This window comes from Schistocerca gregaria, chromosome 3 (genome assembly GCF_023897955.1).
Source record: "Schistocerca gregaria isolate iqSchGreg1 chromosome 3, iqSchGreg1.2, whole genome shotgun sequence".
NCBI lineage: Eukaryota > Metazoa > Arthropoda > Insecta > Orthoptera > Acrididae > Schistocerca > Schistocerca gregaria.
The window spans coordinates 869765560-870021625 of record NC_064922.1 but is presented as its reverse complement, the minus strand read 5'-3'; the positions used below and the strand labels follow the sequence as shown (position 1 = coordinate 870021625).

Sequence of the window (256066 nt, the reverse complement as noted above, 5' to 3'; positions counted from 1 at the left end):
AAAGTGTTTGCATCTCCAGTGACTAGCAACAACTCATGAAGGTTGGTCAGGCCTTAGTCCCAGTTGTACTCAGCTCACTCGACAGCATCCCAGATGGGGACCACCTGTAACGAGTGGACGTAACTGTGCCCACTTTCCACCCTCCTCTCTCCCCAAAATGTCATTCATTCTAAACTTTAAACAATGCAAATTATTAATATTTGCAGTTTCGCCACTCTCAATTATTTGTTCAAATAACTTAGGAGAATATAGCCAGGTAATGAATGACCTTAAAAACAGCCAAAATTTCCACAGGAGAAAAAACAATCACTTCCAACCCACAAGTGATCCTATGAATAACTTTGCATGGCAAATAAAACAGCCAAAATTTCCACAGGAGAAAAAACAATCACTTCCAAGCCACAAGTGATCCTATGAATCACTTTGCATGGCAAAATTTGTATATTCATGGGCAGATACAAATTCAGCACTCACCACAGTAGTACAAGTTCATGTGCCAACTACATCTGCAGATGATGAAGAGATTGGAAGAATGTATGATTCAATAACAGAAATTATTCAGGTAGTTATGGGAGAGGAAAATGTAATTGTGGTAGGGGAGTGGATTCAATAGTACGGAAAGGAAAACAAAAGTAGGACAATACTGACTGGGGAAACGTCATGAAGCTTTCCACCAAAAGCCTTAGTCCCACCGAAGTATCAGCCCTTGCCAAAGGAACGAAGGACAAGCTGCCTGGTAGAATTTTGTGCAGAGCATAATTTAATTGTTGCTGACACTTGGTTTAAGAATCATGAAAGATAGTTGTGTCTATGGAAGGGACTGGATGGCATTAGAAGGTTTCAGATTGAAAATTTAATGTTAGAACAGAGATTTCAGAATCAGATTTTAATGTAATACATTTTCAGTGGAAGATGTGTGGATCCTGGCCATAATTTGTTGGCTACAAACTGTAAATTAAAACAAGAAAATGCAAACGGTAGGAGATTAAGAAGATGGGACCTGGATCAATTGAAGCAACCAAAGGCTCTTGACAGTTTCAGAGGAAGCATAAGGCTCGCTGGACTGAAATGGGAAAGAAATTCAATATAAGACAAATTGGTAACTCTGAGAGATGAAATAGAGAAGGCAGCAGAGGACCAAATAGGTAAAAAGACAAGCCCTAGAAGAAATCTTTGGATAACACAGGAGATAGTGAATGTAACTGACAAAAGGAGGGAGGGGGGGGGGGGCACACATTCTGCAAATGCAGCAGGCAAAAGGGAATATGGATGTCTAAGATATGAGATTGACAGAAAGTGCAGAATGGCTAAGCAGGAAGGCTAGAGCACAAATATAAGACTACAGAAGCATGTGTAACTAGGGAAAGATAGATACTGCCTATAGCAAAATTGAAGAGACCTTTGGAGAAAAGAGATGCAGCTGTAGGAATATCAACTCAGATGCCTATGAGGGGAAGTGGGGAATAGCCTCATAGACAACAAATCCTGCCTTGCAGGCCTACTACGTTTACCACACCTTCAGAAACTCCCTGCCCCACCACAATGCAGAATCGAGAACCTAAACATACCTGAAATACAGTCATGAACCTTTCCTCCAAATGTCTTAGTCTTACAGAAGTATCAATCCTTTGTAAAAGCCTTACTTATTGCCCCACTCCCAAATTCAGTCATGCTGGACATGTTAAATGTCTTCTCTCCTTGTCCTGCTCCCCATAGTGGAAACACTTTTTTGCCACCAACCTTACCAATCAAGACTCAACCCATAGCTAATGTTGAACTATGTATGACTCAGTTCACTTTTCCATTCAACTGTGATCCACCCCCACTACCCACAAATCACCACCTATTAACGTTCCACAATTTGTATCCCTCATTCCATGCCTCACCGTCACTCCCCAAATCCCTCCACACGGAAACCCACATTACATCCATAGAAATAACCACAATCCACCACTTAAAAACTGACCCTGACCTTTTAATGCTACATGCTGACAATGGTGAATCACAGAGATTACCTGGCAGAGGGATTCTGCCAGCTGTCAGACTCATCTACCTACAAACCCCATTCCAGAAATCCAACAGGATCTCCAGTCTCTCCTCAAATCCTTAGGCCCACCCAAAAACCTCTCCCCTGGGTCTCTCTCTCTCTCTCTCTCTCTCTCTCTCTCTCTCTCTCTCTCTCTCTCTCTCCCTCTACCACTCCTTACACTCCTACCTTCTACATGCTTCTTAAGTCCACAAACACAACTTCACAGGACACCCCACTGTGGCTGGTTTCTGTGCCCCCACTGAGAGAATCTCTGATCTTCTCCACCAACACCTTCAGATTATTACCTTTAACCTATCCTCCTATAAATAAGACACAATTGTTTTACCCACTGACTCTCCATAGCTCATATTCCTTTACCACACGGTGCCCTGCTCGTCACTACCGATGCGACCTGCCTCTACATTACATTATTTTTGAATTGAGATGGGTTATTAACAACAAATTTCATAAGTGAATATATGTATTGCGAAGGTACTGTGAATAGCCAGAGTTCCTTAAATAAATGTCTGCAAGGTGATCTTGGGTGGGCTCTAGCTATTATCCTGATTACATGCTTTTGTGCAATGAATACTTTTTCTCTTAATAATGAATTACCCCAAAATATGATGCCATATGAAAACAGCGAATGAAAATAGGCATAGTAGCCCAAGTTACTGATACGTTTATCGCCAAAATTTGCAATAACCCTTATAGCATAAGTATCTGAACCTAACAGTTTCTGCAGATCATCAATGTGTTTCTTCCAATTCAATTTTTCATCAATGTACACACCAAGAAATTTTGAATATTCTGCCTTAGCAACATACATCCATTCAGAGTCTATATTTATCGATAGTGTTATGCCATTTACTGTACAGAATGGTATGAACTGTGTTTTCACAAAATTTAGTGGGAGTCCATTTGCAGAGAACCACTTAATAATTTTGTGAAAGACATTATTTATAATTTCCTCAGCTGATTCTTTTTGTTAGGTGTGATTACTATACTTGTATCATCAGCAAAAAGAACAAGGTTTGCACCTTCCTGAATATAAAGCAGCAAGTCATCAATACACATTAAGAACAATAAGGGACCCAAGAGTGAACGCTGTGGCACACCATACTTGATACCTCCCCATTTAGAGGATTCTGCTGATTTTTGCAGACTATCTGTATTGTTAATTTCACCTTTCTGCATTCTTCCAATTAAATATGAATTAAACCATTTGTGCACTGTCCCACGCATACCGCAATAATGAAGCTTATGTAGAAGAATTTCATCAATCACATAGTCAAAAGCCTTTGAGAAATCACAATATATCCCAATGGGTGACATTCAGTTAGTCAGAGAATTTAATATTTCATCAGTAAAAGCATGTCTAGCATTTTCTGTTGGAAAGCCTTTCTGAAAACCAAAGTGACATTTCGTTCGTACTTCATTTTTACGGATATTTGATGCTGCTCTTGAATACATTACTCTTGGTGAGTAGTGCTGTATCACTGAAACTTAACATTTTTTAAATACACAAGTATAAATATGACATCCACCGAATGCGACACATTAGCTTTCGAAACAATGAAATTAAGTTGGTGGCCGAGTGATTCACCACTGTCAGCCAATCACAGAGTACAGAGTGCATAGACGTGTGTGTGTGTGTGTGTGTGTGTGTGTGTGTGTGTGGAGGGAAGAGGGGAGTTGTTAGTCTGGGACAAAAGAGCAAAGCTTAAACTACTGTGACTGAAGCAATGATGCCTATTATTGTTGTGAGAAATATTTGGCCTTTTTTTCTGAATATGTCTCATTTCCATATTGATATTTCTGGCGGTATGGTTAAGTTTGTACATAATAGCACAGCTTAAATGGGGGGCAGTGAAACAATGACATTTATATTCTCCATTCTCACAAATAGTTGACTGTTTTTTCTAAAAAGGTCACAATTTCAGGGAATGCAGTTAACCTTTTTTTCATCTGTGCCCCCCTCCCCAAATGTGTTGTGACTGCTAAGGGTGTGATTAGGTTGACACACAAGAGCACAGCTTGAATCGCCATGAAATACCTAGTTGTGGTAATGGATTGATCTGTTGTTTTGTTTAGCAAAAGGTTAGAAGGAAACGGTTTGGTTGTGAGTTGGCAAAGCCAGTGAATGTGAAAGCAAAAATATTATTGTGGTGACAGACTTACCTGTAGCCTGGGGTGCAGCAATGAAATGTGTGCTCTTTCTTGTCATGATTTGGATAATTTCTTGAATATGTTGCACTTTCTGAGGTTGTGGATAGGCAGGAAATGAGGGCACAGCTTCAATTGGTAGTGAAAATGCTTATTACAACTTAGATCACAAATTTTCTGTTTCACAAAATGATCAATTTTTAAGCACAGTTATAGTTTTTTGTGGCTAGTTCATACCATATCTTTCGTGCTCCCTCTGCACAATTTTACACTTCTAAACACTTAAATGCTGAATTGAGTGCTATGCTGTATTGTGAAATCTGTATCATTTGCCTAGCCATATTTCAGTCTTTAAAATTGGTGATGTAGATGTTTCCTGGGAAAGGTAGCTGTCTATACAATGAGTGAAGCTACATTATGATGGTGCACAACTTTTTGCAAGGCTTGTGGATTGCTGGAAATACCACGTTCCAACCAGCTTTTTGCTGAATGAGGATTCATTCTGCTGTTGGTACCAACAGAAGGAATAGAAGGATATTCGCATGGTCAGCGTGCAATGCACATTCAAGAGGAACGCGTGGATCAGTACTTCGACCTGTAATTCACAAGTGACAGTTCAAAAAATTCTCTATCTTATCTGCCATGTCGGTCTCTGTGTGTTATCTAAAGATGGTGAAACTTGTCACAAATGTTGGAATGTGTATGAGTATGGTGACAGACTGGTCCTTCCTTCTGTTGTGAAGTGTGACGCCAGTGGGCAAAAAAAAAAAAAAAAAAAAAAAAAAAAAAAAAAAAAAAAAAAAAAAAAAAAATTAATAATAATAATAATAATAATAATAATAATAATAATAATAATTCACGAGACTTAAGAGCCTGTAAGTTCATTCCATTTCACATCCCTACAAAGTGTTACACCGTGTATTTGTATGAGTTGGCCAGTTCCAAATATTTGTTTTGTGAAGAGCACAATTTTACACTTCGAAATATTTAAAGCAAATTGCTAATCTTTGCACCACTTTGAAAACTTATCAAGTCATGAATGAATACACAGATCCTGTACTTCTTGAAGATGAGACAGGATCCACAGGTGAGGATAGTAATTGAGGTACCTTTGGTACCAGTAACACAGGGACACAACTCTTGGGAGCTCTTCCAATACACCGATTTGCAGCGGCTGCCAATCATTTAACAGTAGTCAGGGCGATTCCCAGCTGCTTATGAATATCAACTATCCCATCCCATGTTTGAGAACAGCATCCACAGTGGGGATGTATTTTGGCTGGTGCAATGTATAACAGTTTAAGCTGCTAAATATCTTTTAATCTGTTGAGCTAAAAACTTACTAATCCCCTATACAGGGCATATATGCGGACAAGGAAAAAAAATTCCTGGATTTCCCGGTTAAAAATACACTTTCTCCCATGTGAAAATACGCTTTTTCTATGTTAAGTGACATTATACTTTTCCTTGGAACTGTAAAACTTATGGTTACGTTTCATACACAGGCGTATAATATCTGGCCCTTTAGAAAATGGAAAAAAAACATGTTTTGGAAAGACGTCTGGTGTACACTACATATTTTTGTATTATGAAAGTATAAATTCAAATTCCACCAAACACCACATGGTTCTTTCCAAAGCATTGGAATCGACATTGCCATGCACTTTTATAAGTCATAGCTCGAGTCACGTGATCTCACCAACCGATGACAATGGATATTTAGAGCATAGGACATGTGATGTAGTCACCCAATAGTAACATCACTGTTAAATAGCACAAACACATATTAGGAGAAGTTAATGGTTTAAATCAATATGCATAGTGCTGATACCAGAAAAGAAAATCTTTCACATATAATATTGGTCTCGAAGATTAATAAGCTACAAGAGAAGCTTAGCTTCCACACGTAATATTGGTCTTTTTCTGCGGCTTACGCTATAAGATACATCACACAAATGTGCCACTAAAATTTCCAATAATGGCATAAATGTCTGGTCTTCTAAGCGGCCAGTACTCAAAGTGTTAGTTTTAAATGAGAGTCAAAACGCTCTGTGTTTAAGAAATTCATTGCACATTCTCACACATAACATAATTCATCTTGCGTAAAAGGAAATTTAGTTTATAAATAACGCTTTTCAAATCACCATTTACAATATTTTTCCGAGACCTGTTAGAAATAGGTTCATTTCAGCAGTTGCCAGAAAGCGCCTAATAACAGGCGTCACCATGCTTGCGCAGCTACGACGATGCAGGAAGCCTGTATGGTCGTACGTGTATAACATTAAAAAATCTTAAATTATGTTATAAAAAAAAAAAACAAGACATTAGAGAATACTCCAAGAGCATCGGAATTTTGTGAACCATACTAAAATGGATAATTCGGCTTAAAGTGCACATTTGTATGTCCAGATTTGGATGTAAATTTCCTTGGAGTACCAGTGCTGTATTATCTCACGTTTGGTTCTTTATTATGGCACATTGCCATACGTGCTAGAAGGTGAAAAAATGATCTTGAAATGTAGCAAACAATTGAAACTAACTAACAGTGTGCAACTAAACACTTCGTTTTAAATACATTGACTGCCTCAGCAGAAAAATTAATAAAAGCCAAAAATCTTTAGTAAATTGACAGAAATAACTTCACTGTTCTACAAGATGATTAATGCTTGACTATCAAAAAGGCGGAGATAAAATAAAATCTGAATTCTATAACATATTTCAATGTTCCGTAATTATGTGAATGTATTTTGATTTACGTGATAGCTCCTGGCCACAGAAATCCGCTTTGTTTTCATTTGATGTGAGAGCAATAAATGAAGAGTAAATGGCAAAGTCACTAAATGCAAACACGGGTCATGTGGAAGCTACCCACTTCCCCACTACAACTCAGACTATTCTGTGCATCAGCGCCGGATCTACGGTATTTCTGAACCAGGGCAGTAGTAGACAGTGGCAGAAGCAATACTAGACAGAGGCGCACCCCCCCCCCCCCCCCCCCCCCTCGCGCATTTGTTTGAGGAAATGTAAGACATATTATTTGATCTTAACTGTGTCAAAGTGCAGTGCCATGCCTCTTCACACAACCTCCTTCTATCATACACCACTGTATTTCACTCTGTGGAATTCAAACATGTAATACTTTGTAATGGGTGCCATCAAAATATATTCAGGTCAGTGGAAATTAAAATGTCCTGTGGTGCCTCTCCTGCTCCCACTCAGCCGGTTTGACATACTGCCCCCTCTCTCGCGATTAATAGTAGATGGGATTATTTGTAACCGGGAGGAAATGAACTCTTCAGAAAATTTAAATTTACACTCTTTATTGCCTATTAGCTAATAACTTACTGTTTTGTCTCGCATAAAATTAAATATAGGATACATAAAACCAGTAAAGACAAGAGACAAGCAAGACTTTACACGTCTTCAATCCTTAAGTCATAGCATTTTTTCTTTCTAATCTTGCTACAGATTAACATTGCGTGCTTTCCTTTCTGTGGAGGAATCAGTTATCTCATCAAAGTTCGTGTAACGTTTTGCTACATGAAAAAATGAAATGTTCTCTAATACTGAAAAAGTGGTTAATACAAATAGTACCCAAGACTGGTGTGGTTTCTCGATCCGATTAGGTATATTTTGTCACTGTCTGCTAGATGAAATAGGCCTGCACAATATTGCAGCAATTGTAACACACACCAAATAAACGAGACTGTTTTGGCACAAATGGTCATTTTTATAATACAACAGAATATAATTCACAAAGTACCAATGTTAAATGCCTATTAGGCCTACTATGTTAGGAAATAGCTTCACATTTCATTAATATGCTCCAGCTTCTGAAGCATGAAATCGAAAAGCAGTATGAAATTTTTATATAAATTTGGAATCATCATATTCTTCAATAATTTGTGTGATGTCCCCATTCCTTCTCCTTCCTTGTTCTAACAAATGATCCTGTCATCACTAATTCTGGAACTGTTCCTGCCAGTGTCAAAACTTATTCTCCAGTTAGCTTCACTAAACCTACAACAATCACCGGTTTAGTTATGCTTAGGTATCCTGCGTTTATTCTCCGGTTAGGCATTATTACGTGTTCATACAATGCAGTTTCCACGCTGCACCCAGAATAGAACTTTAGCGGCTGCTAGCCGGGGATTGTACAACTGGATCTTACTAGTGCAGCGGTCTGGCCAAATGTTTTCTGTCAAAATTTCATTTTCTTGGGTACACCGAAAAGATAATACATAATCTTTATTACCTGTTATTCCTGGTAGTCATTTACTTCCACTTTGTTAGTCTGAATCTCTGGATAAAAAAAAATTGCCACTTGTGGCATATACCCCTGTTGCCCTTGCTCCTAAATTCGGGACTGTTGCGCATGCGTGAATATGGCAGCCTAGGCCCACCAGTAAAATTTTACCGGGTAGTATCTGCCTGCTTGCTGCTATTTCTTATACAGCTAACTGCCATACTTCTGTAGCCAGGAGCGGGGAAGGTAATACTCATATGCGACTCAACTGCGCACGTGCATGAGCTCGCTCGCAACTGCTCAAATGGATCTAATGTAAACAGTTGTGACGTCACGCTCATCGGAGGCAATTTGTTGTTATGAAGCTTTGCGTTGTCTTCCTATAAAGCCTTTGACACATTTTGCTGTTGGCAGATGCTTGTATGAGGACTGTGTTTTGTTGTTGTATATGGCGCATTTAATTTCAAACTTAATTTTTATTTTCATTCTTCCCCCCCTCCCTCTCGTTCATGTTTTACTGCTGCAGTATTATTCTGCAGCTGCGAGATTCAGTAACATCCTTTGTTAGAGTATTGGTTGTTACCAAAATTGCAAAAATTTAACAGAAAACTAAAATAATGAAAAATAACCAGAATTCTAAAAATTCCTGAGTTTTTCCCAGTTTTCTTCCAAATGAAAGAATTCCCAGGTTTTTCCCAATTCTCCCGTTTGGCCGTGGTTGTATACACCCTTCTATAAGAATTGATCCAAATACACAAATAAGGTAAAATTAGATGTAACACAATATGTTATTTACAATATCTACTATAGCAACTAAATCTCAAACACCAATTTACAACAAATTATATTATGTGTAGGACAATGATTATTTACAAAAATTCTCAAAATTGCACATTTATTTGTTTTGCAATGAAATTCTTTGCAGTGATGTATTCTTTGGCAATAACAGTGAATCACAAGTGCTGATCTGCTATGAAGTAATTTATCCAAAACACTTGTCCCAGTAACTTACAAAAATATAGTTCTGCAAGTGGCCAAAAATTCTTAAAAATAACCTATTCTCATGTAATTATACAATGAAATTAGAGAACAAATGTTTTGAATGAGGACAGGCCAATTGCTCCCAGAAATATTAAAAAAAAAGAGCATAAATAAGTTCAAGCCTACAACTGACGATAACAGTACGAGTTTATTGAAGCACTCACAACATTCGAAATTTTACAATACAAAAGCGTACTGATTCAATCAATGAAAGATTATACAGAAGTGAAGCAACCAGTAAAATATGTGAATCTCGAATTTCAAACACTTTTTTGTATTAGGCAGGCAGTGTCCTAACTGTAAAACTCCCATATTTGAGTCCTAAAGCAGCCAAAAAAAAAAAAAAAAAAAAAAAAAAAAAAAAGCTGTAAAAGAGCTTTACATATGTCACTGTGACAGGGATGAATATACACAGAAATTCTACACCCTTCAGTTACTTAATTTGCCACAAACAAAGAATAGAACAATATGTAAACTTCACACAGCTGGCAAACAGGTGTATAGTTGGAAGATACAATCTTTATGATGAAAGCTGTCATGTCCGCCCCAGTCAACAAAATCACTACCAGGATAATTTTATTTTCCTGGATGTGAGGGTTCCGAACATGGTCAAAGTATATTTGAAAAGTGATAGAATACTGTGGAATGTACAAATGTGTTACTTTATTACCATTCTCAATGTATATAAAGGTTTTCTTTTGGCCTTGATAGGATAGCAGACATTTGATATTAAAAACTCTCATTCCATATTTTGTTGGTATTAATTACAAATTTTGAGCTATAGTGTGTGTTTACACTTACGGCTCTATCAAAAGAGCTTTTGCAAATCATACAACTTCATTCAGGGTAAATAATTTCATGTATTTTGTGCTTACCATCATTTGCCCAGTTTGAAGAGGAAGTGAAGCTGAAATTACCATCATCTGATGTATATTGCATGTTCACTATCATTAATGTCCCAGTGTCCCATTGTCAGTGATGTCCTTAAAGATGGAGCACAAGATCAGATTTATGAAATAATGCCCATTTCAATGGAACCGTCCTGGTATTTTTCTGGAGGGCTTTTGGGAAATAGCGCAAAACCTTAATTCAGCTAGCAGGGCACTGATTTGAACTATTGTTGTCCTGAATGTGAGTCCAGTATACCAGCACCCTCAGTTCCATTGCTGAAGGGCTGTCATTGTAACAATGACTCAATATAGAAGATGTACAACTTTTTGACTCTTCTCAATTTTTCAAAATTTTCATTGACGTCTTGACAGCTGCAGGTCTCTCTACTATGGATAGTTTCTTAAACTTCTGTGAATCTCATTTCACCACACACATCTTAAACTGTCAAAAACATTATTCACTAACTAAATGACAGCCTTCCAAAACAGTTGCACTTATGCTTTTTTTTTTTGTATTATAGTTGAGAAAACGTGCACTACTTATCAAGTTCTCATTCAGCATTTTCACTCACTGTTTCTTCACAATATTCTTTAAGGCCTCCTGTTAATGAGTTCATTGAAGGTTTGGATTTTCCACCATTTCAGTGTTTCACCAACACACTTGCTCAAATCAATGGGCAGTAACTCATAGAAAATATCGATAATTTAGGAGTACAAGAGACTACTTACCAAACAGCACAGGCATTGCTTCATTGACAAGCACACATGTAACAGAAAGAAAACTTGTAGTTTTCAAACTAAATCCTTGGACAAACTAAGAGCACACACATGCACAAGCACAGAGGCACACACAAACATGTGCCGGCTGGACACATATAGTCATGGTAGAGTGGGGTTGCGATGGTGGTGTGGGAGGTTTGGGGATGGGTACCTAGCAGCCTGTAAGGAGGCAACAGGTTTGCTGGCTGAGAATATGGGAGCAAGGAGTAGAAGGCTTGTGGTGATATGAGGATATGGGAGTCAGTGAGGTGCAGCACACGATGAGGTTGACTTGGAGACGTGAACTGGGAGGGGGTGACATGACAAAGGAAGGGAAATCATGGGTGGATGGTGTGGGGACAGTGGGTTGGCGGAGATTGAGGCCAAGAGTGTTATGGGAGCAAAGAATGTTTCATAAGTGTAACTCACATCTGTGTAGTTCAGAAAAGTTGGTGCTGAAGGGAAGGACCCACATGCCCTGGGTTGAAAGGCAGCCACTGAACTCAAACATGTTGTTCTCAGCTAAATGTTGTGCCACTAGGTGGTCAACTTTGTTCTTGGCCTCAGTTTGGTGTTGACCATTCATTCTTGTGGTCAGCTGGTTGGTAATGCCACCCTTCCTCCTCAATTTCTAAGCAGCAAACTTTCTGCTTCCTTCTGAACCACTAGCTACTGAGGAGTAACATACCGCTACAGTGAAGTGATGTGTTGCACAATGTTTATAGTACCAATGAGTAATGACCACCAAATATGCAATTAATTTTTGTTACTTGATTTAGTAAATTTGGGCACATTTATTGTGTGGAAATGCTGGCAGTTTGCAGTACCTGCTAGTACAATTACTCCATGTTGTGCACCTCTGCTTCAGACAAACACTGCACTCTGTGGAATAGTGCACACCATGACAATGAACTATGCCATGAACTAAAGAGAAAGAGTGTCAGTCTGCTGTGATGTTTGATAGATGATTAGCCCTGAATTGTCTATTAATTTGTATTACTTGGTGTGTTAACAAAATCATAATGACAGACAATTATTGTATGGGATGTTTTGACTGTATGAGCTAGAACAATGTATGTACATGACTTCCGTTATTTAGTAGTTTATTGGAAATACGTACTTAAATAGTGCCAACACTGCTGTGAAGACGCTATGTAATGGAATCTACTATTGTTGCTGTAGCACGCGTTGTTGACATACCTACCTTACCTCCGAGCAAACAGACTTGCCCGTCCCACGTCATCGGCATGTGCACAATCGAGGGAAACACAGTCACTTGTGAGGGCTCTAAGATAACAGTGACACTATGTTTTCGAAAAAAGGAACAGCAGAGTTGGGTCAAAATTGAATGTGCTAGAGGTCATACAGCATGACAGTGTCATCAAGGTCTTCAAGAGGCGTGCGGAGAATCGGCATTGCCGTACAGAACAGTGGCACATTGGGTAAAAGCCTTCAACGTAGGCCAGAAAACTGTGGCAGACATGCATCGGGCAGGTCATCCTAGTGTCTCTGAAGAAATGCATGCCGTTGCCACATTAGCAGATAGTGATTGATGCCATATGATTCATGAGCTCATCCACAAAACTGGATTAGCGCATATGACTGTGCTTCAATCCCTGAAAGAATGCTTGGGCATGCAAAAAACTGCATCATGATGGGTTCTGCATGACATGATGAGAATACAGAAATGGATGCCTTATGACGATGCTCGGACGCACTTGGAGCGCAAAGAAGAGGCTTTCTTACACCATATCGTAACACTGGATGAGACATGGGCCACATCGTACAAGCCAAAACTGAAATGCCAATCCAATGAATGGCGTCATTATGGGTCGCTGAAAAAAGTCAAAAGGCATCAGAGCCCCAGTATGGTGAAAATTATGGTGAGTCTTGTGTACGACTGTGATGGTGTATCCTAACGCATTCCGTTCCTCCATAGCAGCCCGTCAATGCTCAATATTACTGTACATTTTTGGAGCATCACCTGCAACCAGCTTTGTGAAAGAAGCGGCGACACTTTCTGTGCCATCCACTCATCATTCTGCATGACAATGCACGGGCGGATACAGCGCAAGCTGTGGCTGCTCTGTTCGGTCCATGGGACTGGGAAGTACTTACCATCCAACGTACTCCCTGGACTTAAGTCCTTGTGACTCTGATTTGATTCCAAAGATGAAGAAACCACTTCGTGGCATCCACTCCGTTCACACCATCAACAGAACAGGTTCTGCTAACGGTATACTACGCCTCCCACATCATGGGCAACAGGTCCTACACAATGTGGGTGACTACTTTGAAGGACAGTAACAGGTGCAAACATGTAACTCTTTTGTATTGGTTATAAATAAATAGTTGCCACTATTTAAGTTCCAACCCTCATTTATAAGCATGATTTTACTTCCAGCACAGGCTAAACTGCAGAGGAGATGATGTATATAGAAACAAGGCAGAAGATATCAAGAGGGGAGATATATGCCAGATAAGCAAGTCAGTAATTTCAGATCAGTACATACAAGCATTGAAATTAATATGCAAAATCCCCTCCCTCGAGTGCCCATCTAATACAGCAGAGAACATTCCACTTTGCATCTCCAACTGCTCTTCCTGCCTCCGCCCCTCTACCCATTCCACCAGACACTACCTCACCCTTGTCCACCTGCCAACTGCAATCCCAGCACTGTGTGTCCAACCAGCACAATGTAAGGTCACCAGTGTGTGTGTGTGTGTCACACATGACTCAATGCCTCCGTTACTCAGTGAGTGGTCTCCTTTACTTGTAAATTATTTACATTCTACCATAATTTTCCTTACTACATTCATAGTAATTGTTGTACTTTTGACTGATAATGATAAGTGGATAAACCAAAGGCCTGGTCTAGGCTGTTAGTTTATGGGAAACACAAATTAGTTAAGCAAAGGGTACTCTTCACTTGGACAGTATATACCTGTAACATCTCTTGCAACATATCTGCAGAATGCCTCTTTTGTCTAAGGGGGAAAGTATTCAGGGACATCTCCATTGTTGCAAAATTCCAAAAATATAGATCTGATCATTGAATATAAGAGAATAATTTATAATATTGAAATGCTTATTACTTTCTGGAAAAACTGTTTTACATAATGGAGAAAAAGTTTTGTCAAAATTGTGAAGCTGAGTTTACTCTGATTCTACAAATCCTGAGTGCTAAAAGCCTAAACAGATGTTTACATTTTTATTTTATTATCTTTTTACAGTATAAAATCTGTGTGTTGTTTGATCCAAATTCAAGATCACAATTGCTGGTCTTACATAATGAATTGTTTGACTTGGGTATTAAAAACCCAGTTGCATAGCAGGCATTTTGTGAAACTGTTCTTCTTGGAAACGCTATAAGGAAAGCCTTAGCCTTGATTGTTATCCCTCTGTATGAATTTACACATATCTGTGGACATGAAACATTCCTTTTGTATTACTGTACCATTAAAGAAATGGCACAGTAATACAGTAAGACAAATAAGAATTGTATGTACAAACATGACTTAGAATTACTGATAGAGTTCAAACTAAAATGGAAGGCTTTGTCATAACAAGTATTTAATGATTCAAAAGCACATTGACTCAATGTGCTATTATACAGTTATTTACAATAATGAGATAAAAGTTTGATAACATGAAAACAATTCATTCTAGTTCAAGAGAAAGTGCTGTAATGCCAGTGAAATTTATTTCTGAACTGATCAAGGGGTGTCTTCACGCATACTGCCACTGAAACAAAATTATCATACATTAAATCAACTGTACTCATTCAAACATAGAGGAAACAATGTTTAATGGACACAGACATCTTATCAATTATTGCAAATATATTCTCTCTCTCTCTCTCTCTCTGCCTCTCACACACACACACACACACACACACACACACACACACACACACACACACACACACAAACTTTAATGACCACAAAAATCACCCACTTACTGCTATCCAGTTGTCCATACAAAAGGCTCAAGACGATCTTCAACAGGGAGCCAGTTGTTTAATGTCTCCATGCTTTCCAGTGTTTGATTGAGAAGTGTGTGACAACGGTTCAACTGGTGTGACAGTTCATGCACCTTACTCAGTTTCTCTGCATACTTAGCACATCGTTTCTGCCTCTCTGTCATGAGGGTCAGTAGCCTTGTAACCTCTGCATCAATCTGGATTGACAAAATAAAAAGGAATCAGTCTGGAGGTTAACTGATATTTTAAATTGGGACTAAGTTTTTATTTTATTGTCGCTATTGGAAGACTGATAATTTCTAAATCAACTTGAATTTGTAACATCTGTAAACCACTAAATTTCCAATTATGAAATCAGGGATAAAAATGATTTCAAGACAGTTGTGCTATGGAATGTGTTAAAAGCACCTCAATTGAAATTCACGTTAAATTTCAAGCTCCTGTAAAACTCTGCCAGTCTTGGGGATTTTGCATTCTTTTAAATTTGGCTTGCTTTTTCCATTACTTCTCCAATAGTGTTCTGACCTGTTTGTGTGCTATGGGGGTACAGCAGGATTTCTTATTAATTTATTTGGTATATACAGGGTGCGTCAAAAAGAACTTTAAAACTTTGGAATGATATGGAAATTTATTGAGATAACTTACAAAATCAGTAGGTGTGTCATTTTTTAGCAAAGAAATTCAAGTTTCATTCACATAGTGCATAAGTACCTCATTCCACACCAGGAGCACCACCACAGTGCACAGTTAAAATGGCTACTTTCACTGATGCAGAGTGTGCTCGCTGTTTTATAGTTTCAGAAAATGAACGCTGAAACAAGTGTTCAGCGTGAATTCCACACTGAATTCGGCAAAGAAGATCCAAGCAGGCCAACAATTTACTCTAGGCACAAGAACTTTCCTGAGGCAGGTTATTCACTGCAACATTATGAATCGGTCGCCCTTGTGTTAATATGTCCAACAGGTTAAGGACAGCTTTGCTTGTAGTCCACAAAGATCAATGTGACTTGTGTATTCCAAGACTGGCATTCCATAAGTGATTGTTTGGTAAGTACTGTGTAGACATTTGCATTTGAAACCATACAGATTCACAAAGGCACATCACATCAGTGATGGAGATAAGGTTGCTTGTAGGGAATTCTGTATGGAAATGTTGCATTGGGTAGAGGACAATTAAACAATCATGAACATAGTAATTTTCAATGTTTACTTGATCAGGTCCAAAAACAGTTATAATCTAAAACAAGTAAATATCAAGCAGGCTTTAGACCAAACAGATCCTGTCCGGAACAAATTTTTAATTTAAAACTATTCTTATGTGCCAAATTATTACCAGTAACAATATTGTACATACATTTGTGGATTTTAAAAAGGCCTAAGACTCAGTTGATTGTGAATCTCTTTTCCAAATTTTAAAGGAACAAGGATGAGATAATAAAAGTCTAATGCTGATAAAGGAGAAGTTAACTGACACTAGCTCTAATGTTAAATTCATGGGGAAAATTTCTGAACCACTGGACTTCAAGATTGGTGTTAGACAGGGAGATGGACTCCCCCCATTACCTTTTAACTGTGTTTTGGGAAAGGTCTTTACAGATTGTCAAGGGCAAAGGTCGAGTCAAAATATACACCAATCAATCAAGTTAGGTAGAAGTAATATTAGAGTAGATTGCCTCGCCTTTGCAGATGATCTGGCAATTTCAACTAGGGATATTACCACAGCTCAAAAACAAATTGAAATTCTTAAAGAAGTTGTGGAAAAAGTAGGACTAAAAATATCATTCGAAAAAACAGAATATAGGACAGGCAACAAACAAGCACCAAAGTTTATCAACATGAAATATGGAAAAATAAAAAGGATTTCTGAATTCAAATACTTGGGGGGAAAATCATTCAAGAAAATGGTCAGGAAAAAGCTGCAAACAAAGTCTGCTATCAAAAAATGGCAACTGCATTCAGATTAACAGGAAATATTTATAATAAAAAATCACTTTGTAAACGTAGTAAACTTAGCCATTACACCACTGTAATCGATCCTGGATGTCTTTATGGAGCAGAAACTTTAATTTTAAATAAAATGAAGGATTCTGATGGAATTCAAAAGAAAGAAAGATTATCAGGAAAATATTAGACCCCAAAATTAATGAAAGAGAAATGTATAGGCTGAGAAATAATAAGGAAATACAAGAATACACAGACATACATGATGATATGAGAAAATGAAGACTTAAATTTTAAGGGTACATTAAAAGAATGGTATCCACTAGGTTGACAAAACAAATTGGAGAATTCCACAAAAACGAAGTACGGCCAAAGCTGAGCCAATTAAATGGATCACTGAGATTAAGGGGGATCTTAAAGTAGCTGGTATAACGCTGGCAGATGTTACAGGTGCACGTGATTTATTCAAGTAGATGTCCTAACCTTGCTTTCCTCATATGGTTATGTTCATAGACATTAACAGTTTAATGTTTTACTTGAAGCAATTGCTGAGACTGACGTTATATAATGGGCAATTCCAAAAGCCATTTTCTCAGATCCAGGATCAATAAATGACTGTAGTAGGAACTATGATAAGTTAGTTATATTCTGGATGTATCAGCAATAAAATCTTAGAAATTTAATTAACTACTTTTACCAAGTATCTATGAAACTTGGATCTTGATTAAATGATTCCTACAACACAACACAAGTGTAACAACAATAAATACAGACACACATAATTATATGTGAGAGTAGCAGATGTCCTTAAGCAACTTTAGTAAGCACACATGTATAGATAGACCCCCCCACACACAATAACTTAATCTCACCTCTCTTTTTCCATTTCCCTGCCCACTGCATTACTGAAGCAGTCCTATTGCCAAATACTAATAAGGAGACTCACAACTATTTCCCCAATAATGCTTCTGATTACCATTCTCAAGAGTCTGAACTCATAATAGCTTCCCCATAGCCCCCAAAATCATATTCTGCCACCCTTCTGATTGATGTAAAGCCTTAGTTTACATACCCACTGTTTATCAGCACTGGAGAAGAATGAAATTATGATAATAAAGCAAAAACCTCTATTCTGTTTTGACTGCCTGTCTATATTTCACCTCTCCATCCTCAAGGTAACTGGTTACATGACCTCATAATTAACCTTACTGGGGCTTTAGAACAAATATACTGAAATTATCCTCTCATATAAGACTAAATTACAAGGTATTTTCAAGGTTTGTTGCAGCTTTTGTCTACAAGTTGGAAACGAGTAGCCTACACTCACCAAAATTTGTCAGTCTTTCAAAGTGTTCACCCCTCTCTTCCAACAACGTATAGGCGCCATGATTTCACTGACACACAAAATACTGAGCTGGTGTCATGACTACTGCAGGACACTGCTTTATTGTGCTACACATTCAAAATTTCCTCCCTCCCAAGTGATTTTTAAGGTCATGCGAGAGCAGTCATGTTTAGAAACAACAGTTCATGTTTATTTGTCTATCATAATTAAACAATATGGAATATTAACTGCAAATATTTGTACTTCTCAAGAGAAAGAATTTCAACACGTTTTATGTTTTAGAAGATGTTGTCAAGCAAATGGCTGTAATTTGATTTTCTCAGTGGGCATAAGAATTTGTGCTGCATTGTTTACCGTTCTAGAAAAAAGAAACAGATTCACATTTGAATTTCACAGAGAATTAGTTCCTGTAAAGAAAACCCTATGACTGGAAATTGATTCAAAAGGCATGCTTGTATCTCCACTTATGGTCAAATATGAGATGGTGGGACAATCATAATGCACACACTTCAAGGAAGTGCAGATACATGTGGATGACTGTCTTAACATTGATTCTCATCTCTGCTGTAGTAACACACACTAGTACTCAATGGTTTGCACAAATACTGGTTGAACAGGTTCAAAACAGATTAGAGTAAAGCAGTTTCACAAACCTGTCCATCTGGTTCTTTTATCTCAATTTTCTGACCATCATCAGACTGCATCAACTGTACATCCATCACCTGGAAAGCACTTTCCCTGTACTACACCACCATATTTCAGCTAGTTTTATATTCTCATTGAAAGTAAATTTATTACATTGCACTTTTTCACTGCCACAGAAAAAAAAACTTTAAAGTTTTGTAGCATTTTCATGACTTGCATTATTTATGGCTTTTTTAGAAATTATTATTATTATCACACAAATCTCATTCTCAATACTCTTTTGGCCACAAGTGATCACCACATAAAGGTACCAGTGCAACAAAGGTAAAAGTAAACCTGCATTTTCAGTTTAGTTCACTAGAGTGTACTGTGTACTCAATCATGGATAGAACAACGTGCTCACAGTTCAGTCTGCCAACATGCCTTAAAAGGTAATTTCAAGTTTAGACTTTGCTCTCATGGTGTCCATTATGAACAACAGTACAAAACACCTAGAATCACGGCGCATGAAGAAAGTAGGTAAGGAAACACTTAGGATAAAATGTGCATCAATGGCATTGCGTCCTCTTCACTAACAAGTGCAGGATTTGACTGACAGCAGGATTAGACTGACAACTGACGATCATCACAGAAGAGGGGGGAGACAACCTCGTACCAATGTACGTCTCAGGGGTGCAATCCCAGGGGTTCAGCAAGGAGGTGGATCAGTCATAATTTTGGCCTATACTGTGGATGGGTGTCAGATGTCCCTCATGCTGCCGAGAATAATGTGAGGGCTGTGTGGCACGGTGAGATGATTCTTTAATCTGTTGTCCACATCTACAGTAAACACTTCGGTGTGAGATTCTTCTTTCAAGACAAGCACATCTTTCCCAGCTCATGAGAACCTTCATGTTACAATGCATTAGGTGGAGCAACACAATACAGTGTTTCCCAGCAGCAGAAACTGATTTTATGTATGTGCACTTTGAACAGACTCCCTTTTTTTGTTATTGTTTTGTTTTTATTTCACAGTGAAGTCAGATTTTCGTTTCATAAGCTTTACTATTTCATTCCTTGAATCTAGCCCACATCTTTCCTGATATGCAGGTATTGCTAAATGTTTTAAGCAGTTTACTTTCAACTGTGTCCGTTTGCTCTCCTGAATATGTGTAATCAGCATCATGGTCAGCATGATTCTTATGAAACAGCAAGTTATGTTGATCATAATTTGTGGTTTTTGAAAGAAAAACAGTCTTGCTCAACTTGAATGGTTTGAGCAATACATACAGAGTTGTCATCTTCTGCCTATAGCCTGAGAATAATGTGTCAAAAGCGTGACTATATTGTATAAATGGATCTAATGAATCCTTATGAGGTGCAGTGTTGTGCTTGTGCTGCTGTGAATGATTACACTTATGAAAGCACAATGAGGGTTGGAGTTGTTGGGATTGATGTGTATAAAAAATGTAAATCTGCTAATGAAAAAACCTTCAGCGGTAAATATAATGTCTAGCAACAACAGTTTTCTTCTTAGTAGCTTCTTTTGGTGATCATAATTGTTACTAAATGACATTTCAAATATGTCCGTTAACATAAATTTTTATATGAGGATACATCATAACTTACTGAATAGAAAAGGTGCTCAGCAGTAGATCAGCACGTAGAAAAACAGACACCATTCTCTCATGGTACCAGTTGGACTGGGGTGGGCGGAAATCTTGAATGAAGTGGGTGGTGGAACCATGGATGAAGTTTGGAATTGTTAGAGAAAGGGAGAAATAGCAGAAGAAGGGCTTAACAAAGGTTGGGCAGGTCTATTATGCACTACAGGTGGAAGGGTGGTGGCGTGCCACCTACACAGGTGCAGGGTAGGAAGCTACTAAGAGAAATGTTGAAGAAGAAGAAGGCGGGAAGATAGAAGATTCATGAGGAAGTGAAGATATCAGTCATGTGAGGTAGGATGGAATTCAAAAATACCTGGGGGAGTTCGAGAGTGGTGCAAAAGGGCAGAATGGAGTGGGAATAGGTGAAGTGGAGGGAACAGGCATTACTGGAGCCTGACACCACAGGTACTGTAGGAACAAACAACATTTTGAAGGGAGTATTACTACCAGCTTAATTCAATAAAAAGGTGGTACTGGCATTAGGGTGGCATGGTGAGAGAGGGCTCAAAATACTGTGAGCTGTGAAGTTGTTGAAGTAAACCACATAATGCTGAACAGCATACACCACAACTGCCATGTGAATAATTGGTTAATGATCACATCCATGTAGTGCAGTGGTTGCAGAAAAGTTGGCAGGCAATATGGGTGCATTCACAGGTAAGCCCTAGAGCACTGCAAACCTATATCCAATCTGCATGGTGTTCACACTGCTGTGATGTGTGAGAGAGAGGGTGAACAAACTTCAGCCAGTTGCCAGGCAATATGGGTGCATTCACAAGTAAGCCCTAGAGCACTGCAAGCCAATATCCAATCTGCTTGGTGTTCACACTCAATCTGCATGGTGCTCATGATGGTGTCATGTGCGAAAGAGAGGGTGAATAAACTTCAGCCAGCTTGACCGACACTACCTTGCCTAATTTCAAAGCTATATTAGTGGCTTGCATGGACACACGGATCCACGTGGGCCTTGAAGATATGGAGTGTGCAGGTTCTGTGCTCCACCATAGTATTTTTGCTGCATTGTGACAAAACTAACCACCATGTTCCCCTAGCCACTTGGAGTCACACACATGTTCGGTCACACTCGATGATGCTGGTGCAATTGAAACCAAGTGAGACCGATCATGTGGATAGTGAAATGGGAAGTGAATGCCACTCATTTGACTTAGCCACTCAGATGTGGTCCTCTAGTAAGCCCTAGGGAAGCCAGTAGCCATCTGCAATAGAATGCTATGCCTCAATTTATGGATATGCACCTGTGTTGGATATGAGTCATGGGGTATGGGTGTTAGAGGAATAGTAGTATACAGATGGACTAGGGGACAACCACAGTATGGGAGGATTGAATGACTGTGGGTATAATATTACTCATTTATTATAGTCAAAGCCATAGTGGATAATGTGGTTCAGTTTTTCCAGTCCCAAGTGGTATTGTGTGGTGGCTAGTCAGTAGAATGCAAGGGAGTATTGTGTGTATCATATACGAATTTTGCTGCAACTACTGAACAGCATTCCATGTGGATGCAACAACAAACCATCCATTCATTTGGTCAATTGGCCACAGCCAAAGTGGATTACTGAGTTGTGGAGCATGATTCTCAGCATTTCAGCTTCAATCTTCATGTCACTTTTCTCCTCCACCCAAGTTCACAGGCATATTCCTTTCCTCATTCCTCTCTCTTACTCCGGATCCATCTTCTTCCCTCTTTTACAATTTCAAAAGGATTTCTTCTGGCAAAACTCCTAATCTGTTCCCTGCCTCTTAGTATAAATGGCAGGGGCACCTCTGCCTATAGCGACAAATTCCATGATTCATACTTACATTTATTTTCTTTATCATAGATAAGTATTTACTGTGTCCTTGTTTAATGGATAACATCAATTAGCTGTCCAGCCACGAAATCATGTCTTTCACAGAAGAGTCACATTTTACATCTACTTAAGTTTGAGTTGTACAATTTTTGTTTGTTAAACATAATCTCATTTCTTCTGTGCCAATTTTACACTGCCTCAATTTCTATGGCTTCTATGACTTCTTGTAATCTGTTGCAGTTGTTGTGGCGTGTCCTAGGGCTACCATTTTCGCATGTCAAGTACTTCTTCCAGCACTCAATATTTCCCCATTTCCTCCAAATAAGCTAACATTAGGATTTTGCTTCTTCCTTTCCTGCTCGTCATCATCATCAAATACACTTACTTCAACATACTTAGATCAATACATTTCACCCAATATTTGGATTCCAACTTGATGTAATTTTAGAAGGTACTTGAAATACATCTTCCATTACCTTTTTCAATTGATTCAATATTATTTTCAGACACAAATTTCTTAGATGCTGGAATATGTTAGTTGGTACATTTATACTTTAGATCCCTCAATATTCTCATTTCCAAAGTTTCTTTGTGCTCATGTGTATTTTCATGATAAAAGATGATTTTCCTCCTTTTGCTCTCCAAACCTCTTCTATAACTTTTTCCATCATTTTGGTGTAGAACACTTGCAAAGTATTTGCGAAGTATTAGATAAAAATAATCTACTTTACATCCCAGAAAAAAATGACCAAAACATTTCTGACAATTGAAATCAACTTCAGTGTTTTAGCATGGTCGCAATCTCCCATCCATTGCTTTGATTGGCAATTCATTCCCACTGTGATCTCGTTAGTTTTGCAGCGAATGATGCAGATTTTACTACAAATGGCTCTGAGTACACTGGCTACTATTCAACATCCATAATACGTTCTGAGTTTCTAGAAAAATGATACGACAAACTGTTTGAAAGAGCAGATATGAGTTTGGTTTCCAAAGATTTTTTTCTATGGGGGGGTTGGGGGACTGTTTTTGCCTGTTCCTCTCTGAGTGTGCCTTTGCAAGGAATGTTTCATTTTTTAAAGTCAAACCATTTTATAAATGCACAAAATCATGGCATGAAAAATTTGTTGTTTTAGATTTATCTATCACAGAAAGTAGTAGTTTTTTTTTTTTTTTTTTTTTTTTTTTTTTTTTTTTTTTTTTTTTAAATCGACACTTCTCAAGCTTCCTATTATTACCAGCACAACATCCCAAGTCATTGTCAGTGCAATATCTGGACTTCCAATGACCATTCTTTTGATTCCAAGAGTTTCCCATTTGATACTGCTAAAAACTTATGGCATGATCCTCATAGTTATCTGACCAAGAAAATTTGATAAGTCAAAGGTTTTAAACAATTACACCAAGTAAAGAAGTCAGTGGAGCAACTGGTCTAATATCCACTCAATGCGCTCTTCTGCCCAAACAAACAGAGCCAGAAGTGGTCTGACAATTGGCATGACATCATTATTTGGCAACTTTTCTGGATCTACACATCCTCCAGGGGGAAAAATTAAGAATTTGGGAAGGTCAGCTGGTGTTAAGATGACCATAAGCTTTCCTATTTAGATCATAAGCTTTGATGGCTATAAGCATAACAGCAATGTGTCACAAATGGAACATTGCTGGGAATGATGTAGGAATGTGACAAATCTAACTCTATGTGGATTGGGAACCAGGCCTGATTCCTACCAGATAATGCTAGCATATTGCCACAGTACTGTCTCACTCAGACATGATTTAGCAATGTGAAAAATCTACCTGAGTTTGGGTTGGGAACCAGGCTTGTTTCCTACCAGATAATCTAGTATTCTGCCACAGTTTTGTCTCACTCAGACAATTTTTATAATAGACATACATGTTGAAACGAATACCTCTTCAAGAGCTGATATAATAAACTGCCTTACCTCTCGCATACGTAGATTTATTGCAGCCTGTTCTGAGGAGACAAGTTCACTACATAGTGTCAGATGATGCTGATAACGCTGACATAATGCTAATGGGCCAGAGGGATCCAGTCGCTCAAGTACCTCTGGATCTCTAGCTGCTGGTAAGTTGAGAGTACCTCGCATAATAGGTAAGAACATTGGTACCATCTGGAATTTTAAACACACAAATTCATAATAGCCAAAGTGAGATATCATAAATTAGTAGTAGTAGTTATCAAGCAATCTGTTACAACCTGTCAAGGTTTTACAAACTGAAATGATAAGTACAGCTATATACATTAATGTTCTGCACTATGATATAAGACTGGGTTTTGTCATATTCCTCACTTTGCAACAATATGCATTTGTTTGAAGCTGCTGAGCAGAAATTATAAAAATATTAGGCTATTAAAACTAAAAGCAGTAACTTAAGTCATATTTCATGACTTCATGTTGTTTCAACTCACCATCTAGTTTCCTATAGTGTGTCAGATTTTGGTAGTGCGTGGACTTAATAACAGGCTTTTAGAAATAAATATACTTAGAAGGACAACAGTAAGAAGTTATTGTTACTGATAAGGTAATGTATTGATAAATGATTAAAAATAGTGCAAAATGAAATAAAACCCAATGAAAAAATTAAGTAATAAAAATCAAACAAGTAATCTGCTGGTGTAACTAGAGACCTCAAAGAATACACAGTTACTGACTAGCAAAATGGAGCCTACTATTGTTTTTTTACAAACACCTACATCATCTGTCTAATCCTTATTATTTCTTATATGGGTTATAAACTGAGAATTACATTAATCATTAAATTTAAATTAAGAATTAATAGATATTTATTATTAACTGCTAATCTGTTTTTGTATCAACATTTAAGTGCCAAAGAAGGAAGGAAGGTAGACAGATTAGTGTTTATCACATCACTGACAACAAGGTCATTAGGCATAAGCTCAGCCTAAGGAAGAATGGAGAAGGAAATTGGCTGTGCCCTTTCAAACAAATCATACCAGCATTTGCCTTAAGTGATTTAGGGACCTCAGGGAACACCTAAATCAGGATGACTGGAGATGGATTTGAACCAAGACCTCCCAAATGTGTGTCCACTACCATAAGCATCAATGTGGTCCCATGGTGGTTGTATATCAGTACTCGTGGTCACAATGATGATGGTGCTGTTGATGACTAACAAAAGCTATACAGTCATAAACAACAGTGCTTTGAATGACTGAATCATAACAGCAACAGATTTTAATAGCAGCAGTAGGTATATGGGTACACTGGCACAGAGCTGGAAGAGAAGGATGGCACTTGTAGCAAAAGATGACATATCTGTGCATGCACATATGCTACATTACATCACCATATGTCACTGAATGGGTACTTTTACATTTTGTTTCAGAGGCACTGATACTTCCTTGGTCAGACACAATACCCCAGACTTGTGACTGACCTTAGTCCACCACACTGCACAAGGAAATATTTTAATTACAGATGCCTTTAGAGTTATGAACATGCTGCCACATAACTGTGTTGCAAGCTAATATATCTATAGAATGGTCTGGATGTTGTTAAGGTCTATACTCTTGTTACTTCAGATATTTAACTGTTATATGTACTGAGCTTGCAAACTCGTCATAATTACACTGACCTCTTTGTCATCACTTAATTCAATGTAAATGCTGTGAATGAGAACCATGTCCAGACAGAAAGTGAAGCATTTTCCTAATGAGAATATATATCCCAAACCCTCTGCATACCATCCAGTTTCTAGTGTTTGAGCTGGATCTTATCTTAAATTCTAATTTTAGTTACGCTATCCACTCTTTCCACATCATCTGTTTTTAGTCAGTATGAGGCATCCAGACATGTGACAGATGTTCTCTGTGCATGCTACAAGATTTATCTGTGCTTAACAGAGATAAAGTGGCAACATACTGGCTGTGAAACTTGTAATGATAATAAAGTTGGCATTGTGGTCACCCCTGATCGCTTGCAGTAGTGGTATGTAGGTATCGCCTATTACGGCCAATTTGTATTTGTGAATTACTCTACCTGTTTCGGATGCTGCCTGAATGTCAGGAGGTTTAAGTTTAATCTTTTATATGAAGATGAGCTTCTAAATATTGATGGTTGTCTATACAGTTACTGTAATATATCTTCATCTTATGGTCACACTGTAGGATTGTTGCCTATTTCGCACACTGCTGTCGACTGTCGCCCCTTTGGCGAGCGCAGAGCATAATTAGAGAGTCATGGCTTAGCTTCCATGTACCAGGCAGTGTCAATGCCACAGCTGCGGAACACAATTTACAGTATGTTGTCAGAGTAATTGAAATTCATGCCACAGAAACTGTGTATTTTATATCAGTTTGATGGTTCAGTATTGGTGATTTATTTGAGGATAATAGTTCCGAAATACTTATGTTGGGAGACAATCAACCCTGTGGGTCAGTTATGGGATAAGTAATGTATACTGAACAAATATCCAGAACATTAAAAGTGAGAGAGAAACCAGTTTGACCAAATATTACAAGCATTGATACTTTTTGCCTGGATATCGTACTGTTAAGTCATCAAACAGCCACATCACAATTGGACATACGTATGCTTGTGAAATAACTTATCATGCCACTAGAAGTGACTACAGCTTGAACCTCATGTGGTTGTGCTTCAGGCATTTGTACCAAGTAATTAATTTTTCTACAATAGACATTCCAGTCGGCTACATGGCTGAAGTGCCAGTAAATGATCATTTAACATATAAGTTGTGAAGAGTGCAGCCCACAATTAAAAGTGTTTGATTATCAGAACATATTTGGATCTTGGTAGATAAACTTGGATTTCATTTGTGCCAGTGTCTCCCCAAAGGATTTCATTTGTGTCAGTGTCTCCCCAACTTGCTAAATGACAAACATTACAGGATTCTGATTTTAGCTGGCAGTGGGAGAAGCAAGACGACAGTTGCAGGAAAACCAGGCACTTAGGGTTTTGACATACAGTCATAAAATATTTAACCCTCATCCCTGCTTTTACATAACATTGTGCTGTATACAAAGTGAGAAGGTCCAGTTAAATCAGTTATGAAATAGTTGTATTACCAACTATCATCTTACAGGTTTCCTTTCAACAGCACATTTAAGGCTTTATGACAGCAAATCACTGTACTTTGCTTGATTCTCAACTTTGGCCATGGAGTTCCCTGATGCTACCACTAAATCATCTGCATATCCATCAACTCCATAGGTTTGCTCCTCAACCGAAATATACAAAAAGGAGAAAAGTTCAATTCAGATATCCCAGCATAAAGCCATATAGGTCAACCATTATAATCAGTTGGTAATAAATTTTATCATTTTACAATTGCCCATAATCAATTCAGCCAACATTCCCTCCCTCTACTCCACCCTCTCCACAACTTTAGTAATAGAGGTTGTATCAGAGTACATCAGTTATCAGAAACTTCACAATCATCAGATACAAAAATTATCAAAGTACCCAATATCAATCGTGTGTTTACCATGTGAGGTGGTAACTACAGAGGGATCAAGAAAAACTGAAGACATTTTTGACAGTTAATACATTTGGAACAAAATATCGTATCATTGCAATTTTGTGCGGGAGCACAGTCCATTGTTTTCCTCAACAGATCTTGGAGAACATTCTACAACAGATGACAGTGCAGCAATGAGTGAAGGAAGATCATCGTTTGAGCTACGCAAGGCCATATTGAAGCGGTACTGGAAACACGAAAACTTGATGGAGGTTGTAACATTACAGGACATATTGGGACATATTGAAGTATTCGATACTGTAAACTTGTAGGGGATGTCGATACAGATATGCAAAATGTAAAGGGTAACTTTGGTGATGTTTAAATATTGTACTGTGTCAATATTAGGACATTTTGCACAGAAAGAACAAAAATAGAATTAATGTAAAAATATATTAGTGTTAGTAACCTATTTTCATTCAATTTTGTAATTATATTTCATTTTGTAAAAGAAAGACTCACTGTTTGCTGTAGCTCTGATTAATTGTATAAATTATCAGTTTTGAGCTAAATTATTTCGTATAATATGGACAAGATACTTTTAAAAACTCACCAGCTAAAGAGAAAGTCTGTAAATGAACGTTTAATGCACACTTCTGGAACTTTCTATGGAGAAATTCTATATTATGATCGCAAAAATACGAAAACTTGTGAAAACTGTTTCATAACCTAATTTCGAAAGACGATTTGTATCAAGAAATATTGCTAAAAAGATTTATTTACGTTTTGAAACACGATTTAAATCATTTTAAATATAAATAGTTGTTCTAAATCACTCAAGAAATATCCAGAATCAAATGTCAAGATATTTTTGGAAACGTCGGTGCAAGTCTGGTGAAGGTTGTCCGGAGGCTGGTAGAAAAATGTTATAAAATCTATTTGGAAATTATGCTTGTAAGAATTTATATGTGCTGATCCTTTTATTTGCTTTAATCTGTGCTAAAGTTCTGTAATGTCTGATTTGGTTTTAAGTCGTGAATTGCTATCGTATTGTGAACAAAGCATTCTCAAAGACTCTCATTGTTTGGAAGGATATTAGTACACCTAGGAGTTGTCAGTTGCCAGTTCGGATATGCAGTGCGGTTAGCTCTGAGAGTCAGTTGTTGAGTCTGTGAAGTCTGTCAGTTCTGTTTTGTAAATAAACGTCTGTAATGAAGAATTACTTGTTGTCGTCAATATGAACTCAAGACCTTTTGCACGAAGCAGACACCTCCTAATGCAACATTTTAATTTAGTTGAGGAAGCTGGGATCGCTATAAGTGCAAACAAATTGAAGTGGAACGTTTTAATTTGGTGTTGAGGAGCTGAGATGTTATAAGGTACAACAGCAATGATGTAATGTGTATGGAACTCAGCCACCAACACGTACAACAATTTATTGTATTCACTATAAATTTGGAACTGATAGTATTGTACAGAATGAGCATACAGAAAGATCTGGTCAACCAAAAATATCAACAAGTGCTGCTACCAGCACTGCTGTGTTGCAGCATTTTGCTTTGCACCTCAAAACTCTGTGAAGTAGCATGCATGTGAAAGCAGGGTAAGCTGATCAAGCGTACAACGAATTCTGAAGACTGCAAAGTGGAAAGTGTACATTCAAGATTGCTGCACACTACAAACGAGGATGACCTGTATTGAAGGATGGATTACTGTGAGCGGTTTGAAGGCATGCCGCATGAGGATGAATGGTTTACAGGGATGGTTATCTTGTCTGATGAGGCACAATTCAAACTGAATGGTACTGTAAATTCCATAACTGCATGTACTGGACTCCTGAAACCCTCATGTTCACGCAGACAAACATTTTAATCTACCAAGTGCTTATGTTTGGTGTCATCATGCGGTTTGATTGGCCTATTCTTCTTTGAAGGTGTATCTTCAAATGCAGCTAACGTCAATTTTACCTGCTATCCAAAAGGTGTTTGTAAATGAAAGATTTTACCTACAACAAGATGGCGTTCTGCCTGACTACCACAGAGATGTCAGAGCATACTTTGACGAAAATCTAACTGGAGAATGGGTAGGTCAAACAGGAGCTGCTAAGTAGCCACCACAGTATCCACACCTTACAACTTTTGATTTCTACCTATGGAAAACCTTGAAAACTGAAGTTTACTAACAGTAGCCAGCTACACTGAATGAGCTACGAAAAACCAATGAAGCGTCCTGTGTATCTATCACGCCAGCAACACCAACAGCCACAGTTCTGTCAACAGTTCAGTGGCATTGATGTTGTTTGACTGCTAATGTGGGTCACTTTGAACACACAAAATAATCTCCATGCAGCACATGAACTGTAATAATATGTAATTTTGTTCCATTAGCATTGGCTATCAAAGAGTGTCGACATTTTTATGAACCCTTCTGTATTTTAAGCACATGATTTATCATGTCAACCAAAGAAAGTACCTGCCTGAAACAAAACTGGTACTATCTGAGGTGTCAGTAACTTGTACAACTGACAGCAGTTGCATAGAAACTTGTCTTGCACCTTAGTGGGCACAATGATTAAGCAAATTGGCCAGTATGTATATGGGTACATGAGATCTCTTTCATTCAATTTCTTAACTGCAAACTCGTCAGAAGTTTTAATATTGCCTAAATCCTTCTTAGCCTAAGTGACCTGTGGAATGATTTTTCAGTGAATGCTCTCTGGTGGTCCCAGGAACTTCCTAGACTTAAGTTTTGCCAGTATTAAGCAACCTTCACATGCATGTTGGGGGATGTGGTACCATCTAAGGCATAATTTGCTTCAAAGTCTGCTGTTAGGACCTGGTGATCTTCAGCAATTCAGTCTTCACCCGGGAGGAGTTTATTCAGCAAAAGTTCTGCTGCCCACATCAAAGTCACCTGATATAGTATTGAGCAAGTGGCTCAAACAATAGTCACCAAATGACCAAACAACTGTTTTGGGACTTAATACACTTTGAATGGTTTCCAGTTCTGCTTCTGCCTTCCCATAACTGCATTTATGTATTTTTTCCCTCTATGGAAGATATTTCCAGGTACTTTATAGCTGTAATTGATTACAGCAATTGCTTGATGACAGTGTAACAATCCAGTATAAAACAATTGATAATCCAGGGTGGATATTGGCCAGGAAAGAAGGGCAGCACCCATACTCATGTGGTCGTTTGACCTATGGGAGACTAGCACAGAGGTGCTGAAAAAGGATTGAACTGACGGATGCAAACTATCCCATCCTATCAAATCCTACTTAGAAAGTTTCTAGAACCAATAGAAAGGGATGACTCTAAGAATATAGTTTCCATAGGGATTGCAAAGACAAGATTACACCAATTACAGCACGTACAGAGGCATTTAAGAATCATTCTTCCACGACTCAATATGTGAATGAAATGGGAAAAAGCCCTAATAACTGGTGCAATGGGCTGTACGCTCTACCACGCACTTCACAGTTAATGACAAAATTGTTTCTACTAGTTTATGGGCTACGAAATCTATTTGCGTGTTACACTTGAGGTTGTCCTGGATTGTGATTTCCAATAATTATGCCCAACTTTCTTTTATACTGTGTTGTTTTCTATGGATAATTTCATGTTTAGAGGAGTATATGATGCAATGAATGTCTGTGGCATGTACTAGATCAGTAATTGAACCCAGATCTACCTTTTACAGGAAGCTTGCTACTAATTGTGAGCTCATTTAACAACTCTTAGCATGAACTCACTCACCCTCCAAGCAGCAGGTAGAAGATTTAGTCCAGCTGTAAGGCAATCTCAGAGATCATTTCATGCAAAAGGCCAGGTATGAGACCCTGATTGTCCCACAGTTTCAGGTCATCTCAAGTGATTACCGCAGTATATATTCCTCTAAAGCATAAGAGTGTGTAATGCTGTTGAGACATGGTGCAGTATATGAACACTTTCTTGTAGAGAATTTACTGACCTGTAACCTAATAAGATCAGGATCTTTGTCAGTTGAATCATTGTTTGTTGCTGACTTCACCACAACTATGCTGTTAGTTACTGTTTTGTTTATAGTTGATAATTGCCTCTTTGGCACAAAAGGCTTCCTGGTCACAGGATTTCCTAAAGACTTGCCACGCTTCAGGTTGCTACTCCCATGCTTCTGCTGCAATTTAGGAGAATCTGCAACCAAACAGTACAATCCCTTTACAAAATTTTGAAAATGTGAGCTCTTTTCATTGGGATACAAATGCCTTTCCTTATGGCTCAAAATTCCAATAAAACACCCTTTAACAAACCTAAGCCCCTTCTCCTCCCCCCCCCCTCTCTCTCTCTTTCTCTCTCTCTCTCTCTCTCTCTCTCTCTCTCTCTCTCTCACACACACACACACACACACACACACAACACAGGGGAGAAGCATGGGGAACGGGGGGATCGGGACAAACATTAAGTCAATTCTTATTTTGTCAGCCTCTTGGGGTTTACAGACAGGTTGCAAACTCATATGGGAAAGGATGTTAAAAAGAAGCTGCTACCCAATATCAGAGCATGAAGAGAGTTGAGATTTTTGCGCTTGAAGTGAGTATCTTTAGACACTGCCTTAGAGCCACAATAACATCAAGCAATACACTTAAAGTACGCAGCTCATGGTCTTGCAGTAGCATTCTTGTTTCCTGCACATGGGATCCTGGGTTCGATTCCCGATGGGGTCAGGGATTTTCCCTGCCTCGAGATGACTGGGTGTTGTTGTACTGTCTTCATCATCATCATTCATCCCCATTACGCTCGTAGGAAGGCAGTGGCACAGCACCTCTGCTAGGACCTTGCCTAGTCGGCAGTGTGAGTCTCACGCATCGTTCTCTACGCCTCCTCGGAGCATGGGACATCATCACTAACATACACTTAAAAATTTACTGTCAGTGGAACTACACTGATAATTTCACATTTTATTAGAGCTTGTTTCTGGTACAATCTCATGCAGGACAAATTACTTGTTACTACCACAGGAATAAAAGAAAATTTTTAATGAATTACTGAATTTACATCACTGACGACATGTAAAAGAGAAGTAAGGCCATTACTTAGGCATACTAGACCAATGTCTTGCTCCCCCATGAACATAAGATAACATAAAAAATTATGCAAGAAAACAGGTCACAGAGAACTTACTTTAAAATATAATGTTATGACATGATCTGTGTCCTACCCCCATGAACCCTGGACCTTGCCGTTGGTGGGTAGGCTTGCGTGCCTCAACAATACAGATGGCCGTACCGTAGGTGCAACCACAGCAGAGGGGTATCTGTTTACAGCCCAGAAAAATGTGTGGTTCCTGAAGAAGGGCAGCAGCCTTTTCAGTAGTTGCAGGGGCAACAGTCTGGATGATTGACTGGTCTGACCTTGTAACACAAACCAAAACGGCCTTGCTGTGCTGGTACTGTGAACGGCTGAAAGCAAGGGGAAGCTACAGCCGTAATTTTTCCTGAGGGCATGCAGCTTTACTGTATGGTTAAATAATGATGGCGTCCTCTTGGGTAAAATATTCCGAAGGTAAAATAGCCCCCCATTTGGATCTCTGGGCAGGGACTACTAAAGAGGATGTCATTATCAGGAGAAAGAAAACTGGCGATCTACAGATCGGAGTGTGGAATGACAGATCCCTTAATCGGGCAGGTAGGTTAGAAAATTTAACAAGGGAAATGGATAGGTTAAAGTTAGATACAGTGGGAATTAGTGAAGTTCAGTGGCAGGAGGAACAAGACTTTTGGTCAGGTGAACACAAGGTTATAAATACAAAATCAAATAGGGGTAATGCAGGAGTAGGTTTAATAATGAATAAAAAAAATAGGAGTGCGGGTAAGCTACTACAAACAGCATAGCGAACATGTAATAGTGGCCAAGATAGACATGAAGCCCATGCCTACTACAGTAGTTCAAGTTTATATGCCAACTGGCTCTGCAGATGATGAAGAAATTGAAGAAATGTGTGATGAGATAAAAGAAATTATTCAGGCAGTGAAGGGAGATGAAAATTTAATAGTCATGGATGACTGGAATTCGAGAGTAGGAAAAGGGAGAGAAGGAAACATAGTGGGTGAATATGGATTGGGGGAGAGAAATGAAAGAGGAAACCGTCTGGTAGAATTTTGCACAGAGCATAACTTAATCATAGGTAACACTTGGTTCAAGAATCATGAAAGAAGGTTGAATACATGGAAGAACCCTGGAGATACTAGAAGTTTCAGACAGATTATATAATGGTGAGTCATAGATTTAAGAACTAGGTTTTAAATTGTAGGACATTTCCAGGGGCAGATGTGGACTCTGACCACAATCTATTGGTTATGAACTGTAGATTGAAACTGAAGAAACTGCAAAAAGGTGGAAATTTAAAAAGATGGGACCTGGATAAACTGACTAAACCAGAGGTTGCACAGAGTTTCAGGGGGGGCATAAGCGAACAATTGACAGGAATGGGGGAAAGAAATACAGTAGAAGAAGAATGGGTAGCTCTGAGGGATGAAGTAGTGTAGGCAGCAGAAGATCAAGTAGGTAAAAAGACAAGGGCTCATGGAAATCCTTGGATAAGAGAAGAAATATTGAATTTAATTGATGAAAGGAGAAAATATAAAAACACAGTAAATGAAGCAGGCAAAAAGGAATACAAACGCCTCAAAAATGAGATTGACAGGAAGTGAAAAATGGCTAAGCAGGGATGGCTAGAGGACAAATGTGAGGATGTAGAGGCTTATCTCGCTAGGAGTAAGATAGATACTGCCTATAGGAAAATGAAAGAGACCTTTGGAGAAAAGAGAGCCACTTGTATGAATATCAAAAGCTCAGATGGAAACCCAGTTCTAAACAAAGAAGAGAAAACAGAAAGGTGGAAGGAGTATATAGAGGGTCTATACAAGGGTGATGTACTTGAGGACAATATTATTGAAATGGAAGAGGATATAGATGAAGATGAAATGGCAGATATGATACTGCGTGAAGAGTTTGACAGAGCACTGAAAGACCCGGGTCAAAACAAGACCCCAGGAGTAGACAACATTCCATTAGAACTACTGACGGCCTTGGGAGAGCCGGTCCTGACAAAACTCTACCATCGGGTGAGCAAGATGTATGAGACAGGTGAAATACCCTCCGATTTCAAGAAGAATATAATAATTCTAATCCCAAAGAAATCAGGTGTTGACAGATGTGAAAATTACTGAACTATAAGTCACAGCTGCAAAATACTATAGTGTATTCTTTGCAGACGGATGGAAAAACTGGTTGAAGCCGACCTCAGGGATGATCAGTTTGGATTCCGCAGAAATGTTGGAACAAGTGAGGCAATACTGACCCTATGACTTATCTTAGAAGAGAGATTAAGGAAAGGAAAACCTATGTTTCTAGCATTTGTATAGTTAGAGAAAGCTTTCAACAATGTTGACTGGAATACTGTCTTTCCAATTCTAAAGATGGCAGGGGTAAAATACAGGGAGCGAAAGGCTATTTACAATTTGTAGAGAAACCAGATGTCTGTTATAAGAGTCGAGGGGCATGAAAGGGAAGTAGCGGTTGGTAAGGGAGTGAGACCAGGCTGTAGCCTCTCCCCGATGTTGTTCAATCTGTATATTGAGCAAGCAGTAAAGGAAACAATAGAAAAATTTGGAGTGGGAATTAAAATCCATGGAGAATATAAAAACTTTGAGGTTCGCCGATGACATTGTGATTCTGTGAGAGACAGCAAATGACTTGGAAGAACAGTTGAACGGAATGGACAGTGTCTTGAAAGGAGGATATAAGATGAACATCTAAAAAAGCAAAACGAGGATAATGGAATGTAGTTGAATTAAGTCGGGTGATGCTGAGGGAATTAGATTAGGAAACTAGACACTTAAAGTGGTAAAGGAGTTTTGCTATTTGGGGAGCAAAATAACTGATGATGGTCCAAGTAGAGAGGATATAAAATGTAGACTGACAGTGGCAAGGAAAGCATTTCTGAAGAAGAGAAATTTGTTAACATCGAGTATAGGTTTAAGAGTCAGGAAGTCATTTCTGAAAGTATTTGTATGGAGTGTAGCCATGTATGGAAGTGAAATATGGACGATAAATAGTTTGGACAAGAAGTGAATAGAAGCTTTCGAAATGTGGTGCTACAGAAGAATGCTGAAGATTAGATGGGTAGATCACGTAACTAATGAGGAGGTATTGAATAGAATTGGGGAGAAGAGGAGTTTGCGGCACAACTTGACAAGAAGGAGGGATCGGTTTGTAGGATATGTTCTGAGACATCGAGGGATCGCAGAGGGAGACCAAGAGATGAATACACTAAGCAGATTCAGAAGAATGTAGGTTGCAGTAGTTACTGGGAGATGAAGAAGCTTGCACAGGATAGAGTAGCATGGAGAGCTGCATCAAACCAGTCTCAGGACTGAAGACAACAACAACGATCTGTGTTTCTCAAGTGTCCGTACAAGTAAGTGAGTCACTGGGGTACGAATTTTGGCTAAAACATGTACATCAGGTTGCTTAAAGTTCATGTTAACTGTAAATTGTTTTAGAAACTTACTTTTGAGTTTCTCTCCCACCCTCCTGGGTTGCCTCACCAGGAGTTGAAGTTGTTATGCTCTCCGTGGAGACAGGCTCGTGAATGAGGAAAATTAGAAAATGTCATCGGCGAACCTAAATGTTATGGTATAAGGGAGTGCATTAACTGTGGTCATATGAAACACACATGATCACTCTAAAATGTTATGAATGAAGGTACATTACTATTTCAGGAAAACAAATTTTATTAACTGAATAAATTATTTCTATATTTCTACGGGGTAATCTTTGTGTAATGTAAGCACTATCCTGGAGCCCAGTACCAGTTGCAGTTGCAGTTGCCTACTTACAGGGCTTCAAAATATTGATTTTCAACATTTTGCATGATCATTGACCAAATTTAAAAGTTTAAAATGCAGTCATAATCTACTAATTAAGAGGTATAATCTTACATTAGAAGTTTACCACACAGGACAAGTATTACAATTGGAAACTGTTAGTGATTTACAACAAACTCTACACATAACTTCAAACCTTTACAGAACTTTTTCTTACTGACACTACACCCCTCCCTCCCCCCCCCCCTCCCCCCCAAACACCACACACAAAATTATCAAAGGAAAAAAAAAGTTTATTTCTTACCACTTTTCACTGTTCATGGAGTAAAACTTCAGTGTCAGACAAGATGTTTTAATTTATTACTTCTTTATTACTGACTCTACCAACAACAGACATTCCCAAGGCTGTTTCAACTACACTGCAGAAGTTTTGTTGGGAGGCCCTTACACATCCTCTGTATAGACACAATCTCTCCCCATGAGATTTCCGTATTTTTGGAGCCCCAAAGAAAGACATCCATGTTGTCAATTTGCTTTAGACAAAGAAGTGCACACCTGGGTACAATCATGGTTCTGCAAGCATCCATAAACATTTCCCATGAAAGCATTGACCATCCTGTTTCAAAGTGGAATAAACATATTAATAGTTATGGTGATTACTTTTTTCCATCTGTCTTGTATTCATTTGATTGCCCCTTATAGCCATACTTGTGCCTTCAGCTGTGCAATTGTATGTTGTGTGATAGCGCAAAGATGCTTTTTTTTCCAAATTATCTAACAGTTGTAGACAGTCACCTACGAAAAGCTCCTTATAGATGAACTAAATTATGAGATGGGTTTACATGTATAATTTATTACACTATGCCAGATAAGCTGTCTGGCCATTGATACTTGGTGGTACTCCTGCAAAGATCGGGTGTGTTGCTAGTATTGTTTTAATCAGTCAGTTTACTTTAGATTTAAATAAAAACTTTCTTATCTTGTGACTAGTAATTTTATGGATGGACAGTAGTATATGAATAAAAACCTATCTTTCTGTTTATACCTGGTACTATTTACACATCAAGGGAAGAACACAACCCTAAAAAACTAAAACTGAATAAAAATCATTTCAAAATACAGAGACATATCTGTTCTGGTATGCTTCCAGTTCATTTACCTGTAAAACTCTGTACTTCTATACAATTGGTGTTAGAAGACTAATGAAACTAAGGACTACTGAAGTACTAGCCACTGATGAAACAATATTTGTTGTTGTTGTTGTGGGCTTCAGTCCTGAGACTGGTTTGATGCAGCTCTCCATGCTACTCTATCTTGGGCAAGCCACTTCATCTCCCAGTACCTACTGCAACCTACATCCTTCTGAATCTGCTTAGAGTATTCATCTCTTGGTCTCCCTCTATGATTTTTACCCTCCACACTGACCTCTATTGTTAAATTTGTGATCCCTTGATGCGTCAGGGCATGTCCTACCAACCGATCCCATCTTCTAGTCAAGTTCTGCCACAAACTCCTCTCCTCCCCAATCCTAATCAATACCTCCTCATTAGTTACGTGATTTACCCATCTAATCTTCAACATTCTTCTGTAGCACCACATTTTAAAAGCTTCTATTCTCTTCTTGTCCAAACTATTTATTGTCCATGTTTCACGTCCATACATGGCTACACTCCATACAAATACTTTCAGAAATGACTTCCTGACACTTAAATCTATACTCGATGTTAACAAATTTCTCTTCTTCAGAAACGCTTTCCTTGCCATTGCCAGTCTACATTTTATATCCTCTCTACTTCGACCATCATCAGTTAGTTTGCTCGCCAAATAGCAAAACTTCTTTACTACTTTCAGTGTCTCATTTCCTAATCTAATTCCCTCAGCATCACCCAACGTAATTCAACTACATTCCATTATCCTCGTTTTGCTTTTGTTGATGTTCATCTTATATCCTCCTTTCAAGACACTGTCCATTCCGTTCAACTGCTCTTCCAAGCCCTTTGCTGTCTCTGACAGAATTACAATGTCATCGGCAAACCTCAAAGTTTTTATTTCTTCTCCCTGGATTTTAATACCTACTCCAAATTTTTCTTTTGTTTCCTTTACTGCTAGCTCAATATACAGATTGAATAACATCAGGGACAGGCTAAAACTCTGTCTCACTCCCTTCCCAACCACTGCTTCCCTTTCATGCTCCTCGACTCTTATAACTGCCATCTGGTTTCTGTACAAATTGTAAATAGCCTTTCGCCCCCCTGTATTTTGCCCCTGCCACCTTTAGAATTTCTCTAAGTCTACAAATGCTAGAAATGTAGGTTTGCCTTTCCTTAATCTTCCTTCTAATATAAGTCATGAAGTCAGTATTGCGTCACGTGTTCCACCATTTCTACGGAATCCAAACTGACCTTCCCCGAGGTCGGCTTCTACCAGTTTTTCCATTCGTCTGTAAATAATTCGTGTTAGTATTTTGCAGCTGTGACTTATTGAACTGAGAGTTCGGTAATTTTCACATCTGTCAACACCTGCTTTCTTTGGGATTGGAATTATTATATTCTTCTTGAAGACTGAGGGTATTACTCCTGTCTAGTACATCTTGCTCACCAGATGGTAGAGTTTTGTCAGAACTGGCTCTCCCAAGGCTGTCAGTAGTTCTAATGGAATGTTGTCTACTCCCGGGGCCTTGTTTCGACTCAGGTCTTTCAGTGCTCTGTCAAACTCTTCACGCAGTATCATATCTGCCATTTCATCTTCATCTACATCCTCTTCCATTTCCATAATATTGTCCTCAAGTACATTGCCCTTGTATAGACCCTCTATATACTCCTTCCACCTTTCTGCTTTCCCCTCTTTACTAAGAACTGGGTTTCCATCTGAGCTCTTGATATTCATACAAGTGGTTCTCTTTTCTCCGAAGGTCTCTCTAATTTTCCTGTAGGCTGTATCTATCTTACCCCTAGTGAAATAAGCCTCTACATCCTCACATTTGTCCTCTAGCCATCCCTGCTTAGCCATTTTGCACTTCCTGTCGATCTCATTTTTGGAGACGTTTGTATTCTTTTTTGCCTGCTTCATTTACTGAATTTTTATATTTTCTCCTTTCATCTATTAAATTCAATATTTCTTCTCTTGCCCAAGGATTTCTACTAGCCCTCGTCTTTTTACCTACTTGATCCCCTGCTGCCTTCACTACTTCATCCTCCAGAGCTACCCATTCGTCTTCTACTGTATTTCTTTCCCCCATTCCTGTCAATTGTTCGCTTATGCCCCCCCTGAAACTCTGTACAACCTCTGGTTTAGTCAGTTTATCCAGGTCCCATCTTTTTAAATTCCCACCTTTTTACAATTTCTTCAGTTTCAATCTACAGTTCATAACCAATAGACTGTGGTCAGAGTCCACATCTGCCCCTGGAAATGTCCTACAATTTAAAACCTGGTTCCTAAATCTCTGTCTGACCATTATATAATCTATCTGATACCTTTTAGTATCTCCAGGATTTTTCCATGTATACAACCTTCTTTTATGATTCTTGTACCAAGTGTTAGTTATGATTAAGTTATGCTCTGTGCAAGATTCTACCAGGCGGCTTCCTCTTTCATTTCTCTCCCCCAATCCATATTCACCCACTATGTTTCCTTCTCTCCCTTTTCCTACTGTCGAATTCCAGTCACCCACGACTGTTAAATTTTCGTCTCCCTTCACTACCTGAATAATTTCTTTTATCTCATCACACATTTCTTCAATTTCTTCATCATCTGCAGAGCCAGTTGGCATATAAACTTGAACTACTGTAGTAGGCATTGGCTTCATGTCTATCTTGGCCACTATTACATGTTCGTTATGCTGTTTGTAGTAGCTTACCCGCACTCCTATTTTTTTATTCATTATTAAACCTACTCCTGCATTAACCCTATTCGACTTTGTATTTATAATCCTGTATTCACCTGGCCAAAAGTCTTGTTCCTTCTGCCACCAAACTTCACTAGTTCCCACTATATCTAACATTAACCTATCCATTTCCCTTTTTAAATTTTCTAACCTATCGGCCCGATTAAGGGATCTAACATTCCATGCTCCGATCTGTAGAATGCCAGTTTCCTTTCTCCTGATAACGACGTCCTCCTGAGTAGTCCTCCCCCGGAGATCCGAATGGGGGACTATTCTACCTCCGGAATATTTTACCCAAGATGACGCCATCATCATTTAACCATACAGTAAAGCTGCATGCCCTCGGGAAAAATTTCGGCTGTAGTTTCCCCTTGCTTTCAGTCGTTTGCAGTACCACAACAACAAGGTCGTTTTGGTTATTGTTACAAGGTCAGATCAGTCAATCATCCAGACTGCTGCCCCTGCAACTACTGAAAAGGCTGCTGCCCCTCTTCAAGAACCACACGTTTGTCTGGCCTCTCAACAGATACCCCTCCGTTGTTGTTGCACCTACGGTACGGCTATCTGTATCGTTGAGGCACACAAGCCTTCCCACCAATGGCAATTCCATGCTTCATGGGGGGCACACAATATTATGAGCATCAAATCCACAAAACTCATAAACGATGTATTATTGGGCAAGAAGATAACCATTTACCTGAAACAACCTATGTTAACACATGGAATACTTACACAGTCACACTTTCCAAAAAAGAAGTTGCCATGTTTTATGTTCTTGTTATAAGGAAATGAATTTTGGTTACTGCTTGACAATATTACAGACAATAATAATGGCACACACTTAATTTGCTAAGCACAGCTCTCAGGTGATATACCTTGATCAAAATAACAAAGTAATTGATAGTAGAGCACAAAAGGGCAAAGTCGTCAGTTCACATTTCTATGTGCAGGCAATATGGCTATGGCAGCAACAACTGCATTTCCATTCCAGATACATTCACACCCTGCTCTTTTATATTCAAATATTAGGGTTGTTTAGCAGGGTTATAATGGCCTTACCACTTTTATTCACACTTTCACAACTAGTTTAGGACTTTCTATTGCATGAAATAAGCACACCACACAGAGAAACAATTAAAATGAATTGCAGGTACTTAACTACATTACCAGCTGTCTGCAGCAACTGGTGAATAGGATAGTTGAATAGTATGACAACTATGACCAGAACAGATGGCATGACCAATCTCATTCTCTTACTGGTTATTAATATGATACCTGTTAGTCACTTAGTTATTCCACTCTAGGTATAATTCAACTGTCAGCAATATCCTTTGTAAAAGAATCACTGTGAGTACAAAGGCTCAAGACAGATGGGATACTTAAAATATTTTATGTTGAAAAATAATTTGTAGTGGACAAAGTGTGTTGGTGTTCATACTGAGGTGATCGTTCTTGTCCAGATGTTATAGACAAGTGCAGTTTGTTATTGAACACAAAACTCTGGATTCAGTGTGGACCCAATGCATCATTCACAGAGAAGATTTCACATCAAAATATTTCACTTCTGCACTGGTACATCTAGTAAACATAGTAAACTACATGAAACTTGACCAGTAAAGCTTTGTTTTAAAACATGGAATTGTGTGAGGTTTTAGGAGTTGAATATACACTTTGTTATACTACTGCTCTCTTTGGCCATCTTCTGTCTTGTACATTCCAATTACAGCAGAAATGTACACATTTTTCTCGAAGAAAAACACTTGTTTGACAAACATTTTGATGAAACAGATGTTTTGACTAAATTGGCAAATTTATGTGATATCTAGGAGTCACAGTCGCCCAGGAGGAAGAAGTAGTAGCAGCAGCAGCAGCAGCACAGTTGTTGGTGTCTGTACAGAGTGTTTAGTTTAACATTTTCTCATGAGTCTCTGTCAAGAAATGAATAATATCTGACTGTTTGCCTATGTTGGTTAATGTCTGAATACATTTTCTAGGTGCTTTCAACAGGAAATTGCTGAAGCATTTATAACCAAGTCTCTGAATTTACCGCCCTCCAAGAGAGCTGTCACACTCAGTACAGAAGACCTGGGTAAAACCCAAAGCAGAAAGCCCCAAGATATTTAATGAGGCATAGAAAGTATATTGAAAAGACAGGTAAGACACCACTGGTGGGCGGTGTTCACTGCAGTAGACAAACACTGTGTCTATTGATGTCGAAATTGAGTTTGGTTGTGAAGTTATTTGGACAGGAGTAAATTGCCTGGTGACCTTGAGTTAGTCAATGGATCTTTTTTACTAGCCACCTGATTCCACCATAAAAGTTGTAGAATCATTCAAAGAAAGTCTACACTCAGTAACATGGAACTACTCCAGTCATGTTAAATTAGCTGGAGGCAACCTTAACATACTGAGTACAGATTGGGACGTTTATGGATTCATTGCAGGTGACATAAACACTCTCATGAACTAGTTCTGAACATATTTCCCAAAACTGTCCTGAGCAGCTAGTTCAACAACATACATGCAAAAGAAATACTTTACACCTCATAGCTACAAACAGGGCTGACCATATCAACAGAGTCAGTAGAGAGACAAGAATTAGTGATTACGTCATCATAGTAATGATGGTTACTAAAGTCAACAAATCTATTAAGATGGCTACGAGAGGTTTTACACTGGAAAGAGCAGATAAGCAGTTGTTACCATACTGAATGAATAGATATCATTTAGTTCCCACATTTTGGACATAGAGGAATTATGGGCTAAGTTTGAACTAATGGTAAATCACACTCTGCAGAAGTACGTGTGAAGTGAAATGAAAACATCGTATGGCATTGATGATCTGGAGTCCGAAGAAGGGTAAGTTCAGCTGGCGAGTTGCAAATCTCTTTCTAGTGATGATGCACTGGGAGACTTGCATAACCATGATAACGAAATGATGATAAGGACAACACAATACCCATTTCCTGAGAGGAGAAAATCTCCATCCCGGCCGTGAATTGAACCCAGGCACGGTTATGGGAGTTGATGCACTAACCACTAAGCAAAGGGGGCGGACAAGTGCCAAGTAAATGGATTAAGGATGAAAAAGATCCACCATGGTTTAATACTCAGAAAATGTTGAGGGAACAGAGATTATTGTACTCTGAGTTCAAAACAGAATGCAGAACATCAACAGGCAAAAGTTAGTAGAAATTCATGCATCTATAAAAAGATCAATGCCCAAAGCATTCAATGACTTCCACCATCATACTGTAGTAGCAAAAGACCTTGCCAAGAACCAGAGAAAATTCCGGTCCTACATAAAACTGGTAATCAGGTTGAAGGCTACTATCCAGGCTGAGAAGTCAGTGTGTTAATAGAAGACAGCAAAAGGAAAATTGAGGTTCTAGCTTAACCATTGCACAGACTTCCATATGGAGGGCATACAAACAGGCATCCTTGGCACTGTTAAGCAACTGAAATAACTGAAAAAATAAGTTTCCAAGTCCAAATGGAATCTCTATTCCAGTTCAACATTAGCTTCTTATTTAGCCTGTATTTATCATAAATCTCTCACCCATGAAAAGTTCCACACATTTGGAAAAAAGCGCAAGTGATTCCTGTACATAAGAAGGGTAAAGAAAAGGACACACAAAACTATAGACCAATGTCTTTAACATTAGTTTGCTAAGAATTCTTGAGCATATTATAAGTCTGAATACAAGAAATCTCCTTGAAACAGAAAAGTTTCTCTCCGTACATCATCACAGTTTCAGAAAGTATTACTTGTGTACAACTTAGCTTGTCTTTTTTTTCTTACGACAGCCTGTGAACCATGGCTGAAGGAAATATGCAGATTCTATACTCCAAGACAATGGTATTGTCAGAAATGCCCCACACAGGTATCACTGTAGTTCTTTGTATACGTTAATTATCTGACAGATAGGGTGAGCAGCAATCTGTGACTGTTTGCTGATGATGCTGTAGCGTACAGGAAATTATCATCATTGAGTGACTGTAGGAGGATACAGACTCAAACAATGGAAAGTCCAGGATGGGATAGCAACAATATTATGAAACTCACTTTTGGAAATGTCCCCCTTCATAAACAGAATATTTCTGAAGAAGGACTTTTGTGTCCGAAAGCTTAAATGTTTATCGGTCTTTTTAATGTGCTGGAAATATTTCCACTAAAGGACTTTTTTGTCTGAAACCTTATGATATGGAATGGAATGAGCACATAAGGTCAGAAGCAGGGAATGTGAATGGTCCACTTCGATTAAGTGCGAGAATTCTAGAAAACTGTATCTCATCCACAAAGGAGATTGCATACAGAACACAAGTGGAGTACTGCTGGAGTGTTGTTATCCCCACCAGTTCAGATTAAAGAAAGACATCAAAGCAATTCAGAGGCAGGGTGCTAGATTTCCTCTGAAAGGTTCATTCAACATGCGAGTATTACAGCATTGCAGAAATGCTCCATGAACTCAAATGGTAATCCCTGGAGGGAAGGCTATGTTCTCTTGACAAAGCACTTGAGAACATTTAGAAAACTGGAATTTGCAGCTGACTGCAGAACAATTCTACTGTGACCAATGTACATTTCATGTAATGGCCATGAAGACAAGGCAAAAGAAATTAGGGCTCATACACAAACATAAAAAGAGTTTTTAGTCCCTTGTTTCATTTGCGAGTGGAACAGAATAGGGAATGACTAATTTTGGTACAAGGTTTCCTCCACCCCATGCCACATAGTGGCTTGCAGAATAGGTATGTAAATGTAAGATATTTTTGAAAAGTTAGATACACTGAATCTCTCCCTTCAATGATGCACCAAATACATTTTAAATTAAATGAAAATAACCTCAGTTTTCACAAAAAGATTAAAACTGTGGCAAAGAAAAAGTAATGAAGATTGAATTGATGGATTTTTCTTCTTTGTTGCAGCAATCTGCAAACACCAATGAATTTGACTTGTCTTGCAATATAAATTCTGTTTTTGAAAATCACCTGTCATTTTCTTTAATTTTTCTTTGCCACAATTTTAATCTTTGTCTGAAAACTGTATTTTCTAGTTTAGTTTTAAAATGTGCTTGGTGCACCCTTGAAAGGAGAGATCCAACATATCATCTGGCTTATCAAATATATCTACACTTACATAAACATTCTGCAAGCCACCACACAGTGCGTGGCAGAGGGGACCTTGTACCACTACTAGTCACTACCTTTCATGTTACATTTTCAAATGGAGTGAGGGAAAAACAACTGTTTGGTTGGTTGGTTTATGGGATTAAAGGACCGGACTGCTACGGCCATCAGTCTCTAAACAACTGTTTGTATGTTTGTATATGAGCCCTAATTTCTTTTGCCTGACCTTTGCAGTCATTATGCAAAATGTACATTGGAAAAAGCAGAACTGTTCTGCAGTCAGTTGCAAATGCCATTTCTTTAAATTTTCTCAATAGTATTTTGCTTACAGAAAACCATCTTCCATTAAATGGTTACAAAAAGAATTTTGAGAAGAAAATTTCAAGCAGAAGTAAAGCTGTGAGGATGAGTTGTGAATCATACTTGGGGAGCTCAGTCGGTATAACACTTACCTGCGAAAGGGAAAGGTCCCAGATTCAAGTCTCGGTCCAGCATTCAGTTTTAATCTGCCAGGAAGTGTCATATCAGTGCACACTCTGTTGCAGACTGAAAATTTCATTCTGAAATATCAATAAATCTGCATGGATTTATGATCTACCAAATGCCAAGGTTCAAAAGAATTTGCTTCCTTAGAAGAGTAGTAGTAGAGGGGTTTTGGGCGCACGACAGCAAGGTCTTCAGTGTTCCTTAGAAGAAGAAAATCTGACTGAATAGTCTCATAACAGTTCACCGAAGACAAAATTTGACAGCACAAGGGTCTTCACAGTTTTTAATAATTACAAGATTAATATCCACTGCCCAGAAGTAAAGCTCAATGAACATTAATTCCATCTGCAATTTCCTGTCTGTGCAAAGCTCAGTTTTCAGCAGTCACTGTAATAAAGAATAAATAATGTCCAAATTAATATGGAACAGGAAATGAGAATAGCTCTATCTGGTTTGATTCAAAGATTTAACACAGGATGTTCTATGGAGCAAGTCTGACTCACTGAGAAGAGTTGTCATCTTCCTCTCTGCTTCATTCATACAACTGACATCTATCTGTCTGTCTGTATGCAACATCATTCAAAACATTGAAAATCTCCTTATTGTAGTCCACATGCGGGACTGGGACTGTAGTGTTGTTCTTGTTGGTTGGCAGAACTACAGTTTCTTTGTCATCCCACAGATATCCCAATGTTACTCTTTCACCCTTGGATACATAAGATCTTAGCATTGGTGCCTTGGTAAGTGCTCTCTACAGATTCCACTGCAAATGTCTTCTGCTGCTTCCTGCTCAATGAGGCAGATGTAATTTGCTACTAGTGGCATTTTAGAGTGGGAATGAAATTCAGCTCTTTAGTAAGGAACTTCATTGCATCCTCGGCAAGCTGCAATGAACATCAGCAACAAACCGATTTAAAACAATCAAGCAAAACAGCTTTCACCAAACACAGCCTTGAATATAACCATGAAATGAAATTCAATGAGAGCAGTAGCATGGTGCAAATGCCAAGTTTCTGTGACAGCATAATTAAGGAGTCTATCAAAATAGAGATTTTTTTTGTTGGTTACTTTGCTTTAGGGCACAAAAAACAATTGGGGTAATACGCATCCAAGTCAAAACTATAGAACATGAAGACTTACTTTGTGTTCTGCCTTATGGCAGGTCTTGTCATGGGGGAAGCCTGGTCACAGACGTCCACCGCATGAGCGTCTAGGGAAGTGGTAGTTTCCCGTTGCGTTCCACTGATGATGATGATGAAATGATAATGAGGGCAACACTAAACCCAGTCCCTGAGTGGAGAAAGTCTCCGACCCAGCTGGGAATCAAACCCGGGCCCCTTGGCACGACAGACCGCAGCACTGACCGCTCAGATATTGGGGCGGACAACACAAAGACAGAGAGGAGTTAGAAAATGACTAAATGTCAGTCCCAACTGACATAATAGAAGACAACTAAAAACAGGCACATGGAAAAAGGGCTAAAAAAGACACCATATAGAAACAGAGGTCAAAAACTAAAAATTAAAGAGCCTTTGCCATACTGCTTTACTGGATAAAAAGTATCACATGGTCAACAGCCCTCACATCATTTGCTAAAACGACCCATAACTCAGACGCCAAACCCAAGTGGGAATGTAAATGGTTAAAAAAATTGGCATTCCATTGGAAGTGGCAGACAGTTACAACTTGGGCATAATGTGTACAAAGTAGTGGGGTAGCACCACTTATCAAATGACAATGGCTAAAAAGGCAGTGCCCAATATGCAGCCTAGTTAAAATAATCTCCCAGCAGGAGGCTGAGAGGCTTGATGAGCCAGAGCTTATCACTGTGAAGGGGGACCATTGGCGATACCAAAGGGACACCACCTCCTGACAGACAGCAACACAGAGATCATCGGAGGGAATATAGGAATACACAGGCTGAAGTAAGAGGACTGCAGCCTTGGCAGCTGCGCATCAGCAGCCTCATTTCCTGGCAACCGACATGACCAGGACTACTTACTTTATGCGATCAGGCCCAATGGACCGCGCGCTGCTTTGAGAGATTGCCTTTACTTCAGCCTGTCTTTGGCTCCTTTCTACCATCCATCCAGCAGTCCCATTCTCTGAAGGTCTTTGAATACACAGTCACTCTATCAAGTTGTAGGTGTTCCTATGAGCCTCCTGCCAGTTGGCTTGGTGTTGAGTATAGTTTTCAGCCATCGGTTGTCCTGCATTCGAGCACTGGAGTTGTCATGTCTTCATTATAGCCACGATGTTCGGCTCTTTGTACATATCACACAACTTTGTATTGTGACGAATCTTCCATTTTTCACTCTCATTATCTTAAACCGGTCTATAAATCTTCCGAAGGACTTTCGTTTCAAATATCATCAGTCTGTTCAGATCTTGCTTGGTTGTACTCCAGGTGGCATATCCATATAGTACTACTGGCTGTAGGAGTGTTTAGTAGACGTTTATTTTGAAATGTCTTGACAAACTTCTGGTTTTGAGGCCATGGTAACAGCAATTACCTGCCTGTAGTCTTGCCTGCATTTCCTTTTAACTGGATGGTTCATCTCTGAACACTGCACCCAGATATTTGAACTCCTTCACTTGATGATAAGAACTTCCCGTTGTCTGTAAGGGTGGAAGTGGTTCTTGAGTTTCATTATGTCTACGGTGTAGAACCTTGTATTCCATCTTGTCACAATTGATTTTAAGTCCAATTTTCCTCGCTATTGTTTCCAGAAACCCACTGAAACATCACACTGCCTCCACCACAAGTGAGCAAGTGACAGTTTTCCTGGACCTGTTTCACTAAGGGATGGGCAGTGTACAGTGCACATAGACTTTGAAGGGCACTGAGTGAGTCTGAGCAGTGTACACATTTGAAATGGCTGCGTCGCCAGGTGTAGTCCTTGGCCTGATATAGGGCAAAGAGCTCGGCTGTAAATACTGAGCAGTGTGTCAGAAGCCAAGACACGGGTACCAATGACAAAGGCACACCTGACCCCACGGTCAGTCTGAGAGCCACCAGTGTATACAAAGGTACTTTCATGAAGTTCAATGTGAAGGTTGTGAAACAGGAGGCATACGATGTGTGGCCATGCATGGCAGACAAACAGCATGCATAGCTGCTGAGGAGAAAGTCATGGCGGTAGGACAGTGGAAGTTCAGCAGCTTCAGCATACAGACTCTCAACCAGGCTGGTATAAAAGGCGCCTGTGGTGAAACGGATTCCCCATGATGGAGAATAGTGTTGAGGTGCAGGAGAGTTTCGAACGGACAAGGGACCAGTACAAATGGAGGAGGGTGGGTCGATCGGCACCCCCAGGAAGTACCATTGAGGACAAGTAGGACATTGAGGAACGGGGTACAGTCGGCTGCCAGGTACGACACATGGAAGGACCAAGAGAGTTTCCTATTGAGAATGAGCCCCAGGAATTTCGTAATTTCAACTAACGGAAGAGCAACAGGCCCAAGATGTAAAGATGGTGGGAGAAATCAACTGAGTAGCCAGAAAACCATACAAACTGTTTAGTAAGTGGAAAAGCAAAAGCTAATGTCAATGCTCCACGAGTAAAGATGATCAAGATATTGCTGAAGATGCCGCTCAGTGAGACAGGTCCGTGGATAACTGCAATAGATGGCAAAATCATCAACAAAAAAGTGAGCCAGAGATGCCCAGTGGGAGACAGGCCATTAAAGGGTTAATGGTGACAGCAAAGAGCTCAGGACGGAACTCTGAGGCACACCGTTTTCCTGGATAAAGGTGTCCAACTAGGCAGAACCCACACACACACTTGAAAACTAAGTCTTTTAAAAATGCCCGAAGGAAACAGAGCAGGCAGCCACGGAAGCCCCACGTGTAAAGAGTACGGAGGATACTGTTCTCCACCAGGTGTTGTAGGTCTTCTCCAAATCGAAAAACACAGCCACAGTCTGGGACCGCAGAAAACCATTAATGACATGGGTGGACAAAGTAATGAGATGGTCAACTGCAGAATGCTGCACTCGAAATCCACACTGTGCATTCGTCGGTAAATTGCAAGACTCAAGCCACCATACCAGCTGGCCATGAATCATATATCCCATCACCTTGCAAACGCAGCTGGTAAGAGAGATAGGACAGTAGCTAGAAGGAAGGTTTTTGTCCTTACCCAGTTTAGGTAAGGGTATGATGGTGGATTCACACCAGCATCCGGGAAAAGTGCCCATTGCCCAGATGCAGTTGTACGTGTTAAGCAAAAAGTGCTTGCCCGCAAGAGAAAGGTGCTGCAATATCTGAATGTGGACAGCGTCTGGCCCTGAGGCAGAGGATCGGCATGAACTGAGAGCAAGATCTAGCTTCCTCATAGTAAAGGCGGCATAGTAGCACTCACGATTCTGAGAAGAGAATGGTTCATTTCCGATGGAGGAAGGTAGAGTGACAATGGGAAGAGTAAAGCTGCCAGTCAGCCTTAGTAAGCTGCCATTTGAGCACGCACACAGATGGGGTAAGATACAGCAAAAGTCTTTGGGCACCTACCAAACAGCATCAAAAGCCTGACAGATAGCCAACTAACATTTAAAAATAAATTAAAAGAATATCTAGATGACAACTCCTTCTACTCATTGGCTGAATTTTTAGATATAAAGTAAATAAAAAAAAAATAAAAAAAAAACTTAATCATTAGTGTCACGCAATATTTTGTGTAATGTAATTTCTTGTACAGACATCTTTTATTAACCTGACACGTTCCACATCATTACGAAGTGTCGTATTCATGATCTATGGAACAAGTATTAATCTAATCTAATCTAATCTGATAGCACTCCGGAAATGGTCGCTCAGGTAGGTGTCAGAAAGAACAGACCACTTAAGATGATGGGCAAGCTGGCAGCACAGAAGGACAGGTCCAAATGGGAATAGGTGTGCAAGGAGCTGGAAAGCAAAATGGGTGCTCCAGTGTTAAGGCAGAAGAGGTTAAGAAGGTCAGCCAAGAGGGCACCTCTCTGACAGGTCCTGGGAGAACCCCAAAGGGGATGATGCACATTTAAGTCACCAAATAGCGAAAATGGGGGAGGTAGCTGCCCAATATGCTTAAGGAAGTCTATCCTGGTGACATTGAATGATGGAGGAACATAAATGGTACAGAAGGAAAAAGTCAGGTGGGGAAGGAAAAGATAAATTGCAACAGGTTGAAGATGGGTAGTCAGTGAATGTCATCCCGTATGCGCAGCATGACACCCCCATGAGATGGAATGCCAACCTCAGGCAGAAGGTCAAAACGAATCGGTAAGAAATGTGAAAGCTCAAAGCGTTCGTGAGGGCACAATTTTGTTTCCTGAAGGCAGAGTACAAGGGGATGCTGCAATGATAAAAGCAGCCGTAAATCCTCTTTGTGGGACTGAAAAGGCTGCGAGTGGCAGCCTGTGAAGAGTCGCTACTACAGGGCACAGAAGCAGGAGGATCCTGCTCCATAGGGTCCACAGAAGCATCGGCTTGCTTGTGCGTTCGGTCTCTGGTGTCCAATGCTGAAAACCCTGAAAACCGATTGGTGGTGCGCTCCTCAAGATACATGGGACAATCCTGAGAGGAGGCGGCACAGCAGCTGTTGCAGTTGATACAGCGGGGAGGAGGTGGTGGACAATCGCCCTCATCGCATCCCTATCGCAGCTTACACATTTGGCTGGCTGTCGACAAGACAGTCCAGTGTGGTTGAAACGATGGCACTGGTAGCAGCAAATCGCGTTCAGAACGTACAGCTGGACTGTGATAATTTTATAGCCTGCTTTGACCTTGGGCGGAAGCACCAGTCTATGAAAGGTGAGAAACAGTGTGCGGGTGGGCACTAAGGAGGTATCTATCATTTCATTGCATGATATATGGCAATGAAACCCTGATCAGAGAGGTAAGATTGGATTTTGGCATCGGTTAGACCGTCGAGCAGCCTGGTGTAAATTACACCAAGAGAAGAATTCAAAGTTCTAAGGAGTCTTGACAGGGTAGCCATGGAGAATCGATGCAGCATGCAGTTGTTGTGCTTGAGAATCAGAAGTAGTCTCCAAAAGGAAAGTGCCATTCCGTAAACGAGAGCAGGATTTCACAGGGCCAGCAATTGCATCAACACCTTTATGAATGATAAACGGATTTACTGTGGCGAAGGACTGTCTCTCTTCAGTACGTGAGATCACGAGGAACTATGGAGCAGTGGCAATTTGGGAACGTTGCAGCTCACGAAATCACCCCTCCCTGGGTGTGGCCTGTACCAGAGGGTACATGTGAACCCTACCTGTCGATCTTGTCGACCTGGGGCTCAGAATTGCGCATTACCCAATCACCTGTTACGCGTCAGACGCGTGGGCCAGCCTTGCACAGAAGTGCACAGGGAGGAAGAAGAGAAAGAGGAACCTCAAAGACCAAAGGTGAGGAATGACAGGAGAAAGGAAAGAAAGAAAGAAAAAAGGAGTGAAAAATAAAAGTGAGACTGTTCTTACATCAGCAACAGACAATTCAAAGCATTCCCAATAACACCCCAGACATGTTACCCAAGGGAGGGGAAAAAGAATAACAAGAGGATACACATACAGACATACAGCACAGAAGAAAAAAAATGCTGCAAAGGCTGGGGCCCCATGGTAGCCAACTGCAAACCCGCCAAAGAGTGGCAAGCCCCCGGGGGAGATCGAAATAGAGATGGCAGAAAACCTAATAAACAGGGACAGCAGTTTTACATTTAAAAAATGTGATACAGCACTCAGTTTACTGAAATCTCATTTGTTATCACATTCACTGGAGTTGGAAAACATTAAGAGAATTTGCATTTCACAAAATATCAGTTCAAGCTCTGAAAAACAAAACAGCATCACAGTGCAAAGTGGGCACTGGGAATCGAACTCAGTTCGTTGTGAGACCACCAACGTTTCAGTGTCTGGTTGGAGCCCAGCGAACAACTACACATAACAGCAAAAATCACAGCAGCTGAAGAAGATGGATGAGTTGGTCATTGAAATCCATACATATTATAAAAATGAATGTAAGTATGTATGTATGCGTGTGTGTCCCATATATCCTCTCAAACCACTGGACGAATTTCAACCAAATTTGGTACACATACTGTATTCCTTACTGTCTGGAGAGAATCACTGTGGAGGTAAGAACCACCTATACAATATTTGCCAAAAGAGCAATGAAGAGGCATTGCCACAGAGACATTCACAAAATCGTGTTGTACACATGCGAAGTAGTTGTGCCCTATGAAGACAAACTGTCCAAGATACTGGACTTATACATTTGTACACTATGCATATTTCTTTGTGTGACTCATAGTTTCAAAGGTGTTTTTACGCATACATGGAAATGAAATTTTTTTCAATATCACACTACAAACACTATTCACTCTTTGTTTTTGTTTTTAACAGAAAATTGGGAAATTGGCAACAAGAATACCTGGGCAATGCCGGGTTTTTCAGTGAGTATTGTGTAGAAAATGGAAACAACTACTTGGCAAAACAGCACTGAAAGCACACTATTAATTGTCTAGCAATGATGGAGCTTTATATACATTTCTCATTTGTAAAATTTCAAACTAGCTAGTGGTATAAGGGTATCAAAGCAAAGGGCACAAATACAGTAAATGTCTCCTTTGTGCCACTCAATGCTGAATGGTTATAAATTGATTAACACAGCAGATTCCATTTGTGAAAATGGCTACGTTTTGTAAAGAGGAACAACCAGCTGTACACCCAAGAGTCATTTCCAAAAGTGCAACTCACAACAACCACTTTGTCATTCAGACCATGAACATTTTGTCTGCAAGTGTGAAGTTCTATTGTTGCATGTGTGTTGACAAAACCCGTTACACACATTTCTAACTGGATTTCTAGCACTAACGCAATGTGCATAATATACTGGTTAAACTGCATCCCACATTGATTCCCTACTGCATGTCCACTGTATCATACCATGCAAATTACCTAAAGTAACATCTTTCTTAAAGAAACATACACCATTTCTTCTTCAGTCCAACAACAGTTTGACCACTTAGTACTATTTTAATATAAGGAAGAAACTTGAAACGAAAATACATTTTATGTATAAGATGCTATATATCATTACATCAACTGCAAACTTTAAAGGAAAACTGAGGTCAGAACAAATAATTTGTATTTAATTTTATGATTAATCATATTTTCTTACTCTGATCTAAATAGTTCATCTACATTTACTTTTTTGTTATTTGTGCGCACAAGTTCACTATACTTCTCAATACACAACAACAGATGTTTATTTTATTTAAGAAAGTAGCAACAATGTTCATTCACCTCCAATAGGTCTGTTGACAGTGTATGAAATATATGGGAGGTCAGAATCTGAGCAAATACTTGGACCAGGGGATATACTTCCAGGTCTGTTAGCATCATCAAAAACTTCTCTCTCAGGAATTGATTTCCCTCTTCGGAGTTGTGCTGCTGATCTTTCTCTGCTTGCTGGTCCCTGTGTTTGGTGTGTGCTCTGTTCTGATCCCATGTTCACTAGAACACAAAAAGGAAACACTAATAAATCACCAAGTTGCTGTTCTCAAAAATTATAAGATATATAAATAAAAACAACAATTTAAATAAAAAAATTCTACTACAGTAAAACTCACATGAAAAAACTTCTCTGCTTACATTGCCAAGTATGTTGTCATACCAAAAAAGTACCATTGAGCAGCAATTAAGTTATAAGCAATTGACCATGAAAATAACACTTAGATATAGATTCCTCACTCTGTTGGCACATTAACAGTTTCAGTGTGTGAATTCTGTATTCAGTCTCTGTGACTGTGAAAGACCATCAATAAGCAACAACTACTTAAAATATTCACGGCTTTACCTCATAAATACACAAAATACTTTAGAGAAGATATGCGATACATTAGAGAGTGGTGTTTGCTTGCATGACGACAGACTGTGGGGAAGCATACAGTATCAAGATGAACACACTGTGTGCCACTTCTATATGTCACTATTTGTTTAGTATGAACACTGAACATATAGTTTTAAGTTTAGTGCACATTTAGTGACAGCTAATTTGTGATTTTAGTGGCCATGGATGATGAAATAGAAAAACAACAAATGTTGTAAGAAAAAGAAAGGGCAAGAACACTGAGAGTACATTTGTTTCTGCAAGTGAGTGTTGAATCAGAAACAGTGAGTCCATGTGATGCAAACCCTGGAGTTGTCTTTTGCCATGAAATTAAACAGCTGGAGGATATGTGACATGGGACACACATAGAGAGCAAACTGGTGCTGTCATGAAGTCTGGTGTCTCTCTCTGCTTAGAATGCATACTCAGCCTTCATGGGAATGAGTAACTCTGATTTGTTGTTGTGGTATTCAGTCTGAAGACTAGTTTATTGCAGCTCTACATACTACTCTACACTATGCAAGTCTCTTCATCTCTACATAACCACTGCAACGTGCATCCATGTGAACCTTGCTTACTGTATTTAAGACATGGTCTCCCTCTACAATTTCTACCCTCCATGCTTCCCTGCCATACCAACGTGGCAATTACTCGGTGCCTCAGGATGTGTCCTATCAACTGGTCCTTTCTTTTAGTGAAGCTGAGCCACAAATACCTTTCAATTTGATTCAGTACCTCCTCATTCCTTATTCAGTCTACCCATCTAAATCTTCAACATTTTTCTAAAAGACAAAACATGCCAAAAGCTTCTATTCTCTTCTTGTCTGAACGAATTACCATCCATATTTCACTTCCATACAATGGAACACTCCAAATAAATATTTCAGAAAAAGAATTCCTAAGATTCAAATTTATATTTGGTGCTAAAAAAATGCCTTATATATACAAAACACACAAACACACACACAGAATTACTAGCTTTCGCAACCGATGGTTGCTTCTTCAGGAAGGAGAGGGAAAGACGAAAGGATGTGGGTTTTAAGGGAGAGGGTAAGGAGTCATTCCAATCCCGGGAGCGGAAAGACTTCCCTTAGGGGGAAAAAAAGGACAGGTGTATACTCGCGCACACACACACACACACACACACACACACACACACACACACACACACACACACACACACACACATCCATCTGCACATACACAGACACAAGCAGACATATTTAAAGGCAAAGAGTATCCTCTCCCTTAAAACCCACATCCTTTCGTCTTTCCCTCTCCTTCCTGAAGAAGCAACCATCGGTTGCGAAAGCTAGTAATTCTGTGTGTGTGTTTGTGTGTTTTGTTCATTGTGCCTGTCTGCCGGCGCTTTTCCCACTTGGTAAGTCTAGGAATCTTTGTTTTTAATATATTTTTCCCATGTGGAAGTTTCTTTCTATTATATATATATTAAAAACAAAGATTCCAAGACTTACTAAGAGGGAAAGCGCCGGTAGATAGGCACAATGAATAAAACACACAAACACACACACAGAATTTAGAGCTTTCGCAACCGGGGCTGCTTCGTCAGGAAAGAGGAAAGGAAAAGGAAAGATGAAAGGATGTGGGTTTTAAGGGAGAGGGTAAGGAGTCATTCCAATCCCGAGAGTGGAAAGACTTACCTTAGGGGGGAAAAAAGGATAGGTATACACTTGCGTGCGCACGCGCGCACGCTCTCACACACACACACACACACACACACACATCCATCCATACACAGACACAAGCAGACATATGTCTGCTTGCGAAAGCTCGAAATTCTGTGTGTGTGTTTTATATATAAATTCTGTTCTTGCTATAGCCAATCAGCACAGCCTATATCCTTCCCACTTTGGCCGTTGTCAGTAATTTCACTGCCTAAATAACAAAACTCGCCAGAGTCAATATTTTGCAACCATGACTTATACTAATGGTTCACTAGCAATCACACCTATCAGCACCTGCCTCATTTAGAACTGAATTATTACATTCTTCTTGAAGTGTGGTTCTCCGAAGCATATCAATAATTCTACAAGATGTCGCATATTCCAGGGGCCTCATTTAAATTTAGATCTTTCCGTACTCTATCAAATTCTTTCTCATCTTCATCTGCTTCCTCTTCCCTTTCTATAATATTGTCTTCAAGTTTGTTGCCCTCGTATATCCCTCCTATACACTTATCAGCCAAACATTATGACCACTGACCTACTACTGATATAAACCCGTCCAGGTGACAGCAATGTCACCTGGCAAAGAATGATTGTTAATCAGACACTTGCACAGCACATGTGGTACCAGTGAGCATGCTGTATGTGTGTAGAATGGGAAAGGTGCGCGATCTAGCTGAGTTTGCCTGAGGGGAGAATGTGATATTGCTCAAGGAGAGATAGTGATGGTTCGGAGGCTCAGAACAAGCGTTTCAGAAACGCCACAACTTGTTGGGTGCTCAAGGAGTGCTTTGGCAAGTGTCTTCAACATGTGGCAAAACCAAGATGAAACCACATCGAGATGTCGTGGGGTTGGGACTCCACCTCATATTACAGATAATGGGCATCATAGGCTGGGCAGACTGGTAAAACAGGACTGGCAGTAAACTTAAATGATGCACAAAGTACAGAATGTCTGAACACACAATGCACCAAACATTCCAAACAATCGGCCTCTGCAGCCAACAGCCCATTCATGTGCCAGTGTTAACACTATGGCATCGGCAACTAGGACTGAAATGGGGCACATGACCATCGACACTGGATAGTGGTACAGTATCAGAGCATTGCATTATCTGCAGAATCCCCATACCTTCTTAATCATGCCGATGGGAGGCACAAATCTGTCATCTTCCACGGGAAGAGCCCCATGATGCTTGTACTGCAGGGTGGAGAAAGCTGGTGGCAGCTCCAATATGCTCTTAGTAACATTCATATGGCATCTATGAGTCCAGTGGAGCTCATGCAAAGCATCATGATTACCAAGAAATATCGTACACTGGTTGCAGACCACATGCGCCTCTTCATGGCAATCATGTTTCACAACGGCAGTGGCATTTTTCAATGAGGTAATGCACCATGTCACAAGGATGGAGTGGTTTGAGGAACACAGTGGTGAGTTCCAACAACTGCAGTGTTTCAGTGTTTGCCTCTCCTCCCCCCCCCCCCCTCCCCCCCTCTTCCCTTCTCGCCAGATCTGAACCCCCGATGGAACACATCTCGTATATAATAGAACATGACAAGAGAGCTCATCGCTCCCCTCCCTGCAATTAATGAGAATTAGGTGACTTGTGTGTGCAGATGCAGTGCCAATTTCCTCGACCGACCTATTAAGGCCTCACTGCTTTCATGTAACAAAGTGTCACCACTGTTATCCGTGTCAAAGGTGGACATACTGGCTATTAGGCAGGTGGTCATAATGTTCTGGTAGGTCAGTGTATATTCCACTTCTTTACTTAATACTGGCTTGCCATTCCACCTTGACGATTGTACAGCTAGCTGCTTTCATTGTCTCCAAAGGTCTGTTTCCCCTATAGGCAGCATCTGTCTTTCACCTAGCTATGTATCCTTCTAAAGTTGCATAATTGTTGTGGTGTAACAGGAAACACAAATATCTATAACAACAGATGATCAGTTTATACAAACTTCACTTATAGCACCAAATGTTAATTTACATATTTGGCGTAGGTTGGTTATTGATGAATAAGGTGACCTTAGATTTTGATGCAGAATTATTATGTTGGAAAGCTGAGGGTAGTTAAACAGTAGAGCCTTTTAAGATAAACAAGTCAATTAGATGTTTGTATGAATATACATTTAACTGCTTCAAATTGACAAGTGAAGAAGAACATACAGTTCATATACAGATTGATAACAATGAAATATATAATAAAGTCTATGAATCTATAATCTTAGGGGCAGATTAGAAAATAAGAATTAGATAATATTCTATGGGAGAATTAGATAATATTCTATGGAAATATAGATCAGTATTCTCTGACAAACCGTGAGTGATAGGTGACTATATAGTTTACAATCTGCGGTACAAGAAGAAATAAATAAAATAATAGAAAATGAAGTTACTGAACATTGTGCAAGTGTTTACAACAATCTGCTATTAGTTGCTGAGAAAGCCATGACCATGGTGGACCTTGTTTTAGACACATGCACTCTTAATAAGCACACAGAAACTGAAAGGTATGTGTATTAATGAACTGCTTGCTATGTTTGAACAAGTCAAATACTTCTTTTGAATGGATCTGACATTTGGCTAGTGGCGTGTAAAATTACACAGGAATTTGAAACAATATCCAGTCTCTTTGTTTGATGGTAAACCACATAAATTAAAAGTGCTACCTTTTGGTGTAAATAGTTCAGTTTCAGTATTTATAAGAGTCTTAGATGAAGCTTTAGGGAAAGAATTATTGCAGGAACTGATTATCTATTTAGATGACATATTAATACCTGGAAATAATACTGCAATTTTTAAACAAAAACTGTACAGAAGTTTTACAAGAAAAGTATTACTGTACAGTTAGCAAAAATTCATTTTGGCACTTAAGGTTTTAGTATGTTTGGTAGGGATGCATGGTATTAAATTGGATCCTGAAAGAAAAGAGCCACAAAAGAACGTCCATAACCTCAAGATGTAAAGCAATTATGCTCGTTCCTTGGACTAGCCACATTTTGCCACAGATACGTGCAAGGTTAGGTGATGAATGATCCTCAACTATTATTATTGTTGAAACAAGAAATCTAAATGGATATGTGATGAGTGAGCATCTGAAGCTTTTACGAATATTAAAGAAGCACTAGTTAGATCGTCTATATTCAATCACCCCTATAACATATGAATTGTTTAAGCTAGCTACAGATACACCAGAATAGGCTAACACTGTTGAATTATTTCAAGGGGAATGAAGTCTAGAAACCAGGGAACATAATACTATCAATTTTGCAAGCAGAAGTCTTAACAAAAATGAACTAAACTATACAGCTACAGAGAATGAATTATTCATGATTAAAAATAATTGGTCTAGGGATCCGAGGTAATTATCTATACTGACCATCAAGCTGTTTAATGAGATGGACTAATCAAGTTCCCAATGCATTGTCAAGATTACCTTTGGGCATGAATGACATGAGACATACTGAAGAGTCTGATGTCATTTTTGAAACAAATTTCTTCACTTTAATTTATACTCATAATGAGGTAAGGACAAGGACACTAGCCTTAAAAATAAAGCAAGGACTAAAGATAGATGAATATCTTAGCATAAAATTTCAGCGATGCACACAGGTATGGATGTTACCAGCTGAGCAGAAATTGTGGACGAATACAAATGGTAGTTTGTTCTGGCTATTAAACAATACAACATCAAGTTGGAAATTATACATACTCTTAAGTGTGGCAGCAAAACATTTACAGGTGTGAAAATGAACTGTAGGATGTGTTGTTCCACAGGTGGCTCTCCCTTTGATAGTATATGTTTTGCCAATTACAGGGCTAGTGTAGGTGGTGGTGGGAGGGTGCATAGGGCAAGTCTTGAAGTGGGGACAGTCACAGGGATAGGAGCCATGGAGTAGGGAGATGGGTTCACAAGGAGCATAGGGTCTGACAAGGGTATTGCAGAGATTGTGAGGGTGATGAAAAGCTATTCTAGGTGCGGCACTCAAGGCAAACATATTTGTTCAGATGCTGACCCTTTACAGCAATACACTACCATTCTCATCTCAGCCTTCAATTAACATAATTACCTCAACTGCCTTGTTCAACAACAGCTTTCCCTGGCCATCACATCCAATCCTGGTATTGCTAATCCCTCCAAAAAACAACTTTGGAGTACACCACTTGTCACTGACTATTATCACGGTCTACAATGTATTAATCAGCTACTTTGACAAGGCTATGACTTCCTAAAATTATGATCTGAAATGAGGTCCATTCTGACTGAGATTTTGCCCACCACATATAGAATAGCTTTTCATTGCCCTTCAAATCTCCACAATATCCTCGTCAGATGTTATGCTCCTTCTGCACCATCTCCCTGCCCTATGGCTCCAACCCCTTTAACTGTCCCTGCTGCAAGACTATGACCCTCCTACCACCACCTATATCAGCCTTGAAACTTGCAAAATATATATTATCACAGTGAGAGCCACCTGTGAAATGAAATGTCCTATACTAACATGTTTGGCCTTATACATCGACATGACTACCACCAAGCTATCAGTTACTATGAAAGGGCACAGGCTGAGGGTGTATACTAGCAACACACATTATTCTGTTGCAGAGCATGCTCTACAACATGACAGTCATGACCTCAGTGCCTGCTTCGCCACACATGCATTCTGGATTCTTCCCCCAAACACCAGTTTATCTTAACTCCGCAGGGGGGAACTGGTGCTACAACATGCCCTTGGTCCTCACCCCCAACCTTCAGTCTTAGTATTTCTTTAAAGTAACTATTCCTTTCTTTACTCACTCTTAGTTTTCTATATCTTTATTTTTCTGACCTGTAAATTTTTCACACTCTTCCTCCCATCTCTATCACATACTATGCACTTAGCTTTCCAGTCTTATTAACGCATGCATGCTGTTTAAGCAGTAATCTCTGTCTTGCATATTACCCTACCTTCCACCATTAAGCTCTCAGGCTTTCAAATCTCATCCAGTGTAGTTCCCCACACCAGTCTTTTCTTCTCATCCTATTGGGTAAGCCTACCATGACCGGGGTTCTGGGTGACTTTTCCAAACTCTACCCCTTTTCCTAAACTTCACCAGGCCTTTTCCTTCACCCCTCCTTCCCTCTCTTCAACCCTTCTGCCAGAAGAAGGAGCCAATGGCTACAAAAGCTTGCAAACAGTAATAGCATTTTATATGTGTGTTCTCCTGCTGCCACTTGGTAATTAGAATTTTTTTCCCAATTACTTATATACATTATATAGATTATGCTACATTACAGACAGACACAATTAAGAGAGACTTTCACACAAGCTTGCAGGCACAGCTTTAGTCGGAAAAAGGGAAACACACACCATTCATTCACAGGAGCTAGCACACCTCATGCACACATGACTGCCAACTCCAGCAGCTCAGGCCACAATGCAGCTACCGCGTGGATGGCAGGAAAGGGGAAGGAATAACAGTGTACAAGTGGGTGAAGAGGAGTGATGTCTGACATAGTGTGCAGAGATTAGAATGCCAGCATGCATAGCATCTGAGAATTGTGATGCAGGAAGGTGGGGAAAAGTGAGTAAAAAAGAAGAGGACCGGGTAAAGATGGGCAGGTGTGTTGGCAGAGGGTGGCATATAAAGAATGTAGGAGACAGGAATGGGGAGGGGGGTGGAAACTGTTGGGTGGAGGGCGTGGGGACAGTATGTTACCGTAGTTTGAGGCCAGGATAATCACATGAGCAGAGAATGTGTTGTAAAGCTAACTCCCACCTGTGCAGTTCTGAAAAAGCTGGTGGTACAAGGGAGGATCCAGATGGCTTGCAGCCATTGAAATCAAGGATGTTATGTCCAGCTGTATGTTGCACCACAGTAAGCTCTGATTTGCTCTTGGCCATTGTTTGGCAGTGGCCTTTCATCCGGTACACAGATGGCTTGTAGTCAGAACAATATAAAAAAAGCTGTGCAACAGTTGCAACAGAGCTGGTAAATGACACGGCTCATTCACAGATGGTCTGGCCCCTCATAGGGTAAGATAAACCTGTGACAGGACTGGAGTAGGAAGTGCTGGGTCTTCTACAGGGATATGATTCTTATGGCAAGAAGTTGGGATTGGGGGTGGCACAGGGATGGGCTAGAATGTTGTGGAGGTTGGGTGGGTGACAGAACACCACTTTAGGAAAGGTGGGAAAGATCTAGGGTAGGATGTACTTCCCCTCAGGGCATGATGATGATGATGATGATGATGACGATAATGATGATAAACACCCTGACGAAGGATGTGGTTCAATTGTTCCACTTTGGGGTGTTACTGGGTGACAATTGGGGCACTCCTTTTTGGCTAGTTTTAGGGGATTGTGAGAGATTTGGGAATGTGAGGGGAAATGGCACAGGAGATCTAGTTGCAGACTAGGTTTGGGAGACAGTGCCTGTGTGTGAAGGTCTTGGTAAGACTCTCAGCATACTGGGAAAGTGAGTTCTTATCACTGTGGATATGCTGTCCCTGGGTAGCCAGGCTGTATGCAAGGGATCTTTTGGTGTGAAAGGGATGACAGTTGTCAAAATGCAGATACTGTTGGTGGTTAGTGGGATTAATGAGGACGGAGGTGCAGATGGAGCCATCAAAGAGGGGGAGCTCAATCTCTAGGAAGGTGGCACATTGGGTTGAAGAGGACCACATGAAGCGAATGGGAGAGAAGGTGTTGAGATTGCCAATGAATGAGAATAGGGTGTCTTGGCTCTGAGTCCAGATCATGAAGTTATCATCAATGAACCTGAACCAGGATAGGGGTTCAGCATTTTAGGAGGCTAGCAAGGTCTGCCTTGATGGCCCATAAAGTGTTTGGCATATGAGTGTGCCATGTAAGTACCTATGGCTGTGCTGCAGATTTGTTTATGCAACTTTCCTTCAAAGGAGAGGTAGTTGTGGGTTAGGATAAAGTTAGTAAGATGTATAAGGAATGAGGTAGTGGGTTTGGAGTCTGAAGGACGTTGGAAAAATTATTGTTGAATAGAGGTAATTGCATCACTGAACCCTGCCTCTCCCAGTGCATAACACCATACAACCATGTTTCTCTCTCAACTACTGGTCGCCTTCCAGGAATTCCTTACCTCTAACTTAGCTTCACCATCCTTCCCCAGGTCCCTTCCTCAAAACACCAACCTTTCAGCAGAAGAAATAACAGATAACAGCCATACACAATCTCAAAACTAATCCTGACCTTATCATTCTACCTGCAGACAAAGGTTCCATCACCATTGTTATGAATCACAGTGACAACCTGGCAGAAGGTCTCTGCCAATTATCTGATTCCTCCACCTATAAACTCTGCCAGAGTGATCCCACCCCAGAAGCCCAACACAATCTCAAATTCCTGCTTAAAGCCTTAAGGCCTTCTGAGGACCTCTCCCCTGAATCCATTTCCCTCCTCACCCCACACAACTACCTCCTGCATGCTCCCCAAAATCCACAAACCCAACAATCCTTGATGCACCATTGTGGCTGGTTATTATGCTTCCAATTAAAAAATGTTGTCCCTCAATCACCAACGTCATCAACCAATTACCCATAAACTAGCCTCCCACATCAAAGATACCAACTACTTCCTTCATCAACTAGCTACCATCCCCACCCCTTCACCTCCTGGATCCCTATTCGCCACTGTTAACGCCACCACCTTATACACCAACATCCATGATGCCCAATGTCTTACCACTACTGAACACTCTCTTTTCCAACATCCTTCAGGCTACAAACCCATTACCTCATTCCTCATACATCTTAATATCTATATCCTGACCCACAACTACTTCTCCTTTGAAAGGAATGTATAGAAACAAATCTGCGGTACAGCAATGGGCACCCACATGGCATCATCCTATGCCAATTCATTTATGGGCAATCTAGAGGAGACCTTCCTAGCCTACTAAAACGCCAAACTCCTAGCCTGTTCAGGTTCACTGATGGTATCTTCATGATCTGGACACCCTATCCTCTTTCTTTTGCAACCTCAACACTTTCTCTCCCTTCTGCTTCACCTAGTCCTCTTCAACGCGACGTGCCACCTTGTTAGACATTGAGCTCTTTCTCCTTGATGACTCCATCTGCACCTCTGTCCACATTAAACCCATCAACCTCCAACAGTACGTGCATTTGACAGTTGTCATCCTTTTTACACCAAATAATCCCTCCCATAGAGCCTGGCTACCTGGGACAGTGTATCTGTGGTGACAAGAACATCCTTCCCCAGCATGCTTAGGGTCTCACCAAGGTCTTAACATACAGGCACTATCCACCAGACCTAGTTCACAAAGAGATCTCCTGTGCCATTTTCCCTCACATCCCCAAAACTTCCCACCAAGCCCAAGAACCAGACACAAAGGTGTACCCTCATGGTCACCCAGTACCACTCCAAACTGGAACACAGAGCCACATCCTTCACCACGACTTTGGTTACACATCATCATGCCCTGAAATGAGGAACATCCTCGAGTTCCTTCTCACCCTCATAAAGTGGTGTTCCATCAATCACCCAACCTCCACAACATCCTAGTCCATACCTAAGCCAATCACAATCCCACCCCATTGCCATAAGGATCAAATCCCTGTGGAAGACACAGTTGCAAGACCTGCTCAACCCACCCACCCAGCACTTCCTATTACAGTCCTGTCACAGGTTTTCCCTAATCTGTGGGGGGCCAGGGCAGCTGTGAATCAGCCATGTTATTTACCAGCTCTGCTGCAATCATTGCACAGCTTTATACATCGGTACGTCTACTTGGTGTCCATGAACCATGGACCTTGCCGTTGGTGGGGAGGCTTGTGTGCCTCAGTGATACAGATAGCCGTACCGTAGGTGCAACAACAACGGAGGGGTATCTGTTGAGAGGCCAGACAAACGTGTGGTTCCTGAAGAGGGGCAGCAGCCTTTTCAGTAGTTGCAAGGGCAACAGTCTGGATGATTGACTGATCTGGCCTTGTAACAATAACCAAAACGACCTCGCTGTGTTGGTACTGCGAACGGCTGAAAGCAAGGGGAAACTACGGCCGTAATTTTTCCCGAGGGCATGCAGCTTTACTGGCATGGAGAGCTGCATCAAACCAGTCTCAGGACTGAAGACCACAACAACAACTACTACTACTACTACAACCATCTGTGTACCAGGGTCAAAGGCCACTGCCAAACTGTGGCCAAGAGCAAATTACAGCATCCTGTGGCACAACGTACAGGTGAACATAACACACTTGATTTCTATGGCTACTTCACTACCTGAGCCATCTGGATCCTCCCCTCCACCACCCACTTTCCTGAATTGCGCAGCTGGGAGTTATCTTTACCACACAGCCTCCACTCCCATAATTATCCCGGCCTCTCCCCATTCCTGTCTCCTACACTCTTTCTTTGCCACCCTCTGCTCCTCTCCTTTTTTGCTCCATTTTCCTCATCTTCCTGCTTCACAGCCACCTGACACTATGCCCGTTGGCAGTCCAGTCCCTGCACACTTCGTCAGACAGTGATCCTCTTCCCCCACTCATACACTACTATCCCTTCCCCTTCACACCCCCTCCAGATTGCTGCTACCATCCCATGTGATAGTTGCATTGTGGATTGACTGCTGGAGCTGGCAGTGATTTGTGCATGAGGTGTGCTTCCTTGTTGTAATGAATGAAGTGCGTTCCCCTATTTCCGACAAAAGCTGTGGCCGAAAGCTTATGTGTTAGTGCCTTTGAATTGTGCTCTCTGTAACTCAGCAATTACCTTTAGGATAAGTAGCAATCTATCTTTTTCTACATTGTTGGTATTCCTATTTGGAGTTTCCACTGTATGTTTTTTTGCACAAAGTTGGAAAATTTGAGTGTTATTAAATGAAGGTTTTATACATGATAATTGATACAAAAATTAAACAGAAATTAACAGCACAGGGAGCAAAAGGCCATTTACAACTTGTATAGAAATAGATGACAAGTACAAACATCAAATGGGAAGCTGTGGTTAAGAAAGGATTGAGACTGGTTTTTACCCTGTCCTCATTATTATTCAATCTGTACACTGAGGAAATTGAATTGAATGAATGGAATAATACTGAGGACAGGGTACAAATCAGTCTCAATCCTTCAATCTGTACACTGAGGAACTTCCCCCATGAACCATGGACCTTGCCGTTGGTGGGGAGGCTTGCGTGCCTCAGCGATACAGATAACCGTACCATAGGTGCAACCACAATGGAGGCGTATCTGTTGAGAGGCCAGACAAACGTGTGGTTCCTGAAGAGGGGCAGCAGCCTTTTCAGTAGTTGCAGGGGCAACAGTCTGGATGATTGACTGATATGGCCTTCTAACAATAACCAAAACGACCTTGTTGTTGTGGTACTGCAAACGACTGAAAGCAAGGGGAAACTACGGCCGTAATTTTTCCCATGGGCATGCAGCTTTACTGTATGATTAAATGATGATGACGTCCTCTTGAGTAAAATATTCTGGAGGTAAAATAGTCCCCCATTCGGATCTCCGGGCAGGGACTACTCAAGAGGATGTCGTTATCAGGAGAAAGAAAACTGGTGTTCTACGGATCAGAGCGTGGAATGTCAGATCTCTTAATCGGGCAGGTAGGTTAGAAAATTTAAAAAGGGAAATGGATGGGTTAAAGTTAGATATAGTGGGAATTAGAGAAGTTCGGCGGCAGGAGGAACAAGACTTCTGGTCAGGTGACTACAGGGTTATAAACACAAAATCAAATAGGGGTAATGCAGGAGTAGGTTTAATAATTTATAGGAAAATAGAAATGCGGGTAAGCTACTACAAACAGCATAGTGAACGCATTATTGTGGCCAAGATAGACACGAAGCCCATGCCTACTACGGTAGTACAAGTTTATATGCCAACTAGATCTGCAGATGACGAAGAAATTGAAGAAATGTATGATCAAATAAAAGAAATTATTCAGATAGTGAAGGGAGATGAAAATTTAGTAGTCATGGGTGACTGGAATTCGGTAGTAGGAAAAGGGAGAGAAGGAAATGTAGTAGGTGAATATGGACTGGGGCAAAGAAATGAAAGAGGAAGCCGCCTGGTAGAATTTTGCACAGATCATAACATAACCATAGCTAACACTTGGTTCAAGAGTCATAAAAGAATGCTGTATACATGGAAGAAGCCTGGAGATACTAAAAGGTATCAGATAGATTATATAATGGTAAGACACAGATTTAGGAACCGGTTTTTAAATTGTAAGACATTTGCAGGGGCAGATGTGGACTCAGACCACAATCTATTGGTTATGACCTGTAGATTAAAACTGAAGAAACTGCAAAAAGGTGGAAATTTAAGGAGATGGGACATGGATAAACTAAAAGAACTAGAGGTTGTACAGAGTTTCAGGGAGAGCATAAGGGAGCAATTGACAGGAATGGAGGAAAGAAATACAGTAGAAGACGAATGGGCAGCTTTGAGGGATGAAGTAGTGAAGGCAGCAGAGAATCAAGTAGGTAAAAAGACAAGGGCTAGTAGAAATCCTTGGGTAACAGAAGAAATAATGAATTTAATTGATGAAAGGAGAAAATATAAAAATGCAGCAAATGAAGCAGGCAAAAAGGAATACAGATGTCTCAAAAATGAGATCGACAGGAAGTGCAAAATGGCTAAGCAGGGATGGCTAGAGGACAAATGTAAGGATATAGAGGCTTATCTCACTAGGGGTAAGATAGATACTGCCTACAGGAAAATTAAAGAGACCTTTGGAGATAAGAGAACCACTTGTATAAACATCAAGAGCTCAGATGGAAACCCAGTTCTAAGCAAAGAAGAGAAAGCAGAAAGGTGGAAGGAGTATATAGAGGATCTATACAAGGGTGATGTACTTGAGGACAATATTATGGAATTGGAAGAGGATGTAGATGAAGATGAAATGGCAGATACCATACTGCGTGTAGAGTTTGACGGAACACTGAAAGACCTGAGTCGAAACAAGGCCCCCGGAGTAGACAACATTCCATTGGAACTACTGACGGCCTTGGGTGAGCCAGTCCTGACAAAACTCTACCGTCTGGTGAGGAAGATGTATGAGACAGGCGAAATACCCTCAGACTTCAAGAAGAATATAATAATTCCAATCCCAAAGAAATCAGGCGTTGACCGATGTGAAAATTACCGAACTATCTGTTTAATAAGTCACAGCTGCAAAATACTAACACGAATTCTTTACAGACGAATGGAAAAACTAGTAGAAGCCGACCTCAGGGAAGATCAGTTTGGCTTCCGTAGAAATGTTGGATGGAACACGTGAGGCAATACTGACCCTACGATTTATATAAGAAGCTAGATTAAGGAAGGGCAAACCTATATTTCTAGCATTTGTAGGCTTAGAGATTGCTTTTGACAATGTTGACTGGAATACTCTCTTTCAAATTCTGAAGGTGGCAGGGGTAAAATACAGGGAGCGAAAGGCTATTTACAATTTGTACAGAAACCAGATGGCAGTTATAAGAATAGAGGGACATGAAAGGGAAGCAGTTGTTGGGAAGGAAATGAGACAGGGTTGTAGTCTCTCCCCGATGTTATTCAATCTGTATATTGAGCAAGCAGTAAAGGAAACAAAAGAAAAATTCGGAGTAGGTATTAAAATCCATGGAGAAGAAATAAAAACTTTGAGGTTCGCCGATGACATTGTAATTCTGTCAGAGACAGCAAAGGACTTGGAAGAGCAGTTGAACGGAATGGATAGTGTCTTGAAAGGAGGATATAAAATGAACATCAACGAAAGCAAAACGAGGATAATGGAATGTAGTCGAATTAAGTCGGGTGATGCTGAAGGAATTAGATTAGGAAATGAGACACTTAAAGTAGTAAAGGAGTTTTGCTATTTGGGGAGCAAAATAACTGATGATGGTCCAAGTAGAGAGGATATAAAATGTAGACTGGCAATGGCAAGGAAAGCGTTTCTGAAGAAGAGAAATTTGTTAACATCGAGTATAGATTTAAGTGTAAGGAAGTCATTTCTGAAAGTATTTGTATGGAGTGTAGCCATGTATGGAAGTGAAACATGGACGATAAATAGTTTGGACAAGAAGAGAATAGAAGCTTTCGAAATGTGGTGCTACAGAAGAATGCTGAAGATTAAATGGGTAGATCACATAACTAATGAGGAAATATTGAACAGGATTGGGGAGAAGAGAAGTTTGTGGCACAACTTGACCAGAAGAAGGGATCAGTTGGTAGGACATGTTCTGAGGCATCAAGGGATCACCAATTTAGTATTGGAAGGCAGCGTGGAGGGTAAAAATCGTAGAGGGAGACCAAGAGATGAATACACTAAGCAGATTCAGAAGGATGTAGGTTGCAGTAGTTACTTGGAGATGAAGAAGCTTGCACAGGATAGAGTAGCATGGAGAGCTGCATCAAACCAGTCTCAGGACTGAAGACCACAACAACAACAACACTGAGGAACCAATAAAGGAAACCAAAGAAAAATCTGGAATAGGAATTAAAATTCAAGGAGATATAAAAACCTTGTGGTTTGCCAAGGACATTGTAATTCTTTCAGAGACAGCAAAAGAATTGGAAGGGCAGTTGAATTAAATGACCGGCATCTTGAAAGCAAGTTGCTACTTGGGCAGCTAAATAATGGTGGCTGAAGTAGAGAGGATATCAAATGTAGACTGGTAAATAAAAAAAGAATTTCAGAAGAAGAGACACTTGTTAACATCAAATGTAGATTTAAGTGTTAGAAAGTCTTTTCTGAAGGTATCTGTCTGAAGTGTAGCCATGTATGGAAGTGAAACATGGACAAGACACAGTTTAGACAAGAAGAGAAGAGAATACAAGTTTTTGTAATGTGGTGTTACAGAAGAATGCTGAAGATTATATAGGTAGATTGCATAACTAATAAGGAGATACTGAATAGGCTTGGGGACACAAGAATTCTGAGACATCAAGGGATCACAAATTTAGTATTAAGAGGGAGTGTGGGGAGTAAAAACTGCAGAGGAAGACAAAGAGATGAATAGAGTAAGCAGAATCAGAAGGATGTAGGTTGCAGTAGTTATTCAGAGACAAATAGGCTTGCACAGGATAGTGCAGCATGGAGAGTTGCATCAAACTTATCTTTGGACTGAAAACCACAACAACAACAATATGAAAAGGTTAGATTACAACTCACCTCATAGAAGAGGCACTGAGTCACAGTCACAATGATAGGATAGGTAGGTGGAGAACAGGGACTGGCAAAGATTGAGGCCAAGGGGTTACAGAAATGGAGGCTGCATTGAAGGTAGGGTCCTCATCTGTCAATTCAGAAAAGATCGTGTTGGTAGGCACACTCCATATGGAGAAAACTGCGAAGAATTCATTTACGTAAAGCACACCACAGTGGGCAGCATGTTCAGCAACTGTGTGGTGCAGTTGTCTCTTGGCCATAGTTTGTCAGTGGCAATTTACAGGGACAGACAGCTTGTAAGTTGTCATGCTCATGTAGAAAGCAGCACAGTGCTAGCAGCTTAGTTTGTACATAATATGGCTGCTTTCACAGCCTCATGAGACATGAGGCAAGGGGTTGGGAGCAACAGTGGAGTATGGATGGACAAAGATATTGTGCAGGTTCGATGGGGGATGGAATACCACTGTAGGAGAGTTGGGAGGATAGTGGTGGTAATATTCTTACTTTCAGAGCATGACAACATGTAGTTAAAATCCTTGCAGAGAAATGATTCAGTTTTCCAGTCCTGGGCTGTGCTGAGTTAGGAGAGGTGCATTTCTTAGTGGTCAGACGGTCGGTGTAAGGAAGGTGGTAGGTTACTGGAGAGACAAGGCATGGAATATTTGTTTCTGAACAAAGTTGAGAGGATACTTTTAATCTGTGAAGGCCTCAGTAAGACCTTTGATATATTTTGAGAGGGCTACTGATGTGATGACTTGGGTGGCTAGGCAGTTTTGAAGGGACTTCTTGGTATGGTGCTGTATCTGCCTAGTAGTCATTTCCTCCACACACCAGGCACACCGTGCAGGCAGTTGCCCCACCAGGAGGAAGTGCAAAAACTGCTCTCATCAAAACAGAGAGATTTCCTTGTAATGTATGGGTGGGCTGTTTAGCACAAAGATACACATCACCTCTACAATATCTGGGGGCACCTACCTTGCTGCCAGGCAGCATCCGTCACAGCAGGGCACTATTTTGTAACACCAGGCCTTATGCCCTTGCAGCACCATATGGGTATCCATCTGCTCCCAAGTATTTAGGTCACCGCCAGATTGTGCAGTCAGTTACGCCCTATGTCTCAAGTCGGCAGTACCAGCAGTTCAGTACCAACACTACTAGTTGGCAGTACCAGCCATTCATCTCAGCACTCCACAGTGTCAGATCTAGCCCAGTTCATTGCGGTCTTCACCAACAGCATGTCGGCCGTCATTTGCTGACATACTGGCCCAATAATGACCCAAGTTTTAATGTCACTGCCTGCTATGACTCTACGGTTTGTCATGTAGGCACATCACAGACATCTTAGAGGAGCCCTTTCTGTTGCACATAGTGATGTGGATATTAATCCAAGAATATTATAACTTAGTTTTGGTTTTGTTAATAAACAGTTATTCTTTTTAAGTGTGTTTGATTGCTCTTCAATAAGAGGACGCTTCAATGGTGACGAGTCTGTGTCCACATGTGTGGAAGTACATTGTTGTTGAAACTTCCTGGCAGATTAAAACTGTGCGCTGGACCAAGACTCGAACTCGGGACCTTTGCCTTTCGCGGGCAAGTGCTCTACCATCTGAGCTACCCAAGACCAACTCACACCCCGTCCTCACAGTTACAGTAAAGCTGTGAGGTCAGGGCTTGATGTGTGCTTGACAATGAAATAAAAGTGCATTTTGAAATTGTCGTCTCTCACAGGCTTCACATTTCAGTGTTATTTCAGTCTTGCTTTGGAGTCTTTCTGTGTGTTGGTTATTTTGCAGGAACACATTTTGTTTTCACATTGCTCATCATATGCTAGTTGGATTTGCTGGGGCAGCATTAACCCATTTGTTCTGTTCTTCCAATCAGACGACAATTTTCTTGACATTCATGATTGTTACATCTGGGTATGGTTTTCAGTCTATGTAACTTGTTTCTTAGTAGTTGCTGTCTTTTCCCCTAAACCACACAGTTCTTTAAAGTGTGTATCACTGTGACTTCTTATTCATGTTGCTGGTCGAAGTCTTTTCAGTGTTGCAAGACTCCAGATTCTCATCTGCTGGCACTGTTCTCACACACAGTTTGATTGTTTAAACATGTCCTATTGGCAGTGTTCTCACACAAGGTTTACATGTTCAAACATATCCTAAAGTCTGTCTCATCGTCACAACTGCTATTGTCTCAAGTCATTCGCTTACAGAACTAGCAAACTGCAGAATTTGTTACAGGGTGTAGCTAACTCACTCAGGATTTGTTCGTTTGCTGGATAGTCAGAAAGAGTAGCATCTGTACCATCAACAGTTGGAGCTGCACTTACCAGCTTTCGGGATCCTTTGTGCACCTTTGCACAATGCATGGGTCATTGCTTGTCAGTGTGGGTGCAGAAATTTTTCATTTGTGTTATCAGTTTTTCCCCGACTCATGCCTGGAGAACTATGAACGGTTAGTGGAATAATTAAATATGCTTTTTCGTTGTGTCTGGCACCTCCAGCTGAGCAATGTGCAAGTCACATCCTTAGTTACAGCTTATTCCTGAACAGAGTTCAGACAGGGCTTCCAAGTTTTGTGTGTGTGGCACACTGGGTCCCCTTCACTCAAGTTGTTTACAACATCATTGTTGTGCAACTTGGCACTCCACATTTTGTTCCCAGAGTTCTACAGTGGCAGTACTGATGCCTTCAACCCACCCTGCCCTATGACGCCATCAGACACTGCCTCTCTTCTCTCTGGCATCAGCCCTGTCAGCACCAGGCCTCCTCTCGGTGCTGTCCCTATCGTGTGTGTAGCCCTAATATCATCGCCAAGCCTCTCTGTGACAACGTCAGTCTGGACGTCATTGGCCCTGCCCTGGTTGGCTATTTAGTCATCTCCAAGTCTTTCTGCGATGACATCTGTCTTACTGCCAGTTCACCTATTGCTGACCCGTCTCAACTAGCTCTCGCGCCATCACCAGCCCTGGTACAATCTGCCCTCCAGTCGTTGCCAGGTCGGACCACAACGTCGTCCATCCATTCACTTTTCAGTCTTCTCACCACTGTCCCTGTTCTGGCCACAGCTCCTGACACAGCCATCCCTGTTGACACCGGCTGTCTCATCAGTATAAGCAATGGCAGCCTTCCCATCGCCACCACCATTGCGACTGGCCCTGTCATCCCCCTTAGTATCACTGTGGCTGTTCTTGTTCCTGTTGCCAGCCCAGTCACCAGTTTCACCATTCCCACTAGTGCTGCTGATACCATCATGTGCTCTGGCGGACTTTGGGTTGTGCCTTCTTGGAGTTATCCCACAAGCCCACCTCCACACCCGGCCCTTCCCCATTACTGCCCACATTCAAGGCCAGTCACTGTCCCAGCATGGACAGACACAGCATACATGTTTTGTTACAGTCATTTCTTGTATTAATTAGTGGTTCACTTCCATATTTTCATGTGCCCAATGCTGAGTTCTTGCGAAATTTATGTACTATTTTTATGTATCGAAATTCACAGGTCCTACACCTCATGCTCAGCAGTCTTGTTAGTTCTCTCTTGCATTCTTCTTCAGTTTCCTTTCCAATGTCCCCATATAAACACAGTAATTTGCTCAGCTCAATGTGCATGAAATGCAGAGTTCTGTTATTGTATTTTTTGGGCAGTTTCCAGGCACAGGGTTTCCTCTGGTTGACAGTATTGTTGATTATTCCAGTTTAATGGATAGGTCAAAGTTAGATATAGTGGGAATTAGTGAAGTTCAGTGGCAGGAGGAACAAGACTTTTGGTCAGGTGAATACATGGTTATAAATACAAAATCAAATAGGGGTAATGCAAGAGGAGGTTTAATAATGAATAAAAAAAAATAGGAGTGCGGGTAAGCTACTACAAACAGCATAGGGAACACATTATTGTGGCCAAGATAGACACGATGCCCATGCCTACTACAGTAGTACAAGTTTATATGCCAAATACCTCTGCAGATGATGAAGAAATTGATGAAATGTATAATGAGATAAAAGAAATTATTCAGGTAGTGAAGGGAGACAAAACATTAATAGTCATGGGTGATTGGAATTCGGTAGTAAGAACAGGGAGAGAAGGAAACATAGTAGGTGAATATGGATTGGGGGGTAAGAAATGAAAGAGTAAGCCTTCTGATATAACTCTGCACAGAGCATAACTTAATCATAGCTAACACTTGGTTCAAGAAGGTTGCATGCATGGAAGAATCCTGGAGATACTAGAAGGTATCAGATAGATTATATAATGGTAAGACACAGATTTAGGAACCAGGTTTCAAATTGTAAGACATTTCCAGGGGCAGATGTAGACTCTGACCACAATCTATTGGTTATGAACTGTAGATTAAAACTGAAGAAACTGCAAAAAGGTGGGAATTTAAGGAGATGGGACCTGGATAAACTGACCAAACCAAGGGTTGTACAGAGTTTCAGGAAGAGCATAAGGGAACAATTGACAGGAATGGGGGAAAGAAATACAGTAGAAGTAGAACGGGTAGCTCTGAGAGATGAAGCAGTTAAGACAGCACAGGATCAAGCAGGTAAAAAGATGAGGGCTAGTAGTAATCCTTGGGTAACAGAAGAAATATTGAAATTAATTGATAAAAGGAGGCAATATAAAAATGCAGTAAATGAAGCAGGCAAAAAGTAATACAAACGTCTCAAAAATGAGATCGACATCAAGTGCAAAATGGCTAAGCAGGGATGGCTAGAGGACAAATGTAAGGATGTAGAGGGTTATCTCACTAGGGGTAAGATAGATACTGCCCACAGGAAAATTAAAGAGACCTTCGGAGAAAAGAGAACCACTTCCATGAATATCAAGAGCTCAGATGGAAACCCAGTTCTAAGCAAAGAAGGGAAAGCAGAAAGGTGGAAGGAGTATACAGAGGGTCTATACAAGGGCAATGTACTTGAGGACAATATTATGGAAATGGAAGAGGATGTAGATGAAGATGAAATGGCAGATATGATACTGCGTGAAGAGGTTGACAGAGCACTGAAAGGCCCGAGTCGAAACAAGGCCCTGGGAGTAGACAACATTCCATTGGAAATACTGATGGTCTTGGGAAAGCCAGTCCTGAAAGTATTTGTATGGAGTGTAGCCATGTATGGAGGTGAAATGTGGACGATAAATAGTTTGGACAAGAAGAGAATAGAAGCTTTCAAAATGTGGTGCTACAGAAGAATGCTGATGATTAGATGGGTAGATCACATAACTAATGAGGAGGTATTGAATAGAATTGGGGAGAAGAGGAGTTTTTAGCACAACTTGACAAGAAGAAGGGACTGGTTGGTAGGACATGTTCTGAGGCATCAAGGTCACAAATTTAGCATTGGAGGGCAGTGTGGAAGGTAAAAATCGCAGAGGGAGACCAAGAGATGAATACACAAAGCAGATTCAGAAAGATGTAGGCTGCAGTAAGTACTGGGAGATGAAGAAGCTTGCACAGGATAGAGTAGCATGGAGAGCTGCATCAAACCAGTCTCAGGACTGAAGACCACAACAACAACAACAACAACAATGGACAATCAGCACAGGTGATGGGTGGTTTCCCCCCTTGAGTGCAGCACGCCTTTGAGATGGCAATACCATCTTTTCTTAAGGGGAGGTACGCTGCAGTAGCCTGTTAGTCATGTCCACTGCACACGAGGCCCCTCAAAAGCTTATGTAAAGGGCTCTCATCAAAATAGACATGTTTCCTTGTATGGCCAGGCCATTTACAATGGAGTTACATATTGCCCCCATAGTGTCCAGGATGCCTACCTCACCCACATGCAGTGTACCTTTTGCAGGAGTGCTGTAGGCAGGGCACTGTTTTGCTATACCAGGTCATGTGACCTCATAGCACCACACAGATATTCATCCACTGTTAACTTTTTAGGTTACCTGCGGACTGAGCAAAGTCAGTAACACCCTATGCCTCAAGTCGGCAGTACCAGCAGTTCCGTGCAGCCACATCAGCAGTTCAATTCCAGCACCACACTTTGGCAGTACCAGCAGTTTCACCTCATAGCTCCACACTGGCAGACCCAGCCCAGACCACTGTGGCCTTCACCAGTAGTAAGTCAGTTGTCAGCCAGCATCAGTGGCCCGGCAATGTCCCACGTCTTCATGCCATGCCTATGCAGCTTAGTTTGTAGATCGCGTGGCTGCTTTCAATTTTCCAGTCCTGGGTTGTGCCGGGTTATGAGAGGTGTGCTTCTTTGTAGCCATATGGTGGGTGTATGGGAGGTGGTAGCTGACTGGAGAGAAAAGACACAGAACATCTGTTTCTGTACAAAGTTGAGAGGATACTTTCAATCTGTGAAGGCCTCAGTGTGACCTTTGGTATATTTCAAGAGGGCTGCTCGTCACTAAAGTGCAATGACTCAGGTGGCTAGGCCTCATGGAAGGGATTTCTGGATAAGGTATTGTATATGCCCAGTAGTCGTTTCCTCCACTCACCAGGCAACCCGTGCGGGCAGTCATCCCACCAGGACGACATGCATAGGTGGCTCTCATCAAAACAGAGATACTTCCTTGTAATATATGGTTGGGCTGATTACCACGGAGATACATCTTGCCTCTACAACATCTGGGCGCACCTACCTAGCCAACAGGCAGAGTGTCTGTCACGGCAGAGTGTGCTGTTAACGGGGCACTATTTTGCTAGGCCAAATCACATGCCCTCACAGCACCACATTGATACCCCGCTGTTCCCAACTATTTACATCACCACTGGTCTGTGCCCTATGCCTCAAATTGGCAGTACCAGTAGTTCCGTCGGGCTACATCAGCAGTTCAGTCCAGCACTACTAGTTGGCAGTACCATCCGTTTCTCTCAGCACTCCACAGTGTCAGACCCGGCACAGTTTGTCACAGTCTTCACCAACAGCATGTCAGCCATACTGGCCCAATAATGACCCAGGTCTTCATGTCACTGTCTATCATGACTCTGGGGTTTGTTTTGTAGGCACATAACAGACAATGTACTGGGAGATACATTTCAGTTGTATGTAGTTTTGTGGAGTTTCATCCATGAACATCATAAATGACTTGTGGTTTTGTTAAAAAACAGTTATTCTTTTTAAGTGTCTTTGACAACTCCTCAATACGAGGATACGTAATACACAACAGGTGGCAGCTGTCAAAGTGGATGCATTGTCGGTAGTTTGTAGGTTTAATGTGGACAGAAGTACTGATTTAGCCATCACTGAGGCAGAATCAACATTGAGGAAGGTGGCATGTTGGGATGATGAGGACCAGGTGAAGTGAGTAGGCAAGAAGGTGTTGAGGTTCTGGAGGGATGTGTGTAGGAGGTCCTCACCCTCTGACCACATCACAATGACGCCATCAATTAATCTGACACTGGTAATCTGCTGCCCACTGAACCTATGCAATATCCCTGTCCATCCCTACTTCACCTCTGCTCTCGAACCCTCACCTCACAACCCATATCCCACCAATATATGTGGATGCGAGATGTGCACCAATATCCTCACACTAAAACCTGTCCCATTCCTGTCATAGGCATGTCCTACCACATCAAACACAGTGGTGCCTGTGAAAGCAGTCATATGATCTGCATAGTAAGCTGCAGCCACTGTGCCACTTTCTAAGTGGGTATGACAACTAACACCGTGTCTGTCCCAATGAATGGCCACCGCCGAACTGTGGCCAAGAGACAGCTGCACAACTAGTTGCTCAACATGCTCCCTAACTCGATGCCCTTCACTTCAATGACTGCTTCACAGTTTTTGCCATCTCGAGTGTTTCTATCAACGCCCGCCTTTCTGAACTGCACAGATGGGAACTCTCCCTTCAATACATTCTTCATTTCTGTAACTCCCTTGACTCAACACTGAAGTTGTCTGTATTCTCCATGTACCTGTCCCCCTTCTCTACTCCCAATCTAGTATTATACATGCCTTCCATCCCAACAACACATCAACTAGTCTTTTCCTTTCCCCTTCTATGCTTCACTGTCCCCCTCCCCGCACCCCCCCTCGAGCCCTCCCCACAGAACACCCTCCCAACTCTGCACCTAGTCCATCCTGTAATCACCACATCCTTGAATGATCTCAGAGGCACCACATATTTTCCTGCCCCTACCCTGCTCTCCTTCTCTCACTGCCCCACGCCTTATCCTTACCCCCACCATCCACCCCAGATTGCTGCTTACTTCACCTGGTGATAATAGCCATGTGTGCAGAGAGTTGTGCTTTTTGTGTGTGTGTGTGTGTGTGTGTGTGTGTGTGGAAGGATTTTTTTGTCTTTTTCATTGTGCCTTCTGCAACTCATCATCACCTCTTTGGGTCTATGTGATGAATTCATCATTCTTTGTTTATGTAGAGCGTAACTTTAATCGAAATTTATACATGTAATGTATGGTAAATTATATGCTGAACTTATGTACTAAACAATAATTTGTAAAAATTGATTCATTCTCTATCCAGTAATCTGTTGATATATGAATCTATGGAACTGGAAATAATAAATTGGCTTATTTGATCTGTGACTGTTATCCCCTTCTTCATATTGGCAGAGATGATAGCAGCGTACCCTTATATCTACTTACTACTCCTGCCTACACATACATATCTCTGCAGGAATCAGCATCACAAATAAAGTATTACACAATTATTCAAAACAACACTTTGAGACATTCAGCAAAACGAGTGTTCTGAAATAAGACCCAGTTTTTATCAGTACATTATTTCATCTCAAGTAATCAAAATACACCTCCAAATCTTCTCCTTCACTGCCAAATGTATGTTCAAGAAATATCAAGATGTATCTGTGTGTCTTAGCAGTTCCATCGACAAATTCTATTATTCTCCATACAGTAGTATCCCTAACTATAGTCATAGCAACAGTAGCTACCAAGAAAGGACAACCATGTGTTCTTGGTGTCTTAAAATGAACGTGCTCAAGCTAATGAACTACACCCAACAGAAAATCTTTTTCTAAGGCTTTAATTAGCTTCCATAGAGGATGCAAGCCCTTAAGAAGGCATTTACAATAGATATATATGTAGGTAGATAAATTTATTCATTTCACAACATACAATTTCTACCCATTATCGATTTGATATACTGCAGTCTTATCAGTATTTTTATATACCATCTAAGATATTGCTACACAATTACGTAAACAAAAGTTAATATTTAATTTCCTTGTTCAAGCTGTGAAACTGTCCTCAAAGAATACTTCAGTAGAAATAGTAACATTTTCCTACTGGATGGTAAGACATAATCTTTTCAGTGAACCTAAATCCATGTTAAATATATTACTGCCTTTTGTTTTATTGTAAATTTTTAAACCCACATACTCTGGTGTTTGGCAATAGTGTTTTTAATGGTATGTTGGGAGTTTAAAATTCTCTCTGTGGCGAGGGCTGTAGCTGTGGTCGAAATAAAAGAGTTAGATGAATGTTGAGTTTTATACAAGAACAACAATACCTCATACATGTAACATGAAGGAGCAGATAGCATTTTTAGATTTTTTAACCGTGATAAATGTGATGCCTGTTGTTTGACAACAAACGTGTTGCTAATTATTATTATTATTATTATTACGTAATACTGTAAGACTTGTGACATTTGCTGAAGTTCCTCAGACAATTATGTCATTATGAATAACTGACTTAAACGATAGACTAGCTTTCTGATGCCTATGTTTGTGGCACTTAACAAGACACACACTGCAGAAGCTAGGCTATTACGTATGTTTGCTAAGCAGTCAGTGTGTACTTTCCTATATCAATTTTTATCAAGATTTAGGCCAAAGAACTTCATATGGTTTGCTTCTGTGGTAGCTTGATAATTGCAAGTCACGTTTATTTCACCTTAGTCTAATGATTTAGCTTCAAACTGCATGTTTTTGGTTTTAGTTACATTCAGTTTCAGTCCATTTTGATGAAACCAAAGTTCAAGTTTCTCTAAAGTATTTATGATACTTTCCAAAATTCTTCCAGATACCTCATTTTGAATTAGAACTGATGTTATCATCAGCAAATACAACTGAATGATCATCAGTAGCAAGCGGTAACTCATTTATGTAGAAAAGGAACAGAAAGAGACGTAATTTCAAACCCTGTGGGACTCCTTAGCCAATCGTTTTCCAGTTTGAGGAGTAATTTCTTGAATTTGAAGTTATAATTACTCCATGTTTCCTTTGTAAAACAATGCATCTGATTCGATATAGAAGTGATTTGCATAGAAGTAAGGAATGGTCCACTGAATCGAAAGCTTTTGTTTGATAAAAGAATATTCCTGTGATCTTTCTACCCTCACCTAATGAGGAGCATATCTTTTGAGTAAACTCATTCACTGCATTTACAGTGCTTTTTCCTTGTTGGTGTCGGGGCTGGTTTTCAAAAATTATGTCATTTACAGTAAGAAATTTTTTTAGATTGCTTTGCTGCACTCTTTTAAAACACTTTAGAAAGTACCAGCAGAGGAGAGGCAAGGCAGTAATATCCCATATCTTCTGCCGATCTCTTTTGAATAGTGGTTTTATCTCAGCATATTTTAATATGGAAAATATCCCTGCTCAAAAGATTGGTTTATGATAATTTAAATTGTTTGTGAAATGATATTATACATTCTCTTGATTACAGATGTGGGCATTTCATCCCATCCAGATGAGCTCTTTTTTTTTTTTTTTTTTTTTTTTTTTTAGATGAAATTTCATTATCCGCATCCCTTTGGTTAATTTTTTCAAACTGTTTGAAAGGTGTTATGATTATTTACCAAGCTTCTGAAATTTACATTGTCTTGATAGGCTACTATATCTACATATGACCTCACTACATTTAAAGAGAACTTGTTGAAACAATTTGACATGTGAACAGTGTTTATTACAGCATTACCTTCAAAGCTAATTTTTAAAATCTCATGATTTTTAAGTTTGGCTCATAATTCTGACTGAAGAACTGACCACACTGCTTTTGTCATATTATAGTGTTAGAGGATGAAAATATTATTGGGCATTTTTTTTAGATGCAACTACAACTTTCCTGAATATGGCTTTATAGCACTTGACATACATAACTAAATCAGGATTTCTGTCCAAGTTTAACAAATTGTGGAGTTTCCTTTTTCTGGTACTAGAAAATCTTATTGCTGGTGTAATCCAGTTAAGTTCACTGCTTACTTTTCTTGCCAAAATCTATGAGGAAAAGATTCACTAAACATATCTAAAAAAAAAAAAAATTAAGGATTTGCCACAGTTTATGGCATTTCCTGGTAGCAGTCTATAAGCCAGCTTACAGTACTTAGTTTATTGTGAAATAAATCCATATTTATTGTAATTGGAAGCTCAATAAACAGAACTGTATGATCCAAAATACTTAGGTCTAAGCAGAACTTCATAATATTGCAATAATATTATCAGCGCAGGTCACTAATTTACTATTTTCTCTAGTGTGATCAGAAAAGTTTAACTTGAAACCAGATTTCTAGTGGAATCACAGGTATCAACTAACATATTTAAGTTGAAGTCTCCTGCAATCACAATTTTTTCCTTAATTCTTTCTGAAGGTTTTTTTTTTTTTTTTTTTTTTTTTTTGAGAAGCACTGGATTTTAGCGATGAACATTTTTATTACAGTAAATCCAGGAATTCTATAAATTGCTATTATCACAGTATTCAGATCACTTAATTCTATGAGCAACTCTCAAACAAACTCTCTTCATTTAAATAACTTAAATATTCTCGTACTTTAGAACATGTTAAAGGGGAAAAAAGAATGCAGGTACCCCCATGAGATTTGTTTCTTATACAAAAGATGCTAGTTACCTTAACATTAGTAATACTATTTAAAACTTGTAAAAACCTTCTGTTTCATGGCTTTGGTATCAATAATTTTTATTTTCCATTTGAAGCTCTGCTCTGTCACCCTCCCCCCCCTTCCCCCTCAATTGTACTGTACCAGTTTCTCTTGCTTTTTTGGGTTTTACACACATTTATGAACATTTTACTGAAAGTCAGAGCACCTAATCTATTGAGATGCAGGCCATCTCTCCAAAGATTCATCATTTAAAAAGTTGTTTGGGTTAATGAACTCTGTCCCAAGACTGTCACACTTTCCTGATACTGTTATTTATTTTTCTGATATACTGATAGTAAAAAATAAATAAATAAATATTTTTCCTTCACCCGATTACTCCGCATAATGTCAGTAGCCTCTCAAGGTGATATACAAACTCAAGCTATCTGGTGATGTAAAATATCTTGCAAGATAGGAATAGAATCTATGGTCATGCTGATATTCCACAGTTAGGTTCACCGCCCTTATCTTGAATTTTTCAGGCAGTTACTGGCACCAGTGTCTCCATGCTTTCTTAAATGATTACAGCAACATCACAAAGTCAAGTATATAGCACTTGGGTTCTGATGAAATACAGAAACTAAAAAACAATGTGAACTATAGGCTATAATGAGACAGTTACTCAGTCAATAAAACTAAACAATAATGGTGAAAAATAGTTTTGTATGTTCAGTAAAATAAATTCAGAAACAACTTCGAGCCAACGTAGGCTGAATCCAAGAAGTCTCAAAACAAATATTAAGGCATTGACAAAGCACTAGAACAAAAGATACCCCATTTGAACTATTGCTTTAAATGAATATGTATAGGACACAAGGGAAGCAAGTCAGATCACAAGTCAAGTACACGTTGGTCAAATAATTGCCTTATTGGTGCTCTGAAGCTCTTTTGTTTCACTTTTTTCCTTGTAACCAGTAGTACATGTTTTAGCATGATAAAAATATAATTTAGATACTGGATAGGTCTGCTACTACCTACCACTGATATAAAACAGAGAAGTCACAGGTGTATAAATAGCAAACAAACTATTTGAATACGAGAAATTTAATGTTAAAAGTATATTTATTTATTTGGGCAATACCAAACTATATACCTTTGAATTCATTACAGAGTACAGGGGAAATATGCAAAAAAAGACAACACTACGTTAGGCTATAAGATAAATAATTTAAATTTACAATGGGGTTCTAAAATTACCAATAATAGAATTATTCGTTTCCTTTACTTGTCAATAGCGAACTTCAACGCCATTTTACAAGGAATCAGAAACTGAGCATTTCTTTCAATGCTTATAAAAATGATTTCATAATATTGACAGCATTCTTCTTCAGTCTTCACATTCTACATGCCACCCCGCAATATATATCAAGTCTAGCAGAGAACAACACGAAATCAATGGTGACCCACGAAAACTGTAGCAAATTTGTTTCAAAGGATGAGGTATTTTACTTTCATAGGTCAATATACCAACCAGTGGCTAGCTTTGTTGTTACTACATTTCTTACAGAGGAATTATCGCCACCAACACACTAAACAGAGCAGCAAACTTTGGGACAACGTCAGCTGCAATTCATGCTTTCCCGTCATCGTTGTACGATACTCCCAACATAAGAAGTCACAGTCAAGTTGACAGTAATCATGACATGATCCTCCACTAATTACTCAGATAATTGTGTAACATGCATGTAATTGAGCATTCTGTCAAATGCATTACATTCTGAGGGAAAGACCATCTAAATGGTTGTAATATGTACTTAACTTATATAGCTTCGATACGAAGCTATCATCGATTTTTGTGCGCTCACTGAAGCATTACTGTTTCTAAATGCATAAACGCTATTTTTCTTAAACTAATGTCAATCTTTAAGACATAAATTCAAGGAGTGATCATGTGCGCTTTTCATGAATGTTGGATACATCTTATCAATGAAGCGTACTGATTACGTATCCACAGTGGTATCAAAATAATATTTAAATCAATTACTTTGTATCTTACCTCTACTGTCATCCAAATGCCTTCGAAATAACTCAACATAAACAGAAATCAACAAATCAATTATTTACTGGTCAGTGTCACGCATCTTGCACTGTTTTGTTTTACGGGTTTCTTCAAGACAGATGTAGCAGTTCCTGCAAATATGTCAGGTTCATATTGAATAAAGTATAATTAATTAAAATTAAAAAGATGGGAACTGTTGAATTCTGCCCGCATCCGCTTTCCACATTTTCGATTCTTGTCACCGCAATTCACGATTATCGATTATGCGTTTCGAGAACGATAGAACCAAAACAGTACGATATATATCGATTAGGGTTTTCGGCGGGTCTGCGTTAGTCGCCGACAGGCTGGTGCCACTGGTGGAACAGTTGTGCTTGTGGTTAGTTGTGTTCGTGGGGTTACATAATCGACGAAGATGCCCGTAAGACGAAGATGTAAGCTCCTAGTTAAATCAGCGGCGTTATCTCTGCAACAAAACAAGAACTTCTCGTACAGAGTACAACAGTGTGTGTCGAAAACTGCAAAAGGGAAGGTCCTTTCCTCAGAGAGAAGACTTGGCTGTTACTTGTCAGATGCGTGTAGCACTATTTCAACAAACAGAAGATTCTGTACCGGCGCTAACGGCCTGAAAATGAGATTCGTTCAGTTTACTACAAGAGAAAACGGACCACAGAGATTGGGTGTACAGTTGTCGCAAGAGGACGACATTATAGATGTTAGCGGCGTAGACCATTCTGTCCCCAATGGTATTGTTCAGTTTTTGCAGGCGGGACCTGGGCTGTTGGAGAGAGCTAAACGGTAGGTAAACCAGCTGTTTACATCAGTGAATTACAATATGTCTCTGCATGAAGTCTTGTATTAAAACTATAATTTGCATTTACATGTACGGCAGCTATCGTTTTTTAAGGGTGTTGCTCATGTTACCACCTAACTACTGCAACCGTGCAGTAATTCATTGAATTATACCATACGGTAGAACCCCCAGTTGCTCTCCAGGTTTTTTTCCTGGCTCATATGTTCACTTAAATCTCCTTTCGATGTCGAAACGTGTGGTCACCAAAAAGGGAAACCCATTTTGTTTTTCAGGTACGGAATACAACAAAAATTATTACGCAAACACAGATAAAGAGAAAACAAGACTTTCAAAATAGAGAGAGACTTATGTGAACACATATGAAAAATTCTAAATCGCGCGGTGCTCAGATTCGATATTACACTGCAGCTGTCTCGATAATTTGCTAAAGTGAGCTGGGCAGGGTAGGTGTACACCGTTGCATATTTTGACGTTGAATGTCAATTTTTAGTTGGAAATCGTTCTTATATGTGGGCTGTAAGCACCAGCCACATTAATTAAATTTGTTCAGCTGATTGTCTGCAGCCTACTACCTCCCTGAAACTAGTGGGGCATATATTTGTTCGCTTCTACTTAAGTGCTTGAGTGTCCATCAAACGTACTTCCAGATACGACTACTAAATAGAACAGCGCCAGACAATAGCGGTTATTATTATAATACACAGTTCAGTGGCTGCCATTAGAGAAAGTAATGTAGAGCTGGCAGTAAGGGTGAGAGGCAGCTCTTACGGAGAGCTAAAGCACACCAGAAAACACCGGAATGGTTCCTTTGAAAGAGCATGGCCAATTTTCTTCACCATCCTTGAATCGTTCAAAGCGTGTACGTCATCTCAAGGGCCAGTTTACCCAGAAGTGACAAGCTCCATGTTACACCTAGTAGTGTTCACTTCGGAAATTCTGGACACCAGGATCCCGACGACACCTATATTATTTGCTGGAGAACTTGCGAATATTTTATACTGTAACTGGCCTCTCGTACGATAACCGCATTTTATTTCACCTGTCATTTACTGTTCCAATCAATATTAGAATTGAAACTTTTGGGGGGATTGAAACTGTGTGCTAGACCGAGACTCGAACTCGAGACCTTTGCCTTTCGCGGCAAGTGCTTGCCCGCTAAAGGCAAACGACCCGGGTTCGGGTCTCGGTCCGGCAAGAAAGTTTAATGCCAGGAAGTTTCATATCAGCGCACACTTCACTGCAGAGTGAATTTTTTTATTCTGGAACAACAGTATTATTGCATCCAAAATTAGAGACAAACTGTCATGGAAGCTTTTCAATAGAGACTTGAAAGTGATCCGGATCCAAAGATTTTCTTCGCAGTTTAGTCAGATGAACGTGTTGTTCGATTAATGAAATATACATATATCACACAAATAATTCGAAATTATCTCAATTATCCATAAATTAAATCATAATTTCCTCACTCTCGGCTCAACTTAGCTCTGTTGCTACATTTACCGAATACCAACAATGTTTTCCTCTGCTTTCATTGCGAGCGTATGAATCGTATTGCGCTTTGAAGACACAGCATGTAAAGTTCTGGGAACCCTCCACAGTAAGCGGCTTTTGAAGAACATAAGAAATGCATCTATTCACACTTGCTTGCGTACCTACATTTGGCAGTTTTCCGAGAAAGTTTGCAAAGATCTACAGAGAGATTCTGTAGGAACCCCCGTACTGGATTCTAACAATTGGGGTTGACCATTCCATACAGAATCATTGCATTGATACCGTACCTGCCTGATCCATTTTGGCGAACCACAGACAAAGCTCACAACTTCGTTTTTGTCTCGCCACGGCACAATACTGATCAAAGGTATCAGATCCTCCCTTGATCGTGCTGTATATAACTCCATCTGTGGTTTTTCAGTTTCTTCATCAGTAGTGATGTCTCTGTGCGTGGTCGACAAAGGGACAACAGCCTTATTAAACCAATTATCAGCGTTCATTCTTCGCTTTATACGGTTTATAGGTTCAGAAAGTTTTCGTACGTAGTATTGTGGTACAGATTTGTTTCTTTCTTTATTCCAGCAGTGTGAACTTCACCATTTGTCATGTAATACTATTAGGCATTGCTCATCATTACAAGTTTCATGTCATGTCTATTTGTATGTATTTTATCCATAATGGTTGCAGCTAAACTTGTGGCTGTTGCTATTTGGGGCGTAGAATAAAAACCGCTACCAGTGATTTTATTTAACACACTAACGGTTAGGGGCTTGTGCCCATTTTTAGGTGGTTTATATTCAGGTACATGTTTCCGAGCTCAGGGCCGGAGATCACTGTTTTAAATGAATCACCTATTGTGAGTGGCAGCGGTTTTTACTCTATACCATATTTATTTAGTTTGTGTCATATGGACTTTGAAAGGGCAGTTACCCTGGAGACCAACAAACAGCTAATCTATAGTAAGAATGCGAACTGTATAATGGTGTGCATTTACTTATAAAGGTGTTCCACAAAATTCTGATATGATCCAGTTCATGAACGGGGGTGAGTCAAAAATATAAACCGGAAGTTTTTTATGGGGTTATTTAAGATTCAGAAAAATTCACCAAGACGGACTTATTTTTCTATATAAGCCCCTGAACGGGAAAGACATCTTTCCCAGCAGATAGGAAGTTTCTTGATGGCGTTTTCGTAAAATGAAACGTGGCTGTGACAGCGACCAATTGCGTATGAACACTTCGGCAGTGCTATAGTTCTTACCTGTGGGCCAAACAAACGAAAATCTCAGGGTGACACGTCAGGACAGTAGGGAGGACATTTTAGTGTGGTCCAGAACAATTCCTGGATTTTTTTTGTTGAGATCGAGCAGCTGTGTGACTTCGGGCATTGTCCTGAAGCACGATCACATCCCATGCTGGAAATGCGCACCTTTTCTGACGATATGCACATTTTGTTTGATCCAAAAGTTGTCATTAGGATGCAGCGTTCATAATATGACGTTCGTGGGGAAAATCAATGAGAAAGAACTCCTTTAAGAACAAATAAGACCGTTGCACGGAGAGTGGCTTTTGTAGACGCAGATTCGTCCTTTTTGCGCCAATCCATGCTGCCTTTAGATTCCGGAGTGTAATGATTCACCCATATTTCATCCCAGGGCACAAGCCGGTGCAAAAAAAAAAAAGTTCCCCTTCAGTTTGGTGGCGTGTAAGTAGCCGTTTGCACCCCTTGAAACGACGCGGTGAGAAGACAAGCGGACGCCTTCCGAAATCCAAAGCTGTCTGTTATGATAGCCTGAGCAACTTTTATTTGGCGATCGTCTTCAATAAGTTGGTTAACAGTGCGAATATTCTCCTCAGTCGTGCTTGTCCTGGGATGATGTCGGTCATTCTCAACTGTTTATAGTCCTCGAAAAAGTTGTTCATGGCGTGCTACATCGTTATCTTTCCCAGGGTGTTGTCCCCGAATTATGCCGCAAGTCTTTTCCAAATTTCGGATGGTGTTACGTCCTCCACCGTGAGAAACTTCGATTATAATCCCTTGCGCAACAGTATCTATTGCTCTGACATTGCGATTCTGACTAAACAAATGATAAAACGATTTAACTGTGGAGGACATCCCTGAAACGAAAGCAACAATGAGCAAAGAGTGCGCAGCTCGCCATTTACAAAAGACGCGTAAAACAAAAACTCTGGTTTATATTTGATTCGTCTTCGTAGTTCTCGCCTATATGCCATTGTAGTTGAACATCGAATCTTAGGCAAGAAAGACGCTTAGTAGCTCGGTACGGGCTTTTGTTGATGTTTCGAGAACATACCTTCACCACGATTCAAGCAGTATATTGCTCCCTCCTACGTATATCTCGCGAAGAGACCATGAGCATAAAATCAGAGAGATTAGATCCCAAACATAGAGGAATACCGATTGAGGTACTCAAGGTACCCTCCGCCACACACCGTCAGGTGACTTGTGGGGTATGCATGTAGATGTATATGTGAGAAACTTGTAAGAGCTAATACTCATTGTTGCACAAGACGGTGCAATGCCAAAATAGTCAGAATATGAAGCTAAATTCAGTTTACTGCTGTTGATTAGTCCGGCAGTTTAATTTAAGCTTATGAGAGCAAGTAACCTCATCCAGATTCGTCACATAAATTATGACTAGGACCATGTAGACATGTGACTTGAATGTTTTGATTGGTGAATGTTAAAATTTTTTCTCAATTGACTGTTCTGCCACTGAATTTCGTGCAGTTTCTTCTGACTCCACATTCTTCACGTTTCCCTTCAATGCCTTGAATATGGACTACAATGTTGTAGGCAATTGGCCGGGCTCTTCTCCCATATAACATCTTCCGTTAGTAAAACGACATACCTAAGTGAAATTTTGACATAAATGTACTGCATACTCAGTGACAGAAGGTGCACATTGTTTACTCCAAGGTAGCAGTGGCCCATAACTGTCAAATTAATTAAACCACCATGATTTCCAACTTGGAACGTCCATCGTGCATTAGATCTCAGTCAATACTGAATATACATTGGCAGTGGGCATTCTATGTGCCGTGGCGCATTCACTGTGACAAAGGAAAAGAAAAGAAAAAAAAAACGAGTCAGGCTGGTTCTTGCTGTGTTACGCCTCCTAGTACGGTTGGACCAATATTATCCCATAAACACGTTGGAAATCTATATCTCCCCTGTTCTCAAAAGCATTATTTTCAAAATAATGACTTTCTGTGTCAATTGTATCCAATGGCGCCTCGTTCATTTTTATAGTTACAGCACATTAAAATGTATGCAAGATTTTTGCGCTGGGGTGATTATCACCACAATTAAAATTGTTGAATGTTTATGAAAATTTGATTTGTGAAAATAGAATGATTATAGTTGTATTGAATAGCTGATATACGAAACACTTCCAACAATGAAAATATCATTTCGCGCTTATTTTTGTATCCACTGTTTCTTGCTTCAGCTGTTTTACCCTTCAAAATACCAATGACCCGATAAGCAGATTTTAAATATGTGTATCATGTTTTCAAAGCCATTATTTTTAAAGTGTATGGCGTTATGCCTCTGAGTCAATTGTATAGAATTATGTTTTGTATATAAAACTGAACAACACATTAAGTTTTGTTCATGGTTTTTTGCACTGACGAGGAGAACATGGCAAGTGCCACAACCCGATTTCCTAGAAGCTTCACTTGGTGAAAGAAGAGTCAGAATAAGCGAACATGTTAAGACCTATCCGTAGTTACTCGACCGTTTCTCAGAGGAGGACTATTAAAGTTTCCGACGTAATTTAGATGTCTTTTAGCACGAGAAAATGACAGCCAAAATAGTGGGACAGTGGCTCTTGTCGTGGCCTCTCACTTTTGCTTCCCGTGTTCAAAACCTGATTATTGTTTTTATTTATTTTCATTTATCAACCCATTACTTTACTACAGGAGTAGGGTTGCCATATACAGTCGGGACCTCGTCCGGACACTGACAAGAGGCTGTAGAATTGAACTAGTTGGTGCGTCGTATTTTTCGGAAGATTTCGCCTTTTTTCAGTAAGTCCTTTTTACGTTTTTATAAAACTCCAAGCAAGTCAGCTTCAATTAAACTGGCACTGTAAGACTGATTCTACAGTCCCTGACAGCAATCGATTCTTTTCATCCGTCATGTGGGCCGACATAGCGAAAATACTCTTTCCACAATGCAGTTGTATGGGGGAAAACAAATCCCCGCAGTTTACATTTGCGTTCACGATTTTCTGTTTTCTTAAGAAAGCAAATCTACCTTTCTTCCCCGGAGTGTTTAGACTTCCATTCTTCCGTGTCGCGCTTAATTTCTAAAAAGCTCTTCAGATACATATATTTCTGAAAACAATTTTAGTCCGTATGAAATAGTGTTTCCAATCATCACCCAAGCTGGTTTTTCAGATGGCGTTATCCCGTCAAATACCTGATATTTATTAAAAGAAATAGCAAATTAATCAATTGCCATGGTATAGAAAGCCATTGCCTCTTCCACAAATTTCGAAATTTAATTATTTCTTGTTTAGGGTTCTCCTCCTTCAATTTGTCCAAATTTATCTTGCTTTGCATGCCAATAAAACTGGCGGTCTTCCTTTCATTCAGACAACTTTGAGTGTCTGTTAATATATTTCTAATTTCAGCTATCGAAACTTAATTCTTCTCAACGCTTTTTATATTTTTTCAAGCGGAACCAAGCTTCAGTTCAGAAACATGAAGCAAATTTTACGTTGCGGCATTCTGTTTTGATACAGTGAAGAGAACTGTCGGACTTCATGATGCTAGACAAATTTATGAGCTACTGTTAGTTCTTGTTTAATGACCGTAGAAATAGTCTTTGGCGTCTATGTTAACGTGAATCTATTTGTATGATTCTGCACATAAATGTGACGCCTCACATCTGTCTTACCTCCGTGAGTTGCTGAGATGAAACAGCTACTAATCTCACAACGCTTCTTGTTCGGTACGTCCCTTCTTGACTAAAGACCGCCCTTTTCTGTAATCATCTGAAAAGTGACGCTTTCTCTTTCCATCCTTAGGCATTGCCAAAAGCTGTAAGTTTATTAGACGGTAAACAGTCAACAAGAACACTTTATTCATTGAAGTACACGTGACTATACACTTCACGCCCTATATACCTGCAGTATGTACCGCAAACATTACTAACTTGCACTCGTTGTTCGTATTGCATTTAGGAAGAATCATCTTATCAGATCGCTACTCGAATGGGAACTGACCGATTCTTCCTTGTGGCGCTGCTTAAATACTTCCAATCCCATACTACTAGAGAGAGAGGTCTGGTATTTGCTCGAACGATGGCCGCTAGAAGTAGAATGTGCTTGCTTTGTCGATACAGGATACTCAACTTGCAACACCTGCTGTAAGACGACCTTTTCAACATAAACTTGTTGACGTAACAGTAAGTAAAACTAACTGGGGCTTGTATTTACATGCTGCCGTAGCAGATAGCGTTCGTTACTTTACTACTTGAGCCAGAATTTTGCATAATCGGAACAAAATTGGGTCTTGTCGGAACAAGAAGGTGACGATCCCGATATATCGAGACGAATGACAACCCTGTACACGATTTTTTCACCATGTAACGGGATACGTTGGCGTTATATTAATTGTAAAATTACAGATTAGTTTCACAATAAACGCCATACATTTATTATATTTATATGTGGCGGGGGTATTTTCAGGGCCTACATTCTTCTTAAATTATCATTCTTCTATCAGTTCTTGTATTATTTCGTATATGTTATTTTTAGGTTTGTTCTTCAGGAAGAGCTAGTAAGTCCCCTTGAGTGATGCGGATCGTAGAAACATTCGGAACATAAAAACGCCGAACACCAAGGCAGGTCTGCCACAGTAACATTTCCGCGTTCGAATCTCACTCACGAAAGTAACATCGTTGACATTGAAGAAGATTTGACGCATTGGCAATAGCCGGCCGCGGTTCTAGGCGCTTCAGTCCGAAACCGCGCGACCTCTACAGTCGCAGGTTCGAATCCTGCCTCGGGCATGGATGTGTGTGATGTCCTTAGGTTGGTTAGGTTTAAGTAGTTCTAAGTGACTGATAATCAGATGTTAAGTCCCATAGTGCTCAGAGCAATTTGAACCAGTAAGTACATAATATTTTGAATAGGAATCCATCTCTGGAAACTTAAAATTTCCGCGGTAGGTAGGTATGTAACAGGGTAGTCGTGGTGGGGAGTTGTTACGTCGTATCGGGTGGTGTCATTTGACGTCAGTCCTACCTCTCTGAATTGGTTCGAGCCTCATTCACGTGTGTCTGAGTGTTAGATCAACACGGTTGAGTACACGTTTGCAGAATACGCCAACGTGGTTCTTATGAATGGCGAAGCTTACAGTAGTGGAAGAGCCGCCCGCGGCCTTTATCGAGGCGTTTGTCCACAACGCCCGACTCCATCGCATACCATTTTCGCCACAGTTACGCAACGGCCTCGAGAAAGGGCGCTTTCTCTGTCAGATGGCGTGACCGTAGTCGTCCGCGCACGCGAGTCGGAACAGGCCGTACTCTATCACGTTGAAGAGATCCCGTCAACGAGAACATGAGCAGTTCCTTTCGGTGTCAGTGAGTGGAATTGTAAAACAAGTTATGTATTGGGTCACGCCTAATCAGTTACTTGCAGAAGTGGCCGCGTTTCCAACTTGTTTTCAAATGGCTGTAGCACGGAAATGGTACGTTTCCGCACGCGGTTTCCAATTCAAAATACAGGGTGTCCTAAATAGAATAGGAAGAAGGGCTTAACACCACCAAATTGCATACTAAATTACTCAGAAAAGACAGAAATTTATAAAAATCCATCACATGTTCAATATTTCCTCCATTGGCTGCACGGACATCTAGGCGATAGCCGAATTCATCCCAGGCTGAGCGTTAGGTGTCTTCTGTCACTGAAGCTACAGCAGCTAATATTCTGGTTTTTAGGTCATCAATGTCTTGAGGTAAGGGAGGAACGTAAACACATTGTTAAACATATTCCCACAGGAAGAAATCACATGGTGTTAAGTCAGGTTACGTAGGAGGCCAAGAGTATAAAGTCTGGTCTCGCGGCCTTATACGCCCTATAAAACGTTGAGGCACGTTGGGATTGATGAAACTGCACTCGTCCAGGTCAGCGCTCGTAGGGACATCTAGCGGCTTTTTTTCTGAAACTCTAGACCATGCCGATTACAGCTAGCGCTATTTCATTTACCTACTGACTTTTATTTGTCTCAGTATTATTACAGATTAAAATCGGGTGATTCTTTTTGAGACACCCTGTATTATGTGCTCACTGCGCTCCACAGGTCCTCGAAGTCCGTAACGAAAATATCCAAACACCTTGCATACTGTGAAAAGTAATGGTCAGATGACAGTCCCTCTGGGCACGATCGAAGATAATTTTGCGCCTGAAGATTTCTCTCCGTTAAAAAGACATGCTGTGTTATGTTTGCTCAGAACGCTTCAGTCCAATCACAAAATTGGTCTGATATTCTGTATGCTGTTTTGTTCATTAGGCGGCAATGTGGAACTGTATTGAACATCTTGTGGAAGTCGAAGAACACGTACCCCGGGTCTCGTGGACAAACACAGCGAGCTGGGATTCACACTATCGATGTTTGCAGCATCCAGCATTAAACTTGTAATGTAGCATATTTTATAGTGTTATTCGGGCCTACGTTCTGGAGCCATATAGACTTCTGTGCTAAACTTATGCTCCAAATTCTTCGAACCCCGTGAATAACTATAGCAACCAACTTTGACAGGGAGCCGTGTCATTATACAAAGGAAGCAGCTGTTCAGATAGTCACACTACGGCAATTTCCGCACGATCGTTACAATCTCATATCTATAAATGCCATTCTGCCGCAGTTCATTAAGTAAAAGATTAGATGTCACTCTCAGATGGGGTAAGGTAACTAATTGTTGGATAATTATCAATGAAACACACGGCAAGTTTCATTTACGAAAGGTAGAGTGATTGGGGAAATTGCTCACTGAATTGAAGACTGATGCGCAATTGATCTACGTACGTTGTAAGCAAAGTGAAACCAGCAATTAGTTTCATGATAGAGTATTTTTCGACCTAGCAAAAAAGTCTTCTCTGGCCGATTACTGTCAATAAAAGGGACAGTGTCAGGAAGTCACTATGGCGGGTTTGATACCAAAATCGATGAAAACCGTCTGTTTGTTTGAAAAATCTGATAGATTCTAGAAAGCATAAAATATTGGTATAACATAATTTTTAACTACTTGTATCATCCTCAGAAGACACCGTCTGTCGTGACTTTTCAGGCGCTATTTTAGCACGATTGCTTCGATTTCCCATAATCATAAATTAATCATGTAAATGGACAGCTTGTTGCTATGTTGTTCGTCGAGAAAGTGTACTGTAATTGTTAAACTGACTGGTTCCAAACCTTAGTGAAGGTCGCCGTTGGGACGACGAAACTTGCGAATAATTAACTTTCTCCCAGAGTTTGGACGAGTTGACCACCGTTACGGTTCACTACTTTAACCTTAAGATTCATTTCTTGGTTCCTCTATTCTGGTTTCCGTTGTTGCTGGGCGTCGTGTGTCCTCAGGTTAAGGAAATGTCTGGGAGCTTCTGTCGAATTTCTTCGGCAGTGCCAGATTTCTGTATTGTTGGGCAGACGCGACAGTCCTATTGCGCCATCTGCTTGAAAAGTAATCCAACAATGAAAACGTGGCAGGTGATACGCCAGACGCAATGCATTGTTCTGCACACACTAGAGCAGGTTGACGTGGCAGTCGACATTGGTTCTCCATACGGCGGCGGCACACTGTAAAACAGTAGTCTTCGTAGAGTCTAACTGAAGCCTATACTTCATTCGGCCGAACTAAGAGATGTAGTCTAGTGGAGGCTGCTTCGCAGCTCTACCACAATCAGTGAGAGTTCGTACGATTTTATGTTCCTGTGGCAACGGTGTGTTGTTGCCTGTGAATCTCTGTGTAGCTGTGCACTTTGTTAGACAGTTTCGCGTATATTCCACGCTAATTAAGATTTTCTTGGCTGAAACATCGAGCAGTACACTTTATGTGAACTCATGCTCATAAATTAAGGATGTGATGCCACACAATGTGGCACTACACAAAACTGCCGCTAATAGCATAGGCACCTAGTGAACACAAACGACACAGGTCTGTAAGTCCACGGTATTGGTGATAAGTTGAGAAAACCGTCCCGAAACGTGTTACAAAACGCCAATGTTTCCTGCGCATGTACCCAGACATCAATATGGGATATGATCACCATGCACACGTACACAGGCTGGCATACTCTGGATCAGGTGGTCGAGCAGCTGCCGGGGTATAGCCCTCCCATTCTTGCACCAGTGCCTTTCGGAGCTCCTGAAAGGCCGTAGGGGTTTGAAGACGTGCAGCGATACGTCGACCGAGAGTATCCCAGTCGTTCTCGATGGGGTTTAGGTCTGGAAAACAGGCAGGCCACTCATTCAACTGATATCTCCTGTTTCAAGGTATTCCTCCACGATGGCAGCTCGGTGGGGCCGTGCGATATCATCCATCACGAGGAAGATGGGACCCACTGCACCCTTGAAAAGGCGGGCATACTGGTGCAAAATGACGTCCCGATGCACCTGACCTGTTACAATTCCTCTTTCAAAGACATGCAGGGGTGTACATGCACCTATCATAATCCCACACTACACCATCAAACCACGACCTCCATACAGGTCCCTTTCAAGGAAATTAAGGGGTTGGTATCTGGTTCCTGGTTCACGCCAGATACAAACCCAGCGAGAGTCACTGTTCAGACTATACCTGGACTCGTCCGTGAACATACCCTGGGAGCACTGTTCCAATGACCATGCACTGTGTTCTTGACACCAAGCTTTACGGGCTCTCCTGTGATCAGCGGTCAGTGGAATGCACCTTGCAGGTCTCCAGGCGAATAAACCATTTCTGTTCAGTTGTCTGGAGACTGTGTGTCTGGAGACAACTGTTCCAGTGGCTGTGGTAAGGTACCGAGCATGGCTACCTCCTGTACTCCATGGCCGTCTGCGGGCACTGATTGGGAGATATCGGTCTTCTTCTGGTGTTGTACACTGTGGACGTCCCGTACTGTAGCGCATGGACACGTTTTCTGTCTGCTGGTCTGCTACCATAATCATGAGATCACACTTTGTGGCACACGGAGGGCCCGTGCTACGATATGCTGTGTTTGACCAGCCTCCAGTCGCTCTAGTATTCTACCCCTCATAACGTCACCAGTATGTGTTCTTTGAGCCATTTTCAACTCAGTCCCCTCTTAGCACGTCTGAAAAAGTCTGCACACTTACTCGGTGCACCGTACTCTGACATGCACCAGCACACCTCTGCGTATATGGACTGCTGCCAGCGCCACCGTGCGACGACCGCAGGTCAAATGCACCGCATGGTCAATACACCGAGGTGGTTTAAACCCGCAAACCGCCCACCAGAGCGTTGTTTTACCATATATCAGCATTATCCTTAATTTATGAGCATTAGTGTACATATTGCAAGTACATATTACGCGTTTACTTTAAAAGGAAAAAGGTTTACTGCAGTAGTTTGGTACTACGTAGTCAGTAAAGTGCTCGAAAGAGTGCCAGAAGTGTTGAACAGTGACAGTGAAGAGAGTGGCCCTTGAGAAGAGACTGCAAAGCAACTGTTCTTCTGACACTTGGGAAGTGGAGTAAGAAAGCACACGATATGACGTTGACAGCTTCGATGAAAACGGAACTAGGCAACATTTGTCTGCGTACGATGCAGGAAGAAGTATCCGGCACTAATCTGAAGTTATTTGTTTCACTGCCTCAAAAGGATTTGTTCGCAGGCAGTATGACAAGTCTTCATATGCCTGTTATTACATTAGGTAGGTAGAATAGGTTTTTAGTGGAGAGAAGTACTGATGAAACCCGTAGGCCTTGTGACATGAAAATACTTGTACACAGAATCAAACGGCATGTACGCAAAATAGTACGCAAAATATGCTGTGGCTTTTTTGAAACATGAATTGACGTGTCATTCACGATCCGTCGCATGGCACGACGACAGGAACAATGGGTGTCAACGGAGAAGGGTGGGACCAATTACTTTTGCACATTCTGGCTTTGTAAAAGGTTTTGTATGGCTTTTAAGGTTGGGCTCTTCTGCTACAGTATGATCTACATCTACATACGTACTGCAAGTCACTGTACGGTGCGTGGCGGAGGGTACCCTGTACCAGTACTAGTCATTTCCTTCTTGTTCCACTCGCAAATAGAGCGAGGGAGAAACTACGTCTGTATGCCTCCGTATGAGCCGTAATTTCTCTTATCTTCGTGCTCCTTACGCGAAATGTATGTTAGCGGCAGCAGGATCGTTCTGCAGTCAGCTTCAAATGCCGGTTCTCTAAATTTTCTCAGTAGCGTGTCTCGGAAAGTATGTCGCCTTCCCTGCGGTGATTTCCATTTGAGTTCCCGAAGCAGCCCCCTAACACTTGCGTGTTGTTCGAATCCATCGGTAATAGATTAACAGCCCGTCCCTGAATTGCTTCGATGTCTCTTTAATAGGACATGCCGCGGATCCCGAACACTAGCAGCACTCAAGAATAGGTCGCACTAGCGTCAGAGTTGTCGCTTTGGTGTACGGTAGATAAGCAGATTTAATCCCGACCCCGTGCAGTTGTGGTATTCGGCATGATCGAGCAAGAATCTTTCGGTATTCCATAGCGAGTCGGCTTACAATATCGGTAGAATTTTTGCCAGTCATTGTGTTGTTATAGATATCACTGTCACCCTTTCCGAATTGGTTCTCTGCTCCACTCAGATGAGCCAGTGAAATCTGTTACTCTCAGCGATATCGACGAATGATGAAGCATCCTCCTAGAAGACTCCAAATATCTTATACACGTATATGGATGGCAGAAGGCTGACGACGCTGTGACCGAGCGGTTCTAGGCGCTTCAGTCCAGCTGCTACGGTCACAGGTTCGAATCCTGCCTCGAGCATGGATGTATGTGATGTCCTTCGGTTAATTAGGTCTAAGTAGTTCAAAGTCCAGGGAACTGATGACCTCAGATGTTAAGTCCATAGTGCTTAGAGCCATTTGAACCACTAGCAGATATTTTCTAGTTTTTAGTGTAACAGCTGTTTGAGTTCCTACGCAGATGAACAGTTTGCCAATTCGCAGGGATGTGGTGAAGATAGATTTCACTGTGTTATACCCCAGGTTCTCCAGTACGCAGCTGTTCAGAATGGTTCAAATGGCTCTGAGCAGTATGGGACTTAACATCTGAGGTCATCAGTCCCCTAGACTAGTTAAACCTAACTAACCTAAGGACATAGCACACATCCGTGCCTAAGGCAGGATTCGAACCTGCGAGCGTAGCGGTTCCCGACTGAAGCGCCTAGAACCGCTCGGCCACGCAGATGTTGGTATTGTTTGCACTATCCAGTATGCAGGACTCGGCCCATACACCTCCAGGTCAATTTTCTGTTCAGTTCCTGAATATCATTTATCTGCTTGAGTGTCTAAACAGGTACGATTAGGATCCATAAGGTGCTGGACAGCCGTAAAATTTGCAGTGAACGTTTCTGTCGGAGTGATGGCTTAGGCGTAGGTATGCAGATTTAATCGCAGTCCCCCTACTGTGGCGATATTCGGCATGCTCGAACAAAAAGTTTGATGTTCCTTACTGATTCAGCTTACAGCATTTCGATTCTGTGTTATCATGGGCATCACTGACAGCCTTCCGAGTGGGTTCGGGAGGGCCTTTTGTCTTTCAGCTGCGGATGAGCCAGTGAAACGTTAGTCTCAGCGATATCGATTTGAATGTCCGTCGCCATCTGTGATCTTATTGGGGCGACCGCTTCAGATACGTGCTGAGTGCACACAGATTTCTGTCCGTCTTCTGGTGATGGAGCCAGAGCAGAGCCTGGAACTTTATATCTCAATTGACACCGCAGAGCTGGAGTTATCTTTCGCGGTGACACGCAATTGTGGGTAATATCAAAGATGACAGATGGCCAGTGCCCGCGCCATGACTACTGTATTGCCGACAACATTAGGATGGTCACTGGTTGGGTATGTGGCAGGCCAGAAATCTACACTATCGGCATGTCTGTTCGTCGAGTGGTGCTGTCTCACGCCGTTGGTTTAGGTGTTTCTCCAGTTGCAATTATAGGGCTCTGCTTTATAGTACACCCTGTATAAACCGCGGAGAGACTGTGATTTTGAAAATTCGGCGCCCTTGCAAGGCTTGGTGGCCAGTTGCCAGCAATGAAGATGTCACTGCCACATGCCGTCTTACCAGCGACACCTGCGTTCTCATCTGTTTCTGTCTCGGTTTTTTTAATTTAATTAGGAATTGCTGTGTGTAGCATGCAGTCAGCATCATGTTGTTGTTGTGGTCTTCAGTGCAGAGACTGGTTTGATGCAGCTCTCCATGCTACTCTATCTTGTGTAAGCTTCATCATTTCCCAGTACCTACTGCTACCTAGATCCATCTGTATCTGTTTAGTGTATTCATCTCTTGGTCTCCCTCTACGATTTTTACCCTCCACGCTGCCCTCCAGTACTAAATTGGTGATCCCTGGATGCCTCAGAACATGTCCTACCAACCAAGTCAAGTTGTACAACATGCTCTTCTCCCCAATTCTATTCAATACCTCCTCATTAGTTACGTGATCTACCCATCTAATCTTCAGCATTCTTCTGTAGCACATTTCGAAAGCTTTTATTCTCGTCTTGTCCAAACTAGTTATCGTCCATGTTTCACTTCCATACATGGCTACACTCCATACAAATACTTTCAGAAACGACTTCCTGACACTTAAATCTATACTCGATGTTAACAAATTTCTCTTCTTCAGAAATGCTTTCCTTGCCATTGCCAGTCTACATTTTATATCCTCTCTACTTGGACCATCATCAGTTATTTTGCTCCCCAAATAGCAAAACTCCTTTACTACTTTAAGTGTCTCATTTCCTAATCTAGTTCCCTCAGCATCACCCGACTTAATTCGACTACATTCCATTATCCTCGTTTTGCTTTTGTTGATGTTCATCTTATATCCTCCTTTCAAGACACTATCCATTCCGTTCAACTGCTCTTCTAAGTCTCTGACAGAATTACAATGTAATCGCCGAACCTCAAAGTTTTTATTTCTGTTACAAGGCTAGATCAGTTCATCATCCAGACTGTTGCACCTGCATCTACTGAAAAGGCTGGTGCCCCTCTACAGGAACCACACGTTTGTCTGGCATCTTAACAGAAACCCCCCGTTGTGGTTGCAGAGTCTATCTGTATCGCTGAGGCACGCAAGCCTCCCCACCAAGGCGAAGGTCCATGGTTCTTGTGTGGGGGGGGGGGGGGGGGCAGCATCATATTATGTCAGTAAAATATCACGCTCCATTCGAGTCATGCGATGCCTGTGACACACTGGCTAGCTCGCTCCTCCTTCTGTCAAAATGTTAATTCACAGTGATGTCTTATTTTAGAATTTACGTTTCGGAAAATGGGTTACAAATGTGTACTACCATACTGTACAAGTAAATCTATAAAAACTCCGCAATAATTGTTTTCGAATGCACCAGAGAAGGAAAGGATGCATAAAATGTTGTTGCACCGTACCTTCAAATTGCCACCTCATCGATGCACAAGTTCACTAACTTAATTAAAATTGTTTTGCACTGTGAAGTTAACATTTACTTATCTCCGAGATAAGCTCTCCCATTGTTACAAAGAAGGATAGCGTTATTCATCAAAATTAACTCCTAGTGAAAATAGTCGTTTTACCCAACTACACCCCAATTGTTCGGTAGTTCAGTTGAGAGCGGTAGACCATCGAATTTTACGAGTTGTGTCCATAGATCGGTGGTTCGAATCCAACCCGAAACGAAATTTTAATTCATTGGGAAAACTACTCGACAGGCCTCTCATGTGAAAACCAAATCACAATCGCAAAATTTCGCCACACCGATCAAAAACAGCATGTTACTGTGTTTTCCTTCCTGTTTACATTCGCTTACATTTGCAACGGCTGTTCACACACTTTACTTTTAAAAAGATATTTTCTAGTTAATGTGACCACACACTTATTACTTTATTAGAAACAATGTTTTGAACTACGTACTGTCCACCTAGGATTCTTATTGTTTAACATTTTGCAGTTTCATCTTATATAAAGATGATGTAAGTCTGCTTCAGACGCCAGCCTTAGTTGATGCTCCCAAACGTCACAGCCCTTACGTTTGTGTCACCTGCATGTTGTAAACATTTTATATCTCTCCGTATAACCTCATCGTTCTACACCTCGTTGCACTGTCGGCGTACAGTGATATCTACACTAATAGCAACGCTTCCGAAAAAAAAATTAATTATTTGTTCGCAAAATAAATGCGTTGATACTCCGTTGTCCACTTCTCAGATTAAGACTAATGTGAAGCTATATATAATACATCCCACAATCGAAATACCTGCTGCATTCTTGCTAACTCTATTTTCGTACTTCGTGTAAAACTTTAAAAGTATATGACTCTTTCGGGATCTGAATATGTAAGTACTTTATCTGCTGTCGGGTGCCTTTTCCATTGCGCCACCAAACACACACATGCTAGAAATACACTCCTGGAAATTGAAATAAGAACACCGTGAATTCATTGTCCCAGGAAGGGGAAACTTTATTGACAAATTCCTGGGGTCAGATACATCACATGATCACACTGACAGAACCACAGGCACATAGACACAGGCAACAGAGCATGCACAATGTCGGCACGAGTACAGTATATATCCACCTTTAGCAGCAATGCAGGCTGCTATTCTCCCATGGAGACGATCGTAGAGATGCTGGATGTAGTCCTGTGGAACGGCTTGCCATGCCATTTCCACCTGGCACCTCAGTTGGACCAGTGTTCGTGCTGGACGTGCAGACCGCGTGAGACAACGCTTCATCCAGTCCCAAACATGCTCAATGGGGGACAAATCCGGAGATCTTGCTGGCAGGGTAGTTGACTTACACCTTGTAGAGCACGTTGGGTGGCACGGGATACATGCGGACGTGCATTGTCCTGTTGGAACAGCAAGTTCCCTTGCCGGTCTAGGAATGGTAGAACGATGGGTTCGATGACGGTTTGGATGTACCGTGCACTATTCAGTGTCCCCTCGACGATCACCAGAGGTGTATGGCCAGTGTAGGAGATGGCTCCCCACTCCATGGTGCCCGGTGTTGGCCCTGTGTGCCTCGGTCGTATGCAGTCCTGATTGTGGCGCTCACCTGCACGGCGCCAAACACGCATACGACCATCATTGGCACCAAGGCAGAAGCGACTCTCATCGCTGAAGACGACACGTCTTCATTCGTTCCTCCATTCACGCCTGTCGCGACAACACTGGAGGCGGGCTGCACGATGTTGGGGCGTGAGCGGAAGACGGCCTAACGGTGTGCGGGACCGTAGCCCAGCTTCATGGAGACGGTTGCGAATGGTCCTCGCCGATACCCCAGGAGCAACAGTGTCCCTAATTTGCTGGGAAGTGGCGGTGCGGTCCCCTACGGCACTGCGTAGGATCCTACGGTCTTGGCGTGCATCCGTGCGTCGCTGCGGTCCGGTCCCAGGTCGACGGGCACGTGCTCCTTCCGCCGACCACTGGCGACAACATCGATGTACTGTGGAGACCTCACGCCCCACGTGTTGAGCAATTCGGCGGTACGTCCACCCGGCCTCCCGCATGCCCACTATACGCCCTCGCTCAAAGTCCGTCAACTGCACATACGTTCACGTCCACGCTGTCGCGGCATGCTACCAGTGTTAAAGACTGCGATGGAGCTCCGTATGCCACGGCAAACTGGCTGACACTGACGGCGGCGGTGCACAAATGCTGCGCAGCTAGCGCCATTCGACGGCCAACACCGCGGTTCCTGGTGTGTCCGCTGTGCCGTGCGTGTGATCATTGCTTGTACAGCCCTCTCGCAGTGTCCGGAGCAAGTATGGTGGGTCTGACACACCGGTGTCAATGTGTTCTTTTTTCCATTTCCAGGTGTGTAGTTTCTCTGCTAAGTCTTGCCAAGATTTTCTGTTTTAGGTTGTAGCTCATGACTGGTAGTCGACAATCTGGTTATAATACATTGACCCATTTGCAAATTCTACAATTCCTTGGTTCTGAGCAAGTTTAATGATATTGCAGGGAAAAGAATGTCCGTCGTTGTACATATCGCCGCTCTTAATGAGTAAAGCATACACGAATCAACTTTCGCAAGACTTCCACTATCAGCGTTCACAAAATTCCTTTCTGTTGTTGCTTAAAGTTGTAATTGCGTTTTCCATCAGTAAATAGCTAAACTGTTTCTACAAAAATTCCATAAAAACCTCGAAACTTCGGCTAATGCTCCTACAACACACGAATAGCTTCGTCTTACCGTTACTCTTGACGAACCAGGGCATCAGCCAATAACAGAGCGTCTTGGTCACGTGACCAGACACTTTGTATTTAGTGTAATTTAAGCTTTAATTACATAAAAATAAGATTTTGTGAGAACATTGACATAAATACTATTTAAATGTTATAATCCATCATAATAACAACAATCCGAACAATATTTTTAACATGGTAAAATAGCCTATTTCACGAAAGGCTTTGCCGTCGCACTGGGGTGATGAGTCTCTCATCAGTTGCCGCTTACAGTGAAGCAGTTGGAGGAGTGGGCTGCAGTGATGAATATGACGCTTCCTGCGGATGAGTGTGTGTGCGATTCATTTTAATTTTTCGCGTCATTTTAATTTACATGACTTGCACATGTATGACACTGTACTATGTGAGCTTTCTGGGCGTCATTTTTTATTTCAAATTGTCGTGGTTACCACACCTAAGGGTCAGAAGGCACTGAATATCTTTGTGCCTTACCCACAGGTCTTGGCGAGTGGACAGCGCATCTGCTCCAGTTTTATAGAGATTTCGTGAGATCGCGGCTGGTCTGTGGGTGCGCGGTATACAGCTCAGCGAAACCTTGTTACCCGAAGATCCTTGATGCTATCCACGTGGAGGGAGTCAGGATGGCCACTGGTGCTTACAGGAGCAGCACCGTGCCCAGTATCGGTGCTGAGGCTGGGAGCCGCCACTTTCCATCCGGCGGCAACTGCTCTTGGTGCGTCAAGCATATAAATTCCTCGCTGCTCCATATTCACCAGAGTATCATACTGTTGCTATGGAACCCTTTTCTCCAATAGTCCACTAACAACAAGACTATCTGGAATTTGCGTGGAACGTGAACTGGAATCCCTTGGTATGGGGCTCGTACAAACTCAAATCCAGTGCTTTAATCGATTGTCACTCTTTAGATTTAGCACAGTATAAGAGAGACTGCACTCCCGTTTGTTTTTGTAATACGATGTATTCCGACATTTTAAATGAACACAACTATGGAGTCGTATTCACAGATAGGTCTAAATAGGGGGAGCCCGTCGCCCCCCCCCCCCCCCCCCCCCTCCTATCATGTCCTCAAGATTCGGTTACTTCCAGACCTCATTGTCTTAAAAGCCGAATCACTCGCGGTCTTGAGGGCAATGGAGCAGATGAGATGCGCCGTGTCTGCTCATTTCCTCGCCTCTTCAGACTCTGAGGGTGCCCTTCAATTTCTGCGACTTCTGTATCTAGCCGATTATGTAGTCCAGGACATTCGTTATACCTTTCTCCACTTACAAAGGCTGGGGAAAGAAATGTCTTTCTGCTGGGTGGCTGGGCGCATGAGTATGAAGAGGAACGTAAGGGCACATGTAGCAGCCAAGGAGGCGTGGCTCAACGTGACAGACAACAAACTGCGTTTGGTAAAGTTCAAAAGTCGTCTTCGCATAAATCACAGCCCTGTAACGCATGACTTCTAGCTGTGATGAAGGACCCTCCAGTGTGTGGTGCTTTTGGCGTGCAGATCAAGATGCGCCACTTTTTAGTACACTGCATTTTGTATTCAGACAAGAGGGCAACAGCTCATTTGTCAACTGATATGTCCTCTGTTTGTAATGGCAATGATAGGAATGTGGTAAGTCTTTTCAAGTTGTGTGCAATGACCAGCTTGTTACCTTAAATTTTAAGGTGACAGTTTAAAAGTCTTTTGAGAGGGGCTGGCTCAAACGTGTATGTGACCGACCGACCACATACATCTTTGAATATCTTAGTTTTCCTGTAGTCAGTTGTTTTAATTGACAGTTTTCAGACAACTTCCTACTTTTCATGTTCTCTTCCATGTTGTCAGTTTGACAGAGCAGATGACCAGGGCTGAGTTTGGGAGAGAGTAGTGGGATCTTATATTAGGTAGCCTTACCTTTCTTTCGCATTTTGTACGTTTTAACCATATTAATTTATATTGATCTTCTTATAGGCTCTGATAACCTCGACGGTGAGCGCCCCTAAATATCCCTACGTATCCCTTTCCGCGCCCCCCTCTCTCCCTCTCCGCCCCCCCCCCCTTCATCTCGCACACAGCTACCTACCTACCTGTCACCCCTGATATCATGGCAGTCTCAGGGTTGAAAGAAAGCATTTTTTTCCTCGTATAAATCTTTGTTTGAAAAGTCACATGACCCCCATTTCCATTTGTAAATTACACCTTGCATCTATGATGCTGGCTTCCAAAATGGCATACTATATGTTGGTAACGTGACCTTACAGGTCTCCCCCCCCCCCCCCCTCCCGCCCCCTCTTCCATGTCATACTACTTGACTTTAAATTTCTGTTTTCCCACCTTTTATTGTTTTAGAAGGGCGTTTATACACCTATGGCCCAGCCTGCGTAGTTTTGTGCATCTTTTAGACAAATGTCCCTGCGATCGGAACTGACCTATGCATTTTTGAATCGTTTGGAAAACTTCCTTCCCCTGGTGACCCATGATAGACCGATGAAAAAATAAACATATTATTTCGCATACTCGATGTAGAATCGTACAGGCAGCTTACCAGCTACAATCGCCTTTCGTATGTCGAGTAGTTTTAGTTGCAAGGTCAGTTACCTTTTTATGTTGGCATATGTTGCAAAATTACTTAAGTGTAGTGGTGTAAACGTGTGTGTATTAGTTGTTTGTCTGGCTTTTAGAAGTAGTCGTGACATATGTTTTGTACTCTGCGGCAGTGTGTCTTTCATTTTCTTCATAGAGGACACTCCAGCCTACACAGTTGGTGAGCGCCAGGCGGGTCGTAATATTGTAGTTCCTACTGCTGCATCGGACGCAACGCCTGAGAACTCTTCCTCTGTTAAATGGCAGTTTTATACCTGGGTTGTAAGACAGGAAAATCCCACTATAACTACTGAAACCTACGTGGAATTTGAATCTGCTTATGTCAGTCAGCCTTGGGTATCCCTGCACAATTTTTAACCCTTCATATTTCTCTTCATTGCCATTTTTTGTGTGTCCTGTCAGTGCGTTTTCTCTACGCACTGAGAGAACGTCGGACAATGTAAATCTAAAAACGGATTGCGTACAAAAAAGTGCTCTTTTGATATAAAGAAGCAGCTTTCACTTAGCTGTCGTAAATGTAGTATGAATCAGTCTGGAAAACTAGGGTGTCTGGCTATCATTGATTCCCCATCAAGTGAATATTCCGTTCAGCACGTTAGCTACTTGTTTTAGAACTTTCAGATTTTCAGGTATTTCGTAATTAGTGCGCCTAGTTCCTGTTAAGTCAACTGAGGCATTCTATAAGTAAGATAATCGTGTTACTTATAAACTTAACCACTCAAAAATCCAGAATTATTCATGGACTACACGTTCTCATGAACGGAAAGAATTTTTGGAAACTTGTTAAAAAGAAAGAAGTTGCATTAATGGGGTTTATTCGTGTAGTGGCAATTTGAGCTGCACGTCCAAGTGTGTTGAGATACAACGCTTTCAAGATATGTCAATACAGTGTGCCAGATAATGTTTCCATAAATACTCAACCGTACAGTAGCCGGAACAGCACTTTACTCGTATCTGTACAAGCACCATATGGTTTCTGCTGATAACAGGAACACAACGATGCGAGTGATCTCTCGCAGGTACTGTGCTACAGTACAGATGCAACATTTCACCGTATTTTACATTTTCTATTTACGTAGCACAATTTACCCATAGCTGTTGTTGCCCGGACTGTAATAGTTTAAACACGCATTTTAAAATAATTAAGACAATAATTCATTCTTCTTCATACTCAGAAATGACGCTTTGGGAAATTCATTATTAACTGTCGGATATGATTGATCTATAAAGATGTCGGTAGGTTCATCCTTACATGGATTTCCATTTCTTCCAAAGATCTAGCCAAGATGACGTAGTGCGTAGAACGCAGCTGCTGGTGAACTGTCGTATTACTCTCGAGGACGGATAATTCTGTTCTGATTAATACTGTATGGAGACTGTCCCGCTGACTTTAGAATCTTGAAACTCCCGCTGTCATGTTGTTGCGATCTGCAAGTTCATCTGAATAAGCTGCACAGAAATGTCACGCCGTTTTTACCGCCTGTACAGATGTGAAGGGCAACATTCGTAATTTGTGTTACTGTAAAAGTGTGTTCAGATAATCCTGTCTTGTAACATAACAGTAGTTCTTTTCGGGGGGGGGGGGGGGGGGGAAGATATGAAACTGTATATTTGCATAATGTAGTCCCTTTGTTAGTACGGTGAACTGCCCCATTTCTTCCCATTTTTGTAAGAGCTACTTCTTCAATACAGAGATCAAATCAGAGTGAAAAAAATACAGTGGTGTGCAAAACGTAAGAACGAAAGTGTCTTTTGCATCACTGCCAATAATGTAACTCAATGAAACGGACTGGTATAGTATAGTATAGTATAGTACAGTACAGTACAGTACCGTACAGAAAGTAACTGAAAGACATATGCAATGAGACGAACAGAAAGACAATTGGTCCAAATGGCTCTGAGCACTATGGGACTTAACATCTGAGGTCATCAGTCCCCTAGAACTACTTAAACCTAACTAACCTAAGGACATCACACACATTCATGTCCGAGGCAGGATTCGAGCCTGCGACCGTAGCGGTCGCGCGGTTCCAGACTGAAGCGCCTAGAACCGCTCGGCCACCAGCGGCCGGCCAACAGAAAGACACTCTCATTCAAAGACAACTGCACTGAAGTCGCCGCGATTCATGATGGTCAGCCGGACATTTAGTAGACGAGGCTTGGTTTCTAATAGGATGTGTGATCACCACGGGCAGCAATGCATGCTCTGCGGCGTGCTCGCATGCTGGTCACAATGTTGGTAAGGAGTTCTTGCCCTAAGGCGCTCAGTTCTCTTACTCGTGCCGTTGATAACTGCTGGCTGGGCGTTGATGTACATCGACGCGCTGCTATACCTTTCCCTAACGTCTCCCACACGAACTCGATTTGATTGAAGCCGGAGAATGGGCAGGCCTGCCCTTTCGCTGAATATCCCCTCCTTCCAAGAGCTCCTACACTTGCGCTGTGCGATGCGATCGCGAATTGTCACCCACAAAAATGTAGTCAGGCCCGAATGCACTCACGAAAAGATTTACATTGGGATGAAGTGCAGCGCCACAGGAACGTTGACCGGTAAGTGTACAGTGTTCAAAGGTTTGGAGATCAATACGCCCATGCAACACTACCATAACAATTCGCACATTTCGCCATATGAGGACATACATCTAGCCTCGCAGGTTTTTTTTAGGTCGGTCTTAATGAAACTATGGTGACTTGACTTACGTGTTTTCTACTGTTTCCTCTGGCATCCAGTGTAATGTCTTGAATGTTGTACAACTGTAATCGCGTTGATTCTTTCACGGGCAGATGAACACAATTTCGTGTTGCCAGCGGCAGCATTAGAGCACAGAAGAGTTAGGACAACGGTTAGAATTAGCTCTGCTCACGTAAGCACCCTCACCTAGTTTGTTTGTACACTTCCGATACCTTTCACGGTTTGCCCTCTGTAACCTTCCTCAATTTTACAGAAGTGCTGGCTGTCTTATGTGATGACCTACCCGTTGTGCTCGAAGGTCCCATACTTGCACACCGCTGAGGCATCGTCCCAGGATAGAAAGAGACCAGTGGCCACAGACTACACAATGGCTGAAGCAACCACAGGCTGTAGGTAGTACAGCAACCCGATCGTTTTCCGCGCGAGAAGCCAAATATGGAAGAACTCGCCAGAAACAGAAGCCCCATAGGACCAAAAGAATAAGAAAACATTCTAAACCCGTTTCAGTGGCTCTTGCCGACCAGGGTCCCATCCTGCCTGAGGCTGACCCAATAAACATTGACACTGCCCCTCATTCACAGGTAGAGCACACGTTACTGGCAAAGAAACGCGTACCTATAATTACAGTGTCTACTTTTCCAGAACAAAATACGAGGCGTGTTTAAGTAAGTATCGTTTTCAAATTAAAAAAAGACGCGCTAATATATCTCAATAATTTTATTTTTACATGAAAGCCTGTACCTTAATCTGCTTTTCTACATAATTTCCGTCAATATTCAGGCACTTGTCATAACGTTGTCAGTTTTTGAATACCCTCCTCATAGAAGTCTGCCGCCTGACTTGTTAACCACTGCATCACCACTGTTTTGACTTCGTCATCGTCTTGAAGACGCTGACCGCCCAGGTGTTTCTTCAAGAGCAAGAACAGATGGTAGTCACTGGGCACAAGATCGGGGCTGTACGGAGGATGATCTTCAGTTTCCCATCGAAAAGATGTGATGAGATCTTTGGTCTGATTCGCCACATGCGGACGCGAATTGTCTTGCACCAAAACGATGCCCTTGCTCAACTTCGATGGACTGTTGCTTTGATTCTGGTGTGACGTAGGCCACCCATGTTTCATTGCTCGTAACAATTTGGCTTAAGAAATCATCACCGTCGTTGTGGTATCGCTCAAGGAGAGTCAATGCACTGTCAAAACGTTTCGTTTTGTGCATATCCGTCAACATTTTCGGTACCCAACGTGCGCACAATTTTCGGTAATTCAAGTGCTCGGCCACAATGCCATACAAAACACTACGAGAAACATTAGGAAAGTCATCCCGCAAGGAGGAAACCTTAAAGCGTCTGTTATATCTCACCTTATTGTCCACTTCCTGCACCAAACTTTCATTAACGTCCGAAGTACGCATACTCCGTTGTTCATCATGCACATTTGTGCGGCCATCTTTAAATGCTCTCACCCACTTTCTTACCATTCCGTCACTCATAATGTTATCTCCGTAAACTGCACAGATCTCACGATGAATATCGATTGCTTTTAGGCCTTTAGCGCTAAGAAATATTATAACAGCCCGTACTTCACAGTCGGCGGAACTCGCGATTAACGGAGGCATCTTAAACACTCAGTACACAACGTAAACAAGGAAGAATCAGACTGTAATGGCGTCAGTGCGTAGATTAAGGTACAGGCTTTCATGTAAAAATAGAATTGAGATATCTTGGCACGTCTTTTTTTAAATTTCAAAGCGGTAGTTAATTAAAAAACACGCCTTGTATGTTGTTCTTTCAGTGGAATTCTAAAACTATCATCGCTACCTGACACCGTTGCCGACCAACCCTGCTGTCTTCGTGGCAGTACAGGAGACGAGGGTTTTGGTAAGCCAACGCCCCAGCCTCAGAAACTATCATGCCTGTTTTAAAGCTCTAATACATCTACATGATTACTCTGCAATTCACATTTAAGTGCTTGGCAGAGGGTTCATCGAACCACAATCATACTATCTCTACCATTCCACTCCCGAACACCGCGCGGGAAAAACGAACACCTAAAACTTTCTATTAGAGCTCTGATTTCTCTTATTTTATTTTGATGATCATTCATCTACATCTACATCTACATGACTACTCTGCAATTCACATTTAAGTGCTTGGCAGAGGGTTCATCGAACCACAATCATACTATCTCTCTACTATTCCACTCCCGAACAGCGAGCGGGAAAAACGAACACCTAAACCTTTCTGTTCGAGCTCTGATTTCTCTTATTTTATTTTGATGATCATTCCTTCCTATGTAGGTTGGGCTCAACAAAATATTTTCGCATTCGGAAGAGAAAGTTGGTGACTGAAATTTCGTAAAAAGCTCTCGCCGCGACGAAAAACGTCTATGCTGTAATGACTTCCATCCCAACTCGTGTATCATATCTGCCACACTCTCTCCCCTATAACGCGATAATACAAAACGAGCTGCCCTTCTTTGCACCCTCTCGATGTCCTCTGTCAATCCCACCTGGTAAGGATCCCACACCGCGCAGCAATATTCTAACAGAGGACGAACGAGTGTAGTGTAAGCTGTCTCTTTAGTGGACTTGTTGCATCTTCTAAGTGTCCTGCCAATGAAACGCAACCTTTGGCTCGCCTTCCCGACAATATTATCTATGTGGTCCTTCCAACTGAAGTTGTTCGTAATTTTAACACCCAGGTACTTAGTTGAATTGACAGCCTTGAGAATTGTACTATTTATCGAGTAATCGAATTCCAACGGATTTCTTTTGGAACTCATGTGGATCGTCTCACACTTTTCGTTGTTTAGCGTCAACTGCCACCTGACACACCATACAGCAATCTTTTCTAAATCGCTTTGCAGCTGATACTGGTCTTCGGATGACCTTACTAGACGGTAAATTACAGCATCATCTGCGAACAACCTAAGAGAACTGCTCAGATTGTCACCCAGGTCATTTATATAGATCAGGAACAGCAAAGGTCCCAGGACCAAGAGGTTGTCTGGAGTCCTGCACCTGATAATACGAGGACTGATCAACAAAGACAGAGACTCTCTATTGTGCTGTTTATTACTCCATTTCAGTGTTTATATTATCTTTTTAAAGTACCTCCCCCTACTTGAATGCAATTTTTATAGCATCTCTGCCAGTCCTCGAAAATACTGCGCAGGCCATTCTTTGTCAGGTGCTTGAGAATAGCCTCACTGTGTTTTTTTTTTTTTAGCACTTTCAGAATCTTAAAATCGTATGCACCGAGCTTTGTCTTTAGTGATGATGATGATGATGATGATGATGATGATAAATATTGCCCCATAACATGCCTACCAACAATATACAAAATATTTAATTCAGTCATTACACAGAAATTAATGACACATACAACACAGAACAAAATTATAAATGAAGAACAAAAAGGCTGTTGCAAAGGAGCACGGGGATGTAAACAGCAACTTATAATAGATGTAGAGGTGACATATCAAGCTAAAACTAAACAAAGGTCGCTACACTACGCATACATTGATCACGAAAAAGCTTTTGATAGTGTACCCCACTCGTGGCTACTACAAATATTGGAAATATACAAAGTAGATCCTAAATTGATACAGTTCCTAAACATAGTAATGAAAAATTGGAAAACCACACTTAATATCCAAACAAATTCAAACATCACATCACAGGCAATACAGATTAAGCGTGGAATATACCAAGGAGACTCATTAAGTCCTTTCTGGTTCTGCCTTGCTCTGAACCCACTATCCAACATGCTAATTAATACAAATTATGGATACAATATTACTGGAACATACCCACACAAAATCACACATTTGCTATACATGGATGATCTAAAACTACTGGCAGCATTAAATCAACAACTCAACCAATTACTAAAGATAACAGAAGTACTCAGCAATGATATAAATATGGCTTTTCGAACAGACAAATGTAAGAAAAATAGCATAGTCAAGGGAAAACACACTAAACAGGAAGATTACGTATTGGATAACCACAGCGACTGCATAGAAGCGATGAAGAAACAGATGCCTATAAATATCTAGGATACAGACAAAAAATAGGAATAGATAATACAAATATTAAAGAAGAACTAAAAGAAAAATATAGACAAAGACTAACAAAAATAATAAAAACCGAATTGACAGCAAGAAACAAGACAAAAGCTATATATACTTATGCTATACCAATATTGACCTACACATTTGGAATAGTGAAATGGAGTAACACAGACCTAGAAGCACTCAATACACTTACACGATCACAATGCCACAAATATAGAATGCATCACATACATTCAGCAACAGAAAGAGTCACATTAAGCAGAAAGGAAGGAGGAAGGGAATATTTATAGACACAAAAAACCTACATTATGGACAGGTAGACAATTTAAGAAAATTCTTTCTAGAACGAGCAGAAACGAGCAAAATACACAAAGCAATCACTTATATAAATACATCGGCTACACCACTGCAATTTCATAACCAGTTCTACAACCCTTTAGATCACATAACATCAACAGATACAAAGAAAGTAAATTGGAAAAAGATAGCACTACATGGCAAACACCCGTATCATCTAACACAGCCACAAATCGATCAAGACGCATCCAACACATGGCTAAGAAAAGGCAATATATACAGTGAGACAGAAGGATTCATGATTGCAATACAGGATTAAACAATAAACACCAGATATTACAGCAAGCATATTATTAAAGATACCAATACCACAACAGGTAAATGCAGACTTTGCAAACGACAAATAGAAACAGTACATCACATCACAAGTGGATGTACAATACTAGCAAATACAGAATACCCGAGAAGACATGACAATGTAGCAAAAATAATACATCAACAGCTTGCCTTACAAAATTAACTAATACAGCAACACGTTCCCACCTACAAGTATTTACCACAAAATGTACTGAAGAATGATGAATACAAATTATACTGGAACAGAACCATTATAACTGATAAAACAACACCGCATAACAAACCTGACATCATACTCACCAATAAAAAGAAGATATCAACACAACTAATCGAAATATCCATACCCAATACAACAAATATACAGAAGAAAACAGGAGAAAAATTGAAAAATACATCCTACTGGCTGAGGAAGTCGAGGACATGTGGCATCAGGATAAAGTTGACATTATACCAATTATACTATCAACTACAGGAGTCATACTACACAATATCCACCAGTACATCAACGCAATTCAGCTACATACAAACGTATATATATATATATATATATATATATATATATATATATATATATATATATATATATATATATATATACAGAAATCTGTAATTATTGATACATGTTCAATTACCCGAAAGTTCCTAGATGCAATGTAACACATACCGTACAATTAGAAGGAATTGACGCTTGATCAAGGTCCGCGTCACTTTCCATTTTAACCAGATATAACGTCTGAGAAAGGAAAATAATAATAATAAACACGTGGTGCAAGATTGGAGCTATAAAGCGGATGCGGTACCCAGACAGTGCTGAATTGTGCCAGAAACTGCGTGCTATTTGAACATGAGGCCACGTACTGTCATGAAGTCGCCACACGGTGCAAGAAAGTTCTGGTCTTTTATTTGCAATGAGATTCCTCGGTTTAGCGGAAAAAAAATTGTTCAGATGCCTAACTAACCTAAGGACAGCACACACATCCACGCCCGAGGCAGGATTCGAACCTGCGACCGCAGCAGCCGCGTGGTTACGAACTGAAGCGCCTACAACCGCTCGACCACAGCGGCTGGCAGTTCAGCGAATACTGACTTTAAGTACGCTGCTTTGCTAGTAATGCGAGAGGGAACTGCATGCGAGTAATTCGTTCCTGACATTAAAAAAATGTGATTACCATCACTTTCGCTGCAGGTGGAGCAAATTTTGCTTCTTTTTCGTGTTGGAGAACTTGCCGATTTCCACGCTGCGGTGGCTTGTTTTCCTTCGCGACCATAACGATGCAGCCGTGACTCATCACCGGTGATGATCGATTCCAGAAACGTATCCCCTCCATCAACAAAGAGACGCAGCACCTCACAGCTCGCCTTTCGTTCGCACCATTCAGACATTTTTTTTCTAAATTGGTGTGCAGTCTGTTTTGATCTTCTGATGACTTTATTAGTCGATCGACGACAGCGTCACCTGCGAACAACCGAAGGCGGCTTCTCAGATTGTCTCCCAAATCGTTTATATAGATAAGGAACAGCAAAGGGCCTATAACACTACCTTGGGTAACGCTAGAAATCACTTCTGTTGTACTCGATGACTTTCCGTCAATTACTACGAACTGTGACCTCTCTGACAGGAAATCACAAATCCAGTCACATAACTGAGACGATATTCCATAAGCACGCAATTTTACTACGAGCCGCTTGTGTGGTAAAGTATCAAAAGCCTTCCGGAAATCCAGAAATACGGAATCTATCTGAAATCCCTTGTCAATAGCACTCAACACTTCGTGTCAATAAAGAGCTAGTTGTGTTTCACAGGAATGATGTTTTCTATACCCATGTTGACTGTGTGTCAATAGACCGTTTTCTTCGAGGTAATTCATAATGTTCGAACACAATATATGTTCTAAAATCCTGCTACATGTCGACGTTAATGATGTGGGCCTATAATTTAGTGGATTACTCCTACTACCTTTATTGAATATTGGTGTGACCTGTTTAAACGAACAGAGTTTTATTGCGCATGTTGCTCCTCTCGCGTCACCTCCATTATTAGGTACGCGAAATTCATAGAGCATTTACAAAATGTAACATTGCTACCAACCTACATATGAGAGAGTGCTGCCGCCTATGAAAATTGTACATAAAAGCCCGCTCTTTTCAAATATTCATGGTACAGACAGGAAACTATCACGGAAGCCACAGGAAAAAATCGGTGTGGCTTTGTTCATCAGCCATCGTGTTTGTAGGCACCTCCAGCGAGGAGACCAAGTGAGGTGATCCAGTGGTAAGATACTGGACTCGTATTCGGGAGGACGGCTGTTCAAATCTACGTCCGGCAATTCGCCCTGAGGTTTTTCGCTATTTCCCTATATCGAATAAGACAAATGCCTGGGTTGTTCGTTTGAAAGCACACAGCCGATTCCCTACCTAATCCTTCCCCAATCCGAGTTCCTGGTCGCCACTGTCGACTGGGCTTTAAACCGTTTCTACCTTCCTTCCTTCGCAGCTAGGAAGTGATTATAAACACCTAATCACAAACAGTAGCAGTCTATGTTTACCTGTTCGTCCGAAAAACGATGTACATCATCTACCTTCTCCCAGACAGAGAATTAAAAACCAAAGTGGACCAAGCAAACGAGCTCCTTCGGCCATCCCGTTGTAGAGGTACTACAGTGCCCACATCCGTAAACAGGGTTCCATAAACACATCCAGTAGAGGTCAATTAATAGAGCAAATAATGCCGGAGTTGGAACTTTCCTCCTTAACATCGAAGCTCCGGCCCCCATAATTTCAATTCAAAGTACATAATCTAGTATTGATTTCGCACTCTGCAACCCTAGCTTCTCTCTGTTGATCCGTTGGAACATCCACAGTAACCTTCGTGACAGTGACAAAATTACGATAAATCGCTCTCCCTCAAACGACAGAGATTCGGCAGTGGTACCAGATACCAGCGACATGATTATGTAATATGCAGAATAAACTATATTTTGTGGTTGTCGGAGGAAATAACCATAGCTGTCAGAGAGCAAAGACGGGTGCCACAAGGAAACAAGGCGCCCCTTCCGCACACCACTTATTTTCTTGCAAAAGTTTCACGTTAACAAGGAAAGTTTTGTTTTCTTGAAGGAAAAAAAAAAGGTGGTATCAATACATATCATCCGTGTGAATGCGCACCCCTTACTTCCAATTATTACCAAGCTTCGCCACATTTGCGGTCCTCACCTTTCCACACCAGTTCCCATTCTTTCTATCAGTGGCTACATTATTACTTAACCTTAGGTCATTCCTGAACATTTCGTTGTACACTTCGCCGAAGTTAACATACACCAACGTTCAGGTGTGCCTATAAACAGGTGACGGAGCGAAACAACTTGTCTTTAGCACACAATACCTGGAACTATACAATGGGTTGTAAGAATGAAGTGATGCAAACGCTTTTTGTTAAGCAAGAGCTTTAGCTCGTTGGAACAAAACGGAGAAAAAAGCTTTTCCTTCGCGTTGAGCTCTGGCTTCGGCATAGAAAAACTGTATGAACAAAGAAAAAAGCTTAGAGTTCATTCTGAAATCAACAGCTTCTAAAATGTGAAGGGTGGTCAATAGTAGTCTCACGTATGCGGAGTGCAGATATGGCTGAACTAGCAGCATGTGTACACCCCGTAGATGCTACAAACAACGTCTAACTCCGCTATGGGGACAGTATAAAACACTACATCGTTTCAATGAAGAAAAGTTAAATGGATTGCGAAGCATTTTCTTTCAGACACGGGGGAAAGATTAGGTGGCGCACTAACGCCAGAACTGAGGATAAAGTGTTTGCTTCGGGATGCAGTTGAGGTAGGATTCCATTTCGACATAGCAGAAGAAATGGAGACTCATCAAATTATAGTGTGTAGAGTTTTTAAAAAGATATGGAAAAATCTGCCTCACTGATCAAATTTCCGTCGCCACCACACTATGTGATTGTGGCAAAAGCGAGTGTCGAAAAAAATGTTAATTTTCATGTTCTATATGTTTAACTGGCTGTACGTAAGTGCTGTTCAGAAACCTGTGGACTACAGCGACGAATATATAGGTGGAAAGGGTTGCGCTAGTATAAACATGCAGGCTGCTGGAGAAAAGCTAATTGAATTTAAGCCCACTGTTCTTTTGGGTGGTGAAGACTAGGCCCTAGAGCCCAATTTGTTGATCCCCCCCCCCCCCCCAACGCAATCCAACAGAGGAGAGTGACAAATCATTCATCAGGTTTTTTTAAAAAAAATCGTGATAGAATGTTGTTTTGGTCTGATAAGGGCGCGTTTTCATATCTTGCAGTGTGTTTCCTCATCAGATGTTCCAGTAAATGTTGTTTCTTTGTACTGCACATTATTGCGAAACATCCGCAGGAGGAAGATTTTGAAGATACTGCACAGAATTTCCGTGACGATGGCGATGGTGAAAAGAAGCCTGTAACTGACAGAAAATTCTTAGGAGAGGACATGATAAAAAGGCGACAAACTGTAGCTCTTGATACAGAATGCAAGACTTTGTTATTTTATTTATGAAAACAAACAAAACTGCTTATACATGAAATGTATTCACAGTTGCGAGTGGACACCATCAGTTGTATAAGGGAACTCTAAACAATTTCCCGCTTTTCGCGGGCGGTCGCCTTACCATTAGGCTATCCGACCAAGACTCATGACCAGACCCAAACTTCGTATTTCCTCAGTCGTATGTCTACAACGTGTACTCTTATAGCAATTGTGTATATTCCCTTACAGAGGAGATGTTATAATTGAAAGTCGCTTGCCCGTTGTCGGCGGATAAATACGATATTGCAGTACCTTTGTTATTCCTAATTACGATGCATTGTGATTTGGAATAACACAGGCACTGCAATATGGTATGGAACTGCTTATCGTCTACAACAAGCTATTGGTAACACTGTTTACGGGACAGTATATACATTAAAAATATTTTCATTTTCCTCCTCTTGAGCATTTTCGTAGTTCGTTTTTGCATTAAAGCAGATCATTATCATGCTTCTTTTTTCATGTGCATCCATGCCAATTTCATTTGTTCCAGTAGCACCAGCTTGTTTAATTCTGTGGCACTGAACACCTTTGTCTCATCTGTTTCTGCAAACATTTTGCTTTTTTCAAGGATAGTGGCCTGTCATATTAACTTGCTTTAGACGAGGAGTTGCTTCCCGTTTCTTTTTTCTTATGAAGACTTGGTTTCTCTGATAAACCAGATACGAAACTTCCTGGCGGATTAAAGCTGTGTGCCGGGCCGAGACTCGAACTCGGGACCTTTGCCTTTCGCAGACAAGTTCTCCACCAGCTGAGCTACCCAAGCACGACTCACGACCTTCTATGAAGTAGGGAAGGCAGGAGACGAGGTACTGGCAGAATTAAAGCTGTGAGCACGGGTTGTGAGTCGTGCTTGGGTAGCTCAGCTTTTAGAGAACTTGCCTGCGAACGGCAAAGGTCCCGAGTTCGAGTCTCGGTCCGGCACACAGTTCAAATCTGCCAGGAAGTTTCATGTCAGCGTACTCTCCGCTGCTGAGTGAAAATCTGATTCATGAATCCAGATACGTTTCTAAGGCCGTGCTTAAAAACACTGTTATACTTTCTGTACGTACCATGCTTTCATCTGACTTGAGTCGGACGAGGACATCTTTAATTTAAAAGGCAGATGTGCTCACTTAAAACAAAGCGAAAGAAGACTAACGGCCAACGAAACAGTGAAATCAGATGTCCGCGTTTTCCCAACAAGGATTGCATTTGCAGACGAAGCAGATCGCTAGAAGCTTTTGCTTTTTACGTTAGAAGTAAAAGAAAGAGAAGGTAAAGGTTATTCACGCAGTAGGAGGCAAAAGGTTCGGTTCTTCCTTGTGCTTACAAGTAAATGGTCTGACTTACGCCTTTATCTTCCAAGCTTGTGCTTCAGTTTGTCATATGGCCAAATGCCCCATTGGCGAATGGGAGCTCCACGGTGGTTCGTCAGCTTGTCGACAAATTTAAAAGCTTTATAAATGCACTATACAGGATGAACCAAATAAAATGTGAAAGATGTCGGAACGAGGTTTTCGGCAAGTGGTAGTAGTATGCAGGGGGGGGGGGGGGGGGGGGGCACATAACTTTGCTGCACGTTAAATCCTCTTTTAACTTTTGAGTGAATTGAGATACTGATGCAAGAAGTTCTGTAATTAAAACTTTTAATAGTACTCTCACGTCTGCGTCGTCGTATAAAGGATTTCGACTGTTCACTTGTTTCCATCCGAAGTCGTTCACATAAACATGAGTACATACACACACGGTATAAGTTTCCGAAGCGTCCTCTGATATTCTACGGTATGGTAAGTAGAGGGGTGTTCAGTAAGTAATGCAACACTTTTTTTTCTCGACCTATTTCGGTCGAAAAATGCAGAATTTGTTGAGATGCATGGTGAAATATTCCCTCTTCAGTCACTATAGTTTCATGAAGTTCCAGTAGGTGGCAGCATTATACGTAGCATTCAAAATGGCGTCTGTAACGGAGGTGCAGAGAGCTGTCATGGAGTTTCTTTTGGCGGGAAATGGAGCATCGCAGATATTCATAAGTGCTTGCAGAATGTCAACAGACCTGACAGTGGTCAAAAGCACGGAGAGTCGTTGGGGGACGCACTCATTCGAGGTGATCGACGGATCACAAACACCTCGCTACACAACTGAACGTCTCTATTCGTACTGATGGCAAATTCGTCAACTAGTTCGGATACTCAAAGGTTCCTCGCCACCTGAGAGAAGACCATAAGGGCAACGAAGGACCATCTACGCGGTAAGATGGCGTAAGGCCATCGCATTAACAGAGATTGTGGGGAATTATATAGTTTATTTGAATCCTGAATGAAACGAACAATTGCAATGTGTTGCTTATTGAACGCCCCTCATATTAATAAAACAGTCGTAGCTGACTCTGTGTCTACGCATATTCTATTAAGTAGGCCCACGAGGAAATACGCTTTATCTTAGTAGCGTAGGCCTATCTTCTTTATCTTGGTAGCGTAGGCCTATTTCCTTGCTGCACGCAACGACGGAGCCTGGCTCGAGGGCCACACTTGGAGGAATAAGCACCACAGTAACGGCTTCTGGCCGCATTGCCTTTCAGTTTAAATATATTTCTCTGATACTCCAGCGAAAAGATTCAACCCCATGATTAACAAGCGTTATATGCCTTTATTGGTGTTTTCTAGAATCAAATGCTCAATTTTTAGGTTCATGCAAAAGTTAAGAGTATTAAACATTCAACAAAATTACAAGCACTTCTGCGTACCGTAATTTGCCGATAAACTCGTTTCAGCGTCTTCAGTCGTTCAAGAAGTGGTTTTGTTATGCGACTCGCTGCACATATAGTGTGATTCTTATTAACGTTTAAGAAACTAGGAAGCGACATATATGATGCTGAGACAAGCCATTGAATATGACACAGGATGGCGCGAACTTCCGGAAAATACCCCAAAAATTGGTGACAGATGTTGAACATGTGACATAACCAGATGACGTATATCGCCGCACGTGCAGCGGTTAAGCCTTAGGGGTCTATCACATCTGATCATTTCAACCCAAGAATTCACGCCGATGTGGCTCCGGGCCTGTGTGTGTGACTTTAGCGCATGAGGCTCAGAGACCGAGGCAGTATTTTTATTAATACGTGAGACACATATGTGTTTACATGGACGTAGTAATATTTACCGGTCTCACGGTCTCCGCTGGTACTACAGAGTACAACACAAAAGAAAAAAAAACTAACGTATTGCATCACAAGTAAATTAGTATAAGCTTCCGAACTGCGTCATTACCGGTAAATATCCAACGTTTTCTTTGCTATATAACATCTGTAAACAAAATAGAGAAAAGAAAAAACAAAACGCGCAATAAGAACAGCTTTTGCTTGGTTACAGCGAGTACAATAACTCTGTAACTTCTTTATTTATAACAGATATGTTTTACAAAAGATGCCCGAAATTTGCACCGTTTGCTTGAATGCTATTGCGTCGCTCAGTCATCCCTTCACGTAAGTGCTCGAAAATACCCTCCGTGTTTTGGATGTGATGACATTTGTCATTCACTAGTGGGGTATTTCCCGAAATTTGCGGCCTCGTGTGTCTTACATTAAATTACTTGTCTCGCCGTCGTCTACGTCGCTAGGGGCTTTTTAAGCGTTAAGAAGACTCACCCCGTGTAGCTGGTGGTAACGGGTAGAGTATATACTGAAGTGACGAAAGTCATGCGATACCTCCTAATAGCGTGTCGGACCTCCTTTTGTGCGGTGTAGTGCAACAACTCGACAGGACATGTACTCAACGAGCCGTTGGAAGTCCCCTGCAGAGATATTGAGTCATGCTGCCTCCATAACCGTCCATAATTTGCGAAAGTATTGCCGGTGCAGGGTTTCGTGCACGATCTGACCTCTCGATTATGTCCCACAAAAATTCGATGGGATTCATGTCAGGGGATCTGGGCGGCCAATTCATTAGCTCGAACTGTCCAGAATGTTCTTCAAATCAATTGCGAGCAATTGTGGACGGATGGCATGGTCCGTTGTCACCCATAAAAATTCCATCGTTGTTTAGGAACGAGTGTAGTCAAATCAACACACCTATTTTAACTCACCCTCTTAGATTATGCTGAAAGTTGGCATACTTATAGTGGGCACTGAGACTAAGAAAAATACTAAATTTCAATTTTTTATCTCAAAGCATTCCTGAAATATGGCTATGTAAACTTTTCAAAATTCAGCCAAAAATGTGTGAGTGGACTTTTTTTTAAATAGTCCTAGGAGCTGCCCCAATTGAGCTAGAGAACTGGGAAAGGTGTCATTTTGCAGCATTTTTTATGCTCTTTCCAGTGATTAATAACCGTTTTCAAAATGGTAATTAATATTTTGATTTAATTTTTTTATAAAAAGTACATAATTGAAAATTTTCAAAATATTTCCATAACTACTTCATACTATTGTAAATCACATGACAAAATATAAATCTGGGACGATGATGGGTTCATTGTTAAAAGAAATTATTCCGGACTCTTGTTTTTCACTAATGGCCCTAGTTTGACCAAATTGACCTTTAACAAAACAGGAATTTCTTTAAAATATACTGAAAGGTAAGTAAAAAAAGTAGTAGAAATATCAAAACATCACCTCATTAAACCTAAACTAATCAGAATATTTTATAATTAAGTTGATTGCTTATTTTAATTTCATAAAACTTCACTAACAGTATATTAACCAATATAACAAAAACAATAAATTGAGCATTTAACTACAAACTGAAATAAAGTACGAATAAGTACTAGTATTTACATAACAATTTTGGTCCATGATGTTTGAAATGGAACTATTAATCAAATTAAATACGTAATGCTTGTTTTTAACAGGTATCTGTACATAGCTAAATTTAACACAATAGGTACTAACAATAATTTTGAAACAACTTTCTATAAAATATACATTAACACTAACCCGAGACAAAAATTAAGTTTTGAGTTGAAAGCAGTTTCCCTATAAATTATCTTGGAACTTCACATATTACATTTTAATAAAGCTGACTGGGTTTGGTTTACATCATTTTCATTAAGAATGTATGTTCTCCCAGTCGGAGTAAATGGATTCACTTTTGTGAGAACATCCACAACTGACACCCACAGGACATCTGCATGTGCAGGATAAGAGAATGACTTAGCTGGTCCACATGGATGAAGAAAAGTTATTTTCACTTCATCAAGTTCTTCGTTTTTTTTTCCTCCCTAAAATGTACCCAAGCCACCAGTTTCTGCCATATACAGTGGTGACATAGCCTGATACATATTGTCTGGTGATGTAGTTACTTCCCCCTCCCAACTCTGCATATCACCTGAGAAGTATTTGACTACTAATTTTGATGTAGTGTTGAGAATGAAAGCGTGAAATTGCTGTATACCTTTGATTGTCAATGCCTCTTCAAGTCGGCTTTTTAAGAATATTTTGGAAGCAGTGTAGTCTTCTTGAGTGGAATACGCAAAATCAACATTTGTGATATTATCTACCGCCCACTCAAATAGATCTCTTGCGGTTTGGATCTGATTTTGGTATGGCCTTTGCAAACTTGCACGAGCTGCTAGTCTCTTTACTGGACCCCCTACTCCATCACAAGGCCCTTTCCCACGTGCTGTGGTTGTAAAGTGCCACTCATATTTTATGTTGAAGTCTTCCTCATGAAGGCAAAGGTTCAGGAAGTTTTTCTTATTTTTATACTGAGCGGCAGAACCGTCAGAATAACAGTATATCTTTTTTGGAATCTTATGAAATTTGTTAGATATGAAATCAGCTTCTTTTGAAAGGTGTAAATCGCATTTGTATTGTGCTCCAGGCAATCAGAAACAATGAAAAAGCTCACATGCTCAATTTTGTCTTCCTGTTTGTAATACCTGAAATTTGCTATTCTGGGCACACTCTTGACACTGTGGGTCTCGGAATATTGCATTTCCTAATGATTTCAGAAACGGAATATCTCATAGGTCTAGCTCCAAGTACCATTGAGGGTTTACAGCCTGTTAATTCTGTCACATCAGCATACTTCTGTGCATTAAAACGTGAATTCTATCTAGATCGTAATTTCTTGTTTTCCTGACAGCCGTCAACGGAGATCCTAGTTTTCCGTTTTTGCGACAGCCATCATCAGACCTGTCTTACGTCGACAGAATATCAAACGTATCAGTCTTATGTTGTTAGAGTCTAACCAACGCTAAAGTAAATGCTGGCTACATAGAGGCAATGTCACAGGTGACGCGCTACGAATGTGAGCAATTTACAAACAGCTCTTAAGGTGGCCGCTCACACCCAAAATAGAGTACGAGGAACGGTTAAATTGGGTTCTATATGAATAACAAAAGTTCTGTAAAAGTGTAATAAAGTGACCGTATTGAGCGGCAGAAATAGCGTTTATGTAAGGTAGCCTGTCTTTAAGGTTAAAAGCATCATTACTCTGACTTGATAACTTGTTTTGATAAATGTTGCGTATTGTGCAAGCCCTTCTAGTCGACTGTAATTGTAGGAGAGGGGGAGCAATGGCCGTCCGTCAGCTGGGTGCGTTACGTAACCGTGCAGTTTCGCTGTCACCTCCACCGTCGCCCCCCCCCCCCTCCTCCCCCCACTATACTACACACTCGCATCGTCCAACATGTGAGGGAAGGACCCCACACCTGCGAAGAACCGCTCACAGATAATTCTAAAGGCTGCAGTTAAGTTGTATGAAGCAGTGGGCGCGTAATAAAGATGCTATTCTTCCAGTAGCTCTAGAGAACTTACTGGTTTTTTGATGGAAACTACGCAGTCATTTAAAAGTGCAAATCAACTTTCACGTTCATAATAAAAATGAAAACATTCGAGTTAGTAAAAATTTTAATGCAGCGTGCTTAAAACCAGGAAAACAAAGGCAAAGATACGTTTCGCTTGCCGCTGTGGTTAGCATTTATGGAAAGTGAAGGACGACGAAACCACGAGTACGCAACAGATGAAGGACATGTACGCCGCATCACAGAACTTCGTTGTGCGAGCTTACCCACTCTGTTAAGCAGGATAGGCGGCGATCTGTGCCATATATGGACGACTGTGCAATGCTTGTGCAAGCGCAGCACACTGTGTGTTTCGGAGTCCACTGTTGAGCGCAGATTGTTGAAGATGAAGATCCGCAGAGGACGATCCCTAAATCTTCCCAACGAATTATCTGTTAAGTGTGCACTGGGCACAGGATCAGCGAGGTCGGACCGTGGATCAATGGAAACGTTTCGCCTGGTCGGATGGATCAGGTTTCTCGTTACAGCACGTCAGTGGTCGTGTCCGGATATTCCGTCAGAAGAGCGAACGGCTGCCCGAAACATGCATCATGCCACAACAGAAGCCAGATGTGATATTATTCTATGGAGGACATTTATCTGGGCTTACACGGGACTTGGGGGCAGTACTCGAACTCATCGTAACTGTTGCGGACTACGTGAACATTATTGCGTGAAACATGTGCCCCCTCGTGCTTTACTTCTTCCCCGGCCGCGATTAAACCTGCCGGCAGAATAACGGTGTGTGCCAAAGCTAGAATCGTGGTACAGCGGTTTCAGGAGCATGACTGTCAACTCACGTTGATGTCTTGGCCACCAGATTCTCCCAATCTGAACCCCAACGGAACTCACGTGAGACGCTGTCAGGCGTCAGCTCCGCGCACACAAAGTATCAGCCTGTAATTTACGTGAATTGTGAGTTGCGTGACCTGTGCATAGGCATCTGAGGTCGCAAACCTTCCAAGGCGTTGAGGAATCCACACCACGACGAATTGCAATTGTACTGCATTCCAGATGCAAACCAGCACTCTACTAAGCGGATGCCAGTAATGTCTAGGTTAATCAGTGTAAGGTATAGACCAGGTAAATGAAACACAATCGAACAGCTGATGTTGTTTATATCATTTTAGACTTGCACGTTCAGATTGGTGCTTCATATATCATCCCAAACAGAATCGAGCCCGAAGCAAACACGGTGTGAGGCTTTCCATCAACCGTGCCAATAAACTAAACTAAACTCTTCCCGAACAGGCCATGAAGGCGCAACGCTACCGACCGGCCGCTGTGTCAACCTTATCCCATAGGCGTCACTGGATGCGGGTATGGAGGGGCATGTGGTCAGCACACCGCTCTCGCAGCCGTATGTCCGTTTCCGAGACCGGAGCCGCTACTTCTCAATTAAGTAGCACCTCAGTTTGCCTCACAAGGGCTGAGTGCACCCCGCTTTCCAACAACGCTCGGCAGACCGGATTGTCAGCCGTCCAAGTGCTAGCCCAGCTCGACAGCGCTTAACTTCGGTGATCTGACGGGAACCGGTGTTACCACTGCGACAAGGCCGGTTGCTACCGTGGCAATAGCACTGAATAATACTGCATCTTTGCAGGTGAGAATGTCGGAGCTCAGGTGCAACCCTACTCCCCTCCTGTCAGCCACTGTGCAGTTTGTGCTGTTTGGGTCATTGAAGACTTCCAGCTTTGTGCCGTTGTTAGCAATGGCCTTTTGCGAGGTGCTAAACTCAAAATGCCCATAACATGCACCAAGGGTGTTGAATAAGTACTGCAACATATTTTTATCTGAAATCAGGATTTCAGTGCACGATATTATCCTCCACTCTCTTGGCTGCAAAACCCTATTAGTCATTATAATATCCGTTCAATGTGGCGGCCTTACGCCACCTTACTGTATGCCCACACGGTACTACTCTATTGATCGACGCCAGAGCCAACGTCTTGCTCCATCAGTAACCGCCCCATGATCCACCTACTGCTTACCGCGGAGTCCGTCCTTCATTGGACCAAAAAGAATGGAAGTTGGGAAAGTGCGAGGTCGAGGCTGTAGAGTGGATGAGGGAGAACAGTCCAGTAGAGTTTTGTGAGCTGCTCTCGGGTGCAGACTTGTCTGAGGCCTTGCGCTGTCATGGAGAAGTTAGTTTACATTTTTGTGGTGACGAACACGCTGAAATCGTTTCTCCAGTTTCCTGAGCGTAGCACAACACCCTTCCGAGTTCATCGCTGTACCATGAGAGAGGACATCAAACAGAATAACCGCTTCAGAGTCCCAGAAGACCGCCACCATGACTTTACCGGCTGAGCCTGTGTGTTAATGATCGACAAAACGTTGTCACCATCAGCCTCGTAACGCGCGAGCAACCCCCGCACGGAGGGTCCTGTGTTGCTCCTTATGGTCTTCTGTTAGGCGACGAGGAACACTGTGGTCACACACTTTGGGTACTCCAACCAGTGGACGATTGTCAGCACAACCAACAGAGACGTCCAGTTGTGCAGCGAGGTGTTTGTTCGTGATCCGTCTATCACCTCGAGTGAGTGCCCGCACTTTCCAACATCGCAGGAGTCACAGCTGTATCAACCGGGCAGCGCGCGGGAGATCGGACAGATTTGCGTGACCTTCTTGTGATGACAGACGCCTCACCCAACCACTCACCGTGCTTTTGTTCACTGCCAGATCTCCGTACACATTCTGCAAGCGCCTGTGACTACCAAGAGATACTCTATGAGAGCTCTCTGCCTGGAACGCAAATTCGTTACAGAAGTCATTTTGAAGGTTACGTATAGCGCCGCCGCGTATCGGAAATGCATAAAACTATAGGAGTTGAAGCTACGATATTCTACGATGTCCCGAGACGAATTCTGCATCTTTTCAATGGAAACTGGTCGAGAAGGAAATGAGTTGCATTACTTACTTAACGCGACTCGTAGATTCCTTCCCAGTGCTCGCTCGGGAAACAGTTTCTGTTGAGCTTAAAACCGATTCTCGTTGACAAGATGCGACACTCGTCTTCGGTCCCTGGCAGTTAGTATCTCTTTACTGTCACTACTCATACTCAGTGTTACATGGTTGCTTGTGGTTCACCATTCCTTGTAGGACATGTGGCTGCTCCTTCAGCAAGGTCCGAGCAGGCACACGGGGGGAGGGGTTTATTAGTTATTGGGCGCTCCAACGTTAGGCGGGTGATGGAGCCCCTTAGGGAAATAGCGGAAAGGTCGGGGAAGAAGGCCAGTGTTCACTCTGTCTGCTTGCCGGGGGGGTCTCATCTGAGATGTGGAGGAGGCCCTTCCAGCGGCAATAGAGAGCACTGGGTGCACCCGACTGCAAATTGTTGCTCATGTCGGCACCAATGACTCCTGCCGTCTGGATTCAGAGGTCATCCTCAGTTCGCACAGGCGGCTGGCGGAATTGGTGAAGGCGGAAAGCCTCACTCGCGGGGTGGAATCAAAGCTAACTATTTGTAGTATAGTTCCCAGAACCGGTCGCGGTCCTCTGATTTGGAGCCGAGTGGAAGGCTTAAACCAGAGGCTCAGACGATTTTGCGGAGAGCTGGGGTGCAAATTTCTCGACCTCCGCAATCGGGTGGAGAAATGTAGGGTCCCCCTGAATAGGTCAGGCGTGCACTCCCCGGAAGCGGCTACAAGGGTAGCCGAGTACGTGTGGAGTGCACATGGGCGTTGTTTAGGTTAGAGAATTCCCTCCCTAGGCCCGACAAGACGTCTCCTGAGACGCGGCAAGGTAGGAGTAGCCTAAATTCAACAGGGAATAACAATATTAATGTGCTAATAGCAAACTTCTGGAGCATCTATAGAAATGTCCCAGAACTGCTCTCATTAATTAACGGTCACAACGCCCATATAGTACTAGGGACAGAAAGTTGGCTGAAACCAGACGTAAACAGTAATGAAATCCTAAACTCAGATTGGAATGTATACTGCAGAGATAGGCTGGACAGTGAAGGAGTAGTCATGTTTATAGCGATAAGAAGTGCAATAGTATCGAAGGAAATTGACGGAGATCCGAAATGTGAAATGGTTTGGTGAAAGTCACGGTTAAAGCAGGCTCAGTCATGGTAATTGGATGTCTTTATAGGCCCCTGGGTCAGCAGCTGTTGTGGCTGAGCACCTGAAGAATAATTTGGAAAATATTTCGAGTAGATTTCCCCACTATGTTATAGTCCTGGGTGGAGATTTTAATTTGCCGGATACAGACTGGGAGACTCAGGCGTTCATAACTGGTGGCAGGGACAAAAATCCAGTGAAATTTTTTTAAGTGCGTGATCTGAAAACTACCTTGAGCAGTTAAACAGAGAACCGACTCGTGGCGATAACATATTAGACCTTCTGGTGACAAACAGACCCGAACTATTTGAAACAGTTAACGCAGAACAGGGAATCAGCGATCATGAAGCGGTTACGGCATCGATGTTTACAGCCGTAAATAGAAATATTACAAAATGTTGGAAGATTTTTCTGTTTAGCAAAAGTGACGAAAAGCAGATTACAGAGTACCTGACGGCTCAACACAAAAGTTTTGTCCCAAGTACAGATAGTGTTGGGGATCAGTGGTCAAATTTCAAAACCATCGTACAATATGCGTTAGATGAGGATGTGCCAAGCAAGATCGTAAGAGATGGAAAAGAGCCACCGTGGTACAACAACCTTGTTAGAAAACTGCTGTGGAAGCAAAGGGAACTTCACAGCAAACATAAACATATCCAAAGCCTTGCAGACAAACAAAAATTATGCGAAACGAAATTTAGTGTGAGGAGGGCTATGCGAGAGGCGTTCAATGAATTCGAAAGTAAAGTTCTATGTACTGACTTGGCAGAAAATCCTAAGAAATTCTGGTCTTATGTCAAAGCAGTAGGTGGATCAAAATAAAATGTCCAGACGCTCTGTGACCAAAATGGTACTGAAACAGAGGATTACAGACTAAAGGCCGAAATACTAAATGTCTTTTTCCAAAGCTGTTTCACAGAGGAAGACTGCACTGTAGTTGCTTCTCTTGATTGTCGCACAGATGACAAAATGGTAGATATCGGAATAGATAGAGGGATAGAGAAACAATTAAAATCGCTCAAAAGAGGAAAGGCCGCTGGACCTGATGGGATACCAGTTCGATTTTACATAGAGCACGCGAAGTAACTTGCCCCCTCTTCTTGCAGCGGTGTACCGTAGGTCTCTAGAAGAGCGTAGCGTTCCAAAGGATTGGAAAAGGGCACAGGCCATCCCCGTTTTCAAGAAGGGACGTCGAACAGATGTGCAGAACTATAGACCTATATCTCTAACGTCAGTCAGTTGCAGAATTTTGGAACACGTATTATGTTCGAGTATAATGACTTTCCTGGAGACTAGAAATCTACTCTGTAGGATTCAGCATGGGTTTCGAAAAAGACTGTCGTGTGAAACCCAGCTCGCGCTATTCGTCCACGAGACTCAGAGGGCCAGAGACACGGGTTCACAAGTAGATGCCGTGTTTCTTAACTTCCGCAAGGCGTTGGATACAGTTCCCCACAGTCGTTTAATGAACAAAGTAAGAGCACATGGACTATCAGGCCAATTGTGTGATTTTTATTGAAGAGTTCCTAGATAACAGAACGCAGCATGTCTTTCTCAATGGAGAGAAGTCTTCCGAAGTATGAGTGATTTCAGGTGTGCCGCAAGGGAGTGTCATAGGACCGCTACTATTCACAATACACACAATTGACCTGGTGGATGACAACGGAAGTTCACTGAGGCTTTTTGCAGATGATGCTGTGGTGTATCGAGAGGTTGTAACAATGGAAAATTGTACTGAAATGCAGGAGGATCTGCAGCGAATTGACGCATGGTGCAGGGAATGGCAATTGAATCTCAATGTAGACAAGTGAAATGTGATGCGAATACATAGAAAGGTAGATCCCTTATCATTTAGCTACAATATAGCAGGTCAGCAATTGGAAGCAGTTAATTCCATAAATTATCTGGGAGTACGCATTAGGAGTGATTTAAAATGGAATGATCATATAAGTTGATCGTCGGTAAAGCAGATGCCAGACTGAGATTCATTGGAAGAAACCTAAGGAAATGCAATCCGAAAACAAAGGAAGTAGGTTACAGTACGCTTGTTCGCCCACTGCTTGAATACTGCTCAGCGGTGTGGGATCCGTACCAGACAGGGTTGATACAAGAGATAGGGAAGATCCAACGGAGAGCAGCGCGCTTCGTTGCAGGATGATTTAGTAATCGCGAAAGCGTTACGGAGATGGTAGATAAACTCCAGTGGAAGACTCTGCAGGAGAGACACTCAGTAGCTCGGTACGGGCTTTTGTTAAAGTTTCGAGAACATACCTTCACCGAAGAGTCAAGCAGTATATTGCTCCCTCCTACGTATATCTCACGAAGAGACCATGAGGATAAAATCAGAGAGATTAGAGCCCACACAGAAGCATACCGATAATCCTTCTTTCCACGAACAATACGAGAGTGGAATTGAAGGGAGAACCGATAGAGGTACTCAGGGTACCCTCCGCCACACACCGTCAGGTGGCTTGCGGAGTATGGATGTAGATGTAGACACGTATTGGTACACTTACAAATCAGGCAACTGCCATTCTGTCATGCCTTCACGTCCATCCATCTCACTGTGCTGATTCTTTATACGTACATGCACACCATTTTACTGCAACGATGCACTTCAGCAATTGAGGGTTACATGACCACCTTGTTGCAGCTGTATATGGAAGTACTAGGTTACCAGAATCCTCCTCGAACATACTCTTAAAAATCATCTTCCATGATGACACGCAACGTCTCTCTAGTAGTAATTGCCATTGAAATTTGTTGAAAATCTTCGTAACGCTTTCGCACTTCCTAAAGAAATCCTATCGCTCCTAGGTACTTTTATCATCAGAGCCCGTTCCTGGCGGACGTTACCAATTCTGAATGAACTACGCCTGGACCGACGGACTGGTGATGGCGGTTTTTAGTCCGTTATCCGTCGAACCCAAATGATCGCGAGACAAAACCCACTGTTCTGCGTTTGATCTGCTCTGTTTGTTCTGTTAATCTCGTCTGATAAGCATCTTTGGCGGATGAGCAGTATTAGAGACCTGATGTAACATGTCTCCTCGGAAGATTCTTCTGGCTGTATCACTTTCTCTTTTGTACTCTGCACTAGACTGAAACGTCCATAACACCCACACCCCTCCTCTCCCTCCTCTTATTTCTGTCAGTGCTGCTCCCATTGCTGTTACGGCTCGTTAAAAAAGTGAAGAAAGCCTTAATATGGAAGCAGGCTGTAGAAGCTTCACATGCCTCATTTCTAAATCACAAGTTAAGACTCGATGTTTGCATTTGTGTAATACTTCCAGAATGAGATTTTCGCTATGCAGCGGAGTGTGTGCTGATATGAAACTTCCTGGCAGATTAAAACTGTGTGCCGGACCGTGCAGTTCGAGTCTCGGTCCGGCACACAGTTTTAATCTACCAGGAAGTTTCATGTGTAATACTTTTTACAAATCGGTGGCATTTGAGCCTATGTTTCAGAGACAAGTTTTAAACATGGTGACTCCCCTTTCCTATTAGTTTATACAGCTTCCGCAGAAAATGTCTAAAAGGGGTAATAAGCATCTTGACTCATCAAACTTATCCCAGTTCACTTCTCCTCTCGCAACAAACATGCAGTGGTTGCTGTAATAGCACATTTGCTCTCCTTGTGTATTCTCCCGGATGTGGGATGTCCAGCCCGCGGGCCACATGCGGCCTAAAGCAAGTGACAGTGCGACCTAAGAAGTGAACATCTATCACATATTCTGTTATAAGAATAATAATAATATATTCCGTTAATGTTAATTTATAATCAATATTTTCAATTTGAAGCTCCTGTTACAAGAGGCTGTTTTCTCATCGGCCCCTTCCGTTCTTAATACTGCCAGCGTTGCCATACTTGAACTCCTAGAGTCTCGTTCTTATAATCGACCAATCCGGGATTGGAATTACTTCAGATGTTGCTGTCTAACAGTACCTTAATTTTGTTATAATAGTTTTAATTTATCACTTCCATTGCAACAAATAAGAACCACACTTGAACATGCATTTCTCTGGAATGGGCTTACACGAAATCTTTTTACTCTCGTGTGCAATTTCTACCAAAGCAGATTATCGCTACAAATCAAAATGTGTTAGTAATGCATGCGATGGGGGAAGCTGCTTCCCTCGCCCTTCCCCACCCCGCAGCGTTCATCATGCTCATGCCCCTCACACCCCATGTAGAGAATAAAAAGTTAATTGCAACTTGCTTCTACTTTACTGCCTGGTCGCAACAACTTGGCCCCTTTATCTTGTGCTTGTCGATAGATGTTGGAAGTCATCGTCTTGGAACTACTGTCAACCGACGCGAACAGTATTTTTGTTGGACTTTTAAAAATCATATCTGCCCAGAGACTAACATCCCTCGTTGCACAGTCAAGCCTTATGAATATCTTATCTTTGTTTGGAAGCACGTGCGTTTGTGAACAGTTATTTTTTCAAGAGTAAAGCACACAAATAGTAAAACGAGAACAAAATCTCACACGATCCCCTTGTGAACACCCTGATAATTGCTACCACTTCGATCGAACGTAATACTGACACATTAGTTTCCCAAATTCACAGTGAAATGCCACATTAATTCTAGGATTTGTGATTAATTACATACAAAATTACTAATGAAATCTCATAAATTAAATTTCAAATTAATTCCATTTTGCTTTTTTAGTTTAAAGTATCATAAATCAATAAATTATCTAAATTTTTTAACTATATCCCTCCGTCCCCGAACCCATTTTTTTTCTCAGTGGTTGTTGTTAGTGTTAAGTATATTATGTGCGGCCCAGAAATACTCTTCTTCCAGTGCAGCCCTGTTAAGTTAAAAGGTTGGACGCCCCTATTCTACATTATGCGGAAGAATTCCCCCTCTGGCAGCAGTTAATCTTAGTTTGCTGAGGCAACAAAAGTGATTAGGAAAAACCGCAAGTTATTCCCGTTTGGAAGAACTGTCGCTGGATAGTTTATATAATTATCGGCCTAATCTCTTAGATTCCCTATCTAAAGCAAGCTTTGTCTTACCGTAAGACAAATACCTCGGTACTACAAACATATTTACGTCATTTACAACGCAGTTCACAGCAACGACAATATCCGGCAAGGACGTAGAGAAAAACTAGAAAAAGATACAATCCTCACTCGTGCACATGCGTATAAAGTCTGATACCATACTCATACGGTTCATGAGAGAAATATTCATTAAATTAAAATACGAGTGGTGAAATATCTAGTATCGAATTGTTAGTATTAGGTACAGCGTGTTACTTACGATGTGTACATTACTGTGCGTGGCGCAGGGTACTTCGTATACCACTGTCAGTTTCCCTCTTCTGTTCCAGTGGCAAATGGTATTCGGAAGAATGACTATTGCTAACATCGGGCTGGAGTCTCTCATTTTACGCTCACGCTCTTTTCTCGACATACTCGTAGGAGGAAGCAATATAGTGCTTGACTGTTCCAGAAACGTGTGCTCTCGGGATTTTTTACCGTAAACTATGCAGTAATGCGGCACGCCTCTCTTTTGGCGTCTGTCACTGCAGTGTGCTGAACATCGGCGTGCGACTTCCACGTTTACTAAATGAAACTGTAACGAAAGGCACAGATCATCTGTGGAGCTTCTCTGTTTCCTCTGTCAATCCTAGTATTGATAGAACGAGGGTTTTGTAAGCTGCCTCCTTTGTGGGTGGACTGCATTTCCTGAAGGTTCTTCCAGTAAATCTTGCATGGCATCTTCCTCACCTGCGATTACTTTTATGTGGTCTTTCCACTTTAATTCACTCCGCATGCATAGTGCAAAGCCTTCTCGTCTTTCATTCTTCTACCATCGTCAGTTTTGCGTTGCTTCTTTGAGAATTTGAAAGTCACGAAAATGCTCGATAATGAGAAATTCACTTAACCTGCGGAAAATAAAGGCAATCAGACAAATAAGAGGGAGGAGGAAGTCGCCGCAGTACCATACACAGTTATAATACGTGGAAGTATGTATCAATACCAGTGGTAAAGTAAACAGTCGCCAGCTATATGTAACCTTATTTAATTTTTGGAAACATCCAGGTCTCCCATGAGTTATGTGCAAGTACGATCGGTTGTAAAATCTCTTAACCCAGGCGACAGGAGTCGTTCCTGCCGGCATGAACCACGATTTGCAGCAGAGTACCCCGTTCGTTCAGTCACGCCAGCACAGCTTTCTCCACGTGTGGCCGTGACCCTTGACAAGCAGAATGGACACTGGCCTTCCTTTCCGACGTGGCCACTATTTTCCTAAGGGGCTTCATCACCCGCCTAGCTTTGAAGCTCCCAACGACAAAACAGTCCCGTCCTCTGCACGTGTTCACAACTTTCAGGAAGATCGGCCACAGTCGCAGCAGCGTCCCGTGCTGGCTCACGTGTACTTTCAGCAAAGGGGAAATACCTCGACCTGGTTTTAGGGCATGGGGAGATAGCTATGCTGCCAGTATCCACTTTCGCCTTCCGCCCAGAGATTCGCGAACCCGTTACTGTTCACCATTCACGATAAGTTGAGTACTGACGAACGAAACTGAAAGCGCTGCGTGACACCAGAGACCCAAAGCTTTCGTCTCAGGTGCCACAACGCCACCACAGCCTAGGGCAGCAACCTCAAGCTTGAGACTTTTTCACTCTCCAGCGGAGTACCTGCTGATATGAAACTTCCTGGCAGGTTAAAACTCTAGAGCAGATGAGGTACTGGCGGAAGTAAAGCAGTGAGGACTGATCGCGAGTCGTGCTTGGGTACCTCAGTTGCTAGAGCACTCGGCCACGAAAGGCAAAGGTCCCAAGTTCGTGACACGGTTTGGCACACAGTTTTAATTTGACAGTAAGATTCAACCTGAGGTCTATCGATGGTGGCCAGCACAGCCTCCACCAGTTTGACAGTGACAAGTTCCCACTGGATCCGTACACAACAGGCAGTGTCCGTCTCCGCTTGTGACAAATGCTCATCTGTACCATAAAGTACACTACTGGCCATTAAAATTGCTACACCAAGAAGAGATGCAGATGATAAACGGGTATTCATTGGACAAATATATTATACTAGAAATGACACGTGACTGCATTTTCACGCTATTTGGGTGCATAGATCCCGAGAAATCAGTACCCAGAACAACCACCTCTTGCCGTAATAACGGCCTTGATACGCCTGGCCATTGATTCAGAGCTTGGACGGCGTATACAGGTACAGCTGCCCATGCAGCTTCAACACGATACCACAGTTCATCAAGAATAGTGACTGGCGTATCGTGACGAGCCAGTTGCTCGGCCACCATTGACCAGACGTTTTCAATTGGTGAGAGATCTGGAGAATGTGCTGGCCAGGGCAGCAGTCGAACATTTTCTGTATCCAGAAAGGCCCGTACAGGACCTGCAACATGTGGTCGTGCATTATCGTGCTGAAATGTAGGGTTTCGCGCCGCGGGGGATTAGCCGAGCGGTCTAAGGCCCTGCAGTCAGGGATTGTCCGGCTGGTCCCGACGGAGATTCGAGTCCTCCCTCGAGCATGGGTATGTGTGTTTGTCCTTAGGATAATTTAGGTTAAGTAGAGTGTAAGCTTAGGGACTGATGACCTTAGCAGTTAAGTCCCATAAGATTTCACACACATTTGAACATTTTGTAGGGTTTCGCAGGGATCGAATTAAGGGTAGAGCCACGGGCCGTAACACATCTGAAATGTAACGTCCACTGTTCAAAGTTCCGTCAATACGAACAAGAGGAGACCGAGACGTGTAACCAATGGCACCCCATACCATCACGGCGGGTGATACGCCAGTATGGCGATGACGAATGCACGCTTCCAATGTGCGTTCACAGCGATGTCGCCAAACACGGATGCGACTATCATGATACTGTAAACTGGACCTGGACTCATCCGAAAAAAAATGACGTTTTGTCATTCGTGCACCCAGGTTCGTCATTGAGTACACCATTGCAGGCGCTCCTGTCTCTGATGCAGCGTCAAGGGTAACCGCAGCCATGGTCTCAGAGCTGATGATCCATGATACTGCAAACGTCGTCGAACTGTTCGTGCAGATGGTTGTTGTCTTGCAAACGTCCCCATCTTTTCACTCAGGGATCGAGACGTGGCTGCACGATCCGTTACAGCGATGCGGATAAGATGCCTGTCATCTCGACTGCTAGTGATAAGAGGTCGTTGGGATCCAGCACGGAGTTCCGTATTAACCCCCCCCCCCCCCCCCCCTCCTCCTCCTGAACCCACCGCTTCCATATTCTTCTAACACTCATTGGATCTCGACCAACGCGAGCATCAATGTCGCGATACGATAAACCACAATCACGATAGGTACAATCCTACCTTTATCAAAGTCGGAAACGTGATGGTACGCATTTCTCCTCCTTACACGAGGCATCACAACGACGTTTCTCCAGGCGACGCCGGTCAACTGCTGTTTTTGTCTGAGAAATCGGCTGGAAAGTTTCCTCATGTCAGCACGTTGTAGGTGTCGCCACTAGCGCCAACCTTGTGTGAATGCTCTGAAAAGCTGATCATTTGCATATCACAGCATCTTCTTCCTGTCGGTTAAATTTCGCGTCATCTTCGTGGTGTAGCAATTTTAATGGCCAGTAGTGTAGTTCGAATCTTGCCTGCGAGAAAACATTCCCCTTTTATTACCACCATTTGACTGGTTATTACAACCATTTGACTGGCAATGAGAGGACACATAGAGGCCTACAGTTCCCGATCAGCAGAATCTTCTCTTAAGTCCCTGTAAATTTTAACTTGTAATTATTTGTTGTTCCTAGTCATATTTACCTGTTGCCTTGCCCTCATACTTGACTATTGCCAAGTTCGTTTGCAGCAATTATTAGTGACTTTCATCTTGTTCTGTCTCAAGGACCATTGTACTGATCCATGAAACCGAGCAAATAGAAAGGAAAGGTCAAGGTTTCTTTCATATGCGGAAGGTGGCGGGACTCAATGATTAAAAGGAAAGACTACAGAGCCAGCACAGTTTGTAAATTCCTGTGTAGTTGAGCTGTGTAGTCAGATACGGTGCAAGTGTTGTCAGCTGTTGCTGCCACCAGCAGAGGACCAGTGTGGCGCAAAGCCAGCAGATAATCAGCTCCCCCGCTTAGTTCGCCTTGCGAGCTTTCGTCCTCTCCTCGTTATTGCGGATGTCTCCATAAACTTTGCGTAATGCCCATATGATGCTGATAGCCGGTTGCAAAAGACGCACATCGCTATCTTCTAATACCCCACGCTGTGTAAATTGATCTGATTGCCAGGAAGTTTCCACTTTGTAATTGACGGCAGCTCTTAAGGTACTCCTAGTTCTCAAAAACCAAGAAGGTTATCAGGGGAAATGTACAGTATTTCCCGAATGCAGTCGTACATGGAGCAGTTATACGCCCACCTGAATGCTTGCTGCACAATCTAGGGTGTGTCGCTTAACAAGTTCCCAAATCAACTTTTTAAGAAATGACTTTTATTATCAATTTATAAAGACCTAACATTTATACACATTTACTCTGATCATCTTTGTAAACGTTTCCGGGATATATCAAGCGTGAAAAAATACGCTTTCTCCTTACCACGACTTTGCAAGAAGATGAATTCATCCCCGGGAATACAATTTTTTTTTTTAATGATTAGTTGGCGACTTCCAGCGCATACCGTGACGATGGTCAAAATGATATTGATAGAGATGAGGATTGCATGGAATTGGAAGAAGTAAGTCAAGGAGAAGTGGAAAGCAATTGGATCAAGAGAAGAAAATCCATACACGACAGTGTGTGATAGGTCTAGCTAGAAAAGAAATGATGAAAGGTTACAGATGTGCGGGACCCAGGATCCAAACTAAGATCATAGTAGTCTTAGTTCTAGGAAGACCGACAGTATAATTAAGCATTAGGGGACAATCCAAGTCACCCGTAATGATAAATTGTTGAAACTAATAAAATGAATAAACGATTTAAATCTGAGACACTAATATCTGCAACGTTAACAGTGTGACGTTTTTTTCCCCAATCATGCATCGTGACTCAAGTCATATTCTGTCGCCACCAGCATGAGAAATAATTTAATTCAGCTATATCCGTCGTATATTGAAGGAAAACTGCTAAACCGTTATGCATCTGTCAGCTACAAGACGTAATTACTACATAGTAGCAGCAGCCCATTGCATAACAGAAGGATGTGGGAGTTGAGGGACACGTCTCGTCAACCATTCAATGTGCGTACTCACTGTGTCTCCAACAACCACATGAACTAATTTTCAAGTTTGTTTACTAAGAATTTTATTGTTTGACAGTTTATATTATTTGTGTATGGATACATACGAATCATACAGCTAATAATGTCTTTGCATGCCATGGGCATCTTAGTAACAGATAAACTACTTTTGAAAGCAGACTTTTTCGGTTAGACCTGTGAGGACACAAACTGCATTTATAGATGTCATTTTGTTTTCACACACTAAAAGAAGTGTCTTTAGGATTAGTATAGGTTTCCAAACAACCTGGCAAATTGAAACTCTGTATGACTGGTACTCGAACCTGGGACCTTTGCCTTTCGCAGGCAGGTGACCCGGCACACAGTTTTAATTTGCCAGGATGTTTCACGTTGCAGAGTGGAAATTCATTCTGGGTCTCCTGGTATTGTATTCAGATGATTCACGTTTTAAACGTACTTTTCTCGATTATATATGCAAAAATGTTAATAGCTATGGTGTTGCATACTTTGGTATTATAAGGGACAGTCAAGTGTAAACCGACCACCCACCACAACGAAATCATGGTATGGTTACATTCGAAATTAATCGCCACAGGCGTTAAGACAGAGTGGAAGATGTCATCAAGGCTAAGGGCGGGCCAACACCATACTGAATTTCAGCATTACCGATGGAGGCGCCAAGAACGTGTAAGTGATTTTCTGCCAGGTGTCTGGATACTTTTGATCATATAGTGTACGTGTTGCAGTGAGTTTAGCATGTTGACACTATGGTGATTTAACGCACATGTGATGAACGAACTACGTTACTACATTTAACGATGTATAAAATACAATTTCTACCACGACTTCGAGTACCCAATTCCACTGAAATGTTTCGCAGAAGACTTCACAAAATCAGTTTCAGTAATTACCACAAAATGTTGTAATTTGTGTTGGGTACCGGTAATATAGGAGCCTATGTTGTATTAAAGTGTTACCATGATCAGCATCTACGTTCTTTTCCTACGAAATGTAAATAACGAGGCCCATCTGTAAAATGTTTAAAATGAGTACGAAATACCTTCTTAGCGAGATGTCTTAGTAGATTTTAGCTGAAGAAAATTCAGGCCAAATGCAAATAAACTGTCATAGCTCCGGTGTACCGAAAGGTTAAACCCATTACCAAGGGGTGAGGGGAGGGAGGAGGAGGGGGGGGGGGGGGGACCAGTACATTGTGCCCACCAAAAAAATTGAAAAAAATTATTAGTTAAGTATAGTTGCATTACATTACATTAACAACTCACATTTAAGAAATGAATGATGTGTTTGTAGGGTCTAGAATATGAAAATAGCTTTCAGCACACACTCTTAGCAATGTCAGCGCACTTTCAATAACAAGCCGAAGAGGGCGGAGTACTTTATGCCTACAACATAATTTTTAAAGATATAGTGATGTGTAAATAAGGTCTTCAACTTGAAAATATTGAATATGAGATTCACTGGGGAAAGCTACATTTGATACTAACACTTAAATTTTTGGGTTAAATTTAACTGAAAACAGATTTATGGAATTCGGTAGAAGATTTCATTACAAACAAATACTTTTCGAATTTTTAAAACGTAACTTACTAGATTGCAATATTTGGGCACTATATTACAATAAGTGGGCAAAATAAGCCTCCCCCTTCGCCATTGGTATTGTGAGGGTTAATAAACGCGGATGAGGGTCGCAGACTTGTGGATGCGCGTAAGTACTATCGGATGCGGTGCGGATGGCCTTGTCCTCGCTGACCTCTTCCTACAACAATCTGTGGGATCCAGAATGAATCTGCGCGTTGCAGCGGAGTGTGTGCTGATTTGAAACTTGCTGGCGATTAAAACTGTGTGCCGGACCGACACGCGAACCTAAGCCTTTTCCGTTTGCGGCAAATGCTCCACCAGTCAGCTATCCAGCCACAACACTCGCCCTCTCTCACAGCTTCACTCCTGCCAATACCTCTCTCCTACTTTTTAAATCTTATAAATCTATTGCATTCTTTGCTTCATGGCACACACTGCTGCAGACTGAATGATTCAACCGTGAAACAATCCCTTACATGTCCGTAGGCTGTGGCTAAGCTATTTCTCCGCAAATGTCCTACCCCCATGAACCATGGACCTTGCCGTTGGTGGAGAGGCTTGCGTGCCTCAGCGATACAGATGGCCGTACCGTAGGTGCAACCACAACGGAGGGGTATCTGTTGAGAGGCCAGACCAACGTGTGGTTCCTGAAGAGGGGCAGCAGCCTTTTCAGTAGCTGCAGGGGCAACAGTCTGGATGATTGACTGATCTGGCCTTGCAACACTAACCAAAACGGCCTGGCTGTTCTGGTACTGCGAACGGCTGAAAGCAAGGGGAAACTACAGCCGTAATTTTTCCCGAGGGCATGCAGCTTTACTGTATGGTTAAATGATGGTGTCCTCTTGGGTAAAATATTCCGGAGGTAAAATAGTCCCCCATTCGGAACTCCGGGCGGGGACTGCTAAAGAGGATGTCGTTATCAGGAGAAAGAAAACTGGCGTTCTACTGATCGGAGCGTGGAATGTCAGATCCCTTAATATAGAGGTAGTCAGAAAATTTAAAAAGGGAAATGGATAGGTTAAAGTTAGATATAGTGGGAATTAGTGAAGTTCGGTGGCAGGAGGAACAAGACTTTTGGTCAGGTGAATACAGGGTTATAAATACAAAATCAAATAGGGGTAATGCAGGAGTCGGTTTAATAATTAATAAAAAAAATAGGAGTGCGGGTAAACTACTACCAACAGCATAGTGAACGCATTATTGTGGCCAATATAGATACAAAGCCCATGCCTACTACACTACTACAAGTTTATATGCCAACTAGCTCTGCAGATGATGAAGAAATTGATGAAATGTGTGATGAAATAAAATAAATTATTCAGGTAGTGAAGGGAGACGAAAATTTAATAGTCATGGGTGACTGGAATTCGAGAGTAGGAAAAGGGAGAGAAGGAAAAATAGTGGATGAATATGGATTGAGGGACAGAAATGAAAGAGGGGGTCGCCTGGTAGAATTTTGCACAGATCATAACTTAACCATAGCTAACACTTGGTTCAAGAGTCATAAAAGGCTGTATACATGGAAGAATCCTGGAGATACTAGAAGGTACCAGATAGATTATATAATGGTAAGACACAGCTTTAGGAACCAGGTTTTAAACTGTAAGACATTTCCAGGGGCAGATGTCAACTGTGACCACAATCTCTTGGTTATGAACTGTAGATTAAAACTGAAGAACCTGCAAAAAGGTGGGAATTTAATGAGATAGTACGTGGATAAGTTGAAAGAACCAGAGGTTGTACAGAGTTTCAGGGAGAGTATAAGGTAACAATTGACAGGAATGGGGGAAAGAAATACAGTAGAAGACGAATGGGTAGCTCTGAGGGATGCAGTAGTGAAAGCAGCAGAGGATCAAGTAGGTAAAAAGACAAGGGCCTGTAGAAATCCTTGTGTAAGAGAAGAAATATTGAATTTAATTGATGAAAGGAGAAAATATAAAAACGCAGTAAATGAAGCAGGCGAAAAGGAATACAAACGTCTCAAAAATGAGATTGACAGGAAGTGCAAAATGGCTAAGCAGGGTTGGCTAGAGGACAAATGTAAGGATGTAGAGGCTTACGTCAGTAGGGGTAAGATAGATAATGCCTACAGGAAAATTAGAGAGACCTTTGGAGAAAAGAGCCACTTGTATTAATGTCAAGAGCTCAGATGGAAACCCAGTTCTAAGCAAAGAAGGGAAAGCAGAAAGGTCGAAGGAGTATATAGAGGGTCCATACAAGGGCGATGTACTTGAGGACAATATTATGGAAACTGAAGAGGATTTAGATGAATATGATATGGCAGATATGATACTGCGTGAAGAGTTTGACAGAGCACTGAAAGACCCGAGTCGAAACAAGTCCCCAGGAGTAGAAAACTTTCTATTAGAACTAATGATAGCCTTGGGAGAGCCAGAGCTGACAAAACTCTACCATCTGGTGAGCAAGATGTATGAGACAGGCGAAATACCCTCAGACTTCAAGAAGAATATAATAATTCCAATCCCTAAGAAAGCAGGTGTTGACAGTTGTGAAAATTGCCGAACTATCAGTTTAATAAGTCACAGCTGCAAAATTCTAACGTGAATTCGTTGCAGACGAATGGAAAAACTAGTAGAAGCCAACCTTGGGGAAGATCAATTTGGATTCCGCAGAAATGTTGGAACACGTGAGGCAGTACTGACTTTACGACTTATCTTAGAAAATAGATTAAGGAAAGGCAAACCTACCTTTCTAGCATTTGTAGACTTAGAGAAAGCTTTCGACAATGTTGACTGGAATACTCTCTTTCAAATTCTCAAGGTGGCAGGGGTGAAATACAGGGAGCGAAAAGCTATTTACAATTTGTACAGAAACCAGATGGCAGTTATACGAGTCAAGGGACGCGAAAGGGAAGCAGTGGGTGGGAAGGGAGTGAGACAGGGTTGTAGCCTCTCCCTAATGTTATTCAGTGTGTATATTGAGCAAGCAGTAAAGGAAACAAAAGAAAAATTCGGAGTAGGTATTAAAATCCATGGAGAAGAAATAAAAACGTTGAGGTTCGCCGATGACATAATTCTGTCGGAGACAGCAAAGGACTTGGAAGAGCAGTTGAACGGAATGGATAGTGTCTTGAAAGGAGGATATAAGATGAACATCAACAAAAGCAAAACGAGGATAATGGAATGTAGTCGAATAAAGTCGGGTGATGCTGAGGGAATTAGATTAGGAAATGAGACACTTAAAGTAGTAGATGAGTTTTGCTATTTGGGGAGCAAAATAACTGATGATGGTCGAAGTAGAGAGGATATAAAATGTAGACTGGCAATGGCAAGGAAAGCATTTGTCAAGAAGAGAAATTTGTTAACATCGAGTATAGATTTAAGTGTCAGGAAGTCGTTTCTGAAAGTATTTGTATGGAGTGTAGCCATGTATGGAAGTGAATCATGGACGATAACTAGTTTGGACAAGAAGAGAATAGAAGCTTTCGAAATGTGGTGCTATAGAAGAATGCTGAAGATTAGATGGGTAGATCACGTAACTAATGAAGAGGTATTGAATAGAATTTGGGAGAAGAGGAGTTTGTGGCGCAACTTGACTGGAAGAAGGGATCGGTTGGTAGGACATGTTCTGAGGCATCAAGGGATCACCAATTTAGTATTGAAGGGCAGCGTGGAGGGTAAAAACATAGAGGGAGACAGAGATGAATACACTAAGCAAATTCTGAAGTATGTAGGTTGCAGTAAGTACGGGGGGATGAAGGAGCTTGCATAAGATAGAGTTGCATGGAGAGCTGCATCAAACCAGTCTCAGGACTGAAGAAAACAACAACATGTCCTTTCTTCCAGGAGTGCTAGTCCTGCAAGGTAGTAATATTTGAAGAGTAAGAGAAATGCACTGGCCGAAGTAAAACTGTTATTCGCTCCTGTATAACTCAGGGTGTAGTGTGTTTGCCCGCGAAAGGCAAAGATTACGGGATCGAGTCCGGTTCGGAAGTAAATTTTAATCTGCCAGGAAGTTCCTATCTGTGATATTATCTCAAACATCAGAATAAGTGCAAACGTAGACCTCCAGGAGTTTTTTTTCGATTTGGGTTTGACTTGGCTCCGCATTATGCACTTGCAGAATCCGTCGTGTCACGTTGCCGCAGTAAACGCCAAGGGCGCGGCAAGTACGTAATAAGATATGAGGTTAAGGTTTTTGTATGATGTGCGCAGCGTCGATGTTCGTGGAACTGCTCGTCCCGAAGCAATCGTAGCTCGTTTTCCTACTAAACGTAGTTACCTTCAGAGAGGTCACCTGCCCGGCGCTGTCGCGTGCTGAGACAAAATTGCGTTGGCCGGCCACGCAACTGGCTACCTGCTGCCGTGACGCCACGACACGGGAGCCCCAGGCAGCGGCTAACATCCACAGCAAAACCTCCGATAAGGCTTCTAAACTGTCTGGCTTATTTCTGACAAGCCACGCTGGTAATTAATCTGTTCAGACCTCCTCCGTGAAACCTGACCAGTCTTTCGGTATTTTGGCATGAGGCGGCTCACAAATAGTTGAAACATTAAATATTGTCGCAACACTTTCATTTCTGAAATGAACATTTTCAAATTTTTCACACTGGTAGTTTGGTCCATGGAAATCACTTCATCACGTGTTCAATATGCTCTCCATTGCAGCGGACGACGACACGAAGACGAACACGCATATTCCTCACAACTTTGCGGCACTAGTCTTTATTTATCTCGTTGCACATTTACACTATCCGGACATGCATTTCCATAATATCCGGTGGGCTGAAAGGGAATAGTTTCTCTTTCTAAAATTCCCATTAAAGTGTCACATGGGTTTGAATCTGGGCTTGGAGGCCAAAAGAATACCCAATGATAGCGCTGCAGGTTGCGGTGGGAGTAACACGATTGCCGAATATTCACTGCAGTCCGCCTCGGTAGCTAAAGGGTCAACGCGGCGGATTGCCAAGCAAAGGGAGCCGGGTCGATTCCCGGCCAGGCTGGAGTTTTTTCTTCACTCGGGGACTGTCCATGAAGTATATTCCGGTTTTTGTAGGCAATAAATAGTATGAATCTTAGGGCGTAGCCTACAATTACTCTAATTAATACTAATACGACCATGTCGTGTTGTTCTTACGTTCGTATCGTCAAAACTCACATTCTACTATTGATAGCCAATGAACAGAAAAAAAAAATCCTGTAGAAAATCCAATAATTGTTAGCTGTATTAGGCGTTGTGCCATCTTGCATAAACCACTGTGTTCATTAGAAGACTGGTGGCAAGATGATGTGACATACAGTAATTTTCAACATCGTTTTGCATCTGTCGGGATTGACAGTTACATTGAATAACACTCGTTCGATTAAGGCATCCCTGGATAGAACTATTCTGCCTGTCACTTTTCTCCCATCTATCTTTTTTTGATGAACGTATTTCGGTTTTTCTCTATCCCCAAAACATTTTGTTTGTGTACTGTTCCATTTAGATGAAAGTAAGCTTCGTCTGAGAACCATGTGTTGAACATTATTTCATGTTTTTCATCGGCGCGTAATGATTACTCCGGTCTTCTCATCTTCTTCTGTCTAGTCCCTTCCGTAACAGTCATTTTATGGGAAAGAGCTTGAGACCACTCTGTAAAATTATGTGTATAGAATAGAGTAACAAGACATACCAATTTCCCTTTATGCCCCGCCGGGATGACTTGTTTGGATTTCGTTGAATGACCACTCGTTTACGGATAAAGAGCAGTCGGTGTCCAAGGCCGTTACCCTTCCGACAAACAACGTCTTCAAATTTCCTCGTTAATCGGAGAATTATGTTCCTTGATGGAGCCCAGCGTGTGTTGAATATTACCCTAAGTCTTCTTTTCGTTGCTGTGACGCTTTTCAATTCAGCATAAAGGAGAAATGCTTTCACGCGCTGTTGAACGGATAAACGTCCATCTTCGGCCACGGTGAAACTCTGCGAAATAAGGGACTGCCGATATTGCAGCGACACGACCTCTGCCAACATTTTCATGAAACAAAGCACGTTGGAGCGAAATTTAAATGAAATACAACTTGAGCTGTAACTTTTATTCAATGTTAAGATGTGTCAGCTACTCGTGCGCCACCCTATAATCGTCAGCGAAATCAGATCTGTACAGTTATTAGTTACGACAGTGTAGTATAATGCGTAGCACACATTGAATGAACAACGTGCGAGGCCACTCCCTATAGCCAGGCTGGGGAAAAAAAATACTCTACGTCTATACTCTGAAAAGCACTGTGAAGTGCACAGCAGACCACTTAATAAGGCTTCATCTCGTTCCATTCATATATGAAACGCGGAAAGGGACATTTTTTAAAATTCCTCTGTGCGTGATGTAAATAGACTAACCTCGTGTTGGCGCTGCCTACGGAAACGATACGTAGGAGATTGTTATATGTCCCAAGATTCCTCACTTCTTGAAAATTTGACTGTAGGATTTCCCGGTGTACTTGGCGTTCATCTTCTAATGATTGTCAGTTCATGTTTTTTAGTATCTCGGTGACGTTCTCCCATCGGTGAAGCAAACCTGTGATCATACATGCTGCCCTTCTTCGTAAACCTTCAGTATTCCCTGATAGTCCGATTTGATATCGGTTCCACATTCTAGCGCAATATTCTGCGCTGGGTAGCACGAATGTCTTTAATGAATCTCTGTTATAACCTCGTTGCTTTATCCCAGTATCCTACCAATGGAGAGAAGTTGCCACCTGCTTCATCCACAATTGAGAATATGTTGTTATTCAGTTTCACATCCGTACAAATTGTTACATCCAGGTATCTGTGTAATTTGACAGATTCCAGTTGTGACTCAATGTATTCTTCTTTCTTGAAGTGCACAGTCTTACAGTTATGAACATTTAAAGCAAGTTGCCAATGTGCACAACAATTAAAAATCTTATCAAGATCTGAATGTATATGCAAGTTTTTTTCCCAGACAGTATGTAATTGCGGATACCTGCATCATCTACAAGAAGTCTGAGTTCCTATTAATGCCGTCTGCCGGGTCATTAATGTACAACATGAACAGCTAATACCATTCTGATTTTCCAAGTTTCACAACTGACAGATAAAGGAAGGGTATAGCAGAAAAAAAGAAAACAATCTTGTTCTACGTGTGATAGACGAGTACATTTTGTAATGTACTCTAAACCATGGTTTCCCGTAATGTTTTCCGCGAAACACCCGTGTTCCACAGGAAGTGTACCGCAAGAAAAAAAAATGGTGGTTTTTTGGACATTTTGACGATACTAATTTTTTAAATCTTGATTTCTATGTTATTAGTTATGATTTAAGATTGAAGTAATCACTAAATAAAACAAGATTTCTCATTTTAAAAGTTTTATTTATCTTCAAAATACATAAGGTGTTCCATGAAAGTACCAGGATTCTCAAAGCGTTCCATCATGGAAAGGTTTAGAGACCCCCTGCTCTAAAAGCAACATCATACAGTCGCTGTTTGCCCAAGTTTTATGCCTAGCGATGAGTCTTGGGTTGCGCACTTAACGCCAAACGGGCCGCTAAGTGACCAGTTCTGGTGTAGCGTTCCCGGGTGTCGAATCGTGTCAGGTAGGCACGATGGCAAAAATCGAACAAATTTATAGATGTGCCGCGCTGCTAGCATTGCAGTAGCATTTCAGGGTCTATACGAAAGAGTAACGAAATTTTGGGGAACTTAAATCTTTGGAAGAGAAGGAACGTTTTTCGCGAAAGCCTGTAGGGGAAATGCAGCGAACTAATATCCAAGGAAGGCTGTGCGACCGTGATATCTCTCTTATTGGTACCGTGACAGTGAGATAAGAGAGATTAGGGCGCGTGCAGAGGATTCTAGACAGCTATTTTTCCTCTTTTTCGGTACACGAACGGAATGACATACACAACCGAAAAATATTGATACGAAATACCCTTTCCCACTCTCTGTACTGTGGCTTGCGGAGTGTATATGTTAGCGACAAACTGAGAAATTTTATGGAATGCCTAAGCAAAAGAATACCAAAAATCAGGCAGGGTATGAATTGCATTTTATTAATGCTTTGCCTAGGCATTTCAGAAAATGCCGATTACGTTTATGGCAAAGTATGGAAGAAAGGTAATTGAAGTGTGTTGACAGTTACAGTCAATTTCGAATGGAGTCCAGTTTTGTCAGTGTCTTTTCGTTAAAGTGGAGGGCTGCATGCAATGGTTGTGAAGAATGCTGTGGGTGATGATCGTTCAAGGGCAATGAAACAGAGGTTTTATAGTGTGTTACATGTAATGAGCTATTTTTCAAGAAACTGTTTTTCTAACAGATGTTCGTTATAAGGAAATAATAAGGGACGTGAATACGGTTACGACAGTGGAAATGAAGCAATCTCGTCGTCATTGGTCAATTAAGACCTACAAAACAATAGGTGAATCTAAACTTTTAATTTTTATACAGTTCGAAGCTGTACTTCTTTTACGCTATATTTATTGCAGCAAGCAGAACTGAAGTGACATTTTGAATTGCAGATAACTTTTCTTTGTACATGCGAACAGCTGCGGTTTTGGCACTTATTTTTGCGCATGCACTACTTTGCAAATCCTTTTCTAGTCCCTGTAGAGTGCCAAGTTGCAGCTGACCTGAGAAATACTTCTTTGTCCAAAAGACCATCTTCTGAATTTAGAAGAGATTTCTTGCCTGTTGTGAGTTTGTGTAGAACTACTTTAGAATTCCTTCTTTGGTATCTAATGATAGTTTTTATAAATTATCATTTGTCACATCAACCACGACAGCCAAAATATTGCGAACGTCCCCATAACCTTTATCAGTTTCAGAAACAAGAACTCGTTCTGTAGATCCTTTCTCAACTAACGCGAACATTTTGTCGGAGAGAAGTTCCATTTTCGTCGCTTGAGACTAGATTTTCTTAATGGTTAAAACAACTATCAAAACTTCAGAATAAGTCGATTTTCAGACACAATTGTGGTAATGTTCATGCCTTAATTTTACATTCATTTCTAGATTGAACATGTTATTTCATTGTAATTTTGTATTTTATCTGTGTCCATTTTGCATTTTATAGAATACCTAGGCATTTTGTACATTTCGTAGGAAAAGTACCAAATTAAATTTAACACCTTGCCAAAAAGTTGTAGGGAGTGTATGTATTGCGCAGGAATTCTGTACAATGCCTTTATTTGACACTTCACCGGTAATGTATATAGTGCCAGGCAAAAAATTCAACCCTTTGAGAGAGTGTGTCGGTATAGTTCCGATGACAGAATGTGCCATCTAGAGGATGGTAGATAATGATGATGTTGCAGCAGATGGTGTGGCATAACTATTAGACCCTAGAGCGCCATCTGTATCTGCTCTTTAAAAGGAAATGCCCATGCTCATAAGGCTTGGCGTTGTTCAGACGTGTAGAGCAAGCAGGCACCACGCCAGGGACACTCACTTGTGCTTCCCGCAGCCAACATAGCGAGTTTGAGAGGGGTCAAGTTGTGGCCTTTAAAGTGGCGGGGCGGCCATTTCGGAGAACTGCGAGACAAGGTGGACGTGCCACGTCAGTTGTGCTAGCAATATTGGACACGTGAGCATTCTCTCACTCGTAGACCAGGTTCTGGACGTCCATGTAGCACAGGCGCCCGCCACGACCGTCGTGTAATGCAAGGGCAGCAGTGGTTGATCGTACAGCTTCTACAGCACCGGTAAGGGCAAATGTGACCTCGCAAGTGCCAACACGAACTGTTGCGGACTGGTTACTTGCACTGTGATTACGGGCGCGCGCACACCTGTCTTCCACTCATGCTACAGCATAGACGTGCACGGCTTAACTGGTGCCGTCAGAGGATCGCCTGGAACATGGAATGGCGTGCCTCTGTCTTCATCGGTGAGCGCAGATTCTGCCTGCACCCAAGTGATGGTCGTTTGCGCGTACGAAGTAGATCTGATGAACACTGTCTCTAAATGTGCATTCCTCCAAGACACTCTGGCCCTACCCAAGTCTTTACAGTCTGGGGTAAGATAAGCTGCACCTCTCATTCACCTTTGATATTTGTGGAGGCAACGCTGACCAGCGATCAATGCGTGCAGAATGTTGCTCGACCAGTTCTGCCGTCCTTGCAACAGGAAGGTGATGTGGTGGTTCAGCAGCATAATACTCGCCCAAACAAAGTCTGTGCAACTGGACATAGTCTGCGAGATGTGCAGCGCCTTCCCTGGCCAGCACTATTGCTGGACTTTTCTCCAATCGGATGTGTGTGAGACATGAGGGGACAATTGATATGCGCTACTCATTTACCCACAGTTCTTACAGAGTAAGCGAACAGATCGAGCAAGTGTGGAATAATATATCCGAAAGTCACATTTGTGATCCGTTACATGCCAAAGTTAATACATTCTAAAACAAAAAAGAAAAGACGCTCCACGAAAGAATTTTCCGATGGGATGGAAACCGGTAGATGTGATGTACTTGGACAGACAGACAGACAGATGATCACAATTTCAGAAAAATTGGATGATTTATTCAATAGAAAGAGCTTCACATATTGAGCAAGTCAATAAAGCATTGGCCCACCTCTGTCCCTTATGCAACCTGTTATTCGGGTTGACACTGATTGACAGAGTTGTTGGATGTTATCCTGAGGGGATCGTGCCAAATTTTGTCCAATTGGTGCGTCAGATCGTCGAAATCCTGAGCTGGTTGGAGGGCCTTGCCCATAATGCTTCGAATGTTATCAATTTGGGAGAGATCCGGCTACCTTACTGATGCTTGTAGGATTTGGCAAACACGAAGAAAAGCAGTACAGACTCTCGCTTTTGTCGGCAGGCATTATTTTGCTGAAATGTAAGCCCAGGATGGCTTGGCATGAAGGGCAACAAAACGAAACGTAGAATATCGTGGACGTTCCGCTGTGCCATGGATGGTGCCATGGATGATAACCAAAGCGATCTTCCTAAGACCATTACTCGTAGTTGTCAGGCCGGATGGCAGTCGACAGTGAGGTTGGTATCCCACTGCTGTCTGGGACGTCTCCAGACACGTCTTCTCTGATCATCAGGACTCGATTCGAAGAGGGATTCATCACTGAAGACAGTCCTACTTCAGTCAATGTGATTCCTGGTGAAACGCGCCCCCGACAGCTATGGGATACCAACCAACCAGTCGCCCGTCATATGGCCCAACAACCACCAGTGGCGGTCTGGGGTGTCATTTCATTTCACAGTAGGACCCCTTTGGTTGTCATCCGCGGCAGGCTTACAGTACAGTAGGACGTCTACAGTATTCTATATTCTACATTCTTGGATGTCTTAGTTATGAGACAGTCCGATAGAAGCTTGGAATATAAAGTTTTTCGGAAGGCAACACATACGGACAGATATTTACATAAAAATTCTAATCATCCACAACAAAAAAGGGGTGTCATAAAAAGTCTTGTCGATCGAGCGGAACGGATATGTACACCTGAACATTTGGATGCTGAAGTGAAACATCTGAAGCAGGCTTTTGAAAAAAGCGGCTATTCAAGAAAAGAGATAAATAGAATTTTGCGTCAAAGGAACAGAAGACCAAAAGATAAGAATGAACCACAACGACAGAAAAATACAGTAGTTCTCCCTTTTATTAAAAAAGTAACAGATCGGATCGGTAAGATTTTACGAAAACATGACATAAAACCGGTCTTTAAACCAACGAAGAAAATAAGTCAAGTACTACGATCTGTGAAGGATAAACGCCCTACCCTGTCGACATGTGGTGTGTATAATATTCCATGTACCTGTGGTAAAGTTTATATTGGTACTACCAAAAGAAGCGTAAATACGCGACTGAAAGAGCATAAAAATCTTTGTCGACTTGGAAAAATAGAAAAATCAGCTGTAGCGAAACATGCTCTTCAACCAGGCAACCACCAAGCGAAGTTTTCGGATACCGAAGTTTTATCTACAACGTTAAATTACTATCCACGGTTATATAGAGAAGCTATTGATATTTATAAACATCACGGTAATTTTAATAGGAAAGAGGAGGCTATGAAACTTAGCGATATATGGACAGTGGCTCTACAAAATTGCTAACAATTTTTATCTTTGACAAGGTGGTAATCGATAGTCAACCTTATCTTTGCTATGGATTATCACTGCTCATCACGTGTCTCCTGAACCACGCCCCCATTTCTCACAATATATAACTCGCTCTCAGACACCCGACCAGTCAGTCGGCAAGACTCATCGGAGCAGCGCCTCTGAGGAAGCCCAGCGCAGTCTTGGACGAAACATAAAGAGCAGAAAAGTTCTTGGACCACCACCTCACATCTCGGAAAGTATATTAACAGCCATGTCACCCGGTCGTGAAAGCCTTCATTCTACATTCCGTTTTGTTGCCCTTCATGGCAAGCCATCGTGAGTTTACATTTCGACAATATAACGCCCGCCCATACAAAGCGTGAATTTCTACTACTCGTCTTCGTGCTTGCCAAACCCTGTCTTGGCCAGCAAGGTCGTCGGGTCTCTCCTCAATTGAGAACGTTTGGAGAATTATGGGCAAGGGCCCTCCAATCGGCTCGGGATTTTGACGATCGAACGCCCCAATTGGGAGAATTTGGCACGATACCCCTCAGGAGGACATCCAACAACTCTGCCTTACTGCTTACGTAAGGGCCAGAGGTGGGCCAACACCTTATTGACTTACTCAATCTGTAAAGTTCTTGCTCCGGAATAAATCATCCTGTCATCCTGTTTTTTCTGAAACTGTAATCATTTGTTTGTCCGTACGTTTACATAACGTCTACCGGTTTCCTTCCGTGGTTTTTTTTTTTTTTTTTTTTTTTTTTTTTTTTTTTTTTTACAGTATACTTGCACTGCCGAATGTGGAGTCTATTCTACGTACTGATATGAATGAATGATTCGGCATGAGACCATACCTGGTACCTCAAAAGCGCCTGAACTACTGGCACGTAAATGTAACATTGCCGTGTACTCCATACGTACAGTATTTCAGTAAATTTGGAGTGAACTGGAAATTTCTCAAGAGATTCCAGAATGAGATTTTCACTCTGCAGCGGAGTGTGCGCGGATATAAAACTTCTTGGCAGATTAAAACTGTGTGCCCGACCGAGACTCGAACTCGGGACCTTTGCCTTTTGCGGGCAAGTGCTCTACCAACTGAGCTACCGAAGCACGACTCACGCTCGGTACTCACAGCCTTACTTCTGCCAGTACCTCGTCTCCTACCTTCCAAACTTTACAAAAGCTCTCCTGCTAACCTTGCAGAACTAGCACTCCTGAAAGAAATGATATTGCGGAGATACGGCTTTGCCACAGCCTGGGGGATGTTTCCAGAATGCAGTTCTGCAAGGTTAGCAGGAGAGCTTCTGTCAAGTTTGGAAGGTAGGAAACGAGATACTGGCAGGAGTAAGGCTGTGAGTACCGAGCGTGAGTCGTGCTTCGGTAGCTCAGTTGGTAGAGCACTTGCCCGCGAATTCAAAGGTCCCGAGTTCGAGTCTCGGTCGGGCACACAGTTTTAATCTGCCAGGAAGTTTCTTCTCAAGAGATTGTCAACATCAATTAAATTCTCCAACAATCGTGTCACTGAGATGTTGCTAAATTTCATTGATATTGACAATTACTTGATCAACTAATGTCCCCTGTCCATGACGGATCAACAGAGATTTCTCAAGGGTGTTCTATTTTTTTTCCGGCAGTGTGTGTAGATATAGATTTTGTCCAAACAACCATTCATCTGTTTTGAAACTGTTGTGCAACTGCCGCCTCATGAATTAATACTGAGTATGATACACACCAGTTGTGAAGCTTGTGATATATTTACAACATGATGTTTCGGGACTACATTATTGCATTATCAAGTGCTTAAAACTTCTGTGCCATTAGGCACCGTGATGTTACATCTGCATAGACCGTGAACAATTTCCCATACACCACCTGGTGACTTGTCGCAGCGGATGGCGCGTAAAGTGCGTTGTTGGTTTGCCCAAAAGATGTGCAGACACCATGTTGAGGGCGGTGCTTCTGAGGCAGCGGCAGAGAACTGGTTAAGGCGCCGGGGCGGGCACGCTGCCAACATTGAGAATGCAGGTCAGCGGCGCCGCAGGCGGCGTGCTGCAGCGGAGGGAAACCGAGGGCAGCCGTTCGAATCCCTGATCGTTAGTCTGCGCGCTCCTCTGGGAACGAAGCGGCAGCTGCGTAAACGTAACCGTACTATGAGGCATTTTCAGGAAGTGTACTGTGACCATAATGGGCTGAAGTTTCTTCTTTCTCGTTTCTTGTGGATAGACAACACTGAGTCGTAGAGGACGCCCCCCCCCCTTCCCCCCCCCCCCCCCCCCCCCCTCTGATCAGAAAGAGTATAGCAGGAGCATGGTAGTACGTAAACTCACATTGTAGCGTCCAGTTGCATGAAAGACGTCGGTAAGAAATCTCGCCACGTGCTGCAATCCACTTCCCACTCGCGTTAGGAATAACAATCACCGAAATTCTTTGGCGAATTTAAACGGTTTGCGGCAAGTATGTTATGATTAGAACAAGTCTGTTTAAGTGATATAGTGTTTACTGGAGGCAGAACAAATATTTACGACGAACAGAGGAGTGGAACACCTTCCATTTTGACTGAGTTGGGGCAAAAAATCGAGGAAACTGTTCGTAAAGACTGTTGATTGACAGTGGATGAAATTTCTGCGATGTTTCCAAAGCTTTCCAGAACTCCCTTACACGAGACACACAGAAACGCTGTGATACCGGAGACGGTGCGCAAGATGGGCAGACATAGCAGCACAAGAAGAAGTTTCTTGAGCGACTTGAATTGGAAGGTGAGGATTTTCTTAACACTGTTGTGAATGTAGATGAAACGTTGGTGCATCATTACACGTCCGAGATAGACAGTCGTCACAGCTGCGTCACACTAATACTTCACATGCCAAAAAATTAAAAACCACAATTTCGGGCAAAAAAATTCATGGCCTCCGTGTTTTGGGAACGAAAAAGTATCATTTTGGTCTAATTTCTACCTCAGAGGGAGACAATCACTGAACAACGATATTGTGAGAACCTAAGAAACTCAAAAGGAGCGGAATAATGACGAGAGGAGTGTGCTTGTAGCAGGACAACGCCCGTCCTCTCACAGCCTTAGCTACCAAGGTGCTCCTAGCTTCATCTGAATGGGATGGTATGAAGAGAAAAAAAACCGTATTCCCTGACTTGGCGCCAACAGGTCATCATCTTTTCATCTCCCTGAAGGAACACATGAGTGGAATTAACTTTTCAACCGACGAGCTGGTACAGAAAGAGGTTCCGAAGTGGGGTGAGGAGCTGGCGGGAGAGTTCTTAGAGGATGGCATAAAGCAGCTTGTGCCACAGCTCACCACATGTACTGAAAGGGATAGCGATTATGTGGATAACTAGTCAACAAATGTATCAACTATAGCCTACATTTTTTCAATAAACTTTTTTAAATAAACTTTTTAAATAAACTTTTTTAAACTATATACAAATTTAGTACACTTTCTGAACAAGCCTCGTAGAATTGGGAATGGCAGTACCGCTGATTAGTTTCTTTAATTGCTGTTGTACAGAAAATTATTTCAACTCTTGATACGAGGTCGCTGCCAATGGGTTACGAAGTATTTTTCCTTAAATAGTAGCTTCACAGCTACACTTAATTATTGTTACTTTGATTGTTTATTTTTACTAGTTTCGGGGTCGCAGCACCTACATTTTGCGAGGATTGCTTCGCTTTCTCTGCATACCTGTAAGTTTCGCTGGTAAGCCCTTACACATCCTCCACACAGTCCAGATCGATCCTCATGCGATTTCCATGTTTTTTGGTGGTGCCCTGAAGAGACATTCGTGGGTGTCGGTTTGCTTCCTGGCGAAGTGGTGCACGCCCGGATACAAGCATGCTCCTGTAGGTACACGCAGACTTTTTCCATGAAGGCATTTATCGTCTAGTCTCACAGCGGGGTAAGTATAATAACTGCATGGCGATTGTCTTTGAAATAATAAACACTTCACTTCTCGTTTTCTACTATATTGCAGTACCTGTGTTTTTACAAGTACTCTGCGATGTTCTTTAGACATGCATACATATCCGCAGGACATGAAACTTCCTGGGAAATTAAAACTGTGCCGGACCGAGGCTCGAACTCGGGACCTTATACTTTCGTGGGCAATTTCTCTACTGGCTGAGATACCGTATTACGTACAATTCTATAATAGAACAAGATGTGCTAAGTAAAACTGAGAAAGCATTCTCAGCGTGCTGTCAGATTAATAACACCTAGTAGGGAAGAAAGAAATGTGAAAACAATGCAACTTTACAATGCAGTTACGGCACCAATTATAGCGTATACCTTGGAGCGTTTGGCACTATAGGAAATACACCTAAGCAGGGTTACTTCACCAGAGAAATGGAGTTTGAGGAGAGCAATAGCAAAGACCAGAAAAGAGAGAGAATTGAAATAATCTGATAAGTGTCTGGACAGAAGAAAGCAACGTGTGGTGATTGACGTGCGTCAGTTGCGTTAAAAAGGTAAATGCCGTGTGGTTAGGGCCTCCCGTCGGGTAGACCATTCGCCGGGCGCAGGTCTTCCTATTTGACGCCACTTCGGCGACCTGCACTTCGACGGGGATGAAATGATGATTAGGATAACACAGCACCCAGTCCCTGAGCGGAGAAAATCTCCGACCCAGCCGAGAATCGAACCCGGGCGCTTAGGATTGACATTCTGTCGCGCTGACCACTTTCTTTCCTCTCTTCATTTTGTTCGTTGCATATGGTCTAGGCGGACGTCACAAGACATCCGTTCAAGTTGATCGTTGACTCCTTTACTCAGTTTTTTTTATTATTATCTTCTTTCCTTTAAAGACCTTAGGACCGGTTAAAAATGGAAAGTGACGCGGACCTTGATCAAGCGTGACTTCCTTTTAACTGTACGGTATATGTTACATTGCATTTAGGAACTTTCGGGTAATTGAACATGTGTCAATAATTACAGATTTCTGTAGTTGTATATACAAGTTTGGATGTAGCTGAAATGAAATGTCGTGTGAGAAGGGCCTCCCGTCAGGTAAACCGCTCGCCTGGTGCAAGTCTTTCGATTTGACGCCACTTCGGCGACTTGCGCGTCGATGGGGATGAAATGATGATGATTAGAACACAACACCCAGTCCTTGGGGAGAAAATCTCCCAGCCGGGAATCGAACCCGGGCCCTTTGGATTGACAGTCTGTCGCGCTGACCACTGAGCTACCGGGGGCGGACTGGATGTAGCTGTATTGCGTTGATGTACTGTGGATATTATGTGGTATGACTCCTGTAGTTGATAGTATAATTGGTATAATGTCAACTTTATCCTGATGGCACATGTCCTCTACTTCCTCAGCCAGTAGGATGTATTTTTCAATTTTTCTCCTGTTTTCTTCTGTATATTTGTTGTATTGGGTATGGATATTTCGATTAGTTGTGTTGATATCTTCTTTTTATTGGTGAGTATGATGTCAGGTTTCTTACTTGTTGTTGTTTTATCTGTTATAATGGTTCTGTTCCAGTATTATTTGTATTCATCGTTCTCCAGTACATTTTGTGGTGCATACTTGTATGTGGTAACATGTTGTTTTATTAGTTTATGTTGTAAGCCAAGCTGTTGATGTATTATTTTTGCTACTTTGTCATGTCTTCTGGGGTATTCTGTATTTGCTAGTATTGTACATCCGCTTGTGATGTGATCTACTGTTTCTATTTGTTGTTTGCAAAGTCTGCATTTATCTGTTGTGGTATTGGGATCTTTAATAATATGCTTGCTGTAATATTTGGTGTTTATTGTTTGATCCTGTATTGCAATCGTGAATCCTTCCATCTCACTGTATATATTGCCTTTTCTTAGCCATGTGGTGGATGCGTCTTGATCGATTTGTGGCTGTGTTAGATGATACGGGTGCTTGCCATGTAGTGCTATCTTTTTCCAATTTACTTTCTTTGTATCTGTTGATGTTATGTGATCTAAAGGGTTGTAGAACTGGTTATGAAATTGCAGTGGTGTAGCCGATGTATTTATATGAGTGATTGCTTTGTGTATTTTGCTCGTTTCTGCTCGTTCTAGAAAGAATTTTCTTAAATTGTCTACCTGTCCATAATGTAGGTTTTTTGTGTCTATAAATCCCCTTCCTCCTTTCTGCTTAATGTGACTCTTTCTGTTGCTGAATGTATGTGATGCATTCTATATTTGTGGCATTGTGATCGTATAAGTGTATTGAGTGCTTCTAGGTCTGTGTTACTCCATTTCACTATTCCAAATGTGTAGGTCAATATTGGTATAGCATAAGTATATATAGCTTTTGTCTTGTTTCTTGCTGTCAGTTCGGTTTTTATTATTTTTGTTAGTCTTTGTCTATATTTTTCTTTTAGTTCTTCTTTAATATTTGTATTATCTATTCCTATTTGTCTGTATCCTAGATATTTATAGGCATCGGTTTCTTCATCGCTTCTATGCAGTCGCTGTGGTTGTCCAATACGTAATATTCCTGTTTAGTGTGTTTTCCCTTGACTATGCTATTTTTCTTACATTTGTCTGTTCCAAAAGCCATATTTATATCATTGCTGAATACTTCTGTTATCTTTAGTAATTGGTTGAGTTGTTGATTTGTTGCTGCCAGTAGTTTTAGATCATCCATGTATAGCAAATGTGTGGTTTTGTGTTGGTATGTTCCAGTAATATTGTATCCATAATTTGTATTGTTTAGCATGTTGGATAGTGGGTTCAGAGCAAGGCATAACCAGAAAGTACTTAATTAGTCTCCTTGGTATATTCCACGCTTAAGCTGTATTCGCTGTGTTGTGATATTATTTGAATTTGTTTGGATATTAAGTGTGGTTTTCCAATTTTTCATTACTATGTTTAGGAACTGGAGCAATTTAAGATCTACTTTGTATATTTCCAATATTTGTAGTAACCATGAATGTGGTACACTATCAAAACCTTTTTAGTAATCAATGTATGCGTAGTGTAGCGACCTTTGTTTAGTTTAAGCTTGATATGTCACTTCTGCATCTATTATCAGTTGCTCTGTACCTCCCCGTGATCCTTTGCAACAGCCTTTTTGTTCTTCATTTATAATTTTGTTCTGTGTTGTATGTGTCATTAATTTCTGTGTAATGACTGAAGTTAATATTTTGTATATTGTTGGTAGGCATGTTATGGGGCGATATTTAGCTGGGTTTGCTGTGTCTGCTTGATTTTTAGGTTTCAGATAGTTATTCCATGTGTAAGTGTATCAGGGAATGTGTATGGGTCTGCAATGTAACTGTTAAATAATTTAGTTAGATGTGAATGTGTTGAGGTGAACTACTTTAGCCAGAAATTTGCTATTTTATCTTTTCCAGGGGCTTTCCAATTGAGCGTAGAATTAATTGCTCGGGTGACTTCATGTTGCAAAATTACCACTTCAGGCAGTTGTGGTATCGTCTTGTATGTGTCCGTTTCTGCTTGTATTCACCGTGCATGTCTGTTATGTTGTACCGGGTTTGACCATATGTTGCTCCAGAAGTGTTCCATGCCTGTATGTTTGGTGGATTGCCTATTTTAATGTGTGTGTTATCTATTGTCTGGTAAAATCTCTTTTGGTTTGTGTTAGCTGTCCGATGTCTCTTCTCAGGTTTTCTATTCTGATCTGTAGCCTGTGTTGCCACGCTGGTTTTGTGGGTTTCTCCTCTGTGTAGGTTGGTTCTGATCTCTGCCAAGTGTGTATATTTAGTGTATTGAGTGCTCCTATATAAACCAGTAGTTGTAACTCTTCCATAGTTGTATTTTCATTTATTTTGTTGTGTATGATTGTATTGATAGTTGTTATTGTTGTTTCGACTTGTGGGTTATTTGGTGGTCTATAAAAGAATGGTCTAATGTCTGTATTTGTGTCTTTGTATTCTATATGTGTCAGCTGAAATTTTTCTTCTATATCTAACATGTGTGTCACTTCGTGTTCTATTCGCGCTTGTTCTGGTGATTGTCTTAAGATTTCGTTTTCCTCTGATTGTTTAATTGATTCGTGTTGTTCTTGGTTTGTTTGCTCTGGGATGTTTGAGTCCATTACTGTATTTTATTCTCCTTCTGACTGTAAATTATTTTGTTCCAGTATTTGTTGTACTTGTTGTTTGATGTTTTCTAATTGTGACTGGGGTATCCTGTTATTTTTTATTATTACAGCTAGTCGTTGTTCTGTTAAAAATTTTAATTCTGGGTATCTGGTAATAAATGTCATGTATACTTGTGATCTGTATCCAGTTGTGTTGGTTCCTAAGTTTGTTGCTTGGTAATAACAGAACATGAGGTGTCGGTTAACTTCATCAGACCATCTCATCCTCTGTCTTTGTTTTCCTTCTAGGGTGGTTGCAGGAAGCATGTCCTGCAAAACACCTCTATTTGGATTTAAATCATTTTCCGTGTGGCTAGCAGTGTCGTTACCATGGTGGATGGGCATAGGGTTCAAGCGTCGTCCCCGACCATGACAGCGCTAGTCCGAGGCTTCATTAGTTCTGTCCTGAACCAACTAATCACACTGAAATTGGGGTTATCCCTATTAGTGGTTTGTTCTTTTCGTCGCCTTTTACGACTGGCAGAACATACCGGAGGCCCTTCCTTTTCCCGGGCTTCTACGGGTATTATTATTATTATTATTATTATTATTATTATTATTATTATTACTGAGGGCCACCGCCTCTCTGACCGAACACGCTGAGCTCCCGTGCCGGCACCCCACTCAGCTACCGGGGGCGGACAGTTGCGGACAGTTGAGATAAGCAAATATTTAAAGTGCGTGTAGAGGGAGGAGCGCGGCTACCTCGACGCTTGAAAGCACAATGAATTCGGAGGAGGAGTAAAAGAATACTGGAGAGGATCATGAAAATGGGGATAGTAATAGGGTGTTATTGGAAACACTTATTACTGACAAAATCTTTTGGTGAATAATGAATGAAAAACTGAATTCAATCCTGCGTAAATAATAGTGGCTACATTCATTGTTCAAAGTATTAATTCAGCACTTCTTTTTCGCCGTGTAACGCCACGTTGGTGTATACCGAGATTTTTAATGTGTCTTAATCTTCTCCATGTAAAATATGCAGTACAAAAAATATTGTAGCCAAATCGTTTCTTGGGGTAATAAATTTCCAAAATTTGTACCTCTTAATTGTTTCACTATAAAAAAATATTGTATGTAGTTCGCGTGTTTGCTTTTTTGCATCTAGGAAAAGAAATCACATATAGGGGTGTGGTGAAAGTTTGATTCGTACTTTGGTGTACGTTAAATGAAAAGAGAGTTTGAGAAATGCACACACTGAGGACTTTTGAGCCGTCATTGTTCCCGCGCTTCATGTGCGAGTTGAACGGGAAGAAATTCTAGTACGTTGTACAATGCGGAATACCCGCTGCCACGTATTTCGCAGTGGTTCGCAGAGCGTGGCTTTAGATCCAGAATGGTTAAAGTTTAACGACTGAATTAAGCACCTAATTAGTAATTGGGTCATAAAAAAGTATGCCGATGTGTTGGTATAGCCTGTATATCGGAGCTGTTAGCTTCGACGCCCTTTAACTTTATGCAGTGGTAACTGTCAGCGATAATATTTGTCTTTTTTACGTACTAACACCACATACAGTTAAAAGTATCATGACCGGCCAAATAAAAAAAAATACCTTGTCTTGCAAATAATAAAACACTTTGGTTTTACACTGAGAAGATACACAACAATAGACATGTGACTCATGATTAATTTTCTAGGGAAAGGTTTTGACTGCGTATCTCTATCAATAATAGGGCTGGCACGATTTTTGCGTTGAAAATTCCAACATCAATCAATCAGATAATGCGACCACGTCGAAATAATAGTAGACGTCTACAGCTATTGTGTTCCATTGTGTTTGGCAGGTAGCTCAGTTCTCACAGTTCTTGAACGTAGCATGTTATCATTTACTCGTCAGTTAAGCCGTGCTGAATTCAAAGGAAACTCACCTCTCTCCTGAATGTCGTAAATCGCGTCAAGAGGCAGCTACGTTCTGTGTTTGGTTGGGGATTAAGCACCTGTCAGCCTTCAGCATTTTTCGCGGCGTTGGCGAGTTTATCAACTGTGATACACAAGCTGTGTGTCAAGACCTTGGTCCACATTCCAGCCTGAAACTCCTGATACACGTAGGCGTGTTAATACGATGAGAAGTCATGTCCTAACGCGGGGACAATTTTGTCGAATCAGTGGTCGACATTGTAGCGGCAGGTTCATTACGACACGTTTACGAGGGATCATCTCTCAAAACAATGAGATGATTTACCACTTCCCACGGAACAGTGCAATCGTTTGGTGAATGCTACAAATTCGGACAAAATTGAAACGTATGTATCCCATTTTATTAATCACTAGCGAGTTAATACAACAAACTCATAAGCAATAAGTAATTGTGTTGTGGCGTCATGTTCGGTATGTCATGCTACAAAAAGAATCTGAAGTTGCTATTGGCCCAAAACTACAGTCTCAATCACTGTTGTTTGGAAAGAATATATTAAAACTGTACCGTGCAATAACAACACAGCCAAGTCTGTGTGTTTTCTAATCCAAGTTGACATGTGGGCTTTATGTCCTATCAAAGATCGCTCCATAACAACTAATAAAAGATCTCCATTGGAAGAAACTTAATGGTATCGACGTTCCCAAAAACACCACAATACTGGGGAGCACACCGAACTTTAATCTCGAGTCCATTGATCTCTACGGCTAAAGAACGTTCTGCGGCAGCCTTAACTTTTCTGCATTGACAGTGTGCAAGGAGAAGTCGAAGTCAAATGCAGATTTTCACCGAAACGGCGTCATACTCTGTTATTAACTATAGATTTTGTACTTTCCAGAAAAATTTAGTGGCCTGTAGAAAAGGGAATGTACGTAAATGGTTGCGACTGTATGGTGTAATCATTTATACTTGGTATAATGAGCTTGGATTTCTGTTTCCGTACAGGAAGAAAAGTCAATTACCGATACCTTTGTATCCTTCCAACGGTTGAATAAAAAATCTATACCACAAAAAGACTCACCCAGGGCACGGGGTTGTCCAATCCCAGTCGCAGGTTGCTTCCAAGGGCAACAAAATTTTGATTTTTAATATTTCATACTGTTACTGACGGAATCTAAAAATTTAAAATGCTGTCATAATCTTCTCATTAAGAGCTATTATCTAATGTTAATGGTTTAACACGTTAACTCAAGTATTGCAGCGAGAAACTGTCTGTCTGGAGGCAACGCGATCGCAAATTACCCAGACATCCGTATAATATTGGAGAATGAGAGCACTTAGCAACTTTCAACAAACTTGGCGTATAATTATTAACCTCTTTAACTTTAATGTCAAATACACTGCTCGCCGTTAACATTGCTACACCACGAAGATGACGTGCTACATACGCGTAATTTAACCGACAGGAAGAAGATGCTGTGATATGCAAATGATCAGCTTTTCAGAGCATTCACACAAGGTTGGCACCGGTGGCGACACCTACAACGTGCTGGCATAACAAAAGTTTCAAACCGATTTCTCATACACAAACAGCAGTTGACAGGCGCTGCCTGGTGAAACGTTGTTGTGATGCCTCGTGTAAGGAGGAGAAATGCGTACCATCACGTTTCCGACTTTGATAAAGGCTGGTTCGTAGCCTATCGCGATTGCGGTTTATCGTATCGCGACATTGCTGCTCGCGTTGGTCGAGATCCAATGACTGTTAGCAGAATATGGAATCGGTAGGTTCAGGAGGGCAATACGGAACGTTGTGCTGGATCCCAACGGCCTCGTGTCACTAGCACTCGAGATGACAGGCATCTTATCCGTGCGGCTGTAACGGATCGTGCAGCCACGTCTCCATCGCCGAGTCAACAGATGGGGACGTTTGCGAGACAACCACCATCTGCACGAACAGTAAGGCGACGTTTGCAGCAGCATGGACCATCAGCTCGGAGACCATGGCTGCGGTTACCCTTGATGCTGCATCACAGACAGGAGCGTCTCCGATGGTGTACTCAACGACGAACCGGGGTGCACGGATGACAAAAGGTCGTTTTTCGAATGAATCTAAGGTCTGTTTACAGCATCATGATGGTGGCATCCGTGTTTGGCGACATCGCGGTGACCGCACATTCGAAGCGTGTATTCGCCATCGTCATACTGGCGTATAACCTGGCGTGATGGTATGGGCTGCCATTGGTTACACGTCTCGGTCACCTTTGGTCGCATTGACGGCACTTTGAGCAGTGGACGTTACATTTCAGATGTGATACGACCCGTGGCTCTACCCTTCATTCGATCCCTGCGAAACGCTACATTTCAGCAGGATAATGCACGACCGCATGTTTCAAGTCCTGTACAGGCCTTTCTGGACACAGAAAATGTTCGATTGGTGCCCTGGGCAGCACATTCTCCAGATCTCTCACCAATTGAAAACGTCTGGTCAATGGTGGCCGAGTAACTGGCTCGTCACAATACGCCAGTCACTACTCTTGATGAACTGTGGTATCGTGTTGAAGCTGCATGGGTAGCTGTACCTGTACACGCCATCCAAGCTCTGTTTGACTCATTGCTCAGGCGTATCAAGGCCGTTATTACGGCCAGGAGTGGTTGTTCTGGGTACTGATTTCTCAGGATCTATGCACCCAAATTGCGTGAAAATGTAATCACATGTCAGTTGTAGTATAATATATTTGTCCAATGAATACCCGTTTATGATTTGCATTTCTTCTTGGTGCAGCAATTTTTTTGGCCAGTAGTGTATTTAATACATTTACTCATTTGTAAATTACTCGGATCCAGAATGAGATTTTCACTCTGTAGCGGAGTGTGCGCTGATATGAAACTTCCTGGCACATTAAAACTGTGTGCCGGGCTGAGATTCGAACTCGGGACCTTTGCCTTTTGCTTGCAAGTGCTCTACCAACTGAGCTACCCAAGCGCGAATCACGCCCCGTCCTCACAGCTTTACTTCTGCCAGTACCTCGTCTCCTACCTTCCAAACTTTACAGAAGCTCTCCTGCGAACCTTGCAGAACTAGCACTCCTGAAAGAAAGGATATTGCGGAGACATGGCTTAGCCACAGCCTGGGGGATGTTTCCAGAATGAGAATTTTCACTCTGCAGCGGATTGTGCGCTGATATGAAACTTCATGGGGATTAAAACTGTGTGCAAGGTTCGCAGGAGAGCTTCTGTAAAGTTTGGAAGGTAGAAGACGAGGTACTGGCATAAGTAAAGCTGTGAGGACGGGGCGTGAGTCGTGCTTGGGTAGCTCAGATGGTAGATCACTTGCCCGCGAAAGGCAAAGGTCCCGAGTTCGAGTCTCAGCCCGGCACACAGTTTTAATCTGCCAGGAAGTTTCAAATTACTCAAATGTTTGAAGCTGTTCTAAATATGGGAGTGCGATTCTTTAAAGAATCGGGTTTTAGTGGTATCTCATGTAACGGTGCCGACGCAAGTGAGGGCCCGATGCCGAAATCCAGCCGACTGCCGAGAACCGCAGGTCTGGTTCTTACGCCATACCAGCGACTCTGCTACTGCGCCAGAGTGCTGAGGCAAAACTGGCGTTTCGAGACCTTTCGACGGCGTTTGGCAGGCTGCGTCCTTGAACTCAGCCGCAACGAGACCTGCCTTGTGTGTAAAACCTGGCTGTCCGGCCAGGCTGAGTATGTCGAGGCTGCTGGGCTTCTAATGGATGTCCGCTACGTGTTGGCACCTGTCGCGAGTCTGTTAACGTCCGCAACGCTGTAGCCTGAACGGGTCGGGCGTCGGGCTAACATCCTCTCAGCTCAGGGCCACAAGGGTTCCCCATCACCGGTCACCGCCCTCCAGTCACTATTTTGGGTCTCGACCCCGTGCGACGCAGGCGTGTACCGCTGGACTGAATAATGGCACATTTCGAACGCACCTATGAGAGCAGGGGCGCTGGCTGCTTACACAGTACTTGGAGCGAACGATGCGCTGCTAAGCAAGCTTACTGACGAGCCTTATTAACAAAAGCATGGACACTGGTGAATCTTCATTTGCTGGACGCCGGCCGCTGTGGTCGAGCGGTTCTAGGCGCTTCAGTCCGGAACCGCGCTGCTGCTGCGGTCGCAGATTCTAATCCTGCCTCGGGCATGATGTGTTTGATATTATGTTTAAGTAGTACTAAGTATAGGGACTGATGACCTCAGATGTTAAGTCGCATAATGCTTAGAGCCATTTGAATCTGTCCGACACTACCTGCCTGCTGAGGACTCTATTGACTGCTGGTTTTGACAGGTGTTGATATAAACTGTCACCAGTGGCTGCCCGCATCTTCTGCACCTCCTCTCCACTTCCACTGAAGAACAACTTGTCCCCACTCCCTTACACACGGTGTCTGCAATGACCACATCATCCTTTCCGTCCTTTTACTTGTAACCATTGCACTCATATAGGCGTGTTACAAACATAGGGTGAACTTTCATAATCTTGCTGTTGCGACAACTCGGCACAATGAGCTGCGCTGAGAAGCTTTACAGCTGACTAAATCTCGTTGTTAAAGAGGCTGGGATGGCTACCCTTATGGTGAATGGTGGAACCAGCTTGACAGGCCAGTAATTCCCCGCTCCGGGTGGGGTAGCAGTGGCGTGGTGAGTGCAAGTGCATCTCTGGGAGTCGTGATACATATCGTCATGAAAACATCATTGTTAAAACATTTTTTATTGCTAAACAAACAAGCCATGACGACGTTCAGCAAAGGTAGTACCCCACGATGTAAGCTGTATTTGGTCAGTGGAGAGATGCAGCTATCAGCTGGTGGCCCAGCAGAGTTGTGAGTTGGTTGGAATGACGATGCCAGCGACTTGTCAAGGACACAGACCACAGCAGTGGGCAGCAGCCCGAATGCAGACTAGAGGCACGTAGGCAGAATCAGTGTGGATAAGACGGCTCACAGGAACAGGCATGTGTGCCCACTCGAGCATTGGTGGACAAGAAGGGTTTGCCTACACAAGTGACGGTGGCTGAGCGGCTGCACGGCTGATCTCGAACTGTGCGCCACCAGAGCAGGAGGCCAGCAGTGGCTCAGGTGGACCCCACAGGTGCCCCACCGGTTGGAGCGCGCTAAGTCGGCAGCATTCGACTCTGCGCAAACGAAAGGGCCGCAGCTGGCAGTAGGGCACAGAGGTGGTGACTTGGTCCATGTAGACTCATAGATCACCCCTCGGATTTGTTGGCTGGCACACTACAATACCCCTGTCTAGAAATGGACTTGGACCGTCCTTGTTTTGCTGAAGCTCTGGTTCCTATTCCATAAGGCACATCAGAGCCACAGCTCCAATGTGAAGCAACAAGGTACATTTGTCCCTTCCTTTTGTTAAATAAAACGAAACGTTCACCAGTTATACCAGTTAAAGTTATATCTGCAACACAAGAAATAAACTCACAGATCTGGGGTGAACACAGTAACTTCAGAAGGAAAAAAGTAACAACTTTCTTTCCTGAGAGAATGTTCAGATAATCCGAGTTCCAAAAAATAAAGGTCACAAGTTGAATCCCTTTCGTTCCTATAGATTTTCATTTTGTAATTCTGGCTCTAAGTCCAACACTTCTCAAATGTACGAGACGTAGCAAAATAGAATAAAAAGCCCTCTACATTCGGCGATGTCCCTTTTGGCCATTCTCAGTTCACGGTGACGGTGAAGAGTTGATCGTCGCGTACGTCGTCCGGGCTAGGTCTCCCTAGTGCGGCTGTCTGCGCTGGAACTGCTGGCAGCCATAATAAAGGATGGGGCCCCTCCACGCCCACACCAACGCTGTGACCAAACCAAAAGTTCTACTGTCACCTCCGTATAACATGTTAGTTTTTGAATCAGGAGTCACAGGATGCGGGCTGTGATGTTATCCATGCGTCTGGGTAAGGATTACTCATTAACATAGTCCATCAGGAGACAGAAAGTGCGGAAGCTCAGCTGGTTGTAGGGCTTGCTGCAGTTTCTGCTTCCCTTTAAAAGTTCATCGTCGACATACATTAGCGGGCGATCGGTCATAGATCAGCTCACAGTGTGCTGTGTACAGTACGGTTTCCCTGCGATTTTCTGTTTTTCGCCGGGTCGAGCATCTGGGGTTACCACCAGTAGTATCTGTGTTGCAGGGGCTCGCCAGTACTGTCGTGTTATCGTGCTGTGGGCCATAGGTGTTTAGTTTCTTGCCAATAGTGTCTTTGGTCTATTATGTTTCCATCTATGGTCGTGGTCGTAGTTACCCAGAGAAAGGATAAACATGTTACGCGAGTGTCTCGCGTTATTGTACAGTCTTGTAGAGAGTTTTTGGAATACCTGCAAGGTGGTATCTGGCCGATATTCCCGGTGAAGGTCCGCGGTGCGTGTGTTGCGCGGAGCGTTGCTTATGATTCAGAGTACTTCGTTCTGTATGAGCTGCAGACTGCGCAGGCGTGTGGGCGCAGCGTATCCCCAGATAGGGGCTGCGTACGTCATCAGGGGTCGAATAAGTGGCAGCCGTCGCGGCGCGGGCCTAATTAGTCGTTTCAGGGAGTAACTCTTCTGTTTGATTGGCTCAAACTTAGTTTTAGGCGGAAGTAGGGAATAGTTCAGGCTACGCACGCTGATTCGGAGCAACGCGCGCGCCAAGGAGTTGCTGCTGGCCCGGTTACTGGTGTCGCCCTCTGTTGATCTGCCAGTAAGTTGGCTAGGGCTACCTTGAATTTCCGCCTCGCGCGGACTGGTACGTCGCCGTGATATGTGGATTGCTATTGGCGCCTGTTACACTTGTCACTGCAAAGGTCACCCAGCCGCAGTGGCTCTGCCCTTTAGCTATGTCAACTCTACTACGCCTCTGGCCGTAGCGTATGGCAACCGCCTCGAAGACAGAACTTGCCGTATCACCAGGTAGCCTCCGATTTTACTTCGGCTGGACAGCCCGAACTGACTAGCTTCCACCGCCTCTTGCAATAGCCGTTGGTGGTGCAATTTCACCCAGACGTGCCGAGTAAATTAGCAGCCCAACACGCCTCCTTCCGTCAGGAGATCCAGTCACCTGATCCAGCTCGTGGCAATTCTGTAAAGTTTTGATACGTATCCTACGACATGGCAATTATACATATACAGGGTGTTCAGAAACATTCTGAAAACCTTGTAAGAGTGTTGCAGGGTAAATTGTGCTGAGAAAGAATTTTAAAGCAAGAAATTAGACATGTTGCGCCGTTTCCGAGTTAGCATTAAAGATCGTCCTTGTTTTACGAGAGCATCGGTTCATATCCCGTGAGCCAAAACAGACCCAAGGCTCAGACCTTAAGCAATCAGGCCACACATGTCACAGCGTCTCTGCTTTTCTGCTGTCACTCTTGGTCGTAGCATGTTGTATCCGTTTCGGCCCACGGAGGACGACAGGTAGCCCCGGCCTACCCGAAATGACCTGCTTCCACGGCCTCTGACATTACCCTTGGGCAGTATCGCTCTTTTACTCAATCGTGCCAAGTAAATTAACAGCGGCGCAACAGTTTATAGTTAAGAAAACGGCAAAAACCGACAATGGTGTTTTGAAAAGGAGTCTGCTTTCAAAAGTTCAACGGGACACACACTAATGGATATTTATTGCCCCTTGCTTCGACGAGGAAAACCGTGTGTGGGAGTTCAGTTATTAATTTGTGGCAACTACTCCACGCTCCACCTTATAAAATCTTTAAAGCACGGGAAATTCCTACATACAAGTTGGTTACACCACCACCAGTTCATTCAGTGTTACAACAAATTACATCTTCACTCAATGGCAACTACGCAGAGAGGTGGAGATATCATTGCGGCCACGAGTTACTTGTTGTAATTTTATATTGAAAAGAACGCGGCAGATTTGCTTCATCACCTAGTCCAGTTCGTACTCCTTGTTCGTTTCCATCTCATCGTCGACTTTTACACAAATGTGCAGTAAAATCTCTGAGAACAGGTATGATGTATTGGTTACGCTGAGGAGGAATGGACGTTGTTAAATATAAAAAGTAATAGATTTTAACTGATGGAACTCATGTTGGAAACAACGGAAGTTACTAAGATGAATTACTTTATTTTGCTACCAGCATTTTCAGGCAAATAATCAATCATCTTGGTATCCCTATGAGTCATCTGTCAAGACTTTGAAGATGGTCGTTCTGTGTCGCATCGCTTATTGTAAAGTCAAGTCTGCTTCGAGACATTATACTCTCTCAAATAACATTTGTAACCAAACAGAAGGTGCGATTACTCATTGCTGTCAACATGTCTGATTGAAACTTACTTTCGAAGGTAAAATTTCTTGACGTAGGTCTGACCTTCGAATAATTTATTAGGAGCACAATAGTTTTTTTTTTCTGTTGGACCTTTGTATATACGGTGACTGTCGACATATGAGGCAGCCGTTGACCAAGACTGGTTCAAAGGGCTGTTGAAAGTAGACACACAAATATTTGTACTTGTTTTGACTGCAGCATACTTTGGTGTTAAAAAATGTGTTCACTGCTTCTGGTGGCAAACATGAACAAACGTACATAATATTCTAATTGAATACGTAGAGAAATGTAGCATTTATCGCTTTATTAAAACCATTTGATGTATAATATTTTAACACAGTATTTGATTTTCTTTGTAATATGCACTCTTAGATTTCAGCCGTGAACTTTACCTGGGATGATCATTACGTGCAAACGTCATGATCTAATACATTTGTGGTGTTTTGGACGTTATTTGCAGAAAGCGGCAGCGGCGTAGAGAGTGGTGTGTGTTAAATGCAGTCTCCAAGTTGTAATTGGCAACTTGATGACAGCGAATCGTCCAACTAAAGCTTTCTTCGGATGACCAGTCACTAGAAGTTTGAAGTCGGAGTGGTAATTTTTCAGCTGAAAGAAGGCAATGACTATTGCAGTTGGAACCCGTCCCTTTCTCCCACTAGAATGTTTGTCGCCAGAAGGAAGTTTCGAGAGACAAACAGCCTTTACGCAACGCCCACGGCAGCCCGGCCACATTTCGTGTTCCTGTGGGCGCGCTGCGTCACAAGGGAGCTGAAAATTCACGATGTCAAATGATAACAGACTTTCCTTCATAGAACTTTGGGAAGTTTTTGAAACCAACAATCTTTCAATTATGCACGTTTTTTTTTTTGACAGAAAAGCCTTTATTTTGCCTGGCGGTCCGCAAAGAAACACGTGTTCTCATAAAAATAATCTCAACCAGAAAAAGCAACACTTGATATTCTAAATCAATTGACGACATTGATTGCTTTGCGGATATTACTTTTATTTTATTTAGCACTCTTCAGCGCTTGCTGTGGATATTTAGAAGACTTCATGCTGATGTATCTTGTTTTCGAAATATATATTACGTCTTTTTATACTTACTTTTCATGCCTAGTTAAGTAATTGCTGGGGTTACGTGGTTTATAAGGAAACAGAAATTAAAACACAGAATCAAAACAGTAAAAAAATCAGCAAATGAATAAAGATATGCACTGTTATTATTAAAGGTGGTGCTTTTAGTTAAACGTGGGCAGTTTTTGCTGCTTTCTGGTAAAGTTAGGGACTGAATGTATTTACTGAATATTGCAGTCTCCAAGTTTTAGTTTGTAACATGACGACAGCGAATCTTCCAGCTAACAGGTTTCCTCTGACGATAGGGGCTTGAAATCAGAGCGAAAATCCTAAATCCTGATTGAGTCAAACGTAGTTGCTGCATACATTTCACATCACCTTCAGTTACAATATAATTAATATCAGTAATTCATCGATTATATTTGGAGTTTCGTGGCGGTACAAATAGTACGAGGAATACAGCAGAAATAAACAATAATGGAAGCAGATATTAAATAATCAGGAGTCACATGTCGAGAGATGTCTGTAGCGTTCGGTGTTTCACAACAGTTCATCGCCGCCGTTCCATGTAAAAGATGATAGTCACGTAGATCTGTGATTATTACGAAGTGATCCCTCACAAGAGATGATGTCGCTTTATTACGTCGAACTGAAGGTGATCGTATTGACAGAAAACACTTATTACTGAAGTGCAACCATTACACCAAATACACTGTAGCTGATAAAAAAATTTAATACTTATGGGGCCAGTCGCCGTTAATTTGCTCGTACATCCATATGACATTGTGGATGCACACTGTTTCTTCAGTGAAGCAGCTTCTCTGTTATACAGGGTCATCCATAAAATTTGAGATCCTCCAGGGATATTTTTTGGTATTTTGATGTAGGGAACGTTTGTTACCCCACTCAGCTTTATTTCTGTTAGATGGCTTCACAAAGGCGAAGAAACTTGTAACGTATAAGCACAAAAACGCACAACTCAAAACAGAGTAATGCAATAACCTCAGATGCCAAAGCACTGTGACGTGGTTGCTGCTGCTGCGGAGACAGCTCAGCATCTCGCCGTTTTGCCAGTCTTCCATTACATTCAGTGGACCCACACACGAGGTGCGTGTCGGTGAACTCCCCATCAGTAACCCTATCCACACCGTTGTCAACGTTTAAGAAAGACTGCTGACAAAATAAACCCGAAGCAGAACCGAGCAGAACTGGACGCAAGACACAAGGTGAAGAGTACACTGAAGTGAGAACAGTCACGGGATTCTTCCTGATATCATCTCGGGCCCTGTTTGCCCGGCGTAGTGCAGCAAGTCGCCGTGGCGTGAGCTCAACAAGTCATTTGTAGAAATATTGAGCCATGCTGCCTCCATAGCCGTCCATAATTGCGAAAGCGTTACCAGTGCAGGATTTTGTGTACAATCTGACACCTCGATTATGTCTCCATAAATGTTCGATGGGGTTCATGTAGGACGACTTAGGCGACGAAATCACCTTCTCGAATTGTCCAGAATGTTCTTCAAACCAATCACAAACAGCTGTGGCCTAGTAACACGGTGCATTGTGAGCCATAAGAATTCCATCGTTGTTTCGAAAAGTGAGGCCTGCGAATGTCTGCAATTGGTCTCCAAGTAGCCGAACATAACCATTTCCCTTCAATGATAGGTTCAGCTGGACCGGAAGGCCCACACCCTTCCATGAAAACACGACCCACACAATTATGGAGTCACCACCTGGTTGCACAGTGCCTTATCTACAGCTTGCACCCATTTTGGGTCTGAGCCACATCCGAACCCTACCATCCGCTCTTACCATCTGAAATCGAAACTCATCTGACCAGGCCACGGTCTTCCAGTTGTCTAGAGTTCAACCTATACGGGCCTGAGCCCAGGAGAGGCGCTGAAGGCTATGTCGTTCTGTTAGCAAAGGCACTCGTGTCGGCCGTCTTCTGCCGTAGCCCATTAGTGCAAATTTCTTCATACTGTCCGAACGGATACGTATGTCATAGTCCCACATTGATTTGTGCGGATATTTCGTCCGGCCGGCCAGGGTGGCCGAGCGGTTCTAGGTGCTACAGTCTGGAACCGCGCGACCGCTACGGTCGCAGGTTCGAATCCTGCCTCGGGCATGGATGTGTGTGATGTCCTTAAGTTAGTTAGGTTTAAGTAGTTCTAAGTTCTAGGGGACTGATGACCTCAGATGTTAACTCCTATACTGCTCAGAGCCATTTGAACCATTTATGTCGTCCAGTGTTAGCACTAACAACTCTACACAAGCACCATTGCTCTCAGTTGTTAAGTGGATCCGTCGGCCATTGCGTTGTTCGTGGTGAGAGGTATTGCCTGAAATTTGGTATTCTCGCCACACTTGTGGCACTGTGGATCTCAGAATATTGAATTCTCTAATAATTCCCGAAGTGGAATGCCCCATGCGTCTAGTTCCAGCTACCATTCCACGTTCGATGTCTGTCAGTTCCCATCATGCAGTTATAATCACGTCGGAAACATTTTCACATGAATCACCTGAGTACAAATGACGACTCCACCGTTGCACTGTCCTTTTATACCTTGGCTAGGCTGTACTACCGCCATATGTGTATGTGGCATATCGCTGCCCTATTACTTTTGTCATCTCGGTTTAAAGTGCGCTCAGTGTTGTCCAGAAAGTGGAAAAAGATTGCTTTCAAACAAGGGAAAGCGCATGCCGTAGGCTATTGCATTGTAGCGCAGATGTTTTCCGTGCAACAGACATACAAAGATAAACAGGGGTGAGAGTTGTTTGCGACCATCGCTAATCGTTATGTCAGCAAGGTGGATAGCGACAACGGACGCTGATAAGGGAAACCTGTCTAAAGCCCGACACTCACATACCAACCGAAGACACTTAAATCGCCTGTTGTCAGGCAGCGACCCTTCCTCCTGTCCAGTAATTAGAGAGCCGTCAATATGACGGTATCGCGTAAATCCAGCAGCGAATTTGTCACGAGAGGGGATTAGGCAGAACTTTTATAGCTGCCATACTTTGCGGCGCAGAATCAATCATCACTGTCCTCTGCAAATCTATCCATTTTACTGATAGCAAAGCACTTCTTCCCTCTAATCTGAGCGATCTTATAGTGGATCGCTAACATTTAAAACTGTGAGCTAGTTTCGTGATGGCCTCGAGCAGGCTTATTCTGACGCGCCCAGACAAGAAGCTCTTTATTAGAATTGAATGAAGGCTAACACCTCCCTCCTCTACATTGTAATAATTTTTACTTTTTATATACACTATGTGATCAAAAGTAACCGGACACCTGGCTGAAAATAACTTAAAAAGGTCGCGACGCCCTCCATCGGTAATGCTGGAATTCAGTATGGTGTTGGCTCACCCTTAGCCTTTATGCCAGCTTCCACTCACGCAGGCATGCGTTCCATCAGATGCTGAAAGGTTTCTTGGGGAATGGCAGCCCATTCTTCACGGGGTGCTGCACAGAGGAGAGGTATCGATGTCGGTCGGTGAGGCCTGGCACGAAGTCGACGTTTCAAAACATCCCAAAGGTGTTCCGTAGGATTCAGGTCAGGACTCTGTGTAGGCCAGTCGATTACAGGGATGTTATTGTCGTGTAACCACTCTACCACAGGCCGTGCATTATGAACAGGCGCTCGACCGTGTCGAAAGATGCAGCCGTAATCCCCGAATTGTTGTTCATCAGTGGGAAGCGAGAAGGTGCTTAAAATATCAATGTAGGCCTGTGCTGTGTTAGTGCCACGCAAAACAACAAGCACCCTCCATGAAAAACATGGCCACACCATAGCACCATCGCCTTCGAATTTTACTGTTGGCACTACACGCGCTGGCAGACGACGTTCACCGGGCATTCGGCATACCCACACCCTGCCATCGGATCGCCACATTGCGTACCGAGATTCGTCACTCCACACAACGTTTTCCCACTGTTAAATCGTCAAATGTTTACGCTCCTTACACCAAGCTATGCGTCGTTTGGCGTTTACCGGCGTGATGGGTGGCTTATGAGCAGCCGCTCTACCATGAAATGCATGTTTTGTTGCCTCCCGCCTGTCACAGTACTTACAGTGGATCCTGATGCAGTTTGGAATTCCTGTGCGATGGTCTGGATGGATGTCTGCGTATTACACATTACGACCCTCTTCAACTGTCGGCGGTCTGTCAGTCAACAGACGAGGTCCGCCTGTACGCTTTTATGCTGTGCGTGTCTTCACGTTCCACTTCACTAAGACACCGGAAACAGCGGACCTACGGATGTTTAGGAATGTGAAATATCGCGTACAGACGTATGACACAAATGACACCCAATCACCTGACGAAGTCCGCGAGTTTCGCAGAGCCCTCCACTCTGCTCTCTCGCGATGTCTAATGGCTACTGACGTCGCTGATAAGGAGTACCTGGCAGTAGGTGGCAGCACACTGCACTTAATATGAAAAACGTATGTTTTGGTGGTGTCCGGATACTTTTGATCACATAGTATTTGTCAAAACTTACAAGTACTCGAATATTCCAAGGCCAATTTGAAGATCTAATGAGTCCAAGAGAGAACGGGAAACACGGCTGTCGATTTGAAACGCAAAATTTTTCTTCCAAGCACTCAAGTGTGTAGGCCGAGAAGTTTTTTTGAGGCTGGAACAAGGGTAGGAATAAAAGAGGAAAAAGTCTCTCTGGTTTCTTTCCTCACTGGGTGCATCTTTTTGTATGATAAGCTGCTAGTTAGGAGAATCAGTATAGACGGTCGCTGGAATAAACCAGTTCTTCGTTAACGTGTTAAGATTACTACAGTGTTTAAGTCCAAATGTTTTCGCAGCGTGAACGAAGTTATTTGCGATCATCGCTACCCATCAAGCCAGCTTCTAGAATGCTAGTGCACGTTTATGAGCAAAACATCAGTCTTGCGGAACCCAACACGCGCTCCTCTCTCATGACGATCACAAAGGGATGGGACGAGGTAATCTGGTGCATGTGGTCTTCTATGACTTTCTGAACACACTTGACTCACTGTCGGTGCCACACCAACATTTAGTAATGAAATTACGATCTATGAGATAGCAAACGAAATCGGTAACTAGATGGGGGTTTCTAGGTAGGGAGGGCAATCCTCAGTGAAATTGAAGAATTATTACAGGATCTGCTGAATGGAATTAACAGTCTAATGAGTACAGAATATGGACTGAGAGTAAATCGAAGAAAGACGAAAGTAATGAGGAGCAGCAGAAATAAGAAATGCGAGAAACTGAACATCAGGATTGGTGATCACGAAGTAGACGAATTTAAGGAATTCTGCAACCTAGCCAGCATAATCTGTACGAACGGAGAAAGGACAAAAAGCAGACTAGTACCGGCAAAAAGGGCATTTCTGTCAAAGACAAATCAATGTTGAAAATTAGGTGGGCTAATAAGGTAAGCAATGCGGTGGTTCTCCGCAGATTCTGCGAGGAAAGGACTATACGGAAAATAATGACAAGAAGGGATAGGATGGTAGGCATCTATAATGACATCAGAGGATAACTTCCGTGGTACTAACGGGAGTTTAGAGGGTAAAAACTATAGAGGAAATACCAAGATTGGAATACATGTAGCAAATAATCGAGGATGTAGGTGCAAGTGCTACTCTACGATGAAACGGCTGGCACGGGAGACCAATTCGTGGAGGGCCGCATCAATAGTCAGATGAGTGAGGACTCAAACTAGTAGGTAGGACATGAGATGTTATCTTGGATGGAGAGTCAACGACAGATGCAGAAATAGCTTCAGGCGTACCCCAGTGAAACGCGATGAGATCTGCCTGTTTATGCAGTACCAGTAGCTTGGCAGACAACATTGAGAGCAGCCTGAACCTTTTTTGCAGATAATACAGTTATATATAATAAAGTAATATCTGAAAACGTATAATAATCAGAGCTTGATAAGATTTCAGAGTGGTGCAAAAATTGACAACTTCCTTTAAATGTGCGGGAATGTAGAACTGGGAACCACAGGCAACACAAAAACGCAGTATCCTATCAGCGAAAGGTGAGTGAGTCCACTATTTGTACCAAAAGTACCCTCCGTCGCACACCGCCTGGTAGCTTGCAGAGTGTTGTTGGAGGTATAGACGAGTTACCATTTGAATCAGTCAATTCACACAAATTTCTGGGGACTGATATATAGAGTAATCACTTAGGATCAATCGTAGATAAGATCTATGACAGAATTTGGTTCTTGGTAGTATCTGGGGAAAATTCAGTCAGTCTACAAGGTAGACTGCTCACAAAGCGCTTTTGAGACCCATCTTAGACTATTGCTCAGCCGTGTGGAACTCAAGTAGGACTAATAGGGGATGTTGAAGGTGTGCAAAACACTGCATGTTGTTCATAGATGTTTGGCTCGCGGTAGACCGTCACAGAAATGCAAAGGAACCCGAACTAGCAGACGTAGATAGACGCTGAAAGTCTTTCGAAAGCCCACTTACAAAACTTCGAAAACCAGTGTTGAGTTAGAATTCAAGGAATTTACCTCAGCCCCGTGCGTTTTGCTGCCATAGGAATCGCGGAGAGAAAATTACATTAATTGCAGCGCACACTGGGACTTTTAAACAGACCTCCTTTCTGTACTCCATACAAGAATGGAACAGGAAGGAACTTTGTGTTTCAGTGTGAAGTACCGTCTGCCATACAAGTGTCAGTGGTTCGCGGAGTGTAGTTCTAAATGAAATAAATCATCGGTCCCACCGCTCGGTGTTTAGCCGCGAAACGCTCTGTGCTACATCCGGCATCCAGAAAGTTTAAGCAACACACTGAAGGTAAACCCTCCAGTGCAGGCAGCATTTTTCTCCTCCTCCTCCTCCTCCTACTCCTCCTCCTTCTTCTTCAAAATTCGTCTAGAGGCCTGCACCGAGCTAGGTGGTGCAGTGGTTTTCACAGGGGACTCGCATTAGGGAGGAATACAACTGTCCGGTCATCTGGATTTAGGTTTTCAGTGATTTCTCTATATCGTTCCACGCAATGCAGGGGTGGTTCCGTTAAAAAGGGCATGGCCAATTTCCTTTCCCAGCCTTTCGTAATCCAAGCTTGTCTAATGACCGCGTTGTCCATGGGACGTTAAACTCTTACTTTTTTTTCCCTTCCTTCCCTTTTGACACCAGTGTACTGTTGTGAAACTAGCCATACCACTGTTTGCCACATCTGCGGTATGCAATTGTTTGGTGTCGTCAATAACACCAACGTATTCTGCAGCAGTCTTTAGACAACCTTCGGGACGTGTAAAGACCATAATGCACAGATCAAATAATCGGAGCTGTTACATTAACCTGGTGGCGAATACTGAATCATCCTGTTAACAGTTCAGTTCTTACTTGCTTACCTGAAGGATCTACGTTTCTCAAGTATGACGCTCGTATGTGCACCTGCGAGGGCAATATACTGAAGCTTACACCAGATTCCTCGTCTTAGTTCCTGCCCTAATCTTCTATTAGCAGTTGCTATCCCCATTATTCACGGTTAAGGAATAAACCCCACCTGAAAGTGCGGGCGTAATCGGTTTCCTTGACCCGAAAGTGAAGTAAACCCTCTGAAAAATGATTGTGACAACCTTTTTGACAAATATAACCGTCCTACGGTATCCAACTGACGACGGCGTCAGAACAGTAGTTAGATAAACAGGCGCATACCGGCTGACATCAAGTAACGGGTGGGAGGGGGGGGGGGGGGGGGGAGGGGAGGCGGAGGCGGCATAGGAGTAACAACACCGCCTGCATTCTCCTCTAACTTGTGTTTTAGATACACGAATACAGTCACTTGTGGTCTAAAGTGAAGCGTGCTACCCTAAAATTCTGTACCGAATCTCTGTTGAGACCAACATCTCGCTACAACGCGGCTGCTTTAACTTCATCTTTTATCTCCTTAAAACTATTCTAGTGCTGTAATAGTGTTTCCTTGTTGTCCATGTGAAGCTTAACTTAGAGAACATCTAAAGCCAGTTTTGTACGGCGCACCTGTCGTATGCAAGTTTACACCAACGCCCAAATACAAATCTGGAACTGCCAACTAGTTCGTTAGCCCTGTTACATGAAACACCTAATGTGCGTATGCGCCAGCACCCTAGGGGTACATATTCGGAACAACACGCTTGCTTACGTCGTTGCGTGTGAAAGCCGCTGCTTACTCATATTGATGCTTTTGAGAGCTTTATGTTCCTATTCATCAAGCAGTTATTGACATCTTGTGCAACTAGAATGAAACTACGTTATGACTATACAGAATTATGTATTATAGATTTCGTTTCATGTCATGCTGGTACATGTTTACGTTTCACAGCATTTTGTACGTGAAGGACGCAATTTCCTTTGCAGGACAGTGGACGCCGTAATCGTGTGGAAAAGGGCAGGATGATGACGTAACGCCAGGAGTAGAAATTGTTTGACTCTGGGTGGGAAGGAGGGGCATACACTCCCTGTCAACAAAGCAGTTGAGGCCTGAAAATCCAAAAATATTTACGAACTTCGGCAGAATGGATGTGAATTGTCTTCACAAACTTCTGTCGATTGTACTTGGCAGGATTTGCACAAGTAACACAGTAATGTGGGAGCCACCAAATGCTCGGTTTATGCATTTTTATCATGTCTGTGCCGCTCGTATCAGTCTCTCTTTTATCTTTTCCAGCCCGGCGCGGCAGTGCGACGGCAAAGGGCACAACGGCTTTTTCAGTCCTCACAGGTCGGAGCTGGCACAACTTTTGACTCTTCCGGCTATTCTTTCGACAATATCCTTCCTAGCCTGTTGAAATCATAGAAAAGATGCAATCAAATCAAACACGTGCGGCAAATTCACCAATTAAGGTGATACATACAAATTTCAAATGTAAAATTGCATGTACCTTTACATAAAACATATAAACTCAGAATTAAATATTTGTAGACTTACCTTATTACGGTACAGCATATCACGTGGGTCAGACATCTTTCCCTGATGTATGCCTCAATAAGCACGCTTACGTTCTTTGTTCCATTCTATTTTCACAATAGAAAGCTAGCATTACACATAGAGCTTTTCTCAATGGCAATAAGAAAGAGAATTTTCGTTTATTTTATTAATGAGTTTAGAAAATATTACTCACTGAAAAATGTGCAGAATCTCTCGCACAGTAGCCGAAATAGTCCTCAAGAGCGGCTCAGGTGTAACTCGTCTGCCGCTAGGTGGCAGGCCGTCTGCACCTGACTCTTGTACATTAGGTGTGTCTTATAATATCTGCTTAAGGCACCCAAGCCTTCTGTGCTTATCGGAATCTTTCTTGATGGTAAGCTAACGGCTGTAATACGTACATAAACACACAAACCGGGACTATATGATATTAATACTAAGGTAATGGTGGGTGTAGTTGGTAGAAAAGCTGGATGGCTAAATTTTAAACTTGGGCAAGGAACTCTTGGAAGAGGATCAGATTTCGCTTTCTCGGCAATAAAATAGACAACCTAAGAAAATGCAAGAAACACATGGTAGCAATGACTGCACATATCAAAAGAGCTGTCTATAAAAATAAACAGCTACTAACATCCAAAAATAAAAATCTCGAGAAAACATAAATTTCATCAAAAGCTATCTTTGAAGGACAGCACTATATGGTTACGGGACATGGACAGTGGGGAAGACAAATGAAACGTTTAGAAGCATTTAAATGTGATGATACAGGAGACTGTTGAAGAAGAGAGAGACTAAAATCGTACGGAAATAAGGGAGTCTCCAACAAGTTGAATGGGGGGATGGGGAGAGAGAGAGAGAGAGAGAGAGAGAGAGAGAGAGAGAGAGAGAGAGAGAGAGAGAGAGAGAGAGAGAGAGAGGGGGGGGGGGACATTACGACATGACTCGTTGCTAGAAACTAGTTGTGAACGACTCATCAGAGGAAAGAGCCTCCGACTTAAAAATGAGTTTACAAGGCAGTCTGTGATGCACGATGTATGAACATCTTCATTTCAGCTCAGCTGCTACATCATGCATCACAGACTGCCTTGTAAACTGGCAAGCAAAGGACCTGGAGTCCTCCGTCAAACCAATCTTTCGAGTTGACGACTGGATCATCTGTCTGCACCTATATTCTGCATACAAGAAAAATTACGCTGCCGCTTATCTACTGTAATACCCAAAGGATGGTACGGAATTAATAGAGAGAAGTAGCTTCTTCCATAAATCTGATGTTTCATTTGCAGGAGTAGCTGCAACCTGTAAGCTATTAATGACAGCGATTCAGCCGTTGACCGTGCTCGTTTGAATAATAATAAAACATTCTCCTCAGACGCAAAAGACACCTCGTCTCGGGCATGTTGCATGAAGTTTTGTTGTTCTCTCTGAATCCAGTTATAATCCTCAAATTTGTTTCGAATAACTGGATATCACTGCAGTAAGAATTTAGGCAACAACCATTTGTCTAGGAAGTTAATTCCACACGACACGAGTAGTTAGTTTGTTTTTTATTTCTATACTTCCACTAATTTATTTATTATTAACTATATTCTTATTCAGCTTAATTTCAGTTTGAGAACAGCTGAGATAAACTATGTTGTTTCGTTTTATTATTATTTGACAGTTTTGACCGTCAACTTGTGCTGGACCAAGAACGAACCAGGAATGTAAGTTTCGCATTTAGAACTTCAACTGAGCTATCTATTCGGCTACCTTAGAACTGAATAAAGAACTTAACCAGGCTTTATTATTAATAATGAGACGTAGCGTCAAGCGATAGTAGCGCCCAGTTGGTCTGAGTCCTTCACTGATAACTACACACGAGGGATTCGGATGGTGTTATATTACATATGTTTTCTATTTGTCTGCAAGGTCCTCATACTAAATTTAGAGATAAATTGTCATGCAAATTCAAACTATGTAACAGTAATATGATATTAACGGATATTATGCAAGTAAAGTGTTTTCATAGTATACGAAGGGGAATCCAATTCTTTACTGTTCAGATTAATTTTTCGTTTCGTGCAACTGAAGGAAATAATGAATTCTCAGTTCAATCGTTTGGTCGTCTCAGATAAGGAAAAATGTCCTATTGTATCCGATTGGAGCATTAATGGTAAATCTCTTGATTTTGTTACATAGATTAAATGTTTACATGTAACGTTACAAAGTAAAATGAATTGCGACAAACTTATCAGTTGTCGAGAGAGCAACCATGTGGCCCCTGTATTACGCAGAAGGGTGAATTTAGAAGATAATACTATTATTACGAAATACTGTCGAATGAATTAAGAACATCTACATTACGGCCCTCCCCCTTCGCCCCAAAAAATGTATTTTCACGAGAGGACACTATTTGAGTGATTACCGTGTATACATTTACACAGGCAAATATTTCTGAATATTTCATCATAAGCAAATTGTGTGTGTGTGTGTGTGTGTGTGTGTGTGTGTGTGTGTGTGTGTGTGTGTAAGGGGGTAGGGGGACGACTGCGCTAAGATTATAGGCACGCTTTCTGTTGAATTTATATATTCTTAACGAAATTCTACCATTGGTTTTATTACCGAGTCCCAGTAAGAGGAAGCATCAGATAAGAACTTCGTTTTGTTCATAGAGTTTATAGACCATTCGTAAACCTTGGTTGTGCTGCCACCGACTTGTCTTGAGATGACGCTTGTGTTACAGCGCTAGTACACGGTGTGAATTTTTGCCACTTTTTTTCCGTTCTTCCGTGCCTTATTTCCCATGTCTTTGGGGTGGGCCCTCCTAATCTTGTTACGCCATTCTGAACGTATTTGTGTTATTTGAGGGTACAGCGCCGTCGTTTACAGGTCGTTCGTTATGGTCCTAATCCATGTACCAAGTGGGCTTCCTGGTCACTGTTTCGGTTATTGTGCGTCAAGTGGTGTCCACGTCGTAGGATTTGGGTTAGGTCGCACGACATGCTCGTGCCAGCGTCGGCGGCTCTCTTGAAGCTTTTCTGCTATGTTTGCCTCTTTAAACAAACCACGGAAGTGATGGTTTCTTACTCTATATTTCAGAGTCAGTCTTTCAGACCAGCGTAGCATCCTTGTCTCTGAAACCAATAAGCCCAAATACTCTTCTCCCATTCGTACATAAAAATGTCAGGTTATAAACATCAGATACTCTCAAGGCAAGACAGTCCTCAACTAAATGCATGATTTCTTTAATTTTCCGCGACGGACGAAGCACTCGTCTTAAACCGCCTAGATGCGCCCCATTTTATTTACGACTGCTCCCGAGAGTGAAAGAAATGCCATTGGATTACCTTTTCGCATAGGCTGTATGATTCTGGATCATCTTCTGTCGTTGAATACATACCTAATTTGGTATATTCGTAATAATTATTCGAACGTGTGTTTTCAGTATCTTAATGCACACTTCAGATTGTCACTATCTTGAATGTTGAGCGTATTCACGAATGCTGCGCGATTTTAATAATTGGACCTATATCAAGACATACAGCTTTGACACAACGTTATGAATAAATTCAGGGCGTTTTTAGCTTATTCACATATGAATGAATCACGTAAAAATAATCAGTAAGTCGTTCACCCTTCCGTAGTTTCCTCTCCTGTTTAAGTAATACTCCTGTGCGCTGACAGTGCTGAGCTCCCTAGTCGTTAAACCAGTGACCGTCCATATTATGTGTGCTTTCTTTTATTCGGCACAGCCACTGAACGATATGGCGCAGTGGTCGAGACGCTAGATCCACTTTTTGGAGGACGTCGTTGCCGATGAGATATCCCCTGTCAATCCACCCAGATAGGGTTATCCGAAATTTGAACCAGTCGCTCGATGCAAATGTCTGGTTGGTTCCTTTGAAAAGGACACACTCGATTTCGTTCAGTTCAAATCGCTCCATAGAGGAAAGGCCACATTACCTAATTGGATGCGGAGCAACTTGCATCAGGTTTCTGTTGGCAGCTTGGAAAAGGGAGCGTACCACGTGGCTGAAGTAAAACTAATTCAGTGGTTCCAAAGTATAAGAAGGGTCGCAGTACCAACGCGCAGGACTGAAGTTGCTTTCTTGTAGAATGTTGAACATACAATTCTCTCGCGTACTGTGGCTTGTCTGGGGACCGAACAAATTGTATGTAAAAAATGAACATGCTTTCGGCAAGCATTGACCGCGTGAAATTCAATAGGTAGCAGATGGCGAATTTACATCGATGCCATGTTTCTTGACTTTTGGAAATCCTTCGATACAATTCTGTTCCGTAGGCGCCGGCCGAAGTGGACGAGCGGTTCTAGGCGCTTCAGTCTGAACCGCGCGACCGCTACGGTCGCAGGTTCGAATCCTGCCTCGGGCATGGATGTGTGTGATGTCCTTAGGTTAGTTAGGTTTAAGTAGTTCTAAGTTCTAGGGGACTGATGTCCTCAGAAGTTAAGTCCCATAGTGCTCAGAGCCATTTGAACCATTTTTGGCAGGGTTGTTTTGCATGATATATTCAACCACTCGTCTCATGACTAAGACGTAAGTGCCACTGGCCGTTTTGTCTGCGGTGAGAATCGATGGCCGACGATAAAATTTCATATGAACAAACAAATTCACAGTATTCCACACAACCTGCAACTTCCTTTTGTATCTATCAACTGGCTGATTTCCAAACCGTGCGAGTATACTTAATTTCGATAGCATAACGATGACGCCAGTTTTGCTGAGATACTCTCAATAAAGCTGTTACATGTGCTATTGTGTCTAGATACTTAGTGCGCGCAAACGTGTCCCACGTGGTAGCACTTAGAGTTCTGATCTCTCCGCCATATACATGTGACACGTCTGACTACATCGCTGGGGTCCCCACTTTAATTCAGCTCTCGATGTTTACAACGCAGGCAGCCACGTTACCAATAATATTTGCTGTTGTGACCTGAGCACGTGGACCGATTTCCTTCTCGTCAAACTTGACTGTCGAAATTGGTAGACTGTAGAAGTTTTAACAACATAACTGTTGCAAAGTGAGGCAAATTTTTATACCTACAGAAGGTCAATTGTGAATTTTCCTTACGCAACTATGTAGCTGATGTGCTTTGGTATACGAGTGTGCGCACGCATTGCATTTTGATACTGCCAAGCTACGCGGCCCGTCCTTGTCGCGAAATGTTGTTTCACTGCCGCATGTGCCATGAACATTTTCATTCTTTGTTGACCTGGGCGTCGCTTGTTTATAGTAGGCACATCATGAGTAACATTAAGATTCCTAACTGTGTTTCCATTCCCCCACTGACAAACAACTTCGCTGCCAGTTAAGGAATATAAACTTATTGCGTATTAGTTTCGGTTAACGTGACGAGCTGTTTAAACTGGCTATGCATCAAACCATTACCACCATAACGTTAAGTGTAAGTGCCCATACATCATGGTCATTATGGAGTTTCACGCTATTGTCTAAGACCTCATAACGTAATCTTTCAAAGGCGCAAGACATTACACATTTTATCACTCTTCTCTTTTTCATCGTGATAGTAGTATTTCTGCTCTTTTTCATCGTGATAGTAGTATTTCGAAGAAACCAGAATGTCGGAAATGGTGAAATGAAACGGTAAAGTGCCTCAACGCTGACACGTGTCAAGCAGTCTCTTAACGCAATGACACGTTATAAAGTCTTGAAGGAGTGAACGCCTTAAAGTGCCCGTCAGCTTTCACATTTTATTAGAGCTGTCGAGTAAATTATTTGCGAGAACGGTTCTCGACGGCAAAACAGCTTCTGAAGGACGGCGTGCAGAGGCTGCGCGACAGCCACTGAAATAACGGAACAGTCAACAAGTATCTCCACAGGAACAGAGCGTGTGAGGTGGTGTTATTTTATGTATATACGACCGTGGGACATGGAACAAATATAACATACTAGGGGCGTTTGAAAAGTCCGTGCAAAAATAAAAACTACTTACGTGTTTGGGGTAAACTTTTTATTTTTCGACATAGTCTCCTTTTAGACTTACACTTCGTTCAACGCTGTTCTAGTTTGTTGATCCCTTCCAAATAATAATTGTCCAAGTCTGCAAAATAGCTATTAGTTGCTGCATTCAACACCTCATTTGAATAAGATCTTTGCCCTGCCAGGCATTTCTTCAAATTGGAGAACAGATAGTAGTCCGAGGGAGCCAAGTCTGGAGATTAGGGGGGGATGTGAAACGAGTTGGAATCCTATTTCCATTAATTTTGCAACCACAACTGTCGATGTGTGTGCTGGTGCATTGTCGTGATGGAAAAGAACTTTTTTGCAGTCAAATCGCCGTCGTTTTTCTTGCAACTCGGTTTTCAGATGGTCCAATAACGATGAATAATGTGCACCTGTAATAGTTTTACCCTTTTCCAGATAGTCGATAAGGATTATCCCTTGCGAATCCTAAAAGACAGTCGGCATAACATTTCCGGCCGAAGGAATGGTCTTCGCCTTTTTTGGTGCAGTTTCTCCCTTGGTAACCCATTGTATAGATTGTTCTTTGGTCTCAGGAGTATAGTAATGTATCCATGTTTCATCGACAGTGACGAAGCTGCAAACCATCCTTGCAGTACTTCACACGATTCCGTTTTTGGTCAAGCGTGAGCAATCGCTGAACCCATCTTGCGGACAGCTTTCTCATGTCCAAATGTTTATGCAAAATATTATGTACCCATTAATTCGAGATGCGCACAGCACTAGCAGTCTCACGAACCTTAACTCTTCTGTCATCCATCACCAAATCATGGATTTTATCAATGATTTCTGGAGTCGTAACCCGTACGGGGCGTTCAGAACGTTCAGCATCACTTGTCCCATATGGCCACTCCGAAAATATTTGAAACCACTTATAAACTGTTCTAATCGAAGGTGCAGTGTCACTGTAATGTTTATCAAGCTTGTCTTTAGTCTCCTGAGGCGTTTTGCCTTTAATGAAGTAATGTTTAATCACCACACGAAATTCCTTTTCGTCCATTTTTTGACAATCACTCGACCTCCTTGATTCACACGAATGCCAAACACAAAGACATAGACCAATATGGGTGGAACTTGGTGTGCATTCTTTCCAAAGATGCTAATAACTAAAGATGCCTTCGATACGCGCGGGTGGTGCCATGTCTCGGACTTTGCACGGTGTTTTCGAACGCCCAGAGTAATACACTGAATCGAGTGGGAATATATAGTTGCACTTGCAGACAAAGAACGATTGCTTGCACGATGAGAAATAATTTACTAGTCTCTACAATAGTTTTCATGGCGAAATGGTTCAAATGGATCTGAGCACTATGGGACTTAACATCTGAGGTCACCAGTCCCCTAGAACTTAGAACTACTTAAACCTAACTAACCTAAGCACATCACACACATCCATGCCCGAGGCAAGATTCGAACCTTCGACCGTAGTGGTCGCGCGGTTCCAAACTGAAGCGCCGAGAACCGCACGGCCACAGCAGACGGCTTTTCATGGCAGGAAGTCTCAACAAGGCGGTAAATGGTTCAAACCAAGGCTGCAATATTTCAGTCACTAGACGTAATGAAAATGACGCTATTGGTGTTTGCCTACAATTTGATCCCGATAACCAGAATGCTCTCTGGATGCTCTTTCTCCATGTTCCATCATCACTACTCAATTATTATACAATTCACTCACCTGCTGAAGATAATGTGGTAATTTTAACGAATGTCCAAAACTTTTCCTATCTCATGTATCACATGATAGTCGTTCTGCTTTTGCAGTCCGTGCTTTAGCACTGAGATATACATTGAAGAGCCGAAGGAACTGGTATACCTGTCCAATATCGTCTGGGGGCCACACGATCACCCAGAAGTGCCGCAACACGACGTGACATGGACTCGATTAATGTCTGAATTAATGCTGGAGGGAACTGACACCATGAATCCTGCAGGGCTGTCCATAAATCCGTAAGAGTACGAGGGGGTGGAGATTCCTTCTGAACAGCACGTTGCAAGGCATTCGAGATGTCCTAAGTAATGTTCATGTCTGGGGGGTTTGGTGGCAAGTGGAATTGTTTAAACTCAGAAGTGTTTCCCTGCAGCCACTCTGTAGCAGTTCTGGACGTGTGGAGTGTGTCATTGTCCTGCTGGAATTGCCCAAGTCCGTCGGAATGCACAATAGACAGGAATGGACGCAGGTGATCAGACAGGATGCTTTCCTACGTGTCACCTGTCAGAGTCGTATCCCGGCTTGTCAGGGGTCCCACATCACTCCAGTTGCACACGCGCCACGTCATTAGAGCCTCCACCACCTTGAACAGTCCTCTGCTAACATGCAAGGTCCGTGGATTCATGAGGTTGTCTCCATATCCGTATAGGTCCATCCGCTCGATACAACTTGAAACGAGACTCGTCCGAAAAGGGGACATTTTTCCAATCACCAAAAGTCCGATGTCGGTGTTGACGGTCCCGGGAGAGGCGTAAGGCTTTGTGTCGTGCTCCGAAAACCCATATCGATGCTGTTTTCGCACACTGACACTTGTTGATGGCCTAGCTTTGAAATCTGCAGCAATTTGCGGAAGGTTGCTCTTCTGTCACGTTGAACGATTCTCTTCAGTCGTCGTTTGTCCCGTTCCTGTAGAATCTTTTTCCGCCCGCAGCGATGTCTAAGATTTGATGTTCTACCGGATTCCTAATATTGACGGTACACTGGTGAAATGGTTGTACAGGAAAATCCCCACTTCATCGCTACGTCGGAGATGCCTTGTCGCATAGCTCGTGCGCCGATTATAATAGCGTGTTTAAACTTAAATCTTGATAACCTGCCATTGTTGCAGCAGTATCCGATCTAAGAAGTCCGCCAGACACTTGTTTTCTTAGATAGGCGTTGCCGACCGCAGCGCCGTATTGTCTGTCTGTTTACATATCTCTGTATTTGAATACGCATGCCTATAATACCAGTTTCTTTGGCATTTCGGTGTATTTCCTTAAATGACTGATTGCAGATAGGACATTAGCAAATACTTTCTTAGCACAGGATATGATACTGTTAACTTCAGGAAAATTATTTCTGACTTCCTCTGCTAGATAGTGCTGGTTCTTGGGAAAGGCAGATGCAATGAATCATACTTTGATATAATTCTTCAGTACTGCTTCCTACGAGATGCATTCAAGTTCTAAGGCCTCCGACTTTTTTTTCTCCAGACTGGAAAGAGATTGAAGCATGCGCATTGTTTTAAAATAAGGCCGCGTTTATTGTCAATACGTCCCAGAGATGGCAGTACCATACAGCAGATGGAATTTTACCGCCAGCGGCGTGAATGAGAACTGTTTTAAATACTTAAAATGGCGACGTTTTCCTTACTTGAACAGCGTGCAATCATTCGTTTTCTGAATTTGCGTGGTGTGAAACCAATTGAAATTCATCGACAGTTGAAGGAGACATGTGATGTTGGAGTTATGGATGTGTCGAAAGTGCGTTCGTGGGTGCGACAGTTTAATGAAGGCAGAACATCGTGTGACAACAAACCGAAACAACCTCGGGCTCTCACAAGCCGGTCTGACATGATCGAGAAAGTGGAGAGAATTGTTTTGGGGGATCGCCGAATGACTGTTGAACAGATCGCCTCGAGAGTTGGCATTGGTGTAGGTTCTGTGCACACAATCCTGCGTGACGACCTGAAAATGCGAAAAGTGTCATCCAGGTGGGTGCCACGAATGCTGACGGACGACTACTTGGCTGCCCGTGTGGCATGTTGCCAAGCAATGTTGACGCGCAACGACAGCATGAATGGGACTTTCTTTTCGTCGGTTGTGACAATGAATGAGATGTGGATGCCATTTTTCAATCCAGAAACAAAGCGCCAGTCAGCTCAATGGAAGCACACAGGTTCACCACCACCAAAAAGATTTCGGGTAACCGCCAGTGCTGAAAAAATTATGGTGTCCATGTTCTGCGACAGCGAGGGCGTAATCCTTACCCGTTGCGTTCCAAAGGGCACTACGGTAACAGGTGCATCCTACGAAAATGTTTTGAAGAACAAATTCCTTCCTGCACTGCAACAAAAACGTCCGGGAAGGGCTGCGCGTATGCTGTTTCACCAAGACAACCCACCCACCCACCCACCCGCACATCGAGCTAACGTTACGCAACAGTTTCTTCGTGTGAACAATTTTGAAGTGATTCCTCATGCTCCCTACTCACCTGACCTAGCTCCTAGTGACTTTTGGCTTTTTCCAACAATGAAAGACAGTCTCCGTGGCCGCACTTTCACCAGCCGTGCTGCTATTGCCTCAGCGATTTTCCAGTGGTCAAAACAGATTCCTAAAGAAGCCTTCGCCGCTGCCATGGAATCATGGCGTCAGCGTTGTGAAAAATGTGTACGTCTTCAGGGCGATTACGTCGAGAAATAACGCCAGTTTCATCGATTTCGGGTGAGTAGTTAATTAGGAAAAAAATCGGAAGCCTTAGAACTTGAATGCACCTCGTACTTTGATATAACAATTTGCACGGTTTATCACCAACGGCAAAATGTCTGATTATGTAAGTTATCAGTAATTAGTACAGCAGTGAAGTGATTTACGAACAGTAATTACAGTTCACATATTTTATAACCTGCTTGATTTTAAATGGGATTGCAATATGTAGATCAAGTAAGTGCCGCAATGGAGAGGAATAATACAGGGGAAGTATGTTTTGTAATGTCTGACCTCGCTGTGGGTAGTTAGCTCTCTTATCTGAGAAGAAGTGGTAGCACCTGCGATGCACCACGGATTCCTTAATTCATTCTAGCACCTCTTACCCTTCTCTCTCTCTCTCTCTCTCTCTCTCTCTCTCTCTCTCTCTCTCTCTCTCTCTCTCTCTCTCACACACACACACACACACACACACACACACACACACACACACACACACACACAGTCTTTCATTCTACAGTTTAGGTAAGTGCTAAAATTGGTGATAATGTGGGGGAGCAGGAGGAGGGGGTACTAACTAATGTCTGATTGCACTCAGGGGTATGGTCCAAGAAAAGGTTGGGAACCACTGGGTTAGAACGACGGTTTCGCTCCATACCCCAGTGGCCAACATCACTATCTTTCTGGTTTTTCTCCTGAGCAAGAACTGTCTACCATTCCTCGAAAGACATTTCGACATCACATTCAAAGTGCCGCTACAAAGGCAACAAAATGCGGAGGGTGGACACACCCCAATTAACGTTCACGAACACGTGTTCGGGTACTTCTGATCAGACAGTGCCTTAAAAGACTGTTCTTGACGGTTTCTAAAAAGGTTTTTGTGGAATGTACAGCAGGCACACACTTGAAGAAAGACGCCGAACTGTTTGAACATTTCTGTCATATTGTCCCGCCAGTCAAACCGCCTGTGACCATTCGCACCGCCCTTCTTTCCATAAGGCTCGATGTATCCTCCTGATCTAAACTGATATGTGCTTCATGCTTTTGAGCAGTGTGGGCCTTACACCCTTTTTGATCGTTCCTCTGCATCTCTCTACACATTGTTGTCGCCCGCCCAAATAACTGTATACTGACTGTTGTAATTCATGAATCCCTTAGTCAAAGATACTACCGATTCTTGCGTGCTGGCTAATGCAGTGAAACTGTGGCAATGTGAAATAGAAATAAAAAAAAGATCCAAACGGTCATCTGCCACATATTCTTTTCCTGGATCCTGTCTTTGTGAAGGACCACTACGAAATGGTGACGTGGTATCTCCAGTTGGGAGAAAAATTGACCCGAATCTCTGTGTTTAGCTAGCAAGAGGCGCCAAATTATGTGCAAATCTTGAGGTTAGACATTGCATTATCCGGCAAATTGAACTGAAGACTTGGCCAGCGTAGCAGCATCGTCGCTTTGTGCTTGTTGAAAGCTACGTTATAGTCAAGAGAAAAATGATAAATACAGTGGAGGACGAGGCAGTAGTGCAGGGAAGATGAGCGTGAGAATCAGCCAAGAAGTTATAGAACTAAGTAAAAATCTAATCCAGTATTCATGTTTTGTAACGACCATCTCGTTCGAAAATGACCCACCTAATGTGCCCCCTTTCAAAACCGAAGTTATCGCAAAATTTTATTTCTCCCATTGTTCGTAATATTGCAGTAAATGCTGTTAATAACACCTTTATCCACAAAGCCGGCGGGACATTTAATGCGCACTTTGCTTGTTTCTCTTTTGAGTAAATATCTCAGTTCTACTCCGATTAGTATCATGTCCTTCCTGCAGTAATTTGCATATCAGAGACTTACTGAACTTTAATATTAAAGTTGCACGTTCCGTCAGCACTGTCATTTCCTTTTCTTTCTCGGCGTCAATAAATTTAAAGACGATAAACAGCAGCCCGTTGTAACTAAGTACTCATTCCATTTGACCTGCAGCAATTGTGCCCTAATCGTGTGCAATTAGGTACACAGAACACAAGCTATATTGATGTATGGGTGAGGCGGGGATGCAACTGATGTACGTTCGTGGTGAATGAAGAAATAGTTTTGAGATGTCACGACTCAGAGTACAATCGCTACAAACTAATATTCACTACTTATTTCGGCTTTCTTCGAACTCATGCTGAACTGACAGATTTGAATGTTTGGTGGGCCAGGATGCGAATCCGGTTTGCGAAGAATTTTTTTTCCGAGCTAATGAGAGCAGATGCGCCTTCTGCCATTAGCTGTATAGGCTGATTATAAAGCTACGAATATGAAGAAGCACTGGCCGTTATACGTATTCATTTGTCACATAAAGATACTTACACGTCATCAGAATTTTATAATGAGCCAAGCAAAATTTCGCTAAGTGATGTCGCCGCTACGTCTCGATATCCCTGGCGCTCTCTACGCCAGAGGGCCCTAGCAGACAAGCCAGCCACAGTGTACACATGCCATTAATAACCCGGACCTCCGCCAAACACGCCCAGTGCTCTGTCAAGGCTACCACTGGTGCACATGACGCACGCTGCGGGGAAGGAAGGTCGGAAGGGAGATGAGGGTTTAACGTGCCGCCCACATTACACCTCTACTTCGCAAGCCTTCGCCCGGTGGGTGAAAGAAGGGACATAGCGTGTCAGACTCACCCTTCCCTCCACCTTCCCCTTACCATCGCTTTTAGGCGGGGGTACCTGGCAAGAAATACTAATGCAACCCCCTGTAATAGCCCTTGTTTATCTAATTTCAGTGTCATGGTTTTTTACACGAAATGTATGTTGGAGGAAACAGTACGTTTCTTGACTCGTTTTGAACCGTGTGCTCTCGAAAATTTGTTGGTAAATACTGTACCTCCACGACGCAGAGTTCAGTTTATTGAGCATCATCAGACACCAACTCTCTAATTAAAGAAACCCGTCGCGAATTTTGTAGCTGCTCTTTGAGGGATTTCTGTATCTTCCTTTGACCTAACGTGGTAGTGGTCCCAGCCAGAACATCATTACCCATGAACTGATCGAACAATGGTTGTTGTTGTTGTGGTCTTCAGTCCTGAGACTGGTTTGATGCAGCACTCCATGCTACTCTATCCTGTGCAAGCTTCTTCATCTCCCAGTACCTACTGCAGCCTACATCCTTCTGAATCTTAGTGTATTCATCTCTTGGTCTCCCTCTACCCTCCAATACTAAATTGGTGATCCCTTGATGCCTCAGAACATGTCCTACCAACCGGTCCCTTCTTCTAGTCAAGTTGTGCCACAAACTCCTCTTCTCCCCAATTCTATTCAATACCTCCTCATTAGTTAAAGCTGCATGCCCTCGGGAAAAAATTACGGCCGTAGTTTCCCCTTGCTTTCAGCCGTTCGCAGTACCAGCAGAGCAAGGCCGTTTTGGTTAGTGTTACAAGGCCAAGTCAGTCAGTCATCCAGACTGTTACCCCTGCAACTACTGAGCTGCTGCCCCTCTTCAGGAACCACACGTTTGTCTGGTCTCTCAACAGATACCCCTCCGTTGTGGTTGCACCTACGGTACGGCTATCTGTGTCGCTGATGCACGCAAGCCTCCCCACCAACGGCAAGGTCTGTGGTTCATGGGGGGGGGGGGGGGGGGGGGGGGGGGAGAGGAGAGGAGTCATGCAAGGAAGTGGACAGAAATATGGCAACACCAGAAACATTACCATGCCTAATACGTTGCACGAAAACCGTTGGTTTTCAAAACAGCTTCCAGTCGTCTCGGAATGCGTAAATGCGGGCCCTGTGTGGTTTTAAAGGGAATCTTATACAATTCTTCCTGCAAAATAGTGACAAGTCTAGATGACAGTGATGAGGTGGACAGCGATCACGAATCCTTCTTTCCAAAGTAGACCAGAAAGGCTTAACCCTGGAATGCTACCCAAGAATTTTTGGCGATCACTGCTACCCATTCGTCGATTCGACGAACACCACCACTTTTCATGTGTATAATCAACAATAACAGCTGTTTATGTAGATTTGAGCCTCGGAATGTATGTAATACTCCTTTACAATCAATAACATATCAAAACTTCAAAATAAATAGGGTTCAAACGAGGACTTATATGGGGATATTGGTGAAGAACTATTTCAGAAGTACGTTTGGTTTGATGTTTATTAATGTAAGATCAAACAATTAAATTCCTTCTGTCTTTTGGGCAACAATCACTTGAAAATGTGTAAGGAAAGAACAATATAACAATGTAACAATGAGCATTACAATAGACACCTCTATAACAGAGTAACACTGTAAGAATAAAAGTAACACATTACTATATAGAGATTTAGAAACGAAAAGAAACACCTATTCTTCAGGAGCTCCACACCGTGCATGTGCATGAATTGAAGAGTAGTAAATAACTGCTTTTGAACGTGTACTATACATACTACTACAGCCAATCAGTCTCGGTAAATTTAGAGTACGCAAATATCATATATCAGCGCTCACAAAGACGCCAAACAATCTCCACAAAGCATGTGTTTATGATCCTCACAAATTTTTTATTGCACTTTTCGCATGTTGATTTTGCCAGTCTTCGTTTTTTGTAAGGACAGTATGCACAAATTTTTCTATCGCCATGAAGACGACTGGGGTGTTGGATATGTTGTTGGTGGTTATTATCAGCTGGTTGCATCACATTCAGGCATCTGCATATCATACTGTTGAGCAATCGTGGGATTGGTTATGTGAGTCGAATGTGCATCCAAGGCGACATCAATTCGTCAGCCAATGTCATGGCGAATGCAAACTTTGTAGGTGCTCTTTGGTTATTCGGAAGATTGGCAACATAGATGACATAGTTGTGAATAGCTATGTTCACCATGTTATAGAAGAGGGAGAGGGGCCAACGTCTAGTTTTTCCACCACAATTCATATTACTGCACACTTGGTCCAAGGTATCCATTGCTCCTTCTGTAGAATTATAATTCATTACAATTTGTGGTTTGCCAGTTCTTCATTAATGCTGTTGTCATAATGCATCGTAGAAATAAAAATAACCATTCTATTTTTCCTGGTTGGTTTGAACGAAACTGCGGTGATGTCCTCGGAAAACAAGAAGCAGCTTGAGCTGGGGCCCCTATTTATGAACTTGGGATCTGTAAAATCCTTCGGTAGGTCTCGCTTATTTTTCTTTATTGTCCTAAGCACAGTTATTCCATGACTGGTAAATAAGTTCTTTGCAAGAGGTATACTTGTGAACCAGTTGTCACATGTCAAGTTACGGTTAGAATTGCTCAAAGGCTCCACAAGTTTAGTAGTGATGAATTCGCTAGAGGACATATCTCTTGGGACCATTGTTTGGCCGGTGTATATTTCAGCATTGAACATGTATCTTGCTGAACGATCGCTTATCATGAAAATTTAAACCCCGTACTTCTCGGGTTTCGATGGAAGGTACATCTTGAAAGCACAACGGGCTGAAATCCAACCAGCTGCTCGTCAGTAGTAACATAAGGGCTTGGTCTGTAGTTGCTTTTACAATTTATAAGGAATGGGTCCCATATGGCAGACAAGAGGGCCAATCTGTCTATCTTTCACCTTTCTGCTCTCATTTCTTTGTCATCGAATCGCAAGCAATTTATGAGAAACTTGAATCTTGATGATGACATTGCGGCTCGATACCTTACTCCGGACCTCGCTGTTTCAAACAGAACGTCAACTGACATGTGATTGTCCTTTTTAGCAGCACTCATCACAAGCAATCCAATCAGGGATTCGAATTCAGCATTTGTTACTTCTTTTGTGAAGCGAATCTTTGTATTGAGAACGTTGTGTTTTTATTTCATCATTGGTGTAAGTAATCATTGCGTCCAACATACACTCCTGGAAATGGAAAAAGGAACACATTGACACCGGTGTGTCAGACCCACCATACTTGCTCCGGACACTGCGAGAGGGCTGTACAAGCAATGATCACACGCACGGCACAGCGGACACACCAGGAACCGCGGTGTTGGCCGTCGAATGGCGCTAGCTGCGCAGCATTTGTGCACCGCCGCCGTCAGTGTCAGCCAGTTTGCCGTGGCATACGGAGCTCCATCGCAGTCTTTAACACTGGTAGCATGCCGCGACAGCGTGGACGTGAACCGTATGTGCAGTTGACGGACTTTGGGCGAGGGCGTATAGTGGGCATGCGGGAGGCCGCGTGGACGTACCGCCGAATTGCTAAACACGTGGGGCGTGAGGTCTCCACAGTACATCGATGTTGTCGCCAGTGGTCGGCGGAAGGTGCACGTGCCCGTCGACCTGGGACCGGACCGCAGCGACGCACGGATGCACGCCAAGACCGTAGGATCCTACGCAGTGCCGTAGGGGACCGCTCCGCCACTTCCCAGCAAATTAGGGACACTGTTGCTCCTGGGATATCGGCGAGGACCATTCGCAACCGTCTCCATGAAGCTGGGCTACGGTCCCGCACACCGTTAGGCCGTCTTCCGCTCACGCCCCAACATCGTGCAGCCCTCCTCCAGTGGTGTCGCGACAGGAGTGAATGGAGGGACGAATGGAGACGTGTCGTCTTCAGCGATGAGAGTCGCTTCTGCCTTGGGGCCAATGATGGTCGTATGCGTGTTTGGCGCCGTGCAGGTGAGCGCCACAATCAGGACTGCATACGACCGAGGCACACAGGGCCAACACCCGGCATCATGGTGTGGGGAGCGATCTCCTACACTGGCCGTACACCTCTGGTGATCGTCGAGGGGACACTGAATAGTGCACGGTACATCCAAAACGTCATCGAACCCATCGTTCTACCATTCCTAGACCGGCAAGGGAACTTGCTGTTCCAACAGGACAATGCACGTCCGCATGTATCCCGTGCCGCCCAACGTGCTCTAGAAGGTGTAAGTCAACTACCCTGGCCAGCAAGATCTCCGGATCTGTCCCCCATTGAGCATGTTTGGGACTGGATGAAGCGTCGTCTCACGCGGTCTGCACGTCCAGCACGAACGCTGGTCCAACTGAGGCGCCAGGTGGAAATGGCATGGCAAGCCGTTCCACAGGACTACATCCAGCATCTCTACGATCGTATCCATGGGAGAATAGCAGCCTGCATTGCTGCGAAAGGTGGATATACACTGTACTAGTGCCGACATTGTGCATGCTCTGTTGCCTGTGTCTATGTGCCTGTGGTTCTGTCAGTGTGATCATTTGATGTATCTGACCACAGGAATGTGTCAATAAAGTTTCCCCTTCCTGGGACAATGAATTCACGGTGTTCTTATTTCAATTTCCAGGAGTGTATTTGAAGTAAATAATAAATGAAAGCACTGACGCGGACTTTGTGCATTTTTCTCGTGACCTGCAGGACCTGGAGTGAAGTGAATCACATTCCTCTTCGGCGTTTTTCCGGGTTGTTTGATAGGTGTTGTCTTCCAGCTGTAGCTACCACCTTTCCAGGTACTAAGAATTTCACTCTTCTCAGGTGACACAAGAGGTGATGTAATGGTTGAGCTGTTAGTTTCAGATACCCTTTTTATATGACGCCCTCTTCGTTTGTTTTTCTGCGTGGATTCAGAAGTTGAGGTTAAGGCTTGAATGATGTGGTTTGCAATTTCCTCTTCCACGTCGTCGATTGATCGACGATGGGTCTCATCTCCATCTGACTCTGAACTCGAGGAAGGCTCACAGTTAGGGCCGGCCTCTTCTGACATGTTCAACAACTCGTCTTCAGAGTCCTCTTCCTCCGACGATAGCACGTCGCCCAAATCTTCTTCTAAAAGTGCTCTAATTTCGTCATCATCCAAGCATCTTCTACTCGAAGCCATGTTCTACAGACAAAATGAAGATTGTTGTTATTACTACCAAAATATGTGACGAATTTACTAATGGAACTACACTACTTCTAGTAAATGTGCGCTGTTAGTGCTACCCCTTCGTCATATCAAAGAAGGACTTTTATTCTGTAATGCTACCCATTAGTCGCTCTGGCGAATATGGTTTCTTCTCTTACTGCTATTCATTTGTCGTATCCACGAACCGACGTCTGAACTATTGAAGGAAACTCACCAGGGGATGTGTGCCGCCTACTGCTCGTGCCAAGGTCACGTAGACTACTGATCACTCGTAGCATAGCTGAGCGCCCACGAGGCTAGGCAGCGGTAGTGTGGCTCAGTACAGTAAACATCCTTCCATGTTCGTCGCATCGACGAAGGGCACCATTCCAGGTTAATAGTAGTGATGCCCAGTGGCTCTGCTGGCCAAGGTAGTAGCGACAACTCATCTTCGTGCTTATAAAACCAGACCTGGACGATGCGAGCTGTGTGAACAGAGGCCCTGTCGTCTTGTAACAGAGCATCACTATTGGGGATCAAACACTGTACCATGGGATGAACATCAACAGAAGCAAAACGAGGATAATGGAATGTAGTCGAATAAAGTCGGGTGATGCTGAGGGAATTAGATTAGGAAGTGACACTTAAAGTAGTAAAGGAGTTTTGCTATTTGGGGCGCAAAATAACTGATGATGGTCGAAGTGGAGAGGATATAAAATGTAGACTGGCAATGGCAAAGAAAGCGTTTCTGAAGAAGAGAAATTTAACATCGAGTATAGATTTAAGTGTCAGGAAGTCATTTATGAAAGTATTTGGAGTGTAGCGATGTAGGGAAGTGTTAAATGGACGATAAATAGTTTAGATAAGAAGAGAATAGAAGCTTTCGAAATGTGGTGCTACCGAAGAATGCTGAAGATTAGATGGGTAGATCACATAACTAATGAGCAGGTATTGAATAAAATAGGGGAGGAGTTTGTGGCACAACTTGACTAGAAGAAGGGATCCGTTGGTAGGACATGTTCTGAGGCATGAAGGGATCACAAATCTAGTACTGGAGGGCACCGTGGAGGGTAAAAATCGTAGAGGGAGACCAAGAGATGAATACAATAAGCAGATTCAGAAGGATGTAGACTGCAGTAGGTACTGGGAGATGAAGAAGCTTGCACAGAATAGAGTAGCATGGAGAGCTGCATCAAACCAGTCTCAGGACTGAAGACCGCAACAACCACCATGGGACGAACCTGAACATCCAAAATGTTCACAAAATCCTTGGCGTAATAAACATGGGGCACACACAATACTACTCCCCAAATCGTCAAAGAACTCCCGCCGTGTATCATCTTAGGGGTGTAAACTCTGAAAGAAGTTGGAAGCAGTGTGCAACGGGACTCATACGATCAACTTACTGTCTTGCGTTGCGTCTGAGTCCACGTTTTATACCTTCAGAGCCACGTTTTCCTGCTATGGGCATTCACATCACTGATGGGTGGGTTTGAAATTCAAGCTAGCCGTGCAGTTCCCTACTTCTGGAACTGTTTTGGTGCTGGCGAGTGCGGCATTCAGTTCAGCAGACTTTTGCAAGTGTTATCCTATTACTTTTCATAAAAATCCTCTTCAACGTCCGTCGTTAGCCGTCACTCAATATTACATACACTACTGGTCATTAAAATTCCTACACCAAGAAGAAATGCAGATGATAAACGGGTATTCATTCGACAAAAATATTGTACTATAACATAGATCCTGAGAAATCGGTACGATGAACAACCACCTCTGGCCGTAATAATGGCCTTGATACGCCTGGGCATTGAGTCAGAGTTTGGATGGCGTGTACAGGTACAGCTGCCCATGCAGTTTCAACACGGTACCACCGTTCATCAAGAGTAGTGACTGGCGTATTGTGACGAGCCGGTTGCTCGGCCACCATTGACCAGACGTTTTCAATTGGTGAGAGATCTGGAGAATGTGCTGGCCAGGGCAGCAGTCGAATATTTTCTGTATCCAGAAAGGCACCCCACACCATCACGCCAGGTGATACGCCAGTATGGCGATGACGAATACACGCTTCGAATGTGCGTTCACCGCGATGTCGCCAAACACGGATGCGACCATCAGGATGCTGCAAACAGAACCTAGATTCATCCGAAAAAATGGCGTTTTGCCATTCGTGCATCCAGATTCGTTGTTGAGTACACCATCACATGCGCTCCTGTCTGTGATGCAGTGTCAAGGGTAACAGCAGCCATGGTCTCCGAGCTGATAGTCCATGCTGCTGCAAACGTCGTCGAACTTTTCGTGCAGATGGTTGTTGTCTTGCAAACGTCCCCATCTGTTGACTCAGGGATCGAGACGTGGCTGCACGATCCGTTACACATGCGGATGAGATGCCTGTCATCTCGACTGCTAGTGATACGAGGCTGTTGGGATCCAGCACGGCGTTCCGTATTACCCTCCTGAACCCACCGATTCCATGTTCTGCTAACAGTCATTGGATCTCGACCAATGTCGATACGATAAACCGCAATCGCGATTGGCTACAATCCGACCTTTATCAAAGTCGGAAACGTGATGGTACGCGTTTCTCCTCCTTACCCGAGGCATCACAACGACGTTTCACCAGGTAACGCCGGTCATCTGCTGTTCGTGTATGAGAAATCCGTAGCGAACTTTCCTCATGTCAGCACGTTGAAGGTGTCGCCACTGGCGCCAACCTTGTGTGAATGCTCTGAAAAGCTAATCATTTGCATATCACAGCATCTTCTTCCTGTCTGTTAAATTTCGCGTCTGTAGCACCTCATCTTCGGGATGTAGCAATTTTAATGGCCAGTAGTGTATTTTCGTTCACGTTGTGACTTAGCAGACGATGTTTTGCGCTTTCCCTGTATGCGGTATAAATATTCGACACGGTGCTTCTTGAAAAACCAAATGCTTCGGCTCGCTTGGTTATGGAAGCACCAAACATACGAGCACGAAGACTTTGCCCACGTTCGGATTCAGTTAGCTCCGACATAAGTCACACAGAACGATGTTCTGACCCTACTGACACTTGCAATGTATTGAGGACACTGCACAGGTGCAGTCCGTGATCAAGTACAGCAAGGCAACCCGCAGGCTTGGCTAGCATCTGCATTTATGTTCAAGCACGCATCTCTCGCGGTGTTTCTATATTTCTGTCTAGTCCCTGTACTTCCCCTGCATTCTTCAAATACATATTAGTTTGGCACCGACTTCCCCACAGCTAAATTTTTATTTCTCTCCGCAAATGATTCCGTACAGTAACACTAGCGTACTTTAAATTCGTGACTGATTTCAGAGACGGACCACGGACAGCAAATTCAATATACAGGGTGAGTCAGGAGGAAAGGTGCATGCTTTGAGGGGTGATACTAGTGATTCTGAACAAAAAACTCCCCTTTCTTAATTGTTTCCGAGTGAACCAATGAAAACAACTAGGAACGGGAAACGTGTAGCCTCGTCCTTACTAACCTCGTCAGTACGCAGTTCACTTGCGCATCATTCCAGCTCAGGCTGTGGAGAGTTGCGCATCGCTGTTGCTACTCGAGATGTCTGGACGCGGAAGGGAACGCAAAGCTGCTGCCTTGGCGGAGTTGCTGCTCACGCTAGCAGGGACATCCGGCAAGAAGAAGAGGAAGACTGCAGCGCAGTGCTTTCGCTGCCAAAAGCTTGGCCACGTCGCCAAGCACTGCAGCGGCGAAGTTGCGTGCTTCAAGTGTGCGCAAGCACATGACACGCGCGACTGCACGAAGCAGGACACCCCTTGTACCTGCGGCGCACACGCGGCGAACGTCCGTTCCTGCGCCTACAAGAGAAAGCGGCGCGGACCGGAGAAGAAGACGCAGAAGCAAGTGACCACACACGAAGAGGTGGTCTCGTGTACAGAAGACGTCGTCCACAGGCGTCAAAATGACGCTGTAAAAGAAGCCATGTCCGCCTTCAAATCCTCCATGGCAGAAGAGAGGGCGGCCATGTTGGCGGAACTGGGCGAGGCTCGGCGTCAGACTGCTGTGCTGACGCAGGAACTTAGCTCAGCCGAAGAAGACTGCGCCACCCAGACGACTCCTGCACAAGAGGAGTTCTTGACGGTGGCCACGGAGACCGACGAGCCTGCAGAAGGGGAGGCGACACAGCAAATGGACATCGAAGCAGCTTCACAAGAGGAGGAAGAGTGGGAAGAAGCACCATTCCTCCCGTTTCCGGACCAGTACAGCTCAAGTGCTGTAATGAAGAAGATTGTCAGCTCGCTTCGAAATGGAACATATCCTCACCACGATAATCCCTATCCTTTTGTCCCACCAACTCATCCGAAACCGCAACCCTCACATCAACCAGTTGGTTACCCAGAAGGTCTTGTAGGACTTTCCAGGGAGGATTACGAGTTGATTAATTTCTACCCTATCTTTACCACTCTGCAGATGCATTGTGTATCCATTTCTCAGGTTTACGGAGAATAACTCAAGACGGAATACGTTACGTATGAAGTCAACACCAAGGAACAGTCCTCAGTCACGAGCAAGAAGAAAAAAAAAATGTCACATCGATAAGACCAAGAGAGATTTCCGGCACTCCTTGCCAGTCCAGATATAACCAACAGTCCAGAAAGAAGATTCAACAAGATTTCTAGGGGAGTAAAGGCGAACAGGCCACAAACTTCCACGCGAACTTCCTCACAGTGAGCAAAGTCAAAGGAGCCGCCAGCCAGTCACTTGGGCATGGTGCAGTTGTTTACCTCAAGCCTCAGTCCGACAGTGCTTGCCGTAGTGCACGGTACTACAGTGTTGTTACGCGAACAACGAATACAGTTCTGTGTAGTAAAAATGCCACGGATCTTCACACATGCAGAGTATGCTGACATGGTGTTTATCTATAGTTTGTCCAATGGGAATTCCAGAGCTGCTGTGCGCGAATACCAACAACGATTTCCGAATCGCAGAGTGTCAGATAGCGGCGTGTTTAGCAGGGTGTCTCACGGATTGCGTGAGCGTGGTACGCTTTCCATCGTAAATGTTGTCTCTGAACGTCCCGTACAACGAATTCTTAATGAAGTTCAGAAAATTCAAGTAGTGGAACACAACCCTACTAAACCCTACTACTATCTCTAGAAGAATTGCTGCCCAGCTTGGTATTCCACAGACACGAGTGATACGCACAGTACACGAGCACGGTCTGTATCCCTTTCATCGGCAGAATGTACAGAATCTGCATGAAGGAGATGCTGCCGCCCGGCAAGAATTCTGTCAGTGGATCGTTGCCAATGAACGATTAATTCCACGTATTCTGTTCACTGACGAGTCAACGTTTAGCCGCAACGGAATAAACAAGAAGCGCAACTCTCCTGTATGGACAAACGAAAATGTGTCCGCTATTGCGGAAACAAATTTTCAACGACGTTTCTCAGTCAGCGTGTGGTGCGGTATTATCTCATCGGTCCAATTGTTTTAGATAACCGTCTTACTGGGACACGGTATCTTGAGTTTCTTCCAAATGTGTTACCAGAATACGTGGAGGCTATCCCTTTGGTAATACGAGCTCGTATGTACCTTCTACATTCCGTACGGCCAGTGACACACTATCTCAACATAACGTATCCTGGTCTTTGGATCGGTCGCCCCGTAGAGCCATTGCTTGGCCACCGAGGTCACCTGATCTTACCCCAATGGATTACTGTTTGTGGGGGTGGCCGAAGACCGACGTCTACAAGACGTGGACACAAGAGAGAAACTTCTCGCTCGTATTTTACGTGCTTGTGCCCAGATAAAGCAATGCAAAACTGAGCTCCGATCGGCGACACAGCAGCTGTCTACAACAGCAGCAATATACATTGAGTTGACGGTGGACTGTTTGAACATCTTCTGCGAGGAAACGAACACAATTAAACAAACCATAACATAATATCTTAATTTACTGTCACCTGCACCTTTCTCGTTCCTAGCTGTTTTCATTGGCTTACCCGGAGACTGCTAAGAAAAGGACATAAGTTTGTTAGAAGTTCTTTTTGTTCAGAATCACCAATAGCATCACCCGTCAAAGCATGTACCTTTACTCCTGACCCACCCTGTATGTCGAAACTTTTCGTCTGTTTAAGTGCATTGCTTTATATTTATACGTGATGAACCCGAACTACACCGACAAAATTTCCGAAGTTATTCGGGGATGTTTTATGAGCATTTTAGTACAGAGGATCGGTGGTTTCCGGCGTCTACTTTCACTGTAATAATGTAATTATAATCTATTAGACTTGTTACCACAATTTTCTCCGTTTCTGAAAAAAAAAGTGACTAGGGCCTCCCGTCAAGTAGACCGTTCACCGGGTGCAAGTCTTTCGATTTGACGCCACTTCGGCGACTTGCGCATCGATGGGGGATGGAATGATGATGATTAGGACAACACAACAGCCAGTCCCTGAGCGGAGAAAAATCTCCGAACCAGCCGGCAATCGAACCCGGGCCCATAGGACTGACATTCTGTTACGCTGATCACTCTGCAACTGGGGGCGGGCCGTTCCTGTAAAAATACCTCCACAATAACGAAAATGCCTGTAATATATGCAAGCAACAAAACCTTTAACACAAAAAACAGCGTAATGCAACGATCCTCAGACAGTTGCAAAAATACTGTACTGTGGTTGCAAGAAAGCTCAGCATGGCGTCCTTGATGTGGCACTACTCATTGAATTTACTGAACATACACGCGAGGTATCAGCCAAATCTTCATCAGTAAACCTATTGTGTGTCACTCTTAACATGAAACAAACACAGACGGAAACATAAACCCGAAACAGAACCGAGCAGAACTGAATGCAAGCTTGAGAGGAAGAGTAAGGTGGTAATTACTGTGTCGTCGACATCAAGTACCCTAAGTGATTCGAACAAGTTTGTTTCCAAGCAACAAACATAGCCAATAACGTCGAAATTTTCCGTTTAGCAGATATTTATACTACAATATGGATACAAGGAGAAAAGGGCGAATAAATCAAACCAAACGCAATTACTCTGCAACAAGCTACCGGGGGCCACTTGTCTCTTATACCAAAACGTTCAAAAATACCACCGAACAACTTTCGAAATTTTGTCGGAGGTTGTGTACAATGCGTGTGAGTTTTGAAGCTTCTGACAGTTTGCCCCAGGCACTGATAACCTAAATGTGTTTCTCCATTTCGTACCATGTTTCGTGCAGAACTCCATCGTCTGTGGACAGCCTCGCAGGACTGCAGAGATTATCCTATTAATTATAGATAACCGCATCATCTGCAAAAAGCCTGATTTTACTATTAATATTGGCTGCAAGGTCATTAATATATAACATGAACAGCAAGGGTCCCAACACACTTCCCTGGGACACATCTGAAGTTACTTCTACATCTGACGAAGACTCTCCATCCAAGATAACGTGCTGCGCCATCACTAGCAAAAACTCCTCAATCCAGTCACAAATTTCGCTTGATACCCCCATATGATCATACTTTTGATAATAAGCTTAGGTGCAGTACTGAGTCAAATGCTTTTCAGACATCAAGAAATGCTGAATCTACCTGGTTGTTTTGATCCAAAGCTTTCAGTATGTCGTGTGAAAGTGTAAGTTGGGTTTCACATGATCAAAGCTTTTGAAAACCATGCTGGTTGGCATTGAGGAGGTCATTCTGTTTGAGGTATCTCATTATGTTTGAGTTCAGAATATGTTAAGATTCTACAACAAACCAGTGTCAAGGATATTGAACAATAGTTTTGGGGATTACTTCTACTATCCTTCTTGCAGATTGGGGTGACCTGTGCCCTTTTCCAAGAAATAGGCACGGTTTTTTGTTTGAGGCTATAGTAAGAAGAGGAGCTAACTCGGCCACAAAATCAGTATAGAACCTGACAGGGGTTGCATTGGGGCCTGGAGCTTTGTTTAATTTTAATGATTTCAGCTGTTTCTCAACACTGCTGACACTAATTATTTCATTCATCTTTTCAGTGGTACAAGGAATAAAATGGGGCAATTCTCCTGGGTTTTCCTTTGTTACGGAACATTTGAAAACTGAGTTCAACATTTCAGCTTGCATTGCTACCCTCAATTTCAGTTCCTGTATCATTTGCTGGAGACTGGACACTACCTTTGGTGCCACTAACAGCCTTTACACATGACCAGATTTTCTTTAGATTTTGTGAAATGTCATTTGACACTATTCTGCTATGGTAGTCATTGAAGGCATTACGCTTTGCTCTCTTGACAGCCAAACGTGTTTCATTCGGCATCTCTCTCTCTCTATAGCCATACCCTTTGTTTTACACCTATTATGCAGTAATCTCCATTTGTGGAGCAATTTCTTTACAGTGACTGTATACCGTGGTGGTTCCCTCCCATTATGAACTGTTCTACTGCGTACATACCTATCCAGTGTGTGGGGCATTACTCTTTTAAACTTGAGCCATAGTTCCTCTACAAATATCAGGCGCAGTTACAAACATAAAATACATTTAGATCTTAGCCTTGCAAGTAGTAATTAAACAGTAAATAGATGCTTGTCAAAATACATTACATCTTACACATATTAGTACAGGCAATTATTTTTTTATACATCAAGGGATCACCAATTTAGTATTAGAGGGCAGCGTGGAGGGTAAAAATCGTAGAGGGAGACCAAGAGACGACTACACTAAGCAGATTCAGAAGGATGTAGGTTGCATTAGGTACTGGGAGATGAAGCAGCTTGCACAGGATAGAGCTGCATCAAACCAGTCTCAGGACTGAAGACCACAACAACAAAAACAACAACATTATTTTACAGCTCTTAAACTTACCCATTTAAAATTCGTTGAGTCAATAAAGACCACTTTTCAATTAAGAATTCTTTTAATTTTGATCTGAATTGCTTTTTATTACTGTTTTTCATGGGCTCTGGCAGTTTATAATACTTTATCAGTCCACTAGTATATAGGCTCTGGTCCATCATTTTTAATCTTGTTATTTGTTGGTAGTAATTTTCTTTGGACCTAGTGTTGTTGTCTTGTATATCACTACATTTAGTTACTTCAGTTTTCTGTGAGACAAAGAAAGTAATTAATTTATAAAGATCCAAAAAGTTTATGGTGAAGTACTTGTGTTGTCTGAAAACATCACGGCAAGAGTCTGTATTGCCAAGTCCGTGTATAATCCTTAACCCTCTTTTTTGTAGCAATAGTAATCTGTTAAAGTGAATGTCTGCAGCACAACCCTATATTTCTATATATGGGGATAGATTGTCCCATAATACACAGTTTTAAACATATGGGTGGGCACCATTTTGGACAGTTCCTAAGAAGATACAGCCCATTGCTGACCTTTTTACATACAGCATTAATGTTGTTAATCCACCGGAGGTTTGAGTCCAGATGGACCCCTAGAAATTTACACTCGTTTGCTTCCTCTACCACTATGCCACATACCTCATTTATGCATGAGTGGTGTGAGCTGCCAGTTGTAAATATTAGCATGTGGGATTTATTTACATTGACCTTTTATCCTTGTGCATGGAAATATGAACTTAATTCTAGTATCCCATTACTTACTGAAAATTTCAGTTCCTCACAATCTTTGCCATGGAATAAAACTGTGGTATCATCAACATAATTTACAACGTGCGAGTTAATGGGGTGTACAGTGTCATTAGTATATGCTAAAAATAGGAAATGTCCAAGAATTGAGCCTTGAAGGACTCCCTGTGTCACTTGTGGATTTCAAACTTAAGATCTTATTGTTTGTTACTTTGATGTACAAGTTTGATACACTGTTTCCGGTTCACCAGATAGGTGGATAGAAGTTTCATTGATGCATCATTGACATTGTAAGCCCGCAGTTGATTTAAGAGATGCTAATGGTTTACTGAGTCAAAAACCTTGCTCAGGTCAAGGAATATTCCGCTGTGTGCATACCTCGTTCTGTATTGCTATATACTTCATGGCAGTGCTTAGGTCTATCCTAAACCCATGCTGTGATTCGGTAAGCATTTTGTGTCTTGAGAAAAATGTTGTTAGTTGTGATAGGATAACTGCTTCAAATACTGTATTTTGCTGAAGGTAGGGATTACTGATATCGGTCTAGAATTTGAAACTACTTCTTTACTTCCCTTCTTATGGATTGGCTGTACTGCACTTATTTTTAAGGCATTTGGGTATATTTTTTCATGAATACTACAGTTTATAAGATAGGTAAGCGGTTTAGTTATTTCACTGGCACATTTCTTTAACACCACATTTGATATACCACCCAATCCAGATGAATGCTTTTTCTTTAGCTTTTGTATTTGTGTTAAATATTTCCTATTGACTCACCTCCATAAATTTGAGATCTATACCACTCGTAATATCATTTTTTGTGCCAGCCTGTAGACCTGTAATAGGGGCTGGTTGGTCAAAAGAAGAGATAAAATGCTTATTGAATAAATTACATATTTCATTTTGATCTTTCACTAGATGGCCCTCGTGTCTAATGCTAACTGGTTCACTCTGTCCCTTGCTGGTGGCTTTACGATGTTTATTGATTAGTCTCCTGAATGTCTTACCTATGCTGTCTGAACGCTCTATTGCATCATTATTTATCTGTTTCCTCAAAGTGCAAAAGATTTGTATTAAAATTTTTGTGGCTTGATTGTACATTTCATTAAATATATGTACCTTTGTTTCCTTATATAAACAGTCAAGATCATATGTATTCTGCCTTAACTTAATCAGTCTAGATGTAAGTTTCAGCCTAGAATTACCTTCAAGACTAGAGTTCGTTCGAACCCTGGTTATTTCTTTGAGAGGGCATCAGAATCAAAATGCTTCAGCACTGTCCTATAAAATTTTTCCCATTTATCTTCTGACCCTTTAGTTTGGTAAATAGTGTCCCATTTCTCCTCTGCTAACTTAGTTTTGAAAGCACTGATGTTGGTGCTATTCAGTATCCACTTCTTCTCAATTATCTTAGTTGCTGTTGGTACAGCAAACCTTAAATGTTCTAACACCTGACAATAGTGATCTAAATAATGAAAATCAACACTTTGAAAGTTAACCCTGTATTTTACATTTTTGTTTGCTATTACATAATCTATTTTACTGGAGCTTGACTCTATTACTCTGGTGTCAGAGTTCACTATATTTGTGAGATTATATGAGTTAAATATATCTGTAATTTTCAAATATGTTCTAGTACAGGAGTTTGCACCAGTATTTAAGTCTCCAATATATTAAGGTCAGTGGGGCCTGTTTGTCTAAATGCCCTGTTAAGTCTATCATGATAGTACAACACATCTGTGTTTGGTGGGCAGTACATACCAATAACTTTAAACTTGGCTAACCTGCTTGAATGAAGGTTTATGTGTACCACAACACCAGCCATTTCAATTGTTTCTTCTTTGCAGTATTGCTTAACAAATGAGATTTTCTAAATGTAAGTAGTTCATTTACAAATATTGACGCTCCACCCCCTTTGTGTTGTAGCCTGCAGCAGCTATCTGCTAACACATCCTCCTGCCTGTGCTGAAAGTTTAATGTTCCTCATTGAGATTTTTTGATCTAGTTTACTGAACACATATATCTTTCTGCTTGTTTAGATTGTCCTTTGTACTTTGGTAGTCATTGTTGTCACAACTACATCATGGTCACTGATACCAGTTTCAACGTGGACATTCTCAAAGAGGTCAGGTCTATTTGTTGCCATTAGATCCAACGTGTTTCCATCATCAGTGGGGTAGTTTTCATGAGGGCATTTAGTAAAGTTTTACAGGATGTCTTATCATGTCCACCACTAACAAAATTGTAATATTACTAGTTAATTGGTAAGTGTCCACCAATGATTTCAGTTTAGTCCCTTTAAACCCATCATCATAAATAATGTTTAAAATAGTAATTCAGCACACACTGGATATATGTGTACACCATAGAACAGTTCATAATGGGAGGGAACCTGCTAGGTATAGAGTCACTGTAAATAAGTTGCTAGAGAATTTGAGATTAGTGCATTGTTGTGGTCTTAATAGGAGTAAAACAAAGCGTAGAGCTATAGACAGAGAGATGCGGAATGAAACATGTTTGGCTGTCAAGAGAGCAATGTGTGATGCCTTCAATGACTATTGTCAAATGACATTTCACAAAGCTGTCATGTACATGACTTTTCAAATAATAAAACCCAGTATGTTGTTTTGGGTGGGTGTGTTCATTCGAGACAAGAGTATCAACAGGAGTGGCCCAGGGAAGTGCTATAGGTCTGCTCTTGTTATCTGTATACATAAATGATCAGACTGATAGAGTGAGCAGCATTCTGTGACTATTTTCTGATGACGCTGTAATGTATGGGAAAGTATTGTCACTGTTTGTCTGCAGTATCATGCAGGATGACCTTGACAGAATTTCTGTTTGGTGTTATTAATTGTTATAAATGGCAGCCTGCTCTGTTGAAAATATAAGTTAATGCAGATGAGTATATTAAAAAAAAAATCGGTAGTGTTTGAATTCAGTATAGGTGGTGTGCTGCTTGACACATTCATGACAATTAAATATAATATTTACACATAATGTTGCAGAATGATATGAAATAGAATGAACACCTAGTTACTTGTAGAGAAAGGCGAATGGTTGACTTTGGTTTACTGAAATAATTCTTCAAAAGTGTACCTATCTACAAAGGGGACTGCATAAGGACACTTATGTGACCCATTCTTGAGTACCACTTGAATGTTTGTGATCCCTACTAGATCACATTCAAGAAAGACATTGAAGCAATTAAGAGGTTTGCTCTTAAATTTGTTATGGGTAGGTTCAATAAGCTCGGAAGTATTACAGAAATGCTATGTGAACTCAGATAGGAATGTCTGGAGTGTAGAAAATGTTATTTTTGTGGAACACTATTGAGAAAGTTGAGAGAAATGGCATTGGTTACGGATTGTAGAATGATTCTTCTGGCATCAATGTACGTATCATGTAAGGATCAGCCTGGTACATACTACCCTCTGCCTTTCACCATATTGTGGGTCATGGAGTACAGATGTAGATGTAGCTGTAAATGAGGTCTGTAAGAAACGAAATGATGCTGCTAGCATTTGTTTTGATAGATTTGTCCGTTTCTTTTTTTGACCTTGAATTGTCGTTAGGCTGTAGAAAGTTGCATGAAAAATGACCATCTAGGCACCAAAGAATGACTAGTTCACTTCAGACATGTTCTTGAACTTCACTGTAAAGAAGTTCTGTATGAGGGCTGACTCAAAAGGAATGAGACTGATGATGCAAATCAGGGTATTTATCAAATATCTTCAATTAGTATAGACCACTTTCCAAATAGGACTTATGCATTTGTTTCTTACACTGCTCAGAACATTCTGCGTACCATTTCCATTGAGACTGTATAGGAACCCTGCCGTTTTTTGCCTTCCACAGAGTACAATAACAAATCTGTTGTAAAGTGTTCACCCACTGCCACTTCGTTGATTCTGCCAACACATGTCCAAGCATCAGGACCCATTTAAAGGTCGCAAAACAATTTAGTTTCATGTCAAGCACGTATTATCTGAAGCTTTCGTAGTGTTATGTTACATAAGAACAATAGCTGAGAGAAAGTGTGTTTATACTGTTTGATGAACATTACTTTTCTTAACTTTTGCTGTGTATAACATATGGTAAGATAGAAATACATTGTAATTCTCAATGGTGTTTTACAGGATTGTTGCTGAAGGGAAGTCAGTCATTCCCCTAAAAAATGTTCGTCTCTTGCCACCAGTAACATCTCCAGACAAGGTAGTTTGTGTGGGTCTGAACTACAGAGGTCACTGTGAAGAGCAGAACATTCCAGCACCAAAAGAACCAATGTTTTTTTCAAAATTCAGCAGCTGCATAACTGGGCCATATGACGACATTCCTTACCCTCCTATCACAAAGGTTTGTTAGAAACTAAGTGATAAAGTTTACATTATGAATTATTTTTAACAAGATAGAATTTGTAAGAACTAGTTTACATTGATTGTTTCTTGTAAATGCCAGCTTTAACTACAGTTAAACTCTTAAACCACTTCAAGATTTGTATTTCTTCACAAAAATTATTCACAAGGAAGATTTCTCCTGTTACGTAGTACAAAGTTATCCAACATTCTAATTGCGTAGGCTTCTGCAGCCAGTAAGTTTACATAAAAGTTTTCTAAGTATCATGCCTTGTCATAATGTGAAAAACTGTACTGGAGAAATCAGTTGCAGCCGTGGTTAGTGGCCTCCTTCTGGATCTACTGATATGCTTTAGTTTGTCATTTCCAATCTCTGAACATGTCATGTAATAATTTTCAAAGGTCATAGTTATGATTGGTCACTTGAGGTGGAAAGAGCAGGAACTTTATTATAATAGGTTGCTGCAGTGGAGGACATGGGGATCGATAGACAACAGCTGATTTGACAATCTTCCGTACAGTATTCTATCTTGTGGGAGGTACCAGTTTTCAATACCAGCAGTCACATAGTGTGACTTTGTGAAGTTCAGTGGCAGGAGGAACAAGACTTCTGGTCAAATACAAAATCAAATAGGGGTAATGCAGGAGTAGGTTTAATAATGAATAAAAAAAATAGCACTGCTAAGCTACTATGAACAGAATAGTGAATGCATTATTGTAGCACATGCCTACCACAGTGGTAAAAGTTTACACGCCAACTAGCTCAAGAGATGACGAAGAGATTGAAGAAGAAATTATACAGATAGTGAAGGGAGACAAAAATTTACGACATGGGGGACTGGAATTCAATAGTAGGAAAAGGAAGAGAAGGAAAAGCAGTAGGTGGATATAGACTGGGGATAAGGAATGAAAGAGTAAGCTGCCGGGTAGAATTTTTCACAGAGCATAACTTAATCATAGCTAACACTTGGTTCAAGAATCATGAAAGAAGGTTGTATACATGGAAGAGGCCTGGAGGCACTGGAAGGTTTCAGATAGATTATATAATGGTAATACAGAGATTTAGAACAAGGTTTTAAATTGTGCAACATTCCCAGGGGCAGATGTGGACTCTGACCACAATCTGTTGGTTATGAACTGTAGATTAAAACTGAAGAAACTGCAAAAAGGTGGGAATTTAATGAGATAGTACCTGGATAAGTTGAAAGAACCAGAGGTTGTACAGAGTTTCAGGGAGAGCATCAGGGAACAATTGACAGGAATGGGGGAAAGAAATACATTAGAAGAAGAATGGGTAGCTTTGAGAGATGAAATAGTGAAGGCAGCAGAGTATCGAGTAGGTAAAAAGATGAGGGCTAATAGAAATCCTTGGATAACAGAAGAAATATTGAATTTAATTGATGAAAGGAGAAAATATAAAAATGCAGTAAATGAAGCAGGCGGAAAGGAATACAAACGTCTCAAAAATGAGATCGACAGGAAGTACAGAATGGCTAAACAGGGATGGCTGGAGGACAAATACAATGATGTAGAGTTATGTATCACTTGGGGTAAGATAGATACCGCCTACAGGAAAATTAGAGAGACCTTTGGAGAAAAGAGAACTGCTTGTATGAATATAAAGAGCTCAAAAACAGCCCCATTAAATACATGCAAGCATATTACTGTACTCTGTGGTTTTAATATTAGTCCATTATTTTCCTTGTATTTCAGTGTTTTGAATGAGAGATTCCATCCCCTGAGTTCAGGGAAGCTAGTATTGTGTGGGAGGACCCAAATTGTCTGCGTAGAGTAGCAGGCAGTGACGTCATCCCAGTTAAAATGTAGAGCATGCCAAGAGGGCCCATATAATATTTTGTAGGGGGGTAAGGCTAGACCTGGGGTATGGAGTATTTTTAAATTTTTTTGGAAGACTAGTGGCTACTTATAAGTAGCCATAAAAACGATCCAGTCCTGTTAGAAACCTGTGTAATACAACTTTTAAATCATTTTCTTGAAAGAGAAACTGCTGGCTATGTTATGTATTTTGCTTTCCCTGAGAACTGGGCAAAAGAGGGGGGGGGGGGGGGGGGGGGGGAAGGAAAGAAAGAAAAGGATGGATTGTTTAAAGGAGAGGAACAGAGTAGGAGGAAAGACCTGTGGATGCGCTAGCAGACAGGAGTGCATGAGGAGGGTGATGGGAGGCAAATTGTGAGATGGTGACAGGACAGAGAGGGTGCCCTTGGCCCTGGAGCACACTCAGAAACTGGGTATATGGCGTCCTCAAGGTGAGCAGTTCTTTATTCATTCATGCGCGCATCCAGTTTGATTGTGGTCATCCTATATAAAATAGTATGTAGTGAATATGACCTAATGTCATCTCTCCTCTTGTCCTCCAGGCCTCAAATGTGCCAATATTCCAGTACTTGAAACGGAGCAACAATCCGAAGTGGGGTGGGGGAGAGAGAGAGAGAGAGAGAGAGAGAGAGAGAGAGCAGGGCACGGGTAGGGGAAGAGAAATTGACACTGCTTGGTGGAGCATGCAGGGACTAAAGGTGGTATGACAGGGCTGACAAGCACAGTGTCGGGGGGGGGGGGGGGCATAAAGGGAAGGAGAAAAGACTGGTGGCTGTGCCAGCATACAGTGAGGGTGTAGGGAGGTGAATTGTGAAGTGGTAACAGGGCAGAGGAGGCGGAAGCAGTTGTGTGTAGGGAGGCGGAAGCAGTTGTGTGTAGGGTATGGGACAGTAGGTTGCTGTAGGTTGAGGTCAGGATGATTTGAGAGTGCAGAATGTGTTGTAAGAATAATTCCCATCTGTGCAGTTCAGAAAAGCTGGTGGTGGAGGGGAGGCTCCAGATGTCCTGGGATGTGAAGCAACCATTGAAGTAAAGTATGTTATGTACAGCTGCAAGTTGTTCCACAGGGTGGTCTGGCTGGTATCCTAACACTATAAAAAACTGAACAATGACTGCAATGGAGCTAGTAAATAACATGGCTACTTTCACAGGTGGCCCAGCCCCTGATGGGATAGGATAAGTCTGCGACAGGACTGAAATAGGAAATGCCAGGTGTTGCACATGGATCTTCCTTGTGGCATGATGTTGGGACTGGGAGTCGCATAGGGATGGACTAGGTTATTGTGGAGGTTTGATGGGTGCTGGAAGGCCTCTTTAGGAGAGGCTGGGAAGAATCTTTGGTAGGATGTCCCTCATTGTGGGGCATTATGATAGGTAATCAAAGCACTGACAAAGGAAGAGGTTCTGTTGTTCCAGTCCTTTTGGGTTGATGAAGGGGTGCTCCATTTGTTCCAGATGTATGTTGGGCATGATGGGAGGATTTGGGGGGGGGGAGGGGGGGGGATGATATATGGCATGGGAAATCTGTTTGTGGAGTTGGTCTGGGGGTTAGTGTCTGTCTGTGAAGGCCTCTGTGAGATCTTCAGTGTACCAGGCAAGGGAGATCCCATCATTGCAGATACGCTGTCCCCAGATGGCCAGGCTGTATGGGAGGGAGTGGACCCATAAACAGGCTGGTATAAGAGAGTGCCATGCAGGTACCTATAGCTGTGTCACGGATTTGTTTGTATACCTTCCCTTCAAAGTAGTAGTTGTATGTTAAGATGCAGTTAGTAAGGTGTATGAGGAATGAGGTAGTGGGTTTGGAGCCTGAAGAAGATAGTGTTCAATAGTGGCAAGACCATGAGCGTGAAGGATGTTTGTGTACAGGGAAGTGGCATCAACAATGATGAGTAGGGACCCAGATTGGTTGTGGAGAGTTGGTGAAGGAAGTGGTTGGTATCATCAATGTGGGGGGCAAGATTTTGAGCAATAGGTTGGAGGTGCTGGTCAATGAGAGGCAAAAGTCTTTCAGTGGGAGCATAATATGCAGCTACAATGGATCATCCACGACTGTTGGGTAGTGGATTTTGGGGAGCATGTAGAAGGTGGGTGTGCAGGGTGTCATAGGAGTGAGGAGGCAAATGGATTCAGGAGGGAGGTTTTGGGATTTTTTTAAAGCCACAAAGCATTTCTTAACATAACCAGCTTTTAAAAGGAATGATGCAGTCACTGAAGTGGGAATATGGTTTTCAGAAATTAAAGTAGTTTTCTTTGGTGGCTGATGATAGCTGGAATAAGAGTAGATGCAGAAATACAGGGCTAGTGCCTGGTTTTGGATGCTGTCATCAGCCATGACACAGCTTTTATTTAGTACAGGTTTTCTATGCAAGTGTTGCCTTTTTATCCACCATAACTTAGCTTTTGTTTCATTGCATGTTTCATTTTACAGGAGCTGGACTGGGAGGTGGAACTGGCAGTGGTCATGGGGAAAACTGCCAAGAATGTTCGCCCAATAAGTGCAATGGAACATGTTTTTGGTTTTACTGTTGCACAGGATTTAAGTGCCCGTGATTGGCAGAAAAAACGAAACTCAGGGCAGTTTTTGTTGGGAAAGGCTATGGATAGCTTCTGTCCCCTTGGACCAGCTGTTGTCACTAAGGAAGCTATTGCTGATCCTCATGCTCTAGGCATACGCTCCAGAGTAAATGGTATCCTAAAACAAGAAGGAAACACAAATGAGCTCATACATCGAATAGATCATATTATCTCATTCTTGTCTCAGTAAGTATTGCACTGAAGTTGTACACAAAGCAACAGATTTGGTTGTTGTTGTTTTTTTCCATTGAAGAATCAGGTTGTCTTCTTTTTATTATATGTGAGGAACTTACTATTGCATAAGATGTACAAAACAAAGAGGAAGAAATTAGTAAAACTTTCAAATTATTTCAGCTCTTTCACACAGTTCAAAGATTTATCTATGTGGAACACAGTTGATGTGACTGCAGTTATACATGTTACAGCCTCTAGTAGAGTGTATGCTGTGATTCTCGTTCATCACACGTTGAAAACATGTGTTACAATGTCTGAAAAGAAACTAGTGACTCACTGAAACTTTGGGTGGTTCCTCGAAGCATGGGTGGGTGGTGTAATGTTGCCATCAAATGGCAAGAACCTGGTTTTTAGTGACAGTTTATGTAATGCTAGCATTTTAATCTGTCTTTGTACATAATGCACCACAATGTTTTAATGAACAATTTTTGTGCATTGTTTAGTAGACTAGAAATGAATGGATCTGAACAGATTGTATTGTCACATTTATAGTGGAAATTGGATCAACAAAATGTGTGAACTTGCACAAGTGCACACATACATGTATTGAATGATACGAAGTAAAATGATCTATTTGATAAATTACTCACAACAGAATTTATACAAAAGTGGTGGATTCTGGAGCGACACTTGGGTGATTATTTTCTCCAATATTACAGGAAACACTGCCTCCAAACAGCTAATTTTCAGACATAATGTAAACATCAACTGTTCTCAGATGAGAAAAGAACCTGCAAACATATTTCCACTGATCTTTTATGAAAGAAACTTGTTAATTGGTAGCTGGTACCAAATTCTTAATTTTAATGTAATCTGTAAAGTATCTGGAAATGCACTCTAGTGAGTGTAGTACATGTTGGGCTATAGCAAATGCGCATTTAACATATTCCATGGCTAGTGCAATGAATGTCATTCATCCCAAGTAGTTACACTACTGTGATGCACTTGATCTTCCGCAAAGAAGCATTTCACAAATTCAAAAAAAGATTTACCTTACGGGCAAAGTTAACTTTGACAAAAAAAAGTCTTTTTAAGCAGCTCTAGTGTTGTTGAACACAGGCCGCTTATGAGACAACTCACGTTAAAGATTGTCTAGGTTGAAGATGATGTATGTTTCTTATGCTACATAAAGAAGAATATCCATTATTTGACTGAATGATGGCAGTTAAGAATTCATTTTTGTTTGACTTCATTTCCCAAGGATATATCATTTCCGATGAACAAAAAACACACACATACAAATTTAGTTGTGCAAATTGTTTCAAAATATGTGGCCACAGCTGAGACATATCCCCAGTTTATCTTGAGCATCAGGTCTGTTTTAAGTAACCGAGAGTGCTGAGTTGTTACTTCTCTATGAAATGAGAAGCTCTCTGTGTGAATGCTGAAGTGTTATGGCAACATTATTAGTTTCACCATTATAATGATTATTGCATATAAAAAAATTTGAGGAGGATCACATTTGTGTGAGCTACCCCATGCAGTTATCCAGATTGTAATGCTTAACTCTCTCTGAACAATCACTCCCATCTTAAAGCACATTTTCCGAGACTAGTATTCCACTCAAGTACTTTTTTGGAGTTAGACCTACATCTGATCTACAGCATTATAATCAATTTCATATGTAAATACGAGTACCTGATGCATATAGCACTCACTACTCACATATACTACTTGATCAAAATTATCCAGACACCCCTATGTATTACAAAATTGACCACCAGATGTCATGAGATGTGGACCCACCAATGTATAAGGTGGTGGGGTGTATTGTGTTGTCAGTAGAGAAGCAGTATAACAACTGAATGGATCAGCCACAAGAACTCAGTGACCTCAAATGTAGACTAGTTACTGGATGTCACCTGAATAACAAATCAATTGGGGAATTCAACCATTCTAAAGCTACCCAAGTTAGAAGCTATTCGCGACAATCACTTATGAGTTACAAAGTGCTACATCACCAACAATTCAATTAGCTTAACAACTGTACAAAGGGAGTTACAAAGAAGTGATACAATGGTCGAGCAGCTACCCATAAGCCACACATTTCTGTAGTCCGTGTTAAGTGACACTTGAGGTGAAGCGAAAAGGGTTGCCACTGGATGGTGAATGTCTGGAAACAAGTGGTTTGAATGATGAATCATTCTGTTACCTGTGGCAATCATATGGAAGGGTTCGGGTTTGACAAATACCTGGCAAATATTACCTGCCATAATGTGTAGTGTCCATTATAATTATCCGGGCTGTTATGCCGTGGTCGGTTGATGAATTCTGTATCACTTCCCAACGTTACGTCTCCGACTGCGGGAGACATCTTCAAGGGGGTCCGTAGCTTGATGGAAGGTCCAACACACCCACTGGCTCGCTACTGTCAGTAAGTCAAGGATCCCCTTGAAGATGTCTCCCGCGGTCGGAGACGTAACGTTGGGAATTGACACAGAATTCATCAACCGACCACGGCATAACAGCCCAGATAGTTATAATGGACATGATATTTCCGGCTGTGAAATTATACCTTTTAGTATAATGTGTAGTGTCAACAGTGAAATATGCAGGAAGTTGTGTTATAGTATCGGGTTGTTTTTTGTGGTTAGGATGTGGTCCTTGTAAAGTGCTTAAGAAATGTTTAAGGATATGAACACATTGTAGTTTGGAAACAGTGATCGTTTGTATCAGCATGACAGTACAACCTAACATAAAGTAGCCCTCGTGAGCCAATGGTTTGGTCTTTGGTGGCAGGAAGCCCTTAAGGAAAAACAGGTGCCAGTCCTACACAAACATTCAGACACCTCATTGAAGATATCCACAGCAGAGTTCAAGCCATCATAAGGGACACAAAATGCTTTGACCATTTCCTAACCACTACCTGTGCTCACTCTCTAATGAGGATATTGAGAGAAAGCAAAATATTAATGTTTACAAAAATCATTTCACTACATTATATGCACGTAGTTTGATGCTATGTGCCTATTTCTATGAGAAGATGTGCACATTTATGTTATTGGTTCAGCTAGATGTTACTTCAACACTTGAGAATCATTTTACACTGCAATCTACTTTTTCAGATATCTAGAAGTAAACCAGCTTCTTTCTGTATTAATAAGTGTCCAGAGTTCCAATTTTAGTTGTTGTTTCCATTACATACCCATATACTTTTCTAATGAGTCCTGTGCAAACAGATCCATCAGCATTTACAATATTACATACCTCACTTAGAATACACCAACATTAACTAAATTCACCAGTACTTTAAGTAGAAACAGCATAGAGAAACGCTGCTACTTGTCAGTGGCAGTTCACACTGGTGGTACAAATATTAAACTTTTGGTTCCAGGTGTTCATTCATGTGCTAAAAGAAAGGGGAATGTTAAGAAGAAATAAACAACCAAAACTGAATTTAGGAAAGTCATATAGCACCCCAGTTTAGGGTAGACATTCCGAAGAGGATTACAGTGACACAAAAAAAAATAATAATGAAATGCTGACCCCTGGATAAGATTTGTATACATTAATTATAGTTTCATTTTGGATGCCACCAATACATATTAGATGGTATTTGCAGAATGAATAATGACAAAATCATTCAGCTGTTCTGCTGTTGGATGGTTGGTCATCATAATTTGTTAAAGCATTCTGCTGAACTGGGAGCTGTTGCTTTTCTTTCTCCTTACTTTGCTATTTAATTTCATGTAACTTAAAATGTTTTACTTCTGGTCTATAAAGCAAACAGTTCTATTGTTATAAGACAAATGTGAATGTTATTGTTTGTCATTTTGTTGTATGCTTAGACACTGTAACTAGCATTAAATATGTTCAAGGATAGTTACGATAAGGTCATAAGTATTTTGGAGTCTGTCAAACATTTTTTTTAAATGGTAGTTGTGTATGAATAACAGGATCATTGTCGGAAAGTAGCAATATGTGGACTATAAAGTCGTCAAATGTCAGACAGACGTGCTCTTTTTGCACTTGTATTATAGTACTGAGAATAACTAGCAGGTCTAAAAACTACATTTCTGTTTGTTTCAAGAACCAAAGCTTTTAATATCTTGTAAATTTTGTACAGCCTGTGATTTTTACTTACTGGTTTCATTTTGCTGCTTCTCTTATCCATTAAGTTATGAATACTTTCTTATGGCCAAAATTCTTGCACTAATATTAGGTGATGCCCTAATAGTAATAATTAGAGGTTAAACAGGAACAAGGAACAATTTTCATGTAAATTTGTGATTTTTCTCTGTACAGTGTCATAACCTTGCGCCCTGGAGATATCATTTTAACCGGCACTCCAGCTGGTGTTGGGATGCACAGAAAGCCACCAGAGTATTTGAAGGTACTGTCCTATCTTTCTTGGTAAAATATCTCTCTCTCTCTCTCTCTCTCTCTCTCTCTCTCTCTCTCTCTCTCTCTCTCTCTCTCTCCCTCCCTCTCTCCCCTGTGTGTGTGTGTGTGTGTTAATTAGTGACTATCATTATTTATTAATTTCAGTGTGAAATGTGAGTCAGATACTTTCTTGCATTTCTGTATTTGTATTTGAATATAATAAATAAAAACTCAGCTTGAAGGGTTGATGCTCTCACAGTTTAGCTAATGACATTGAGCTGTTCAGTGTAGGATGCTGATTAACAATTTTTGACTTAAGAAGCTCACATGTTGAATGATGTAAGGTATATTCACATTCACAACAAATAACAATTCTTATATTTGGCAAAGGCATGCAACTATTTTAAGAAAAGGTCACATTTCTAATCTTGACACCCAAATGTTGGAACACAAATTATAGTGGCTGTGAATACAATACTGCATACACACACAGGCACTACGTGTGATTGGCAAGCAGGGCACTGCCAATGCAGTGGACAGAAGTTCCACTAGGTGGTGTGGGTATGTTTGAAAGTATAGTAAATAAGAATTGAATAAGAACGAATTAAAACATATAGTGGTAGTTAAAGTCAGTGCAAATGAGAAATAGATTTAAAATGGGGGATAGAACTGAAATAGATGTAAAAACCACTTAAAAAGGAGTAAAATGCCTAACACATTGCACCATCTGTTGGCATCATGGGTAAAGACAAGATGTATGCAAGATATATATATTGATGTTTGTTTTGTGTAGGAGCTGTAATACATAATTATTTTTCTATAAGCCATATGTAAAATAAAGGGTGTAGAAATAAATTGATGAGGAGATTGACACTGTTCCTTTATACTCTTTCAAAAACTGTCACCATTGAATCATTAAATGTCTCATTCCCCATAATTGGTTGGTCATTAAGAGGTACATCTTTAGCTACATGAGTGTGTTTGACAATATCCAGTTCCTCTAGCGATGTCACTTTTTTGCTCTTGAATGCACAATGAGAAATGTGGAGTGATTCTAATACAGGTCCTGTGTGTCTACTAGCTTTTAAATGCTCAGGAAATGCTGTATTACTTCTAATTACACATTCAGAACATCTGGTCATTCTGCCCAATGTAACCATAGTATATTGAGCACATGTTATTTATAAACCAAAACTGAGAGAATCTGTCTTTACATGGCTGCTCATTGTGCATAAATAGGTACTGGATATTATAATGAAAGGTGTAAGCAACTTTGACAATATAGCTCCTAAACAGCGTAGTGGGCTATCAAGTGCTACCCAAATATGGTACAACAAACTTTGCTTTTGGGATTACAAACTTAGGTTCTGTTAAACTACCACTTTTACAAATATTTTGTTTGTACAACTTATTGACAATGTTTGTTATATACAGTACTATTAGCAGTGAACTGTAAATTGACTAGTTCATGCTAAGCAGCAACTGAGGTTAAAGGAAGTTCGCATAGGCTCTGGAAAATTCTTTTTGTGGTGACATGGATGGCATTACGATGCATGGATTATTGAGTCACTGGTGGTTGGCTTATGAAATCCCAGAATTAATTTAATTATCAGCAAGCTGAAGTTTTATGTCTAAATAATTTGTGGACCCATTACTTCATAAGATATTTTAGAATGTGCAATGTTAAATTCATCTTTCACTAAAGATACATCCACCAAAGGGTTATCACATACAATGAATATGTCATCAACATAATGACAACAAAATGATGACAATTGTTCAAAGAGTATAGCTAAGTACTAGCATAGCTCACCTCATCAAGATGTTATTTAAATATTTGGCTTAAGGAATTTTTTTTACATACTTTATATCTGATTCATATAGGAGCTGTAATGTCTATGTATGACTTACGCAAATGTTGTCTTTACTCCTGATGTCCACAGATGGCATCATGTGTTAGATATTTTATTCCTTCTTAAATTGTTTTTACATCTATTTTACTTCTATCCCTTATTTTAAATCTATTTTTAATTTGCATTCACTTTAACTATCACAATGTTTTACTTTATTCTTATGTCCTGTACTTTCAAACATGTACATGCCGCCTAGCACAACTTTCACCCACTGTGTCAGCAGCTTCCTGCCCTACCAGTCTCACGTAACACGTGCATATGTGGTCATGTATTCAGGCCCACTACAATCTGTATGCCAATATTGGAGTGTTAAGATTAGAAGTGCAAAACTACCGTAGCATAGCTGCATGTGCCTTTGCTAAAGGTAAGAATTTCTCTTCACATTTCAACAACTAATTTGAATTTTTGCTGCTAATCTAGGGTAACGTTTATAAAATTCTTTGCCTTTAGCATTCTTGATGCATACCACAGTTCTAAACTACCCTCTCATGCTAGATAGGACCATATCCATTATCTGTATATATGTATTTTCTCCATGCAGAAATTCTGAAGATGCCTCAAAAAGGTAAAAAAAATCATTAAAACTTCTGCTGTTACTGCAACTTAAACTGTTTTTTCCTACTGAAAATATAACGCAATTGCTGCACCATGGCCAAAGTGTGGGAGGGAGCACTTATATGTTAATTATAAGTAACATTTAAGTTGAAAGTTTAGCACAGTCACACAGATGGTAACTCTTCGTTACATTAGTTTCTAGTATATTTCAGTACACTCAGTATTGTAGAGCAGCTGCATCCCATACAGCCACCCTCGCCATGCATGAGCCATCAGGAAGTTTCCTGCAATTTTTCGTGTTTGTGGCACCTCTCTATACTAGAAAATTACTACATAAGTAAAAAGAGGTCTTAATAAATAATACTAAGTAAGTGTTAAAGTCTCCTTCATTCATCAAATTTATGTTTGTGGAGACAGATATCCATATAATATTCTGAATAGTTATCTTAGGCACTGATAATTAATTGTCAGCCATTATTTCAAATTTTTGTTTTTGAACAGGTTTTTAAATTTCACAGAACTCATCAAAGTAAACCCAAAAATTTACAGTGGCTATTAATAGAGTTCACTTGTAGTCTAGAAGTAGTAGCATCTTCGATTATTAATCAAAACGTCCAAAGTCCTGGGTTCCAAACCTGCCACTGCTTAAATTTTGGTTAAAAATCAGCATTGGTGACTGAAGACTTCTGGCATAAAGAAGTCACCCTTGTTCTGCCAACAGCCTTGGCAAAGAGGGCAGAGGAGCGGACAGAGATTCGGGGCACCCTATTGTCCTTGGAGTCAGAAACTGCCCCTAAAGGCGGAAGAGTCAGCAAAGATCAAAGGCATGAAGATGCAGAAGGCAATGTAAACTACTGCATTAAAGACACAGAATGCATATCCACTGGACAAGTGACCGGAAATTGAAAAATTGTCATGATGATCTCTTCATTGGCAAAAGATTCTGGAATTGTCCCACATTCAGATCTTCAAGAGGAGACTACAAGGGGGAGGTGATCATGAGAAATAAGATTTAGTAACAAATGAAAGGATCCTTCCCAGGAGACAGCACTTTATCGAAAGTATCTTCAGTGCTGGGTGGAAGGGTTTGCGTGCTCCGATGAAGTCAAGAGCTGTGTCTGCGGTAGTGTAGCTACTGGTGGGATCACCCAAGTTGGAGTGGTCTTGACAAAGGAGCCAGACAAAGCGCGTCCCACAACATGGGGCAGGGAGGGCTCTAAAGGCGTAGTGAAGCCAGCTCCCCTAAACAAGTAAACCTTATACAAATCCTAGTCCTCAAAGTTGAGCAAGTGGCTAACAACCCATTCCTGTAAAAAAAGTTCTTGGTCAGAAACCCCAGAGTAAAGAAGCAGGACAGATTTATGGACGACGACATGGCACTGCTGTAGTATGTGAGGATATTGAAAGGGTAATACAATATGTAAAGGGAAATGAAAATCTAATAAGTCATGAAGGATTGGAATGCAGTTGCAGGGGTAAGAGTAGAAGAAAAGGATATGGGAGAATATGGGCTTTGGACAAGGAATGAGAGAGGAGAGACTATCTGAGTTCTGTAATGAATGTCAGCTAGTATAAGTGAATTCTCTATTCAAGAACCACAAGAGGAGGTGGTATACTAGGAAATAGCCAGGTGATACACAGAGATTTCAATTACATTACATCATGGTCAGGCACATATTCGGAAATCAGATGCTGGATTGTAACGTGTACCAAGGAGCAGATGTAGACTCAGATCACAATTTAATAGTGGTAAGAGTAAGCTGAAGTTCAGCAGATTAGTCAGGAGGAATCAACACACAAAGATGTGGGATACCTAAGTTCTCTAAGGCTGTAGAAACAGCAAGAAAAAATAGTCCAGATGAAGAGGAATTGACATTTCTAAAAAGGGCAATCACAGAAGTTGGAAGTACAAAAATGGTAACAGCAAAGAAACCATGGGTAACAGTAGATATACTTCAGTTGATCGATCGAAGAAGGAAGTACAAAAATGTTCAGGGAAATTCAGAAGTCGTTGAGGAATAAAATAAATAGAAAGTGTAGGGAAGCTAAGATGAAATGGCTGCAGGAAAAATGTGAAGAAATGGAAAAAGAAATGATTGTTGAAAGGACACTCAGTGTACAGGAAAATCAAAACAACTTTTGGTGAGATTAAAAGGAATGGTGGTAACATTAAGAGTGCAACAGGAATTCCACTATTAAATGCAGAGGAGAGAGCGGATGGGTGGGAAGAATACATTGAAGACCTCTATGACGACGAAGCTTTGTCTGACGTGATAGAAGAAGAAACAGGAGTCACTTTAGAAGAGATAGGGGATCCAGTGTTAAAATTGGAATTTAAGAGAGTTTTGGAGGACTTAGATCATCATTGGTGGAAGTGGCAACAAAACAACTATCCACATTGGTGTGTAGAATGTATGTGTCTGGTGACGTACCATCTGACTTCTGAAAAATACCACCCACACAGTACCGAAGACTGGAAGAGCTGACAAGTGCGAGAATTCTCGCACAATCAGCTTAATAGCACACACATCAAAGTTGCTTGCAAGAATAACATACAGAAGAATCGAAAAGAAAATGGAGGATGTGTTAGATGATGATCAGTTTGGCTTTAGGAAGGGTAAAAACATCAGAGAGGCAATTCTGACGTTGCAGTTGATAACGCAAGCAAGACTAAAGAAAAATCAAGACACTTTCATAGGATTTGTCAACCTGGAAAATGCATCCGACAATGTAAAATGGTGCAAAATGTTCAAAATTCTGAGAAAAATAGAAGTAAGCTACAAGGAGGGGTGGGTATTATACAATATGTACAAGAGCCAAGAGGGAATAATAAGAGTAGACAACAAGAACAAAGCACTTGTAATAAAGTGTGAGAGACAGGGATGTAGTCTTGCCCCTACTGTTCAATGTGTACATCGAAGAAGCAATAATGGAAATAAAAAACAAGTTCAGGAATGGAATTAAAATTAAAGGTGAAAGGATACCAACAATACAATTCACTGAGCTGTCCTGAGTGAAAGTGAAAAAGAATTACATGATCTGCTGAATGGAGTGACCAGTCTGATGAGTACAGAATGTGGATTGGGAGTAAATTGAAGAAACACGAGAGTAATGAGAAGTAGCAGAAATGAGAACAGCGAGATGGTCATAAAGTAGATGAAGTTAAAGAGGTCTACAACCTAGGCAGCAAAATGTGCTATGACGGACAGAGCAAGGAGGACATTAAAAGCCGACTAGCACTGGCAAAAAGGCCGTTCCTAGCCACGAGGAGTCTACTAGTATCAAACATAGGCCTTAATATGAGGAAGAAATTTCTGAGAATGTACATTTGGAGCATAGCAATGTAAGAAACATGCACTGTGGAAGTACCGGAACAGAAGAGAAGCATTTGAGATGTGATGCTACAGATGAATGTTGAGAATTAGGTGGACTGATAAGGTAAGGAATATGTGGAAACACTGACAAGGACAAGGGACAGTATGATACGACATCTGTTAAGACATCAGGGAATGATTTCCATCGTACTAAAGGGAGTTATAGAGGGCGAAAAAAGTAGAGGAAGAAAGAGACTGAAATACATACAGCAAATAATTGAATGTTACTCTGAAATCAAAAGTCTGGCACAGGAGAGAAACTCATGGCAGGCCGCATCAAACCAATCAGAAGACCGATGAAAAAAATAAATAAATAAATAAATGGTCTGGTGGCGGCTGTAGTGCCTATGGTGTCACACCTGCCATGATCAACATTGCTGAACTCAGAATGTAGGGAGCAATACACCAGCACAATCTTGGGCTCCCACTCATGGCTTCCATTTTTTGGCTGTGAAGACCTGCATTATACATATCGGTCATTGCCTTACAGTTTATCTCGATTGGGATCTGTACCTTGATGGCCAGTCCTTCAATATGGACTCTAAGTGGTTTTTGATGCCTGGTTGACCTGGCGTCCCCATCTTTGGTTACACATTCACTGCTCCCTGGAGCACCTGAACTACTATTCGCTCTTTCCAGATATGGAGTTCCACTTCCCACAACAGTGGCCCAGGCCTGTTGTTGTGGTCATTGCCCACATTTAGTCCATTTTCTGAAGGACAGCTTTCACCTCAACCACCTCTTCCACGTGCCCGGTCAAATACACCTCCATGGTGCAATCCCCATAGACAGCTCTGTCTTCATCTATTACAAGGTTCAAAAGACGGCTAATCCTGAGGCTCTCCACTTCCAATTCTTCTCCATTCTTGGTGCGTTTTGGGATTCATAAGTGATCTATATTGATGGCTCAAAGGTTGCTAGTCACATTGCTTTGCTTACGTTGTGCAGTATGTAATGAACTCGACTCCTTGCTGGATGATTGCAGTGTTTTTGCAGTGTTTTTGCAGTGGAATTGGTAGCAATCTCAAGTGCTTTTGAGCATACCCACTCCTTCACCACTGAGTCCTTCCTCCTTTGTAGCGACTCTCTAAGCAGTTTACAAGCTCTTGACCAATACACCCACACCATCCTTTGGCCCTGATTGTACAGGATACCCTTCTTGCTCTCTAACAATGTGGATGCTTGATGATGGATTCTGTCTAGACCCAGGGTCACGGGATCCCGGGGAATAAACTCGCCGACAGGCTGGCTACCAGTAAACTGCCTCTTGAGATCAGTATTCCAGAATCAGACCTTCAATTGGTATTATTCAATTGAGTAATAAGGATTTGGAATGGCACACTCTGACTTTGCTGAACAAACTATGGCCGATAAAGGAGACCACAAATTTGTGGAGGTCCTCCAAGAGAGCCTCTCACAAGCACACACTCAGCCTGTGCTTGCTCTGCATCAGCCATGCTTGGCCAACTCATGGTTATCTCCTCTGTCATGAGAATCCACCCCACTGTCATTGTGGTGCCCATTTAGCAGTCCACATTTTGCTGGATGGTTCTAACCTAACTGCCATGGGGCGGACTCTCCATCCTTCAGACTCGCTACCCCTGGTGTTAGCCAACGACGCCTCAGTGGCGGACCTAATTTTACGGTTTATTTGTGAAGGAGGTTTTTAAGACTCTCTCTAAAGGTTGTTGCCTCAGACTTGTTGGCCCGTTGAGCAGTTGGCAGGCTGCTCTATTGCTGCCTCTGCCTCAAACACGTAGTGGCTGTCTTGGCTTGGTGGTCCTCCCACGCCCTTATTTACCCGCTCTTTTGATCTTCTTCCCATTCTTGCATATTGTGTTCGACTTTGTGTTCTTCCTCTGTTTCCTTGTGCATCTCTCGCCCTGTCTATGCTGCTAGTCTTTTCTTGGTACTGTTGGGTGCGGTGCCACTTCTAAGTGGTGGAGGTTATGTCCCCCATTGCACTTTCTGCCTTTGGGGCCTCCGGTTGCTCCCTAGAAGGGCACGTCCCCTGCCTTTCTTCCTCCCCCTTCTTATTTCTTATTTCTTATTTCTTATTCCTTGTTCCTTTATCTAGACTTCGTTGACCTTCAGTAGAGCTTGGGTGTTTTGGTATTTGTGCACTGGGCCCTTCTTTGGTGTGTAGTTTTGTTAACTTGCCTGCTCCCAGCTAGGAGGGAGTGATGATCTCGTAGTCTGGTTCCTTTAATCACTAGACTGACCATCTTAAATTTTGTTAGTACTATACAAACAGTGATAAACTACAGATAAGCTTATGTATACACAGCTGGCTTATATGCAACTTGTGCATTGGGTTGTGGGTTGCAATGAATAACACAGTGATGGCATCATAATACTATACATTTTGAACTACTCCTGTAAAGAATCATGTCAGTATTGCAATGTATGGTAACAATTTCTTTGAATTACCTTTCTGTTTAATAAGTTTTTGGTGTCCTACTGCTATCTGTGTTCAAGCCTGGTTCAGTTGTGTCTTTGAAAACATATACTTGTAGGCATGATCCTCACTGCAGGGCACTACAGTACAACACAACGAACCAGAAATAACAATTAATTATGATGAAGGGTTCCTCACCAGACAAACCTGCTGAATCTTGTGAGAGTTTGTTGGAAGAGTTGGACTTAGCCTGGACATGTGTATGGTTTTAGTGCAGACTGCCAAAAACTGTTACCAGTGTCTGCCTGTCTTGGGTAAGCAAAGCTCATGATGTATGCTTTGCTCTTCCTCCTTGCAAGATGTCCCAACACATGATGCATCAGCATGTGAATCATCACTGCTGAGCAGTGCCAATAGAGGACATAGACAGGAGTAGTATGTGTATTTACTACTTTGAATCGTATCACACAGCACTTATAAAGCATTGAAAGCCTTTTCATAATTTTGATAAAGATCAAATGTCAAAGAGTAAATATTTTCCCTAATTTGCATAATATTCTTAAAATCAATATGTTTCTTGTACTACACACTTTGTAACGTAGCTTATGTTCCTTCTTAGGGTTCAAGCTATCTCCATCCCACATATCTTCAAAATTGATTCAGTGGGTTAGTCATAAAAAAACACATACTATTATATTTATAATATTAGTATGGATAAAACTTTAAATTACAATATCGATCTTTTCTATGGTTCAATTTTGATGAAATAAAGCCTAAATGGTGCCCCCAAGCTATGCCCGCATCACTTTTGAAAATCCCATGAAAGAGATTAGGATGTTCAAATAGACAAAAATACAGCACTAGAGTTTTATCATTAGTATAGATAAACAGACTTCAAATAATTACTTTGATTTGTTTTCTTTCTCCAGGTTGGTGATGTTCTAGAAAGTGAAATTGATGGCATCGGGAAAATGAAGAATACTATAGTTGAATCAAAATCTTAAAACTGCTTCAGATAGGCCATAGTATTTCATGCATCTTGTCATTATTTAAAGCAGGCAGTAGAGATGACAAATCTTCACCATTTCATTATGCCTTTACTAAATAATTTGTACTTAAATAATACTGTTCCATTTTGTATTTTTTATTCAGAGGTTTGTTGTGGCTGTGCATTGCTTTTGGAGATGGTATTAAAACAAATAAAGCATCCTTTTTGTGCAACCATTGTACATTTTTTATTTATTGACACAATCTTTCTTTAGTGTAAGTTAATACCAAACTAAATCAGACACACTTTAAGCTGATTTTAAGTCAATTTTTGTGAAACATACATTGTTGTAAATTTCTGCAAAACTTAATATAAATATTTTTTTGCAACTTTATAAATTTCAAACTTTGTTCTCATTCAGTCTTTTTAAATAAAAAGTTAACTGCTCACACTGTAAACAGCTTTGCACATATACACAGAATCTCCCAAGATCTCAAGTGTCTCTGGGTAGTTTCTAAGACAATCTACTGTTAATCTGAAACTGTAAGAATTTATGATAATTTACACCTGTGAGGTTAATTAATATGCTGTATCATGCAGCTGGAACATGTTTAGAAGTGCCAATCACAGCAGCCTGTACTCTTATGCGATCACAAGAATAGACTCCCTGTAAAAAAGGCCAAAATATCCTGAAATAAAATCGAGCTTCAAATTCCCCCTACACTGTTTTTTCAACATTCCCAAAATTTTGTGTTTGTGTAATAAATAAATTAATTTGAAATTACATACATTTACAAAAATTAACACTGCTGGGGGGAGACAGAAAATCAACAAATCAACTAAAATTGCTTAACAGAGGAAAGGTGAGTGGACTTATGGGATACCTATAACAGTCTGCATAGAGTACATGAAAGAACTTGCTCCCCTTGTAGCAGCAGTGTAGGGTAAATCGCTGGAGGAGTTAAGCATTCCCAGAGGTTGTAAAAACGTGCAAGTCATTGCCATTTTCAAGGAGGATCATCAGACACAAAAAACTCAGTGTGCTATAGAATTATGGTACACATTTTGTGCTGCAAAACCATGCATGACTATAAGGAAGGTAGATAGATGATGCCTACAGGAAAATAGAAACCTCTGAAGAAGAGAGAAGCAGCTGTATGAATATCAAGAGTTTAGATGGCAATTCAGTACTAGGAAAGTTGAAAAGTGGAAGGAACATACACAAGCAATAAACCTGAAGATGATATAGAAATTGAAGAGGAAGCAAATGAAGATGAGATATAATGTACTGCAAGAGGAATTTGACAGAGCACTGAAAGATCAAAGTTGACAATAGATAATATTCCTTCGGAATTATTGAGATCCTGGGAGAGCCAGTCAGACAACTATTCATCCTACGCTGCAAGATAAGAGACACGTGAAGCACTGTTATTAGACTTAGACTTAAACAGAGCTGTAATAACTCCAATTCCAAAGAAGTCAGATTCTGAGATGTATATAAATACACCAAACTATCAGTTAATAAGTCATGGTTGCAGAATAAGGACAAATTATTTACAGAAGAAAGGAAAAAATCAGTTGAGGTTGTAGAGAAATACAGGTACATACGAGACAATACGGACCCTACAACTTATCTTGGAAGAGAGGATTTAAAAAAAAGGCAAACATACATTTGTAAATTCAGAGAAAGCTTTTAACAATGTTGACCAGCTCATACTCCTTGAAATTAAGAAGGCACCAGGGATAAAACACACGGAGTGAAAGGTTATCTACAACTTGTACAGAAACCAGACTAAATTACATGTGTTGAAGGGCATGAAAGGGAAGCAGTGGTTGAAAATGGCGTGAGAGAGGGTTGTAGTCTATCCTCCAATGTTGTTCAATCTGTACACAGAGAATGCTCTGAAAAGAACCAAAGAAATTTGGAAAGACAATTAAGTTCAGGGAGAAGAAATAAAAACTTTGAGGTTTGTTAATGACACTGTAATTCTGTCAGAGATAACAAAGGATTTTGCAGACCAGATAAACAGAATGGGTAGCATCTTGAAGATATGTTTTAAAATGAACATTAACAAAAGTAAAACAATCATAATAGAAGGTAGTCGAATTAAATTTGTCGATGCTGAGGAAATTAGAGTAGAAAAGACACTGAAAATAATAGATGAGTTTTGCTATTTGGGTAGTAAAATTACTGCTGAACTGACAATAGCAAGAAAATAATTTCTGCAAAAGAGAAATTTGTTAACACTGAATATAAATTTAAATGTTGGAAAATCTTTTCCAGTGCTATTATCTTGAATGTAGCCTTGTATGTGTGTATAAAGTTATTGCAGAATATGTGGCAACTTTTCTGACACACTAGTAAGTGTTAATGTTTATAGCCACTTTTTTTCTTTTAATGGAAATGTATACACTTTTTTCTGTGGAATGTAAAAGAAGCTTTGAAGATGACTTCCACAAGACAATATGTGGATCTTTATGAACCAGTGACAAGATGACAGAGTAGAAAACCACGGTCCTACGATGTGGAGAAGAGGTTCCACAAACACCTATGCCACTGTACCAAATGTAAGCAACACACACTGTGTACAAGTAGACTTGTTATTGCCAGATCACCCAATTGCTGAACAATCACTGGAAGCAGTCAAAGCCATTAAATACCTGGGAGTATGTTTATCGTGTGAATCAACTAATAATTGGAAAGGCAGATGTGAGATGTAGATTCATTCGAAGAACCCTGAGAACGTGCAGTCTACCCAAAACCCTCATTTGACCGATACTTGAGTAATGCAGTGGTACATGAAATATCCTCTGCCTCAGACCATATAAGGTAATGTCTGGAGGATGGAGGTAGGAAAACAGCATGCTCTGAATCATATGGATACATTGTATCTAATAAAAAATCAACATCTCCATGTACACTCCCTGTGTTTGTGCAGCCTTCTCACTACTTCTGTGAATCATTAGAGTAAGATATCCTATGCGATTTTTACCCTCCATGCTACCCCCCAAAACTAAACTGGTGATCCCTTGATACCTCAGAATATGTCCTACCAATCAATCCCTTCTTCTTGTCAAGTTGTGCCACAAATTTCTCTTCTCTCCAATTCTATTCAATACCTCATCATTAGTTATGTGATCTACCCATCTAATCTTCAGCCTTCTTCTGTAGCACCACATTTCAAATGCTTCTATTCTCTTCTTGTCCAAACTGTTTATCGTCCATGCTTCACTTCCATACATGGCTACACTCCATATAAATACTTTCAGAAATGACTTCCTGACAAATCTATACTCGATGTTAAATTTCTCTTCTTCAGAAATGCTTTACTTGCCATTGCCAGTCTACATTTTATAACCTCTCTACTTCGACCATCATCAGTTATTTTGCTCCCCAACTAGCAATACTCATTTACTACTTTAAGCATTAACCTACCCATTCCCCTTTTTAAATTTTCTAATCTACCTGCCCGATTAAGGGATCTGACATTCCACGCTCCGATCCGTAGAATGCCAGTTTTCTTTCTCCTGATAACAACGTCCTCCTGAGTAGTCCCTGCCCAGAGATCCGAGTGGGGGACTATTTTACCTCCGGAATATTTTACCCAAGAGGACGCCATCATCATTTAACCATACAGTAAAGCTGCATGCCCTCGGGAAAAATTATGGCTGTAATTTCCCCTTGCTTTCAGCCATTCGCAGTACCAGCACAGCTGGTTAGTGTTACAATGCCAGCTCAGTCAGTCATCCAGACTGTTGCCCCTGCAACTACTGAAAAGGCTGTTACCCCTCTTCAGGAACCACATGTTTGCTGGCCTCTCAACAGATACCCCTCTGTTCCGGTTGCACCTACGGTACGGCTATGTGTATCGCTGAGGCACACACACAAGCCTCCCCACCAGCAGCAAGGTCCATGGTTCATGGAGGGTATCTGTCTCTAAAACCCAAATTATGTCCCTTACACCATCAGCAGTATAAAACACATTAATCTTCAGAAACTCTACCATGCTCCCAACTTGTCCACAACGTTGAAAAGGAGTTTTTTTTTGGTAAAGAATTCCATTCCCCCACCAACACAGTTGACAACAGCTGGATGGTCATTGTTGCAGGTGGACAAGGTGCAATACTTTTCCCCCCAATGCATCCCACATGAACTCGATGGGATTTAAATCGGGAATGGGCAGGCCACTGAATATATCCCCTCTTTCCAAGAGTTGCCCCACCTGTATTGTTCTATGTGGTCACATACGTCATCCACAAAAATGGAATCAGGGCCGAATGAACACCCAAAAAGACGTGTTGGGAAGGAGTACAGTGTCACAATAACTTTGATGGTAAGTGCACCATATTCAAATATTTGGAGATTGGTATGGACATACCGACCTTCAATTTACACCTCCCTGCACCTTAACACTGTACCACCCATCTTTGGATGCCTATAGCTCAATGAGCCTAAAAAGAATTCAAATGCCTGAGCCACTCATCTTAGGAGACATAGAAAGCATGCCTGTTACAATTCTACATTTTTTTTTTTTTTTTTTTTTTTTTTTTTTCTATTCTATTCTAGTTTGGCTGTGGATGTATAACGGGACAGAGAGAGAGTTTACTTGATGCCAGTATTGTTTGAGAGCTATCCAGGGCAAGCTCTGTTAGGCTATAAATAAAGTATTGGAACAATTAAACAAATCTTGTGCACCTTTATATTTCTACACCTCTATATTACTTTTTTTTTTTTTTGCACAATCAACATTCTGACAAACTTTTATCATAATGAGTTGGTAAATACACTCTCCATAAAATTCTACCACTTGGGATTATATCAGGGCTGAAGTCACTTTTTCACATGTATGAAGGTTATTAAACCAGTTGAGATATAGTGAAATGCCAGTCCTTATGTATCTTATTGTAATTGTTTCACATATTATTAGAATTTTTGGGTTAAAGCCAGTTTAAAATACCCTGCATAATCAAAGCATTAATTGTTGCAGTACTGCTTGGTTGAAGAACACCTACTACAAATAGATTGCCACAAACTGTTTGCTCCAATTTCCATTTGAGAAAGGCCATACACTGAGAGCGCATTCTCAGTTGAGAATGGTGCCTGCAGGCAGTCAGCATTACTTGCTGAGCGGGTAATCTGAGGCAGACCTTGATACCTGGGCCCACAATTAAGTTTGCAAGTGTTGCATACACTATTCAATGGCAAGAAACAGCAGATCAGCTCAGAAACCATGAGTTTGAGACTGGGGCCTTGACCTTACTTGCAGCAGCATCACATAGGCTACAGCAGCTAGCTGAATCCTCTAGAGGTCTAGAGGGAAAGTAGCTCCTTATTTTGGAATGGGACACACTCACAATTGCCAAATATGTATGGAAATTGGATATACATTCTAATCTCCTTCTTCCCCCCCCCCCCCTCTCTCTCTCTCTCTCTCTCTCTCTCTCTCTCTCTCTCTCTCTCTCTCTCTCTCTCTCTCTCTCTCTCTACCCATCCTCTCTTGGTCCCTTTCCTCCTGCCCCCATCTGCCTCCATGTACAGGGGATGGACAAAAATATAGAACCACCTAAAACACAGCTCATTACCATTCTTAATGCAGTGTATGACACCTGCTGGCGTTCAAAACAGCTTTCATTCATCTCTAAATGGATAAATACAGATCCCGTATGTTTTTTGAGGGAATCTTGTACCATTACCCCTGCAAAAGTGTAGCAAGTTCAGGTAACAGTGATGGAGGTGGAAAGTGGTCATGCACCCTTCTCTCCAAAGTACACCACAAATGATCAGTTATATTGAGGTCTGGTGTCTGTGGCAGACAGGGGACATATGACAGTTCATCCTTATGCTCACAAACCCAGTCGTGGACCATGCGAGCTGTATCAACAGGGGCCCAGTCTTGGAACAGCACCACGAATGTGCAACAAACACTGCACCATGGGACTGCCCTGATCAGTCCAAATGGTCAAATAATCCATGGCTGTAGTGTGACCTTGATGAGTAATCTTGGGGGAGGGGGGGGGGGGGGGGGGGGGGCAGCATGGAATACTATGATATTGCTGTCCAAATCATCACAGGTTTATTCCATTCATGGGACGTCAGGGAGAAAATGTGTAACAAGACTCGTCTGACCTGATAACATTTTTCCTTTGCTCTATAGTCCAGTTTTTATGCCTGCAGCACCACATTTTCTTGTTGGGTATTTCTATCAATGACGAGTGGTTCTGGAAGTCCACCTCCTCCTGCAACTGCCTGTTCATGTAGCCCCCCTTCATACTACCATGGCCTTGGAAGCACCCACCATACTACCACTAACAATTTTCCCATGTTCAAATTCACTTACCTTCAATGCAATGCACTCACAACTACACAAAGCACGCTGAACTTGACTGTCACTTGCACTGTATTGAGGACGTTGTATACCGATGCCTCTTCTTTAGTCTTTTTCTTCTTATTGTTTATCCTCGCTTCTTGAGATCTCTTGTGAAAATACACGACACAAGTTCCGTAGTGGTGTTGGACAATCAATGAAGTTACACAACAGTTAATAATTTAACTTTTGAAATTGGCAGTTTATTGGCATTTATGGAAAGGAAAACACTCTCATACTCTCATGCAGTCAGCAAACTTCTTGTAACATTTTGCGTGTGTAATGGGCCTTACTACGTCGCAAATCGTTCTAAGGAATTAATTAAGCCATTTTACAGTGTTGCTAGGCAATGTAATCAACAAGGTGATACATGTCTCCATTAAAACTGGACCTCAATATTTTGAATAAACTTTCAGTTAATTTTTTTGTCAAAATCAGCACTTGTCTAAAAATTAATTTCCAACTTTGTGCAATAAGTCCAAACACATTTGCAACTATTATGACTGATTTACTGCACAGCTTGATAATGCACTGGCGTGTAATGTATTTCAAACCAAGTGCGCAGGTTTAAGTTTTCCCTAATGGGCTAAACGACTCTTTTGTAATAATGTGATGTGTCTATCTTACGTAAAGTTTAAATGAAACTGGATTTACTACTCTCCATTCGGGTCAAGATCACAAAATAAAATTCACCATATAGGTCAGCAAACTGTACATGTGCACTTTTAGCGCTCTTAAGTGATAATTCATCTCAGAGTAAAAGCTGCATATAAATTCACACTTTTTTTATGCATACAAAATTCAAAACACCTTTATATTAAACAATTAAATTATGGCATGTAATTACTAATTAAACATTTCCGATTCTGAATAAAGTTCAAGAACTGGTATTTCATAATCAATAAAATTTTATTGCCTGAGAGAAATTATTATTTTGTATAAACGGATTCAGATTACAGTCAACTCGTGTCTGGACGAAGACGTCACGAATGACACTTGCTTGGAATAAATGAAATACCTGTACTGAAAAATACTGTCCGAGGAGTAATTTACTGACCCTTACAACAAATTTGGTACCCCTTGCATCCCTATGGTATTTGACCATGAATGGCACCTATGCAACTAAAGTGCTACTTGCAGGCTTTGGTAGCATCTGCATGAAAGAGTTTTATTTGTAGCACATGCACTTATAGTAATATTAGCAAATCTGACAATGCTTCACAATTGCCAAATATGTATGGAAACTCGTCTATACATACATATCTCCCCCCCCCCTCTCTATCCATCCTCTCTTGGTCCATTTCCTCCTCCTCCCCCTCTCTCTGCCTATCTCCTGCCCCCATCTGCCTCCATTTCTTCCTCTCACCTCTTTTTGTCCATCTTCTCCTTCCCCCTCTCTATGTCCACTTCCTCTTCCCTCCTCACTCTGATCTTGAGCCTCATTTATTATTATTGGAAATTTGTATTCTGTAGTACTATTTTAATAATAACCTGATAAGCCACATACACAACTTTTCGGTTTGCTGTGAAAACTGACTACAACGAAGAATACAAAATTACACACTGTTGTGTATACAATATGTTAACAATATATATAACGAGGAAAAAAAGATATGGAAGAAACATTGTCTAATTTGTCAAAAACAAAACAATAATGCACATTTTCACACCAGAATAAAGCACAGAATTTTCTTTATCAGAGTCTGTTTTAACAGACAACCTGTACAGGAGGAGAGGAGGAGGTTGTGGTGGTGAAGGAGGAGATTAATGGTTAACACTCATCAGCACTGAGGTGATTAGACACTGACCACAAGCTCCGATTGCAGAAAGATGGGGAGGGAAATCAGCTGTGCCCTTTCCAACACACCATCCCAACATTTGCCTCAAGTGATTTAGAGAAATCATGGAAAACCTAAATCTGGATGGCTGGATGCAGGTTTGAACCATCATTCTTCCAAATGCAAGTCCAGTGTGCTAACCACTAAAACCTGTACATTGCTGTTTAAAAAGTATGCAGCCTGTGTCAGTCTGAATGTCTATTAGAGTATTGTGTAAAATTGTTAAGTAACTCAGTCAAGAAATTTCTGGGATTTTTCGGCAACGTCATTTCCCCTTATGTATTACATATATTAATAAGAATAATCCTGCCTATGTCCGTCTGAATGGTCATTAGTGTATCATGTAACTATTGGAAGTAAATCGGGCATGAACTTTCCGAGATCGTTGACAACATTTCCCTTTTATATGTTTCTCTCATCCAAATATTCATTAAAGTATCAGGTAAAATTTTGATGTAAATTGGTCAAAGTACATACCTTTTGAGATTTTTTATGGTCACAACTTTAAACAATAAATTTTCGAGATTTTTGCTAATAACTTTATCCCTCATACAATGTGTTGATACTTACATACCATATATATTAAAAATATACAGCATATGTCCATCCAAATGCTGCAGCTGCACTCACATCAGTAAAATGAAATGAGATTGCGTATGACTTTATTACCATCAGACACCGTACAGTCCCAAGCAGAGAAAATCCGGCCTGGCTGGGAATCGAGCCCAGGACCCTGTGATCAAGGGTCAGCAAAGATAAGCAAAAGACCATGAACTCTTAACACTTAACAGTTTTGTTATGATGAATGATGGTGATGGCACTAAAATAAAATGTGGGCTTCCTAAAATTACTTAACTGATGAAGAAAGAAGATAAAAAATTTGCAGTCTGGTGCAATGCAAATTTTATAACATTTGTATGTGCAATAACGTTAGATGTCCTTACATTTTTGCCTATTACCTGCAGCTGCGCTTGTATATCATAATCGAATGCAGCCTCACTAAAAGCCTCCCACGTTCTACATGTAAAGGCATGATGTCTCTCTGCTGTAGCCTTTATCTGTCCAAAGGTTTATTAGAGTATCATGTAAAAATCTGAAGTAAATTGATCTAGAACTCTCAGAGATTTTTGCTGAAAACCTCTAGTACAGATCTGAAGTGTGACAGCATTTCTGTTTCTTACTAAATAAAGAATTACATTAAAGTCTATGCTTCCTGGCTACTGATATAGCGATATGCGATTTTGCATTTGAGACTCTCCCCATGCAATGACTGCGAACGATATTCCCATGCATAAAACTGGATGTTGAAGGTAGAGAGCAAGATTAGGCTTCCAATGTTCTGCCAATGACAATGTCATTAGAGTCTGACAACAAGCTCAGATTGGGGAAAGGAAACCAGGAGTGCACTTTCAGAAGAAAAATCAACTTAAGTGATTTAGGCTACTCACTGGAAACCCGAATTGGGGATTCGAACTGATGTCCTCCCCAATGTGAATCCAGTTGCTTACTGCTGCATTACCTCACTGAGTAATGGATACTGATGTTGAATTACACATTATATCTTTGAGGCAACTGCTCATCTTCAACTAATTGTAATATCAAGAGGCTCACCACAACAGTTATCTACACAGGTCACAAGCAACTGCCTCAGCCAACAAAATCTGACATTGGGTCAGAGCAGGTTAACAGAAAATGCCATAATATTCTTTCGGGTTTAGTGTGGATATTGTGTGTGTGTGTGTGTGTGTGTGTGTGTAATGGAAATGAGTGGAAACAAGGGAAAACAAATTTTGTTTTACAGATTTTAGTTACAGTTTAAAATTCATAAAAAGGAGTATCACACTACACATATGTTACATGGTCACTCTGGATTGATAAAAGTTAATTTCTGTATATTTCCAGACAGAAGCACAAGTGTGAAGATCATTTTTTGACAGAGCCAAGTTGGCACACTAAGATCTACCTGTCTATTTACCGACATTTAATCAAGACTACTTCAGCAGATTCAGTACACACACAAATTGACAACTCCCTTGGACATACATTATTTATCTTGGTTGATGGAGTTTTTTCCAGGGTTACAGGTCCATGGCTTAATTCGATGTCTGAGGTGATGCTATGGTTTGAATAATGGAAAAACCCTCAGCTGAGGTAAGCTCTATAGTAGTAATATCAAACAAGGGATACACACTAATTACAAAATTAAATTTAAATCAAAACATATTTTATATAATTTCAGATTGTACTGAAGGCAAATCTTTTGGAATATTTAGTGAACCAAAATAAAAATTAAAGCCCCTCGCAAACTGCTGGCTCTGTCCACAAGCAGTTCATTGAACTGGATCATACCAAACAAAAACTGAACAGAAAATTGTTGTTATATACAAGGTGTATAAAAAAAATGACCCGACGATACAGTGTAATAATTATGAAATGGGCTGTGTTGGGCAAGGAATGAGTGCGGCCTAGAGTTTTAGAGAAGTGAAACTTTCTGACAGTCCATGCATCTACTCCTTGGCATACGTGGGGAGTTTACAACTCAGGCATCAGCAGTGTGATCCCTGTATTGTCAGGGGGCTACCACCAAATGGGTACATGACAGTCCCACCACAATGGACTGGCTACCATGGTGGATATTGGGTGCAGAGAAATTCAGTATTGTTGTTGGGGCGAAACAGGTCAGGAGATAATGGAAGAAGATGACGTACCCCAGACAGTGTCCTCGCTCAACTAGTTGAATCATAGGTGGAGATGCAAAGCCATGACAAGAGATTTAGGAGACCGAATCTAAGGGCACTATGGATAACTCATGCACCACATAAGGTGTCTTCTCCATATGGCCCGCAAGTCTGTAGAATTTTGAAAGAGGCAGGACAAATCATAGAATGTGACCTGAACTTATGAAGCCGAAAAATGTAAGGCTCTTTTTAGTCACCACGTAAACCAGGCAGGAATACCTCGGGCCTACTTCTAACCCCCGGACTCGCAGGGGGTCATAACTGTTTCATTCCAATCTCGATTCCTGCATCTTCTTCTTATTAAACTGGTCTTGGTCGAGTCAATCCGCCTTGCTCTGAGTGTTTCTCTTGCACTCAAACTTGGCCTCCATAATTTGTTTTAGTATTCTCCCATCTTACATTCTTTTTAAATGTCAAAATCATTTTCACCTACTCTTCTCAATTCTAGCATTTAACTATTCTACTCCAATTTCCTTCCTACAGTCTTCATTACCCAGTCCCTCTCTCCTTGTTTTCCCTAATATTTCTTAGGAATTTCATTCCACTGGCTTTGCTGCTACTCTCTTCTCTTGTCACTGTCCAGGTCTTCAATTTATATATCAATATGGGTGTAAAGTGCGTCTTTTAAAGCACTTCCTTACGCTTCACTGCACCTTCCTTCCCCAGACCAAGTCTTCACACTCCAGTAAAATGCATTGCTCTGTTGCAGCTATTTGCTAATTTCTGCCTACTTCTGTCCTTGCATTCTGCATTATCTCACTTCTTAATTTGAGAACAAAATTTCAATTTCTTGCCCTTCATATGATTTGCCTTCCCTTCTCCTCTACTCACTACCAAAGTCTTACTTTTCTCCATGTGGCATTTCATGCGATATTTCTCAATTTCTTCATTTGATATGTCCAGTTGTTCTTGCACATCCTCACTGTTGGTTCCCCACAAAACAACAATATCGGCAAATAGCAATAACTTCCTCTCCCTTCCTCTTTAAGCTTCTTTTTTCTCTTTCACAATTTCATATAATGATGATGATGTTTGGTTTGTGGAGTGCTCAACTATACGTTTATCAGTGCCCATTCATTTGTCCAACCTTTGCTCAGTCCAATCTTGCCACTGTCATGAATGATGATGAAATGATGAGGACGACACAAACACTCAGTCATCTCGAGGCAGGTGAAGATCCCTGACCCTGCCGGGAATCGAACCCGTGTCCCTGCGCTTAGCTTGTTCTTCCAACTTAGGTCTGAACATAACTGAAGATTTTGCCATATACTGCTTGAACAATTTCAACTATTTTGTTTTCCAATTCTCTTTCTCTCCAAGGTTTCCCATATCTTTACTCTAGGGATAGTACCATACACCTCTACTAAGTCAAGAAATGTCATCAGCAGATCTTTTCCACACTCCCAATGCTTTTCCATCAACTGTCTCATGACCCACAAGACTTCCATAAGGAAAGTGGAAGCTGAAAGAGTGCTGCAGAATAGAAAAACTATACACATGGATGAAGAATGAATCAAGACTGAAAGAACAGGCTGAATGTCACAGGTAAGCAATTGGAATCCAGACAAATCTATTAATATGTTGTCAGAAGTAAACACAGTATACAAAGTGATGCTGCCATCTACCACCTCCTGTGAAAAGATCCAGTCATGCTCACTAGAGTGCAGCAGCATTGGCCATTTGGTAAAAACAAGCATGACCATGGTTTCAGCACTACCTCTTAACGCAGTCCTAGTTAAAAGAACTCAAAATGTCAAACATCATAATATAAGTGGTCATGCACTTACATAATATATTTATATATATTATATATATTTAAAAGTCCATTCTTTTTGGAGACAGTATTACCCTATGATTTACACAGGATGAATCGAGTTTGGATGATTCAAAAAGTAAGATTTAATGGAAAATTGTGAGCCACTTAAGTTGTGGATTCCTGTGAACATGTGACACATACCACAGAGTGCAGCTGCTAATCCACCTTAATCAGCCTAGTAAGATTTCTTATAATGTTAACAAAAATACTGCTTAAAATCTGAGCATATATTTCATCTGTAAAAATAGTGATATTGTAAGAAAATTCTTATATAATGTAAATACTTTTGGATAATCAGTGAAATGGAAACACCACCACACCACACTGCAATATCAATTCTGGAAAGTCCTCAAAAACTCTTGTTTCTATATTCTGGAATATTCTATGATTGTATAAACAACTCTACTCTCTGCCCAGGAGTTCAGTTCTGACTGTAATTTGGCGCTCATAATAAATGTGCCTTCACTGGGAAATGTTGTACTGTACTGACAACCCTGCTTTCAGATTTTGACTCGATTCTGGTTACAGCTGACATTATTTGGTGAAGACAGAAACATCTACGTCACTGTGGCTCCCAAAAGATGATGTAAAACCTATCACATACATGGACAGGAGCCAGAATGCAAGCAGTACATTGTTCACATGGTCTGTACATGCAGGAGAGACCAATAGATTCCAAACCAACAGTAAGTCAGTTCCACATCAAGTATCAATCAGTGTTTCCTGAGATGTTGTTCAGGACCTGCCTAGCTGTCGAATTCACGAAACTGATGCAATACAACCATCTATAGAGGGGAGCCCGCCACAGATGAAGATCCTGCAGGGATGGCAATAACGCAGATGCCAGAAAACCTCAATGACATCACCACTGATGGCAATCATGTTCCGGTGCTAGGTGACTTGATCTTCCTTTTCTGTAATGTCAAATGCTTATCACCGCTCTGCTAAAGAAAACTATGTACTTTGACACACATGTGAGTGTGCTGAATGTTGCATAAGGGTAAAATGTCCATTGACAGGCACATTTACTGCAAGAACAACTACCAATGACAGAACGCAGACCTTTAAATTAGTGATTTTATCATAATGTAGTCACGATATAATTCATGGATGGAACTTTTTGCAGGCATCTCGAGTAGTGGACTGTGGAAGATTAGAACTCTGATTTATGAAACTATGTCAACAAGCACACACAACAAAGATTGCTCTGGGCAGTTGTTTGTCAAGTTCCAGTCATCATTAAAGGTGCTCACTTAAACTGTGAAGCTTTTGTCAATTGCAATTAGCTACTCAGGCCCACAAAAGAATTCTACATGTGAAGAACAATCATAAGCAGTGTAGGTGGTCAAGGATAACTCTGGATTACTGTCACGAGCAGCCACAACTCATCCGTAAAGGCGCACGAGTGTGAAGGGACAGCCAAACCAGTCCAGGAGGGGCAACCTAATGCCATTAATGAAAAATCATGCTCTGCAACCATTACGGACAGTCTAGGGGAGGAAGCTACTATCAAACTGCCAACAGGATTTGGCCCAACAGAGGAAAATCATCAGTGAGTGTTAGCCATTCTGCACCAGATTTCCAAGGCTTTCAAATCTGGAGTGGACAAAAGACACACAAAATGGCCCATGGTAGAATACTGTTTCAATCTGGGGGGTCATCCACCAATTAGCCAGCACCTGTATAGGATTTCCCTGGCTGGAACCTTCAGAGATTCCCTGGTTCTCTCCAGTGGTCATTGTGGAGGAGGAGGACAGCACTTGGTGTTTTTATGTTGCCTCGACAACTGAACAAAGTCATGAAAAATATGTCTACCTATTGCTGTGAACTGATGACACCCTAGACTACTTAAAAAACATGTGTCAACTATGGACATGTCAAAAGGCTACTGGCAAATCAGGGTTGACAAGGTGAGTGGGAAAAAGATTGCCTACATAACTCCTGATGGCCTCCACAAGTTCAAAGTTCCGGCCATCTTTGAGCACATTATGAACAACCTGCTTCGACACCATAAATGAATGACATGTCGCATTTATCTGGATGACACTGTCATTCCTTACACACACACACACACACACACACACACACACACACACACACACACACACACACACACCTGTACTGTTACATTGTCCTGGCTGACTACACTGTGTTGTCACTGCAGCTCAAGGGGACGTGAGGTCTTTCCATTATCAAGTAAGCAAGCAAAGATGCAATAAGCGACGGCAAAAACTATTAAAAGTGAGTGGGAAGGTGTAAATAGAATACAGTATCATGAGTGACACCTAAGCAGAATATAACTTATCACAGTTTTAAAATGTTAAAAGGCATCTATCTAAGAAAAAACTTGGAAGAGCAAAGTTTTGTCTCCAAAATACATATATTATTTAGACTAATCATTAGAGATAATTTAATACACTTTAGGTTTTCTTCTTGTGTACAAAAATTCTTCCCTTGTGTGGTACGGTGCATAAGGATCATCAACATAGTACTTAGGCCGCTTCCAGTATTTTGTTACCATCTTATCTAACAGGGTGCTCTGTGTGGCATTACAGAAGACATGTTGCCTAAGTCGCCGTCGCCTGTTTGATGATTTTGTCCACATTCGCTTATGTCGTCCAGCTTTTGTTCGGATCCAGATGCCCCTGCAATACAATGCAACACTAAACAATCAACACCATACACTTCAAAAAGAACAGGAAAAAATATTTGAAATCAACTTTACACTAAAAAAATCTGAAATGTCGCATTTTTTTCTGGCTGAGTTTTAGTGGCATGCTCGCAAAACACTGAAATAATAACTTGATCAATAACTAAAAAGTAAAAGAATCAATCACACATTTATTCAAAATTCCTTTCAGAGTCTCCACCCCCGCCCCACTCCCCAAAAATATGTCAGAAAACAACCGAATTCTAACATGTGACAATTGAACAGACATTTCTCTTATTTTTATATTTTCTTTTTTTATATGTATTTTTGGCCATTGAGTGGTTGGCGATTATGTGCTCACAAAAGACTGCAAAATTTAAAGCAGGGCTGGCGAATGAATGACTCCTTTCACAAGTTGTCCTCCCTCAGATGGCAGGATATTCCTTTGGTGTGGACAGAGCGTTCTGGGTGGGTACACAGAGCAGGTCCTGCACCTGCATCTTTCCACAGGAATGTGATCCACTGGATGGGCAGTGGACCACTTGGGAAGAGGTAAGAAAGATTGTGGGTAGGAAGTCCGTCATGTCTGAGAATGCTGATAGGCAGTTGATAGCCCTCGATACACATGTGGTTTTGTTAGTCCATTGCAGGATGATACTGGGTAATAAGGGGTTCTCTTTTGCACAAGGTTCATGAGAGTGGTTTGAGTATAAGAGAGTGTGCGGATACACTGTAGAAGACCTGTTTGTAAGCAAGTTTTGCAGACTTGAGCATGTCTGTGAAGTCCTTAGTAAGACCTTCAGTGTACTGGTCCCCAGGTGGCCAGACTCTATGTGAGAGACTTTTCAGTGTGGAACAGATGGTGCCTAACAAAATGGAGTAACTGTTTATGGTTGGTGGGTTTGATATGGAGCTATTGGAGACATGGAGGACAACATCCAGGAAGGTGACATGCTGGGCTCACAAGGAAAAGGTGAAGCAGATATAAGATGTGGTTTGAGAATAGTGTCTCTCAGTCCTTGGTCCAGATCATGAAGATATCACAACAAATCTGAATCAGGCAAGGGGTTTCAAATATTGGGGGGATTAGAATGGTTCTTCTAGAAATCCCATAAACCACATGGCGAAAGTGAGTGCCTGTGGCATGGCCTTTTTATTTTTTTTTTTGTACATCTCTTCCTTGGAGATGTATTTATCATGAACAATAAAGTTAGTGAAGTGTATAAGGAATGAAATGAAGGGTTTGGCATTGATACAATGTTGGGAGAGGGTGTTCAATTATGGCAAGACCATGGGCGGTGATTTATGTGGAGATAGTGTCAACAGCAAGAAGCTCGGATGTAGACGGTATTAGAGTGGGGAGGGTTGGGGGGTGATGAAGGAAGTAGTTTTGTGTCCTTAATATAGGAAACTAGGGTGTAGGTAAAGGGTGAGGTTTTGGGCAACAAAAGCTGAGAGTCTTGTCATGGGAGCACAACCATCTACAATGGGACATCCAGGATGGTTAGGTTTATGTAATTTGGGAGGCATGCAGAAAACTGATAAGCAGGGTGGTAGGTGGGTTAAAGAGGGAGATGAATTTTGTAGCAAGACTTTCTGGGAAGTGTCTAAGGATTTGATAAGAAACTGAAGAGTATGCAGGGCATAAGAGGTTTGATCAAAGAGTAAGGGGAATTTTTTGCATTTGTGGGCTTTATATATCCTATTTTCAATTTTTTTTATCTTGTTGGTACACATGTTACTTATGTACATTTGTATTTTCTGCTGCTTTGAGTATTTAGTTTATTGTTGATGGTCAAAAAGGTTATACATGTTTTCGAGTGCTCAGTGAATTTTTACTTTTTCAAAAGATGGATCAAAGAATTTGCGTTACATTTTGAATTAAATATTGAAAAAAGTACAGCATTGCATTCAAAATGTTGACTGTGGCTTTTGGTGAATCTACAATGTGTAAGACAAGAGTTTATGAATGGTATAAATGTTTCAAAGAGAATCGAGAAGACTGCCCTAGACACCCTAGCACATTAATTATTGACAACAATGTGAAATAACTAAAGAAAATGGTTCTGGAAAAATGCCAGATCACCATCAGTTCGGGTGCTGTGATGTCAGCATATCCTTTGGTTCATGTCAAGCAATTTTTTGGATGGCTAATTTGCAGGAGGGGTCCAAACAGTGAGTCATCCGTCCCACCGGATTGTGTCAAGGTGGGTAGGGAAATCAGCTGTGTCCTTACAAAGGAACCATCCAGGCATTTGCCCGTAGCAATTTAAGGAAATCACAGAAAATGTAAATCAGGATGGCCAGACGAGTTTCAAATATTGTCCTCCCAAATGAGAGTCCAGTGTGCTAACCACACCACTGCATCACCTTGCTCAGTAAGCAATTTTATCAGATGTTTTGAACATGAAATGTGTAGCAGCAAAGTTTCTTCTGAAATGGTTGAATTTCAACCAAAAATAATGTTGTATAAACATTGCTCAGGAATTGTTAAATGAAGTCGACAATGTTTCAGAACTTCTAAAGAATGTTATAACAGGTGACAAAACAGGGGTATGTGGGTATGATGTCAATACCAAAGCCAATCGACCCAATGGGGTCTGCCTGAAGATTCAACACTGAAAAAAAATTTGTCAAGTTGGACCACATGTGAAGGTTCTTCTCACTTTTTGTTTTCTCCAATTACAATGGTATAGTGCATCACGAGTTCCTGTCTTATAGTCATACAGTATACTACATGGAAGTGCCATATTTACTCGAATCTAAGCCGCACTATTTTTCCAGCTTTTGTAATCCACAAAACTGCCTGCAGCTTAGAATTGAGTGCAAAGTAAGCGGAAGTTTTGAAAATGTTGGTAGGTGCTGCCACAACCAACTTCTGCCATCGAATATATGTAGCGCTGCACAGGCATGCTTTGCAGGCACAAAGATAAATACTGGCGCCAAAAACTCTGTGTCAGTAAATAAATTAAAAAAAAAAATGTGCAAGACCGAGCTTTTTTCACTGCCCCGAGTTTCAACCACTGTATTTTCATACATTATCCAACGAAGTAAATACAAATTCCGTATTGTTCATCTTCGAAAATCTGACTGGCAAGACTGGGATGTTTGTCAATATGGTCAACTCTACATTCTGAATTTTTTACTACCTGTGAGAAGAGATGGTTGCTAATAGGAACTTTTATGAATTGTGAATCACATGTAGTATTCTCTTCACCATAAGAATAATATGAATACAAACATTTTGCCGTGTATTCTTTCGTGTTTGCTGCTATCTCATTTAAATCCTGTCTGCCTAATAAACTACGAAACTAGAATGAGACAACAGTAAATGCGGAAGAATATACGTATCATGTCATGTTTATATTCGTATTATTCTTATGCCTAATAGTGATACGGTCAGGAATGAAGCACGGCAATTGACTAGATTTTTAAATCTGAGATGACTCTAATTTCTGTGCAGAATGTAATGTACTAAAGAGGCGCCTGCAAAGATTTTCAAACGGAGAAAAATTTTCGCTAAACTCTCGTTCAGAGCATCTTCTATCATACGCAGTCTATTATTTGGTTCTTGTTGATCATTAACAAATAAAGCAGCACAGTAAGTAACAACAAACAGCAGCCTGTTGCCATTGTTTCGCTAATGAGACGATTCCTCTCTCTTTTTTTTTTTCTTTAATTGTAAGCGGCGGTAGCATGCACAAAAGCAAGCCATGCCGCGAGCGGCGACAGGGCGCAAACACTCACTATCAGAATGCAACAAACAATACATGCATGAGACAGTACAGTGTTGCATTTTCAGCTTAGAGTGACGTAAACACCTATAACTCAGAGAACGGCACTTATCAGATCAAAGAAAAATAAGCAATCAATTCAAACCAGATGAAGCACGTAAAAAAGGAAGGGTACCCGTATAAATACTAACGAAGTGCCTGACGCATAGCAATGGCTACCTGGTAAAGCTTAACTGCGAAGCTTACAACTCGAACCAAACTACTGTATCTGTATTGTCATTCATTTGACCTAAATTGTGTCTCATATTACAATGGACCAACTTTGTTTCGATTTGGAGGTGCGGCCTAAAACTTTTCTCTCCCTTTGAATTTCGAGTCTCAAATTTCAGGTGTGGCTTAGCTTCGGGAATTTTTTTTCCCCATGATTTCGAGTCTCATTTTTCAGGTGCGGCTTAGATTCGAGTAAATACGGTAACCTGTTTGCGTGGGGCAGTCCAAAGAAAATGGCCCAAACTGTGGCAAAACCACTTAGGGAAGTTTCATCATGATAATGCTCCCACTCACACCTCAGTGCTTGTTCATGATTTTTTGGCAAAAAACAAAATCATTACGTTGCTCAGCAATCATATTCGCCAGGCATGGCTCCTGTGACTTCTTTCTAGACCCGAGGCTGAAGACAACCATGAAAAGATGCTGTTTGTCACCATTGATGACATAAAAACAGATTCACTGAAGGAGCTGAATACCATAATGACAAGAGAATTCTAGAGGTGCTCCAAAAATTGGAAAAAGAGCTGGAACAAGTGTATTAGACATGACAGGGTTACTTTGAAGGGGGCAAAGTTAAACGAAATTTTTTTTATATTTTTTATCACATTTCAGATGGGGTGGGATCCATTAAGCATGGCTTGTAATTGTAAGTTGCCGTGTGAACCACAATGACTACCTGATATGAGGTGTCCACCATTTTCTGACTGTTCCATCTAAAAACCTTTCCACTGTTATCCATTGTCCAGCATAACCTTCAAACACCACTCAAAAACCCAAAGCCTATCCCTGAACCTCTGCCCCAAATCCAACTGTCTGTTCACCCAAACCATGCCCTGAACACCCAAGAATCACATTCTTCCCAAAATCCATAAACCTAACCATCTTTAATACGCCATTGTGACTGGTTAATGTGCTACAACTGAAATAATCTTAGTCTTGTTCATCAATAAGACCGCACTCATTGCCTACCCACGTCAAGGACATACCTCTCAATTATCACCACCCTATTTCCACCTGGATTCCTGCTCATCACTGTTGATGATACATCCCCGAACACCAACACCCTCTTGCTCATGACCATGTCACTGTTGAAAATTCACTCTCTCAACCCACTGCCAATTCCAGCTAGATTGTAACACATAACTACTACTTCCTCTGGCGTAAGACATATAAATAAGTTTACTGCATAGCCATGGGCACTTGCATTGTACCCTCTTATGCCAACCTGTTTATGTGTGTGTATGGCTTACACTGACTGTGTATGAGTGTAAGTGAGTTGAAGGACACTTGCAGGTACCTTCATCCCATGTGGCAACGTTGGAGCACCATGATGCAGAGCAACCGTTTCTAGCCAGCATAGATTCCAAACCTCTTGTCTAGTTAAGATTCACTGATGATATCTTTATGATCTAGACCTAGCCTCAACCCCTTCCCTCCAAGCTGCAAAGCAGCACCTTCTCATTGTCCAATATCACTCCAGAATGGATAAACTTAACCACATACATCACCAGTACTTCAACCCAATCTCGCAACATGCCTAGATGTAAGGACACATCTTACACAGTGCCCTTCCCCATTTCTCCTAAAGTGATACTCTGCTCCATCACCCAATCTGGTTTTGTCCTTGTTACATGGGTGATGTTCCTGTGAAAGACCCATGCGCAAGTCTGTTCTACGCACCCTCCCAGCACATCCTACTACAGTCCCAAACACCACATCATTCCATCCACCAATCCTTCTGACCCTACTAGCCTCCCCCCAATGCTTGCTTCAACAGCTATCTCCATAACCCCAATTCACTTAATTTACATTCACACTCTACTCTCCCCAGTGTCCCCCTCACAACCCATCCCTGCACTCTGCTGTGTACCACTGCCAACCATGCCTGCGACATTCCTATACTGATCACTTACTGCCTCTTCCTCCCTGCCCTCAGTCACCCTGCGTTCCACGTCCTGACCCAACTGTCCACTCATCCAGTCTACCCAAAACAAAACCTCACCCTAGTTGAGCTGCAGCACCAGGACACTGTAGTCAAAAAGTCGTGTGTGTGTGTGTGTGTGTGTGTGTGTGTGTGTGATAATACAGTGTCCTTAAGATCAGTAATGTTTTCAGTCTTGTTTATCTGTCTGCTGATTGCTCAGCACCTCAACCAAATGGTGTCTACATCTACATTACATGGCTACTCTGCAATTCACATTTAAGTGCTTGGCAGAGGGTTCATCGAACCACAATCATACTATCTCTCTACTGTTCCACTCCCGAACAGCGAGCGGGAAAAACGAACACCTGAACCTTTCTGTTCGAGCTCTGATTTCTCTTATTTTATTTTGATGATCATTCCTACCTATGTAGGTTGGGCTCAACAAAATATTTTCGCATTCTGAAGAGAAAGTTGGTGACTGAAATTTCGTAAAAAGGTCTCGCCGAGACGAAAAAAGTCTATGCTGTAATGACTTCCATCCCAACTCGTGTATCATATCTGCCACACTCTCTCCCCTATAACGCGATAATACAAAACGAGCTGCCCTTCTTTGCACCCTCTCGATGTCCTCCGTCAATCCCACCTGGTAAGGATCCCACACCAATTTTAACACCCAGGTACTTAGTTGAATTGACAGCCTTGAGAATTGTACTATTTATCGAGTAATCGAATTCCAACGGATTTCTTTTGGAACTCATGTGGATCATCTCACACTTTTCGTTATTTAGCGTCAACTGCCACCTGACACACCATACAGCAATCTTTTCTAAATCGCTTTGCAGCTGATACTGGTCTTCGGATGACCTTACTAGACGGTAAATTACAGCATCATCTGCGAACAACCTAAGAGAACTGCTCAGATTGTCACCCAGGTCATTTATATAGATCAGGAACAGTAGAGGTCCCAGGACGCTTCCCTGGGGAACACCTGATATCACTTCAGTTTTACTCGATGATTTGCCGTCTATTACTACGTGTCTGGGTTACCTTTACTCCTTCCATTATTTGTATTCTTTGCAGAATTTTTATCAGATAGGGACACAGATGGATGGAAACACAAGAGAACGATGAGTGGAAAAAGAGAAGAGGGTGGAATGGCATGTGGAGTTGAGCTTGTGCCAGCCACACATCATAAGAATGTGTGATGTGTTTCTTATAGGCCTCTAAAAATACTGAATAAGATTTAAGCTTGATAACTAAGAAAAATGTCTCAACTTTTCATGTGTGCCTATCCAACAATCATCATCATCGTCATCTCTGGCATCATGAAGGCAGAAAAAGTTTTGGTGAAATATAACATAAAAATAACCTCAATAGCTCCCCACCCATCCTCTGTTTTTGAGAAAGAACTTGAATGTCACTACCACTATCACTATCAGGGTCTAAATCAAAATCTATAAGGTAAATTATAAAAAGTGTAGCACAGAAAATACACGAAAATAATACTTTACATGTGCTTCCATGTTCTAAGCTTGACTTTCACATATAAGGAAAAAATTACATATCCTAGATCTACACACAGTATGATGGCTTTTCCAACTAGAGGATCTGTACTGACAAAAGTGATTAAAAGTCTGAAATTCAAAATGGCGACAGGTATAGGTGCAACACCAGTGTCGCAATTAAAACAGTTTCACAAATTGTACAGCTCTTGGAAAACATTGCTGATATGTCAAATCACAAAGGGGTGTTTTCTCACAGATTACAGATTTCAGAAATGATGCCACTGTTTAAAAGTGGTAACAGCCATACATTTGAAAACTACCTACCTGTATCATCCTTCAGTATTCCCAAAAATTAATGAAACAGTAAGTCATCAAATATAATCTCTGAATAGTAATCAAAATGGTTTTTAAAAAGTGTAGATGTCAGGAACATTGGTAATGATTCACACATACTAAGTAAGTGAATCATTTGCCCAAACTACATTATAAGCAAAATTTTTGTCAGAAGTGAGTTAGAGTTGTAACAGTGCTGTATCTGATATCCTGTATCTTCTGGTTAAATTGTTTCCAACTTGGGTGATTTTTGGTACCACTGTTAAGATGAACAATGTTGTAAGTGATGACATCAGGGGCGACATACTAAATGTTGTGGTTGTTGTTGCTGTGGTCTTCAGTCCTGAAACTGGTTTGATGCAGCTCTCCATGCTACTCTATCCTGTGCAAGCTTCTTCAGCTCCCAGTACCTACTGCAACCTACATCCTTCTGAATCTGCTTAGCGTAGTCATGTCTTGGTCTCCCTCTATGATTTCTACCCTCCACGCTGCCCTCTAATACTAAATTGGTGATCCCTTGATGCCTCAGAACATGTCATACCAACCGATCCCTTCTTCTGATCAAGTTGTGCCACAAACTTCTCCTCTCCCCAATCCGA

General features: G+C 41.6%; 2 protein-coding genes and 2 non-coding genes across 5 annotated transcripts; 1 reads left to right on the top strand and 3 right to left on the bottom strand.

Annotated features, from left to right (window-relative positions):
* Positions 1 to 14688: 14688 nt before the first annotated feature.
* On the bottom strand, positions 14689 to 85103 carry LOC126354908 (BLOC-1-related complex subunit 5). Of its 2 annotated transcripts, none has more exons than XM_050004979.1 (6): positions 84854 to 85103; positions 54624 to 54833; positions 31939 to 32141; positions 24450 to 24638; positions 15090 to 15311; positions 14689 to 14876 (listed from the first exon to the last, which is right to left on the bottom strand). In XM_050004979.1, exons 2-5 carry the CDS (start codon positions 54826 to 54828, stop codon positions 15096 to 15098), a joined length of 813 nt encoding a protein of 270 aa, XP_049860936.1. In that variant the 5' UTR covers positions 54829 to 54833; positions 84854 to 85103; the 3' UTR covers positions 14689 to 14876; positions 15090 to 15095. The 2 variants fall into 2 exon arrangements, with proteins under 2 accessions (XP_049860936.1, XP_049860935.1); XM_050004978.1 differs by having other exon boundaries at positions 15094 to 15311; positions 84854 to 85080.
* A 50-nt stretch (positions 85104 to 85153) lies between these two features.
* Positions 85154 to 232527, top strand: LOC126354907 (fumarylacetoacetate hydrolase domain-containing protein 2). Its single transcript, XM_050004977.1, has 5 exons — positions 85154 to 85654; positions 213881 to 214097; positions 218364 to 218695; positions 222989 to 223076; positions 232236 to 232527. The coding sequence occupies exons 1-5, from the start codon at positions 85272 to 85274 to the stop codon at positions 232308 to 232310; spliced, it is 1095 nt and encodes a 364-aa protein (XP_049860934.1). The 5' UTR covers positions 85154 to 85271; the 3' UTR covers positions 232311 to 232527.
* Trnal-caa (transfer RNA leucine (anticodon CAA)) lies at positions 154868 to 154942 on the bottom strand. Its single transcript has one exon. It is a non-coding gene; the product is annotated as a tRNA-Leu (tRNA).
* Positions 158959 to 159031, bottom strand: Trnad-guc (transfer RNA aspartic acid (anticodon GUC)). The gene has a single exon. It is a non-coding gene; the product is annotated as a tRNA-Asp (tRNA).
* Positions 232528 to 256066: the final 23539 nt, after the last annotated feature.

What these genes read in the sequence shown, in the direction of transcription:
- LOC126354907 (XM_050004977.1), top strand. Translation starts at nt 85,272, where the DNA reads ATGCCCGTAAGACGAAGATGTAAGCTCCTAGTTAAATCAGCGGCGTTA. An exon ending in ATTATCTCATTCTTGTCTCA is followed by an intron (nt 218,696 to 222,988) that starts GTAAGTATTGCA and finishes TTCTCTGTACAG; the next exon opens with TGTCATAACCTTGCGCCCTG. An exon ending in AGCCACCAGAGTATTTGAAG is followed by an intron (nt 223,077 to 232,235) that starts GTACTGTCCTAT and finishes TTCTTTCTCCAG; the next exon opens with GTTGGTGATGTTCTAGAAAG.
- LOC126354908 (XM_050004979.1), bottom strand. Translation starts at nt 54,828, where the DNA reads ATGGGATCAGAACAGAGCACACACCAAACACAGGGACCAGCAAGCAGA. An exon ending in CTGATCTTATTAGGTTACAG is followed by an intron (nt 24,639 to 31,938) that starts GTCAGTAAATTC and finishes TTAAAATTCCAG; the next exon opens with ATGGTACCAATGTTCTTACC. An exon ending in TAAATCTACGTATGCGAGAG is followed by an intron (nt 15,312 to 24,449) that starts GTAAGGCAGTTT and finishes TTGTCAATCCAG; the next exon opens with ATTGATGCAGAGGTTACAAG.